Source organism: Ixodes scapularis, unplaced genomic scaffold (assembly GCF_016920785.2).
Source record: "Ixodes scapularis isolate PalLabHiFi unplaced genomic scaffold, ASM1692078v2 ptg000712l_1__unscaffolded, whole genome shotgun sequence".
Taxonomy (NCBI): domain Eukaryota; kingdom Metazoa; phylum Arthropoda; class Arachnida; order Ixodida; family Ixodidae; genus Ixodes; species Ixodes scapularis.
Window position 1 is genome coordinate 834,725 of NW_024610026.1, and position 288,358 is coordinate 1,123,082.

The 288,358-nt window shown below is 45.6% G+C and overlaps 2 protein-coding genes, 1 non-coding gene and 3 pseudogenes across 3 annotated transcripts; 5 read left to right on the plus strand and 1 right to left on the minus strand.

Annotated features, from left to right (window-relative positions):
• The first annotated feature begins 17,711 nt into the window (after nucleotides 1-17,711).
• Nucleotides 17,712-41,247, plus strand: LOC115332062. The gene is made up of 2 exons (XM_040210335.1): nucleotides 17,712-17,839; nucleotides 40,575-41,247. The coding sequence occupies exons 1-2, from the start codon at nucleotides 17,712-17,714 to the stop codon at nucleotides 41,245-41,247; spliced, it is 801 nt and encodes a 266-aa protein (XP_040066269.1).
• Nucleotides 41,248-58,395: 17,148 nt separating this feature from the next.
• Nucleotides 58,396-79,056, minus strand: LOC8043569 (annotated as a pseudogene).
• Nucleotides 79,057-88,929: 9,873 nt separating this feature from the next.
• Nucleotides 88,930-90,736, plus strand: LOC121046547 (annotated as a pseudogene).
• Nucleotides 90,737-90,922: 186 nt separating this feature from the next.
• Nucleotides 90,923-94,341, plus strand: LOC120839936 (annotated as a pseudogene).
• A 7,382-nt stretch (nucleotides 94,342-101,723) lies between these two features.
• LOC115310340 (zinc metalloproteinase/disintegrin-like) lies at nucleotides 101,724-196,509 on the plus strand. The gene is made up of 14 exons (XM_040210336.1): nucleotides 101,724-101,784; nucleotides 112,821-112,993; nucleotides 116,321-116,413; nucleotides 122,467-122,593; nucleotides 131,554-131,565; nucleotides 133,945-133,965; nucleotides 134,395-134,525; nucleotides 135,709-135,783; nucleotides 135,880-136,040; nucleotides 139,040-139,089; nucleotides 144,795-144,903; nucleotides 177,113-177,277; nucleotides 189,046-189,187; nucleotides 196,477-196,509. Exons 1-14 carry the CDS (start codon nucleotides 101,724-101,726, stop codon nucleotides 196,507-196,509), a joined length of 1,353 nt encoding a protein of 450 aa, XP_040066270.1.
• Nucleotides 138,506-138,578, plus strand: Trnap-ggg. The gene has a single exon. It is a non-coding gene; the product is annotated as a tRNA-Pro (tRNA).
• Nucleotides 196,510-288,358: the final 91,849 nt, after the last annotated feature.

Below are 288,358 nucleotides of genomic sequence, written 5' to 3' on the forward strand. Positions count from 1 at the left end.
GCTTTTACCAGTGAACGCGTATTATACGTGATTCTGCGGCTGTAGATGGAGCTGGAAAAGCTAAAAAAATACAAAGGAAAGGCGACATCGCCAGGATGTCAATGACAAGACAAAAATGGAACGTAATTTAAAAATGACCTCAACGTTGAACAAAACGTGAGTGGTCGACGTTGCCAGTACGTCCTGTATGACGTTTACGACAGTTAGGTACGAACGGGACGTCGCTGAAACGTCACTGACGGGACAATAATGTAACGTCACTATGGACTTTATCTTAACGTCGAAGAAACGTGAGTGTTCGACGCTGCTAAAACGTCTTGTCTTGACGTCGTGGCGACGATGACGACGTAGAAGTTGAAACATGTCATAACCAGGACGTCACAGACAGGACGATAATGGACCGTCATTTATGAACTTCACTTCAACGTCAAAGAAACGTGAGCGCTGGACGTTCCCTGAACGTCGTGCGTCGACGTCGTGGGAACGTCGAGGACGTTCCCACAGGTACTGATGGAAGCGCTGAACCCCGAAGATGAGGGCCAAGCCTTCCCTGTCGAGCTGGCTGTAGCGTTGCTCCGCCGCATGAAGCCGACGAGAAGCAAACGCCACAGGGTGTTCCTGACCATCCTGACCCCGGTGCGACAGGACGGCTCCTACCCCGTACGGCGACGCATCCACGGTGAGGACTACAGGCTTTGCCGGATCGAAGTGCGCCAGCACTGGAGCCTTAACAACGAGCTCCTTGCTGCGCTGGAAGGCCAAGTCCTGCTCCTTCTTCCAGGCCCACTGCTGCCCGTCACGAAGCAGGCGATGCAGCGGCTCCAGATGCGTCGACAGGTTGGGCAGGAACCTCCTGTAGAAGTTGATGAGGCCGAGGTAGCTGTGAAGCTCCTTCTTGCTCTTGGGCTTCGGCGCCTTGAGCACGGCCTCGATCTTGCGGGGTGCCGGGGCCAGGCCAGCCTGGGAGATGATGTGTCCCAGGTACTCCACGCTGGGGGTCAGGAACACGCACTTGTCCAGCCTCAGCTTGAGACCGGCGTCCTGTAGTAGTGTCAGGACTTTGCGCAGGTTCTGCAGGTGGTCCCCGTCGTCGGTACCGGTAACCAGGATGTCGTCCAAGTACGCCGCCACGTGCCTCATGCCCCTGAAGAGGTTGTCCATCTCTCTCTGGAAGATGGCTGGGGCTGAGGCCACGCCGAACGGTAGGCGCGTGTACTGGAAGAGTCCCATGGTAGTCGAAATGGTGACGTACTTCCGGGCGGCATCCTGGAGTACCAGCTGCTGGTAGGCATCTCGAAGGTCGAGCTTGGTGAACTTCTGTCCCCCGGACAGAGCCGACCAGAGATCTTCTACCCGAGGCAGCGGGTACTTCTCGACGGTAGCGACGGGGTTGATGGTGACCTTGAAGTCCCCGCAGATCCTGACGCGGCCGTCTCGCTTGAGGACTGGAACTATCGGTGCGGCCCACTCGGAAGACTTGACGGGCACCAGGATTCCCTCTCGCTGCAGCCGTTGCAGCTCCTGGGTGACCCCGTCCTTCAGGGCGAACGGCAGCGGACGCGGCTTGAAAAACCGAGGCCGGGCTCCCTCGGGTACGTGGATGCCGACCGTCGTGCCGGCAAAGGTGCCCACCCCCGGCTGGAACAGGGACTGGAAGTCGGTCAGGAGGCTCGGGACGTCTCGTACCACGTGCAGCGCAGCTTCTTGGTACTCCGGCAGCCGAACACCCAGCGAGTGAATCCAGTTCCGGCCCAGCAGCGTCGGCGACGACCCCTTGGTTAAGTAAAGGGGAAGGATTGCCTCCCTGTCGCCAAGGCGAACGCTGACTTGGGCCCGACCCTGGACCTGCGAAAGCTGCCCGGAGTAGCTGCGCAGCATGACGTCAGACGCCTCGATGGACACGCTGGGGAAGGTCCGCTTGAACAGCTTCCCGGGCATGACCGACACGCTGGCCCCCGTGTCCAGCTCCATGGTGATGGGGTGGCCGCAGATTTCGACGGACACCAAGTACGGTGGCACAAACGATGGAGGCTTACTCGTCTGCCACACGTCGAAAATCTGCGGGTCCTCGGCCACGACGTGGACCCTGGCTGAAGACGAACCCGGGCCTGGTGCCGCTCGTCCCCGCCGCGTTTTCATGCGACGGCCATCCTGGCCGCGGGCTTGGCTGGAACCCGGGCTTGAACCAGGCTGCTGCTGCTGCTGGCCGCCGCTCGTCCTCCCCCCTCGGCAGACACGTGCGAGGTGCCCAGTTCTCCCGCACGTGAAACATTGTGCGTGGACGAACTGGCACTGTGAGGGGGAGTGGGCAGCACCGCAGCGGCTGCAGGCACCGCTCCTTGTCGCCATCTTGTTCACCGCCGCTTCCGTCGACGGTGAGCCGGCCGCACGCGCTATCTCGCTGGCGTCCTTTGCTGCTGCTTCCATCGCCAGCGCTGCCTTCACCGCGTCATCCAGCGAGGGGTCGGGGAGCTCCAGGAGTCGCGTCTGCATGGCGGTGTTGTTGATGCCGCAGACGAACCGGTCCTGGAGTAGCGAGTCCAACTGGTCGCCGAAGGCGCAGGTGCTCACTAACCCTCGTAGCGCAGCGACGAACTGCCCGAGGGTCTCCCCGTCCTGGCGGCTCCGGTCATTAAAGCGGAAACGCTCCATCAGCGTGGACGGCGCCGGGCTGAAGTGCGAGCGCAGCGTGGCGAGCAGCTCACCCAGCGATTTGACGTGCGGCGTGGCCGGCTTGAGGAGGTCGAGCAGGAGGCTGAAGACTCGGGTCCCGCAGCTGGCCAGGAAGATATCCCGTTGTTTCACCTCGGGCGTGTCGTTCGCCCGGAAGAACACCTGGACTTGTTCTTCGTAGACTGGCGAGGCGGACCCATCTCCGTCGAACGGCTCGAGCCTCCCGTAGAGCGGCATGGCGACAGGAGCGGGCGGCGGTGTTGCGACTCTCTCGGCGGCGTGGGCCGAACCGTGCACGTTGGTGGCCTCCAGTGCCACGGTTCCTCGTCGCCAGTGTCACGATCTTTCTCGAACGTGGACGAAGGGGCCGAAGCACCCGCCGAGGAGAGACGACACGCAGCCTGGTTGTGAGGGTGGACGATGTCTGACCGGAGCGGCGTACGCTCAACGGCGTTTATTGTCGCGGTGAACAATGTTGCCCGCCGAGCCAGGCGGCCGCAGACGGACGGATTGGAGGGGGGCGCTACATACTTGTTACAGGTGGCTGACATAGACTTTATATTCTCAGCTCGAGGAGAAAGTGAAATTCGTGAATGGGTCCATAGCGCGGCTTACGTGGTACTCTGCGTTTCGCTGCCCGTGGCATCAGCGGACGTCTATCTGGAGAACACCGCAGCAAACTGCCGTCGGTTCGTGCTCCGTGCGTTTTTGAACGGCAACACAAGAGGTACACAGGGCAAACGTGCTTTTTTTTACATCCACTTGTTTTAATCGCCGTTCAGATTATTTGTTGTTATGAGTGTCCTGATGTTTCATTTTTTTTTCGATTACTTATATTTATATATTGGAAACATTTTCTTATTCACCAACGTCTAAACCGAGGCTCGACCTGTTCAGAAGCAAAGGAAGTAGAATATCGAGTCAAACCTTATTCATTATTTAATTATCAGTTTAATGTTACAACTAAGTTTTGCTATTGTCTGGCAATATATGCCGGTATAGTAAGATGGACATAAATCAATTCTTATTCTAGTTTTGGCTAATTGTAGGACAATTTCTACAGCTTCGCGATTGCGACAATGGAGAATTTTAGTAGATCGGTCCGCTGAATTCGATAACGATAGCCGATACTCCGTCGCCGTCTTTGCGTATGCATCATATCGTTATCGGGGGTATTGGAGGTATTGGAACGATCTGCTAAAACTCTCGAATATCAGACAACGACTGCGACGACGAAGCTTTGCTTTATGTTCGAGGTAAATAGTACATCTATTGCTTTGCTGAAAAAGCTCTATGCACATCATAAAACATTCGTGAGGCACAGTATGGCACTACGATCCAGTGCCTCAGTTCAAATGTTGTTCAGCGTCGCAGTCGACATGTTGAGTAAGAAATAACGCAAAATGTCTGACGAGACTTTCGAGAGCCAGCTGTTGCTCAAACTACTCAAGGTCAACAGATGAAACAGGTGGCGATAATAAGAACTTCAATAACGCTCTTCCCTTTGTTTCTCACTTGAGGACAATATTGTTCAAAGTAACGTCACGAAAGTAACAGAGTACTTTTTGGGGTAACGGTCACCTACTTTTATGGGAGGGTAATTGTAATTGTAATTAATTACAATTTATCCTTGAGTGATTGTAAATGTAATTTGTTAGTATTTTTCAGTAACGTGTACAAGTCTGGTTACATGCCCCGAAATCGCAGATTTTTAGAGGTATATTCTACTGGTCAAGAACACCCCGCGACACCCTCATAAGCCAGTATTTTTCCCTCTTATACTAGCCGGCGCTCAGCAGTCTGTCCCTGTTTTGAGCACACGAGTCTTCATGACTCCAAACAAAACATAACAAACATAAACATTTATATGGCGGAGAAGCGTCGCCTCGCACGTTCTGAAACACAGCTTTTTGTCTGGCCACCCCTTCAGGCTCAATGTACTCCTCTAAGTCGTGTACTCAATGTACTCCTCTAAGCTGTCCTCCATGCTTCCTCTAAGAGGAAGCATGGAGGACAGCTTGCGTGCACGAGCTCCAAGGCAAACCAAAACCATGCAGCACGAGTTGTTTTCCAACCACCTTCTAGCCTCGCACCCAAGTTTCCGGCGTTGCGCGATAGGTGGCGCGCACTTTTTTGCAAATCGTCAATTAAGCACAGGCAACGACAGACCGATCGGCCCTCATGTGAGACGCCAAGTATTGTAGATCGCTGTTTATTGTGCCCGATCGGAGAGTGCTCCGCAAGCTCTTGAGGAAACCGCACGCAGAAACACGGCCGCGCATAAAATGTATCATGGAAGGAAGAGTTCAGCTGGCAGATGCATCGATGTTCGGCCGAGGTGATGTTCCATCCTGCGACTGTTTGATATTCGGCGTCGCTGTAGTTGGCTTTCACAGTCCCGTTGTCAGCCTTCCACTCACATGACGCTCCTCCGCCGCTGGCCCCTGTCGGTCTGGTGGCAGGCCATCGGCCGACCAAATGCTCAGTCCACGTCTGTCTCTCAGGCCGCTCTAGTCTCGAGTGTCGCTGGTCTATTCAAATCCTCCTGCTCGTGATCTTCAGAGCCTCTCCTTTCATTCATTTCTCGCGTCCATGTGCCGTCTTTCTCTTCTTCATCTACAAGCTTCATAAACGGCAAGAAATATTTACTCAATTTCCCTCGCTATCTTGTTTTTGTTCAGCGCTAGAGACCTAATATCTTGGAACATTCGTGAGCACACAGACCTTCCACATTGCACTGCGAAATGCCGAAAAACTCTTCATTCCGCTTATATTCTCATGTAACAGTTACACGCCCCGAAATCGCAGATTTTTAGCGGTATACCCCACTGGTCAAGAACACCCCGCGACACTCTCATAAGCCAGTATTTTTTCTTCTTATATTAGCCGACGCTCAGCAGTCTGTACCTGTTTTGAGCACACGAGGCTTCTTTCCAGGCAGAACATAAACGTGAAGAAAACGTCGAAAGAACGTCGAAGACGTCTGTAACGTGACGTCGTACAACGTCAAACGTCCGGACGTTACCTTCCTTCGACGTCTATAAAACTTTTAAATGTCCGCGAGATAAGGTGCACAGAAAGTTGAGAAAACGTTCTCAATGACGTTTGTCACACGTCATATGCACTTCTCAGTGGGCCGTCGCGTCCTCCTTCGACGTTTATCATACCTGTGTTTACGACATCCAGACTACCCACGACGTGCACAGAACGTCGAGAAACCATTCCAAATTACCTTCCCTAGGCGTCGTGGGGAAGATGTTGTGTCAACGCCCCCCCCCCCCCCCCCCACACACACACACACAAAAGAGCTTTTTCAGTATTATTGCATAGGCAAGTTACTCTCATGTAAGTTCGAAGGAAGTAACTAAAACACATGTTTTGTACGAACTGTTTTTTTGAGCATTTTCAGACACGAGATGCAATACGGAGCACCGCCAAAAGACGTCCCTGGATGTGCCAGCCTGAAATATATAAAAGAACCAACAAATTCACGTAAATGAACAAGGGACGATGTCACACAGCACGGAGTGTTCCACCGCTTACCCTGTTCTGCTTCCGATTAATGCCCGCTACGCCATCGCACATAGACTCTCGCTGCGTGCACGAGAATGGTTTTAGAAGTGTGATCCCATCCGCTGGGCGTTCTTGACTGGGATCGTCGGAGGCCTCTGGGGGGCCTTGATCGGAGACTGGACTTGACCCGACATTATCTGCAATGCCACTTGTTTTCTCGGAGCGTCATTCATATCCTCACAGGCACCTTGATCCGAGCAGTAATACAATTCAACGCGTGAAGCGATGTGGCCTTGAAAAAACTCCGCGAGCCGTGAGTGAACACGACGGCGTTTTTGGCGATCACCGACTTCTTCATAGGGGCGACTTGAGCGACTTAGTCTGGACAGAGATATCGAATCGCAGCACTTTCGCTGTATACAGACACGAAAAAAATTACTGTTCCCCATAGACGTGACGGCCGGTGCTAGTGACTGAGTGACTTTCGGAAAAAGCTGGACCGGGTTATACCAAAAGCTGTTCTTTCTGGGCTTGACCACGACTGAGAAAATACGCGCACCCGGAACTAATGCTTGTCGATAGTGTGTGCTGGCGTGCGATTTTTGTTTGGGTACGTCATCAGTGCCAACGAAAGCAATATCTGTTTTGAAAGTCGCGTAACAAGACTGCGCACCGATCTACCGAAAACGCTAAGGTGCTGGAAGTTAACGTTGTGGATGAACTCTGACTTTCTGGTTGAAGGCAAGTGCAGCATGGGTAACAAAACACGAAGAGAAATTGCCGAACCTTAAAACAACGTCAGATGGTCGCGGAGCACTATGGATGCTCCTAGGAAATGATGCATGCATGAAATCACCTGGAGAGGGGATAGTATGGCGAGGGTCTACTACGGTTGATCGAATGCCATTTCATCGAAGCACGTTTTAGAGGACGGTCACGTAGTGATGGCCTGTAGCTGAGCCGGTTGGTTATCCATGCTTACTGATTACCAGCTGAACGTTAGGAAAGCGACGAAGAGAGTGTTTCTTTCTCTCTTCGTGGCTTTCCTAACGTTCAGCTGGTAATCAGTAAGTAAGGACGGTCACGTTTTATCGAAGCGCGGTTTAGAGAAAGCAGATCTCGAGCCTCAGTTTAGAGAAACGCTGTTTATCGAAAAGGCGACGCTTTTTATAAAAAAGGCTCTTCTACTTTCGCGTGGATCACTGGTGCGCGTGTTAACCCAGGGCCCCCGCTGCGCTCCCGCCGCGTCGCCGGCGGCAGCCTGCGGCGGCTTGTTACAAACAAATTTGACTCACCTAACTTACCCGTTTACGCCACTTCGCAGTGGCCGAATTCGCTAAAAGGAGGCTCATTGCCATTTTCTATAAACTGGGTTCTCTATCAAGGGATTCGATAAGCTGGAGTCGTTAAAACGGCGTTTGCTAAAACGACCTTCTCTAAACCGCATGCCTCCAGTGTGAGGTGACGCACCTGTGCCGCGTGCAAGGACCCAAGGAACACGACAACGCGCGTGCAAAGAACAAGAATGGTACAGTTCGATCCGTTCCAGACGCCATGGGGCTCACTTCGCTAATTAAAGCGGTAACAATATTTTAAACAAACCAAAAGTATAACAAGCACATGTAAAAGGAATGATATTCCCAACATGCCTTCATATCATTTGTTTTCCTTCAGTGTACATTGAGTTTTGTATATGGCCTCCCTAGCGTAATCCCATGGGCAATTAATAGTATCTTGAAATAAATAAATTAATTTATAAATAAATAAATTCCTCAAGCTCTCAAAAATTAAGTTTTGTTTGCGGCTCTTAAGCAGTGTCATCTTGACTACAGCTCTAATTAAGCTTTTACCAGTGAACGCGTATTATACGTGATTCTGCGGCTGTAGATAGAGCTGGAAGAGCTAAAAAAATACAAAGAAAAGGCGAAATCGCCGGGACGTCAATGACAGGACAAAAATGAAACGTAATTTAAAAATGGCCTCAACGTTGAACAAAACGTGAGTGGTCGACGTTGCCAGTACGTCTTGTATGACGTTTACGACTGTTAGGTGCGAACGGGACGTCGCTGAAACGTCACTGACGGGACAATAATGTAACGTCACTATGAACTTTATCTTAACTTCGAAGAAACGTGAGTGTTCGACTCTGCTAAAACGTCTTGTCTTGACGTCGTGGCGACGATGACGACGTAGAAGTTGAAACATGACGTCACCAGCACGTCACGAACAGGATGATAGTGGAACGTCATTTATGAACTTCACTTCAACGTCAAAAAAACGTGAGCGTTGGACGTTGCCTGAACGTCGTGCGTCGACGTCGAGGGAACGTCGAGGATGTTTGAGTTGAAATACAACGTCGTCACAACGGCGCTCATTGAACTCTAATGAAACGTTATATAATGACGTTGTAACGTATCTTATCAGCATGATAAGCGGGACGGGGCGCATGCCCAGTTTTCGATGCGAACTCGATAAAGTGCCACTGCACCGGCCGTGGGAGCGCTTTTTGCTTGAGATGGGACTGAAATGAAGTCGCCTGCCAGAACGAAGGTGTCGTCACTCCGGCCATCCCGGCCGAAACGTTGCAGCTGGTGGCAGCGGTGGGATCAGCGGCGCCGGGGGCCTGCGGCTTCGGTCGGTGAGTGCTGGTCGTTTTTCCGAGTTTTCGAGTGTAGCTTTGTAAGGTCTTGACCCGATTCCGGAAGAGCAAAACACCTCACTGCTCCATTTTTGTTTGTTTCTCAAGCAAAGGTGCCATGGACTTCGATAAGACTACGAAGCCTCGATTACTAAACCTAGCGGAAGAGCTGGGTGTAACGGTAATGAAGTTCATGAGAAAAGAGAAGTAATCAAAGCTATTAAGACTTTCGGGGCCGACCTCGACGAAATGAAAGAATGCTGGGATGAGGTCGAGAGGGGAAGCAAAGACGTGAGGAAGCGAAACTCCGGATGATGGAGGCAAAATTGCAAAAGTCGTCTGATGAGGCAGAAAAATGGAAACTTTAGACGTCAGATCTTTTTTGCAGCCTTTTCGTGTCGGTGGTGATCTGGGTTTATTCCTCGTTAATTTTGAACGCACTTGTACCAAGCTGGGGTTGGCGGATTTGTACTGGACACAGCGACTTCTCAGTGTTTTGCCCGGAGAGGCGGCAGACGTTGTGGCCCGACTCGGCCCAGACAGTGCGCAGGATTCCTTCAAAGTAAAAGAAAGCCTTCTGAGAAAGTTCAGGCTTTCCCCGGATGCGTTCCGAGTAAAGTTCCGAGAAGCTACGAAGCGTCCCGAGGAAAGCTACAGTGAATTTGCGTACCGTTTGCACGTTTTTTTTTTTTTGAGAAGTGGCTTCGTGGGGTTAACGCGTACGAGGACCGCGAAAAGATTCCGGAGCATATCGGTCTCGAGCAGTTTTTTTAATTCCATTCTGAGTGGAATGAAATTATGGATTCAGGACAGACCAGACGTTGTCTCCGTACAAAGGGCCGCTGATTATGCTGACGAATACTACTCCAGGCACGAAAACGCAGCTGCAGAAAGCAAGTCATTTAGCCGAAATCAAAATCGTTCAGCTTATCGCTCGGTCGAGCACAACAAAGCTACAAAACCCGACGTAGGCGGAAAGGCAGCGCAAGACGAGATCGAAAAGAAAAGCCCAGATAAAAAATCAACCAAGGCCTTCGAAGCACGAAAGCCCATTGCGTGTTACCGATGCAATCAGCCTGGGCATCTTGCTGTGGGATGTCGTGTTCCGAAGGTTTCGAAAATGAATTTGGCACTGGGAGCAGAAGACGAGCTTCTAAAACCCTCTCTGTATGACATTATGGTGAACGGCCAGTCCTGTAAAATTTTGCGGGACACGGGTGCCACTCACGATCTAGTTTATTCCTCACTGGTCGAGCCAAGCGACTTAACGGGCGACTGCGTTTGGATTCGCCAGGCACTTGAAAGTAAGGCTACCAGTCTTCCAGTTGCCAAAATCAAGGTGAAGGGTTCGTTAGGGGAAATACAAACAACCGCCGCAGTTTCTGATGGCGTACTTCCTACGTGCCCTTACATTCTTTCTAACAAAACGGCAAAGAGTTTGAGTGACTCTGGAAAAGAGTTAGCTATGAATCCAGTACTTGTAGTGACCCGCTCAATGACGAGGGATGACACCTCAGCCGCTTCAGAGCCTGAAAACCCTCCAGTACTGGCCGAAGTCCAAGGCGAACCTGTGATCGCCGAACCTAGTCTTGTTTCCCCTGCAAGCGTTAATTTCGAAGAGCTGTAAAAGGTGGACACGTTAACCTTGATATCGAAGCAAGCTGCGGATGACTCGCTGGAAGAATGCAGAAAGAGGATTTCAATGCCCTCAAAAAAAGTGTCGTTCTTTCTTAACAATGGGGTCCTCTATCGCAGTTACACTGCCAAGTGTGGGTGAGAGTACGACCAGCTTGTCGTCCCAGTTAGGTACAGGGCTCAACTCTTGGAGCTTGCTCACGCTAAAGGCTGGTCCTGTCACCTAGGAGCTGAGCAGTTCGTCCGTTCGTGCGACATTTGTCAGCGAACTGGAAGACCAAACGAGAAGGTCAAGGCCCCTTTGACCTGTGTCCCTATTATAACTGAGCCTTTCAAAATGCAAGTAATTGATGTAGTGGACCCTCTTCCGGTAACAAAATTAGGCTACCGATACCTGCTTACGTTTCTTTGCCCAGCAAGTAAGTTCCCGGAGGAGGTGCCACTACGAGAGCAGACTTCTACGGAAGTCGTGGATGCGTTACTCACTGTTTTCTCGAGAGTTGCTTTTCCCAGTGAAATTCAGTGCGACTTGGGAAGCGTTTTCACGAGTGCACTAACCTCTGGGTTTTTTGAAAAAAATGTGGCATAAAAATTAGCCACAGTTCCGTCAGCCACCCTCAGAGTAACAGCGTGGAACGTGTGCACTCTGTTATGAAGCGAATTCTGCGGGCCTTATGCCACGAGCATGGAAAAGAGTGGGATGTGGCAGTGCCTGCCATGCTGTTCGCCCTTCGTTCCGTCCTTCACGAATCAACCGGGTTTTCGCCGGCGGAATTGGTGCACGGCCGTGCATTGCGTTTACCGTTGCGCCTACTCGGAGAAAGTTATGAGGGGGACTCCGAAAATCCCACGGTGGTAGAGTACTATCGCGGACAATATGAGCTGAAACAGCGCTCCGGCCTTTGCACGGTACCACCTGCGCCGCCTGTCGCATCGCTCCCTAAACACGGCGCGCCCTGAGGCCAAGATAAATTCTCACTTGCGCTCACTGCGCCACTGCGCTCTTCCGGCCGTCTGCTTGCCCAATGTTCACGTTTTCAGCTAACATGCATTTCAGTGCATTTCAAGAAAGCGCCGAAGTGGAAAATGCGCTGTCACCCTCGTATCTCCTCGAGGAGCGCTGCCTGACGAAGCTGCCTTGGCCCCTAAAAGGAGCCGATCTGAATATCATCGAAAACATTTGGAGGCGCATCAAGGCAGCCATGTCACAGCGTCCCCTCCACCGCGCCACTGCCTACAAATTGTGGAAAGCAATGGGAGGTGAATGGGAGTGGCTTCGGAGCTGAGCCAGACTTCGTGGCCGCACTCTATGATTTCTTACCAGACAGGATGAGAGCCGTGGTGGCTGGCCAGGGGAAAATGACGCGGTATTTAATTATTTTGCAAGTTTTACAGCGCCTCAGGACCCCCTGAACTGGACTTCTGCAGATTGGAACAAAGCTTGATGCTACGGTTGCGAAACACTGTTTGACGCCGTTAACCACGCATACTTTTGAGCGGTGCCTCCTTCATCCCGATCTTCTTGTATAGTGCAGTTGAACTTCCACGCCGACTATTAATCTTTTGCATCTGACCATGTCCTCTGCAAATATTCTTTCGATTAAGTTCCAATCTCCTTCTCTTGCCGAATATATGACTGTTTGTCCCACCTTATTAAAACTAGGAATTCGTAAACAAAAAACTGGTGTCTTGTCAGCAACTTGTTTTGCTTGAAACAAACACGTGGGCCCAGTAATAAAGAGGTAATATTTTTGAACCGCTTCATACTAACCAAGGTTACAAAACCTTCTCAGTAACATGCATGCTTACCGTTTTTTGAACATCTGTGATCAGTGAAACAGAAAAAAAAATACATTGGAGCTGTACTAAATCCGGCATACAGATTTTGGCCTATATTTTACGATGTGCCACCTTGTGCATGCACCTATAATCAAGCAAAAACAACCTGCAACGTATTTTGACATGACTTTCTAAAACGGTAATCGCAGTTGATATTAAAGACACTTCAATATTTTTTCTTCAACAGTCAGCGTTTTTTCTAAGGGATTTGGCGCGATAGAGTAAAGTAGGTCAATACTAAAAGGGGAACGACAAGTGTAATACTTTGTTCCCCCCGCCACCCTACCACACATGCCCGCTGTTGTACCCACCGTCTCGCTTGCAGACAGCCGGAAGAGCGGGGTGGCGCAGCGAGCGCAAGTAACAAAATATGTCGGCTTCAGGGTGCGCCATGTGTGGGGAGCAAGGCGACAGGCGGCGCAGGTAGCACCGTGTGCCGGCCGGAGCGCTGTTTCAGCTCATATTGTCCGCGATAGTACATTCTAAAGCTCCTGAGCCGCCTCTACAACACGCAAGAATTAGTGAAGACTAACATGATAGGGGCGCAAGAACGGGGAAAGAAGTACTACGACAAAAACAGTCGCATGCGTTCGTTCGATGAGGGCGACAAGGTTTTGCTTTTACGTTCGGCGAAAGCAAATAAATTGGAACTTCAATGGGAAGGACCCGCTACGGTAGAACAAAAATTGTCAGACACTAACTACGTGGTTCGACTACCGGGTCGCCGTAAAGAAGTGCGGATCTTCCATTGCAACCTGATGAAACCTTACATCGAACGAGTGCATGTCGCGAACATCCTTCTAAACGCGCCCGAAGAAGTTGCGCCAAAAGTTAATGTTCCGGTGCCTTTGCGTGATGATTTCACAGTAAACGAAATTTTGGATATTACGGTTAGTCAGGCGCAGATAACGAAACAGTAATTCGTCGAACTCGAGAAAATTATCTCTTATTACTCAGATGTATTTTCTACTAAGCCTGGTAGCTTATTTGATCACCTACGATGTAGAACTCTGTTCAGAGTTGCCGGCCACGGGTAAGCCGTATCGTTTCTCGCCTCGACAAGAACGTCTCATGAGGGAGGCAGTCAAGCAAATGCCAGATCTTGGACTTGTTGAGCTGTGTGAGCCTGACTACGCCTCGCCTATAATTCTTGTGGAGTGCCTGGGGAAGGATCCTATACCGTGTGTTGACTACAGAAAGCTAAATTCCGTAACGGTCACTAAGGTCTTCTCTATTCCGAACATGGAAGCCTGAATCGGGAGAGTCAGCTCGGCAAAGTACATTTCTATTTTTGACCTTGTCCGCGGCTATTGGCAGGTTCCGCTAACAAACAGGGCTAGCGACATCGCTGCTTTTGTAACCCCGTTCGGAACATACAGGCCGCTTGTGCTTAGCTTCGGTTTAGAAAACGCTCCATTCGTTTCTTCCCGTCTTATAAACAAGGTGCTTTCGGGGGCAGAAACGTTTGCGCTACCGTACCTTGATGACATTGCAGTTTTTTCAAACAATTGGGAAGAGTATAAACAGCATTTGCGCGACGTCTTATTTCGATTGCGTAGCGCGGGTTTGACAGTAAAGGCGAGAAAGTGCAAGTTGGCGCGTTCTGAGGTGAGCTACTTAGGCCACGTGGTTGGCCAAGGAAAGAGGCGTCCGCAACAGCTGAAACTCTTGGCTATCCATTAGTTTTCTTTACCGGACACAAAGAAAGACTTAATGTCTTTTATTGGTTTAGTGAATTACTATCAGCAGTACATCCCTCAGTTTTCCGAGTTAGCTACTTCGTTAACAGATGCTCTCAAAAAGAAAGAGCCTGTCCGGATTGTATGGGACGAAGTACAACGCCAAGGCTTTGAGAAATTGAAAAAAGGTGTTAATTAGCCCTCCTGTGCTGGCCAGTCCCGACTTTTCGAGGTTTTTCTTGGTACAGTGCGATGCAAGTGAAAAGGGGTTGGGCGTCGTGCTGAGCCAAATTGATAGCAAGCGGGACGAACACTCAATTCTGTTCGCTAGCCGGAACCTGACGACACGGAAACAGACATACAGCACGGTAGAGAAACAATGTGTTTGTATGGTCTGGGCTGTAGAGAAGATGAAATGTTACCTTGACGGTGCAGAATTTGTTTTTGTCACCGATCATAAACCACTAACTTGGCTGAGTCAGATGGCTCCCAAAAATGGTAGACTTTTACGTTGGAGCCTGACATTACAATCCTATTCTTTTCTAGTGAAACACAAGAAAGGAAAGCTCCACTGAAACGCTGACAGTTTGGGCAGAGCGGTCTGAATGCATTTCATTTCTTTTCTTCCTCTGGAAATAAGCTTGTCACTTGACTTTTAATCTTGGAAATAAGAATTGTAAATAAGAAACACTTTTGGGGGGTAGACTAACACACCTTCGGGACGGGGTAATCCCAAGTCGGGAAACTAAAGAAAATGTGGCAGTGCGGTATTATGGTTGGTGTAGTGTTTTTTCACTCGACAACTTGGAATCTCCATTTGGCATCTCCTGGCCGTCGCCCGGGTTTTCTGGTTGTCGTTCGTTCTACTGTCTAGCTGACTCGCAGTCGACAACCTCGGCTTCAGCAGCGCCCGGTGGCTCTACTGTCATCTTCCCCAAGAACTGCTGTCCCTCGGCTTGGACTTTTACTGAAGACTGCCCTGGACCCGTGGACCAGTATCAGAAGGGGCAACTGGGTCCAAGTCATCTACAGCTTCTGCACCTTGCAATTTTTTCCAACAACCTTCCCTGGAGAAAAGTCCCTTGGCTTCGAGGCTTTGCCGCCTGCCCTGGACAAGTGGGTCAAGGTTCTAGGAGTCGCCTGTGCTGAAGTGTGCAGCTGACGGCTCGTGCAGCATCCTTCATGAACGCTTCTCACCTGGGACACCGCAGTCATTGTGAGAACTGTTTCTTGGTTGCCAATATTCCGAGGCTCTGCCCTCGAAGGGGGTAGAAGTTGTAACGTATCTTATCGGCATGATAAGCGGGACGGGGCGCATGCCCAGTTTTCGATGCGAACTAGATAAAATGCCACTGCACCGGCCGTGGGAGCGCTTTTTGCTTGAGATGGGACTGAAATAAAGTCGCCTGCCAGAACGAAGGTGTCGTCACTCCGGCCATCCCGGCCGAAACGTTACAACGTCACCTCAACATCGAAAAAACGTGATAGAAGTGATGAGGGACGTCACAAACGTCAGGGACCTTTTCTCGGCGTTTCCACGACGTTTTGTGCTGCCTTGAGTTGACTCCAAACAAAACATGAAAAACATAAACATTTATATGGCGGAGAAGTGTCTGGCCACTCCAGATACAGTATCGTGTCTGGCCACTGATACAGTATCGTGTCTGGCCACTCCTTCAGGCTCAATGTACGCGTCTAAGTTGTGTACACAATTCTGCTCAGATTCTGCGTCGGTGTATTCCGAATAAGTCGACGTCCGCAAGCTTAACCGCGGGTGGGGTACACATGTAGACGCGCGGTTCGTCGCACTTGGAGCCAAACCCATTTTTCAGAAAATAAGCCTGGAATATCGAAGTGTTGACGGGCATCAGTTCACAAACCTCTTGCGTGCCTACAGCTGGAGCCGGGGCGAAGTCCCAACATAGGGCGCTACTGCTGCGTTTACTTACGCATTCGTGCCTTCTCCCGCGCCGGTGACGATATTCGACACTTACTGGACCCTGGTCTCGTGTGGGATTCTTCGGTGCTGGATCTGGGGATGGCTAAACGTTGAAGGTGGTCATGTTAAACAGAGCAGAGGAGACAAAACCTTCAAAAACAAACAAAACGAAAGGCCGGAAATCGCGATTCATGGGACTCGCCAAGATCAAATATGGGCAACGACAGTACGATCGGCCCTCATGTGAAACGCTAATTTCTGTGGATCGCTGTTTATCGTGCCCGATCGGACAGTTCTCCGCAAGCTCTTGAGGAAACCGCACACAGAAACACGGCCGTGGTAAAAAAGGTATAATGGTAAAAAGAGTCGAGCTGGCAGATGCATCGACGTTCGGCCGAGCTGGTGTTCCATCCTGCGGCTTTCTGATGTTAGTCCTCGCTGTAGTTGGCCTTCACAGTCCCGTTGTCAGCCTTCCACTGACATGACGCTTCTCCGCCGCTGGCCTCTGTCGGTCTGGTGGCGGGCCATCGGCCGACCAAATGCTCAGTCCACGTCTGTCTCTCAGGCCGCTCTAGTCTCGAGTGTCGCTGGTCTATTCGAATCCTCCTGCTCGTGATCTTCAGAGCCTCTCCTTTCATTAATTTCTCTCGTCCATGTGCCGTCTTTCTCTTCTCCATCTACAAGCTTCATCAACGGCAAAAAAGAATTACTCAATTTCCCTCACTTTTTTGTTTTTGTTCAGCGCTAGAGTCCTAATATCTTGAAACATTTATGAGCACACAGGCCTTCCACATTGCACCGCGAAATGCCGAAAAACTCTTCATCTCACTTATATTCTCGTGTAACAGTTACATGCCCCTAAGCCGCAGATTTTCAGCGGTATACCCTACTGGTCAAGAGCACCCCGCGACACTTTTATGAACCAGTATTCGTCTCTCTTATATTAACCCGCGCTCAGCAGTCTGTCCTTGTTTCCAGCGCACGAGGCTTCTTGGCTCCAAACAAAACATGACGAATTCACCTTCCCTAGCTGGTTGTGCAAGCGAGTCCGGAAACGGCGACTCTGTGAGCTGTCGTCTTTTTTGTGAATTACATTCTTTTTCCTGAGTAAACTTTCTTCGCTGGAAGACCCGCGTCTTGTGTCAACGTATTAGATGGCCGGATCCCATTGCGTTGCACTTCGGTCAATTGAGTATATGTCCCTTTGACCCACTGGTTACAGCACCCAGTACTTGTCTGTAATTCGTTACTCTGAAAATAATACGACATATTGCAAATTAAATTTCCTATAAAGTAATCCATGAGGTACTGAATTACAAGAACAACAAATTACAAGTATTTACGCCATGTGATACATGACGGTAATAATCCCTGCGATAGGGGCACCAGGAGCAAAGGAAACACAAAGTCCAAACGCAGCTAAGTCTCGGTCCTGGCATCAAACCTAAAACCTTTCAATCTCCAGTGGAGCGCGGTACCATCTGAGCTAACCAGGACCAGGCGGTTGTTTCTCGTTGCGCTCCAGTCACCTTGCTGTGTCTGGACATTTGCGCTTGTTTTTTGTACCCCTTGTTCCCTTTCTCCAAAGGTTATTATAGTCATTACTGTCCCACTCTCTTGCGCCTTTGCATTAAGTGCATTGTCATGACATGTAACATGTCAGCGAAGTCTTCGCAGTGGAAAAACGTATCCATGTTTTTTTTTTCTTTTTTGGTAAGAGTAATTTTATCTTGGATGCCATGATCTGTCGGGGCACCTTGGAATTTAATAAATAAATTAAGGAAATGCCGCAGTCATGCTTGAGAGGAAAGTTCTGCAGAGTGCGCATGACCTTTGTTGCAACCAGAAATGCATTGTGATGCCTTCAGATATGCTAGATTGCAAATACCAACACAGGGTTCAACCGAATCTGCCCAAGCATAGGTCTGTCGTTCTATTTTTTTTTTCTCGTTGCAATATTTGCAGGGCAGGTCAAACTATTCCGCTCATAGCTGGTACATGTCATGGGTTTACAGTTTAAAATATAAAGCAATTAATGCAATTTTGTTTCCCCGTACATGTATACGATACGATACATTCTATCAAGCTTGAAAGTTGAGTGTACATCATGCGAAAAAGCCGCAATAACTTCTCCGATTCATTTTGTCTTTTTTTACGATGGTGTGACGCACTGAGTTCGCTGCATGTAGGCATGCTTGGTCACCACTAAGTTTTTTGGCCCGTTGTCCTGCTACAATGAAACGAGTTTAGTTCTTTAAAATGATATACTAAATCGGAGTAAAGCCGGAAGGTTTAACCAGGTCCATCAATTCTACATTGCCGTTGCGAGTGAAAAGTAGTTTTATATTGCCTTAGATACACAAGTGACCAGGTAGCATTTCCGAGCTTCTGGCTCGGTCTGTTTAATTTTACGACACACGCTCAACACAGGCTGCAGCCAGATGCGTGTTAAGGGGCTCGTATTCCGATACAGTGAGAGTTGTTGGGCATTTACATCACAAGTAGCTTCACAATTTTATGTTCTTGAAGACGTTGTACGGCCCCTCAATAATAATCAACGCCCGATCGGTCTTTGCTTCGTTCGTTTCCCCAGGAGTGACAACACAACTACAACACTGCGAATGGGTTTAATGTACTTCCTGGTCCCCCGTCTTCAACAGCCAGTTGTCCGGGACCGCCGACCCTAACTGTCACCCGTCGGTCAGAGCTATAGAAGTTGGAGAACGTGTCCGGGCCTGCGGATACTCCTTCCCACGCCACAGTAGCCTAGGCAATACGTTCCGGTCTATCATAGCTCGAGTCGGGTTATGATATAGTATGGCCAGGGCTCGTCGCTCCCGTTGGTTCGAACCCCGATAGTGGACCGCTCCGGGCATCGCCTTGGGCCAGGCCGGCTCCATCGTTCCTGGCCGGCCCCAGAATCGCGCAGCACGTAATATCCGGCACCAGCTCGTGCCTCTTAGGCAACGGGTTTGTCACGTGCCCTCCGCCCAGTCATCTTCCACCCTCGTCTCCCACAACCTCTGACGTAGCTTCCAGTGTTTTGGCACAGCAACAAACAATTTTGTAGAAAATATTTTCTAGATTTCTAGTTCGTGCTACGTAAACAGAGGACAAAATTATAAACATAGATTCATTCATCTTTTAACAGTTTCTGATCATCGAACCTACCTTTTTGCCAAATGCAATACCCGGTCAGAATAACTTGAGGTATAAGAAATAAATGAAAAAGAAACGCCGTAGTCATGTGCAAGAAAAAATGCGCTGCACAGCTACGATTGTGTGGGCGCGCCAAGGAAAAATTCATTGCCATGCCTTCATATATGCTATATTCAACATACTAACGGAGGGGGGGGGGGGAGGATGGGGGAATCTGCACAAGCATGAGCCGATTGTTTTATTAATATTTTGTTTCGTGGAAGTATCACGTGGCGGATCAAATCAATTTATATGACAACCACACGCTTTTCTGCCAATAGTTAGTCAAGGCACGTAGGGCACTCAACCACGAACTTTCTTGGACAACAACCCCTAAGCGTATGCACTAAAAGCAGACATTCGACTAAATAACAAAAACGTTGCAATGTTCCCTGGGAATATTTTATACGACAGCCATAACATATCAATATGTAGTAATAAAACTTTTGGACGCGGGTGGTTTTTACTCCCCGAATCTACGTTTTGTTTTTGAATAGAATTCTTCGTATTACATACACACAATAATTTCTTCATTTTCTTTACAAAAGATTGTAATCCGTACTGAAAAAAAAAAAATCATTTGGCGCCTATATGAAGGTAAACGGGTTCATACCGTTAACAGTTTATCTATACCGGACACCAGTTTGTCAAAGGGGTCGCCCGTAGGGCTCAAAGGGGTCCCCTGTATGAGCCATAATGGTTACCTTTTTGGGCAAACAGGTCACTCCTTGGGCAAACGGGTCATTCGTCTGATCAAATGGGCCACTCGTTTGAGCAAAGTTGTCGCACGTTTGCTCAAACCGTCGACCATGTTGCACAGGCGGATGACCGGTGACCGGCAAACTGTACCGGTTTCATCAAACGGCTCTCCGAAGCCCGTTTGATACTGAACGTACCGATCGGCGGCATGTGCGCGCCTATTTCAGCCGTGGAAGCCTGTTTCCAGAAAGCCGCGGGAGCGCCGGTTTATCGGTTTACAATCGTCCGCATATTGCAAGGAATGGTATTTATAGTTTTGATTGCGCTGATGTTCGCTCATACTGCAACGGCAATAAGCGATTATTTTTATACGTAAACGTGCGACGTTGGCGAGCCGATATTTTTGACGGAACTTTAAACATTTGGCGTTCTTTGTTGCAACAATTTACTTATTCAGCTCGAATCTCTCGCGCAGAGGACGCGACCGCGTGAAAAAATATATTTCTACGCCCCATTCCACCTCAATTCAAGACTCAGCGAAGGTAACGCGCGAACACGTGGCTGCAAGAACATCGAGCATTGCGAGAGCCGGCCCGCCGTTGCAGCAGTCAATTTACGAGCTCGCGCTGGGTGCTTTTTTGGCTCAGGCGCAAGCCGAGCTTCTGGCCGACGACATTTCTTGGGTTCCAGCGTGCTGAAATGAGCGCGTTTTGTCTGCTTTTCGAGGTTGCAAACGCGACGTGCAGTGGCAATTCGAAGAGAGGAGGAAAGCGCGTGTACAGCGGTCCGTGCACCCTCTCCTCTAGCATTGACTGCATTACCACAAAAAGGCAAGCGCAAGTTGAACATGGTTGTAAACCTGAGACTCTGGCAGAAAAGAGAACACAACAGAAGGTAGTAAAAGAGGAGGCAACGTCTCCTCTTTTACTACCTTCTGTTGTGTTCTCTTTTCTGCCCCGGTCTCAGATTCCCTATTGAAAATCGCTCTGATGGGACTTCAGGATTTTTTTAAAGGGTGTGAAAGGGACTTCAGGAATTTCTGAGATGTTTGACGGGGGCACCGATATTTCCTGGTGGGTTCACTGGCCCCGTCAGAGGCTCTCCTGAAATGTCTAAAGTCCCCTTTACGATGCCTTGAAATGTCTGAAGGCCTGTCAAGAACTTTTCTAATGGGGTCGGGAAAACCTTCAGGCCTCTTGATATGTCTGTGTGGGCAACGGCCCAGATGGAAAAAACACATTTCGCAGAATTAATGAACATAGCTGCTTATTGTACGCTACGGGGGAAAAAATAAGTATTTGGAGAATGCCGATCGTGTGTGAGTACGGTCAGATTTTTATTACTGCTCTTCTATCAAATACGAGTGGGCTCCTGGACCCGTCTGTCACTGCCCGGATGTTCGGTCGCGAAAGAGCTACTGAGGGCGACTGCCCATGTGGAGAATTGACGAGCCGCGGGCCGAGTGGTGTTGGCCGAGCGGCGTTTTGAGGCGAACGCAATCCTGTCCGCTCGAGGCGAAATACGTGCAACCATGTATAAAAAAACAAGAAAAAAAAAAAAACAAGAAAAAAAGAAAAGAAAGAAAAAAAAAATAACAAGCCGAGAGCAGTGCGCGCTTTCCAGGAACAGGGACGCACGCGGGAGCGACTCGTTCCGGGAACCGGTCCCCCCACGGGGGACTGTCCCCAAAAAGCAATCGCCTCTCTCCGCCCGGCGATGGGGAGAGGGTGCAGGGCTGCCAGGCCAGCGGTCGGGGGGAGGAGGGTGGTGTGTGCAAGCGGGGGAGGCCATAGCCATTTTCTCTCTGCTCGTGTGCGGTTCCGGTTATCCCCCGAGCCTGGATGTTTGGAGCGGACCAATTTCCTCCAGGAAGGTGAGCATGCATGGTTTTGAGGGCTCGCCCCTTGGTCTGTTTTGATCCGTGCAGTTTCTTTCTTGGTACCGCAGGTGAACCATAGTTCGGCGCAGGCCGCCTTCAGCACCGCTCGAGCGCCTTTGTGTTCAGCGCATTCAAGGAGATGGTGGCCGGTGTCGGCTTACTCGCTGCAAAGCCTGGCAGTCGGGGTCAGCGTCCCACCGCATGTTGTGCCTGCGCACCGGGATTATGGCACTGTGGGTGTTGAGACGGTGGATGACGGCCGCTGTCCGGACTTGTTCCTTGCGCCTCTTCGTCCGTCCGACTTCAGACCAGCGAGCAAAGAATACGCCGAAGACGCCGGCGCGACGTCATCATGGACGAAACCGTGACTGTGCTCGGGATTTCTCAACGGCGGCGGGTGCTGCTTACGAGTTTGTGGTTTTCGCTAAACGTGCTTATTGAGACTGTGTATGTGTCCGTGAGGTGCACCTGCTCGGTTTTATTAGCTGAACTACCGTACATCAGGAATATACCCAGCGGCATTGTGAGTACTTTGAAAGGTATTTTTCTTTGTGATAAGGATGTCAGTTGTCCCTGTTTGATGTGATCCCTTTCGTCTACAGCTCCTTGCGCCGGGTTTGAACAAGCGTTGCTTTTTGAGTTATAATATGCATGTAAAACTAAATGTCGGCAATAAATTTTCAGTGTTTTGACCTGCATTTTTGTCTATGGTTCACAGTCATTTGGGCGTCTAAAGGGTTGATGGGCTAAAGGGCCTGACGGGTTAAAGGGCTGTGGGGCTAAAGGGTTTTTCTATGGGGTATCCTTGAAGGGTTTTTCTGTGGGGTATTTTTGAAGGGTTTTGAAGGCCTGTGAGGTCCCATAATCCTTCAAGGCTGACGGGCCCTTGTAGAAATATTTTCAATAGGGTTTACAACGATGTTAAACTTACACCAGCTCGCCTGCACTCTATTTTTTCGTCAACCGCAAGTGTTTTTTTTTTTTTTATAGAATGCATGAGGGGAGAAGGTGGGGGGGGGGGGTGTCCTGCGCCTTGTCCTCGCCGTCGCCCCCTACCTCTTCTCTGGTCAGCTCTGTCACGTGACCAGAGAGAGGGGAAGGCGCGCTACGCAGCCTACGCGCTGATAAGCATATCCAGATCCGACAGCGCGCTCGTTGGTAGTCGCTTTTTCCTTTGTCTGCTTGTTCTCCGTTGCAACTTCGTTTGTCCTGCCTGCTTCGGTCTGCCGCCTTTCCCTGCGGTATTATTAGGATGTCTCTCGACAACGTATGAAATGTGAACCAAATGTTCGAAAAGTCCTACGCATATATCGGCAAATGACAGCTTGTGCGCAGCATCGTGTTGAAACTTCGAAGGGGCCCTGCAGTCATATTTGAGCGTCTAGATTTTTTGCGGTTTCCACGTCTCTTCGAGTTCGGGCAAGCCAGCGGGCACGGAGAGAGTAACTAAATATCAGTGAGTCATATTTTAACCGGACGACGCGGAAACCTCCTCCACGGCACCCGCGGTACTGAAAGCGCGCGAAATGTGACGTCTTTGGTCCTTCGCTTACTACTGATCAGAGCCGCTAAAAGCTTCTTTTTAGTCGAAATACAAAACATAAGTGACGCGAACCGTTTAAAGTATTTATAAAAGTAGTTTTTGTTCAGTATTTTAGGTCAAAAAAGAAACAAATGCAGTTTATAAGGTACGGAAACAAGAAATGACTCGTCGACATACCCGCCACCAAGCGGTCGAAAAGGCGGTGCATACTAGAAAGGAGTAGTGCGATCAGGCGCCGACACTGAAAGATCCCGGATGTACGCAGCGGCGCTGCGGTCGTTTACGGACTGGAGGATCCGACCGGCTCCGAGCGTTCCGAAGGCATTCAGCGAGTAGCTTTGTCTTGCGTTTTAGCCATTTCGCAGAACGGCAGCGCGAAGTGGCTCCCATTCTGAACTGATCTTTACCCCGTGTTTGCTGTCGTTTGTAGCCAATGAAGTGTCATGCCGAATTAGTGTTTAATCGCGCAGCAAATGCCATGAGAACCGCTCTGGCTGCCCGCTGTATACAGTCTATCCAGAACACGCTTTAGTGACGCCCTCTCGCGCCGTCGACACGCAGTGCGGCAGCCGTGAGCGCTCGCTGAGCTCACTATCCCTCCTCTAGTTCACGGCCGCTCAAGCAACCAAAGACGTCATGAGGGAGATTATTTTTTGCTTGTTTTTGTAATTTTAACTTGCCTATAAGATTTAAAATAAAGCGAAATTCTAGAAAAGAAAAGTTACATTAAGTTACTACGGTCAGTGCGCTCAAATTTGGTGCAAACTAAAAACCACTAAAAAGTGCTTGCAGGGCCCCTTTAACAAGCCTTCCTTCTCGTTTAGTATTTGTGTGGTTGTCCTGCTTTGACAGTGTGCACAATTATCTTGAATTGCATCTTTCAAGTCCGCTGTTATTATGGTAAGTGCATTCCTACCTATTTGTTGGCAACGATTGACGTTCTTCTACGGGTACACGTCGACATTATCTATAGAATTATGCAGCGTCTATTTTCGCGGCAGCCGGGAGAATGATTTTTCCGCAAGTCTGCCATTAAAGTCTAGAATTACTTCGGTTCTTGTTTGCTTTGCAATCTTCTTAGTTGTATAAAAGCTTAGAGTGCCTCCTCACATTTCACAGATCGCTTGCACGTTTGTACTCCTCTACGAAATTTTCTGTACTAAACTTTTATGAGAACTGAAAACAATTTTTTGTGTCTGTTTTCCTGCCCATTTGCAAGGACCTGCGCGAACACATTTTTTCTACGTGTTTCCTCCCCGTTATAAATAAGCCAAGGAGTTTCGGGATGTCTTAAATATGTTTAAGATAACCATCCTTCCGGACGATACCCATTTAGGGTTAGCAAATAATTTGCCTATCCGAATGGCGCGTTCAAATGTGTGGTCACGTGGCTGGTCGAACGGGCACCCCTATTGAGCGAGCACTGGTATCAAACGGGTGCCGTTTCAAACGGGTACCCGTATCCCATAATTACGTTTGATCCAAACACATCGACAAGTTTTCCACCCGTTTAATTCAAACGGGTCGACCAGTTTGCCACGCGTTTGAATTTCAAATGTTTTATTTTTTTTTTTCAGTAGGGATGTTCCAGATGACTGTAATTAATTGCATGATATCATAAACTGAAGTCAATTAGAGTTTTAATATTTAATTGAAAACTTTTATTCCAAGGAATGTTCCAGAAAGTTGGCATATGCTATCACCTATTTTAATATTTAAGCCGCCACAGCCACTCAACATATAGTGAGAGTACGTAGGCATCAGATAACTTCGATGGTTTATTGTATGTGTCCCTTGAAGTGTAGATAAGGTATTTCCGTCATAATATTATCGTTTATCCTATTCGAATGCGGTACGTCTAAGCTGCATGTCGAGTTCCGGGGTAACCTTTTTAAGGACTTCAACTTATCTTTGGGATTATTGTTTTGAGTAACCTAATTCGAATATTTCGCTGTTAGGAACTTCAAGCATCCAGGCTTCTTGCGACTGCCGTCTGCATGTCCCTAAAGACGCATACTTGAGATGTTCATCTTATTTTAATTTTAAGGATTTAAAAATATAATTCCCTCTTGATATGTTAAAGTTTGGCTGTAAAAATATGTTTAATACATGAAGGCATTAGTTTTGCACCTTGTCGCCGTCATAATTTCTCAAAATAAGCGAATAAAAGTAAAATATATGCTAGAAGTATGAAAAATATGCAAGAAGTATAACAAAGCTTAATGTTGTAACGGTTTATTTTTCGACCGATCGACGTTCTTCTCCTTGGCTCACTCGCTTGAGAGCCCGCTTCTGTTTCTCCTCTTCGTGTCGTGCTTACTGCTACACTCGCCCTCCCCGTCCCCCAGTGAACTGACGGTATTGTCACGGGTCAAGCTCGTGCTTCTAAAATTCCGATGAACTAGGGATATGATGCCTAAAGTGGGTACGATGCATCGTGAATGTGGCCTTTGTATAATTAGAACTGCGAGTGCAGTCTCATACACGAAATGTCACAGGACCTAGTTGCTGAAAGATTTCACACGGCGCTCTAAAGCGTGGTAGAAACTTCTTCGCGTGACCTTCATTTCTAAACGGTCGGCGCACCGGAACCCAGTCTCCAGACTGTATGCGATTGGGTGGTGATGCTGGGGCAGTGCGTTCTTGAGTTCGATGCTGAGCCCGCAACAGTGCCTTCTCGGGCCTCGCAAACGGTGCTCATGCCTCGCAAACGGTGCTCAGAGGAACTCGAGAACTGCTCGGCTCTCAGTTGCCAAGCATCATTGGTACCAGCTTCGCCTGGAAGAACTGGTGTGCGTCTATACGCAATTTCAAAAGGAGTGAACACGGTCTTTGACTGCTCCGCAGTGTTCATGGCAAAGGCAGCTTAAGGCACAAGTTGGTCCCAATTGTTTTGTTGGTGATTGACGTAGCTTCTGAGTATGGCGTCGATAGTACGGTTAACACGTTCAACGAGGCTGTTTGTTTGCAGATGGAAGGGAGCCGCCTAAGCATGATGGATACCATGCACCTCCATTTCCTTCAACAGATTGACGAAAAAGACAACAGGAGGCGCGGTCGCTCACGAGAACCCGAGGGACTCCGTGTCGAAGAACAACTTGCTGTCGCAGGAACTGAAGAACATGGTCAACGCTACGCCAGTTATGCCGTGGGGCAAAGAATAATAGGTAGCTGTAACGTATGGAATGGCACCGTTTCAAATTCGATGGTCAGATGATATGTACATAAAATCATATCAATGATCGCCCTGTTGAGGCGTTCTATCATCCCGTTTGTGTTGCACTCCTTTGCACGCTTGTGGAGCATGGCGCGCAGGCGTAAAATATCAGCAACAAATTTTGATACAAAAGGACGGCCCCGGTCCGAGACAAGTTCTCCTAGTGCACCCTGCTTAAGAATGACGTCGTGTAATACAAACTAGGTTATGTCCACCACCGCCGCAGTCGGAAATGGCTTGGAAACTGCGTACCGAGTGGCATAAACAACTGTGACTGCGATACTGCAATTACCAACGGAGAAGTCTGGAAGATCTTGACAATATATTTAAAAAAAAACTACTGCAAAGCAGAAAAAAAACCTATTGAATCCTCGTAGTTCCGGGGACAATATACATGAGGTATGGCCGTCGACGTCTAGTAGTTATTGCCTTGCCCACTCGCTTAACGCAGATTAGAAGACTGCACGACGTGAATAATTCCTCCAACATATAACGTCTTCTTGAAAGGAAATGAAATAACATAGATAAGAATGTCTTAACTTTTAATATGATTTGTCATGCTTTCTTTTTTAGAATGTTAATATCTAAAACAAATTATACAAAGATCACACCCACCGAACAAAGTAAGAACGCCAATTATTGTTAACGTAAGTAGTCTTCGTGCCTTTTCGTCCTTTTTGTCCCCTCGCTCCACACTCTGAGAAAAAAAGGAGGAAAATGTAGGAACGAACCGCTTCCCTCCCTCTTACTCACGCGCCCGCAAGCGGACACGAGAAGGGAGAAACCAGATGTGTTTCTCCTTCTCCTGGCAGACGGGAGGAAAGTTTCTCCCTCCATCGTCATCTTCTTTCGGTTCAGTTTTTCGGGCACTTCAAGCACGTGATTTCTTTTTAATAAACGCGATTTAGCTGACTCATCGTTAGTGGCAACGAAGAATGCGGTAATTCAGTCTCGCAGTTCAAACACAAAGTCAACTTCGGTTGCATTTATGCTTTTACCACTAATTTTTGCAAAGAAGCAAACGAAGCCGTTAAAGACAGCGAAGTTTTAGAGCAGTGCAACAGTTCTAGATAGTCTGGGCCAAAGTTGCCATCACCGCAGCCTTCCGTCCAAATCAGGCAGGCTTCCTGCGGGTGTCTGCGCGTCTTCTGTGCTACGTTTGGGCCTCATCCCTGTTACAAAATCCCATCAGATAAGAAATGTGGCTTTGTATTTCGCGAGGCACAAACATTGCTATAGCAGTGTTGTGATTGTTACCGAAATATGGAATCACCGTCGATGTCTTTATGTGTTTCGCATACCAGTGGTGTAACAGCGAGTCGAGATTATCTGTACGGTCACAAGTTTACATTCTGATTTACATTAACGGGCTTAATAAGACCACTTCAGCGGTTATGGTGCACTCGATTGACCTGCGGAAAGTCATGTCGGAACGTTCCTCTGAAAACTAGCTCCTATTGTATTGTGACCGGTGTGTCCATATGCACTACCCTGTTGTCCCTTTGGCGAAAGCGATTGGGTTTTGGGGGAAGGGCTAAACATGCTTGAAATATGAAGGAAATAAACGACGTACCCATATTTACAGTTTGGAATTTTAGAATTCAAGAATATCAAACAAAACGACGGATCTGGTGCTGGGTAAACTTTCTTCCTGTTATAACTGGATAGTTTTTAGTCGACAGTCGACTTGTAGCCCAGCCCACAAAGCCTATCTGGCACTCTTATATCATTTTCGTTTTGCTTATCGTACTTAACCAATCTCGAATATGCACGCCACTGTTAAATTACAGATGTTTTAAACTGATCGGCCTTTTCAGCCACACTTTTGGAGCAAAAAGACGTTCGTGATAGTTATTTTAATTAAACTGAACTTCGGATTGTCGGGTCGAGTGGAGACGGCGTTTCGATTTCGAATGTGCACTGTATAGACCTGTCGTCGATGCCAAATTTTATGAGCTCTTAGTGTATTAGGCTAGCCGTAAAAATAATGAACTGATCGTCGGTCAGAAAGATGCTGACTTCGGAACACTGATTGCTCCCCGTCATCGATGTCACTCGCGCATTCGCCAGAGCCACTGGTCAAAACAACCGACCAATGTGTTGCTTTAGAGCGCAGCTCTTAGGCGCCCGTTTCCGGCTTGAGCTGCGTCGGCGGCGGAAACGCCGTCGGCGTCGCCGTCGGTGTAACCATGGTTACTCCAAGGTCACGCGACCCCCTAGGTCACGTGACCCCCCAAAATCACCCGAAGGTCACGGGACCCCCAAGGTGACGTGACCCCTCGAGGTCACGTGGCCCCTCCCCGAGGCTACGTGACCCCCCTCCCCCCGAAGTCACGTGACATCCCCCCCGAGGTCACGTGACCCACTCCCCCCGAGGTCAGGTGACCCCCCGGAGCATATTGAAGAATGAGGGGAGGAGGAGGAGAAGGAGGAGGAGGGGTCTACCCTCCCCTCAGTACCCTTCCCTCCTCCTCCTCTAGAGCGGCGCTCCGATTCGGCGTTACAGGGAGTTGTAAACGGCTTTCACTTTTTTTTTCTTTTTCCACCATGCTGAACAGAGCACGACATAGTTACTCATATACGCAAGTTATTTCACAATTTGCTTGTTTCGGAACGCAGCACAGCGTGGCTTACCGTACACAGGAGCTGTTACAAATCGTTACTTTGACTTTCGAAAGGACAATTCACGACCACCCGATCATACACGAAGAGCACAAAACAAAACCTATATGCGTACCTTCAATATGAAGGGTATAAAACGCGGAAGCAGCTTAGACAGTCCCTGAAGCGGTTTGTGTCTGGTCATGTTGATGTTCGTACGTGCTGAGTATAATATTAATAATGTTTTTTACTTCTTTGAAAAAAACATTTACAGTAACTGGCCCACAAATGCAAAGAAGAGTGCTTGTCCGTGGGACCAGGCAAACGAAAACATTTACAATTAAAAGGAATAGAACGCAGTATTACAAGTAGCACTATAAATAAAGAAATCACACAGAATTGTAAAACACAGCAATATTTATGTTCTTTCTCGCTCTATGTGAACTGTAGAGTGTCGTATGCATTGTGACGCAAGTTGGATGTGTGTGTCAAGTGTTTGTGCACTAAATATGTCAAAATCGCAGTGGCGGAGCGCGAAATTTGTTCGGTGCCTGATGAATTAGACGGAACCTATAGCGCCACCTCGCTTACGCATTTGCAATTAGTGTGCATGTGCCTGCCATCTAATGGCTAGCGAATTGACCTTCTTGCGCGCTTCGCGATGATATTTGTACCTTGCAATGAGGCAAGTAGGCTGCTTTGAATTAGCTCTTATGGGAGCAAGTCTGGGTTCGCGAATGGATTACTACTCCTCCCTGATGTGCGGTGCTAATGAAGGAAATGTGTCGCGGGGAATCGCAAAGGTGTTACGTGACATGGGCGTAGTGGCCGGGTTTTCGTTGTCTCCGTTTAACATCGCATTGTTCAAAACGAAAAGACTGAGTGATCGCGTTCGTAACGCATTTTCTTACCTTCGCGGGAAGCCGGCTTCACCAATAAATAGTTCGGGAAAAGCTCGTGTACTGCTTGAATTTGCTACAGCTTTCGTCTCGTAAGCGGATACTTGTATGATGTGTGTGAAGCAGTTGACAGCCTTTCTAACGATATCTGCTGAGCGGACCGGGGGAGGGAAAAAGGGGGAGGGGGCACCGGTAGTGCGAGGTATTAGCATCACCGATTGTTTTGTAAATTCAGCAGCTTGGTTTACTTCATACACATTTTATAAGCGTCGAATACTACCTGCAACTGTGCACGTCCGCGCGGAGGAATATGCGACGCCTGCTGTTTACGCGCCTCGTGTACAAAACTACCCATCAAATAATCAAATATACTCACTTGTATCCCCTCCGTTAAAATGAAAAATTGCTTGTGCTCGGTTGCTTTGCCAGCACGTTTCTCATTTATCACATATATTAGTGTCTTGACGTTCTCAAGCGCAAGGTACACCCTTGAGTTCACTCTCAAAGCGCATGAGCTTTGTCGTACACCTGCGGGCGTACCTCACTGCGTGAGTTGCAAAACGAAGAAAGAGAGATCCTTCAGCAAAGCCTTTTAAATACAAGATAATTCTTTTATTGTCAGTAGTTGATGTTTTATTAATCACAAAAGACAAATCACATACAAAGATGAACACAAGAAAATATTTATTGCTACAAGGCAAAATATTGCACATTCGGAAGAGGGCGGTGTGAAAAAATAGGAGGATCTCCATATGGCTTGAGTTTCTTGAGGCCAGTCTTTGCCAAGATCACTGGCACAAACTGATCTTTCGTCAAGTGATCCTGAAAATAAATGCAGCATCGCATATTTTTAGTCGCCAATTGTGAAGCACCGATCGCGGAAATATGTTGCACAAACAAAAGCGCTAGGTGCTCGATCGTTGTTGACTCTACTTTCACTGACGCAATATGTACGCAGTAACACTACAACCCTTTTTACTTTAGCGGCACCCCAGTCTCTGGCGCATCGTTCTAAACTCGGCCGACTACATGCAAGCGAGCTAAGAGTGAGCGAGTCAGTTTCTATACTCAAATACGCGCGAAAAGACGTGTCTAAGTCCTTCGTGCCGGTAATATAGTTCAGTGCTTGTCTCGTCTCATGACCATACTACGCGATCTTCATCGGCGAAACCGAAATAGACAGGTAATATGATTCAGAGTTTGACAATGACTTGCCTCGCAAAGTCAACCTCGGAGGCACTCGAAACTTTTCCGACCGATCCGGTGGAGCCATTTTTTTCGCTGTTGACGATTTTCTTTTCCCGTTGGGACGGCAAAAAAAGCTTCTTTCTTTTCGCAATGCTGTTTGCGCAATAAGCACCTCAGCATGATGGCATCGCGTCGCCGCCGAGGTTGTGGTAAAATATAAAAAAAACCTACGGCCGTGCCGTGAACAACGGAGCCACCGCTACGCCTGGCCCAGTGATGGCGTTGGTTTCGAGCAGACGACCGAATTGCGCGGGATCATGGGAAGACAACGGTCATGTGTCGCGCCAGATCGAATTGAAGCGAGGGTAAAGAGAACTTTTGAGAGGGAAAGGGCATCGGCGAGGATAAATTTCTCTTCCCCATTTCAGACAATGGTTTGCGCTACCTTTCAGTATACAGGTGCCTTAGTGTGGGTTAGGGAGCCGTCATGCGTGCTATGCTAGGGTGATGCCACCCTTTGTAATACCACTCTCCGACAAACGAGCAGCCATTTTGGTTCTCGGCGATAATCCGTGGGGCTTACAACCCTCCCGGAAACGAACACCTTATCTCACAAGTTCCGAGCAGCGTTGTGGAACCCACGGAGGGAGGATTAGCATTTTCCCCTTCGGTTGGGATTACCGATGGACACAAAGGCCACTTTTCGGCGCACGGGGAAACAATGAGAGGAACAAAATGGCGGTGGAAGTGGGCGTGGGAAAGGGAAACAGGCAGTTTGCATCATTCTATGCGAAGCGCACATGAAGGCACCCTAGTGTGGGTGTGTGTGCGTGATTTAAGAAGCGAGAGGGAACGGGTGGTGACTCATGGGCGATCCCGACATGCTTCGGAGGAGGCGCCCCCCCCCCCCCCCCCCCCTATTTTGGACGTGACAATCCGCTGGCCTTTTCCCCCTCACCACGAGCAAGAAGAGGGCCATGTTGCCCAAGCAAACGGAAACAGAAACGGGCGAGGGACATTCCAGCAGAGCCTCCAACTGGAAAGATCTCAAGTTCTCCCCACCTTTTCTGGGGGGAAAGTGACGACCCCGGAGGGGAACAAAAAGGAAGAAAGAACGGGGCCAGGGACTGGGCGTACGGGACGGTGCGGAGACCAGGAGTCAGATTTTTTCTTGGACGCGACGGCCTGGAGGCAGCCAGACATCGACGGACAGAGGGGATATTAAGGAAGGGATGATTTCCAACACCGTGGGAACTCGACGCGGCTTCTCCCAGACGACCAAATCTGCAAATGCTTGCCGGTATTTTTTTTTTTTTTTTGCTTGATTCTATGCCATTTACGTGGATTTGCGGAACAAGTCCTGCTACTGTTTGAGTGACACGTGTAGCAACTTGGCAACTAGTCAACGTTGACACTGGTCATTATCGATAGACCCCTCTCTCGACAAACATACCTCTTGGAGTTTGTGTTCAAATGTTTTCGTGGCGGATAGGGCGGGACGTATGGATACGATAGACAGGTGAGAAACAACTTATTTACGGGTTTTGTTGGTCATGTAGGACGCGAGCAAAGTGCTGCAGTCGATTTTTTTCTCTAAATCTCGTGGTAGAATGGAACCTTGTTCTTCGTCGTTATCCGCGTGCTGTTGCGTCGACATTTGTAAATATGCGTGGAAATATTCTCGTTTTTATTGGAAGGTGAATAACATCTTTCTTGATTATTTAAAGTGCGTTGTTGGTGCTTAGGTGTATATTTATACTGATGTTACTTCATTGCCTTTACCGCGTTTATACTAGAATCTTAACTATATTAAGGTTACAGTATTGTGTAATCAAAATAAGTTTTCTTTTGTTCTAAGGCAGCTCAAGCGCCTAGGGAGAAGTAAATTAGTTGACTAAATAGTAAGTTTAGTACCCCAGCCACACGGAAAAGTTAATATATTTTCATTAAATGATATGGGATTTAATCAGTTCGCAGTCTAGAGTGATTATACGAGCGTCGTAAGCCGATTTGTCCACCCCATAATGTCTATCGATCAAAATTACATTACTTTTTCCATGTGGCCGCGGTATAATACACGAATTCAGTGACTGCACGCGATAACAGTCGTTTACATGATCGTAAGCGACACTTGTATAGCCGTGTCCGCGTTGATTACGCCAACCTGATTTTTAACTGTGATCTGTTTTGCTGTGTTCAATCGCTGCCTGTCTCGCCATTTTGCCGAAGTATTTCTGTATAAAACATGCATTCCTACAGCAATAATTGCGACATAATATTTTCGACTTAAAACAATCATACTTCTCTATAGACGTCTGGTACGCATACCTCGTGCCATTTCGTACCGATTATTTAGCGGTGTAATGTTTTGTCCATGTAATAAAATGTTTTCTAGACCCATTGCTATGCGCAGCACTCATTTTAGCTAATAACACACGCGTATGTGTTACGACGGTCAATCCACGCGCATTGCCTTCGCTTCGACACGCGCCCCCGATGGCCTTCCCTTTCGACGTCGCGAGAAGGGCGCTACGGTCATATTTCTAGGATGTGTTGGCTAGTGGGCTGTTAGGCTGATGTTTCTATGTGCCGCGTATGTGTATGCGGTCAATGTATGTTCAACTGATGCTTGTGGTATGCGGAATATACCTACATGTGTGTATAATAAAGGTGCCAAGAAAGCCCGAAGCGTAATGGTCGCGTGAGCCAATAAACATATTTTTGTAGTACATAAATTGGGCGGTATCTGTAGTCCGTTGCAAATCGAGAAGGTAGGGCGATGGTGAGAGGGGCCGGGGAGGAAGAAGCAGACGGAACACTAAAGAGAGGAGGAGGTTTCCCCCTCTCTTCTCTGCAGCGTTCCGTCTGCTCCCTCCTCCCCGGCCCGCCTTACCCTCGCCCCACCTTTTTTGAGTTGGAACAGACTATAGCGCCGAGGCTCCAAGTACTCTAGATATACGTGCGATTTCTGGCGGGTGCTCGGACGACACTGCCAGTACAAAATTGAAATTATCGACCCCCGGCGAATTCTCAGCCGACGCTCTAAGTACTCTATAGATATACGCGCGATATCCAGCAGGTGCTCAGACGACACGTCAGCTCGATTGACATACGCAATGCCCGGTGAAAACTCAGCCGACGTTCCAAGTATTCTATGGATATACGGGCGATATCAGGCGGGTACTCCGACGACTCGATTGACCTTGGAATAACACACGACGTCCGACGTGCACTCAGCCGACCCTGATAGTACTCTATAGATATACTCGGCGTCTGGAGGGTACACAGCATGACGGTGGCATTTCGTTACTCCAGTGATATTGTGCTGGTACTGCCCCGCTTTTGAAACGATATTTTCTAGAGATCGTGTGAATGGGAAGAACCGTATATTCTGAGTATTCGCCAACAATATTGTGTAAATCCTCGCCTAATATTTTTGTGCCGCTTTTGTAGTCATACCTTCAAAATAACATCATCGTTATCTAACGTTATAAAGTGAGTGAATCAAGTTGATTTAAAACAAAATAACGTCTGCCCACACCCGCTGGGAGCGCGTATATCGACATAGGCAATCGGAAAAAGTTCGCCGGACCGGACGTACGTCATAAATATACGTGGCCGGACGGAAGTAGCCGAGAGCTTGATCCCCTGCTTAAAGTACTTCCGAACAATGCTTGTTTATTAGATTTTTTTTTTAAAAACGGGTGAGAAATTACTCAGGTATCTCGAACGATTTCTAATCTTGGAAGACCTTCATATACTGAGTTTTGAGAGTGAAGGCAACGCAAAGGGGTCAACTTTGCGTTGCCCTTTGGCACACGAATCTTGTAGTCTGGCACAATCTAAGGGAGCACCAGATGAGCTTCAGAGCGGGTGCTGCATTTCGTTGCCTCCTCTGATTGAGAATGCAGATGTGCACCTCTTGTAGTAGGCGAGAGTTTCCACGTTGGGGACAAACGGGGAAAAGCCCTTTCTTTAAATGTGTAAACTGTGCTTCAGCCTTCGAGACACAAAAAACATCAGTCTTTAGAGATAATCCCGCAGTTATTCAGCCTCAGTTGTGACGTGTCTTTCCGCCCCCCGCGCCTTGACGCAGCGTTGTTTGCAGTGAGGGGCTCGTAAAAATGTAAAGGGGTTTGAGACCCTCCAAGGCCCTTGTCGTGGCCTCGTACAAAATGAAGAGAAGCGTGATCACGAGAATGAGGCAAACAGGCACGCGAGCAGCGGAGACAAGATGTTCAGAATGACGTAAACCTTACAGCAAATATAGTAAATAAAATCGTGAGGTAGAGGAACGCACCTCTACAAATTGGTGACCCTGTAATAAAGGACAACTGCCCTGACCCAGGGACACAGCTCCAGAGCCTTGGTTTTCGGTGAGCTATGCTTTCTACTAGCATCATGAGTCAAGGCGATGGCAACGGCTCTGCTTAGACCCCGTCAATCTTGGGGGCGGCTAAAACGACCATTAAGATTCCCGAGTTCTGGTCGGCCGACTCCGAACTACGGTTTTCTTACGACAGAATCTATTTTCCGAAAGCATAGAATTGCGTCGTCCCCGACGAAGTTTGATTACGTGTGTTACAAGGCAGCAATCAAGGCTCAGCCGAACAGCATTGCGTAGACGGAAGCCCTACCATTAGTTAGGCTCGGCATACGAACAGCTTTCAAAACAGATATCAACTGTTGCACGGCTGAGTTCGTGAACGGCATGTCACTGCGTCTGCCAGGAGAATTATTTAAGCAGTCAAGTGACACCAAAATCGAAAGCGCCGAAAACCATGTAAAACGACCCGGTTTCCTCATGCAGGACCTCCGACCTACCTACCTACACAAGGGTACCGTCGACACGCTACACGTCCATGCCGGCTAATATTCTGCTCTGTACACACGTCTTTCTCACAAACGACGGAGTCAAGAAACCGATGCAGCCCACATACGATGGACCGTTTCAGGTTCTAAGACGCAGTGGCAAAACTTTGACACTTCTGGTAAAAGGCAACGAGAAAGCTGTCTCGTTAGAAAGAGTTAAGGCTGCCCACCTTGACTAGGCTTTTGTGTACAAGACGCAACACCGTTTCGAAGACCTCAACATGATCAGTTTCGTACAGACAATGCATGGAACTTGATTCGGGACAAGACCTATAAATCCTTACGACAATGGCTACCTCAGGAACGTAAAGGCTCGTCACCTCCGCCTCCTCATTTTTTTCTGGTGGGGGGGGGGGGGGGGGGTACTTGCGCTTATGGTCAGAACATCCATTGGGTCAGATCATCCATTGAGACAAAACATCCAAGACATCACGTGACACAAAAGTCAGAACATCCAACGAGTCAAGGCATCCGTCCGAGTCAAATCATCCATCGAGTCGAAACATCCAAGACATCACGTGGCACCAGAGTCAGAACATCCAACGAGTCAAGACATCCATCCGAGTCAAATCATCCATCGAGTCAAAACAACCATCGAGGCAGAACCTCTATCCGTGTCTAAATATCCATCGAGTCAAAATGTCCATCAGGTCAGAACATCCATCAGAGTCGAAACATCCATCTGAGTCTAAACATCCATCGAGTCAGAACATCCATCAGAGTCAAAACGTCCATCTGGTTCAAAATATTATTATTTGAAATGAAAGGAAAAGAAAACAATATATATGAATTTTTGCCGGCTCGAGACTGCGAATTTTGCGAAGTGCCAGTTTCGAGGATACACCTGATCAACCACCTTGGTCAGTGTCCTGGATGTAGGGTCCTCCGTGATCGTGTTTAATTTTGGTCGCTGAGTATATTTGGCTATTTGTCATCTGCAATCCCGACATTTCAGGATGTCCTTAACTATCTGAACAGCATTACGATCCTTCGAGTTCTTTCGTAGAATGAACTGAACAGCACGCATGGGCCACTTTCCTTGAATAAAACTCTTTGAACGGCTCACGATGTCTTGCTGTCTTATTCAACCAAATGACTTTATGCAAACGATAGGCACTGCGTTGTGTCTGGTGGTAGTAATCGTGACGAAAATGAGTGTATAGACACTGTGACAGGGTACAAATACATAAAAAGTTATAATACATAAAAACAAAACTGTAAAAGTTTGTTCCGTAATTTCACAACTACTATTTACATACCATTGAGCAAATCCATGTAGAGTGCTTTGTCCGAGAGTGAGGCTAACTTTAAAAAACCTCAAACTAAAGCTACGATTCTCTCGGAATACCATTATTGATCACAGTGAACGTCTGGACAAGAGTGTCTCAAAACAATTCAGAGGCTTAACACAAAAATGGAAGGAATTGACTGGCGAGGTGAAATTAATTTCTCTGAAGGGCTTACGTTCCGTAATTCACCGACAGCAGTATTTTGGTCCCTCGAGCAATCGCGCAGACTCGGAGCCCGCCCATCGCCGCGCTCCGCTGCTCCCGCCTCAATAAAAAAAAACAAAAAAAATCTTTTTTTTTTCTTATTTTGAGTTAATGCGTCGAAGCAAAATACTTTTAAAACAGAGCCATTCTCCCTTGAAAAATGTTTCACCATCACAAGCTTGAGAGTGCTCTAACTTTTCATATGAATAATAATATCGTTCTTTTCATTTGGATGATTTTGATCGCGTTGCTTTTGAATGAATTGCTAACATTTGTTACCCAACAGTGCCTGGAAAAAATAGTCTTTTCTTTCCGAACTTCTTAGGAACGCTTCGACATACAACAATCTAAAATAAAAAAAAAAATGGCTGTCGCACTGGTTTCTTACAAAGGCGATCTAAATACCAAGCATTTTTATTTGGATTAAAACGGCTTTATTCATTGTATGTGGGTCACGTAGCCGCCACGAATCGCAGAGTAGCGTGCTTTTGAGCTGCACGGGTCAAACGACAGCAAATAAAATGCCACCTAGACGGCAAAGCAGCGTATTTTACCGGCAATGCAAGTAAATTTCAATCTTAAACCACGTCTCGTGCACCACTCGCCGCTTTCGAGAACCATTGCCACTGTGCCGTCGTGTTCTACCTGATTTTATTATGGATTTGACCACCAAAATACTGTTTTATTTTACCTTTAGAAAGACACAGGGTCACTGACAAAAGTACACCCACTAATACGTGATAAAACAAAAGAAAAATTGTTTCACAACGTTTACATGCCCCTGACGATATTAACTTCAATATTATGTTTATTTATTTATTAATAAAAACTACAGATTGTGAGTTGTTTAAGCAAGGATCAAGGAAAACAACAGCAATCATCTTAGAAAACATAAAATAAACAAGAAAGTCACCAACACTGGTGGAGGAAAATTGAAGAAATCGGAATCACAGAATACATATAAAAATGCACGTTTACTGAATAGCCTGAGTAACTGAAAAGGTCTAAATGAGATAATATAGTCGTAAAGGCAGTTCAGAGCTCAAATAATAGTAAAAAATCAAGAAGATATCCTATCGACTTTCGTCAAATAACGAACTCAATTTTGTCCTTTATAAACGATTAAATTTTATCTGGGAGCGTATGCAAACGGTCCTTGCTTACCATGTCGTCAAAAGTCGTTTACACAACAGATCTCTCCTTTCAGGCGGAAAACGGTAGAGCGTTCAACTCGTCGAAAAATTCATGGCAACCATCCGAGTCAAAACATCCATTGAGTCAAGACATCCATCGAGTCAGAACATCCATCCGAGTCAAAACATCCATCGAGACAGAACATCCATCGAGACAAAACATCCACGAATGGATGTTTTGACTCGATGGATATTTTGACGCGTTGAATGTTCTGACTCGGAATCGGGTACTTGTAGTGACCGCTTACGAGAAGATGAGAAGCGCGATCACGAGGATGCGGCAACCAGGCGCGCGAGCAGCGGAGATGAGGTGTTCAGAGCGACGTAAACCATACTGTAAATGTTGTAAATAAAACTCACCATTGTTTTCTCCTCGGACATGAGTCGATTATGTCCCATAAAAAGGTATTTAACTTCCTAAAGGATGTCCATCTTTTGAAACTTATTTAAGTATATTTAAATATTGTTTACTGACGTTAATGAATAAAAATTATAGCAGCTATCAATAACAATGCCATTGGCGCTCTTTTGCCAAATCTGGTCGTGACGCCATTAAAACATTGATTCATTCATTTCAGGCAATTCATAAAACATGTGAGATGCATGAATAAGTCACGAATTAGCAACTTGACATATATTGATTTACTTTTTTTAAACACTGCAGTGCTGGGGATATTATTGAAAACCTGGCGTTATTGCAGGAGTGGAAAAAACGATTGTTCAAAACGGAATAAGACGTTTCGGCAGCGGTGGCAGCGAGGTGTTCGCAATATAATGAACGCTTTCCAATTTGCACAGAATCTATCGACGTGAAATCCTTCTGCACCGTCGTTTCTGGGATCAATCTGTCACGCTATAAAAAACTAGTCGACACACCCACCGTCCTGCTGCACAGCCACTGGACCGGACCAACAGCGCCTCCACAGCGCCACGGGACCAACAGCGCCACCAGTTGAAAAGGAAGCTGCGGGCTGCGACCACTTTTTGGGCATCGGCGGCAGCGAGTTGTTCGCAACATGATTAATGCTCTTCGATTTTCAAAGTTTGGAATCATTCTTTCCTTGCAAGTTTACCGTTGAAAATCCGCTCACGCGGCTGCCAAAGCGTTTTTTTTTTTTTTTTTTTTTTGTGGTTTAGCGTATTATATTTCACCACATATGATAGCGAGCTTCGTCAATTTTTAGACTCGCGGACAGCATTTCGAGAATTGGAATCATTTGCGAGTTATTTTAATCGGTAAATGGTCTTTCCCATCAAGAATGGTCAAAAGGAGGCGGGGTCCGCAGATATTGGGAAAGCGCCGCGCACATGAACCTCCAGTTCAATCCTGAGCGTACTCTAACCCTACAGACAAAACTGCGGGCTTTGTCGATTTTTAGAATCTCGAAAAGAATTTTGAAAATCGCTTTATTTCTCGAGTTATTCTAATCGGAACATGGTCGATCCCTTCAAAAATGGTAAAAAATAGGACATGATTAAGCAACACTAGCGAGTTATAGTAGACCGCTTTCATTTTCCCCTCCGCTCTGAGCACGTCAAACCGCGCATGCGCGGCCCGCAATGCAGGGGTACAGAGCGGAGCTTCCAAGGCGAGTTTTAGTAGACCGTTTTCCGCTCACCAAATAGTGCAGCTAGAGCGTACCGAACAGCGACGTACGCAACCCCGAAAGCGGACGTTCGCGGTACTAGTTAGACGAAACATTTCAATGCAAATACTCTGGTTCATCCTTTCTGTATGCAAAGCTGTCCTTTTACAATTAAACATGCACTTATTGCATTATGAGTCATTCTAGTCATTATATTATAGTCATTATATTTAGAAAGAAAAGTGAGTTAGAAAACCTGAGATAGCTGGCCAGGTGTGATGCTTTCGTAGGCAAGGCAAGCCGAAGCTGATCGCTGTCACGCTTGTTGTCTTCTCTTGGTCCCCCTCCGCGTCGCCGCACGTTCAAAGAACCAAGGAGATCAAGCGGCCAAGTACGTTGCAGAGACGACTCCTGCTGTTTCACTTAAAATGGCGAGAAATAGAAAATTTAATTTGCTTAAGAAATGCGAAGCGCCGCGATTTTCGCTCAAGGCACGGGCTGCTTGACACCCCCCACGTGAGGAACGATGATTTCCGAAGGCTGTTCTGCTTTGAAAAAGCCCTCCTGGGCGCCCTTCTGTCGGCGTTGGAGGTGCCCGAGTCTTTCACCGCGGCGCAAGGCGCTGCTGTGCCGGGTGATGAAGCACTGTGCATGATGCTGCGGTGTCTCGCGTACCCCAACCGGCTCTTCGACCACGAGAGGGTGTTTGGTCGGGACTCATCAACCATCTCCGGTATTGCAAACCTGGTCATAAGCCACGTCCATGAGAAGCTTGGCCACTTGCTGTCCGATATGAATAACCACAGCTGGCTGCCGCTGGCGAGTCTGGAGCTGTTCTCACAGGTAAGACCCTGCGCCTTTCGTGTAAATTTCGGATTGCAACGGGTCGTTGCACTGTTTGATGTCTCGGAACCGTTTTGTAGGCCATTACAATTTGCATCGTCTTTCTTTGGCGTGGACTAGCGAGATGCGAACTACCTATAGGCACGTTGAAGAAGACGGAGGACCAGAAATGAGAAGTACGCAAACTGAGCGCTGAAGCGATCTTGTTTACATATGCCTGTACTCTCACTGCACGTAACGAAAGTGTTTATCCAGGCTAGCTATGCAGATATTTCCACTAGGGTTCTGTAAATGCTTGGCCAATGAAAGTGCCTGTGACATCATTCTTCAGATTTCACCTAAGATTTGTAAATCTAGTCTTGTGGTACTACCACACTTCTCTGCATTTATTTGTAACCTCTCTATGGACCTGTGCAGGGTTGTAAATGTTACTTCGAAAATGTACCTAAGATGCAGTTGCATTTACTCATACGAAAAGGCACCTAGATACTCACTTAAAAATGCACCTAGGTACAGGTGCAGTTCCTTCAAAGAGCTTTATTTATTTTCCCCTAATTTGTCAGAATATTTCCGCGCGCGCAGCTGACCAAGCAGGCAACTCGCTCATGGCGTAACGGTTATCGCGCTTGCCTTCCACCAACGAGGTAGAGGGGCTTAGAGTGATAAACCGGAAGTTCGGAAGTGGCACCCCCCAGGTTGCCGCCATGTTGTACGCAAATGTGACTACTCGTCACGTGACCTCCCAAGAGCCGTGACGTCACCGGTAAGATGGCAGCGCCCAGAGCTGGCGGATGCGAGTTTGTTTGGTGCGCGGGAGCCGTGATGTGCAGCGGTTTTCCGACGACTTCGGGCTTTTTCGTGCTCGCTGACGCATGTATAATGTGAAAATATGAAGGAATGAGACTTTATGCCCTTTTTCCGTAAGATCGCTCTGGATTATCTGGATATTAACACTTGTGAGACAACCTCAGCTGTATCGCCGTACCGGTGCTCGGATTCGGGACCTGTTCGAAGATCGATAGACCTTTGAGTGCTTTTAGCATAAACTTTTCGTATTCTCTTAGCTTTGTTTGGACGTTGGAATGTCTAAAAATTGTCGCGAAAGGTATGCGTCGGATGTACGGCCTAGGAGAATTTGTTTCAGCCCTAGGTAACTGCATAATCACAGCAACTTTTAGCGAGGAAGCTCCTGCGACCGTTACGTTTTGCACTTATCAACAATTTTACGATATAACTTCAGGCATAAAATATTCGCCTTTTTCCAGCTTTGTTTGAACGTTGGAATATCTGAGAATCGAAGCGAAAGGTATACGACGCGTTAGGGCCTAGGGGAAGTTGTTTCAGCCCTGCGTCACCGAATAACCAAAGCAACTTTTAGCGAGGAAACTCCTGCGATCTTTAACTTTTTGTGCGAATCGACGATTCGATATTCGATCGCTTTTCTTCTTTGTTTCTGTGAGTGCGAAGTGCAGACTTTATTCCAGCTACTAGGGTGACGTTTTATTGAGTGTGGGGATGAATAAATCGTTGCAGGCACCTGCTTCAAAGCTTTTGACTTGCTATAAGAACAACTGTTTTAGTGTATGCATAGATTAACTGCACCCTTTTTCTCTTTTGTAAAATTTATTGCAGCAATACTTTTTTTCATCACGAGTGCATTGCATTAGTCGGTCACTTATTTACTTGTTCTAATTACCTGGATAATATTATTCACATTTGTGTTCATCCCTTGCCTGAAGAGCAGTCTTGTTGAAAAATGTTGACCATTCCTTTCGGTCTCTTCAATAGACTTTTTTGAAAAGTGTGAGCTGCCTATACTTCGTATCATTGTAACTTGGAAAAGGGCGACCGCCACAGCCCCCTCGAGCCAATCAGAGAGACGAAGCGAAGGTTTCTGGCAAATCTGTGCTGACGAGCACTCTGAATGACATGTTGTCATGTGCCTCTCTCCACGTGCGAATTGGCTCACCGAGACTGTAGCTTTTGCCGTTTGCCAATTGTGATGAAACGAATTACGGTAGCTACTATTCTAATTACCCCACGCCTTCATACTGTGAGAATTTGTTCGACAAGAATGTTATGTCCGCCATCACTGTGAACTCGGCTCAGCGCCTATTGAACTGGAATGCTGCATTAGCATTCGATGTGAACTGGGGCCCATTCATGTGCTTTACGCCGAAAAAAAAAAGATGACAGTTGTGTTGCTTGATGGGGATCTGCAAAGGGTCTAGTGTGTCATACGTATAGGGAGTGTCCTGCTATACAACAATGCATCCATATATTAAACTAGATGCTCAGAGCTGTGTTTGTTTTTGCACCCAACAAGTTGCAGCAATAATTATTTCTTACTAGTGTAATATTTATTTTCGGTAGCTGGGCCTGGTTTGTGCTCATTAATGTCCGTGTGCTTATATGTTATCACGTGTGTAGCTTTAAGTATCCTCTCTGTAATGCCTCCAGAGGCTCTTGGAGGGAACAAATTAATAAACAACATTTTCACATCACTGGAGTTAGTTTTCGGGCGCGCCACATGTTCAGGAGAAGTGTAACGAGTGCAGCCCAATGCAACCAGTCTGCCGGTCTGGTATTTCCCAATAACTAATATTGAGGGGTCAGAGATGCGAGTGTCCTCAAAAGGCCCAGCACGTGCCGTGAACATAATTCTTTGTGTAGAGACTCTGAAGACGTAAAGGCGAGCGGAAATATGTTTATCTGGTTAGTGTATCAAATATGATTATTTCCACTTAATTTCATAATTATCGAGTCTTAGAAAATGGTTCCATAACGAGTTCTTTCTGTGACAGCCTCGTGTCAGGCTTCAAGTCGTAGTACCTGTGCTCTTTGTTGCGGATGACACTCCTGGCACGTCAATGTTCAGTTTGGTCAAGTGGCAGCTTTGACCGACAGATGCTATCTTGTAATCGTACGTCATGTGGAGCCACTGATATTTGATACACTGAAGCTGCAGAACTGGCTTCTAATCCGCAAATTTTTCTGGTAGTTCTCTGCGTCAATCCAGCAAGCTCGGGCATGTAGTGCTTACGTGGCTGTGCCTTTTGCTGTAATGTTGACTTGATGGCTGGCAACAGGCAACTGTGTTTGTTTGCTATCCAAGCCATTGCACTTCCATTTCGTAATGGCGATTTTTTCTGCATCCCGCGACCACTGCAACTTGTGTAAGTCTCGTGTGGCAAAGTGAAGTCGGGTGATGCTTGGTGTCCACTTTTGAGAACAACCATTCATTCTATTTCTTCAAGTCACTCAGCGGCATTCTCCGTCAAGGTTGGGAATTGTGTGCTTCATTGCATGGACACAGATAATTGGTGTCAGTAAATTATTAGGTATTGTCCTTCGACGACAACCAACACCAAATCAACTGTCGTTGCATTGCCGCTCACCCGCTTCGTCGTGCTTACCTCCCGCCGAGGTGATGGCGATCCGGAGCTTCGGGGTAATGTCAGCACCAGGGGCAAAGGCCGCCGAAGATAATCCTCAATGTCCTGCGGACGCTCCTCGAGACGTGGTTTAAGGTCGTTCGGCACAAACTCTTGCAGGCCAATTCATTGCTACGGGCACCTCCAGTAGACTGGGTCGGCCTCATGCAGTGGTAGCAGTGGCTTTCGGTCGACCATTCGCAGCACCTCCGTTTTCTTCGGTGTAATTTGTTCAGCGAGAACCTACACTGGCTCTTACCGATGTCGGGAATGCTTCGGCGTTGGGGTGTCTCGTTGAATTGGCATTGAATACTAACGGGTAGCCGGTGGTGGACGTCGTTACTTTGTGGCATAAGTCGCCCTCGGTTCGTCAGATGCCGCTTTGCTCGAAGACATCTTCCGTTGAAATGCCTGTCGAACTTGTTCCGAAACAATCTCGGCAATCAAAATAAAAGCTGGGCAACTAATGGCAGAAAGTAGCTTCCTGATCTCCTCCCGGACAACAATCTGGATGATTTTGCGGATGCCTGGGAGTCTGGCGTCGAAGTTGCAGCTGGATGACTCGAGTGTCGAGACGCTGGGGAGTTGTTGAGAGTTACAGGCTCGGGCCTGCAGTGTACATTCAATGTGGGAAGCCTCGGTGATATGAACCCTTCGATTGCCGTGGGGTTGCGGACAAGGATGCCGAAGGTGCTGTCCCTCACATGAGGAGCATGGGATTCTTAGCTTCTCGTCTTCTGTAGCTCCAGGGTTGGCATGGGTGCTCGATCAGGCGTAAAACATCCTCCACGATGGCAGCGACGCTCTTGTTGGGGCCGTGGCCTGGACAGAATCAGGAATTCGGCCCTCTCTCGTCAATGTTGGCTGATGAACGGGCACTTCAGCTTGATCTTGCAAACTTCCCATGAGGTTGAGGAGGATTCGTGATTCTCAAACATGTGCCTGATAGTTTCTTCCACGCGAAGTATAGGTTCTGCAGGAGCTGGTTGTCTGCAGTCCACCCACTCTGGCGGGCAACACGGTCATATTGTTCAATCCAGCCATCGACATCATCATATCCACGCGTGAAAGGGCGCCGGAGTGTGAGGTGCGACGGGCATGCAAACAGTGGTGGGAGCAGATGCTGTTTGCAGCTGCAGTTTTGTCATTGTTGGCTTAGTCGGCTTCGGATTTTTCTGGCAAAATACCAAATTCCGGTGGTTCGATCCTGCTGGTAGCAGCGACCGACTCGGATTTCAGGTTCTTCGTGGTGTATTTTCGAGGTTCGTCCTTGTGGTACTTGCTCATCTTGCGGTCTTTCTGCTGGTCTCGGGATAAATATTGGTTCACGGCTTGCCAAGGGTTTAAGACGCGGGATAGTCCACCACCCGTGTCCCGTTATCGTGCAACTCGGCTGAGGAGCCGCCGAGGTGCACACAGAGTAAAGGGCCATGGGTAAAGTACCCAGCACCTCCACCAGAACATACGATGAAAGCTGAGCATGGCCTGGAACTTTCCAGAATAGTAAATATTGATAGAAGATAGGACCGGAGCAAGCGCCCGTGACAATATAGCAAAACTGACAGAAGAAAGACCACCCTGACCACTAAAGAAGCTGCATTGCTTTAGTGGCAATCTGTTCGAATAAATTCTCTCCCTCGGGGTTTGGCGACTGCCGTGGGTGAACTGAACTGAAATGGATGTGGGACCATTTTTCTGGTAATGAGCCGCTGCAGACTGTTGTCGCAAAGCGGCGTGAACGGGTGGACTGGGTAGGTAACACGCGCAATGAAATGTCCATACGGCTTGCAATTCGCGTAACGAGTGTTGATGAAACTTTTGTGTCGACGAAGCGTGCGACAGACCAGCGGAATCAATATCAACTGCAACACTTGTGCTCCGTGAAAGTGCACGTTTACGCCGGAACAATTTGGGAAGCAGCACAGCATCATTTAGCATGGCACGGCAACTACCAGCTTCAAGGCAGCTCTCCAGTGCGGCGCACAACCAAAGTGAGCCTTCGGTCATTTGAACGAAGTGGCACTACGATTGCCCTCTGCCAAGCACGACTCACGCAATTTCCGTCACTAAATTGTGTGTCCAAATATATTGCACACGGTTCACCGCAGACCTCGAAGATTCCGATGGTCAACGAGAGCACGAAAACGTCGCCTTAAATTTTATCCTAGCGGTATCCGAATCGATCTAAGGTCCGAACAACGTAGGACAGATTCTTCGGTGGCAACATCCCCGACGGTCATCAGCGAAATGCACACCGTTAATCCGTTTTTTCACGTTATTCCTACGTCAGACACCACGCTGAACTCTGAAGTCGCTTTCGACCGGCCTCATATGACGGCTTCCGCGTCTGAAATCAACTCGCTCGGCTCTTCTCTCTTCCCTCTTCTCTGTTCCTTTCTATTTGTGCGCAATTTTAACCATGTTCAATCATTACCAACTCGCTCAACGAACCACTTTACGACAACCAACAAAGCATCCAACAAGCTCCGGCCCAGGTGGGGCCAGCCGCTGCATGGGCGCTGCCATCTTTCCTGTGACGTCACGCATTTGGTTTGGTCATGTGAAGAGTAGTCAAATTTGCGTACAATGGCAGCCGCCTTATGGGGGTCGCTTTCGAGTGCAGACCGGAACCCCGGTTTATCGATCTAAGCCCCTCTACCTCGTTGCCTTCCACGCAAAAAAACGAGGTTCGATGTCTACCCGCGGGTACACATTTTCGTTGGCTCTATAATGTGATGTTCTGGGAAATTCGATAACCGTGTTGCTGGTTCGAGGTTAGAATGTTCTACGCGCCGAACCTCCTACGTCGATTGTTCCAGAAGCCCACGCATGTGCAGAAGGGGCTCCGGGTGGCAAGCTGCAGTCGGCCTGACGCTAGCGCCAGATTCTGCCTCTTCGCCAACATCGTCTCTGGCTAACGACACGTGTTCGTTTACGCCTTTATTTTGGGCGCAAGTTCACCCGAATAGACGTTCCTCCGTCCTGTTAATTTTGGTTCTTTTGGTCACCACCCGTGACATTCTGTTGGAGGTGTGGGGGAGCACCTTATGTCTCTTCACCGTAACTCTCCGAGGACCCGTTCGCCAAGCCCAACTTCAAGGCGACCATTTGTAGAAGAGACAGGGCCCCGGGCAAGCCAGCGTCTCCGAGGACAACCCCCTGAGTTTGTACCACTGCCCAACAAGACGCAGAAACTACGGAAGCCGATGTTGAACTCCACGGCCCAACAGACGGAAAACCCCCAAGCAGGTTTCAGGTGGCAAAGCTGTCTCGTCTACTTCAACGACGTCATGGTATTCGCAAGCGAATTCGACAAGCACCTGAGACGTCTGCGAGCCATGCTACAGGCTCTCCAGACTGCTGAACCGACTTTAAAGCCGTCAAAATGTCGGTTCGTTTACAGCAAGCTAATATTTCTCGGCCATGTCGTGAGTGCTCAGGGTGTAAGCCCTGACAATGCGAAAACAGCCGCTGTCGCCGAATTTGCGAAGCCATCAGTCAAAAAAGCCATTTGAAGATTTCTTGGGCTGTGCGTTTACTACAGAGGTTTCGCTCGCGAGTTTGCCAAGATTTCTGCATCGCTCCCGCATCTGACGAAGTACAACGTGAACTTGCAGTGAGGGGAGGAGCAAGAACAAGCGTTCAACGAATTGAAGGAAAGACTCTAGTCGCCCCCTATCCTCGCACACTTCGATCCATCAGCAGAAACGGAAGTTCACACGGACGCCAGCAACACCGGACTCGGCGCGGTACTCGTCCAAAGACAAGACGGAGCAGAGAGGGTGATCGCTTATGCAAGCCAAGCGCTGCTCAAAGCAGAACAAAATTATTCAACAACCGACAGGGAATGTCTCGCTGTCGCTTGGGCGTTAACCGAGGGCCGCCCATACCTGTACGGGATCCCGTTCTGCGCTGTCATGGACCACGCAGAGCGTTGTTGTTGGCTCGCCAATCTCAAGGACCCGTCGGGACACCTCACTCGCTGGAGTCATCGATTGCAGGAAACCAACGTAACCATTGAGCATGAGTCTGGCCGCAAGCATAGTGACGCCGACTGCTTGCCTAGGGCCCCGGTGAAATCTCCTCCCGACAGCACCGACGACAAAGATGACGCCTGTTTTCTCGGCGCAGTTATAGATACTGACACTTCAACGAGACGACCCGGAACTTCTCGCCGTGATCGACCGCCTTGAAGGTTAATGAAGTTCAGTTCCGCCAGTCTTGGCCCGAGACTTGTCAAGCTTCGTTCTGCGGCGAGGCCTGCTCTTGAAGAACTTCAGAACCAGCAACCTTGCCTGACTGCTGGCTGTTCCTGCCAGCCTGCGAAACGGAATCTTTCAAGCATGCCACGCCGACCCGACGGCTGGACATCACGGCTACAGCAGGACGCTTGTCCGGAGTCATGACAACTACTACGGCCGAGACTCCCGAAAAGCGTCCATTTGTGCACAAGTTTGTGCCATGACTGCCAACGCCGTAAGAAGCCTCCGACGAAGCCAGCAGGACTCCGGCAGCCGATATCTGTCACGACTACTCCCTCCCAGCGGGTCGGAATGAATTTACTTGGACCGTTTCCAACATCGACGCAAGAGAACCGGTGGATTATCGTCGCTAATGATTATCTTACACGATACGCCGAGACAAAAGCCCTTCCATCGAGAACAGCAGTGGAAGTCGCAACGTTTTTCGTCGAGTCCATTCTCCTTCGACACGGCGCACCTGATGTGCTGATCACAGATCGAGGGTCATCTATCCTAGCACAGCTGTCTCAAGAGGTTCTTCGGCTCAGTCACAGCAGCCATCGACAAAACACCGCTTATCATCCGCAGACCAATGGGCTAACGGAGCGGATCAACAAAACGATCGCCGACATGATATACATGTACGTCGACGTAGAGTGTTGCCGTACGTTATATTTGCATACAACACAGCGGTTAAAGAAACCACAGGAATGGCACCGTTTCAGCTGGTACACTGCCTTACAGTTACCACAATGCTCGACGCCATGCTGCCTCACGTGCCAATCGACGATGGCAACGACGAAGCTCAAAAGATCTCTCAACGCACGGAGGAAGCTCGTCAACTGGCAAGAATTGAGATTCAAGAGCGAGAGCGACTCGACGCACGCTGGTATAACCTTTGTCGCCGGGACGTCCACTTTTAACCCGGAGGTCGAGTATGGGTGTGGACATCTATACAGCGCCGCAGTCTCAGCGAGAAGCTTCTGAAACGGAATTTCGGACCCTACAAGATCATCCAGTGCCTCGACGATCTGAAATACGAAGTTCTTCCCAACGGAATGCGCCCATCTGCAAGACGCCAGCCCCGACCCAATTTGATGCACGTCGTCCGGCTCAAGCCGTATTACGAATGATAGAACTTTGGAACCCCGTCAAAAAGTGACTGTTGCATGCGATTCTCCTGTCCTCTTGTTGTGGATTTGTGTTTTCGTTTTGTGCTGCATCGGGACGATGTGCGTTTTTAAAGGGGGGAGTAATGCCGCGCGCGCAGCTGAGCAAGTAGCTAGCGCGCTCGTGGCTTTACGGTTATCGCGCTTGCCTTTCATGCAAAAAGCCAATGTTTGATGCCTGGCCGCGGGTACACATTTTTGTTGACGCTAATGTGAATTTCTGGTAAATTCGAGAACCATGTTGCTGATTTGAGGTTAGAATATTCTACTTCCAAAAACCCATGCGTGTACAAAAGGGGCTCCACGTGGCAAGCTGCAGTAAGTCTTACGTTAGCGCCGGATTCTGCCTCTTCGCCGACATCGTTGCTCAATTACGACACCTGTTCCTTTAACTTTTGGTTTTGGGCACAAGTTCGCCCATTAAAAGTTTCTCCATCCTGTTTATTTTTAGGTTCTTATGGTCTCCACCCGTGATAATATATTTGAAGTAAAGCTTTTCACACTAACGATGTACACAAAAACGAGTCCAATAAATGTGCTTTATTGGTGTCAACGCGAGAAAGAAAGAAAACTGAGAAATGAAAGTACCTAGGTTTGTACCTCAGGTACAACAGAACTAGCTAGGTACCGTTTTCCAGTTATTTGTATCTAGGTACTTTACAACCCTGGACCTATGTCATTATGCAGAAAGTAGCAAGCATTAACAACACAGCTGAATTTTTTTAAACAGTGCATAAACATATTATTCCTTCATGGGTAATGTGTCACACGTCTTCACAGTTTTTGTAGGTGTCTAAATGCTACAATGCACTAACAGTAATATATGTTGTCTTTATTAGGCAGTTCATAACAAAGAAGCCCCCTTCGACAACTGTTGGGGCGTTCTGGACGGCACGGAACGCCCCATATGCCGTCCATCAAAATACCAAAGACACTATTTTTCCTTATACAAACGGCTGCACGTCCTTAAGAACCAGGCCTTGATGTGTGTCAATGGTATGATATGCCAACTGGACGGACCCTTTGAGGGCAACAGGCATGACGCAGGTAAATTTGGCACTGTTAAATATTGTTTTTTTTTCGTTTAGGTTACTATTGGAATGTTTCAACTTGCAACCACATCCACGCCTTAACCACAGCACTCCAAGATAAAAATCAGAACAAAGTTGGCTCGTACATTGAGGAGTTTTAGGGTCAGTGAGTATAAATCGATACATGTACAGTATAGTTAGGATCTAGAGGTTTCGGTTTTTTTCAATTTTTCCGATTCGACTTGTTTTTTCGACATTTACGCGAAAACAAAAATTAGTGTCTATTACTAATTTAACGGGCATAAAGCAGGCTGAGAAGGGTGAATAGAAAACCAATTCACATCACTTTGTCAAATACGTACGCCACAAAGTTTGTAATTAGGTGTGCGATATGCACATCTAAGTACAAACTAAATCCAGATTCTTTGTTTTTAGTACCGCCGTTTCTAGCCATATTAACGTTACATTCTCCACTTATCACATTCTCTTTGGAGTGTGGCCCCGGCGTGCCAATCCTGTAAAAAAGAGAAAAAAAAGATGCAAATGTGCAAACGCTATACTAGAAATGCTCACTAAAACGTTTGTGACCTCAAAACCTTTTTCTAAAAAAAATTAAATGATATGCAATCCCTTTAACTTCTGCCGAACTAAATGCTTTCAGAAAGCAACTTATTTTGTTCTTGCTATAAAAACGTTTTTTGGTCCCTTTCTTTTGTCTGAAACAAACATTTTCCAGTTGATAAAAGTACCGGTGCGGGGAACAGATCGAAAGCAGATGCTGCTGCAGTATTTGGCTGGGACTCGTATTCTCTTCGAATGAACGTGAATCCCAGCTGGAGACTGATGTAGCACTTATGTCTAATTTGTGCCCTGCGCCGACTTCAGATTGTGTTGTATGGCGGGAGTGTGTGCAGGGGGCCAGGGAAAAACCTGGGAAAGAACGAAGAGGCACCAAGTAGAAGGATCATTGCTGGGGTGTGCGACCGAAAGAGATGTAAACTTCTTTATTCACTCTCGCTCCAGTGCTACCTTTGGCAGGGCTTTGTTTCAGAGATTATGCAAGACAACGTTCACGTCGTCGTGTCACAAAAAGCATGCCAAGTTCATTCTGTAACAAAATCTGTGCAACTACTGCCTTTCACATAATTCATTTATTCATTCATTCATTTGTTTATTTTCTGTGCTCATGAACAGCTTATTGCCTTTGATAATGACGCACAACAAAATGTTTACAGGTTAGTTAAAAAAGATTTAAAAGCTACGGGACTTGGGTTAAAACAATTATCTGCTCCACTGAGGGTATTGTAGAAGTGTTGAATACGGGTCATGGGGCTGGTTGGGATGATGCGATTAACATGTAAAGTTGGAGAAACCCGCAAAGCTCGTCTTGGAGCGTGAATATTAATAGCAGATGTGAGATCTGGGCAATCATTTGATCCATGAATATATTTATACAGGAAAACGAGATCGCGCTCACGCCGTCTAGATCTCAAAGTAGGGCATTTGCACTGTTCCAGCAGTCTTGCATACGAGTAATAAACCCCACGACCAATGTAATGGTCCTAGACAATTCGAAAAAAAACGCTTTTGAACATTTCTAATCATCCCTTGGCTCGTAGAACTATTAGAATTCCAGACTACAGAGAAAAACTCCAACTTGGACCGGATTAACGAGAAATATAACCGTAGATTACAGGTTAACGTAGAGAACTGAAGCGTAATTCTAGAAGTTACTCCCAGCTTTCGTAAAGACTCATTTAGAAAGTTGTTAACATGTACAGTAAAGTATAACGAAGAGTCTGCGTATAGACCAACATCAGGCGTGCATCTACTCTTTGCAGCGGATCATTGCCAAGCTGGTAACAAAAGTTTATTTTTTTTACCATTCTAGAATCTAGATGAAGATATAATAACGGTTTTAGAAGGAGTGAGCGTTAGCATGTTCTGACGACACCAATTGCACACACGCCTAACATCCTCCAATAGTGTGGCAGTGGTGGAACTGCTGCGTCATTTGCGCAAACTGCGCCAAAACAAAAACCCTGCTACATGTTGCTCCAAACGTTGTATTCGTGCACAATTTGCGCCATGTCTTCGTCTAAAGGGAGCTGTTCTCAGAAAAGAAACTGAAAGTGTCTGGCACGTGGCATCCTTGGCGATGTAACTGAAAATTAAGTTGTTTTTTCGGATGCCTAAGTACTATGTGCGAAGAGTGGGGCTGTGCGAATATTCGAATTGTCAAATACTAGTTTCAAATTTTTCACTTCAAAATTAATTGCGATATTCATACTTTTCGAAGTGTTGATCGCGGTGGATTAGCTCCCTGGAGTGTGTTTCTCTCCAGGCACCCATGCACCGCGGGAAAGCGATACCCGCAAGGCTGGCGCTGTGATCTCGCGACTTGCGTCGCAGCAGCGCAGCCGCGCACTTAGGTGAAAAGCACACCTACAAAGTGATATAACGCACGCGCGCGCCTGGTGTAATAGACGAAAAAAGAAAATTGTGTGATTGTTGGTATTTATATATCAGTAAACTCTACAAAATTTAACTGTGGCTTTTTTCCAAGGGTTATGTTAGGCAACGATGTTTTAACAACCTGTGTTCATTACTTGTGCTTGTTTTGTTTTAATTAAGAATTAAAGAAAACATGGTTATATAGCAAGACGATATATAAATCCCCTTAATTAGGTATGATGGGGCTCACTCATAGGTTTAATTTTATGTCAGATCTGTCATTTACTTGTCTTCATAATGTAGGCACTGGACTGTCTGAAACCACGGTCTATAAATATAGGTAGATTAAATTCAACAGAGCTACGAGTTCAGCTGAAGTTTTGTTTACGCGTGGTGTAGCGGTAGCAAAAGGCATGGAGAAATATTTCCATATATTCGGCCGAAACCATTATTCGCTTTGAATTTGCTTCGAAGAAAAAATTCATTATTTGCACATGGCAATGAAGAGTTAATGTTGGTTTTTATGCGAACGGTACTCACATCGATCGCATGAATAGGTAGTGTTACTCGTCATGATCAGTTAGAATAGCTACGTGCTCCGCTTAGCTGGTCTAAGAACAGTAGCAGGTGGAATAGAGCGAGGGTAGCGTGAGACACATTCAAGACAAAAGTGATTGTTTGATGTCAAACTCGCGACAATTTTCTCACCGTGATACAAACCCTACAATCTTTTTTACGTCAAACACAAACCGAAGACACCATGGGTACTCCTAATGATTGAAACGTCTGGAAAATTACCGGCGTATGATCGTTCAATAAATAAATATCTGGAGTGGCCAGGTCCCCTGTAGGTAGGATACCTCTAATAGTCTCCCAATACTCCAACAACTGAAGTTTTTTTTTTTCCTCAGGCTATCTTTTGAACAGATTGTGTAATTTTTTTTTTTTTACATGAAAGCTCAAAATTGTTTTCTACAAAAGTTGGAATCTCTGCTCCAAAACCAGTTCTTCCCTGCTACAAGAGCTGCTCCAAATCACCATTTGTCAGTTCCAGCACTGCGGCGGGGAAGCGTCCATTTTTTTTATTTAACGTTTCCCTATTAGGTACTGACATGACTATGTAATGTAAGATCACAAATGCAGCTGTGTGTATAGTCCAGGTAGACCACAAAATATATCAGGTACTTTTTGAATGTCTTGACAATGTCAATGGTCTGAAACTAACAATAAAGAGATATCTAATCGCCAGCGTGTCGCTGCACCATCTTGTCTGGCGAGACAGCTATATAAAGGATGCTACGATAATAAATAAGGTAGTTTCCACTTGAGAGAGACGTGTGTGTCGAAAGTTCTTACTGTTATGCCCCTTCCACGACACGGTGGCAAGCAGCAGTTGACGTCTTGTCACCTCGCATACAAAGGTTCCACATGGCACTCACACGGTATTGGTGCAAGGTCGTGTACGTTCTGGGCAAACTAATTGCCATGGCAGACGCCTTCTTCCATGCCCTGTTCATAGAGAAGAGCACGAGCAATATCCTGTCAGTAGCGGAAGTCTTTTCCGAAAAGTGCAGTGTACAATCACTGCTCCTTTTGGAGAAAAAATTTAAATTTATTGCGTCAGCGCTTCAAGAACCGGCATATATGTTACATGCTCTTCCAATAAACTTCAGTTGTTAGCAGCACCTTGTTTGTCTACCTTCCATCGTATTTGTGTTTTCCATTTTAGATTAAAAGTATGTACAAACTAGCCAACATACCCATTCTATTGCAATCCTAAAGGTCTTGCCGAGGCCGCCGTGCAACGATTTCCGGACTCCGGTCAAACATTTGTGGAAGTTACCCTCTGACACTTGTGAAGTAAAGAACAGAAAACCAATTTCGCCTGTGTGTCGTAGTTGTGTGAAAACAAAGATAAATATTGGCGTTTCTGGCACCCCTCAACTCACTCCGTCTTTGTGGTCCCACCTGGTCCCCCTCCTACCGACGTAATTAGGGGTGCCGTGTAGCTTCCGGAGTACTCTCTCGGAAGACGTCTAATCTCCCTCTCTCCGCTGACATAAGCAGGTGTTATGCTGCAGCTTCGAGCCAAGCGAGGTCACGCAATCTTTTCGCCGTAGTTCCTTTGGCTGCAGGTGGGGGGAAAAGCTAGAGTTTTGCTTCGCGATTATGCAGCGGAATCGCAATATCTTTTTAATAAAAAAGATGTTTTTTCTATCGTCAGGGACAGGATAAACAACTTAAAATGATGAGATGCAAATTATTTTAATTTTAAAATCGTTGCACCCCCCTTTAAAGATGCACTCGCCAGGACCAACTAGACGACAACACGTGCGTGGATGTGTTGCACGAAAGTTTGATATTGTCTTTTTTTTTTTGCATGTATGCTGCACGTCAGCGGACTTTACAAGAAGATGGAGGCACTCTGTCAGGATCAGTCGTACGTCATTTATGGTGACCCTGCTTACGCCTTCAGACGTCATCTCCTAAAACCCTATGGAGGGGCCACGCTCCAGCAGCGACAAGTCGATTTTAATAAGGCGATGAGCTCTGTGCGTCAAGCTGTCGAGTGTGGCTTAGGGAGAGTGGTCACAGAGTTGGAATTCGTAGACTTCGAAACAAAAATTCAGAAAATGCTTCTGCAACGGGTGCCGCAGATGTATAAAGTTGCAACCCTCCTCGCCAACTGCTATACAGGCTTGTATGGCAGTCAGGTCACGTTATATTTTCATGTTGACCCACCCTCACTGGAGGAATACCTGCAGCCTAGAGAAAGAATATAATCCATCTTGGCAGTTAAGTTATGAACAAGTTTTTAAACTTTTATGACATTATTGTCATCCAATGCTGCCCGTTTAATTGCTTCGAAGGTACCAGGTTAAAAGTTGTACTGCACTAGCATGGCACCGTTCGGAGAAGCAGTTTATGGTTGATTAACTTCCTGCTGCATGTACCTTCATACAACAGTACAAACTTTCCAGATATTTGCACTTTTCCCGAACCTGCTTCCTGTACTTCACGCTGCTTGAACCTTCATATAACAGACACAACTTTTTCACTTTTCACAATCCCGCTTCTTGTAGATAGGAAGCAGGATTGTGGAATCTGGAAATCTAGGAAGCAAAATTGTAAAAATTTTGAAAAGTTTTATCCGTTGTATGAAGATTCAGGCAGGGTCAAGTTAACACACCATAAACTGCTTCTCAGAGCGGAGCCATGCTAGTAGAGTACAACTGTTAGCCTGGAATCTTCGAGGTGTATAGCTAAACGGGTAGCTTCTGATATCAATAATGGCAATAAATTGTGAAAACTTTTCATAACTTTAGTTTCAACTGGGAGCGTTTGTCTTAAAGGGGCCCTGCAAGGACTTCTTTACTGGCTTTTAATTTGCACCGAACCTGACCGCACTGAACCTAGTAACTTAATAAAACTGTTCTTTTCTCGAATTCCGCTTTATTTTAGAAGCCATAGGCAAAATTAAAATTGCAAAAACAAGAAAAAATAACGTCCTTCATGACGTCCTTGGTTGCTTGAGTGGCCGTGAACTAAACGAGGGGTAGTGAGCTCAGCGATCGGTCATGGCTGCCGCACTCCGTGTCGACGGCTCCAGGGGGCGCCACTAAAGCATGTTCTGGATAGGCTGTATGAAGCGGGCAGCTAGGGCGCCTCGCATTGTATTTGCTGCGCGATTAAACACTAATTCGGCATGACACTTCATTGGCCACAAACGACAGTAAACACGGTGTAAAGATCCGTTCAGAACGGGAGCCGCTTCGCGCTGCCATAGCGCAAAAAGGCCAACCGCAAGTCAACGCTGCTCGCCGAAGGCCTTGGGAACGCTCGGAACCGGTCGGATCCTCCAGTCCGTACGACCGCAGCGCCGCCGCGTACATCGGGAACCTTTCTACGCTCGCCGCTCGTTGGCGACTGATCGCACTACACCCTTCTAGTATACGCCGCCTTTTCCACCGTCTGGTGGCGGGTATGTCGACGGGTCATTTCTTGTTTCCGTACTTTATAAACTGCATTTGTTTCTTTTCTGATCTAAAATATTCAACAAAAACAAATTTTACAAATAATTGAGACGGTTCGCGCCACTTATATTTTGTATTTCGACAAAAATAAGCTTTTAGCGGCTTTGACCAGTAGTAAGCTCAGGACCCAAGACGTCACATATCACTCGCTTTCGGCACCGCGGGTCGCCTTCGTAGGTGGAGGAGGTTTCCGCGTCGTCCGGTTAAAATATGACGCACTGATATTCCGTTACTCTGTCCGTGCCCGCTGGCTTGCCCAAACCCCGAGGGACGTGGAAACCGCAAAAAAGGTAGACGCTTAAAAATGATGGCAGGGCCCCATTAATATGTAGACAGAAAAAGTGGTGAACTCTGGTTGGAGTGGTCAGTCGTTTATGAAGTTCTGCCTGTGTTTGCAGTCTGTATGCTATGAGATGTAATTATCGTGAAAAGGATATTCGATTCTTCTTATTTACTGAAAAGCATGTCATTATTTAACATCTTGGACATGCTGCATGTAGGCTGGGTGCGAGCCTGCAGCATCACTGTCGGTACACCATTTCTGTGTTGGCGCAATATATAAATAACACTCGTTAAATAAAGATTGATAGAGCAATGATATCAACCAATAAGCACTATAAAAAAACTATAGCCGTCGTAGTTCCCGTTTGTGCAATGTGTGATAGTGCAGGCTGGTGATAAGTTATAACCAGTTATATATTTAGAAAATGTGGTCTTACTTAGTCATACATACTGATGATGCTATGTTGATGTAGTAGCTATCTGTTTTGTCGCAGCTGTGATAAAGAGGAGTGAATGAAATATATATTGCAGTAGTTCATTGTGATAATGAGTGCAATAATGAAGTGTTCTTGGATAATTTATTTACCTATCAGTACAATGTCTTGTTAAGTCACATATTTAGGTTAAGCGTCCTGTGTTTCAATTCGGGCTAAATTTTTAGCAGCATGTATTACCTTAAATCTGAAACCCTGCTTTTGAATTTGTCTTGTCAGGAGCTCAATTCACAGCTACGGCTGAGCAACCAGCAATCGCCTTTCTTCCGCTGCTCTCCTCCTTTCCTCCATCTGAATATTTCACTCTTCTGTTTGGAACTGTCGCTCCTCTGCCTGTGCCCGCCTTTCTTCCGCCAGAGCCGGCCGTGCTTCAGCGCAGTCCTTGGCATCTTGATACTTGAGTTGCTCCACCGACATTTCCTTCTCTCTCAGCGCCATGTCCCTTTCGTCGAGGGCAAAACGTCTGTCTTCCCTTGCGAGTTCCTGCTCTGACCGGCGCTCAAGAAAGTCCATCTCGGACGACTGTTGCCTTCTTTTTCCTGTGTTAAAAAAAATACTGTGTCAAGAATATGATGATGCAGGAGTATATTTTACTGTGCAGTTGTCACTGCTCTGAGATACCACCAGAAATGCCATTTCAACGCTGGAGATAGAAAGCCTGGTTCTGTGTCTTCAGTTTTTAATGATTATTGCTAGTTTAACAAGCATTCCCTATTGAAAAAGGCCAATATGAACTCGGCTTATTGGAAATATTGTATTCCAATGAAGTTGATGGAAACCAATAAAAACTTATTGCTATCCGATTAACCCAATACGCACGATTGGAATTCATATCGGAGCACAATATCCCGATATAGTATGTGGTTATTGGTATACAACAGGATATTGGAGCACAATATCCCGATATAACTTGCGGTTATTGGTATACAACACGATATCGAAGCACAATATCCCGACAGAACTTACGGTTATTGGAATAGAATACGACACCGCGTGCATATTGGTGACCGACATGGACATACTGCGCCCCCACATGATATATAAATATCGGTCGTCGATCACGGGCCCAAAGGAGAATACAATATCGCGTGGATAAATCTCAGAACGAATTCCAAGTTACCAACATGAATTACGTCGGCATATACCGCGGACTAAGAGGATACGTAACACAGTCTTGATCGCCCGTGAAGCAACACGTGGATATCGGTACGCCCACATATACGACATCGCGTGAATGATATTGTAGAACAGCAGGAGTTACCATACAGCAATACGAGAGAGAACGATATTGGAGGTGGATACACACAGAACACAAACGTTCCGCGTTGCAAACACATTCACATTGATCGAAAGCGCAAGTGTACGTACGGCACACAGTACACACAGCCTCGAGCGCTTGAAATGCTAGACAACCACCAAACCATTCAGAATAACTAGCTGGGACACCCGCGACCTACCTTTCAATGAGAAAGCCCAATAACGACGTGCTCATTGGAGTGATCGTTTTCAAACAAATGTTTATTGCAGTTTTAATGCAACAAAAGTTAGGTTACCGATGTTGGAACCCAAATCGAACGCGATACGTGACAATGTCAGTTCGCACGATAAACTAATGAGGATTAATGGGCTTGACAGGTCACGTGCTTCTTACCCGCACATTTATCGATATTGACCCATCTTTCTCGGTAATCCTACGTCGTACACAAAATCCGCAACCACACACGAGCAGATTTCACCCACCACTCTTCGTCGCTTGTTTCGCAAGATTCACACACTGTAAAAAACGGCGGGAAAAATACGTGCATTTGCGCCATCAAACGGTACGTTACAGACACGTCTTATGAGAAAAGTTTCCATCGTCAACCCGCGCGCGCGAAAGCTCGAGCGCTCGAGCTTCGGAGGCAGTTCGAATTCCGAAGGGAGGCGAGCCGAGCAAGCCGCGAGTAGCCCATCGAGCCAGACAAGCAGCTGAGCGAGCCGCCGAGTGGCCGAATCCGCCGATCCAGCCAAGCCTAGCCAAGCCGCCGAGATTACGCGATTGCGCCATTGCGTAGCGACCACGACCGCGCCAACCCGGCGAGACAGCGGCGATGGCGGGACCGACGGATAACGGCTCGTCAAGTTCGTCGCGCACTTGGCTTGTGGGTTCCAAGTGAAACCAACGCACTTTCAATCGCTTCGAAAGGTACGTATATATGACTTTATTACTTGCAGCATTGAGTGCTTTGATCACAGATCAAAGTGAACACTGAAGGACAGAAGGGATACATGATGTTTTGAAATCGCAGCTTATTTGAACGCATGCGTCCCCTGCTGAAAGCGTCTGGCTGTGCTCTGTTGCAGACGTCATTTCGACTGCGTGTACTCTGATGTAACTTCAGTCAGTGTTTACACTCAGCTAGCTATCACTCGGCTTGTTATCTCATGTGCGAAATAGACGTAGAAACCAGCGCCTCGTCTCTTTCGGATATTGAACCTCCAGCCCCCTGGCTCCCAGCGTGCTTACCGGCGCAAACCGTTCGACGTGTTGGATTATTGGGCTCGTTCGAAGAGGCGTTGTTTAACGCTCGCGAGTCGCCGAAGTGTTACCGGAGCTTCTCTTTACGAAAGTCGCGATCGACGCTGGGCTCTGAGCTCGTATTTTTTTTTCCCTGGTAGACTAAGAGTGCCGACCATTCATCTGTGGTGCGGACTGGCGCCGTACGAAGTTGAGAAAAGCTAGCGAGTCTGTCAGATTTTCGTGACGCCGCCCAACTGCTCTGCTACCGGCTGAGCTCAAAAAATAAGGTAAGAAAAACAAAACAAAAAAAAAACGCGTTTTATAATTTTCAATTTTTTTTTGTCATGTTTTATTTCAGTTGCCGCAAAGTAAATCGCGGCCGTACGTCGGTTGACTCCCGATTACTGTCTCTACATCGTAGATTGTCTCACCATAATGGTGCCTCGTTGGTGTGATCTTATTCTGGGCCCGTTTGCTCGAAGCTGGTTAACTAACCGCGGTTAACCGGATTTCCCTACGAGGGGGAATTTTAGGTCACGTGACCTGGAGAGTAGGGACGCCGGAGTCAAATAGTACCTAGCATCAGACAATATGGCTGCTTCGGCTGCTCGTCACGCTTGGGAACATTTATTTTTACGAAGATGCGTCATCCTCGTGCCACGAAAGGAACATTTCAACACCGAGTCTACAGTCGGAGTCGACGGCAGCTCGCCCACCGCCGGACGGCGAGCGTGCTGTGGGAGCAGGGCTACGCTTGACTGGTCACGTCAAGTTCGAGTTCACGCATCGCCCGTGGACTTGTTTCAACGAATGGTAGAGTCAGCGGGATCTTCAAAATATATTACCTAGGTGAGTGCCGCGATGTTTCACGAGAAAGTTATGAGATCGTACCGCTATCAAAATGTCATGTCAGCAGATCTTGTGTTGTAATCAACGTCCAGCTTTCTCTTTTTTCACTTTTGAAACCTACCTTGAGCCGCAGTCGCATGGTAGTGAAACAAATCCCTCCGAAAAACTGCCTCTAATCGCGGAGTCTGGTTTATAGTACAGTTCGCCGTGTATTGTCTTTGCAGCGCATCCACAGCACCGACGACCCCCTTGCAGCGGGAGACGGTTCAACGAAGGCAAGATGTAGACTAAAAACTTTCCTGGGAAGCAAATATCCGTTACCTCAATATAAATATCCGGCACGGATGCCGGACTTGTACTACTGGGAAATAAACAAAGCTTCTATCATGAAAAAAGTGTCCATGTTTTCTCTTGCGCCTGTCTTTCGTCAATTTATTTTGTTTTGGGATAACTAGATGTTTTGTTAGGGTTATAAGGAGAGACATAATTACGTAGCAGACGATCACAACCAATCTGAAATCGAAAATGAGTCAGGCGACATCAAGCATCAGCATGAAACGGCGGAGGAATTGGACATTGGATGAACAATTACAACTAATTTGGGTAGTGGGCAAGCGAAAATATCACATTATAGGGAAGTTCAGTGCTGCGATCACGACCCAAACAGAAAGACAGGCATGGACTGTTTGCGCACCCCAGACCAATTACAGCAGTGTTCGAAGAACCTTTTAAAGACCAGATTGCTGTACCGCTTATACAAACACGAACAGCCCACAGGTAAGCTCATTGTGTTCTTAAATTTAAAAAAAATATTGCATTGCTTTCGTGATAATATATGGTCAATCAGACCTAGCAACGTGCATGTGGACATTTGTATATTCGTGCACCTTTGCCCTCTGCTGGGAGTCGACTTGTCGTCTTCTAAGAACAGCAGTAAAATCAGTGTTACAGCATCAAAAGACCATTTATTGCAGTTTATGTACAAGTTCGGCACAGGTTGTCTGGAACTCGTAAAACCGCTCTAGTGGAAGACCCAAAACTTTGGACACAATATTAACACCCTTTTATAGCACAATGGTCTAGGCCAACCGAGGCCGACAGGCCAAACTGTAAGAAAGTAAAAATTGCATGATTACATAGTCCACAGTTTCAGCAATGTTATGTCACAGTTACTGGATGTTTAAAAGAATGCCTCATGCAGTATTTGTTTATTTTGATTTTCCCATGAAAGTTTCATTTACATACTTGGTTGAACAGTGAACCCCACCTCCTTTGTTTTTGCTCATGACTCGAGTAAGTAGTAGACGAGACGAAATTACTATGCCTTAATTCATAGGTGCTGGGCCAAACCCCCATGTCTTGACGCCCCTTGTCGAAGCCGTCCTCGAGACGATCGGCGAGGACTTTCCCAATCTGTGCGGGTTTGGTTGCCACGATAGGTGACACGGAAGAGTAGGTGACTGGTTTCTAGACCCGATTGTGTGACGAGTAAATGGTGCTAAGGAACCGGTCATAGTAAAGCAGAACTGTTGCTCCAGGCGAAGCTCTAAAAGACGAGGAGAAATGTTGATAACAAGATGGGCATGTCGCCATTTGAACAGCATTACTGAGGAGTACTTTTATATAAAGACCAGAGGCCAGATTCCCGAAACATTCTTACGGCAAAAAAGTTAGCAAATTTACCTTGCGACAAAGTTACAAACTTTTGAGTATTCCCGAAGCAAAATATTTTTAAGTTTTGCGCAAATTTCGACGAAATCTGTAACTTGTGCAAAACTTCCGAACATTTTGCTTCGGGAATACTCAAAAGTTTGTAACTTTGTCGTAAGATAAATTTATAAGCTCTTTTGTCGTAAGAAAGTTTCGGGAATCTGGCTTCAGTTTTATTTCAACCACAAATGTTCAAAGGCGGGTCGAAGTATAAGTCACAAAACCATCTTCCAGAGTACACTCGAAGATTTGACAAGACAAAGCGCTACCACATTTCTCATTATTTTCAGCAAGGCTGAAAGAGTTTTACCGAAGCTACAAATTTATGAAATAGGACGGCACGCAATGAAAAAATCAGGACGTAAAGCTGTTTACCATAATCTAATAAAAATGAAATGAAACAAAGTGGAAATGGATTTTTTTATGCTAACTGTAACAGGTTTTCAATATGTAAATTAAAATATCACACACAGTGCAACCATCCTGTTGCTAGTTTTACCAACTTAGGAAAATTGGCTCAAACACTACCTTCATTCCAGTTGTGAAGTTAACGACTCCCATGATGGTAACCTGTGCAAGTAAAAGCAATGCCAGTGAAAATATGTGCTGTAATGTTTAAAGTTGTCCTATCAATGTGCACAGTGCAACGAGATTTGACTGGAAATGTGACCACTAATTTTATGAACTGTTAATCACATAACTACACATCTGCATTTGAACCTTTAGCAGTGAAAGTGTATGAACACATGCCTGCAAATGTTCTTCACAACCAAATGCGCATTTTCCTACACCTTGTATTGGGCAATTGTGCAAGAAGTAACGACACAGTGCTCCAACCTCAAGCCCGCATGTCGGTATATAAACCAACTTAGCTAGCAAACTTTGTCCTCTGCACCCACATGTATAAATACATTTTGGCCCAGCATCGGCATCTTTATCAGGGTTACAAGCTATGCACAGTGTGTTCTCTTTGCCCATACTGACAAGAACAAAAGCTGACCACTTTTTACACATGCATTTGTCGCAGCTCCAGGGGAATAGATCAACAGCCTGGTCCCTCTGGGAGCGGAAGTGCTGTACGAGAGTCTGCCACAGGAGGCGGTGCAGCGGGCTCCAACGAATGTGCCGTACAGCTGACGTTGGTGCCGGGAGGCTTCACAGCGGTTCCTGCAGGAGACAGAGAGGCAGCAGCAGCTGGAGGGAGCGAATCTCCTGCCGGAGAAGGGGTGCACAGAAAGGGTTAAACAAGCTGCCACGGCAACGATCGCAGCAGCAACTGCTGCAGAGGAGTTCTACCATCAGTCAAAAAATTACTAGAGGAACGAAATAACTATAAAAATCTTTAATTGGACTGGAAACACAGCGTGCAGAATTGTAAATCAAACTGTTAAAAAAACATTTAGGAGAAGAGTAAACGTTGACATATTATGCTGTTTTTAATTTGCAATTTGAATGTATTTGTTTACACATGACAAAGCCAACACAGCTGCTGAGAAATAAAATTCATTTTACTTGCAACTGTCAATAGATTTCTGGATTCAGATCTGCTATACTCCGTCTCGTCCTACGATGGACTAAAAAGTCCAATGCTACAGGCCGCCGGGTCAAATCACGAGCCTGTTTGAAACCATGTGGTATATTTGCTATGGGCCCTAGTCCTTCGTCGGGTGAGATGAAATATAACTAAACCATGTACAGTGTATTAAAAATTTTATATATGAACATTGTATCACAGAGGATAAGTTCTAAAAGGTATGTTTGACGACTTTACATCATTGAGAGTACCTTGCCAGCACAGTGCACTGGCACTCAAGACCATGCGAAGCAGCATGCGCAATATATTAGTATACTTACGCTTAACCGATGAACTGGCTAATGATGGCGTACCAAGGCTCATTGCTTTCGTCACGACCCGCTGCCACGGGGGCTCGACGGGAACCTCTTCGGGGAGGAGAGTCCTTGGCATGCTGCAAGGGTATATCTTGGCCAGGTTGTGCAGGACACAGCAGGCGACAGTGATGTCACAGCATGACTCTGCTGCATCCTCAACTCAGCATAGAGGCAGTGGAACCTACGCTTGAGCTGGCCTATCGTCCTGCGCAGTGTATAAATAGAGCAAGATCTGTTATCCTTTCGGAGCGATTTAACAAGAGCACCTAATGTGGTCGGCATGTGATGTCTATCATCGCTCCAGCCCATTGAAAACATGGTATTATGCCTAATATTTTATATTTTTGCTGGAATATTTTAACATAGTAATGATATGCAAATTTTGTTAAGATACCAGTGATGTGATTGGTCCGAGTCATTTTGGTGCAGCTCTTGGAGCAGTCAAAAGTCAATTTCGGAGCAACAAAAAGAACTTCTGTAGCATAAGCACACATTAATTTTTATTCATACCAATGTAAGCATTATGTCAAGCTTACTTTTTCGGCCTGTCCAACTAAAAGTCAATGTCCACATTGCCCTCTCACATACATTCAAACCTTTGTTAGCATCAACTGCACAGCAGGAGTCCCTCAAACACAAAACTATAGCGTTTAGTTGCATAGAGAAGCACCATGACAAGGTGACAAGAAGGTGAGTGATGAAGCACAACACAAACTGCTTTGAATGGTTATTTTAGGTACCGAATGCCACTGCAATAGTACAATAACATTGATCACATAAACTGATGCTTCCTTCAAGTTCTAGAGGTTGTAATAAAACTGCAATTTATAATTCAGATAAAAAGCAAATCACTTGTCATTTGATTATTAACATAAATTACATTTTTTCTGTAGAACTTCATAGCAAAAACGGCACGTGAACGAAACTTAAAAACAATCCCGCCGAACTCGTTCAGGTTCTTCCCGAGATTCCATCCACTGCTTTTGTCAATTTAGTTCTAATCTACTCACACCTATAGAAAATTGATAGCTAAACAGATGAGTTGGCATAAATAAATAAACATACAAAAGAGCACATATAAATGTTCTTGCAATACCGAAGTACCCTTACTAAATCTTGAATTCGAAAAAGGTACCGCTAGGATCTCACAATCTATCATATTTACGAGCTGAAGTTGTATTCAGGAATTGTGTTGCGTCTCGCTTTGGAGGAGCGCTTTCCGCTTAACACGGAGGTGCGCTGCGGCGAAGCAGGACATGCAAAATCGCGATGCCTACTCCGCGGTGTTTACTTCTCTGCAGTACACCAGAGCACGGTGAAAAGCGCACTCAACGACACTAGCTAACCCTCCAGAATAAACAGACGACTAAAATGAAACTTATTACGAAACTTCCAGATACTGTCTGTCATTCATACAAAATGTGATCGAATAGTATGGTATTTGAGACGATAATCAAAAGTTTTGAAAACCTGAACACTTGCGTAAGCGTATCATAACGGTCCGGCCGGGCAGCGAGGCCCGAGCTATTATATTTTCGGTATTATTAAAGTGACATTAAGTTTTGGCAGTATGTTGGAGCAAATTCCTCACATTTTGGTTAAATGTAGCAGAAGGTAGCAGGGTCATCAGTATGGGGCAAATGGCGCAGCAATCGCATCACTGATATAATGAAAATGTTCTTCGCAAAAACCTGCAAAGAAAATGCAGTTTGAGATAAGCAGTATTTAAGAGGATATGTTTGAATATGTCTGTACTCAAACTGTCCAAAAACAAGACCTGCATAAGCCAATGTGTAATTTGTTTTTCACATCGCAAGAATTGCTTTTTTTTCTAATTGCTTTACATTTAGGCATTTCTAACAACTGCTATTTTTTTTTTAAAGTATGAACTTCTAGTAAAAACTTGTAGGTTATTAAACCCAGTCATACAGCACCAACAGGAAGGATATGTTTCAGAAAACTTCTATTCTGGAGTACAAACAGAAAAGAGCGAATGAAATAGAATAATTAATGTGACATAGAGAGTTAGCTGACAAATGGTTGAACCTTAGAATAAACAACACAGGCTATGGCAGTAGGTTATAGCCAGCAGTATAAATAAGGTGGAGTAGAGATACGCCTTCCTTTCCTTGCTTCTGAGGAGCCGTAGCCTTCTATGCAAGAACATAAAAATGGTAACAAATGTAAAGTGCAGGCACAACCATATGAAAAAGTTTAGGTGCCTCAAGGTGCCGAAACCCTGAAGCGTCGAACAAGGACGCATAGCCTGGCTTTACCGTTCCACGATGCTCCTCGTTGTGCTATGTGACGCATTGTAGGCGACCTCCGCTGCTGAGGATGGAGAGAAGAAGGGCGTCATCAGCCATAGCTTGCCAGGTGCAGCCGCTATCTCCAAGCAGTAGACCATCGTAAACGCCATCGGCCAGCTTGCCTGACGCCGAGCCCTCTGTGAATATCCTAGAGTCGTGGGTGCTTCCAGGCATCAACAGCACCCGCGACCGAAGGAAGCCCACCGACCTCAAAGAAGGCCTGTTGCAAGGCATGACCCTCAGCTTCACCTGGCCACCTGCATTGTAGATGAATTTGAGTCAGTCTGTAGCACTATGACATTAAAAGCGATGGTATTGTCGTTGTGATCACATGCTTAGAAATAACACACCTATCATTCATCTTCATCAATAGCGGGCAATAACAATCTTGTCCGCACAATGACAGTACTCAGTAGCCGCAAGACTAGCTCAGTAGCACCAAGTGCATAGTGGGGAGTGTAGAAACCAGGCTGTTTATAAATATGTGCACTCCTACTTTATTTGTAGTTTCGTTACATTTGCACCTGCACCAATAATCGGTACTAAGGGAGTCATTTTGTACACTCCAGTTGATTTGTGTAATTTTTACTGCTCAGTCCACTGGTCTGCATGTCACGCTCATAACCAAAAAACACATATCGACTGCTGAAGCAACACTATTAATGTTCTGTTAGGGAGGTACCAGTAAACGGGGGGATCGATACGCTGGCAGATATTCATGCTAGCAAGTCTACAGCTTAAGAAACAAAAACTGAAGGGTCATTGCACAGGTGGTGCGCCGTAAATAAATTCCAGAATACATGTGCTGAGAAGACCACTTTCAACGAACTCGGGTATTCACGCACCAAAATTTCTATACAAACGGTTTCTGCAATAATGGTGATTGCTCATCGAGCAATCTAGGCCCAGGCTTTCTTCTTGGAAAACTGGCATGCACATGCGCCTAGTATGGGGACGCGCCAGGTGATGCTCCAAACCACTTACCCTATGAAGTCTCGGGCACGACGTGACAAGGCCAGAGTCTCCCGCCTCACAGTCCGCGAAGCAGTGGAGACATGCACGGGGATGTAGTCCCCTGCGGTGATGAGGAAGTTCTCCGTGGCGTAGAACTACAGGGTGACAATGACCTGCTGCTCTGCAGAGAGGACGCGGCTGCGAGGCGTCGGCCGCTCCAAGTCCGGGCGCAGTGGGTCGGCGAGGAACACAATGCCCGCGCGACCCAATCGAAAGCGCTCCTAAAGTTCGTCCTCGTCGAACCCCTCCAAAGGGTTCAAGCGGTCACGGAACACACGCTGCCGTCCCCTCATCACAACAGCGTACTGGGCGAACACGCGCTCTCTTCGATGTCGGCGTCGCGTCACAGTCGACATTGCGTTCCTTATCTTCGCCAATCCGTCCGCAAATCAGTTGTCAGTCAGTCGGCGGGCGAGTCGGCGGGTCGGTTGGGAAAACGGCAGAAAAGACAAACAGTGATAATCAGCTGATAATTAAAGCGCGGAAAACGTGCGTTGCAAGATACGTGAACTAAACGACAAATCTATAAAGACCGTTGCCAGAACCGAAATCAACGCTGTAAACTTATGCTGTGTTTGGCGAAACAATACATGCATCAAAATATTTATGATGTTTTGAAGTATATATATATATTTTACGAAAAAAAAAATAAGAAACACTACGATAAGATGTCGGTTTTATTTTTTTTAATAAAGACAAAACTAGCGAAAAAGTTTCCTAAAAGGCTATTTGTTTTCTTCGACCGGCAGGTGGCGGGAGCTACCGCATAATAATAAAACACGGAGAAATTGTGCATCGAGTTTTTGTCGAACGCGGCTAGGTACTCGGAGGTACCTAGGTAGGGAAACTCGGTTAACTTTTAACCGCGGTTAGAGTTAACCAGATTCGAGCAAACGGGCCCTGATATCGTTACATCTTGCTTTTTCATCTTGGCACACTTCTAGACGACCTTCTACACGTTGCACTCCTTGTCGACATGTCGCTGGTGTTAGAGACAAATCTGAAGTCGCTGTTTGCTCACTCCTTGGTGCACATATTTCATGTTCAACATCAGGTATCTGAAGGAGGCGCCATGAAACCCTGGAGTTTGTTTAGAGGTACCTCAACATACTGCATTCAAGTGTCGTTTTGTGTGTTATAGTTTCCTACAAAACCAAATTGCACTTTGTTCGTAATATACCCTATAACTGTTCACTACAATTAAAGTTGCTATGAAACTTTTCCCACGAGAGGTGACTCGGCCAACGCAGCCTGAAAATTCCTCGCATAATTTTTTTCATGGGTCGTTTTGGACATTGACAAATTTTCTTGTGAATAATGAGTGTTATGCACATGTGTTCTACTTTTCGTACAGGTACTTCAGTTGGATAAACCCCAGCGAAGGCAGCAAGACAGTCTCATGGGGTCACACCAAGGATAACTGCATTCCTGCTCGAGTCCCGAGTCTTGTCACCAAACTTCACTGAACATAATGGTACATTCCGTTTCCTTAACTTTTTTTTCTGAAATGTGTTTTTTTTTTATTGTTGCTTTTTTCTATTGAAAAAAGGGTAGTACAACGTTTAAACACCCAATGTTTTTTTTTTTATTTCTGTAAAATGTGTAGTAGATCGTTTAAACACCCAAGCGTTCATAAATTGTCTCTGTACCAGACAATAGGGTGTCTTATACTCTATTTCATATTTAGCGTGCAACGCTGTCAAAGGTACTAAAGTGGTGTGCATGAAAAAATAGAAAAAGTGTTACTCCGCGCGTTTCGTGGACACGAGTGGTAGAAGGCGCTGCTCTGGCGGTATTGACGTCTCAGTGGCCGTGATTTGAATCCGTTTTACGCGCAAAGCTTTTTGGTTTTTTTTTTTTTAGACATACTTTTTGTGCAAGATTGTGCGCATTGACGAAGTGCATATTTCAGTTCCTCCTTCTTGATTTTTATTTATAAGTCGCCGAGAGGCCGGATTTCTACCATCTGGTCTGCCGCTTTGCAAGTCTTATTTGCCTCCAGCACCGAGTTATATTTTTCTTTCGTGCAGCGTGGAATGAGGAATCGCCCTGATAGCGGCCTTGTCCCAAAATTTATAATAAGACGTTAATCGACAATAGTTGTGGCCTGTACAGTTTATTTTGAAATAGCTGTCAAGGGTAGGAATCTCCCTCTCGGAGCACTTGCGATGCACCTTCAGGCGAATGGCGTTCTGTGTGAACTCGTCATGCTTGACGGTCCCCGTGCTCGAAACTTTCACGTTGCGAGGTCTTTGCTTCGGGGACGCCACCTTGCCAGATAGGCACTGCGCCTTGCACTTCACGACAGTACAGGGCACACTCCAGTGTCGTTACTGTCCGTCTCCAGGACTTCACGACCGAATTCTCCGGGGAATGTATTCTTATACTCCCGTACACATTGGCGATCATCTGCTTGCACTCTTTCAAGATTTTCGCACAACGAATCTTCGAAAACATCCGAGCAGGAAAGGTACTTGAGCTTGCTGCGTAAGACGCCATCTTCTCAAAACCAGCCAGTGCCACACAACCCGAAAACCCACAGCGGCTGCCACACGGATGAACACGAAAACAATTTAAGGTGGTTTACATTATCTTTTCCTTTTTCTTGAAAAACATTTGTGCTCCGTTGAAATCATAACGCCAATATCAGTTACTAGCCCCGAGGAGGCACATTTTCCGACTTTTTAAGATTTTTCTGCAGGGGACGCACTATCTTATGGGGCGAACGTAGGCACGGTCAGCAATGCAAACCGGTGCGCCAGCTTTGACTGCGTTGCACTCTATGTATGAAACAGAGTATAGGATCGCTTCAGACGGGGCAACCTTTCCAGCAATTTTGGGCCTGCTGGCGGGTTGTTCCCTAGTTTTCCCTAGATCGACACGAATTGCTGAGATTGGGTCCAGCTCGAAGCGGACGAGCAACTCTGACTACTCGGAGATGTTTGAAGCGGCAGCAGCCAATCAGGAATGCAATATTTTCACGTGACACCCCTGTGGTTGTGATGATGAGAACTGAGGACTTAGTTCTGGTTTGAAATGGATCATTTTTGAAAATAAACTGTTTCAAAAAGACGAGTTAGTATTCTCAGCCCAATTTAAAGATATAAAAACATGTTTTTAGGATATAACTGTGTGTCTAAATACTGTAAGAAAAATAAAATTTCATGATGATGATGGCAAGTCGTAGCAATTCGGTTGCTGCATGTGAACGCGGGCGGCCCGTGTTGCTGGTGTTGCGACATGAAGTTGCTGGGCGAAATTGTTCCGTCTGAAGCGGGCTTTAAGGAACCCGAATTCAAGGGCCGTGGAGCTCTGGGGCAAGCCCACCTGGAAACATTTTTTTTTCTTTTTTGCCTTTTTTAGTATTTAAATAGATATATATATATACATATATACTTTTTTTTTAAGTTTTAACATATAGATGCACAATTTACACGCTAATTCATTTTCAGAGGCGCTTTTATTCACACTCTGTGGCTTTCTAGTGCTTGCAATAGCTTCTCGGTGAGCTAATGCCAGCTCTGCAAAGGGAGAGGGATCTTCCCACGCTTTGCAGGCTGTAAAGCTGTGGCTTGCAGAGCTCTAGTGTGTCACACCTCGCTCACTGGCTTCATCGCGAAGCATAGGTGCTGCATGAGTCGCGCCACACCGTAAGCCCAAAAAACGGTTGGGTGACAAACCTGGGACCATTCGTCGCTGCATTCAGCTGTGGTATGGTGGCATGGTCGGGGCATGAAGCAGGGGTACAGCTTGGAAATGCTGATCTTCATGACATTTTAAACACATTTTTCATTACTTTTGTGTCGAGTTGTCAGCATTCTAAAGGTGAGAAAGCAAGCAGCAGCGACAGCAAGAAAAGAACAAATTAAGACCGCTTTCACCAAGAATCAATTACGAGCACTAGAAAGGCATGGAGTGTAATTAAAACGCTCCTAAAGGTGAATTAGCGTATAAATTAAGTACTTGTGCCTCAAAAATACAAAAAAAACAATGTAAATATAGTTATAAGGATACAAATATACACCAGGAGGACTTGAACCAAAACTACAGTCTGTAAGTTTGAAATTTGACACCTGAAACCACTTGGCCACCACCCAATTTCATTTCCAGGTCGTTCATCGAGGTATATGAATTTTGTTTGCAGCTGTCGGCTGCAAGAGAGATTGCCTTCTTTTCATTTACTTTACTATTCCCACCAAATATGACAAGTGATAAAGAATAGAACCTCATTTGGTTGGCCGAGGCACTGTGCTTGCATCAAGGCAAACTAGCCTGTCTTGCTGTGTTCATATTTTGTTTCATCATCTGTTTAGGATTCTGTTGTCGCTCATCAAAAGAAGAAAAAAGAAAACTGACTAATTCTGACTTATTCTGGTGTGCAGGTACCCTTGGCAGTAAACTCTGCTAAATGGGGCAAAATATAGATACTTTTTTTAGCAAATATGCATCGTTTTAGCAAAATGAGCTACACTATTTGACTAACGTGAAACAGAACGAGCCTCTCCACTTGGGTCTTTTTTCATCTCTCGCAGACACTATTTCCTGCTTTTTGTGGTTTGTATCAGACTTTTGTATTCTGTCCGGCCAAAGCATCTGTGTTACGCTAAGACTGGGTTCTTTAGGATATTTACAGGTATTCTTCGCAGCAAATGGCTTCCAATCAGGAACACGAGTTCGTTCTCGGCCACCGAGAGCAAGTATTTTCAAGGTGAGCTATTGCCCGCCTATGAGTTTTGTATTTCATTCCTCTTGAATGCCATAACTTATGTGTAGTGGTCTTGCATTAGTATTTTGTTGTCTCTCTTCTGCAAAAACACCCAAGTTTGACTAAGACCAGGTTCTTTCTTATACATGCAGGTCTTGGTGGCAAGCACCAGCCAATCAAGGCCAGAAGTTTGCTCTTTGCCGCGCATGGCAAGTGTTTTCAAGGTGAGTGATTGACGCCTATCTGAGTTGTGCGTTTCATTCCTCACAGACACTCTATTTCCTGTCTGTATAGTGGCCTTGTTTCAGGCTTTTGTGTCTCTGTCCGGCCAAAGCATGTGTGTTAGACTAATCTTTAGGATATATGCAGCAATTCTTGGGAGCAAGTGGCTGCCAATCAGGAACACGAGTTTGTTCTCGGCCACCAAAAGCAAGTATTTTCAAGGCGAGCTATTGCCCGCCTATATGAGTTTCAGCATTCATCAAGGAGCGCAAAATCAAAGCCCGGGGGTTGGCCATTGCAAAAATGTTGACTCGGAAGCGCATTGGGAGGAAGCTTTATAAAAGTATCCACCTGCTTTTACAAGACAAACCAAAACTAAGAATGTGGGTTCCATTTGAAAAAAAAAAAAAAACATTGTCAGCCCGAATTAACTCGGGGGCGGCACTGAGCAAACAAGCCACGGTAGAGTATGCTTGGTTCAGGCGTTTGTAGGGGTGGTAGATAACTCGGTGTTTTCTAAAAAAAATATTTTTTTTTCTATAAGTGTGGTGGTCGAATATTCAGGGATGGGCATTGAGTCGGGATGTTAAGGTAAAAATTTCATCCACATGTCGGGATTCATGTGCCTTGTCCCCCTAGCGAGGGGGACAAGGCCTTCAAAATTTTGGGTTCGCAAAAGGGGTGCGTCAGTATTGACGTCTCATTTTATATCATTCGTCTCAATTTAAAACACACTATAAATGACATGCCTGAGATTCGTTTGGGTGTACTTCCTCTTAGCAAGTATATGGTTCTGTCTCAAAAAGGTCTAATCTGATGTTGACCGCTCCTCAGGTCTCCACCGACGATTCATCAGGACGAGACCCGACCGGGACAATAGGGAGGAACGGCTTAAGCTAGGGAGGCTACATATACGACAGCTTCTTGCGGACAAGAAACGAAAATAGATAGATGGTGTGTGTTTCATTTGCTATGCCTTTTGGCGTGCACATTATGTTTGTTATGTTTCAAGATTCCTGCAGAGTTCGGTTTCAACTATATTAAAATACCGAGCATGCGTCCAGGTCGCAGAAGTGCCTACCCTCTGATTCGGAACGATCCGCAAATAAGCAAAGGGCATACCAGACACCCATCCACCTGTTTTGAGCCATGCTCAAAATATTGAAAGAGCACATCAAGCGCCAGGTGCTGTGGCGCCTTTGCCACAATAGCGCCAGTCGCAGGGCTGACAGATCCGTGACTGGCGCAAGCCATGGCATGGCCTTTGGGAACCAGGGAATCGAGATTAAAGAAGTAGCGCAGAAATTGGAGGCGAGTGGTGAAGGTGAGCACAGTTAACAGAAAACAAGGATGACGGGAGTTCCGTCGCATGAGGCATCTGTGTCCCGTGCATGTAATTTTGAGTGTGCCGTAGGTGGCTACCCAAAAAAATTGTTACTTGGACGTAACTAATCGCAAACCTCTCTTGCAGTTTCCATGGCCCACAAGTTAGCCGGCGCCAGTTCATTCTCGTTCAAAGGTGAGGATTCTAGATTTTCTAGATTGCTCTGAAGCAGCAATACTGAAGCCAGAGAAGCGGTACGGCATATTTAATTGACAGAACGACTGGGGACGCTTTCACTGAAGCTTGTTTTGCTGCAATACACGTGTGTATTGCAGCAAAACAAGCTTCAGTGAAAGCGTCCCTACTTGTTCTGAGCTCCGTCAATTAAAGGTGCCGTACCTCTTGTCTGTCTGGCTTCAGTGTTGCTGTAGGCGACAAAACGTGTGCCCAGTTTTGTCACAAGAGGCATATTATGTCACGCACATGTAATTTTGAATTTATCCGGCTTAGTGTGCTGTAGGTGGCTGGTCAAAGAAATTGATACTTGGACGCAGCTAATCGCAAATCTTTCTGGCAGTTTCCACAGCCTAAGAGCTAGCAGGTCCCAGTTTGCTTTTCTTCAAAGGTGAGAATTCCAGATTCCCGAAGGAGGAATACTGAAGCCATATGACCGGTACAGCATTTTTAATTGACGGAGCTCAGAACGACTGGGAGCTCCTGCATTGAGGCTTATTTTTCTGTGATACAAGCGGGCGACATTGACACGTGCCCAGTTACGTCGCAAGAGGATATCTATGTCCCGCGCATGTAATTTTGAATCTTTCAGACTTAGTGTACTTTACGTGGCTACTCAAAGTAACTGCTACTTGGACGCAACTAACCACAAATCTCTTTTCCAGTTTCCACGGCCTACAAGCAAGCAAGCAAGCACCAGTTCGTTTTTCCTCAAAGGTGAGCATTCCAGATACTCTAGTTAGGAGCGAAGCAGGAATAGTGAAGCCAGACGAGCGGATACATATATTTAATTGACCGAGCTCAGAATGACCTGTGGCAGTGGCATTGAAGCTTATTTTTCCACAATCAAACGCAGACATAATTTTGAATCTACCCGCTTGGTGAAGGATTGCTACTTGTCGCGAACTAATCACAAATTTTTATTTTGCAGTTTCTATATAACTACAGCTGGCAGGTGCTGTTTTCATTAAGGTGAGGATTTCACATTCTGTTTTCAAACATCAAGTTTTTGAATGAGAGTCCTAAACAATTAACTTTCTTTTGCAGTCAATGCCAGATCCTCCAGTTCAGGAATATGTTAAATATATTTGGTATGGATAAGTCCAGTGTTTTGCTTCTTTATTCACAATTTCACAACAGCAACATTTGTTTAATTTATCACTCAGAAATGCACACAAGAAGAGACTAGGTTGCAGAGAAATGTTGCGCTGAACGTGATATTCCAACTCGTATATAGTTTTATTGGTAGCCGATATAATATATTGGATTCCAATATCCATAATACGCTGAGTACATTGGAATCGTAAACCCTTATTGGATCCCCATACGACACATGGGGATCCAATAAGGGTTTATACGGTATTGGATTCCAATATTTTCAGCGTATTATGGATATTGGAATCCCATAACAAATCCTTATTGTAATACAATACAATAAATGTAATGTTTTCCAATACACTGTCTATATTGTATTGCAATACAATAAAAAGATATTGTTTACCAATATCCATAATACGCTGTTTATATTGGGGTTTTCTAATAGGGTTAAGGAAGGTATGCTAGCCAATTAAATGTATAAGTGGTTTTTTGGTCCCTTTCATGATAGTAAAGCTACTGGTGACATTCGGCACTGTAATTTGAACTATGTTTCTTCACTTACGCCTGGCACCTGAAGGTCTGGACGTCGGTGTGGGTGTAAGTGGCAGGTTCTCGTTGGTACCTGCACCACTTGGGGCGTTGTCAGGGCTCCTGACAGGCTTGGGGGGGGGGGGGGGGGGGGGCTACCAAGTTATCTTCTTCCTCTCTCTCTCGGCATCTTTCATATGAGCCTGCATGAGGAGGTTCAACGCTGGTGAACCCCCCTCACCACGGTCTAGGGATGGTAGAAAGAAAACAGTAAAATGAAATAAATCTGTAGCATTTCTGCTTCATATTTTACATAGCTAGCTAAGTAGGGCTGCCTCTCGGCCTCTCAGGAGAGGTGTTGTAACTCAAGGGCTTAATATATATTTGAGTACCTCGGCTATATAGGCTGGCAAATAACTGAAGAGGGAGCGAGCAAGAGTGAAGTGGGAGCTCAAGAGCTTAGACTAAACAGAGAGTGCAATGATGTTGCATAGGTTGTACATTAATGTGTCGCAGGCACGTGGCCAGGGGTGGGGGGGGGGGGGAGGCATGAGGCTCGCCCCTCCCCCTCCCCGAAATCTTCCATCTTGATGGGACCTCCTCTCCTCCCTTCCATCATACAGCATTTTGTCATGGGCGGGTCCCCCCCAGAAAAAAAATCCTGGCTACGTGCCTGTTGTGTCGTCCTCATCCACACCTCTCGAAAATGACTTCCCAGAAGCCTCAGTGTGACCATTAATAGCTTGCTAAGAGGGTTTCCTTTTTCACCACCTTTTCAGGAAACATTGGCTACTATCCAGAAGCTTCTAGGAGAATACTTTCTACCTAACCAACCTAAACCCCTTTTGTGTTTTGCTGGGACATGCTTTATTCTGCGAAAGTTCACTCTCTAAAATGCATAACTAAGTAAAGACAGGAATGAGTTGCAATGAACTTCCATTTCCTGCTAGAATAAGGTGTGTTATTAGCATACTGTTCTGGTTCCTCATCTGCATCGACCGCTGACGTTGATGGCACTGGCAAGTGGGCGGTGCGGGCCACGGCTGCATCCATCGCTGCCTTCGCTGCTCGTACCTGTGCAGCAGCTGAAGATTGTGGTCTGCGCTTGCAGGCGGTTGCTCCTGAGCGCCCCTTCATTGGTGCAGTCTTCGGTCGGTGTCCAAACTCTCGTGCAAGGTCGGATATCTCCTGGAGAAGCCGGTATTTTTCTGCACACTGCTCCTCCGCTCCAGACCTAATGAAAAGGATGATTTAAAATATTGATTTCTCCTGTGTTATTTAGCGTTGTCACTCTCACTGTACCGGGTTGAATAACTAAAGAATAATCCACACTCAAAAAAAAAAAATATGTGAAACTCTCAGCTAAGTAAAGTTGATTCCATCAGCTATTCACCCCGACAATGATGGAACTTACGAGTGTTTGGGTTTCATTTGGGTGTAATAAAATTTTTGAAAATATCTATCAAATGTGTATTCAGTAGGCCCACATTTGTTGAAGGAATGCAATGCATAAGAAATCTTAAGTTTACCCTTAAGATTTCTTATGCATTGAATTGAATGATGCTTTGTGCCTTCCATCGAGCAACATGCCCCATACTCAAAATTTCTTAAAAAGGCAAAATTGTACGATGTGTGTACCCTCCAACTCCCCTTTTCTTTTTAGATAGCTAACACTTCTTGATTCCAATTCATACTTTAGTTTCATCTAGTGCATTTGATCATTAAAATTAGGCCAAAGTTAAGATGCAAGCTAGGTCGCTCACAGCGTATTAGGAAAGCTGACAGCCTTGTCGTAGTACTGAACAAATATAAACGGTTTCCCACGCTACCCTGCATGCAGGGAAGTGAGTGATATGATGAAAACACTTGCTACGAGTTAGGCAGCTGTCGCATTCGATCTTTTTATGTGTTTTTCCTTAATGGTGGGTTACCCTAAATCATATTGCACTTTTCCAGCCGGGCGTGGCGATCTATGCTCTGAAATATTTGCGAGCGAGGCTTTTCTTACGCGCGAACGGCCCGCGCGAACGGCCCGCGTACATGTGTAATCCAGCGCCCATGCCGACACACCCAGGCCCGCACGCACTAACGCAAGCACACAGACACCTTCTTGCGTGCACTGAAAGGTGAGACCAAAATGCAACACTTACCTTCGCAAATTGGTTGTGTCCTGTTGTCGGAAATAGCCCAACAGTAGGTACACACGGTCCAGGATTGCCCGAATTGTGAAGACCCGTGTTAGGGCCACTAGAAGATTGATATACACAAGAGTCCAGCCTTCGGGTGACGCAAAAGGGTACACAGCTCGAACCTCGCGGAGAAGGCAGAGGTCTTTGTCGACTGTGAACCGCAGCCTGAGGCTTGCCGGCATGGTCCGTCGTTTTGCGGGATCATCGGACGCAGCCATCTTGTTGGGGAGAGCGGAAGAGCGAAACTGCTCCTTCCCCCGCTCTGCGCTGTTGAGAGCGGAACGTACGCTCCCTGCGGTAACTACGCTCTAACCCAGAGCGGGCCGCGCATGCGCAGTGGCGACTCCGCCCTCCGCAGAGCGGACCGGGCGCACGAAAACGGACTACTATAACTCTCTATTGGCAAACACGCCACGCTCAGGAACCTAGGGTTCAACCCTTAGCGTACTCTAATTCCACACACATGTTAGCAGTCTGTCTATTTTAGAATCCCGGAGAGCTTTTCGAGAATCAAAATGTTTGGGTAGTTATTTTATAGGAGCTTGGTCTCTACCATCAAAAACAGTCATAAAGGGGGCGTCATCTGAACATATCGGCAAAGGGGCCACGCTTAGAAACCTAGGGGTTAAAGCTTAGCGCACTCTAACCCCGCACATATGAGAGACCCCTTGCTCGGTACACTGGATCAATGGGCATGCGTTCCAGGGATACACACGCGTTGAAATTTCCCCACGGCGTGCAATTCCCGTAAAGAGTTTCGATGAAATTTTAGTGTCGACGACAAGTGTCTATGAAATGTGTGTCCACAAAAACGCTAAACAAAACGGGCTTTCAGAAAACGCCGGGCAAATGAGAAAGTCTGTGTTGAACCTGCGGTTGTCACATGAATCTAGACAGGCAGTGCCTGGCGACTGCAGGTATAATTTGGGGGAAGTTATTCTCCCGGCTGCCTAATTATATAAATGATCGGAAAAGCGCCCGTAGAAGAACGGTTAATTTTTAGCAAGGAGTAGGTTGCAGCGAACTTACGGTGAAAATAGCGGACTTGAAAGAAGTATACCGAGATAAATGTCAACACGACGGTTCGGATACTGGTAACGACCTTCTATATTAGGGGGTTTTGGTTTGAGCCGCCCAGTGTTCTGACTGTACTGTCTATCTATCCTGTTCTTTTACTACATGATCATATCTCCCAGGCTCAAAAATAGAGTCGCCTTGATGTGTTGTTAACTTACTTTTGAAAACCTATGAAGAGAAAGTCAGTCTTGTACAGATATTCATCCTTCTAAAGCTTTTTCCAGAAAATTCTCAAGTGACATAATGTACACAAAAATGCGGCGCATCTGAAAATTGAGATATAATTTCACGTGCTTTTTAGGTTTGTAAAAAATTGACAATAAAACGTTTGAAAACCATTGTCTTTAGTCTCGACAATTTTCGTTATATTTAGCTATGGCTTTAGCTATATTAGGGTTATACATTCCAGCCGTTTGGCGGCTTTCGTTGGGACCATCAGACAACACAGGTATGTTCTTTAAGAGTTTAACCCAGAGATTATTGTGCAGTCGATGCTATGCGTGTCCTTGGTTTTCAGACAAGCGCCGTGCTCTCCCTCCTTTAGCTTGTGTAATCACGTGACCCTAACCGGAGAGACGATTGACTTAAAACTCGCATAGTGTCTACCCTGCTGGCAATACAGAGTGAACGGGCAATTGCGTAAGGGCTAGTATAAGGAATACCAAAGAAACTGCCCAGCCCAAAATATACCCAAAAACGTGAAGTGTCAATATCCCATAATTTACCCCGTCTAACCCACGCCAAAATTTAAAAAAAACAAAAATATCATAAAGCCGTTCACAACTCCCTGCAACACCGAATTAGAGCGCAGCTCTTGAGGAGGAGGAGGAAAGGGTACTGAGGGGAGGGCATACCCTTCTTCCCTCCTTTTCACCTCCTCATCGTGCCTGCTACTGCTCCCTCCGAGCAGCGTCGGCGTCGACGTCACCGTCGGCGTAACCGAGAGGTCTCGTGACCCCAGGGGGTCGCATAACCACAATGGGGTCACAGGACATCGCCGGGGTCACGTGATCGGAGGGGGGTCACGTGACATCACCGAGATCATGCGGTGATGTCACGGGGGTCACGGGACGTCACCGGGGTCACGTGACGTCATTGGGGTCACGTTACCTCACGGGGGTCACGTGACCTCACGGAACATGTCTTTCTTTTTTCCTACTCTTAGTCATTGGGAGAACTGTGAACTGACAGGCTTTTCAACCTTTGTTCTTAGAAAGAAAGCTATTCTCCTAGAATATAATGGAAAAATCAAGCGAAGAAATAAATAAAAAGCGCAGAAAAGAAACGCTGCAGCCCTTTCCGGATCTACCTTTTATGCGTTAACAAATAGGAAACAAAGTATATGGTACAGCCGCTTATCTTACCTGAAAACAGAAAACTCTAATTACTACCCACTCAAGTTTTGTTATGTTCGATGATTCTGTAACCAGTCTTTCGGTGTGAAAGACTTTCAGATCGTTATCAAGATGTATCTTTCAGATCGTTATCAATATGCATCTATAAATGACCATTCATCTAATAAATTGAAAATACGACCTGGTGTTCCTCAAGGCTCCATTTTAGGCCCTCTATTATTCCTCGTGTACATTAATGACATTACGGCAATACCAGGTTCCCCAGAACTAATATGTATGCAGACGACACAAATATATTCTTTGCTGGCGCAACGAAAAAGTGCGTCGAGAAGTTGGCTAATGAATATCTTTCGAAATTATCAATATGATTGCAAATAAATCGTCTGCAATTAAGTACAAAAAACAACTAAGTATATCATTTTTAAACCAGCAAATAAGCAAGACTATAGTTCCATTAACGTAATATGCGAGGGCTCAACATTGGAGCAGGTAGCAGAACAAAAATTTTTGCGCGCCTGGTTTGCTGAGGACCTATCATGAAATTGCCATGTAAACAAACTAAAGGCTGATTTATCGCGGGTAACAGGATGCATTTATAGAATACAAAATTTTATACCGACCTGGTTAAAACACACATTGTATTATTCCTTATTCTAGTCCAAAATTTGTTATGGTATTTTGGTCTGGGGAACGACGACGGCGGCGAATTATAATAAAATCCTTTTGCAAAAAAAAAATCTTACGAATGTGTGAAAATTACAAATGGGATGCCCAGAAATTTAAGAACACAACCACTCTTCATTAGATATAACATTCTTAAGGCAGATCAAATATATTACTTCAAACTTTTACTATGGATACATAAAGATAGACTTTACACCACACCAGCGAACAGCCTTAGTGCATATCCAATTAGAAATCCGAAGCGAAGGATGTCGGCCATAAGAACCAACTATGGTCAACAAACTTTCATTTTTCAAACAACTAAAACTCTAAATAGAACGGACTTCAACATTAACTTTAACAACACGTTACCTGGTTTTAAAAGGGACTGTAGAAGTTTCCTGGTTGGCAATGAAATCGCATTCTCATTTGGATAGTGTATTTCACCAAGAATACAATCACTAGGTATGCTAATTTCAAAGATTTGTTTTCATTGTATTCCTTCATGTGAACTTGCTTGTGATGCTGATATGCCGGAGGATTGAATTCTAGTTTTTTTGTTGTTACTGTTTTTGGTTTCTTACGGTCAACACCCGTTTATAGAGCTTTTTTAGCAAATGAATATAGTGTCTATTCTTCTTGTTTCTTTGACTTGTTTCTCTTTTTTTATTTTAACTGTATGATGTTTTGTAGAATCTGTTATTATGTAACTACTTTGAGCTGCTGGACTTTAGGGGGCAGAGGCTTTGTCAGGCACCACGCCTTTATCTCTGCCCCCTACGCGGAAAACCCGCGAAACAAATAAAGAAAAAAGAAAAGAAAAAACAAGTTGCCAGGGTAGTAATATCATTTCTGGTCCTTTGACAGCAGCGTGGAAAGTCCACTTATTCGATGAAATGGCGTTCGATGAATTGTCCAGTACCCGCTTATGTTACTGTAATATGTTTTTCATTCAATATTTCAGTTTCAAGCACTGTCATCAATCACAATCTCTGCGTACTAAGATTACACATGGTAGGGTTCTGGACTCGAAGTTGCTCCAACGACTTTAATATCTAAGTTTTAAAAGAAAGCAAAATTAATAATGAGCGACAGCGCGTGCTCCTTGTGTAACCCCAAAATAATGAAGTAATAGGACGTACCTTGGGTGGCGTGCGCCTAACGAGTTTAGTTACATATTTCTTCAGCTGTTAAAATAATTTCGTTTGGTCAGTTTCTGAGGAGATGGATCATGAGAGTCTCTGCAAAACACTTTGGCGCTTAAGAACAGCTTATAGTATTGCAGACGTTTTTGAAGTATATCCCAATTTTTTATTTATTTCCATTTGTGTGCGGGCTTCAATTCGGGCTTTTGAAAATAAACCACACTTGGACCTTCATCTAAACTACATATACATTTTCCGATAATTTTATTGTATTTTTGCTCTCGGATAACTGCCCGTGTATGCTAGAAACCTGGCTGCATGCCTCCCTCACCTCTTATTGCAGTACCATTTTATCTGCTTTTCTTGAGCCTCGCCGGCAGCCAGTACGTGGTTCCCCCTCTAACGAATAGCTGGTAGAGAAAAGCGGTTTTGCTGGTGTGCTTGTTACGGCAACAGCTGAAATTTCTTCCGAGTTGTTGTTTGGCATGTTTGAAGATTTTAGGCGGTCGAGTGACTCTACCTCTTGTCGACCTTTGACTGACAGATTCGTGGTTTCGACTGGACGTTAAATGATAGAGTGCGGTCCGTCGTGTGGGCACGGAAGTGGACGCGTCACCGTGTTGTTTCTGAAAAATACGTGAGTGCTGTGTTGCAGGTCAAAACTGACGAAATCTCGGCAGTAGTGTTCGCTTAGCGGTGGTTGGAACCTGTTCGTGACAACGAGCCAGCTGCCTTGTTGTTTCCGCTTTTGATGAATTAAATGACCTTAATCCGTTTAGACACGTACGGCATCTGACGGACTTCTCTTCAGATGTATGACGACTTGTTAGACGCGTACCTAAACGACTTGTGGACCGTCGTAAGGACGAACTGACACCCTTCGAAGACTCAGCCTACGTGTTCAACGCGAAGACGGATTACCTGATAACTCATGCCCGAACGTGCTGCGTCAGGTTTCTGTTGGAGCCATGTGTTTGAACGAAGGTTGTTTATAATTAGAAATAGTCATTTGCTGGAATAAGAATTCCACCGCTTCAGCGGAGGCATCTGCTGCGGAATTCTTCAGATGAATGGTCATAAATCTGTTGCGGGGCCGGAAGATCGTAACGAAATAAAAAAAAAATATATTTGATAGAGGCTTATTAGGTTACGAAATTTGCGAAGTTTCTTCTGATTTCTCACTGAGGAACATATTTGATGATTTAAACATTGTCTTTAAAAGGACAACGTGAAACAATCGCCTGCAGGAGGGCCTAGAAAACCCAGCTTGCTCACACTGAAATCACAATTTACAGCGATTAGAGCGATGTAGTATTGGGATAGATGTGGGAAATGCTGGCGAAGGCGATAGTCGTGATTTTTGGTATTTTCGCTGTCAAGAAAACCGTCGATATAACCAAATTCAAACGTAATTCCCTGCAGAGAAGTTGCCTATCCAACTCTGGAATACATGTGCGAAATCTATGGGAGAACTGTTCGGATGGAAGTTTTTTTTTTTAATTATTATTTTTATTGGACGGCTGGATGGAGATTTGCAAGCACGCTTCTACGAGAAAAAGTTTCTTGAAAATACACAGCATGTAAAAAGTCGCTGGAAAGTTTTGAAAATGGACGATTGACTCCTGGTATTGTATCCGGTCCCCCAGCCACAGTATCACGAGTGTCTCAAAATATATAAATATCTTAATGCTTTAACCGCACGGTGCATAAATAGAAGGTTTTGGCAGAAATACGCTCAAAAGTATTTGGAACATTCCTGGTATACATACACGAATAGCAAAAACACGAACATTCATCGAAGTGTATTGCTATACGTATAGCCAAAACATTCGAAAAAACACATGCATTTTGAAATACAAAGACAGGAATGCATATTCTGGGGTCAAAAAGAAAGACCAATTTACATGCGAACAAAAACATTATTTTTAATGTCCTGGTGCACCCATAGTGCATACGAGCAACACAACGAAGCATAGTCGAAAACAGGAGATTTTGTTTTCAAATCAACAAATGAGTTCTCATAGCATGCTAGATCTTTAATTAAGCTCGAATGAAATTTACCGCAGAACTAACATCTTGATTTTGGGGGCATCGTAAGGGAAGCAAGAGATTTTCTCTCCGTGGCTCGAGCGCGGTTTTAATTCGGCATCTGTTATCTTTCCGAGAAAAAATCGCAGGGACATATAAATTAATTTTGTGCCCTCTCATATAACCACGAGAAGTCAGTAGCTTTATGTGCAATCCGGACTCCTCTTTCGGCAGTGACTTTTTAACGTCATTGTAGAATGAAGTGGAGGTACCCGTATCCTTTCATCTGTTAGATGGGCGCGCCGACAGAGCCTTAAACTTTTTGAATCAACTGGAGTAGTGAACGACCTAAAGCGTGGAAACACGTTGGTTAAGTTTTTTTCTTCAATAAAGAAACTAGTAATGTGCGGTCATCGACATAAAAGATCCTAAAAAAACTTGGTCTTGACTTTTTGCGTCCCGGTCAACGATTATTTTTAAGACCGAAAAAAAATGCATCGGCCCTAACATTATCTAGATACCAAAAATACACAGAAAACTGTAGTTCGATACAGAAATACACGAAGTAGAGTTAAAACATTATATCGCGATACAGAAATATAAATGCATTCTACATTTCTAACATGCTATAGACTATAGAGCTACATTCATAGCGGGATACTGCCCAACCCTGAATGAAGTGCCATCAGATGCATGGCTAGTTTGTGTCGTAATTATTGAATAAAATATTTCCAAGTGAGTCAATTTATACCAATAACCAAATTAACAAAAATTTACAAAATTGTAACGCAACACAATTTTTGCTACATCAGTCACTGCCGGCCGAAATCTTACCGTAATTTAGGCCTACAACCAAAATATTCAAAAGCACAAGGGAACATATGTACGTATATAGTTCTCTTGTTTATTATTTACTTTTTTTTTTCAAAGTTCATAAAGCTTTCACTCATGTGGTTTCTGCGAGTGATTTATACGTGCAGGGGAACATTATGCGAGTGGCTAATCACCGTGATATGTCGGCTAATTATTAAAATTCGTTAATTAACTTTTAGTTTGTAAAAATAGACATGGTTTCAATCATAAACTTACCGAGCGCAATCGAAAACCACCGAATAAACTATTTTTAGAAAAACTTGAAGCTCGTAAGAAACTTGGGGTGCACGAAATTTACCATTCGCGCACTAGGCGCAAAGCGAGCAGTGGCAGAAAGCGATGATAATCTAATCATCCGCGCTTCGCCACAGCTAGCTTTGCACCTGGTGCGCGAGTGGTAACATTGCTTCATCCCCAAGCTTCCCACGAGCTTCAAGTCATTTTAAAAAGAGTTGAGTTAGTTGTTATTTTATGACGCTCAGTAAGTTTTTAATTGGTGCGATATTTCTAGTTTCGCTAAGTAAAAGTTAATCAGCGTTTTTTTTTAATTCGCTCCTAACAAAGGTGCGTTTAATCTTGCCCGAACCTTCATTTTCCTTACACTTTCTCCGCGAGTACAGTGGCAATTGTGTGGACGAAGCTCCAGAAGCGAGATCCTAATAAAGCGATAATCTCGGCCCGTTGTGTCGCAGTTGCGCGACATTTTCCTTGAACTTCCTATAGTCGGTGACAGCCTTTAGGAGTCCAGAGCGAGAAAAATGAAGGCTGGAGAGGAGGAATCTCATGGATTACTGGAGTGGAAAGGAGAAAATATGCCCTTCTCTTTACCATTCCGTATGCTTCCTCCTCCCCAGCTTTCTTTTCACTCGCCCTCACCTCCTTAACCTGTTACCCACTATACTATCAAGTTGGGCGAGGGCATCTTTTCGAAAACACTCAGTTGCTCAAAGCGACCTTATGCTGTAGTGAAGTGGCGCATATTTTTCATGAAATTAAAACCAGAATGAATTGTGTAGGCGTGTTTTCGCTCACAGGTCTTTTTTTTTTCTTTTTTTGGTAAACAAGGAGCGTATAGAAATTAGCGCAATCTTTTGACGAGAACTTTGGTAAGCGATTTCTTATAGCCTGAAATAGTTTGTGCCATTTCCTTTATTTTCGGCCTAAACGTTGTTCGAAAATGCAATATGCTCATTTGCAAAGCTCCTCAACAACGAACAATGCAGAGAGTGTCTGCATTGTTCGTTTATTTAAGTTTATTTTTAGACCTTTTTTTTGGTAGATCTTTTGAACGATGTACGGACGCCTTTGACTACATCTATTGCAGCATTTCTGACATGCATTTTGAAGAATTATAATATTTGAGATGTGTGTGTAACTTAAGACGCCCTATATTTGGGGTGTTAAACAATTACACCGTATTTTAGGGAGTTAGAACATTACACCTTACTTTAGCTTCTTTGAACACCTACGTGTTTAATAATGTTTGAAATTGCAGATTTTTCTATTCTGCATCCTAATACGAAGAATTGGTTTAGCTGTTTAGCAGGAAAAAAACACTAACAAGTGTCACTTTGTTCATCCTGCCCCCCCCCCCCTCTCTCTCGCGTTCCAAAGTGTTCCAAATCGTTTTAAAGAACATAAAATCGTTTGGAGATTGCTCCCCCCTACGTAGAGCGCAAATGACGGATATCACGCCGAAGCCTAGGACCCTGAGAGACAGGCTGTATCTCGTTATTGGTCTTCTAATACACAATGTTGCCAAAAGCCAGCTGAGCGACGATTTCCGGATATTGGCAGCTTTTTAGTGCAGCTGCTTCTGCAGCAACGACACGCGGGAAGGTTCCGAGAATCGAAGCTCGGCTTCCACCAACAAGAGAATCGCTGTGCCTGCGCGGGTCTTGCCAGCACTCGCGGCGTCAAGGGGTTCGGTAATCAACATTGGCGGCCGCTCCTGGAGTTGAAAGTTGTGGTCCCCGACTGTTTGTATAAGTTTGTAAAATGAAGCTTAGTTCAATTCTTCAGCTTGTCTGAGTGTTAAATTTAGTTTATAAACGAGGTGTTTCAGTGAACGATTTCAAACATCCATAAACGTAGGGCTGCTCGGGATAAAAAAGAAATTATTTTCGTGAATCAATATCCAGCAACAACGGACGTCCAGTTCTGCAAAAACATACTAATTAGCTAAAAAGTAAAGTAAACATTTAAGTGTAGGTTGTAACTAGAGACAATAGAATATATAGTGTTAATTAGAAGCTTGCCGAACATTACAAAGAATCACGAAATAACACGCTTAAATAGATATAAGGTACCTGGCAGCATTTTGCAGCATTCCGAACAAAAACGCTACATATGAACGCATTTCTGCGTTTCGCTTTGTTCTCGAAGCGCATCTTGCCGACCGCGCTCCTTCTTGCCGGTGGCCGAGACACGGAACACACGGCCGCCATACTTCGCCCTTCCTATAGACCGACACACTGTTTACAAACAAGCCCGCGTTTGCCCACACCAGGTGTGGGCACTGCGCAAGCGCAGAAACCAGATTCGCGTCAGTTGGAGCCTCTGCGCATGCGCCGTGGCGACAACAGCGCCACCGCAGAGGCGTGACGTCACAGCCGCGTGTGGGTCAATAGCAAAGGCGAGGCGACAGTACCGCGCCTTCGCCACCACGGAGCAGGACCGCGGACGAAAGGTACACTCCAATAAGACACCGAAACCTAAAAATGCGTTCAAATGGAGCGAATACTTTTTAACACTTCAAAATTTGAGAGGAGGAAGAAGAGGACGAGCTAGGTATGCCACGGCTGTGGCGAGCTCCGTATTTTTAGATCAAAAACTCCGGCGTGATCGCACCGACGGCACTGATGATGGTGCCGAAGCGAACGTGCCCCGCATGGGATCCGTGAACAAGCAAGACTCCGGCGCCGTCGCATCGACGCGCCGCAACTGCCCGATGCCGGTCGCCGAGGAGCCACAAGGCAGCACCCAGGGTGGGTCAACCACCCCACAGATACACCGGGTAAGCTCCTTTCATGGCATGGAAGTAGTTGAAGTAGAGGGGACAGATATTACACCAGAACAAGTAACCAAAGAAGCGGGATGGCTTGACAGCTACCGCAACAGGAATCGTAGAACCCTCGGGGAGCTTGGCGTAACAGCAGAAGAAACAAGCAAAACAGCTGGAGCCGGCGCAATGCGTACCAGATATTCTACCAAGAAACCACAGCTGCCGCGACAGCCGCAACTGCCAAGGGAAGATATAAAGATCATCGTACGTCCCCGCGACGGGCTTAATATTTCAAAACTAAGCGACGCGCTAATTCGAGACGGAGTACTGCGCGCCGCAACAGTAACAATCGCTGAGGCGGAAGACGACATATATCGCTCCTGCGTGGGATAAAATATCATAGTAATCAGCACTCCAAGTATGGCAAACGCTGAGAAACACAATCGAATCAGAGAACTCCAATTCAGAGACACGCACTACGAAGCCACAGCCTACGCAACCCCAACAGCAGATACCTCTGAAGGCGTAATCCACAATATTCCGGATTACGACACTGCGGAGGACATCACCAAAAGCCTCATCTACAAGAAAAGTCCTCCATCCTGCAGGTCCGTCGTATGGGAAACAGCAACCCAGTCATCATCATCTTTGAAGGCCCAAAGGTACCATTCTACGTCTACTACAGCCGGGGCGCTTTGTACTGCTGCTACCTCCACAAGAAAAAAGTCGAAGTGTGCGGCGCCTACGGCCGCATTGGTCATCGCGCGGACGTATGCCCGACCCCTGACAAGCAAGAATGCATAGAATGTGGTGCCCCAAACCCCACGGACAATCACAACTGCAACCCAAGCTGTGCGCTATGTGGCAAAGACCACCACACGGGAGACAAGCGCTGCCGGAAACGCTTTCAGACGCCTTTCCTCATCAAACAGCGCCAGTGGGAAAAACGGCGACAACAGCAACAAACACTACACAACCGGAGCGACGGAGACAGAGACCCATTGCTATCAAGTGAAGACGGCAAAACAACAGCGGAGGCCCAACGCCCCACCCGATCCAAATCAATGAACACGGCCGACAGCCCGCAAGGCATCTCAAACCAGATTTCCATCGAAACATAGACCCCAATTGCGAAACAAGAAAGCAAGACCTCAAACAACAACAACAATATGAGCTGGGCAAGTGCAGTCTCCCAGTCTAAACCCACTGTGACAGAAAACCCCACCCTCCTCTCATCTCACAACAGTGAGCTTACTAAAATAAAAAAAAAATAAAAATGCTCGAAATGCTACTAGCAGAGAATAAGGCCCTGAAGGCCGAGATCGCTCAACTCAAGGCAACACCACCTGAAACAGCTGCACCCGCAGATCCAGAAACGAACCCTATAGAAATAGATGCACCCCCGGCAGTTGTAGAACCTACAGCACAAGTTGCGGAATCAGATTGCGATATCGAACACCTACCCGCGAAACGCAGAGCGGTAGAACAATCCCCTCATTCCCAGGGGACAACCGCCCGCGCCGGCAACTTTAAGCGTAATATCAGGGAAGACACGATCATAGATAAAATTACCAGGGTCATTGATCTCAAATTCGGAGTAATCCATAAAACCTTCCGCACCATGATGACACAATTTGCCGAGAATTGTAATGCCAGAATTACGGCCCTAGATAACGCCCAACAGAGGCCCAGCGTAGGGCCCATTGAAGTAACTAAGCCTTACAGCCGCCCGACTAATGATGGCCAAGATTAGCGGTAAAAACACTACGCACATCATATGGCAATGGAACTACCGCGGATTCCACCGTAAGAGGGGGAATCTCCAGCAGTTCCTACAAAATAAAAATTCCGAAGTGCCAGACATAATTGCACTCAAAAAGACGGGGGGGGGGGGGGGGGGGGCAGGCCAAATTATCAGGCTATACGCCTTTCTGTGCCGATGTATCGGGCACAGGCAACGCGACAATCACTACGGTAATCAAACGAAACATACCGGCGCTCCTGCACGAGACCGGCATTACGTCGATAGAACACGTCCTAGTGTAAATTATTCCTACAGCAAAGCGAAGAACTGGCACTCTGTTTCTGCTCAACATATACAGCAACCCTAAACAGCAACACCGATTTTTCAGTCTATTCAGGAAAGCAATACAAGTAGCAAACAAACAACCCCTAGTCCTAGTAGGCGATTTCAATGCGCACTACTCTGCATTGGGTTATTCCACCGATCACCACAAGGGCCGCCTATTATCGCTAGACGTACAGCAGGAGCAACTAACGTTGCTCACAGACCCGACACATCCCACTCGAATGGGAAACTGCGTCAGCGTAGACACTTCACCAGACTTAACCTTCACAAAAAACGCGTCAGGTCCCACATGGCTCAACACGCAAGAAAACTTGGGAAGTGACCACTTCATAGTGGCCACCATAATCCAGACGGGTCCCGCCAAACCTAAAGGCAGACGAATCCACCTCACGGACTGGGACGCTTTTAGGCAATCACAAAGAAACAAGAACGAACCTAGCGTTTCTCAGATAATAGACATAAAGGCATGGGTCGACAGCTTACAACAAAATGTTATGCAGGCGACCAAAACCATACGAGAAGAAGCTAATATCCAGGCGGCAGATGCCAAGCTACTTCATATGTGGGAAGCAACAGCTAGCTTACAAAGACGACTAAACCAACACAAACTGAATAGATCCCTGCGCAAACGCCCAACAATCTTAAAAAACAAATTGAAGACTATGCGGACCAACTAACACGCCAAACTGGCGTAGTGCGTGTGATGGCATGGAAGCGCAAATAGGCATGGTCAAAACATGGCGCATACTCAGATGCCTACTCGATCCCGAGAATAGTAAGACTACGCAGAGGCACAACCTCAGCAAAATAATCCCTACTTTCCCGGGATCAGACAGAGACCTAATCAATGAACTCAAAGATCGATACCACGGAAACCATACCAAAATGCCCTTGCCCTCGTGCACGGGAGACCCAAACCTAATAATGGACGAGCCTATTACGGCAGCAGAAGTACGCGAGGCCATGCATGGTCTACGAACGCACTCCGCTCCGGGTCTAGACAGAGTAAAAAACAAAACCATGCGAAACCTGGACGATGATTCCATAGAAGCACTAACTAAGTATTTCGACAAATGCTGGGAAACTGGCCATATTCCTGAACTGTGGAAGGAAGCTAAAATTTTAATGATACCAAAGCTAGGCAAGAGGTTGCAGCTAGAGAACCTAAGACCCATCTCGCTCACCTCCTGCCTAGGCAAACTCCTGGAACACATCATCCTTACTCGCTTAAACAAACACATGGAAGACCACGACCTGTACCCTCACACAATGATTGGATTCAGGCGCAAGTTGTCCACGCAGGACATTATGCTTCAAATTAAACACCAGATAATAGACGCTGATCACATCACAGAACTCAATACCCGAGCCATTCTTGGCCTTTATCTAACCAAAGCCTTTGATAATGTTCATCACGAAACCATCCTAACCCAGCTAAACAAACTAGGAATTGACTTCGGAGCTTACAATTATATAAAAGACTTTTTTACAGACAGGACAGCCACTATTACCGTCGGTGAGATAACCTCGGAGAGTATTTCGCTCGGGAATAGAGGAACACCCCAGGGGTCGGTCCTATCTCCTTACCTCTTTAATGTGGCCATGCTAGGATTGCCAAGCAAGCTAGCCAAAATCCCTAAACTACATCATAGCGTATATGCAGACGACATGACACTGTGGGTAACCGGAGGAAGTGACGGAGAAATACAGGAAACTTCACAAACTTCGATCGATGTAGTCAACAAATACGTAACGCCTAAAGGACTCTCCTGTTCCCCGCAAAAGTCAGAGTTATTACGGTATAGACCTACGTGCAGAGGTAGAAAAACTTCCTCCATACCCGCTCAGATCACGCTCAGATCTTACGGATTGGACATTCCAATAGTATCGAGTATCAGGATCCTTGGACTTATAATACAGACCAGTGGACACAACAATGAAGCGATAAAGGCACTAGACACACACGTGCATCAAACGACAAGACTCGTTTCGCGCGTCGCCAACAGACATCACGGTATGAAAGAAACTAATTTACTTAGACTGGTACAGGCTTTCGTTATAAGCAGAATAGTCTACGCTACCCTATTCCTGCAACTAAATAATGATGAACGTTTCAAAATTCACCTCATGATCAAGAGAGCCTATAAGCAGGCTCTACACCTCTCAATTACCACCGCGAACGAAAAGTTTAAGGCTCTAGGAATGCACAATCCTCTTGACGAGCTCATAGAAGCCCAAAGAATTGCCAAGCTGGAGAGACTCTCGCAGTCCCCGACAGGGCAACATATTCTCCAATCACTCGGGATTACATACAGCACCCAATTCGGACCAAAGCTAGACATTCCCATTGAGCTCAGAAAAGACATACACGTCCCATCATTACCTAAAAACTCCCACCCTCTGTACAACCAAGAGCGCAGAAAGGAAAGAGCCAGAGCCTTACAAAAGCGCTTTGCAAATTCTAAAGACGTGGCCTGTGTAGACGCGGCCGAGTGTCGTGATCGAGACGCCATGGTAGTGGCTGTACTTGATAAAAAAAAATCAAACCATCGCTGCAAGCTCAGTCATTACAACCTCGCCGGAGGTCGGGGAGGAAGTCGCAATCGCCTTGGCATACGCTTCATCCTCAGCCAAATTTATAGTCAGCGACTCAAAGTCATTTATACGAAACTTCGCGAAAGGGCGCATTTGGCCCGAAGCCCTCAAAATTTTAGTCCAGGTACCCGAAACCCGGTGCAGATGGACACAACTCGTTTGGGCACCGGCGCACCGGGAAACGAAGCTGCTCACAGTGCGGCCCGAGAATTGGCCACCCGCGGCCGCACGACAACCTCTCACGATGAGCAGCTCGAATCCCTTCGTCGTTCAGGTAGGGACCGGATGGTGTCCTATAAGGAAGTCCTGCAATACTACAGACAGGGCCGGGAGCATTACCCCGCCGCTCACAAAAACTTAGATAAAAAGCAATTAGTTACTTGGCGCCTTTTCGAAACGCACACTTTCCCAAACCCAGTGATATATAGTCATCTGTATCCAGGACTATATACAGCAGATTGTACATTATGCACAGGTAGGGCCGATCTTCACCACATCATGTGGGCGTGCCCCTGATAAGCACTCAAAAACGCACCAGCTCATTACCTCCTCTTCCCATTACCACCTTAGAGCAGTGGGAGACTGCACCGCTTAGCTCAGACCCGGATCCCCAACTTCGGGTCGTCCCGATGGCCGAAGACGCCGCCAAAGCCCAAGGCCTGGCCGCCGCCTGAGGAAGAAGAGGACGGGCACTCCCACTCCCCTCCTCTCTAAACCCCATCTTGGACAAAATAAAGTTTACTACTACGACTACTACTTTAAAATTTGCAATTTCGTTATATCCTTTGAAAATTATTTGTTTTTGTGGTTTTCGAATATGCTTAGCAAGTTTCTTTGAAATCATTTGTCTATTTTGACAAGTTAAAGGGTTGATTACTCAATTTTACGTAATTCTTTAGCTAATTAGTAACGTTTTTCAGCAATTAATAAAGTCCGCCATGGCTGGCAGTTTGTTCCTGGAAGGAGTTATCTTTTTTATTAGCCAGTTTAATTGAGGCATTTTTAAGAGTCTTCTACGCAACACCAAAATATATAATTTCTGACGTCAAGAAGTTTTTTTCTCGACTAGTGAAAGCTCTCACACAACATCAAAAGCATTCTAAAGTTATGTTTAAAAAAAACTAAAACAAAATTGAGGCATTTTGAGAATTACTGATTTAATTTATTTAAGAACTAAGTGTTGCAATATTTGACTGTCTTTTAACTCATTTAAGTTAGTAATTTCCCCAAACAACATAAAAATTACGTTTTAAGCGCACATACAAAAATAAAAAATGGAAACCGCCAGTTATAATTGCGACTGGAAGAATTGATGAATATTTTTAGGCCATAAAAATACAAACAAAAACTTTACAAAGGAAATGTCGCTCAAGAAAATGTCTGATCGTGCATAGTGTCTACTATTTGCAACTAAATCTTTGCAAATCTCAAACTTAGATTACTGCCTAAAGATAAATAATACGTATTTTCTGCCTATCAAAGTATTTATAAAATCGAAAGAACGAGCAGCCGGCCTTTATAAAGAAAGAACTGCTGTGGCGAATAAAGTCTTTGGAAAACTCTTGATAAAATGACCGAACACTAAGGTGGCAACTACTTTGTGGGAGGGAATACAACAGCTAGGGTCGCGGCTTATTACATTCTTAAATACGTTCTCTGATTCTGTGATTAATTAGATAAAGTTAAAATGCAAGCCTTTCACTATTATTGGTGTTAGACAAGTGGCAGCTGATAAAACCCGTCTGCTCTACTAACGTCTAACCCCTGGTTAGCTCAGTTTTTAGAGTGCTCCACTGAAAATGGAAAGGTCCCGGGTTCGATAACCGGACCAGGCGGATTTTTTCGGTCACGCACCAGTCACCTAGCTGTGTTTGGAGATTTGTGTTTGACCTTTGTGCCCCTTATTCCCCTTCTCGAGGGATTACTCTCGCCATTCTTGACCAGCTCGCTTGCGCCTTTGCATTTAATTGCATTCCCCGCAGGCGGCACATGCAAAAGCAGGTGTTTGGAGAGCCGCGTCTACACGTATCCCGAGCCCCGCAAAAGGCGCCTGCACTTTAGGTGCTAAATGCTTGGTCAGTAGCGTCACCACGAACCCTCAGCCACGTGGGCCACCATACCCGCACGCAGGGGGCACCTACTTTAGTAGGTGCTTGGTGAGTGGAGTCACTACGAACCCTGAGCCATGTCGGTTCGCCCACCCGCGTCTGGCTATGCGTGGCTTAACCCGTGTCCGGGGAAAGGGGGAACCTGGTGCTTGAGCTGAGCCCGGAGTATTTTTCGACCTTTCGGGGCAATGCGCGCGAGGCAATACACCGCTTCGACCCCTGCTTCTCGTTGACGGGTGTCCTGGCTTGGCCCGACCAGGACGATTCAGTCCCCAGTCGCCTTTCTCCACCTCTCCTTTCTATACCTTCCTTCTAACTTCTCCCCTTCCTTGTAATTTCACCTTCCATGGCGGCAAGGGCGAACTTTGGGTGGTGACAGATGCCCTCGTCCAGGTCCACACTTGGTTATAGTTTCCCGGCAACACTATTAGCGTCGCGTCTCCAGCCAGGCACTTCTTGTTATGGTGCCTTATCTAACCTCTTTGTTGGGCTCGGCGGTAGGCGGTGCACGGCGGATTCTGAACACTTCCCGCCTCTTATGACTCCCTCTTTTTCTAAACCCGACTCCAGGCAGCCGTCCAAATGACACTGCCCGGACCAAGTCATTGCCAAAGCACCAGAAATAGAGCACTATGTTAAAGGGGCCCTGCAAGGACTTTTTTACTAGTTTTTAATTTGCACCGAACTTGAGCGCACTGAACTTAGTAACTTAATGAAACTTTTCGTTTCTCGAATTTAGCTTTATTTTAAAAGTTATAGGGAAATTAAAATTTGTAAAAACAAGCAAAAAGTAACCTCTTTCATGACGTCCTTGGTTCTTTGAGTGACCGTAAACTACAGGAGGGGTAGTGAGCTCAGCGAGCGCTCACAGCTGCCGCACTCCGTGTTGACGGCGCGAGAGGGCGCCACTAAAGCATGTTATGGGTAGGCTGTATGCAGCGGGCAGAAAGAGCGGCTCGCATTGCATTTGTTGCGCGATTAAACACTAATTCGGCATGACACTTCATTGGCTACAAACGACAGCAAACGCGGGGCAAAGATCAGTTCAAAATGGAAGCCACTTCGCGCTGCCATGCCGCCAAAAGGCCAACCGCAAGCCAAAGCTGCCGCCACAGATGTGCCAGAGTTAGGATTACTGCCTTGTTGTTCGGCTCACATCTGCCGCCTTTGGGTGCAGGTCACCAAAAAAGTGCCAAAGTTAGGCTTCGCTTCCTGATAGTTCGGCTGTCATCTGACAGCTACGGGCAAAAATCACAAACAATTGTCAGAACTAGGTTTACATCTTTGCCAATGCATTTTATGTACGCGGTTGGTCTGGAACTTAATTAAATAGAGATCAAGTTTTATTCTGCTCGCAACTTTTGATTGTATTTTGGGTGTTCCTTGACTTCTCCACGCCAAAGGTGGGCTGAATGTTCTGCCGCTGCGGAAATGACTTTATACACGCAGATTTTCCCGGATTGTTGTATTCACGCGTACGTACAGACACAAATATCGGGACAAGAAGTGAGACAGGTACGACGTTGCAGAAAATGCTGCCGTCAAGCAAGCGCTGCGCTAGACTGATGTGCGCACGTCTCCTCAACAGATACCATTATTAGGCGGCGCATTGCAAAAACGAGCGTAGCTCTGTGCGTGCCTCTATAGTTTCCACATATACGTAGTATTCTCTTTTGTAATATAATTATTCTATTGTAGTTCGTAGCTGTTGCTGTTCCCCAGACCAATATACCGTAACTAATTCTAGAGTAAAATCAAGAATAGTATAACATTTGATTTAACCAGGTAGGTACTAGGTTTTGAATTTTATATAAGCTGCCAGTAACTCGATCTAATTTAGTTTTAAGTTTATTGACATGAGTATTCCACGATAGGTCCTTGGCAAATTATACACCCAAAAATTGTTGATCTCTTACTTTCTTTAATAAGGTGCCGTCAAAAGTTATATTGATAGAGCTGGATCTTGTTTATTTACTGGTCTAAAAATTACCTACTTAGTTTTACTTGCATTTAAACTTAAACGATTGATTTGTAGCTAATTTGACAGGTTCACAAGGTAGGCATTCGCAGAATTTTCTAAACTCTTTTTTGTAAAGCCAGAGAAACATACATTTATATCGTCTGCATTCAATATTAACTGAGGAGAGCCTGGTATATTTGTTATATTATTAATATATACAAGGAACAACAGAGGCCCCGGGATTGAACCCTAAGGAATTCCGTTTTGTATTTTCATTTTACTAGACGATTGATTAATGATATTAACATATTGATAGCAATTTGTAAGATAGGATTTAATTTCTTTTAATGCGATTCCTCGAACTCCGCAAGTTTGAAGCTAGTCTAGTACAATATTGTGTTGCACAGTATCAAAAGCTTTTCGTAAGGGAATAGGGCAAGTGTATACAACTTATTTTCAATATTTTCAACAATTGTATTTTTTATTTCAATCAGTGCATGTACTGCAGACTTTTTTTTTTTTGAAATCCATATCGAGCCTGTGTTATTATTTGGATTTTACAGTATCAACCTGGACACGCGTTTCCCTCACAGTTCTTAACTCCTCCCCACATCCCCCCTCCCCTCCCTCCCTCCCTCCCTCCCTCCCTCCCTCTCTCCCCCCCCCCCCCCTCCCGCCCTACCCAAAGCTGACATTACAAGCCTCCGAGATTCGAGGTATAAAATGCCTTCATTTTCAGTCAAAAATGAAGAGGAAGCTTACCTGTATTACTCGTGCCCCTTCGACCGCGCCTTTTGCTAAGCCTCCCCACCTGCTTTTGTGTCTGTCTGGCTGTCAGCGAGCGCGACGGCCGTATTAAAGGGAAGATGGGGCACTTCTACATTTGAGAAAAAACGCTTGAATTGCGTTCATTTGGCCTTTAGAATAACAGATATCAAAATTATATTTCAATGCGACGCGCCGGAGAGCCACAAGAGCAATTTCAAAATAGGGCTGAAGCCCCGCCCCCCTAGCCTTGGGCAGCCAAAAGAGCCGTCGATGACGTCATGGACAGCGACTGTCTTTCGCGTTTTTCTCGCGTTTAACAATACTTACGCAGCAAATGGTTTGGGTATTCGGGTTTACGGGGTAAAAATACACTAGAATTTACTTCTAACTCATTTTTTCCAAGAAGCTCCGTAGCTTCCCTTTAAGCAAATCAGCAGTGTGGAGCGAAACGCGTTACCTTAGTCCGTAGGACGCGTAGTACAAAAACGCTTAAATAAAAATTTGTCACGTGACTCTCTCTGCCACGTTAATGGAATCTCTGGGGCTCTTTGCGCCGTTTGACAAGTTATAGAAATAGGCGGGCAAAGTAGGTCCGGTACCCGAAATCTGCTCTTCAGTGTTCTGTTGCTTTCGTGCGTTGCAGACGCGGCCGTGCGTTTTGGTTGTGAACGGCCGGAATACGTCCACGCCAATTTTATACTGTGACCATTTGTCTAGCCGGAGTGCGTGGATTTCTTGTGCTGTGTATGCTGGACGCGTTTTGACAAAAACAGCTCCTCGCCGAGGACAAGACGCCAGTTGAATGTGCGCAACCTTCTTTCTCGACTGTGTTTTTGGGTTGCTTGAATCGGAGTATGCATCTATCGAGGATTACATGATATCGCTTTTATTAGTAATTGCACTGCAAGCATGCTTTTGATAGTAGTTCTGCATTCCTATCAATCTTCGCAGTTTTAATTTTTTTATTTTAATTTTTGAGTTTTGCTTGGCTTGAAATCAGTCTTAATTCTATATTATAATCTGTGCTTCATTTAACAAAGAAGTATGACCTTTGTAAATATGTCGAGGAGAAGCTGTGTGTAATGATAGTGATTTAATAAACCACTGGGAGCGTTCGAAAAAGTTTGTTGGTCCATGTGTGTTATTGATATGTGACAAATAATATCCAACATTCTATACAACACAGACTTCCACGACGTCCGGTCAATACGGAGGAGACGAATCGCAGATTATTCTGATCTGACCATCGTGTTTCCGACCCTTTTTAAATTTAAATTTCCTCTGAAGCGCGTAGAAGGGTACTTCTGCGGCACACCAGAAAAACTTCAAACTTCGGCAGGCCTGTGGGATTTCTCGTTGAATTGGAGCGCGCTGGTTAAGTTACGGTGTTAAAGGAGAATGACATAGAGAACGAAAACCGGACGACATGTGTCTTTGGCACTTTTAGCACTCCAGTGGCTAGCCAGAAAATAGCCAACCCTTGTCATGCCCCAAATCCCCAAACTAAGATTTACTTCGGCAGTTATGGCTCAAGTATGGCACTTTGGCACAAATGTGGCGGGCCAGAAAACGGTCAAACTTCATCATGCCCTAGGATCGCCCACATAGGGCTATAGTTAGGCAACGTACCTTCAAACAGATGTACGCCATGGACCAAAACCTAACTGGGCCAAACTTGGGCCGTTACGTTTGCCAAACGTTTTCCCAAGTTGGGCATTTCTCTGGCGTGCTACCTGGGTAGGCGCTATATAGCATGTGGAACGGTAGTGAATAATTGAAAGCTATGTTAAAATATTCGTTTTTTGGGGGGGCAGGGCTTTATAAAGCACCACTCTTAAGTTTTGAACAAAACAAAAACCTTCTAAAGGTATTTTGACTACGTTTAAACGTAGAGCAGTGTAAGCGAATTTGTTTATCTTGCTGAGTTTGTTACACAGTAAGATTGGAAGTTTTGCCCAGGCAACAGTGATGTTTTGAGGTGAATTTTATTTCATACCATATTAACTCAGTTTTCTTTATTATATTTTATGTGCTCAAGGTTAATGAATGTATTCAGAGTGAAAACTTAAATACATTCCTAAACTGTTGATGTATTCTTCCCTTATTAAGGTGTTATAACAAAAGATTGGGAATCATCATCTTAATAATTTGGGGCGTAAGCTCGAAGCAGTAGCGATTGTCAAATGCATCCTATTCTTTGCGAAAAGAACTGCGTAATTATGTATTAATTCAAAACTACACATGCGAAAGCAAAATCACCCATTAAAATTATTAAAAAGTTCAGGGAGGAAAATACGCGCTACTTTTATCTTCGCAGTTTTCTTGTAAATTCTCGAGCGCGATGGCCGTGGTATAGCAGTGGGCTGCGTTCCTACATTTTATATCGAGCTACATCAAAGTGGCACTGTACAGCATTTTCTACACGAGTAAAATAAAACAAAGAAATCTAACATGCATGTAAGATGCAAATTAATAAATAATATTTTTCAATGAGAATAAAAAAAATAATCATTGATAACCTCCTTGATTTTTCTCAGAGAAAGTTGCCTGAAGCATCATTTTTAAGGTAATTTGAATTCAGTGTTTGTTAGTTTGAAGCCCCTAAACTTAGTAGATCGATCACCTCCATTTGCAGAACTCCATCATAAAGATATCCTCTCCCATTGTTCTCCCCGTGGCCACCATCCATCGTCTCAAAAATACCAGGAAAAAGCTGCTATTTAAGACTAGTTTATGGAGGGGCAAAGGCTGAATAGAATAAAATATTGTGATTAAGACTTTCCTCTCTAAAAATATCGCGATGCGGACGACGGTAGGCGAACCTTCGGGGGAGAGCGAGGTTACTGTGCGTGAAAACAGGGTTTATAGCAGATTACACAACTGAGATTATCTTTATACGTTGGAAGCCAGCGACGTCAAAAATACCTAGATGACGCAAGTCAAAGGTCTGCAAACAATCTGTCACGCAGCAACGGCTGCCTAAGCTATTAGGGAGGCAAGAATGTCTCTGAGCTGACAAGCCGCTCTAGAATCTTGAGAAATGTCACAAATCACAGTGACAAATGACGCCTCATCCACATGATCACGTGTTGATTGATCCCCATCAAAATATGTTTAAGAACATATATATACTGGCGTCAGTAGCACTCAACATTACCATACCAAGGCAAGTGTACATAAATTAAGAGAAGTCGCGGTTGATGGTGAGCACTCAAAAGACATGTCGGGACTCCTCGCTCTGCTGTTAATCTCTGCCACGTTGGCGGAAGGCCTACGTTCAGGTGAGTTACATGCAGACTTGAACCGTACGCATTACAAGTAATCAAATTACTTGTAATCGATTACTTTTTGAAGTAATTTTGTAATTAGCTGATTACTTTTATTAGGCAGTAATCACAAGAGCAATCTGATTACTTTTTGAAGTAATAAAATTACTTGTAGCCGTTACAATTTGTCCACAAGACCCCCCCCCCCCCTCCCGGCACACGCCTTTTTTATGAAATGACAAAAATAAAATTTGCTTCTTTTTTTTTTTTTTCGAACGGAAAAAAGGAAGATTTTTGCGGAGCTGTAGGAAACGAGATCAATCTCTTTCTATGTACAGTTTCTGTGGAATGTCCGTTTTTTTTGTTTTTTTTTTCGAGCTGGGACTGGGAATGGGAAGCCCCAGGGAAGCAACAGTGCGTGACAAAGGCCATTCAGGGCGAAGTTTGAGGAAGCAGAATGTAGCTTTCTAAGTCCTTTGTTCAAACCTGCCCCCTCACGCACACACACACAGTAATAAAAAATAAAAAAATCCTGCTTAGGGTACCTACTCGCAGCCCGTAGGAGAACCAGAACCGAAGAATGCCTAAAGCGGACGGAAAATATAACAAAGGCAGTTGAAATATTTCCCCATTTTCCCTACGTGGTGTTTGTGACAAGCAATGTTTCGAGTTGAGAAGTGGTCGGGGCACTCTCTTCCGCTAATGGATATTACACATGATCCGTTTCAAATCCTGGACCTGCTGCTCTTTTTTATAACATGCGAGCTCATCCACATGTGAATAATAAAATGAGCGACGCAAACTTTGAGCGATAACCCTTGCTCAAGCTTAACAAGATATAGAACCCCCTCCGCCCCCCCCCCCCCCCACACACACACATACAGACTGGCGAACGACCAAATCATTAAACATCTTCAAACGAATTCTATGATTGTGTCCCCATTGTGAAGGTGCAACGACCACGAAGAGGGAGCCAGTTTTTCTTCTTCAATACTTGTGCAAATGTGAAATATAGGTTGGAAGGATCTCATTGTTATGAGCGCTAAAGATGTGTCTTCACAGAATAAAGTAATCCAAAAAGTAACGATTACTTTTTCAAGTAATATCCAATTACTTTTGCCGTCGAGTAGTCAAGTAATCTAATCGAATACTTTTTAGCCAAGAGTAATGGTAATTGTAATCAATTACTTTTTTTAGTAACGTGTACAAGACTGGTTACATGTGGGTCAACTATTCACACAATCTCCGGCTGTGCCGTCTGATAGTAGACCCAATAATGTAATATAAGTAATCAGTAAACTGGCAGTTTTTGTAATGTACATAACGCCAACATTATTCAAAACAAAAATTGCAGTCACCTTTATTTTTAAGCATCTTTAATGCATACAATAAATTATTTCAAAACCGACTGTTCGAATTTGTAAAAAATACCTGATGTATTTCGGCAGTGAAGGACACCAAATGGTCTATAAATTATCGTCAACTTGCCCTACATCACCATACACAGTGGAGAGCATCCGAATGTGGTAACAATGGTAGGAGAAGGACATACACATGAGCCGGGACATGTAGGAAGTTGTACAACTTAAAAAAATAGAGCATCCTCCTTCAACCTGCCAAGTTTTGGTTCCAAGTGCGATGAGAAAATATATTGGCTGCACTTTTACCAAGTGCTTGTGTACCTTGATTTGCTGATATTGTCACGGATGACAAGTGACGAGGCGGCGAATGACCGAGTAAACTGAACGTTTAATGGGGTGAACTTGTGCCCAAAAATAAAAGGAAAAAGAATGATAGTAACCGAGCGTGGCGGGCGTCGAAGGCGGCGAAGCAGCACGATCGATCGCTGAGGCGAAAACTGACTCGACAAGGTCGCGGGCGGCCTCTTATCACGAGTGAGTCACTATCTCGAGCATTCGGCGGAGAAGGTTCGAGCGTGGCGCGCTCGGGGCGAGAATGAACACGCACTTTCTAGAACAAGAAAGCAGGAATAAAGGATGGAAGTTACGTCCGGAACAAGAATAAACGAGAACGTTCTAGAGCTCCGTGACCGAGCGGTGATTTCCAGGCACAGCGCGCGGCATTATCCCTCCCCTTTAAAAGTGCATCGTCCCGATGCAGCACAAACTGAAAACAACAAAAAAAAAAAAAAGCAAAGGGACAGCAGAATTGCGAGCCGCAGTTCACAGTTCACAGTTCACTCGTCGACGAGAGTGGAAAGCTCTATAGTTCGTAATACGGCTTCAGCCGGACGACGAGCACCACCTCGGGTCGCGGCTGACGTCTTGCAGATGGGCGCGTTCCATCGGGTAGAACTTCGTAGTTCAGATCGCCGAGGCGTCGGATGATCTTGTAGGGTCCGAAATAGCGTTTCAGAAGTTTCTCGCTGAGACCGCGGCGCCGTATTGGTGTCCAAACCCATAGCCGGTCTCCGGGTTAAAAGTGGACGTCTCGGTGACGAAGGTTATACCGGCGTGCGTCGACTCGCTATTGGTCTTGAATCTTGATTCTTGGCAGCTGACGAGCTTCCTGCGCGCTGGGAGATCAGTTGAGTTGCCATCGTCGGCTGGCACGTGAGGCAGCATGGCGTTAAGCATTGTGGTAACCGTCCGGCCGTGCACCAGTTGGAACGGTGTCATTCCCGTGGTTTCTTGAGCCGCTGTGTTGTACGCAAACGTAACGTACGGCAACACCTCGTCCCATGTCTTGTGCTCTACGTCGACGTACGTGGAGATCATGTCGGCGATGGTCTTGTTGAGCCGCTCCGTTAGCCCGTTGGTCTGCGGGTGATAAGCGGTTGTTCGTCGATGGCTGGTATGACTGAGCCGAAGAACTTCTTGGGTCAGCTGTGCCATGAAGGATGACCCGCGATCTGTGATCAGCACTTCAGGGGCGCCGTGTCGAAGGAGAATGGATTCGAAGAAAAACTTGGCGGCTCAGACCGCTGTTCCCGATGGCAGGACTTCCGTCTCGGCGTATCTTGTAAGATAATGGGTCGCGGCAATAATCCACCGATTTTCTTGCGTCGATGTTGGGAACGGCCCAAGTAAATCCATTCCGATCTGCTGGAAGGGCGTAGTCGGGGCAGGTATCGGCTCTAGGAGTCCTGCTGGCTTCGTCGGAGGCATGTTACGTCGTTGGCACTCATGGCATGACCGTGTGTAGAGGTGGACTGTTTTCGGGAGTCTCGGCCAGTAGTACTTGTCAGGAATCCGGGCGAGCGTCCTGCTCTATCCAAGGTGTCCAGCCGTCGGGTCGTCATGGCATGCTTGAAAGATTTCCTCTCGCAGGCTGTCCGGAAAAACCAGCAGCCAGGTGGGGTTGCTCGTTCCGAAGTTCTTCTTGAAGAGCAGGCCTCGCCGCAGAACGAAGCTTGACAGGTCTCGGGCCAAGACTCGCAGAACTGAACTTCCTTGACCTCCGAGGTGGTCGATCACGGCGCGAAGTTCGGGGTCGTCTCGTTGAAGTGCTCCCAGGTCGGTATCCGTAAGTGCTCCGAGAAAACGGGCGTCATCGTCGCCGTCGGTGCTGTCGGGTCGCCACATTAAACGTTTATTTCTTCCTGTTTATTTATTGTTCCTTTGGTCACCACCCGTGACATTTTGGTGGAGGTGCGGGGTAGGCAGGGTTGGGTCGATGTCAAATTGCGAAAGCTTCGTTTGTCTTGGGTGGCCACGTCTTCTGATATTCCGGCGATTGCGACTGAGTCCGGGAGTTCCTCGGCGTGACCCACGGCGGTGCCTCTCGTAAGGTGCTGGGCCTCCTGTCGGGAGTTCGTTACGAGTACGAGAGTGCGTCCGTCTTGGAGCTCCGTGACGCCTCTTGTGACGCCGATCCCTCTTCCTAAAAGCAACTGGAGGCTTCCTTCGAGCAAAACGTCGCCGCGGAAAGTCTCATCGACGCCGACGGGTACAAAAACACTTGACCGCGGTGGTAGGTTCACGTGGTTTGCGAGGACTCGTACCGCGGATGACGTCGCTTTGGGGTCCTCCTGTGGTGGAGCAGGTTTTCGTAGCGTCAGCCGGTTTGCTCCGAGGTCGATGACGGCGCCATACTCGCAGAGAAAGTTCATTCCGAGGATAACGTCCCTCGAACAGTCTTGCAGAACGACGAACTTGACAGGGCACGTCTCACCGTGGATCTCAACGCGAGCAGTGCATCTCCCAACCGGCGTGATGAGGTGCCCTCCAGCGGTTCGTATTTGAGGTCCATCCCACGGCGTCGTGACTTTTCGAAGACGGCGGGAGAGCCCCCCACTCAAGACTGAGTAGTCTGCTCCGGTGTCCACGAGTGCTGATGCGTCGTGGCTATCAATAACAACGTTTAGGTTGTTGGACACCGATGCAGAAGCTTCGTTGCGATGAGTGGCGTCGGGAGAGTGGGAGCGCTCTGTCGTTCTTGGAGGCTCTTTACGTCGGTCGTCTTCGGCAACTCCACCTCCAGGGGTTGCCGCGCCTAGTTTCCCCGGCGAGGAGCGAGCGAGGAGTGACGGGCTTTCACGTCGGGGTCGGTGCATCGGCGAAGCCGGACGTCGTGGCGATGGCGACCGGAACTCTCGGTGGGAGGCAGGTTCGGGGGACTGAGGTCGTCGAAGATACTCGTCGATCTCCCGAGGGCGTTCACCGTAACGGGGGCGTGAGTCATTCGGGTCGAACCCCCGCAGCCCGAGGCGCCGGTATGGGCATTGGCGGTAGGTGTGGTTCGCTTCCCCGGAGTGGAAACACAAAGGACGTCGGTCGGGTGTTCGCCACACGTCGGTCTTCCGAGGTGCGCGGGGCTGCTGGCCGGCGTACTGGACCTGGTCGTCGCGGTGGCGCTCGTGCTGCGGCGCAGGAGACCGACGTCGGGGCGGAGCGACATAGGCTTGAAGACGACGCGGTGGCCTTCGGGCCACTGCGGCGTAGGTCAGGGTGGGCTCCTCGGGTGCTGCTACGGTGACAGGAGTCTCCGCCTGGAAGGTTCGGTGGACCCTCTCGTACGGCTTCGGCGAGTGAGAGAGAAGACGGGCAATCTGCAGCAGGTAGGATCTTGCGGAGCTCTTCCCGGACGATTTCCCGGAGGTTGTCGACACCGTTGGTATTCGGGTCCAGTAGGGAAGCTGCGAGGGTTGGAGCAGTAGGCGCGCCGACGAATCGGTGGTAGTGGCTTGCTCGGGCCGTCAGTGCGCGCTCGATGTTGGTGGCTTCACTGACAAAAGCATCGAGGATCGTCGGGGGATTCCGAACCAGGCCTCCGAAAATTTCTGCCTTGACGCCTCGCATGAGGATTCGAAGTTTCTTTTCCTCTGTGGCCTCCGGGTCGGCTTGGGCGCTTAGACGCAGGACATCCTCCACGAAACCGGTGATGCTCTCGTTGGGGCCTTGAGTCCTGGTACGCAGTAAGTCTTCGGCTCTCTCTCGGCGGTGCTGGTTGACAAATGTCGCCTTGAGCTGGCTCTTGAAAATGTCCCAGGATGTCAATGAAGACTCGTGATTTTCGTACCAGCTCCTGGCAGTCCCCTAGAGCGAGAAATACACGTTTTCCAGCCGTTGCTCGTTGGTCCAGCTATTGTGGCGGGCGACGCGTTCGAATTGGTCGATCCAATCTTCAACGTCTTCGTGGAGTTCGCCGTGAAACGGAGCCGGTGTCCGAGGAGCGACGGGTAGGTAGACAACGGCAGGAGCGGCGGGGGTCTGCGACTGGTTGGCCATCGTCGGCTGCTTGGTCCTGGGTGGTGGAAGTCCGTATTCCGGGTGTAGCCCTTGGGTGCGGCGACTTGATCGAGTCTTGATCTGGTCTTCGTTGGGTCCTCGGGAGCTTGGGTTCGGACTTGTACTGCGGGAACTCGGAGGGTTGCGCTGCACGGACATGCGGTACCCCGCACCTCCACCAGAATGTCACGGATGACAAGTGACGAGGCGGGGAATGACCGAGTAAACGGAACTTTAATGGGGCGAACTTGTGCCCGAAAACAAAAGGAAAAAGAATGATAATAACAGAGCGTCGCGGGCGTCGAAGGCGGCGAAGCAGCACGATCGAACGCTGAGGCGAAAACTGACTCGACAAGGTGGCGGGCGGCCTCTAATCAAGAGTGAGTCACTATCTCGAAGATTCGGCGGTGAAGGTTCGAGCGTAGCGCGCTCGGGGCGAGAATGAACACGCACTTTCTAGAACAAGAAAGCAGGAATAAAGAATGGAAGTTGCGTCCGGAACAAGAATAAACGAGAACGTTCTAGAGGTCTGTAACCGAGCGTTGATTTTCCGGCACAGCGCGCGGCAATATTGCAGTGTAGCCTGTAACGTAACCCACAGGCAAAAGGAAACTTGTAAACTTCGCGCGACACACAATCAGCATGTCTTTCTCTCTGCATTTTGGTTTGAAGGGTTTAAACCTCACCCCTGGTTTAAGTTTCACCCCTGCCTCTTTGTTTCGGGTGTGACTAATGTCGGAGGTTCGCTTTTGTCCATGTTCGATCTTTCCCCTAATAGGTCACCATCCCGCAGTCCTTTATTTTGTGATGTGCATCAGGACCTCGCCGAGGTGTGTTAAGAGTTCTTCCCCCTCCGCCTTTTGTTTGAGTTAGAACCGTAGCGGTGGGCTATTGGTCAATGTCTCTTCCCTCTTGTACGTTCGGGAAAAAGAAGTTCATTCTCTCCCCTTTTTCGTTCCTTTTGGTTTTGGGGCACCTCTGGCCTATAAAACCGCGATATTCTCTCCAATAAATTTCAGCTGTGTTTGAGATCATGTGTTGTGTTGTCCTTTTTTCCCTTCAGTCTCGGGGTTTTGTCTAAAATGTTAAACCTTCAACAGCTCGTTTGCGCCCGAACGTTTTGTTCGTAGACTGGATAAATCTTTTTTCTGCATTCATGAATAAACAAGCTGGCTTCGTAGATTGAAACAATCAACTTTACAAACGCTCTGTGCGAAAGAAGGCGACAGCTGCTCGAGAATGTGTTAGATTATGTTGTATACTCTGGTTGCGGAGAAAAAAAAAAGAAAGATATAGACAAGGCAAAAACAGGCGGGTAAAGAAAACAAGACCTTGTGAATTATTTCCGAAACGTACCAAATAATATCGCCGGGATTAAGTCTGCAAACCTTTGTGCGGGTTAGCGTTAAATATTAGCCCTATATATTTTAAATGTGGTACTCATATATTTAGCATTATTTCCCCATTCACTACTTTACTAATGCAAAACAAAGCACACGTTAGGAAGAGACGCATTGCCATTGAGAAAAGTCGCTGTAGATTTTGCAAAAATAGCGGGCAGCAGGATGGATGCTTGCTCAAAATAGAAGGCGTGATTTACGTGGAAATCAAAAAAAGACACACAAATTATGTAGTACCGGAAGATTCCAAATATAACTGCAAAAATATGACCGTGTACCTACCATATAAAGAGTGCCTACCTGTTATGCATAAAATTGTATTTTAGTCGGAGCAATGTTTATATAGGGTTTCAGTGTAAAACTTGTTCTGCCTCTGCTTTGTATTTATCAGTCTTAGAGTGCATAAAATGATGGGATAATCTTTACGTTAATTTGACTAATTAGCTTAAATTTGTTAATAGCTAGACGCTTTAATTTTTGGGTTTAGGTTTCATTCTACACTTGCAGTGTTGACAGAAATTATCATTGGATGCCAAAACTATTTAAAAGTTTTGCAAAAAGGTATTGTTTTTACTAAATATTAATTAAACATTTTTTGCCTTTTTTTTGTCCAATCTTGAAAAAGAGCGCGGCGAGCCATGTCCACAATGACGCTCGGAAGAGTGGCGTGGTCCCTCCATTCACGTCGTCACTTGTTTGGACGGCGCACCCGCCAAGAATACGCTGCCGAGATAACGATAATTTCGTTTAAAAGTCTATGTCAATCTTTTAAGTCTTATTGTGGGAGGGGCGTGTGGTGCTCTTTTAAAGTAAAAATTACAGAAATCCATCGAAAAAAACGCGAAAATTGATAAATTAATATAACAAACAAATATTGTGTTTTTGAAAATTATTTTAGCTAGTTTTCTCTCCGAAACCAATTGCGGCCAATACTTCCTCTGCAACATGTCCATTTAAACCAAATAATTAAAAAGTTTTCTAATACATTTTAGTCAATTAGTCAACTTTCCTTAACGATTATTTTCTCATATAATATCCGCTGAGGTTGATAATTACACGGAGAAGATGGAACTCGTCTAACCATCATCAGCTTTTGTTTTCAATTAGTTCGCACAAAAAATGAAGCACCTGAATAATGCGCAGATTTTGGTTTTACCAACAGTAAAAATTGTGCTCGATTTCTGTTTTTAACTTATAGCACAGTGTAATTAAACCTGAAAAAACAAACTTTATATGTAGAATAGTACTTAAAAAACAAGCGAGCCGGTGGTGATTCATGGTTATAAAAACGCAAGACTCAGGAACACAGCAGGAGACAAACACAATAGAACGTCTTAATTAGTGTTTAAAACCTTGTATTGTTTGTCCCCTTCTGTATACCAGAGTCTTCTGTTTTTATTACCATTTATATCTAGACACTTCGGATATTTATATCTCAGAAAATATAAATAGACGACATCACTGCAGCATTCATCAGACGCAATACACATAAACCTGCGCAGTCTCTAAATGTTCGCCACCATAGTTTTATTTATGACAGAAAATTGCTGAATGTGTTTGATACATGTGCATCCAAGCTATTTACTTTCCCGTTTGGTAAAATGTTCTTGAAAATAAAGCCCCGCAGAGGCAAGGAGCCTAGAATATTACAAAAGCTCTAATAAAAAAAGAACAGGACTGGCCGAACTTATTGACTATAGCCTTCGCGCGCTATCCCCACCAAAGCACGTGACTAACCCTTAACAAGACGTTTAGACTTCTCAAATAGAAAGTTTATTTGCATGATACAAAAAAAGTCCTGAAAAATTTGCTATTCCAAAAATAAACTGCTACATTTGCATGCTGTAAATCTCTATACCCAAATATTCGAATGTGTCAATATAACTATACTTCTAGCAGAAAGCATAAACCAAAAGAATACGTGAAACCCACAGGAAACGTAATTTAGGAAGAGTGCACACGTCTGTGTCACGCCCACTCTCAGTTATATCATTTCTGCTAAAAGTATACTTACACACCAATAAAGAAAGAGTGATAGTCCGTAAATAAATAAATAATTGGGCAATTTGCAAAATAAAATAAAAGCTCGAAGCAAAAGAAACAACATTGGCCGTTCCTTTTTTTTTTCTGAAAGACAGTTATAATTAGACATTTATTACCCGCACTTTTTATTTGGAGACTGAACATTTTGCTGTATAAACTCGCGTGCATTCCTTCGAGAAAATAACAACTAAGATTTCTCAGGGCTTTTTTGAGCTTGTATTTTGTTCTTAAATTTAAAATACTAGAGGGTAGTTTGTTCAGAAATTATGGTATATAGTAACTACGAGCTCTGTTTCCAAATGTTGTCGAACGTCGAGGTATCGGGTAACGCTCTTTGGGTCTAAGAATACGTATAGAACTTTAAATTGACTATTCCAAAAATGCCTCTGAACAACAGTTTTCATCAATAACGGGTTAAAATCAGGCAATTGCAGTGCTTTAAACATGTCAATATCCTTACCGAGGCATAAATCATAGGAAATCTTCTTTAACAAAGAGCGCACAATCGAAATAATTCTAATTTGCCAACGGAGTGCAGAATGACCATACACGGTAATATCGTAAAGGAGCACACTGTAGACTAGAGCATCTACAACGATTTTTCGAACTCATAGGGGCATAAAATATTTCGTGTTGTATAACAAACAAGAAACTACACGAATTTTCTTACGCACATGAGCAAGATGAGCGTTCCAGGTTCGATCAATCTCAAAGAATAGGCCAAGGTATTTTATAGAAGACGTATGCTGTATAGGCTCACATGCACATAATACACATCCAGACGTATGTACCCGTAAAGAGGAGGTTATATTAACTTTTTTTAGGCCGGTTGTGAAAATATTAACTGCGATTTCGATGCATTAACTTTAATTAAATTAGCTTCACACCACTCTACAGTTCTAACTGCCGCAGTTGTTAAGACGAAAAGGCATCTGGTAAATTAGACGCTCTAGGTATATTAACGGATTCGTCAGCATATTGAAATAGAGAAATTGGTATCGCCATGGAGAGGTCATTAACATAAAGATTAAATAACAGTGTATTTAAGACCGAGCACTGGGGGATACCAGCTTTGATTGAAATAAATCCGCTATGATACGCTCAAAATGAAACATATTAATGCCTAACCTGTAGACAGCTTTTCAGTAAATGTAGAAAAGAGCCTCAAAAGCTTAAGTTTGAAAGCTTTAACAAAATGCGATGGCTAACACTATCAAATGTCTTGCGGACATCAAAGAAGAGTACGCAGGCGACTTGATTCCGTTCAAAAAATAAATTGAGTATGTCAGAAAAGTCCTCAAGGAGAATTTGAGTGCCCCGGCCCCGTGTGAACCGGCACTGATAAGGAGATAGCATACAGTGTTTATTTAAAAAGCTCTTCATAGTTATCCACAAATGTTTTTCCAGCATTTTAGCAAAGCAAGACAGAATGGAAATAGGTCGATAATGTTCTACGTTATTTTGCACGTATCCTTTGAGTCGTAGATTCACCAAAGCTGTTTTCATTGCTAATTTCAAACAACACTGTTTCGAATATCTGTTGTTCGCTACAAATATTTACAACGAATACTATTTCCTCAATGGCGGGGAAGTCAGTGGTTCAATAACATACTCGCAGTTTAATTTATTTCCAAGCGTTTTTTCAAAGCTTTTTATTTGTATTTACTGTGACGAGTCGGCCATGTATCAAAAACAAAAGTTTAGTATTCGCTAAATAAACTCATGGCATACGATTCAGTAGTGCGTAGCAGATTTTCTCTGGTATCACGTTTGTAAGTTGAAACTAGAATTACCCGTTAGTTTTGAAAAACTCAAATTTTTTTTATAATAACGCAGCTAAAATAAAATATAGCTAAATTTTGCAATTGTGCACATGTACTTGCGCAAAGAGAAACATTTATTATCACCTCTAACACAGGTCTATCCGCAGAGTATGTTGTTTATCCAAGACTCCTGGAAGCAAGAGGAGCCAACGGAGAAAAAATTCTTCAAATCACTGAACAACTTTCTCTTAGTTTAGAAAAAAGCTCTGCTATCGCCGACAAGTTAGTTTTCTCGAGTACTAATGGCGCTGAGCAAGTAGATACCATTGTAAGTATTTTTCATTTTTCCAAAAAAAGTCTATCATATTTTCGCGTCGTGAAATTGTGTTTCCCCTTGTGAAATCGGCATCTGTATATACTGCAGTGTTTAAATATTTCATATTCGAATGCAAGGGAGCTTTATGCTCTTAGAATGTAAAACAACAAAAACAGTATACTGCTGCTATGCTTGCAGATATATTAACACAAAATGACTGCATAGACAAATCTTCTTCCAATCACACATTTGAAATAGTATAACTCATAAAATAAGGCGACTTTTCAAATATTTTGTCTTTAGTGATATTTTGCCTTCATTTTACTTGAGCATTAAGATATATGCGTTTTTCATGAGTAATTTTTTTCCACCTTGTAATATGATTTGATGTTTAACGTTCGCCTTTGATATTTTATAATAACCTTAAAGTCCCTCCAAAGAAACTTTCACATTCAAGTTGTGCATGGTTGTATTTACCGCCTCTTTCGTATTTAATAAACATATATCTTACTAAAATGCTGCAAAGTTTGGAGACTGAGCTCACTGCTGCGGCCATAAATTTGCTGGCCATACGCTGCCCTTTCGTATACACAAAATGCTCATAAGATCAAATATATATGGACCTCCAAATGTAAAGAAAAGCGCTTTAGATATATATGCTTGTGTGTTGAATCAGCCCAATGACCTTACTACTAAAATCTCTAGGACAGGAATATTTGTTTAACCATTTTGCAACAATTCAGTCTACATTCCACACAACGTGAGTTTTAATTAAATAAAAAGATAAAGAATTTTTCAGTCAACTCGACTAAATTTTTTTATTATTTATTTCATCCGTCTTTCCGGGTTTTTATTTTCTTGTGGCTTCCAAGTTTTAGGTTAATTCTACAAACCCTGAATCTGGCAGTAAATTTCGTCATTCCGCGTAAATAGCGCTTATCAGAAAGTGTAATCTCAAAGAATTATTTCTTCGTTGTTTACGTTTAACAAAAATAATATTGAGGTTTGTATTGCAAGAAGCAAAACATACAAGCGAGCTTTCTAGGAAACATCAAAATTTAAATTCTAGACACGGATAAAAAAATACAAGACGGTTCAAAATCTAAGAGGCTTTGACTTGCCGTGTACATAATTTTATTTCTCAATATCTCACGGTTCAGATTATGACGATTGGTATTTTGCGTTAGAATCCTCTGTTTTCTTTTACGCCGAGTGACCAAGCTTGATCGAAATGAATGTGTCATAACCGTCCAATCACGAGGACTGCACTTGCGAGTGTGACCTGATCAGTGCTCTACTCTGGTTAGCGCAGATGATCTTCTAGATTGCATTCATTACATGTATGTTTAGCTTGATATGCTGTCTCGGAGAAGTTGCCTTTTTTATCTAGAGGTCTCAACTTCATAATGGTTTTCTTTGTTTACGTAAATGGATGTTGAGATTTATGAAATTATATCTACAGCGAGGTCACGACTCGAACTCTCCTCTGTCATATGGAACTTAATATCTAAGACACAGGCTACAGCAATCGAACATGTTCAGAAAAAGGTGACTCAAATTGTTGATGATAGATACTTCGAGAGGAGCTTTTATTATAGTTATGAACACATTCTCGAAATCTTCTCACTTTTACTTCTGCCTACCAGGAGACCTGTTTGAGATTTTCTTTATCTGCACAAGGTTGCTAATGGTACATTTGATTCTCCGTAACTCCCTCAAAGGGTGAACTTTCATGTCCCTTTATGCCTAACGTGATATTTTGTTTGCTACTATCTTCGCTCACTATACTTCAGTTTCAATGTACTGTCGCCGTTTGGATAACCTTACATTTGTCTCTTAACTTTATGAGTGTCTAGGATATTTGTTTGCTGGTTTTATTGTTTGTGTTGGCGCACCAAGTGGAAGACTGATGTGGTGCTTTTGGGCACCCCAAACAAAGATTATTTTATAAATATCTATACTATTATTGTTATTGTTATTACTATTACTATTAATATTATTATATCGACTTCTATAAACCATTGTGGTTGGGAATTTCTGCCGCGAACAATGACTAATATATTAAACCAAATATTTTCAGTGGATCAAAGACAGAAAAAAGGCTGCACAGGCGTTTGATTTTTTTGGGGGCGTCTCAGTCAAAACTATCGTTTCTTAAGCTGGGCTTTTCTGGTCGTTTTTCTCTAGGCATAGACGTCAATTTATTACACAGTAAGATTTGAAGGTGCGTTAAAGTAGCGGGGCTTTATACATTTAGTAATGTTTGTGGTTGGTTTGCCTTGCTGCATACCTATCCCGGGACATAACACGGAGCCAGCAGTTTCAACAACAGTAAACTACAATTAATTAGACAAAGACGAGACGATCAATACACTAAACATCATTACCAGTGGTGCATGAGTCCAGGCAGTGACTGCCTGTACAAAGCCTCTAATCCACCATATCCAGGCGGCGCGCGCGATGTGCAAGAGGCAGGCTTCACTCCGCCGCCACGCGGGAAAGTCCGCCACCAGTCAACCGTAGTCGGGCAACTGGGCTGGGGAGCCGCCAGGGTGCCCAGAGGTTGCAATTGGATTAGTGAACCTGTATGACTAACACGAACCCTCGAGCATTCACAGCAAAGCGTTGCTCACACACAGGCCCTTGAGCTTAACGTATATCGAATTGACACTGCCTGGCGCAATAACTCGCATTCTTTTGCGACCTTCTTGGATGGGGCGAAATAAAAGGAGGCCAATTTATGCACTACCTGCGCAAAATGTGTACCTTAAATTACTCAACCCAATGAACACCAAAAAATTATAGAGTTACTGTAAAAGCGTAAACCAGCAGCAACAGCTAAATGTGTGTTTATTTGGAGGGAAGGAGGAAGGAGGCTTGGGGGGAGTCTGAACTCAAAAGAGGAAGTTAAGATGCGAAGAAGGCCAGTCCATACATTTGAAGTACTTCCTCACGATTTTTGATTGTCGCAACTAAAGAACAAACAAGCAACTACTGAAAAAAAAAATTAATTTAAATATTGCGGTTGATCTATATCTATATATATTTCTGAGGGTTTTTTTTTTACGTTTTGTAAAAAAAAAGACTTTCGAGCAACCTTGGAAAGCTAATTAGACAAAACTCGTGTTCTCTCTTTGCTAATCTGGTGCATAATAAGCCACAATTTCAGGAGAAAAGATTCTACAAACAAAGACAATATTTTTTAATAAAATTAAATTTTCGCGTTTCTAATTTCGCACGCACCTACATTGCTTGGAAATTAGCGTATTCAAATAAAATCACAAATAGACCCTACAGATTATTTTACAAAATATTAGTGCTAGTATCTTTTTTTTTCAGGTGGACGGGAAGGAGGTGGTAAAGAATATTTATTACGATAAAAGTAAGATGGCAGCTGTGTCGGTGTCAGAGCAAAACGGAACTGTGGAAGTGGTAAGAACACAAGATTTACCATTCTTAGCAGACCCACGTTCAAACATCATCTACCGTGATCACTTAGGAATGCTGAGGGGAGTCCGGTTGTCCTGACTCCGCCACCCCCCTCCAACCCTCCCTTAAATACACATGTGTAAAATGTTGATACAAAGAAAGTTGGAGGGGGTTGCAAACAGCTTATACGCTGGACATTCATGTGGAAACGCCTGTATACCTTTTTATTTATGATGCAAGTTAGATGAAAAGGGCAAGTGTTCATGTTAACGTTTTAAGAGGAAATTACTTCTAAATCTATTAAAATAACCCTTCGAGGTGCTATTATTTATGCCAACACTTCATTCATTTGTCAATGTTATTGGGAGGAAGGGCTGGGTTTTATCAATATTTTGTAAGTACATTTAAATATTTATCGTGTATAAACCCCGTAAACATGGTCACTGAAAATCCCGACAATTTTTCTGGAATGACCAAAACATAGATCTCATAAATAGGGGAGTAATACAATGGTATTAATATTATGTAGGTGTACATTTCACCCTTCAAAATGAGCCATTCTTAAAATATTTACTTTATGTTTGATTGACAAAACAAAAACACATATCCAGTATACATATTGCGCACACATAGCTCGTACAGATTGAACCGTAGATTTCGCTAAACAAACTTGTCTGACCATGAAGTAGGTTTTCTTGGCCTACTCAATGTGCAGACAAGTTAAAAGAAGAACAAAAAAAATGAAACACGTTTACAAGTTCCTGTAATGCCGAATTAGAGCGCAGCTCTTGAGGAGGAGGGGAGGCTACGGAAGGGAGGGTATGCCCCTTCTCCCCATCCTCCCCTCGCCTCCTCCTCTCCTGCTATCCTTTCATTTCGCGTAAAATTTTACACTACACTTGCCGCTAAATGCAGTGAAAAAAATCCCTGCTAAGTTTAGCAGAAAATTCCCCCCCTAAATTCAGCGGGGAAATGTTTTCGCTATATCTATACTCGGCGACAACTTTTCTTGGCAATGCAGTGGAGGTTGCAGACACGTGATCCCTGTCCCATTTTGAGCACTGGATAAGGCTATGCGCGGGTTCTCGTCAACTTCCACTGCATTGCCAAGAAAAGTTGTCGCCGAGTATAGCTGGAAAATTTAGCCGGGAAATGTTTCCGCCAAATTCAGCACAGAATTTTTTCCGATAAATTTATCAGGAAATATTTTCCGCTAAATTTAGCCAATAAGTTTTTCGCTAAATTTAGCCGACACTTTTTTTCGCTAGATGTATCGGTAAATTTTTCCAGTGGGAAAAGTTTTAGGCTAAGTTTGCGGAATTTTTTTCGAGCGCAGTGTTTTTTCGCTAAATTTAGCGGAAAATTCTAACGCTAAATTTGTAAGATATTTTCCGCTAAATTTAGCGGGGAATTTTTTCGATAAACTTAGCGGGGAAATTTCCCGCTAGATTTAGGGAAAAAATGTGTTTCCGCTAAATTTAGCGGACAACTTTTTTGCTAAATATATCGGGAAAATTTTGGCGGTAAATCTAGCAAGAAATTCATTCCCCTAAATTTAGTGACTAATAATTTCCGCTAAATATAGCGGGGAATTTTTACCGCTAAATGCAGCGGGGAAATTTTTCCGCTAAACTTATCAGGAAGATATTTCCGCTATATTTAGCAGGCAATTCGTTTCGCCCAATCTGGCGGGGAAATTGTTCCGCTATATCTAGCGGGGAATTCTTTCCACCAAACGTAGGAGAGAATATTTTCCTCTAAATTTAGCGGGGCCATTTTTTTGCTAAGTCTAGCAGAGAATTTTTTCCACTCAATTTATCGGAATAGCTTCCTCCTCCTCCCTCGTGACCTCTCGTGACGTCACATGTGGCGTCTTTATGGGAACCGTCCCATAATGCGACGCGCGGTTGCGCCGATGGCGACGCCACTCTAGCCGGAACAGGCGCCTAAAAGCTTTGCTCTAAAAAAAAGAAAAGAAAATACATTGCGACACAGCCCTTAGAACGCAGTGTATCTCATGCACAACAGGGGTGGTGCATCACATTCCCCGGTCATCCGGGAATCGCTACATCGGCCAAACGTGCCGATGTCTTAACGACAGAGGCCGCGAGCATGGAGCGCCTCTTAAGGGAACAGCGGCCGGAGAACTGGTATCTCATCACAGCACATGCCACTGCAGTGCAGCGTTTAACACCAGAATCATCCCTGGCAGTAACAATCCTAATGCACGCGAGATGGTCGAGGCGTTCGCGATCGAGGAACACGCGGAAGATTGCGTCAGCACCCCATATATCATCGTTCACAAAAAAAAAAGCAAGCCGTTTACTGTTCTCTGTAATGCAGAATTAAAGCACAGTTCTCGGGGAAGAAGAGGGGAGGTTATGGAAATGAGGGTATGTACCTCAACCTTCATCGTACCCTCTTCTTCTTTCCTCCTCCCGCTCCACCTCCCTCTCCCTACCTCCATCTTTCTCCTCTCATTCTCGTCTTCCCCTCCTCCCTTTCTCCTCCCCTTCCTGCTGCCCTAATTTACCCCCTCCCTCCCCCTCGCGACTGTAGTGACCCCCGCGACGTCACTCCTGAAGGTCTCGTGGACGTGACCTTTACGGTGAAGGCCGTGACCTTCGTTGTCACCTTCACAAGTGACTTTCGTGACGTCACTTGTGACCCTCGTTACATCACACGTGACGACATGTGTGATATCATGATGGGAAACGTCCCATAACGCAAAGCTCAGTTACGGGGAGGGCGACGCTGCTCAAGCCGCAAACGGGAGCCTAAGAGCTGCGCTCTAAAATAAAGACAACACCTACGAAATGACACGCCTCGAACAACAACAGCAGGAGCTCGTGGTGGATTAGTTCAAGAACAATAATTTTTAAGTGTTTCTGTGTAATATTTTTGTATAATTTTTGTATATGCGTAATTATCAGTAGTATCCTTCCGAGTGCAATAGTTTTATTTATGCAATACTTTTATCGTGTTCTACTTTGGTTTCTGAATAAAGAGGAAACGCGCAAAGATCGTGTTCTACTTTGGTTTCTGAATAAAGAGGAAACGCGCAAAGAAGAAGTTTACACTAAAACATCGTTGGTAGTAAGCTGCTTGTCCTCTCCTGTCCTTTCTCTCTTCGTGTCCAAGTATTATTCCAAAGCTCTATTTGATATATTTGCATATATTTTAGACCAGAAATAAGAGTGAGATGTTTTCCTTTAACGGCGATATTTTTATTCTATTTAAGGGCCACATGGCCGAAGAAAAGAACGTAACTATGTAATCTATCTAGTACAGCAAACTAGTGAGTAGAGTTCGCAAAAATATTGCGAAAATACTATCAAGGACCACAGAAACGTGCTATTAAACAATATAATAACTTCGCATCGCATGAAATTACATCCGTCTGTTCATCCAAAATAGAAAGGATACAAAAGGAAGTGTATACTAAGAAATGTTCACTAAACTGCGTTTGCAATCCCTATTGAAAATTCCATCTAGATACGTAATTTGGGACATTGACTGCCAGTCAGCAACCTTGGTGGAACGTGATGGACCATCAGACGTCATCTGATGGTCCATCAGACGACGTCTGACTGCCACTGCCAGGGGAATTTCACCAACAAGGGCAGCATTTATATAAGAGTAAAGCTATACGCACTCATAAATATCGCCAAATGCCTCGATAAAACAAAATGTTCGAGAAAAAAAAGCAGGACCACCGCCGGATCGAACCCGCGACCACTTGCGTACCAATCGGACATCCTGACCCCCATGCTATGCCACCGCATTGGAAACTCGATTTGACTATTCGTTTTATACGAGATGCTTCGGCTGCAAATGCAGTTAAGCCGTCAGCATGTTATGCAAAGTACTCGTACATCACTGGCCGTACTTCAGTTCTACTCACCTGCCATGTAGAGTACTTTCGCGTCGTAGAACGATCCTTTTGTTCGCGCGTCTCCGGCCCAGTGGACCTGGTACACCTTGTCGACTTCAACTACACCGCTAAAGTCCCTTACATCGTCGGAACTCACAACAGGCTGGGTCTAGAAATTTTACTAAAACATAAGACATTCTAGAGCCCGGGCAGGATCAACAGGTTGGAGCAAGCAGGCAAACAAAACGAGTGGAGAGCGATCGTTCATGAAAGCTTGGCGAAGCCTCTATGGGCGAAGCGAAGTGTCGTGTTCGGCGCTTCGGCGGGCTTCTGATCAAGGTTGTCGGTCGGTTGCGTGTCATATCTCTAACGTCAGCGGTTTTATGGGCTCACGTCCCGAAATCGTTTTCTCGTCCATTGATTACTTTTCGTATTCATAGGTTACGAACGAACTTTACGTCCTTTGACCGTACGTCTGTCTGCACGTCAAAGCTTTTTGAAGTACAGTCAGAGAAAATCGATGTACAATCAGAATCGCCACCAAGACATCCTGATGGCATTTCGCGGCGGCCGACTGCCACCAGGAAACCATCAGAAAGCCGACAAGCGGAGTCTGACTGGAGTTTGACTGTCGGTCAGAGTAGCTTGTTGGCCAATCAGACATGCTTGACGTACAGTCAGGCACAGTCAGCGGTCCACTAGAAAACATTGACTGCGAAACAGGGTTACATTGATGGATTTTTCCTTCGGGATCAAAAACACTTCTCTAACGTATTTTTTTTTTCTTTTTAGCTCGAGAAAAAGTAAAAGACCGTGATCAATTTACGAGCAAGCATTTTGATGTCTGGAGTCTGTACCATTTTTATAATGCGTCATTAATACGCATTAGCTGGCTTATAATACTTTTTTTAGCTCGAGTAAAAAAAAAAAGCTTTGCAATATCTAGGTTTTTTAACGCGATGTGTAGTTGAATTTTGTGTAGTTTTACATGTTTTGTGTATGACTGATCCATCAATTGAGTCATCGCGGACTTTTCAAAATTGAGAATTCAACCTGTAGTCGGAGACAGGTCAAGAACGAAGAGGAAAGCTCCTCCCACCTCTTTCAACATTAGCGGAGCAATGATGCAGAGGAAGCGACCTCCTCTCCAGCGTGCTCTCTGCTGAATTGGAAAGAGTTAGGCGGAGCTTCCACTTCGTTCTTGACCTGTCACCGATTATAGTTAATACTTATATAACGCCGGATTACGGAATTTAATTTCGGCGGGCGACCAAAAACAAACCGGAGTTACAAATGTATAGTTACGATGTCGTAATTTCAAAGAACAAATAGATAACAAAAACGCTGCTCCAAAAGACACCGATTCCGCATCAAGGTCAGGTGGCTTTTGTTTTTCAGCTGAGTGTACCTGCACTCTTTGCCGCTCCTGTTTATCGTCTTATTGTTTCGCTGATGGCTGGTGTTTTATTTTGAAGTTCTGTTCCTTTCAGGCTTCAATAGGCCCTTTCTGGAATTCAGTGCCATCTGGTGTCCCAAATGGCAGTTTATCTTTTACTATACTAATGGCGGCAATGAACCTGTGGTCTGCTGTATTTAATGGGGCACCGTCACTTAAAGTCAACGGTAAACGAAAATGTGCACTTCACTACAATTGTTTTTCAATCTCTTTTAGTATCGATGGCAAAACAAATTCAGCCAGTCGGAACGAAGCGCCAACCCATATAGCCGCCTTGATAGAGTCCTATACATCAAGGTGCTTTGAAGCCGAGTGAGTGCTACTAACAGATTGACTGGGAATGAGTTAGGAATGAACGCTTACGCAGCTCCTGCGTCCAATTCCTGCTTCACGTCGCGCTAACGTCGAGAATGTAAAGGCATCGAATCATCTGCTTAGGAGCATCTTCAACTTCTTCCTTCATCTGTAAACAGAAGGCCGCCATTAGTATAGGACATATGCCGTTGTCAGATGATGATGATAGTGATCAAAGTGGCCAGACTGAATTCCGGAAAGGATATAGAACAGATCCTGAGCAATGTCACTTTTTATTGCGTCCTGAAACATGTTATTCGGTCCGCACGTTTCTGGGTGCTAACGAGGCCTACAACATTATTCAATAAAAAAATATCATGAATTGTTATTCCAAGAAGCAAGTTTCCTAAGCCGCAATCATGTTACGCACAGAGCGGGGCCTTGGGCCCCACATTGAGGATTGCTCCTCTGCCCCTGATGGGACACCATGAAGGTCGATACGGAGCACACAAAGTCTTTGAAATCGAGGAGCCGGAGGGGCACAGAATCGATTACACAGGTGAGACACAGCGTAAAACTTTTTATACGAAAAGGCTTGGATCCTTCCACTCTTATCACCTGCCTAAGCTAGAAAAATCTGACTCGAGTTGAAATAAGGCAGAATGTTTCAATGAGAATTCGACCTGTTTTATCTAGTTAGTTAAAGCGCCCACACTTCTAATATACTTACATATTGATTTATAAATGGTTTTAAAGCCTGATAAAAGTGGCTTATAGCGTGATTTTCTAAAAATAGATAAATATGGCGGGAAATGTTTCGTTATAGCCGTATGTCATAATTAATAAAGTACCGAGATGATAAAGCACGCTAACCAATGTATGTTTATACACGACTTTATAAAGCATAATTGCGACATTTGTCAACAAAATAGGTTCACCAACCTTTTTTTCGCATTTACACCAGTTTTCGTTTATGCATATTACGTTACGTATAACCATATTTGACAATGCTATCACCTCTAATTCAGTAGTTGTCTTAAAATAAATGTTTTGTTGGTGAAGTTGTACCTGCACCTAAAAAGGTACTGTAAACTAAGCAAAAGTAATGATGTTGCGATCGACTTCCATCAGCAATCTTAGGCCTCTTTTTATAGAAACGTCTCGATCAACCTTCAAGTTTTTTAAGTTGCCAAGGAGTAATTAAAGTCTCGAACATTGCTACAAACCGAATAATTATTCTTTGAGTAAAAACAAACGTCAAAACAAAAAACTCGGCAATTTTTTGTTATTTATTTATTCATTACCCAAGCTCTTAGCGTTATCTAAAAATTAGTACACATTTAATTCTTTTGTTTTTCAGCTTCAGCAGAGCAGGAATGCCCTGAAAGACGACGTAAGTAGAGTCGCCTTTTAGCGACAAACAATTCGAAAGTCTTATACTGTCACGAATGAGAAGGTAAAACAAAAATAACTGGGGAAACTGAAACGTTTAATGGGGCGAACTTGTGCCCAAAAATGAAAAGGAAACAGAGGATAACAGCAGGGCGTCGCGGGCGTCCAAGTCGGCGTCGGAGCACAGTCGAACGCTGGGGCGAGACTGACCGCAGATCGCCACGCAGAGCCTTATGTACACGGGTTGGCTTCTGGAACAATCGGCCTAGAACGTTCGACGACTAGAATATTCGGAACTCGGTCAGACGAGAATGATCTTCAACTCACGAGAACGCAATGTTGAAAGAACAAATAAAAGAACATTTCACTCACTGGAATCGAACCTAGACATTACGAGCGACAGTCACGCGCGATAACCACTCGGCCACGCGCGGTCGCTCGCCGACGCGCGTGGCATTACTCCCCCCTTTAAAAAGTCATCGTCCCAATGCAACGTGAAACGCAACAAAACAAAGCAAGGCAAACAAAATAATGGAAGAATACAAAGGCTGGCAAAACACAATTCCATCAAGCGTTGCACAACATCCCAGTTCGCAGTCTTAGCGTGCGTAGTACGGCTTGAGGCGCACCACGTGGACGATTTCCTGTAATGCAGAGCGGCGTGATGAAGTCCGTGTTCCGTCGAACATCAACTCGTAGTTCAGATCCCCGAGTCGACGAAGTACTTTGTAGGGTCCAAAGTAGCGCTTTAGGAGTTTTTCGCTTAGACCACGGCGGCGGATCGGTGTCCACACCTACACCCTGTCTCCGGGCTGGAAGTGGACCTCCCGACGACGAAGTTTTTAGCGGCCAGTGTTAACACGTTGTTGGGCTTGCATACGGTGTCTGGCGAGCTGGCGGACTTCTTCTGCCCGTTGGGCAACCACCTGAGCGTCGTCGCTTCCGTCGACAAACGGTTCGTGGGGTAACCCCGCGTCCGCATTGTCATTACTTCGCGACCATGAACCAGTTGAAACGATGTCACCCCGGTGGTCTCTTGTACGGCCGTGTTGTAGGCAAATATCACGTACTGCAACACCTCGTTCCATGCCTTGTGCTCCACGTTGTAGGTGTCCTATTGCCACTGCCCGATCTGACCGCGCTGCGCTCACTCACCGAGAAACCAGACGACACCCCCTGCCATAAGGAGGAGTTTTATAAATACAGTTCGCTGCTCCGCCGCTGGCTTGGCCTCCCCGGTTGTGGCAACCGCGCTGCTTGCCGGCCTGCCTCGATGGTGGAGGGCCCGGGTACGCCGTGAAGGTCTGGGTCTGCGACTCCACGATGAAAAAGGCTTCTGCCCTCGAGCTCTGCCGGATTCGACAGCCCCGCCAGTGCCGTCCGCGTTTTACTTCTTCTTTTCCTCCTTTTCTTCTCGTCCCTCCCGCCTCGCCCTATGCCTCTCTTCTTCCTCGTCCCCTAAATCCTCCAATCCTCGAGCGTCTGGTCCTGGATACCGGAGGCCGGGGGTATCGCCTCCTCAAGCGTCTGGTCCTGGGTTCTGGAGGCTGGGGGTATTGCGTCACTCTCAAGGAACTCATTGATGTCTTCCATTAGGCTGTCTTTCGCAGGAGGTGAAAGCAGTTCGGTTGTAGCTGGTGTGCGCGGAGCGGGATCTGGTAAAAACGGAGGCTGCTCGGCGGTAGAAGGGTCTGGGGTTGACTCCCCGATTGCCATTTCCTCGACTAGGGCTTCGTTTGGGTGTGTTTCGGTTTTGGGCGGGACCCAGGGCAGCTGGATTCAGGAGGTCGGGCCGGTTTCTGCGAAGCAACTGTACCGCTGCCACTATGCAGAAGTTGAGACCCATTGTCTTTAACATGTCTGTGTGCCGACGGCCGGCCTCGTGTGTTTTTGGTGCACAACCGGGACCTGGCATAAACAACACGGATTCATCTGGTCCTCAAAAAAGGAAAAAGCCGGCAATATGTGTCCCCTGAAGGGCTGTGGGGCCTGGTGGAGGGGTTGGGACGGGGTCGGTCTCGGTTGGTCTCTCCAACGTTGTCTTGAAACGAAATGGCGGTCTTCTCGCCCGTCGCACGTCGTCCAGGTTGCCACGGTGTGGCGAAGGCACGGTGGGGCCTGCATCGCCTTGGCATTCCTCTCGGGGGTATACGTTCACACCGTTCCGCGCTGACGCTGGTCGTTCCCTCGACGCAGATGGGCTCAGCACGTTCGGAGTAGAGGTCTGAGCCGGGGAACCAGCTCCTCGGGGATGGCGTGGCCGTCTCCAAGGACGGCCTCCGCGCCTTTTGCACCGGTCTGGTCCATATCGGCTAGCTGAGCCGTTTGTGGAAGTGGGGCTCCTCGCGTCCCACTGCGATGAGCCACCGTCTGCTGGGCCCCAGGGTCGATTACTCTGTGGGCTGGGCAGGTCAGCCTCTTGCCACCCAGCTTGGCTGTCCCCCAAACCGGATGGACTTGTGCCCAATCCCGGTTCACCTCCGGGACGGTAGTCTCCGTGTCGACCTCTCAGGGGGTGTCATTCTGGGCAGAAGGGACACAATTAGTAACCCTGAAAATATAAATTTCTAGGCCGTAAATCGTACTGCCGGGCAGATCCACAGTCGAGTTCTTTCCCGACAGGTTCGTGCACCGTTTGACTGCCGCGCTTAGAGCGCGTTGTGGGTTGCGCATCAGAATCGCCCTGGACAAGGAGTTCCTCGTCCCCCTTTGCGAGTTCTCGCTCATCGTCACCCCGATCACGAAGATGGTACTTTTTCAGGTCTGTGATGTGAACCGGGTCAGACTCCTCGTTCGTATTTTGCCGAGCGAGCCTGTAGGTAAGACGTGACTGTCTTGCTTTTACCACGTAGGGCCCTTCCCACTTCGGAGCAAATGAGGCTGCGAATCCGCTCGCTGCATTGGTCAAAGGATGTGTTCTCTAAGGACCAGGTCCCCCAACTTGTATTCCAGGTGACGAAAACTCTCATCGTACTGGGCAGCCTGCTCGATCTTTGCAGCATCGAGATTCTCTCTAACGTCGTGCATTGCGCTCGCCAAGCGGTTCTTTAATTTTACCGCGTATTTAGAGAGTGAGCGCTCTAGTGGTGCTTGGTTATTCTGCAATCCTTTCTCTAGCGGAGACGGTAGTTCTTTACCCAAGTTAAGAAGCGCTATTGTGAACCCAGTTCATCTGTTCACAGTCATCCGGATGGCGAAACCCATCTCGCTGACGTACTGATCCCAGTCCCTTTGTCTCCCGGTTTAGCGCGATCAACATACTCTTCAAGTTCCGATTCACTCTTTCAGTGATATTAGCCTGAAGATGGCATGGTGTTGTCCTCCTGTGTTTTGTGTTTAGCGCCAAGCAGGAGTCAGTGAACAATTTGATGGTAAAATTACAAGTATTATTGCTGATGAGACACGTGGGTGTGCCGAAACGCATGAAAGTTTCCAACAACTTTTCCCCGATGCGCTTCAAAACCAACCTCCTCAGCGGGTGTAACTCCACCCATTTTGAGAAATAATCGGTTATTACCAATAAGTACTGGTTCCCACAGGGACTTTTTGGTAGTGAGCCGACGATGTCGCAAGCAACCATCTCCCACGAGTAGTGACTCACTACAAGCTGCATCAGGCCTGGGGGCTTTCCCCCTCGCGGCTTCGCTATTTGGCAGGCTGGGTAGGTACGGGCGTACCGGAGTGTGTCCTGCCTCATCTATGGCCAGGTCGCGACGCGACATAACTTTTGAAAAGTCTTGCTGCCGCTGCCATGACAAGCTATAGCCGAATCGTGGAAGTAACCGATAAACCGCCTCCGTAGACTCCTAGGAATCACCACCCTAAACGTATAGTCGTTTCCTTCCTTGTCATCGATTGTTGGGATGTAGCGGAGCAACAAGCCGTCTTGGCCCAGCAGGTATCAATGAATGTGTTCGTTAACTTGACCGCCAGCGTTCCCGGTGTTGCTTTCCATTTCCACTATTTTCCCCAACATCCGCTGACAAAAACCGTCTGCCTTTAGGGCCTTGACAAGTACTTCCTTGCTCAACACTTCACTCCAAGCCACGATCTTTTGTTCCCTCGTGCGGCCTCCTTAGACTTCTACGACATCTGGTTGCATAGATTTCCCTCCACTCTCTCGCTTATGAGCGGTCGCGCGGGAAACTCGTCTCTCGCAATCCCCTGGTTGCGTCCTCTCCTTCCAACCACTATCACCAGTGCCCAAGAAAGTGTGTCGGCAACCATGTTGGTCAAGCCCTTGCGGTCTACTCGCGAAGCTAATGTTTGCTCCTATTGAGATCCGGCGAGTGAGCGTTCTATGCCCTGACCGAAACGCGGTGGGGCGGCAAAAAAGATAAGGGGAGTCAACGGATTATAGTGGTACCCGTTATTCCTCAAGTCTATGATAATCCCCTCCCGGCAGACGAAGTCCTGTCCTAAGATCACAGGAATTTGCATGCGTGGTAGATAGAGAAAACGCTGCCTCCTTCGTCTGCCATCTAGGCTAAGGTCAATGCGTAGAGCGCTTTGTGCCCTAGCCGATGCTGCTGCTAAACCAAGCGCGGTGGGAACTTCTCGCACGTCAAGTGCTCTTCGACGACAGTCTTCGTAGACTCTGTCGCCTATTAGGGAAAGGGTCGAACCGGCGTCAATTAGTGCGTAGTAAATGTTACCACCGATCTCGGCGCGCACGTATGGCCCTTTCTCAGATGTCAAACCCTGAGTCCGACACGACGACGGGATAAACATCAATCTGTCGCTGACCGCAACTCCAGCCCCGTTCGCAGTCTGATGAGGGGCCTCGGCAGCGGCCGGCAACCGTGAGTAGTGGAAGTACAATTAGTGGCGGCGGCCTCTCCCGTTTTCCTGAGACCCATGTTGGGGCTGTCCCCATTTGTCGTGAAAACGTCTCGAACATCGCCGTTAGGGAACGTAGAGGATAGCTGACTCCTCCTCCCGCAGCCGTGGGCCAAGTCCTTGCCCCCGGCGCCACTGCGCCGTCCGCCTGTGCATTCGCGCCTTCTTGTGCACTTGCAGCGACTTCTGACACCGCCTGGACATCGCTGTCGGCCAACCCCTTATTCCGAGCTGACCTTGAAATCGTTAGTGTCTAACTAACGCTCAACGGGCTTGGGCGAAAACTTCCGTCCTAAAAGAGAACGAGGGGCAATGTGCGTGGCCTCCCGGGATGAACAGGCGCAGCGGCAATCTGATCGGGCCCCACGTTGGGCTCCAGTTAATGTGGGTGTCCTATTGCCCCTGCCCGATCGGACCCCGCTGCGCTCGCTCACCGAGAAACCAGACGACACCCGCTGCCATGAGAAGGAGGTTTATAAATACAGATCTCTACTCTGCCGCCGGCTTGGTCTCCACGATTGTGGCGACCGTCGCTGCTTTGCCGGTCTGCCTCGAGGGTGAAGGCCCGGGTACGCCGTGGAGCTCTGGGTCCATGACTCCGCGATGAAAAAGGCTTCTGCCTCGAACTCTGCCGGATTCGACTGCCCCACCAGTGCCGTTCCGTTCCACCTCTTCTTTTTCTCCTTTTCTTCTCGTCCCTCGTCCATTCGCCCTATGTCTCTCTTCTTCTTCGGAACCTGCAACATGAACGTACATAGAGATCATGTCGGCGATGCTCTTCTTGAGTCTCTCCGTCAGCCTGTTTGACTGCAGGTGGTACGCAGTGGTGCGCCGATGGCTGGTGTGGCTCCGACGAAGGATTTCTTGCGTCAGCTGGGCCATGAACGATGATCTATGGTCTGAGATCAGAACTTCGGAAGCGCCCTGCCGGAGGACGATAGACTCGATAAAAAACTTGGCGACTTCCACAGCAGTTCCAGCAGGAAGGGCTTTCGTTTCGGCGTAACCATGGTGTCCGGACGTCGGGTCGTCGTGGCAGCCTTGGAAGATCTCCGCTTTAAGGTCGGTAGGGATTACCAGCACCCATGGCGTACTGTTGTATCCGAAGCCCTCTTTGTAAAATACATCTTGTCAGAGGACGAAGGTCGGCAGGGCTCTCGACAAGACACGGGGGACAGTGATACCTCGCCCTTCGAGGTGCTCGATTAGCACGCGCAACTCAGGATCGTCTCTTTGACGTCGAGCCATGTCGCCGGTGTTGTCTGCGCTTAGGAAGCACTCGTCCTCATTGTCATCGTTGCTGCCGGAAGGTGTTTCGACGGGGGCTCTGGACAGGCAGTCGGCGTCGCTGTGCTTGCGGCCTGACTTGTAGACCACAGTCGTGTTGAACTCTTGTAGTCGGAGACTCCATCGAGCGAGGCGTCCTGACGGGTCCTTCAGGTTCGCAAGCCAGCAGAGCAAGTGGTGGCCCGTGACTACACGGAACGGGCTCCCGTACAAGTACGGACGAAAGTTCGTGATTGCCCCAACGACCGCAAGGCATTTTTCTCAGTCGTGGAGTAAATATTCTCCGCCTTGGACAGTGCTCGACTTGCGTAGCCGATAACTCATTCAGTGTCCTCTTGAACTTCAACCAGTACCGCGCCGTACAGCGTTACTTGCATTCATGTGATTTTCGGTTTCCGCATCTTGATCGGAATGTCCAAGAACAGGAGGACTCTGCAGTCGTCGCTTCAGCTCGTCGAATGCCTGCTGCTCCTCCTCGGCCCATTCGAACTTCTCGGCGCCCTATGTAATGTTTCTGAGCGGTGCGGAAATCACTGTGAAATCCCAAACGAAGCGCCGAAAGTAGGCACATAGTCCAAGAAACCTTCGCACTGCCTTCTTGTCTGTCGGCGCTGGAAGTGCTGCGACGGCGCGAGTCTTCTCTGGCTCGGGGCGAACGCCTTCGTTGCTAACCACGTGACCTAGGAACTTCAGTTCGTCATAGTCGAACCGACACTTTTACGGCTTCAGGGTGAGTCCGGCGGCCCGTATGACTTAGAGAACAGCTCGGAGCCGTCGCAAGTGCTCGTCAAAGTCGCTGGAAAACACAACAAGGCCGTCGAGGTAGACGACAGCTCTGCTACTTCAGTCCCGCCAGTACGGTGTCGATGACACGCTGGAAAGTTGCTGGCGCCGTGCACAGTCCGAGGGGCATCACCTTGAACGCGTATAGTCCATCCGGTGTGACGAAAGCTGTCTTCTCTCGATCCCATTCGTCGCTGGCGGCCTAAAGCATCATTGATGCGTGGGGGTGGATAGACGTCTTTTTTTGTCACCGCGTTCAGCTGCCGGTAGTCCACGCAAAACCTAAGCGTTCCGTCCTTCTTCTCAACCAGTACGGCTGGAGAGTCCCATGGTTTGCTTGCAAGTGGATTGTGTCGTTTTTCAGCATATCTTAAACTTGCTCCTGGATCACCTACCTTTCTTTAACGGAAACTCTGTGCAGCGATCGGCGCATAGGGCGCGCGTTTCCCTCGGTAACGATGCGGTGCTTCGCAACGGCGGTTTGCGCACCTTTGCCGACGTCGCAGAGCAGTCGCGTTATTCGGCATGGAGGTCAATTAACTGCCGACGTTTCGGGCCCGGAAGCTTAGGGTCCATGTCGAGCTGCGCTGGCGACGTACTGCCTTGCTGAGGTGGCGAGGATGCGACAGTAATGGCGACGATTTCGGCAGAGTTTCAGAGCTCCTCGACGTAGCCAATGGCCGTACTTTTAGTAAGGTTTTGCGTTTCATTTCGGAACTTCATCACGAGGACCACAGTACGGTCATCCTGGAGTTCAGCTACTCCTCTTGAGACGCCGGTTCCTCTTCCTAGACGGAACTGGAGGCTTTCCTCGAACAGAACTTGGCCGCCGAGAGCTTCGGTGACCCCGACGGGCACGAAAACACTCGACCGCGGCGGTAAGTTCACGTGGCATCAGAGGAATGGACGGCGGATGATGTCGCTTCGGGTTCCTCTGGTGGTAAAACAGGTTTTCGTAACATCAACCGGTTTTCTCCGAGGTCGAGGACGACGCCATTCTCGCAGAGAAAGTCTATATCGAGGATAATATCCCTCGCACAGCCTTGCAGAATGACGAACGTCGTGAATCTCGACGCGGGAAGTGCTTCTCCCGACTGGTATAATAAGGTGCCCACCGGCGGTTCGTATCTGAGGGCCTTCCCACGGCGTCGTCACTTTTCGTTGGCGGCGAAAAAGCCTCCCACTCAAGACAGATTAGTCTGCTCCGGTGTCCACGAGCGCCGATGCGTCGTGGCCGTTGATAATAACTTTTAGGTTGTTGGACACCGATGCAGTGGCATCGTTGTTGTGCGCAGCGTCGGGAGAGTGGAAGCGCTCTTTCGTTTATGGAGGCTCTCTACTTCGGTAGTCTACGGAAACGCCACCTCCAGGCGTTGCCGCACTTAGTGTTCATGGAGACGCAAAGGAGACAGGCTCTCTCGGTGGGGTGGTGGCGCTGGAGACGCTGAACGTGTGGGCGATGGTGAGCGGGACTAACGACGGAGAAGCGGCGTTGAAGATGGCGAACGTCGGAGGTACTCCTCAGTGTCACGAAGGCGTTCGTCGCACCTTGGGCGCGGGTCATTCGGGTGCAACCCGCGCAGACCCAATTGTCATTGGTGGCTTCGACGGTAAATGTGGCCGGTTTCACCGCAATGAAATCACAACGGGGGTCGATCGGCCGTCCTCCACATGTCGGTCTTTTGTGGCGCAGGTTGTTTTGGGCGGACGTACGCCCGATCTTCCTGGCGTCGGGAATACTGCGGAGCTGGACGTTCACGTCGGGGTGGCGCCGTATACGGGTGAGCAGGGGCGGTGGTCGTCGGGTAGCTGCGGCGTAGCCCAGCTTCGGTGGTTCACTAGTGACGCTGACAAGAACTTCTGGATGCAGCGCCTGTTGAACTTCTTCCCGGACAATCTTGGCGACTGAGGGCGAAGCCGGGCTTGTGGCAGCAGGTAGCAGCTTCTTATTTCCTCCCGCACGACGTCCCGAATAATCTCGCGGAGGTCCGGGCTCTTGCAGCTATAAGTCGAGAAGGCAGCGACGCCGGGAAGTCTCTGCTATTGGGAGGCCCGTGCTTGTAGGGCACGTTCGATGTTTGTTGCCTTTGTTACGAATCCTTTGACTGTGATAGGCGGGGCTCGCACAAGGCCGCCGAAGATGTTTTCCTTGACGCCTCGCATCAGGATTCTCAGCTTCTTTGCTTCGCAGCCTTGAGGATCGGCGTGGTTGCTGAGTCGCAGGATATCTTCCACGAAGCTAACGACGTCCTCGTTAGTGCCTTAGATCTTCGCTTGAAGAAGCTCTTTCGCGCGTCCTCTTCGTTGTTGGTTCGTGAATGTTCTTCGCAACTCAGCCTTGAATTGCTTCCAGGAGGTGATCGATGCTTCGTGCTTCTCGAACCAGTGCCGGGCGGTTGCTTCCGAGGCAAAGTAGGCATACTGAATACACTGTTCAGGTGTCCACCCGTTATGACGGGCCACTCGTTCGTAATGTTGAACCCAGTTGTCAATGTCTCCGTGGCTTTCGCCGTGGAAGGGAGTTGGTGTCCGAGTAGCGACGGGTAGGTAGGCGACGGCAGAAGCGGCGGGGGTCTGCGGCTAGTTGGCCATCGTCGTCTTCTTCGGCTCGGGCTTGTCCAGCAGCAAACCGTTCTCAGGATCCTTTTCCTTGGTGCAGCGGCTGGTTCGAGTTTCAGGATCCGCGTTGAGCGGTCCTCGCACTGAGCCTGGAATCAGACTTTCACTGCGGGCCCTTGGAGGGGATCGCTGCACGGGCATGCGGTACCCCGCACCTCCACCAAAATGTCACGAATGACAAGGTGAAACAAAAAAAACCTGAGGAAACTGAAACGTTTAATGGAGCGAACTTGTGTCCAAAAATAAAAAGGAAACAAAAGACAATAGCAAGCGTCGCCGGCGTCGAAGTCGGGGTAAGATCAGAGTCCAACGCTGGGGCGAGACTGACCGCAGGTCGCCACGCGGAGCCCCTGATGTACGCACGTTGGCTTCTGGGAAAATCGACCTAGAACGTTCGACGACTAGAACATTCGGAACTCGATCAGACGAGAATGATCTCGAACTCACGAGAATGCAATGTTGAAATAATAAATAAAAGAACATCCCACTGACTGGAACCGAACCTAAGCTTTCCGAGCGACAGTCACGCGTGGTAACCACTTGGTCACACGTGGCAATATATAGAAAAGTTTAATACACCAACTGTGACGAGGATCACATGAGATGATTCTATAATGTGGAGGGATTTTGAATTAGCGTATCTGACAAAAATATTAAATGATGTGACTGCTTTATCACCAGCATGGTATCAGTGCTTCTGGTTGTACTTACACAGTTTATTGTCGAGTAGAGAACGTCGTCCTGTAAGTAAATGCCCTATATCAGCTGATTTTGCGGACAGTGCTCAAAATTACTTTTCATTGCGCAACAAAAGAATTTAAACATGTTTCCTTCTCGCGTTCTTTCCACTGGTGACGCACATTTTATCATTCGCCAAAAATCCTAATACAGCGAAAACTGCTATTTGACATGACTCTCTGCATAAGTAAAATAAAGGTCATCAAACTATATAAATAAAAAAGGAAGACATAAAAAGATTGCTATTACTAGAAAGTATTTACAACGCGAGGTGCAAAAAATTACTTCCTAAGCGAGCAAGACAAAGATGCAGTTCTGTTGGAAAGAAGACTGTTTTTTTTTCTCTTTAAATATATCGAGAGAGTGTCCTTTACCCACTGAGAGGTCGGTGTCATGCAGTTGTTTTATTTATATGAATAGTTCACTTGAGAAACAAACGGCTTTGAAGATGTGTGAAAAGAAGCCAGGCAGTTTGCTTGTTAGAGCAGGTGAAACCTCCCTAATTGCGAGTCATTCTCAAAGACACGTGTTCGTTGCGAGTTAGTTAGGGCTCGCATCGTATCATGTGTGTGTCATTTATTTGTGGCATAATCTTACTTATCAATGCCACTATTACATGCAAATTCATGAAAGGTACAGAACGTTTTATATACTTCGATTCCAACATTTGAAAGCATATTTTTGATGAAATCGATTTTTCAGCTACCCGACCAGCCGCACAAATACCGAGCGTTTTTCTTGTCGAGGTGGCAATGGTGTTCGATCACCACCACAGAAAGCAGTTCAAGACTACAAGAAGCCTCTTGCGATACGCTGGAGTCACTGTTCAACTGGTATGACGCCTTACCTTGGTGAATTGTATCCTGCAAGTTTGATTTAGTTTTCTGTGTGTCACAGTCTTGTCTATTCATGACGTGCGAAAACAAGCCGCTTAAGCTGTTTCTGAATGTTATTTTTTTCCATATTCCAGAAATATTATTAGAGAGTTATTAGCAACTGCAGAGTTGTCATACGTATTTAAACTTGCTGTGTGCTGGTCATGACGAAGAAATATACTATTCAAATGTGAAACCGAAACATCTTTTAACCGCTCCGCGGTCAATAAAATGGTGGCATCAAACAATAAGAACTGCGAAAAAGGAGCCATTAATCAAGGTGCATGATTATAATAGACGGGAATCTGCGTCTCATAAGCCGTCAGTGACTATTGTTTAGAAGATGATTCAGAACCAATTACATTAACAGGCTGTATTATCATTAAAGGCACTTTAAATACCTAAAGAAGACAGTGATATACCCATTCAAAAACATGATGAGAACGGTAGGCGGTTCTTAAATTGTCGCACTTCAAGCGAAAATGTTTTGCTTTTCTTAAGGCTTCTATATCTTGTGAGCTTCCAGGGTGCACGCCCATTCAAAAACTCGGCGGAGGGCAACGGTCAAGAGGTGGAGTCCGGACACTGGAACGAGGCTTCCTACAGTCCTCATCTTGTCAGTTTAGAGAAAACCGTGGATGAATATTTTTATACAAATAGCATTTTGAGCGCTTCCTCTTTGTTTGGCAATGCGTAACAAAATATTGTAATAATGTGGACACAGACATTTTAAACTGAACACCAGAAATTAAAACAAATAGAAACATGCAAAACCGTGTTGATGCCATATCCTTTTTTTTTTGCCGTCATTTCGGCGTTTTAAGTGTGTTTGACTAAAACCTCGTTTCCTGTCTGTTTACTTCGTCTTCTATAAACTCAACAACATATACGTTTTGTGGTGCTCCAATAAATTTGAGGTGGACAGTTTGATTCGCAACTCAAAAAATCTGCGCTTAATCCCTCTATTTGTTTTTCGCAATGCTGCCGCCAGGCCCCGGCAGCTTTTGCTGCACACATTCCTAGGTAGTTGCTCCTCGCTTCTCTCGTTCGCGTCTCTTCCGCTGGGTGGTGTCGCTTATTTGCGTTTTGGAAATACGCTGATAGAAAACACGCTCAAATATTTACCACACTTTTTTTCAAGGTCAACATGCGATATGACGTCACTTCGCATCCAAGAGTTCAATTTGTTCTGGTTGCTGTTCTTGAGTTGACAGAGGTATGTTGTTCATATGGGCTTCTCTGCAGCAAACACTGTTTGATATGCGTTAATAAGGCTCGTGTTATTTAACACCCTTTTTTTTCTTTGGTCTAGATGAACACCATTACAAGAGAAGTAGTAGCTCAAGATAAGTTGAAGCCGCGAGGTTACACTAAAAGATATGTCTGGTTAAAAAGAACGCTTAAGAATTTGAAGGACGCAGTCAACTCGGGGAGGATCGAGGTTACCGCAGACCTCGTCACCTTGGTTACATCGTAAGCACAATGAAGTTCTACCCACCATTTTGTTTATTTATTTATTTTTTAATTTATTTTTCATTTGAATAATATTGTCGGCCTACTTTTGTGGGCCAGGGCATGTGAGTACATATGTGACATCTACAACAGCATGGCTCTAGTTATACATGGCTTCAAAAAACATAGTTGAAAAAAAAATAAAAGGCATATAGTACAAACGCTTTCCAATAAACAGAGGTAACGCTTAGCAAATGATTAGTCAAATGGATTCAAAACTCCATCTAAGGCACTCACAACCGTGTCGAAGGTGGCACTGCCAGTAATGTTGTGAGTCAGGTCATTCCAGTTTCGGACAGTTCTCGGAAAAAAAGAGTAGTTAAAAATGTATTTTCTACATTGAAACTCTCGAAGATTTTTGTGCTTCTGCCGCGTGACTCGACTGATATTGTACACCAGATAGTATTTGAACTTCATTCCAATCTTATCGTGTATTAATTTATAAAAAGAAATTCAGACGCTTTACTTTTCTGCGGGCCGATAACTGGACTAATCCGGATAACGCATAAAGGGATGACAGACGTATGCATTCTTATGCATTATATGTAAATCGCACTGCCTTTTCTTGCACTCTCTCAAATTTGTCAATCAATGACTGTGTATACGGGTACCATAGAATGTCCGCGTGTTCTAATAATGGACGAATCAAAGTAGTTTACGCAAAAAGCTTAGTTTCCGGGGTACAATGCCACATAGTCCTTCGAAGACTCCACACTTTACCAGACGCTTTAGCGATAGTAAACCAGTAATGTAAAATGATTAGCCAAAAACCATAAATCATTAAAAGCAATCTGTACGGTTAGGAAGGAATTTTAGCGGTAGTTTTAGGCTATATTAAAATCTCCTTGTTTGCTTTGCGCAGTGAGTTATACTTCCCAAGAAAGCCTTCTTGTTGCCTGAGACAAAATAGTCGAGCTAGAGTTGGCGACCCATACATTGGGCCATAATTTCCAAACACACATTCTGCACACATCATATCCGCCTTTACGAGGCGGATATATGTGCAGATCACGTATATGAGCATGCGCGGACGCATCTGCGAATTCAGACATTGATGGAGACCACAGTTTAGCATGCCTGTGTTCTAGTCTACCACCTCCGTCAGCCAGGAAATAGTCAATGACAATCCAAATGCGACGTTCAGCAAATGATTTCTTGTCGCTCTTATTTCGAATCAGACGTACCAATAAATTCGACACATTAATACAATTTCTTTGCTGTCTCATATTACCGTGTAATGTCTTAGACTTCTTTTCATCCCAGATCAGAGCGCGCTTAATACACACAAATAAGAACACATATATTGAATCCTCAAGGTCGTGGTGCGTTCACCGCAGTTGATTAGTTCAGCCGATCACAGCTCAAGCCCAACACTTGGAGGACGCTTAAGCTTCGCCCTTACGAGTGACACGCCTCATCGGGCCGCGCTCGCACCGCCTTCGAATTCGCTTGTCCAGCTAGGAAACGCGAATGCGCTCCGATATCCAGAGAATATATCGCATATCCGAAAGGCTGCTGTAGCCTCGCGTCGGCTAAGCTGTCAGGCATATAGAATTTCCGGCTCGTTCACAAGCCTAGCAAGCGTACCTTGCGTGGCCTAATCAGTAGCGTGTCTTACTTGCAATCGGATAATCGTGAGTTTCAATCCCGCTTAAAATTCTCTCATTTTTGTTTCCTCGAGGCAAATGAATTACATTTACAATGAACATCTCTTTATACATGCGGCAACCTTTAATTCCCGTCCCATGCTATGTTGTAATCGGTTTTATTGGAAGCGTGACATCACGTTTCACTTGAGCTTTCGGGGTTATTTGAAATTCTTGCTCGAGGTCATGTGGCTCTTACGTCATGACCCTATCCACCAATCAGGATTTTCCAGTCAGGTAACCCAACGCCGGCTTTTCTGAGAAACGAGCTCCTGAACGCTACAGCGTTAAAAATAGTTCAACGCCACGACCTCGCTCTTTTATCACTCCCTGATTGGCCCAGAAAACTCGTTACATTGGCTTAGCTGTATTGACGTTTATTGATGCGTAATTGTGCTCAAAAACACCAAACCAGCAAAGTTACCGGTCCCAAGAGGCTTTCTCGAATCGGTGTACTTGCCATTTTGTCGGAAGTAGACGAGTTCAACGAGATTAGAAAAAAAATATAAAGATATACAAAAACGTTCCCTCGTCTTCCACGCGCAGGGTGTGTTTTGTACGAAGTACCTAATAAATTTGTAATGTCTGTTTAGAGATTTGTGCTTGCCCTCTGTCCCTCTTGTTCCCCTTCTCCAGGGATTATTTTTGTCATTTCTGTCCAGCTCGCTTCCACCTTCGCAATTAATTGCATTATAATCATAACCCTAAATTGCAAGCTTCACCTTTGTTGGTGTTAGACTGATGGCAGCTGATAAGACACGTTCTCTCCTGACGTCTAACCTCTGGTTAGCTCAGTTGGTAGGGCGCTCTACTGGGAATGAAGAGGTCCCGGGTTCGACACCCGGACCAAAGCTAGGTGACTCGTCGCGAACCAGTCACCTAGCTTTGCTTGGAGTTATGTGTTTGTCCTTTGTCCCTCTTGTTCCAACTTCTCCAGGGATTCTTTTCGTCATTATTTGTTCATCTTTCGTTTTCTTTATATCTACAATATGCATGCTGCTTATCTCTGTTTTTGTTGTCCCTGACAATTGAAGAAGACAGTATATGGCTCGTTTGGTTCACGCCTGATGCTTAGAGTTTTGTTCTTCGGGTTCCTTATTGGTTCATTCAGCAGTCTCAATAGCCGCGAAGGGACAGTCACATTCATAGAACTCGCCAAGCTCTGAGTTTTACAGGCTGTCAGTGAGTGTAGGAAGAGCATTAAAACCGTTCCTGCGTTTTATCTAGAAAAGGGTAAAGTTGAGCGTGAGATTGAAATGTTATTCTATAAAACTAAACTGCATTTCTATTGCCGTCTTATGTTTTTTTTTTCAGAGGTGACCTCGCAAAAATTGAAGATGGTATTTTTTCCAACCGTGTCATTGGTACGTACGAACTTGTGAAGATTTTGCTGCATTTTCTTTATTATTCTCATATTAAAAAAAAAACGTGTCCGGTTTTATTGAGTTTTTCAACATACTCATCTGTCATATAGGTCCTAAAATACTCGTGTCATTGATAAAAATAGATGTAAATATAAAGAACCCTAAATACGTGCGTTATTACACAAGCCGTGTGATACTAAATACCGCCAAAATAGATTACCGTGCTAGAAAATACGCAGCCGATATCAGGCAGACGCCCTGTGTGCTTTTGGCTGGGCATGGCGATCAAAGCCCGCGCCCGCTTTCGTCGTCAAATAAAACCATCTTGAGATGGCACAGCAGAGGAACAACTGAAGAAATTCACAAAATCGGGTGTCATCAAAACAGTGTGCGCCGGTCTGCGGCCCTGTCAGATTAGGAAAGGTTATTTTAACGTGAGAGCGTTAAAGAATATCGTATCGCAGAAAAGCCAGCGTTGATGGCGCGACAGGAAGAACCTCATTGGTCGATAGGGTCATGAAGTCACAATTACATGGCCTCGCGCGGGAATTTCGAACAACACACAACGCTAGCGTAAAATCCGACGTAACGCTTGGAATGGAAGTGATAAAAACATCACTTGCAGTGCGTATTAAACATCGCCATCTACCTCAATTGATTTCTTTTTACAAAGTAATTCATTTTCATTAGACAAACAATGCGAAGGCGTGATTCAAACCCACGACCAGGGTTGTAAAGTACCTAGGTACAAGTAACTGTAAATCGGTATCTAGGTACTTTTGTTGTAGCTGAGGTACAAACCTAGGTACTTTCATTTTTCAGTATCTGTATATGTATCTTAGGTACATTTTCCAGTAACTTGTAACTAAGTGAAGTTACTTTTTATAGGTACTTTTCTATTCACTTCGTCAAAAGCGTAGAAAATACAATATAACATAAAACTGAAAATAAACTATAATTACAGTCCTAAAGCAATTTAACATCACGTAGTGTTTTCATGCAATAAATCGAACTCAAATTTTGTACTTTACAAAAGAGAAAATGTTTGTGAAGAAAAAAACTGGGAGGACGATTAATCTTCGCCTTTAAGAGTTGAACGCATGGCCTTCTCAATCGTTTCTCATGCTCTTGAGTCACACAACGACCTAGTTCTTGTAATACAACACTCCCGGCGCGATCGAGGAGCTTTTGCCAGTGCTTTGATGTCATTTTACCCCGCAAGGTTTATTTATGTGCTTGCTCGGCACGCGCAGACAACACTCGATGCGCTAGTGCCTTTACCCTGACACAGACAGACATCGACGCACTCCAATGACGGCAGGATCGCAGTGCCATTCCCAAGCCCTCCGTTGCCTAGTCGGTAGCATGTCTGGCTCCCAACCGAAGGGTCGTGGGTGCGATCCTGCGTAAATTCTTCAAATTTTTCTTTAAGGCAAATGAATTAGTTTATCAAATGGGATCATTTGAAACATGCAGCGACCATTGATTCGTGTTTCTTTAACCACCTTCATTCCACGCGTAACGTCACGTTTCACATGAGCGTTGTGGGTTGTTTGAAATTCACGCGCGTAGTCATATGACTCTGACGTCACGACCCTATCGATCATTCAGAAATTTCTCGTCACGCCACCGACGCCCGACGGATTTTCTGTGACACGAGCTCCTAAACGCGCTCGCGCTAAAATATTCTCTTCCTTCCTAGAAACATTGACATCAATAAAGCATGTTTATCAAGGTTATATTATACTGCAATTAAATGCAAAGGTGCAAGCAAGCTGTTGTTTGGAGATTTCTGTTTGTCCTTTGTCCCCCTTGATCCCCCTCTCCAGGGATCAATTTCATCATGTTTATCAAACTTGTTTTTGTGTACATCCCAGTATACAAAGGATTTACTTCCAAAAATAATGTGACAAATTTGAAAAAAAAAACTTGACGTGAAAATAAAAAGTATCTTTGAAGTAACTGTACCTGTACCTAGGTACATTTTTAAGAGAGTAGCTAGATACGCACCTAGGTACATTTTCGTATGAGTAACTGTAACTCTACCTTAGGTACATTTTTGAAGTAACTTTTACAACCCTGCGCACGACCCTTTGGTTGCGAGCCAGACAAGCTACGCACGACACGCTTGAACGACGAATGAGAAGGCAGTGAGAGCAGGCTCCAATAACGCTATCGCGTTCCAATATTAAAGGCGAAGGTTAAATGTTCAGGTTTTTATAGAGAGAGAGAGTGGAATGGCTGGAAGCGAAGTGGTTTATTAAGATATTTATGTCATTGTGTGCCCACTTGCGAGTGCGTTTCTTGGTGCGTTTCCTTATTAACTTTGTCCCTGACCTTAAGCGCTTCTATCAAGTGAAAAAAGTATATCTCCATCCGTAGAACATGTTAAGTGTCCGACAGTTGATTATTGGTTTCTCGTAAAATAAAAACATCAAGTTGATAATTTTGTGACCAAGGCCAATAGAATTAAGTATTTTAAACGAAGAAAATACACAAATACATCCCGCAGTGTAAAACAAACAAACATTTTTGTCCTTTTTTAAGACCAATTCTAAAATTAGTTTGTGGTATTTGTGACCCATTGCAGAGGTAACCTCGAAATCGAGATAGATCGTGTTCAAACTCAAGCGCTTTGTGACAAACGATTACATCGCTTATACAAATCGCACTAAAACTAAACAGAAATGAGCTTGGAATACTGCTTAGAAACAGACAAGGTTATAGAGGTTTAGAGATGTTATAGAGGTTTAGAGATATTTTCATATCATATATCACGGACATACAGGTGACAAAAGATGTCACTGCATTCTTCCAACGCCCTATGTGTCCAAGCTTGGATCATTTAAAAAAAAAAAAAATTAAAACGTTTCGTTCTTATACAGCTTGATTTTACTTTTCGTTTTTGGTTCAAACAATGCCATATCGCAATGTACTTACGGCTAAAGCAATAATTTACAAATTGGAACCACAAAGAAAACGACCCAACGGGACATTCTTTAAAATTCCGCTACATTTATTTTCTTACTTGAAGCACGGTACCCGACCGTTCCGTGAGAAGGGAAAGCACTAGGGGGAAGGAAGGGATGGAGAAAGGGGAGTCAAGAGCTTTGTAAGGAAGCCGCTAAGAGAAAGGTGGGCGAGGGGGGGGGTATAGGGGAATTACGGAATTACAGAATAAAAAAGGGGATTCACAAGGCGCCAATTATGACCTCTTTGTCTTGCCGTGTTCATCGACGCTTGGCGTCCTCTGTTGGCCTCGCATGAGCTTCTGCCATTCAAAAGGGAGAACTCTACGGAACGCTAATCGCAGTTCCTGGAGGTTCACATCTGAGTATCCGAAAAAGGAGTATGCTGATCGTTACAACAACGAACGACAAAGCCGTTTATTCTATTTTGAAATGCACACTTGAAACATAAAAAAAACGATATCGTCTTGTGCCTGCTCTTCTCAGCGTGCACCCAATCCTGCGCCCACCAACAAATGCTGCACTAACAATTGATTTTAGTTAGTGCCGCGGGCAGGCTGCACTAACGAAGTGATTTTGGCCACCTCGCAGACACTGGTTGAAGGCAAATATTGGCAATAGAACCCCGGCCTAAGTCAGTCTCCAACAGATCACCTGCCACAAGAACTCCACCTCGCATTCCATGCATTCACAGGACATCCAACCACGTCAAAGCACTTGTCTCCAAATTAGTCACAAAAGTTGGTTTCATGTGCAAATCTCGGTTCTGCCACATGTGCAAGACTGTGAACAGGGAGGAACCCCCACCTCCTAGCTGCACCGAAAAACATGCAGGCAAGTTCACCGCCTGTAATACAAAGGTGTACGCAATTCCCCCGTCCTGCGGAGCAGACTATATCGGTCCTCGGAGCTGGACATTAAAGGCCGACCTGCGAAATATTTTTTAAACATGTCAAACGTTCTCCTCGCCACTCCTCCCATTTACTCCTCATCCACTTTTTAACTTGACCGTGATGGGCGCTGCCTTTTGTTGCTGCATCTTGGGGTCGGATAAACCGTAAACTTATCGATGATTCTACGGCCATGATAACCCCCCGGCCGAATTTAATGCACTCGGAGCCGGTCCTTGAACGAATGGCTCCAAGAGCATCAAATAGACGCGAAGAAGGCTGCTTCAGATTCCCAACACCCGATTTTATTCATCGGAAAAAATGCACTTGCTGCGCCCCTAATTTTTCCGCCACGACGACCCTGGATGGCCTCTCGGAGCGCATCGGGCAAGAAATAATCGAAGCCTTTCGGATCACGACAAGCTTGCAGAACATAAATACTCAATCCCTCTCGCTGTCACCGAAGGAGTAGGCCGTCTTGAAGACGACGATGGACGTCGAGCGATGACGAACACGGCGAGATAACAAGCTGAAGTTGAAGCCTGGGCGAGTTGGTATGACATACTTCAAAGGTTAAAACAGCGCAAAAAACGACGGACAGGGTAAAGGAGAACACGGACAGAGCGCTGACTCGCAACTAAATTTTTACTGGACCCAACGGTGCAATATATACGCACAAATGAGAACAAAAAGAAGAAAATCAGCCTGAAAAACACCCAAAACAAAAGCACAAAAAACTAAGTATCACCTCTAAAAAGACAAACAAAGGGCACGCTCTTCAACCAAGCTAATCAAGTGGCCAGAAAATGAATCTCCTTCCTTGATAAGGCAACAGAAGGGCTGCTGACACCCCCCCCCCCCCCCCCCATGGCACCCAATCTTTCTATTTCTAGAGCCTCCACAATTTCACGTACCAGCTGAACCCTGTGACGTTTAACGACCTCGCACTGTTGAAACTGAGGCTGGCATCTGCAGTCACGGCAATGTATGCCGAGGTGACCGGAAACCGTCGAAAAGACGTTTTAAGCATGTTCCCCTAGCCCGTCATTGAGACAGCGACCTGTCTGTCCGACATAACGCCTACCGCAAGACAGAGGGAGTGAATACACAACTCCCTGTCCCTGTCCTTCTTTACCCTGTCCGTCCTTTTTGCGCTGTTTTAACCTTTTGAGATAACAAGGACACAAGCAGGGGCGGCTGCGTAGACCCTGTTCTTTCCGTAATCTCAGGATTACCGCCCGTCCCCCCTCTCCTTTCTTCTTTGAGGGTTCCTGCAATCCTCTCGATTCCCCACACCCTCCTTCCCCAAACTCTTTCCATTTCCCTTCTTTCCACGGAGCGGTCGGACACCGTGCTTGAAAACAAATGTAGTTCAAATTGTAATATTGTCCCGTCTGTTTCGTCCCCCATATCTCTCTCCTTTCTAACTGTTCAAAATGATACGAAGACCGCTCAGGTATTTCAACAACTATAACTGTTGCCGATTGTGATCTTTCTTTGAGATATAGTACTACAGAGTCACATTGTAGAATTAAACATACATTTGGATTGATTTTGCGTGTGTATTTATTTTTGCCCTCATATACCCCATTTGAATTAATAACGCCGCATCAGGTATACATGTTAATAAATCGATAAGGTATAGACCGGCGCGCTGTTTACAAACAAGCCCGAATTTGCCCACACCAGGTGTGGGCACTGCGCGTGCGCACAAACCGAATTCACGTGACTTGAAGCGTCTGCGCATGCGCAGTGCCGCCCTGCGTGACGTCTGGGCCGCTTGTTGGTCTATAGAAATCTCTGCGCTTAATATTCATATTTTAATTTGTGTCTACATTTTTCGCAGGTTCTGCCAGGATCGGGGGAGTGTGCCATTATTGCCGTGTTGCCCAAACAGAAGACCAGCCTCATACATACATTATGGTCAGCATTCTTGCCCACGAATGGGGACACTCGTAAGTAGACGCATAAAAAAATCATGGGCCTCTATTACTTTTAGGCAGAGTGCCGAACCGATATTTTTATAGGTTTGGTTCGGGTTCGGGTTCCCGGATTTAGGTTAAGTTCTGGTTCAGCTCCGAAGAGAAAAAAATAACCGTTCAAACACGTTCGAACCGGTTTGAAACGCTAAATTGAGAAATTATTTTCCGCGCTTTTTCGGCAATAGGCACTTTTTCCGCAGTGAAACGAGTAACTGTATAGTTGTTTATCGTTCGTACAATCCACTTTTATTTTCAGGTACAAAAAATAAGAAATTGCGATACTTATTTTGACGCAACAGTAAAATAAAATCTAGCATAACATACAGAACGTCGTGTTTCTACGACTGAGCATCCCTTTGTTTACCTAAGTCGTATATATTTTGCCTTAATCGAAAAGTAGTCAGGAAGTACGGTAGGTCACCTAAAATACCCATGATTAGAAGTATTAAAAGCTTAATCGTAGTTTGCTCTTCAACTAGGGAATTAATTGCAGCGCATAAAATCATGAAATGGGTATGTCGCCGCCGTATATATCATAAAATATAATTTACAAAATACATTTTTTAATATACAGGCAGCGTCCGCGAGGACCAACGCCTTGCGAAATTCGATTTTCAAACGTACATATCTGAATTTGGCGCGCGGACGTAGTTTCCCAAGAAGATTTATGTCCAATCTGTTTGTTTGGAGCTTAATTTCCAGCTAGTGAAGTATTAAAAATATAGCCGAATCGGAGACCGTGCATTTCCTGTGTCCTGTACCAGCCCGTTTGTCGTCTGCACACTGGCTTCTGAGCTCACTCCCGGGTAGCTGGCTGAACGCAAAAACGCCGAAACTCAATAGCAGAGGCTGGCGATGAGCAAGATAATCGCGATAATTAATACTTTTAACGAAATATATAAACAATGCCCACTTGAAAAGCAAGCCCACAAATCACTGTGAAGACGACCAACATCCAGTACATGGCATAGGAAAATGTACGATCGCCGTTTTTGCTATATCTTAATATTTTGCTGTAGCTGTAAAGATATATATATATATATATATATATATATATATTGAAACTTCTCGCGGAACTATGTTCGCGTGTCCACTTTCAGTTATGTACGTTTTGATTTCAAATTTCGCAAGGCGTGCCAAATGTGTTAATCCTTGAAGTGAGGCGCCAAGTAACGAGGACACAAGGAGAGATGCAGACAGGACGAGGCGCACTTTCAACGGAACTTTATTTTTGAAAAACACAGAAACGCCAGTTTCCCTCCCAATGTGCTTCGCGATGTGTCGGAGACCTTGTTAAAAAAGATAAAAAAGCACGGCAGGGAGGATTGTGAGAGTAACAAAAAGAGGGCGGCCAGACCTGCGGTCTTGCCCTACATACACAGACTATCCCACAACCTAAAGAAGGTAGCCAATAGATTTGGCATACCAGTTGTCTTTTCTGCGCCAAATAAACTTTCTGCATTGTGCAATAGGATCAATAGGAGCTCAGGTAAAGCCACTGCGACAGAAAGGGAATGCAAAAAGAGACACGTGACGCAGTACCGCGATTGCGTCACTGAAGTCGTCTATGAGATACCTCTTTCATACGGGAGAGTGTATGTTGGCCAGACGGGGAGGTGCATTAATGATAGAATCAGGGAGCATACTGGGTCAACCAGGCGATCCCCGTCTGGCCACTTGGCACTACACTGTGCTCGATGCGAGTGTGACCCAAAGTTTGACGAAACAAGAATTGTTGGAAGCGGCGCAACAAAAATAGCTCGCGAAATCTTGGAGTCCTTCACCATAAGATCTCGTGGCACCGATGTCTGTGTCAGCGCCCCACCTTTATCTCTATCTGATAGGGAGTATACGTTCCTTCAAAATGAACGTGTCACGTAGGAAAACGCGCTGGGCTTCGTTCTATCTTTATTTCTTACCCATGCGCACGTGTACATTGGGCATAGCTTGAGTTTCTGTGTTTTTCAAAAATAAAGTTCAGTTGAAAGTGCGCCTCGTCCTGTCTGCATCTCTCCTTGTGTCCTCGTTGTTTTGGCGCCCCACTTCAAGCATGTACAACCAACTAGCCCAACTCGCCGTTCTAATTGTGTTAATCCATACGGCTGCACTCTGTATATGATGATGACGCAACTGGGAAAAAAGCAGTTGAAAAATTTATGACAAACACGTGCATTTGTAGACACTCTGGGTCAGTGACATACCTTTTGTAGAAAGCCTGACAATGAGAACGCTTGTTTTCCTAACAGCCTTTACACTCAGCGCCGTGATGCAGGCGAAAAATTATGCCGAAAAAAGCGATCGAAATGGTTCAGTCTATAACTTATAAGCATCTTCGCACTCAGGTCGAATCCGGCCTAAAATAGCGCGTACTCAAGTGAACATTTTTCTTATACAGAATAAACTGGCTAAGCCCGGGTTTCGAGGTCTGTTCTTGAAAAGACGGCGGTCAAATTCTATTTGAAAATAAGCATCGCACTTGATAATTGTTATTTTATTTTTTGATTTATTTATTTATTACATAGTGGAGGCCTTGATTAGGCCCTTGCAGGTGTGGGGTACATACCCAAAACATGCGATTCATAAAAAAGACACACTTCAATATTTCAACTATTCTTTTATATACCTAACAGTAAGAAGAATGGCAATGACTATCGGAATAAACGATCAACGTACCGATCCAAAACATGTAAATATATATATATATATTTTTTTAAACAAGGTACATTTCAAAATTCCAATTACCGTTTTACATAACTAACGGTAAGGTAAATAGCAAAGACTGAGAATATGCAATCAGCGCTCGAACACAAAAATACGACAGAAATATAATGGGGTGTTCATTTAGTGCTCTACTAAAGGGAGGACGATAAAAAAAGTTATAGGGCAGTGTGTTCAAATTAGATATAGTGCGTGGAAAAAATGACAACTTCAAAATGTGAGCAGACGGTGAGAGTGCAGGCGAGCTGGTGGTAGCTAATCATGTCGTATTACACCTGAGACTGCGGTGGAAGAAATCGGAAGAACTTTCAGTAGAAGGAACAGACACAGAGAACGTCTCAAACTCAGCTAACTGGTTTATTTCTCAAACAGCCTTTAAGTACCCACGGAACTTTTTCCCAACCACACTCTACAGATAAATTCCTTTGTTGCAGACATTTCGAACCGGATGGAACGCGCGCAAAAGATACAAAACAACCCACACATGAGACGAGGACTTAACAATGGGACACTGCGGATCATCGCAGTAACCTTGAGAGAGATATGTCCCAAATTATCCTAACAGTCGCGTCGAAACGCACACACAAACAAAAAACACACACACACACAGGTGGCCTCTAAAACGTGGCGACGCACCCAGACATAAAGAGACCACAAAGAGAACACCTTTCTTTCCTTTTTTCTTTTCCTTGGGAAAACACACCAAAGTGATCTCGAAACCGCGATCACAAACACATTAAAAAAAAAAATTTATAGATGTATATACACATATACATTGTCTCTCCCCCCCCCCCCCCCCCTTTTCTCGTAAACCGAATGCGTTCGTTCAAAGTGTGAGAAACTTTTTGGAGTTGCGTCCAAGTTGGATCGATGCTTGGCTTATGCAGTTTCCAATAGAACTCATTCTTATTGTTTCTTTAATGACCCTCTTAATGTCATTTCGCTCTTTATGCAGAACTTCTTTCTGTGACCAATGCGCATTACAATTATTGCATTCCTCTATGTGCTTTGCTATTTCGGAGTTCGGCGCATGCGTGTGTACATTTCTCTTGTGTTCTAGTAACCTGTCATTGAGGCATCTTGAAGTTTGTCCCACGTACTTAAATCCATATGTCAACGGAATCTCATACACTACACTCTCTTTGCAAGGAACTGAAGGTTCGCGATGGGCCTTCTGACAGCCCTTGTGGTCCGACAGAAAGGGCGTCAACCTGCTCATTTTTAAATCTGAAGAAAACACTACGTCCACGCCGAACTTTTCTGCGAGAGGCTTTAGGTTGTGGGAAATCCCGTGGAAATACGGGATTACTGTTATCTTCTTTCTCGCTTCTTTTTCACGTGGTTCGTTGTTAAATTTCAGTTCTAATTGTCTTTTAATAAATTCTTCTTCATAACCTGCAGATTCTAGCCTCCTCCACTGTTCTTTCACAGCACAACTCATAAGATGTGCGCATGATTTACCCAACGCGTTTGTTACTAAGGACTTAACTACCCCTGCTTTAACCGACTTCGCGTGACAACTCTTTCTACTTAACACAGGTTTTCCGGCTTTTTTCCCGTATTCCCAACAAAGACCTTGTTCGACATGTACGCGTAAATCTAGAAACTGCAGGATCCCATTTTCAGGTTTTTCAGTTGTAAACCTAAGCTCCGGAGCTGCTGCTTTTATAATCGATTCCAAACCCTGAGCATCATTCTCTCGAAAAGCGCAAATAAAAATATAATTCACGTACCTTTTAACAATGCAACCATTCAAGTTATTTTCTTTAAGCGTTTCACTTACGCAGCTATCTAAGGTGTTAAGATAGATTTCTGCTAACATCGGAGCCACCGAAGATCCAATGCATACACCATCTCTTTGAACATATTTCTGCCCATTATATTGAACAACTGTTGCTTGAAGGTACAAATCAAGAAGTGAAAGGAAACTGTCGACGGCGATGCCCGCCCTGGACTGAAAGTTTACCAGGTTTAACTCTAGCACTTGCCAAACTCTTTGCGTCAAGCGCACTTTCTCAAGCGAATAGTATAGATCCTTAATGTCCATTGACATTACATTGCATTGTCTTCCATGAAAGCCCTCTAGAACATCAATTAGTGCCTCTGAATTTCTGAGTGAAAGACTCCCCTCCAGTTGAATTACATTCAACCCTCTTTGCAAAAATTTCGAGACGCTACACTGCCACGTTCCGAGTTCGTTGATTACTGTGCGAAAAGGCATATCCGGTTTGTGATCTTTCAAAAAAAATTTTAGACTTAACGAAGACCTTGTTTGGTTAACTACTTGTTTTGCCAAATTATCCATCTCATCTTCCTTGAAGATTTCAACAATATTCTTCTTAATTTTCTTAATGTCCCCTTTCCATTCAATGAAGAGTGCGCTGAGGGCTTCGTCTGCCTTTCTTCCGAACACTGTCTCGGGAAGTACACCGAACATACCACTTTTGTCAGTCTGCAGCAGACGCAGCGATCCCCTTTCTAGTTCCTTCACGGCAGCATTTATTACACGAAAATCTCTCTTTTCAGTTCGAAAGCTATCATTCATCAGTTTGTCCATTCTATCAACAGCACAATCCACGAACGTGGCTCTTTCATCATGACCCGTCACTTTCGAAATAGTCTGAATTGCGGAAAACACATCTACCCTTGAAGGTTTCACGTTCATGCAGAACTTTGGGCCATTCCCCAGTGTTTTTTTCCGTCTTTCTAGAAATGAACACCTCGTATGGATTCACCACGTGCGGTATAGTAAGATTGGACTGATTGTTGAGGTCTGGTAGTCTTCCACATGCTGTCCCAACCAACCTCGCTGCTTCTTCAAGCATTCACGGTACTCGACAACCTGGGACGACGTCTGGCTGAATTGGAAGCGGAGGTCGCTTTCCTGGGCATCAGTTTGAGAAAGCGGTATGTGGATCCGAACCTCTTGAAACATCTATCATCCTCAAGATTCCCATGGAGCGCCAAAAAGAAGATTATCAAGGCATACAGACAAGGTGCGACCAAGAGAATTGAAGAACTACGACGGGCCTGCGAGCGCATCTTGACCATCCTTTGGGGCCAGCAATACAAGCACGATCAGGACTTCCAACGCTGGAACGCAGGAAAGAAGGTACTTTTTGACAGTGTTTAGAGCGTAAAGCGAAGAACAGTGTTAAGGAGTATCCAAAGGAACAATCAGGCGACAGCATATGGAAGATTTCCAGACCTCAACGATCAGTCCAATCTGACTATACCGCACGTGGTGAATCCATGCGAGGTGTCCATTTCTAGAAAGACGGAACAAACACTGGGGAATGGCCCAAAGTTCTGCATGAACGTGAAACCTTCAAGGGTAGATGTGTTTTCCGCAGTTCAGATTATTTCGAAAGTGACGGGTCATGATGAAAGAGCCACGTTCGTGGATTGTGCTGTTGATAGAATGGACAAACTGATGAATGATAGCTTTCGAACTGAAAAGAGAGATTTTCGTGTCATAAGCGCTGCCGTGAAGGAACTAGAAAGGGGATCGCTGCGTCTGCTGCAGACTGACAAAAGTGGTATGTTCGGTGTACTTCCCGAGACAGTGTTCGGAAGAAAGGCAGACGAAGCCCTCAGCGCACTCTTCATTGAATGGAAAGGGAACATTAAGAAAATTAAGAAGAATATTGTTGAAATCTTCAAGGAAGATGAGATTGATAATTTGGCAAAACAAGTAGTCAACCAAACAAGATCTTCGTTAAGTCTAAAATTTTTTTTGAAAGATCACAAACCGGATATGCCTTTTCGCACAGTAATCAACGAACTCGGAACGTGGCAGTGTAGCGTCTCGAAATTTTTGCAAAGAGGGTTGAATGTAATTCAACTGGAGGGGAGTCTTTCACTAAGAGATTCAGAGGCACTAATTGATGTTCTAGAGGGCTTTCATGGAAGACGATGCACTGTAATGTCAGTGGACATTAAGGATCTATACTATTCGCTTGAGAAAGTGCGCTTGATGCAAAGAGTTCGGCAAGTGCTAGAGTTAAACCTGGTAAACTTTCAGTCCAGGAAGGGCATCGCCGTCGACAGTTTCCTTTCACTTCTTGATTTGTACCTTCAAGCAACAGTTGTTCAATATAATGGGCAGAAATATGTTTAAAGATATGGTGTATGCATTGGATCTTCGGTGGGTCCGATGTTAGCAGAAATGTATCTTAACACCTTAGATAGCTGCGTAAGTGAAACACTTAAAGAAAATAACTTGAATGGTTGCATTGTTAAAAGGCACGTGGATGATATTTTTATTCGCGCTTTTCGAGAGAATGATGCTCAGGGTTTGGAATCGATTATAAAAGCAGCAGCTCCGGAGCTTAGGTTTACAACTGAAAAACCTGAAAATGGGATCCTGCAGTTTTTAGATTTACGCGTACATGTCGAACAAGGTCTTTGTTGGGAATACGGGAAAAAAGCTGGAAAACCTGTGTTAAGTAGAAAGAGTTGTCACGCGAAGTCGGTTAAAGCAGGGGTAGTTACGTCCTTAGTAACAAACGCGTTGGGTAAATCATGCGCTCATTTTATTAGTGCCGTGAAAGAACAGTGGAGGAGGCTAAAATCTGCAGGTTATGAAGAAGAATTCATTAAAAGACAATTGGAACTGAAATTTAACAACGAACCACGGGAAAAGGAAGCAAGAAAGAAGATAGCAGTAATACCGTATTTCCACGGGATTTCCCATAACCTAAAGGCTCTCGCAAAAAAGTTCGGCGTGGACGTAGTATTTTCTTCAGATTTAAAAATGAGCAGGTTGACGCCCTTTCTGTCGGACCACAAGGGCTGTCAGAAGGCCCATCGGGAACCTTCAGGTCCTTGCAAAGAGAGTTTAGTATATGAGATTCCGTTGACATGTGCATTTAAGTACGTGGGACAAACTTCAAGATGGCTCAATGACAGGTTAATAGAACACAAGAGAAATGTACACACGCATGCGCCGAACTCCGAAATAGCAAAGCACATAGAGGAATGCAATAATTGTAATGCGCATTGGTCAGAGACAAAAGTTCTGCATAAAGAGCGAAATGACATTAAGAGGGTCGTTAAAGAAACAATAAGAATAAGTTCTATTGGAAACTGCATAAGCCAAGCATCGATGCAACTTGGACTCAACTCCAAAAAGTTTCTCAGACTTTGAACGAACGCATTCGGTTTACGAGAAAAGGGGGGGGGGGGGGGGGGGGGAGAGAGACAATGTATATGTGTATATACATCTATATATAGTTTCTTTTATGTGTTTGTGATCGCGGTTTTGAGATCACTTGAGTGTGTTTTCCCAAGGAAAAGAAAAAAGTGAAAGGTGTTCTCTTTGTGGTCTCTTTATGTATGGGTGCGTCGCCACGTTTTAGAGGCCACCTGTGTGTGTGTTTTTTTTTGTGTGTGCACTTTGACGCGACTGTTAGGATAATTTGGGACATATCTCTCTCAAGGTCACTGCGATGATCCGCAGTGTCCCATTGTTAAGTCCTCGTCTCATGTGTGGGTTGTTTTGTATCTTTTGCACGTGTTCCATCCGGTTCGAAATGTCTGCAACAAAGGAGTTTATCTGTAGAGTGTGGTTGGGAAAAAGTTCCGTGGGTACTTAAAGGCTGTTTGAGAAATAAACCAGTTAGCTGAGTTTGAGACGTTCTCTGTGTCTGTTCCTTCTACTGAAAGTTCTTCCGATTTCTTCCACCGCAGTCTCAGGTGTAATACGACATGGTTCAAAATGTGAGTTCGAGCAAATTTAAGCTGAAGAGAAAACTCATGTGGGTTCCTAGAACAAAATAGTATTTCATGCTCTACTCGACATGACAGCTCTGACAGTCTACGTGCGTAGTCGTCATAGTTCTGTCACGCTTCCCTGTCGACTTTGTTTTGTTCAGCCTTAAGGCACGAAAAATTGCTGTTCCTCACATAAGAGAGGCAATAACGAAGTTCTATTAAGTACAAAACAAGCGTGTTGGTAACAATAATTAAACACGAGGAAGGCACATAGAAAGGGTGGACGGACAACGAAGACTTCTTTGTTGTCGGTCCCCCTTTTCTATGTATCTTCCTCGTGTTTAGTTAGAGTTCTATATGTTTCACAAGTTAGATATGTGTGAGTAACACAGTTATTTAACGCTATTACATATCAGTTCGAGCCTATCGAGAATAAAAATGCCAAAAAAAGATTTGCAGATCATTTTTCAGATAATTTGCGGGTGTATTTACTTATGATGCGTGTATATCTTCAAGGTGATTGACCCTTCATTTATGTTTCAAAACCTTCAGTCAGTAATTAAGTATAGTTTTATTATCATCAATAAATGTGGCTGCATTAAGTTCACATAACTGAAAATAATGAATTGAAGGGCTAGTTAGTTGTTGGCAGACATAATATAAGAGTAGCGCATAAAAGGGATAAATTTTTAATTGCAAGATATCGCTCGTCCTCTGTTTTACTTCTTCTCTGTCCCGCCTCTTATGCGGCACTCTTTTACCATGTCACGTAACTGCTCGAGACCGATACGGGAGGACGATACTTGAATACACCAGCAGTTGAGGGCTGCAAAAACATGTTTCCTTTTTATTTTGCCGTTTGGCAGTGTGAAACACCGGGTTGCGGCTCGTGCACGAAATGGGCAGAAAAATAACGATAATAAATGGGAATCTTCAAAAGAACCCGATGCGCGACGCCTTAACGCAAAAAGAAATTTGTAGCGATGAAATGATATTTCTAAATACACATAACTAACCCGAAGGACAGACGAAGATTTTTATATCACTAACTTGAACTACAATTGGCCAGCAGTATACATGAACTCGAAACTTCGGGAAAAAACGCCTCGGGGGGCTAATGTTACAGTCGGTTGGACGTGCACTTGTTTTTGGCAGTCACTTTACAACTTCTTGCTTTCAGTGATGAGCTCTAACATTATGTTTGTCTGCTATATATCATCGCGAAACTGCAAACTATACTGCACAAATTTGCAATTCGGATATCTACTTTTGTTAATGTTGCGAACATCGGATTTCACGAAAAAACTGAACTGTTTAACATGGTGTGAACGTAACGTCATCGCACTATGTTGGTGGCATAGAGTTATTACAATAAACGCTAGAGGTTCAGGTGGCGCTAGTGTGCTGTTGCATTTTGAAGCAGACAGCAAGCAGTCTAAATTTGACTTCCAGTAATGCATTCCTATGGGAAAACGCAAAATGCGTTTTTTCTTTGCTCTCGATTATAAGAGTAAATGTTGCTTAATGTTGCCAATGTTTAACGAGAGGGAAAAGCGGCCTACGAAAACTCCCTATTAATGGGGAGCTTACATAGACCGCGTTCTTCCCTCCGCTATGCCGTCCGCAATGAAGAAGCATCTACTGCGCCTGCGCGCCCATGGCCTTGACTGTAGAGTTCTGGGTATCGTAGCGGGTTGCGGAGAGCGTGGCCGGACGGCGAAAACCATCTACGAAAACTCCCTACTAAGGACGTGAGGACGAGGTTGAGATTGATTTAACGTTCTGTGGCTTTAGAAAACAGACAAGGCAGAAGGAAAGAAAAACCGAGAATGCGATGAGCTTCTTTTATGTTCGCTTTATTTTTTGGGCGTTCATAGCTCCTAATGATAAGAAAGAATGGACCGCGTCGCTACAGAGATATACGAAGCATTCGAGTCGGCACGAGCGTATATCGAAACAGCCCCACAATTCACACTGCCGCGAGGTCTCCTGGGATTCTCCGGAAGGCTCTATTGCGATTTGTTCTTAATCAGAAAATTAAAACAAGTAATACAAAATGCACGCTGCAGAAGGTTCACTTTGAGCGCAAGCCATTTATTTGAAAGACACTAATTATTCTTACTTGGTGTAGCGTCGTGAGGAACGGCGCGAGCATCTGGCACAAAGAAAACGCGCTTTCTGGTTAGAGTATCTTTTGCAAAGATAGTTGTTTCCGGGGCCACGCTTTCTCGTCTGCCGAAGAAGCAGAGCAGAGGAACCTTTACAACACAGTACGCTTTTAAAAGTACCCTCCCCCTCTTTTTCTCTCCTACTTCTTTCGTCGCTCCTTCAGACTATCCTTTTTCTTCCCGAGGGACTCCCTACTCCGTTGTGGGTGTTAATTCAACAATTTAATTTGTGTCACTTGATTAGAATAATTTTCCATTGCTTTTATTTAGCACCCCAAAATCAACAAAATACGGAGGTGGTCGAAACTTGGGGGAAAATGTCCCTCCGAGGCCACTATGATCTTTGTTTTCAGATATCCCTCCCAAACACAGTTGTATTTTTATGTAACGTAGGTTTATTTAATAATACATTTCGTAAATGCATAACGGGGACAACTGTCTGAGGCAGCTCAGGAACAACAAAAATATGCTTGGGTGCTTCAATCATGTGTGCGTGTAAAATAGGTCGTGCAACGTTTTTTGTACTTTCAGTAAATACCCTAAAGAGCTAATCCCTGACTTTGATTACTTGAATGCATAATAATACGCATTAGACGCAGAAAAAATAAAGGAAATAAACAGTCCCCCCCCCCTTAACTCGCAATTAGAATAAGGGGCCACGTGAACCGACGCTAATTATATACATGTCAGTGTTCACCATTGTCATGCACTGGGATTTTCATAACATAAAGTATGGGCTGAGCTTCAGGCATTGTTAAAGTTCGACTATTCTCATCTTTAATTGAACACGACCCATTACGCGAATGTTTGGCGATGCTGATTGTCACGAACCCAAGCACTCGACTCCGGCTCATGACAAGCGAGTACGTAAGGGTGCAACATGACTTGCGGTGCGTAGCCGTGCTGTCATGCGACATCAGTGCGTCAACAACGCTAATAAATCTAGTGACGCCATAAATTTAAATCAATTTGACGCAATGAGTCACATGACGTCACTGTGTGGAGTGACGTGACATTACTTGACAGCATGTCTTAGCACAAGTTTGCCTGGAGCGCGTTTCCGACTGGTGTACGTTCAGGGCCCATCTCTCTCAAACATCAACAGTAGTCCCAAAGTGTCACCAAATGACGTCACAAAAGCTGGAGTATTGTGCTGCCGGATGACGCGATCCTGGCTGTTGGTCGTAAACATGCTGGCGAAAAGCACGAGCGAACGCGAGTGTTGCTGTCGTCATGGCGTCCCAACTTCTGGCTGCCGAAGCTTCCGTGAAGTGCCACACTGGAGAGCGACCTGCAGCAGAACAGGCGTCTGCCATATCAACCACCGCTGCTGTGACACCGCCAGGATCGCGACCGGCGGCAGCATGACACTTCTATGAAGTCATCAAGCGGAAATTGAGGGACCACTTTTTGGGCGCGATAAACACACCAGTCGGAGACGCGTTCCAGTGGTTTTACATAACACCATGCACGTCAAGTGACCATGTGACACATGATTCATCATACTGCCGAAACAAAAGCGCTACGAGATCCCAAAATTTTTCACACACTGGAATTCTGTATATGACGATTTGATCAATATATAGAAATGCCACCTTCCAATTTTTCATTCTCAAACATTTATTCGGTGATACTAACCAAAATAAAAATTTCCGTGAATCGTTTTGAACCGGTTTTTGTGATACTTTTTTCGGTTCAGTTCCAAGATCGCGGTGAAGATTTCGGTTCGGTTCAGTTTCGGTTCGGCTAAAAATAACTGCTTCGTTCCAGTTTTCGGTTCGGTTCCGGTTCGACACCCTGCTTTCAGGATGAACGTAGAACTGCTGTCAGCAGTGTTATATGTGTCGCAGCGCTTGTGTCATGACGTGCAGCGTGCGCGCGAGACTATCACGTGAATTGTTTGACTGACTGCCTACCCGAGCGACAGCTGGCAGCCGTGTTCCAACCGGGCTGATCTCTGTAACCAACTTTTCTTGTAAATGCACCACATTTATTGGCGACGAGGAAGGGATTTTTGCGAAGAATTTCTGCTGCCCTTGGTCGATGGATTGGATCATCTTCTGACTCCTGTGGGCTTGACTTGAGCCAAGGATTGTCCAGCCTCGGAATCCTGGCGCGGCCATCAAGCGGCCACCCGTCAGCGAGGACCATGAGCCGCATCGGGCTCATCGAGTCTTTCGACGATACGACGAGCGACTGGCGCTCCTACGAAGAAAGACTGGCGTCGTACCTCCTGGTAAACGAGGTTCCCGAAGGTAAGAATGTTCATGACCTCTTGAGTCTCATCGGTCCGAAGACGTACGCTTTGTTGATGTCGCTCACGGCCCCGCAGTCACCGTCCCAAAAGTCGCTTACAGCGTTACTCAAGCTTCTGGGCGATTATCTTGTGCCGCAGCAATCCGTCATAGCGGAAAGGGCAAAGTTCTACAATCGTTCGCGCGAAGAAAGCGAGTCTATCGCCGAATCGGTAGCTGTACTTCGAGATCCAGCACGGAGCTGCGATTTTTGAGCGTTTCTTGATGAGGCGCTCCGCGACCGTTTTGTGTGCGGCCTTCGTCGAGAAGATGTACAGCGCGTCCTCTTCACAGAAGACAAAAAGTTGACTTTCCAGAAGGCGATAGAGAGGGCTCTTGCGATGGAAATAGCGACTAAAATTTCAGCGTTAACGCGCACCAGCGGTGCATCGATCCCAGACGTCCACAAGGTTTGGGTCGACCACAAAGCCCGGACCGACAAGCAAGTACCAGAGCAGGCCAGTTGTTTCCGTTGTGACTCGACCAACCATCGCAGAGATGCGTGCCCCCACGTCGGTGACACATGTTTCAACTGCAACCGGAAAGGACACATTCAACGCGCCTGCAGTTCGTGTAACAAGAAGCCGCCAAAATCGAAACGACAAAGGCAGGTGAAAACACTGACGTTCGTTCACGACGCGGTATCTCTGCATGCGGTTAAGGCTGCGGGCTTGGAACCGATCACCGCACCCATAAACATTGACGGTGTGAAGTATACAATGGAACTTGACACAGGAGCAGCTGTGTCTCTGTATCCTTGACTAAGTTTCGGAAGCTGTTCACAAGAAAGCAGCTACAGCCAACAACGATGACACTTCGCACGTATACAGGAGACTTAGTGAAGCCGAAGGGTCTCACTTTGGTCTTTGTGCAACAGAACGACCAAAGTAAGGAGCTTCCATTGTAGGTCGTGGAAACCAAGGGACCGGCATTGCTTGGCAGAGAATGGCTGCGAGAAATTCGGCTAGACTGGAAGAACCTGGTGTCTGTCAACAGGCTCGACACGTCGGAGAGTCTCAAACCGAAGTTGAACGCCTTGTTGGAGAATCACAGCGACCTGTTCGAAGACGAGCTTGGCACCATTTCTGGAGAACAAGTCGAACTTTTTCTTCGTGAAGGTTTAGAGCCGAAGTTTCTGAAAGCTAGAACCGTTTCATTCGCACTGCAAGCAGCAGTCGAGACAGAATTGGCAAAAATGAAAAAGTTATGAGTCATCACGCCCGTGGCTACTAGCGAGGATGCAACATCCCTTGTACCTGTAGTAAAGGCGAATGGCAGTATCTGCCTCTGCGGAGATTTAGAGGCTACGCTCAATCCCTGCCTCGAGGTGGACAGGTACCCCATACCACGTATTGATGAGCTGTTGGAGGCTTTAGCTGGTGGACAAGACTTCTCAAAGATCTACCTCAGCAGGGCTTACCAACAGGTGGTTATGGCGGGCAACTCAAAGAAGTTGCTAACGCTGAACACGCACAAAGGGCTGTACGCCATGAACCGCCTTGCTTTTGGAATCTCATCACCACCAGGCATCTTTCAGAAAATATGTACAATATGCTGAAGGGCCTGAAGAGTAGCAGCTGCTATCTCGATGACATCCTGATCACAGGAAAGTCGAAGCAAGAACACCTCAGCAATCTCGAAGCTGTCTTGTCGAGATTGCAAGAACGTGGTGTGCGAGTGCGGTCTGACAAGTGCGCGTTTTTTTAGCACGAACCACGTTAGCTAGGCCACGTCATCAACGCCGAAGGTGTTTCCGCATCCCCTGAGAAAGTGTCTGCACTACTGAATGCTCCTGCTCCGAAAAACAAGCAGCAACTGCAGTCGTTCCTTGGGATGGTGAAGTACTACGAAAAGTTCGTCCCGCAACTCTCCACACTGGCACACCCCTTGTACAAGCTGCTGAGACAAGGAGAAGAATGAACGTGACACAAAGTTCGCCAGTCCTCCTTTCAGAAAATCAAAGCTGCGATGACTTCCCCACCGATCTTAGTTCATTATGACCCAAAGAGGCCTCTGCAGCTCGCTTGCAACGCATCGCAATAAGGCATAGGGGCCGTTCTTTTGCAAGTTTCGCTGGATGGAAAGGTTCAACCTGTGGCTTACGAGTCTCGTATCTTATCGGAGGCTGAAAAGAACTACAGTCAGATTGAAAAGGCACTGGCCTTGGTTTTTGTAGTTAAAAAATGTCACATGTATATTTACGGCCGTTTCTTCGCCTTGATTACAGACCATAAGCCTTCGCAAACCATTTTCGGCCCGAAAACAGGCATTCCAGCTATGGATGCTGCACGGATACAGAGCTGGGCAGTGACGCTATCTACGTACAGCTACTAGCTCCAGTTCAAGAAATGAAGGCACAACGCTGAAGCAGACTGCTTGTCAAGATTGCCACTTGAATTTGTGGAAGATGATTCGACCGAAGGAAACGAAACTTTTTATTCACTGCGTCTAGATGCGCTACATGTTACCAGCCGTGGCATTGCTCGTGCCACAAGCCACGACCCTATGTTGAGCAAAGTGCTCGACTTGACAGGCATGGGCTGGCCATCGTCCTTCACTGACAAGGAAATCAATCTTTTTTTGACAGACGTCTGGAGCTCATTGTGCATCAAGGCTGTCCGATGTATTGCATGAGGGTAGTCGTACAACCAAAACTGCGTACTCTCCTGCTTGAGGCGACACATCAGGGTTATCCAGGTATTGTCAAAAGCAAAGAACTAGCCAGGAGCTATAGCTGGTGGCCTACAATTGACAATGACCTGGAAGAGCAAGTGAAAGCATGTCAAGAATGCTATCAACAGCGGAACGAGTCAGTCCCCGCGCCCCTCCATCCTTGGGCATGGCCGACATCGCCCTGGCAAACGGTGCACTTGGATTTCGCGGGTCCAGTCAAGGGGAAGATGTTTTTGGTTGCCGTAGATGCACTCTCAAAGTGGCCCGAGGTCTATTTGATGGGCAATACGACATCACAACATACGATCCAACGTCTTCAGGACTTGTTTTGGCGTACCTGGGACCGTTGTTACAGACAACGGTCCCCAGTTCGTCTCAACAGAATTCAAGACTTTTATTAAGAATCTAGGAGGTCGTCACATCTTGAGCGCAGCCTATCATCTGATTACTAGTGGCCTCGCCGAGAAGTTTGTCTAGACACTGAAGTCTGCTCTCCGAAAGGACGACCGCAAGACTCGCTGGAGTTGATGGTACAAACGCTTCTTCTGACGTACCGCAACACCCCTCACACGACGACAAAAGAAACACCTGCCAGTTTGTTCTTAGGCAGAAGACTTCGCACAAGACTTGATGCCATCAAGCCTTCCGTTGGGGGAAGAGTAGGACATAAAAGTTCGTCCAGGCCTCGCAGCGAAAGGCACGAGCAAGGATTTTTAGTGTGAACAACAATGTGTTCGTGAGGAACAAGAGAGGCTCCCAGAAATGCGTTCTCTGCAGGATTCTAAAGCAATCTGGCCCAGTGTCGTTCCAGCTTCGAGTCACAACGGCTCGGGGCACATATATCTGGCGCCGTCACCAAGACCAGATGCTTCATCATCATGAAAACTCGATGCAACGCACATCGGACGGATTCCTGCCCGACCTCAGGGATGCAGAAAACTCCGCCGACGAGCCTGTGGTCAGTGAGTTTGCAACCACCCCACAAACGGCAACCGACAATTCCGCTGCGCAACAGCGCTACCCCACAAGACTTTGTCGTCCTCCAGACAGATACGACGCATAACGTTTTCGGCATCATGTGCAGAGCTTTTTTTTCCTTTGGTTTCTGCAATTACGCCGGGGGAAATGTTATAAGTGTCACAGTGCTCGTGCCATGACGTGCAGCGTGCGCGTGAGACTATCACATGAAGTGCTTGACTGACTGCCTACCCGAGCGACAGCATGCAGCCGTGTTCCAACTGGGCTGATTTATGTAACCTGCTCTTTTTTTCTTAAATACACCACAAGCAGCATTAGAATGGTTATGCACGCCAACTCTGCTGCTCCCTTTAATCTTTTTTTTTTCGATTTTGTTGATTTGTGGGTGACGATAAAATCGTTTAAATGAGAGTTCATGATGCATTAGAAGAAGCCGTTTAGCACGCTTACTCGTTCGCTTCTTCAGACGATGTATCTTCTCTTCCACGTCCGAGCTAAAATGCCACGCTGCCGCTTTAAATGTCTAGCGATCACCCCTGCCGTGGCAAGGTGGCAATATTTTGAGTTTAAATTTTGAAGTTGCCATATACTACAGCAAATATCTAACCGTCCTTGCGTCACCTTGTTACATCCGAACTCTGTCCAGCACTCTCAGAAATCGCGGGTGTAGTGGTTACGCCCCTTGTCAAAAACATAATATCGCAACACTGCATTTCGACGTTCAGTCACCGACGTCGAACCGACGATACCAGCATTTGCGAGCGGCTCGATAGCTGTATGATATCAATCACTAAATATATAATGTACGTTTCAACGACTACAGAAAACACTGATATGTTTTGCAGCAAGGTCAACAAAAACATGATCACTTTCCTGTAGTCTTTCACTTGTATAATACTTATTTTAATCGGTTGTATCACACGACTATAAAGTCGCTCGTGAATATTGGTACCGTCGGATCGACTGTCAGTAAACTTAACGCCGAACTGTTCTGAGTGAGGTCGCTTTTTGTGAGGCGCCTCGCTCATTTTAGGAGCATATTCGGCTCCCCACGAAGCCATTAGCGGTCGGTCGTAAGCTCTGAAGTTTGGTCGTGATATATCGAGGTGCATAAAAGCTCATCGAAGATTATAAGTCCCCGCTCCCGCAGCGGCCGCGCTCGGGAGTGGTTCCGCATGGCATGGTCGCTACCGTCTGAACGCCTCTTCCCCTTCCATTGGAACGGTGAGTCATGCTTTTGGCCAGGCATAGCGCCCCCTGCCATTAACTATGCTGTATCCTTTTGACGTGCTTTGTGTGCTTTAGTATAGCGAAGATGGGAGGCAAAGTGTGGCCCACTGACCGCACACAAGCCTGCTCATTCGTGGTGTTCGATAAATGCCGCGTCCTATTGTTGAACTATGGCGATGGTTCGAATCACGGCTACGATGGCTTGGCTTCTCGCACTTCGCGTGTGTCCCCGCAATTTCAATCCCAGGTTAGTTATGATGGCCATCGGGCTCGTGTTTGAAAATGAGCAGCGTGTTTTACCGTCTGCGGTGGCGACATCTGATCAGCTCAAACCAACAGCCGTGTGCTGACCTCCGCCTAAATGAATAGAAACATCAACTTGTGGGCAATCCCCCTTGTGATGGTTGTGCGAGTTGACTGTTGGACTAATGTTTAAAGGATGGCCGGCCAAAAGAAAGGGACGACAACGTCTTCCAAAGCATGATACCTCGCAGCGTACTGGCTTCTCGGTTGTAAGCTAGCCACTGTGAACGTCTTCCTGAACTCGTCAGAGCCGCTAGTGGAGAACATGTCGAGCTATCCGCTTTGTTTACCAACAAGTTTCAAGCTTAGTTTTCTGGCAAATGCCTTTCCGATAAAACTCGTCCGAGTTCCACCGTCGATAATTTCTCGGATATAGGCACTGCTCTGGTTCGTAACAGCCTAGCTTCCGATTGTGGAAGCTCGGTGCGGCGCTGCGTTACCAATTGTAAGTATGTTGCCAGTCTCTCCCTGAACTTGTTGAACCTGTGATGCTGTTTATTAAAGACAAATGCACCCGGGTAAAGAACGTCATACACTGCACCCAGGAGATCTCGCTTGGCTGCGATAGTCGTTTCATTTATGTTCTCGAATGGTGCATGTGAGGCCTCTCCCATCTTGCACCAGACTTTTGTTCCTCATTTAGTGCGATCACAGAAGTAAGGACGTGGAAATCGAATGGTGATATTGCCCCTTGCTAAATAATCATGGGTTGTTTGTTACGCTGGCTTGCATTTCAAGCTTTGAAGGTGTATCAATGGCTTTCTTTGAGTTTTGAGCCACTATCGTCAGGCTCACTGGTCTTTGCTCAAGAGGTGCTTATCATAACCTTCTTTCGGTCCCCACTCGTATAAAACGCAAGCGTTTTCGACTCCCTCACGTTCATTTGTTAACAATGCGAAGCCGGTGTCCAAGTTGCGTCATCGTCAATTGTGCCATCGCATTTTCGCACAAACTCGTACGTTATGTGCATAGCAATGGAGTCAATGGTAATTCACCACGGTACCGGTTCTCAAACTGGTTAGAGGTATGTCTAACCTATAGGAGCGACTTACGCAGAGTACCCAAGGAACGTTAGACGCCAATGCTGGTTTTAACGCGATCATGAATATTCCATATTCATGATCGCGTTACACCTGGCTTTGTCTTTGTCATTGATAAGCTTTAGACTCGTTCTGGGTATTATCGCTTGCTATTTGGGTCAGGATTGTAAAGGAAATTGCAGAGAATGCTACTGTTGCTTGCAGTCCCGCAATGGCCATGGCGGCTAGTTCATTCAGTAGATAGCATAAGTATTAAAGCTTTTATTCTTCACAGAACCTGGCATTGCGATGCACTGGGACGCCGAATCGCACACAGGAAGGTTGCCCCCTCACCTCGATACTGCAGTAGTTTTAGCTTGGGGAGCTTCACTTTCTTAATATGAGATGCTTTATCACTGTTGCCGTCGACCCCTGCTTAGCTTGTGGTCGTTGTCGCCCGGTGAAGAATGATATTTCTGCGCGGCTCACCAAGTGCTCAACGCACTCTGTCATCCCAGTTTGCAATGGCCGCGCAGTCTAGAAAATCAGTATTGCTGATATCTGGCTTAAACTCCTCGTTGACTATTCGCAATTCTTTGTTGCGGGTGATCAGTCGCCTACCCAAAAACCCAATTTAACTTTTTCGCTATTGAGATTATAAAACAAGAAATATAACTTGAAATGTTATTAGCAACCTGAATTCCGGTTTGAAAACCTGTAATGCAGATAAGATTCAATAAGATTTTTTATTCCATAATCTAGATAGCAAAAAGTTATATTGAAATTGGGAGGTGACCTTTCAAGGAAATTCACGTAACTGGTGGCAAATATAGAGCTGTCGTGTTCCCCGTTGATTGTCATAGTATTCTGCTTTCGAGCATTCCGCTTTCTCAACATCCAAGTTGTTCTTTGGTTAATTTCTCAAATCCCAAATCTCCGGTTTTGGCACCAAATTGTGGCGTGTCTGAAGCACTATTTCGCTACAGCGTCTACTTTGTACGTGACGGTGAAGTCGTTGAAAGGACGGTGCAATCGGCTTCAGAGGAAAACGCTTAGCACGCTAACTTGTACGACCTTTCATGCGTTTTCTACCGCCTTCACCATCTACCGCTAAACTAAACTTTCATACAGCCACTTTAAATATGAACTGTGAACTCTCAAGTGTTACCCTGTTAAATATTTACAACCCCTTATGTGAGAAAAAATACGACAAAATCGGCCGCGTCCAATCTGCCATTATTGTGGGATTACCGGCCACGTGGCACGAGTTTGCCGAAAAAGACATCAGGACTACGAAACCCGCGACTACTATAGTCGAGAGCGAAACAGCAGAGGGTATTGGAACCAGCCGCGGGATCGGTCTCCACCCCCGGATCCCTATCCAGCACGTCGTCCGGAAGCTCCACGGCGCCGCTCCCCATCTCCGTATCCTCGCTCTTTCTCACCCACGACCTCGAGGAGAGACGCGCGGCCCAATACGGCAAACTAGGTTCCGCAGTTGTTGGAGGACCAACTGCGTCACGAGAGAGTCTTCATCATCCTCCCTCTGACCCATCCAATCTCATCGAGGTATATATCGACGGCTTACTCCTGTACGCTTTAGTTGACGCAGGGGCGGCTACTTCCGTGATAAGAGAGGACATTTGCTTACGTCTTCACGAAATTAGAACACCGCTACATGGTTGTTCATTACGGGCGGCATCCACAGACATCATTCATCCCACCGCTCAGTGCACGGCTCGTGTTTTCATACAAAGTACGTGGTTTTGTTCATGGTTTTGTCGTCTTGCACGCACGACCTGATTCTAGGCTGGGATTTTCTTCAATCTGCTGAAGCTGTCATTAATTGCAAAGGCGTCAGTTTGGGGCATTCAAATAACCACGAGTCTGATTCCATAATTGTTGAAACCAAATTACGGGCCTGTGAGGATACTGTCATTCAACCGCTAGCATCTTTCCTGATGAATTTTTCGAGCGAACCAAGCCTTTCGGGGACTTTTCTAGTAACTCTTCTGTCTACCGTCTTGCTATCGCACGGGTTCATCGTACCCTATGCCCTATCTAAACTTACCGACGGCAAAACGATACTCCCTGTATGTAACGTTACTCACCAGCCACTTCTTTTCGTAAAGGACACAGTCGTCGCAAGTATCGAACCACAAAATTCTTTGGAACTTGCTTCGCTCGAATCAACACATCATTTTGACCCTCCAACGTTGCCTGTTATATCTAACCAAATACTTTTAAATGCCATTGACTCTGACCTGGGAGAGGTTCATAAAAAGCAATTAATTAATTATTTAACTCGTTTCCAATCGTGCTTTGACGTTTACACGTCCTTCACAAGCACAACAAACTCGGTAGCACATACGATCAATACGCCTCCTGGAGAAATAGTTCACCAACGCCCATATCGCGTGTCTCCTTCAGAACGCCGTATTATTGACCAAGAGGTGTCAGAAATGCTGCGTAAGGGGATCATCCGTCAATTCTCGAGCCCCTGGTCTTCACCAGTAGTCCTTGTAAAAAGAAGGACGGCAGCATACGTTTCTGCGTTGATTACCGTAGACTCAATAAGATCACTCGCAAGGACGTGTACCCTTTACCACGGATTGATGACACATTGGACACCCTACAATTAAGGAGCCGAATATTTTTCATCCCTGGATTTAAAGACCGGCTACTGGCAAATACCAATGAAGGAAGAAGACAAAGAAAAAACAGATTTCATTACAACTGACGGTCTTTTTGAATTCAACGTGATGCCTTTTGGCCTTTGCAATGCGGCGGCAACATTTGAGCGCATGATAGATAACGTTCTCCGCGGCCTTAAATGGCACATATGCCTTTGATACCTTGATGACATTATTATTTTTTCTCGTACGTTTAACGACCATCTCCTTCGCCTGTCCGAAGTGTTCGTTTGTCTCACAAAAGCTAACGTTCTACTCAACACAAAAAAGTGCCACTTTGCCTCTCGACAAATTAAGATCCTTGGGCATTTAGTAGATAAAGATGGCATTCGGTCCGACCCAGACAAGCTCAAGGCAGTAAACGAATTTCCTGTTCCTCTTAATATCAAACAACTTCGTAGTTTCCTAGGACTCTGCTCGTATTTTCGCCGTTCTGTACCTCACTTCGCCCAACTGGCTGCCCCACTTACACGGTTGTTACATGCCAATGCACCATTCATCTGGTCCCCTGAATATCGAGACTCATTTCACTCTCTCGAAGCCACTCTCCAGTCCGATCCAATCCTGGGGCACTTTAATGACTCTGCCCATACAGAGTTGCACACCGACGCCAGTGGATATGGCCTTGGTGTTGTTCTATTGCAGAGCGATCCCAACACACTAAAATAATATGTTGTGGCCTATGCGAGCCGAATGCTCTCCGCCGCCGAACAGAATTACACTATAACCGAGAAAGAATGCCTAGCTGTCGTTTGGGCAATCAACAAATTCCGGCCATATCTTTACGGAAGACATTTTACTATTGTGACCGATCACCACGCGTTATGTCGGCTTTCTTCCTTGAAAGATCTCACTGGCAGACTTGGTCCATGGACGCTTGCGCTTTAGGAATACAATTATACAGTAGTATACAAATCTGCGCGCAAACATACAGACGCTGACAGCCTATCTCGATGTCCAGTAGACAAACCAGATGAACGGCTTGAAAACATGGATGACGTTTTTGATGTCTCAGCACTTCATTTTGACTCTATTACACATGAGTAATCCAAAGATCCATGGATCAAAGGCATCATCGACCACCAAAAGAAACCGAATAACTTCGTTCACAAAAAGTTGCAAAAAGAGTTACAGAACTTCTCTCTCCAAGATGGTATACTCTACCGGCATAACTTTTCCCCTTCAGGACACCGCTGGCTCCTCGTAGTTCCTCGCAATATACGCACTGATATTCTTCGATGTTTTCATGATGACCCTACTTCAGGACACATGGGGTTTAACAAAACGTACGCTCGCATTAGGCAACGCTACTTCTGGCCGCAGCTTCAGACAACTCTTTTTAAATACGTTCAGTCCTGCTTGAAATGCCAGCGTAGAAAACGTCCAACCACTGCCCCTGCTCGTTTGCTGCAACCATTAGTTTGCCCCGGTGCGCCTTTCGAACAAGTAGGAAACGATTTGTTCAGTCCGTTCCCCGTTTCTTCTCATGGTCATCGCTGGATAGTCACGGCCGTTGACCACTTAACTAGATACGCCGCGACTGCCGCGCTGACCTCTGCGACATCGGAAGAAATTTTTCAATTCTTTGTACACACCATACTTCTACCAAATACGATATAGCTTCGCCAATACTGGAAACTGCTCCGAAAACCCATAGGAGCGGCGGCGAACGTGACAGTGGCGCCTCTAGCGGACTCGGAGTCTACGGAAGCAGTCGACGCAATGGAAAAGTATAGGCTCCGCGACGTCCTCGAGCTTTACGAGCCCCGTTTCGTCATACTAACAGCAGAAACAACTTATTACGGTCAGTCCGCTCACAAAGCGGAATCCACTGATCGCAACTGCAACGACAATCGAATAACAACGCGCGCATAAACAAAGATAGAGCAGTTTATTTAGCGGTCTCAAACACCTCTCAGGGATCACACGCGTTTGAAACGCGTCTGGGTTCAGCTACTCGAACTACGTTGTAATCATTAAAACATGCAAAAACGACATGTTAATATTACCAGAGCAAGCGCACGAGCTGCTGGAGCATAAAAACAAAAGAAAAAGTACGGACAAAAATGACCGTGCAAACACTTACCGAACTTTGCAGAAAAAATGGTGTCGCCTTTCCCGACGAAAATAAAAAGAAACGGGAAAGAGAAGCGAACAACGGCGAATAAAACAAAGAAGCTAGCAAAAAAACTATTTCAACGGCGACTATCGTTGCGGCACTTATAGAAAAAAAAAGAAAAGTGGAAAGCAGCAATTGAATAGCTGGTGGTCGCCACCGGTGTTGAGTTCAGGACAAACAAAGCGAAAGCAACACACGAAACTAATAAAAAAAGAAGAAAGCGTCCTTTTTTTTTTAGCTGCTTGTTGTACATTTCTTTATTTGCTTTCGCGGCGTAGGTGCGAACTAAAAACAAAACTGGGGAAATAAATAACGTAGTACCAGCTCACACTGCACGGTAAAAAAGAGTCGCAGAAATGCTTTGGTCGCAGGCAGCAATCTTCTATATGTGCTAGCAGTGAGTAACCTTTTTCGCTTTCGAATTTCTTTTTCCAGTGACTTTGGCGGGGTTGTTCGTTCGCTCGCTTGACGAAGCAGTTTAAAAGTGCATTCAAGTACTTGTTGACGTAGGTGTCCGTAGGTTGACGTAGGAAGCAGAAGAAAGATTTTCCACCACATCGGACAAACTTGTTCGTGCAATGGTAGGCAGCACATAGCATGCCCGCCATCTCCAAGTATGCTCTGGTGTATGCTCGAATGCGGCCGGTTCATCAACAAACCATGACCCGTAGCAGACGTGCCGGCCGGAGTACACAAATAAAATTCGAATAGAAATGTATAACGAGCTTACACTTCTTAATATATTTAATAAATATCAAAAAGCACGTATGAGAATTTGGATTAGAAACTCAATCGAAGGCGAAAATAGGAGGTTATCGCAGACGACAGTGGAAGAAAACAACAACAGCAACATCAAACTTGCAGACGGCCATCAAAATGCCCGGGCCTAGCGCAGACGAACCGGGGGTGGAAAGCGCCGAAGCGAAGGAAAGGGAGTAAAAACTAAGCCAAACAAAGCAAGGATACGCGATGATTTACACGTCGGGCAAAAAAAAAAGCAAAAAGAAAACAAAAAAATTGCACAGCAACATATAAGCAGGAGGAAGAAATAACGCGGCAGAGTGGCGTCGCCTCAAAAATATAAAAGAAAGAAGACTCAAAAATGGAGAGTGGAGACGGTTCAACGGGTGTCGGCCTTTATCGTAGAAGTAAAAAAAAAGCGAAGAAGAAGATGTTGGTCGTCCCCGCGCTAACAATCGGAATTTGCGCACTGTAAATAACGTGACTGAAATCACCTTTTTTCGCGGGGCTACGACGCTCTCCCCTTCTCTCTTTGCAAGCGCGAGAAGTCTGCTTTTTTCGTAACTCCGCTTTTATTAATCTATAATCGTGTCAGATTTGCATTTGCACAACGACTTCTTTCGGAGCATACTGACATCGCCGTAACGTACGTGGTTCGAAATTGACTTCTGCTTCTTCATCCGGAGACGATCTTAACGGTATTAGCCAGCTCGCCTGTTCGACGAAACGGTTATAAGCGAGACATTCATGAGAAATGGGAATTGCAACGACAGAACGAATTGACTGATAAGAACAATAAAGTTGAAACGAAGCTATGTTCTGAAATGTTTGTAAATTTCCCTTTTTCACGAAACAGCGCGAAGGCATACATTCGTGTTTTGCTTGGCTTACATGAGTTGTGACAGAATGTTTTCTTCGGGAGAACTCCGAAATTACAGCCAGAAAGCTGTAACATCTTTCCCACGCGAAGAGAATGTCCTTCACTCATGAGCTGGCACCCATTTTTTAACTTTCAAAGCAGCGAATGTCCGTGAGAATTTTTTTTCGTTGGTCACCTCGCACGGAGATAGGCAAAGCCAATGCATTTTGGAGAATTTGTCTGCTAGCGGAGACTCCGAGCTCGCCAGGGGCACTGCAATCACTTTTCGCCCGTTTTCCGCGGGAGTTGGCAGTGTTGGCTTCCACGGTATCTGCTTCTACGTCATGGTGCGCCACAAGTCCTCTTAAGCGACCGAGGACGGCAGTTTCTTTCGAGTACACTTACAGCTATTCTGAAAGCCTGTAACGTAATTCATAAAACAACATCATCATATCATCCACAGACAAACGGTTTAACCGAACGTTTTCACAAGACCCTTGCAGAAATGATATCCATGTACGTTTCCCCCGACCATACGAACTGGGACACTGTACTCCCGTTCGTAACTTTTGCCTATAATACTGTCCTCCCGTCTACCACGGGCTACTCCCATTTTTATTTAGTGTACGGACGCGAAGCATCATGCACAATGGACACCATCTTTCCTGTCGCTCCTTCAATCAACAATCAAAGTGAACTGCTAGAGAACTTCATCTTTGGCGCCGAAGAATGCCGCCAGCTCGCGCAGCTCCGCAAGTCGCGGCATCAACAGGTCACCAAGGGCCGCTACGACAAGCACCACACAAACACTTCTTACTCCCCTGGTGACCTTGTGTGGGTCTGGACACCAGCTCGACAACCTGGCCGAGTGGACAAGTCCCTTCACAAGTACATCGGTCCCTATCGAATCACCGAGAAAACATCACCTGTCTCCTACCTCGCTGAGCCCATTTCTTCCTCCTCGGATGGCCGCCGCCGACCTTCGGAAGTTCTACACGTGAACCGCTTGAAACCGTACCACCCACCACTGCAATAGCTCCCCCCCCCCCCCCCCCCCCCGAGGAGGGCGGTAATGTGATGAAGACCCTCATCGTCGTCATCGAGCATCGTCATATCTCCCCCATCATCGTCATCACCGATAGCTCGTGTGGCCCGTGCTCGCAACCGCGGGCCAGTTCGAATATAATCATCACTGAAAGCGGTCGCTGAGCTTCTGCCTTCCTGAGATTATATATATTAGAAGGTTGTACAGTGGTTGTTGGTCGAGGTGCAGTATTTTCTTCCGAGTCTCTACAATATTAGTATAAGGGGGTGGGTGGACAACCGTTTTAGAAACTCTCGTTGCTATAACGAGCCTCAGCGAAACCCCTAAAGATGAGTGCATTCACCGTCTGCTTGTATGACCAAAGGGCTGATTAAACGTTTTGGCATAACGGGGAATATCAGATGTTTTCAGGCGCCGATAAATGGTACCTCATCAAAAGATCCGGTAGAGAAAACCGAGAATTAGTTGGCCGAAATAACAAGAAAACTGAATGTCTTAATGTCAATCGGAGCGAAAGTGGACGCGCTTCTCTCCATAAAAGAAACAGTCGACAAAATTAAGCTGTATGTGCAGCACATGTCAGACCAATATCTTGAGATACTTGGGGAAATGAAAAAGCAAAACCAAGATATTAAAGGACTCGGGGAACGTGTTGAAAGACTGGAAAATAGCGGAACCCAAAGAGAAGTCGAAGCTTTAAAACGGGAAGTAAATGAGCTTCAACAATACAGCCGCAGACAGAACCTTGAGGTGCATGGGTTTCCATGTCTCCCAAAAAGGAACCTGTGGCACAAACTCAAAGAAGTATCAGACCAGCTAGGCGTTGCTGAACTGACTGAAAACGATGTAGAGGCGTTGCACAGGATGCCCGGAAAGCCAGATAAAGTTCCTTCGATTCTCGTTCGTTTCACGTCCCGACTTACTAGAGATCGATGGTTCCAGGCAAGGGCTGTACTCAAAGATAACGCGTCGGGTATCTGGTTAACGGACAACCTAACATCGCAAACAAAAACATTGCTTTGGCAGGCAAAGACGAAGGCAGCGGAAAGACGTTATCAGTTTGTCTGGCAGAAGGGCGGAAGGATTTTTGTCAAGAAGGCAACCCGGCGATCGCCCTATCCGAATTGACAATGATAATGATCTAGCTAAAATTGAGTAAACATTCCGGAAGTATAAAGCCACTAAATAAATAAACACAACAATGGCGGGCGATTATAATGAGCCTACGTACTATGACAGCGCGTTATTCAATCGGTGCATCACTGATAAAGCAGTCACTGCAAAAACACTAAAATTGTTTCACCTAAACGCACTGAGTCTGCGGAATAAATTTGATGAAATATGTTTTTTCCTAGATTCACTTTGTACTCCGTTCGATGTTCTTGCATTTACCGAAACGTGGTACTCAGGAGAATCGGACATTGTGCGATTCCAAGATTATAAATGTGAAGTTATCTGCCGCGAATCTTGCCGGGGGGGGGGGGGGGGGGGGGGGCAGTGTTGCCTTGTACATTCAAAACAAACTAAACTACCATGTACTGCATGATTTCACTTGTATGAATAATGATTTTGAATCTTTGGTTGTGGGTTACGGAGGTTGTATAATAGCTGCGGTTTACCGTCCACCCTCAGGTGCCTTAAATGTTTTTTTTTTTTCAATTTTCTTGAAGAATTAGTTGAGTATGTTATGTCGATAAATCAGAAAATAGTTTTAGTTGAAAACATGGACATTGATCTGTTGGCCAATGGACCTGCGCGTGTAGCATTATTAGAAATCGCTCAAGCAAGTGGATGTGAAAATATAATCAGCGTTCCCACTCGCGTAACTGAAGGTACGGAATCACTAATCGATATTTGTTTAACGAATTACCAAAATACTGATGTATTTTCTGGAGTTCTAACTGCAGATCTGAGCGACCACTTACCGTTTTTTTGCTTCTTTCCCCAACACAATTCACAACACAATCTCCTGCGCAAAAACCCTGTATTTTTCAGACTCATAAACGCAACCACTTTGGAAGATTTCTATAATCTCGTTTTGACAGAAAACTGGGATGATGTTTTAAGGAACCTAACCCGACAAAATCTTACGATATTTTTATATCAAAGCTTCAAGAATATTATAATAAAGCTTTCCCAAAAGCGGAGATTAAAAAACATAAAATGTCAAGGAAGCCACGGGTAACCCTGGAACTTTACAACCGAATCAAAGGACGTGATCAGATGTTTCCAACGTTTATCAAAACTAAAAATAAGAATTTACTTATGGAATATAAAAAATGCAGAAAGAAACCTTCCCTTGACATTAAAAAGGCGAAGATAAACTTTTTTTAAATCTACGTTCTCTGAAATTTATAAAGACCCAGCTAAGCTGTGGAATACTATGAGAAAACTAATGTCAATAAATCCGGTTTTCATCCCTAAAGAACTTAAAATAGATGGTACTCTATATACGCAAGCTTTATTGGCAGATAAATTTAATACACATTTTCTGTCATCTGGTGCATGTGAATCAGCGACCGTATATGACAACCATTACTCATCTGTACCGGTATTGAGCTCAATATTTTTAGAACCAACAGATGAAACAGAAGTTCGAAACATACTAATGTCCCTAAAAATAACTGCGCAAGTGGTGTTGATGATATCAAGGTTACCGCTATTAAAGCGGTAACGGAGTTAGTGTGGCCTCCTCTTGTTGATCTTTGTAATAAAATATTGGTTTCCGGTATATTCCCAGAAAAAATTGAAAATTGCTAAAGTCAGTGTTATCCACAAGGGAGGCACATATGAGAACCTTAATAATTACAGGCCTATATCTGTACTACCACTTTTTTCCAAGGTTGTAGAAGACATAATTATTTCAAGATTTTACCGGTTTTTTACTATTAATAATATTATAACTGACAAACAGTTTGGTTTTCAGAAAGGGAAATCAACCGAATCAGCCCTAATATAAATCAAAGATAAAATAATTACTAATATAGAAAACCATGCAGATACCATTGGGATTTTCCTGGATTTCAGAAAAGCGTTTGATTCAATAAAACATAAAAGTTTACTGGAGAAACTATTGGCGTGCGGAATTAGAGGTAATGCACTAGAATTAATTCGCAGCTATTTATATTCGCGTTCTCAATATACGGTACTTAATGGATTTCAATCTAAACTCGCACCAATAATATATGGCGTTCCGCAAGGTTCCATACTGGGGCCTCTATTATTTCAAATTTATATAAACGATATTGTGAATATACCTGAATCGCGTGGTATTATTTTATATGCTGATGATACCAATGTCTTTTTTTCTAGTGGAAATCTGGATCAGCTCAAGGAATTTGCAAATAGTTGGCTCAGTAAATTATTATTGTGGCTAAGGCGCAACCAGCTTAGTCTTAACACTAGTAAAACAAAATATGTGTTGTTCAGATCAAGAAACAGACCTATTTCGCGTACATTGAATATCTCTTTTGACGGGGAAAAAATTGAATGCGTTAAATATCACAAGTTTCTTGGTGTATGGTTTGAAGAAACACTCAGTTGGACTGTACACATAGAAAAAATGAGGGTTGATATTGCAAGAGCAATAGGAATATTAACAAATTCCGACAATTACTACCAAAAAGGGTGAAACTGCAATTATATTATTCGCTGGTCTACTCACGCTTATAGTACTGTATGTTAGTATGGGGAACCACTACACAAACGAATAAGGAAAAACTATTTATTTTGCAAAAGAAGGCTGTTCGTTATATTGAGAACCTTAAAAGGTACGAACACTCATTCCCAGCATTTCAAAAGTATAAAATATTAAATATAGATCAAATTCTGCTTCTCAAATTATCTATTTTTATTTTTAATCAAACTAGACAAAACGAAGCGCCCTTTCTTTATATCTTCAATAAAACCTCGGCGAATTACAGTCTTAGAAATGCACAGTACCTATACGAAACCCATGGTTCGAACTAATTACGGTACACAGCACCTTACATATCTCGCATCAGATCTACTAAGGAAACGCCTAAACATAGCAGAAATGGCCCAAGCACACATTTCGTTTTTCCATTTAAAAAAAAAAGGATTGTAGAATATATACTAAATCACTCATGATCTGCAGTTAGTAAGAAGTTGACAGTTGTGTGTTGTTGTGTTTGTTGTGGATTTTAAAATTGCTGTATCTTTGTATATTTATTCTGTTTGTTTTCCTGTGTCTCCTCCGAGTGCTGTGAAAAAGGGGCTGGAGGCTCGTCAGAAGACAACTCGTCTTCTTTTGGCCCAGCCCCCCAGACCCTTTTTTGTGTCTGAAATAAAAGATATATAAATACATATATACCACGGTCTTTCAAGGTCGACCAAGGCCTTTTCTCAAAAAAGTGTTCCTGAACAAGGCTAGCACGACTATACTTACTTGCTGAGGACGTCAACGTAATTAATAAACATTCGGCATCCCTAATGACGTATTTCACGCATCTCCGGCAGCTTCAACTACCACTTAGGGCAATGTCTTTGTATCTATGTAAGAGCGGCGCATATTTACAGTTCTGGTTAAGAAAAAATTAAACTAGCTGCGATTCGGGAAGATTATAAGCACATTATCGGGAAACACACGCTATCACGGTCAAGAGTCTACGAATTCTGTCAACAGTTCAGCGAAGGACGATAACCGATAACAAATGAAAAGCGTGGGCAATTTCTTCCGAGTGAAAAGTAAAGCAACCAAAACAATGGCAGCGTTACCTGGAAGTGCACAAAAATACTTTCAAACAGTGACATAGTTTCGTGATTGTCAGATCGTTCCTATCCTCAGTAGAGTTTAAAGCGCAGGAAAACTCTAACGATCATTGGAACTGTAAAATGTATTGGCTTCTAGACGTTGGCCATTCAAACCCCTCTAAATATAATGCAGCGTAACTAAAATTATTTTGTATAGCAAAAAAAAAAAAAAAGAAAAATATAGCACTCCAATGTCAAATGTTTGGTCACTGACCAGAGGGCATTCCTTCAGAAGTAAGCGTTATGTTGTTCAACGTTTAATAAATATTTTTTGCAATTTAATTGCAAAAATAGAGCCCGTTTCCGGTAGCTGCCGCCATTAATCTTGATGTATTCGTAGACTTCGTATTCCACAATTTCCCCATTTAAACTTGCCGAATATTTTTTTTATATAGTTTGAACCCGATAACGGTCAACTCTGATTGCGGGTATATAAATAGCACCGTTAGCGCTCACTCGCGAAATGATAGTGTTAAAAAATGCAGGCTTTGTTTTTCCGACTAAAAAAAATTTAGGCGGAACAATTTAAACAAGATTACCCCTTGGCACAACTCATGTCCTTAGGATGTCGTTAGAGCTTGGAAGAAATTCTCAATTCAAAAGCGATTGGTTTGGCTGAGTTAAGTTATCAAGGTTCCTGATATTTTGAACACCCACCGAGCTTACAAACTCTACAGTGACGCGAAACAAGAACCAGATCTTGATATTAAGTGTTTACGCGAGTTCCCGCACTTATCACATATGTTCACAGGTGTTTCACATATATCACACGTGGATGCACGTGGTGCCTGCATCGAACTATGATTTCAAAACCACGTCACAGATCTATCTCGAAATTTTGAATTTTTTCACAGGCTTGGAATGGTGCACGACGGATTAAGGGCAAAATACAGCACTCCGGCTTACAGAAATGTTACCTGCGACCCACGTGCCGGCTACCTAATGGCACCTGTTACGTTTGGCGCCAGAATGGGACAATGGTCTAAGTGCTCCTTGGCTCACTTGAAAGGGTTTGTAAGGTACGATTTTCTATTGTTTTCTATTGCTTCATTCTGGCCTCCCATTGATGTTCCATTGTGTCCTAGATTAGAGGCTGTATTGTGTCCTACCCTCGTCGCTTTCTTGGTTGCATTCCGAGCGCTTGCCAGAGTGGGCCGTTTACGACGCAAAATACAGCCATCAGGCTCAAAATAGAAACTTGCGAATGTCATTTACAGATATTGTGGATCACATTCATCCTATTTCTAAACACGACGGATATATTTAAAATTTTGTTGAAGTGTCCATTTAAGCTTTATTCACTCACTAAACCAACCATTCAAAAAGATTGGGCTATTAGCCTTTGAAATACCTCTTTGGAGAATGGAACCCAAAGCAATGTTTCGGGTCAGGCAGCCTCTTCATCAGTTAGTTTCGAAAGTAGACTTCATTTTCTAGGGGGAATAAAATCATTTTTAATGAGTATGGGTCAAGTATCCGAGAGATGGTTGTTGCATCTTAATCGCATTCTAAAGACACTTCTCACATTTGCATTCCCCTTGATTTAAGGGGCTACCTTGCGGTGAATATTGAGCATTCTGCAAGACGAGGATTTTAAGTTGGATGTGAACATAACATCGATATCTAAAAGCCACTTTGACTACGCCACGGCTGACGCAATGCATTGAGGGAACCCTGTTGGTTTTCCCGCTCATAATAATCTAGGTGCCGGAAATTTTATTCCGTGTGTCCCAGAATTTAATTCAGCTGTACACCAATTCAGCCCAAGTGTTAACGAATTTAACTCAAGTAGTCAACTGTTTAATCCCAACGCCATTCAATTAAATGCAAGGCTCACTTACTTTAATTCGTTCATAGTTGTGAATTTACTGTTACTACTAACTCATATGTTACTACCTTTTTAAAAACCTAAGTTGCTTGCAAGTCATAAACGACTTTTAACTGTATGTGCGCACTGCGTGACTGGTTTTCTCGTGCATTTGGAGGGATTTCTTAGACAATAATACGTAAGCTCGAACAAGCCATGGATATGTCTTTTGTCGGTTTTAAAATAGTAACGAACATTTACTAAAGGCTTGACAGTGAAACCGTGTTGGATAATTTATATTTCAATTAGGTGTATGAATTTAATGGCATGAACATTTTAATTGCAAAGCAGGATGCTGATTTTGAAACTCGTGTATTCCACACACGAATATGCGAGTTACATCTACTGAGTTTGAAGGGCAGGCACTATGTACTTGAAATGGTTGCGGACATAGGCCACGCTTCAACACGTTGAATTTTCTGCATTGCTTCTTGCGCCGCTGTCTGAAGAACCTGAGAATGGTGTTCCTTTAAGGTGGTAGCTTCAGGCCGCGCAAGTACAACTGCGCTATGCTCACTAAGGTAAGCTCTCCTGCCAGGCTTAAACTTAAAAACATATCTTAAAATGGAATGAAGACCGGACTGTGTGGTGGTAAGTACTTCAAAGAGTGCCGCTGGGACAAGGGGGCGTCTGCGACTCGTCGGTGTGCGGAAATATTATTAATTATAATGACCGAATCCTGGCCTCCCTCGAACCTTCCTCCAGGAATTCGTTGGAATTTAAGCAGGACACCTTTTCCACACTTCCCCACTAGAAGAAACCGTCAGCAGACACGCATGCGAGGATGTTGATATTTGGCTCTCGGGTACCTGTTGCCTTCACGGCGTCCTTCTTACGTTTTGACCTCCTAAACCTTAAGCTATGCCAACTATTAAAGTTTGTTTTGTCAGCCTAACATCGAAGCTGAAGCGGGCCGTACACCTGTAGTTACGAAGCGTATATTTTCTTCACTTTTTACATCATTGCAATTTCGGTTAATGGGTTGCAGAGAAACGAAACTACCTACAAGTACCTTGGTGTCACACTGTCATCCGACTGTTCTTGGAATGCTCACGTTGATGATGTAATCCTAAAAGCTGGCAGGGCGCTCGATTTTATACAACGGAATTTGAAATCTTCACAACCTGAATTAAAGAAAACCGCGTACTTAACATGTGTTAGGCCGATATTAGAATATGCCTGCACCGTCTGCGACCCTTCGCACATAACATTGATTGATAAATTGGAAAAAATTAAAAATAGAGCTGCTAGGTTTGTACTAGGTCGTTATGGACGGAGAGAGAGCTGCACTAAAATGAAAAGCGAATTGAATTAGGAACTGCTTTCTTCTCAACGAGAAAAGTTGAGACTGAAGTTTTCATTTCTCATATATAATCATAAAACTGGCATTAACAGAGAGGTATATTGAAAACACTCACATTATGTTTCTGGGCGGACAGAACATGCCTTTAAAATCCGAGAGTACCATGCCAGGACGAACATGTATGCAAATTCTTTTTTTGTTAAGACCATTTCAAAGTGGAATAGGCTGTCTGAAGACCAGGTGTGCTCTACAAATGAAGATGTATTGTTTAAAAAACTGTAACCCCCCTGCAATAACGCCTCCAGGCAATGCTGGGTAATCCTTGAATAAAAGTTGAATAAAGAAAGATTCTTCGCTGTGTAGCCGTCTCCATTCAAAAGTCAGTCAATTGTAGATTGTAAAATTATAAAGCGTAAGCTGGAGACACGGACATTAAGTAGACAGAATATCGCTGTCCTCTCTACTTCATGTCCGTGTCTGCTCCTTGAGCTCTATATTTTCGGTATGTTGAACAAACTAGCCCACCTTAATATTTTAGTAAATTACAGATAGGTTGAATTGAAAACTTGATCCAGTTGCTTCAAACACTTGTTTGAGTTGCCTAAGCGTGTAGGTTGGGTGTTCATTTACCATAGCTCTCAGGTCCTGCACACAATCACAGTCGAATGTCTTCTTTAAACCACCTCTGAGTTTCGGTTCATCTCTGTCAGTCTTCGCATTCGACCGAGCAGTCTTTACGTTAATTCCTAGTGTGTCAGCAGGTTCCTTGATGTTACCGCATCGTCGCCGGGAGTCGAGCAGCCGCGCTTGATCTTGATGAGATACCTTTTGGTAGGATGTTTTAGGAAAGTTTGGATCATAACGACGTCGAACTCGACACTTTGCATTAGACAAACTTATTACCACTTGCGTTAAAAAATACGGGTGACTTAGATGCACACCGTCGAGCATCTAAAATCGTTTTTATCTGCCTCGGAGAGTTGAGGATCGGCAGCCGCCTGCAACCAAGTGGTAGATGCCAGGTTATCGTCTGCAACCGCGGCACAGCGCAAGCATACGGCGAAGTGTTCGCTCAAAATTTAAAGTAGCAGTAGCCTTAGATAAAACAGCGGCCCGGCCTAAACACACCGCGGAGTTTTCGAAGACGGTCTCCGTAAAATAGCAGACGACGTCGTTGATAAAACCATCCGGCAGCACTTCTTGTGTCGTCTGCAAACACATCACGGTATTCTTGCGCCGTGCAGATTTTGCAGACGATAGCCTGGCATCTCCCGCTTGGTTGCAGACGGCGGCAGATCCTCGAATCTCCGAGGCAGATATAATAGTTAGGAGCGGTTTAACGATTTTCACGCAAGTCACCCACATGGGTGAACACTCTTGGCAATAAGTTGGTCTAATGCAAGAAACCGAGGTCCACATTGGAAGGGTCAAAACCTACCTAAACATGTCTATTGAAAGGTATCCGATCAAGATTGAACGCAGCCGCTTGACAGCTGGCGACGAGGCGGTAGCATGAAGCAACTTGCTGAAACACTAAGAATTAATGTGAAAAGTTATCGGTGAATTGCGAAGGCTGACAAAGAGGAACCGAAACACAGAGGAGGCTCAAAGAAGATATTCGACTCCGATGTTCTGCAAGATATGACAGCTATGGTGTCATATATCTTGCATGTTGTGCAAGATATGGCAGTTACACACTGAAGCAACTCAAACAAAAGCTCGAAGCAACTGGATCAGGAACCCAAATCAGCCTATCTACAATTGGCAAACTTTTGGACGGACACAGTTATACAAGAAAGCAACTTTCTCTGAAGCCCGTTGGCGGAAATTGCTGTGATGTAAAAAATCCACAAAAATAATACGCTTCGTGGCTACAGGGCTACGGCCCGCTTCGACCTCGATATTACGCCGACGAGGCAACCTTTATGATGTGGTGTAGTCGAAGGCTTGGGTGGTCAAAAAATTGAAATTACTCCTGTGCAAAATAAAGAAGGATGAAGTGGAAACGACTGCGATATAGGGAAGACGACGACCAGGCAGGTCTTTTTTTTTGTATAGCTTGAATTATCAGAACGACCAATTAAACGGTACGACATTTACTGCTTGGCTAATTTAATTCTATACCGAGAAAGATCTTCGGCATTTTTGTGCCGAAACCCGTTAGTCTGCCTCAAGACATCATCTCCAAACCCAGACGAAGCTGCAAATTTACCAGGTACTGGTGACTTTCGTTGTTAACCCTAACAGTGGAACTTGGAGACTTTAACGATGGAGGCAAACCATCGGGATTGTAACGCGAAGGTCTTTTAAGAGAGATTCCTGCCAACCAAGCGAAAGCCAATCGACCCTAACAAATCGCAATGGACATACTGAAGGCGAAGCGTAGCACCCGACGAGCCCAAAACACCGGGATGATAAACGACGCCACCACACAGGTGAACAGCCCTGATATAGACCTGAACAGGCTCATCGAAATCAAAGAATGCCTGACTACGAGCAACGCGGAGCTTAACAGAACGATCGAGGAGTTAGAGCTGCTGCTATCAGCACAGGAGTTCGAGAACGAGTACGCCGCTGCTGCCGAATACCAAGGCCGTGCCATGATGTTTATTGCCTAGCTCTGCTTCAACATTGCGGAATTGGACACCAGTAGACGCCCCATGGTTCCGACAACAGCAGCGACAACGCCCAATGCGCATGACACAGCCTTCAGGATGAGTGTATCCAGACTACCAAAACTGGACATCACTACCTTCAGTGGGGACGTCACCCAGTGGCGGACGTTTTGGGAACAGTACGTCGTCAACGACGGATAAATTTCATTATTTACGCCGCTGCCTGACTGGAGACGCAGCAGCTGGAATAGCAGGACTACCAACAACAGAAGTGCGCTATGTTGACGCCATTCAACTACTAAAGCAACGTTTCGGTGAACAGAGGAGGATAGAGCAAGAAAATCTGGTGGCCCTTCGAAATCTTTCCCGTGTTCGATCCTCTACAGACACCATGGGTCTGAGGAACTTGTACTACACCACGCAGCTGAACATTCGAGCTCTGAACTCACTAAACGTGACGAACGGAAGCTCCGCGGCCATGCTTTGTGATATTCTCAGTACATTGGTGCCTCACGACATTGTGGTGCAATACCACAGACAAGTTTCATACAAGGCTACAAACAACGCAGCAGCAGAGGGCAACGCAACTTCATCGCCTGATCTGCATCTACGTCAGAACTCGAGGAGACGCTACAATTTCTTCGAATTGAAGGGCAAAACAGGGAAAGGAGCAACTACAGCGGAGCCCGTACGAACGAGCGAAAGCAAGAATCTCCTGCATCTGCTTCGGCGCTTCACAGCTCACATGGTTCTCAGCAAACAACAGGCGAGGGCTACTTCTGAGATTTAAAAAGGCACACCACACATTATCGAGACTCTGACACGACTCGTGTGGAGAAGAAGTTGCTGCGAAAGGACATGTGATGTTTCCGCTGCACCATCAATGGGTATCGCGCAAGAGATGGCAAAAGGCCCCTACGGTGCCCAAATTGTAACAGACGACACGCGATAAGAATGTATGATCCGTCATTCGCCCGGACAAGGAAAGAAAAAACGAAGAAAGACTTAGTCGTTCGCGTGTCTTCTTCTGATCCTAAGCACACGACTTCTACTGAGCTAGGTGAGAGCAATAACATCCAACTACAAACATTTTGTGATCCAAGGAAATCCGTGGATTGGTAGCCCTCAACACTGCGATAGGATGAACTCTCCAAGGAACCTCGATGCAAAAGGGTATACTATTAAAAACGACCCTGATTGTGAGCGTCCTTACCGCACAAACCATGATCGACGAGGAAGCAACCACCCAAACTCTGAAGGCTTTTTGGAAACTTCACAGCATGGAAATCACAGACGTGGAGACATCTAACACTCAACAGAGTGTAGCAGCACGCTTTCACAAGAGCATTGTCAAGGTTGGTGAAAAGTACCAAGTAGCATTGCCCTGGAAAGAAGACTGTGTGGAGGTGTTCAAGGATAATTGTCAAATAGCTCCGACTCGCCTACATCGCCTGATCAAGCGAATTTCGATCCAGAACGATCTACTTCGGCGTTATGACGAGGCAATCCGCCAGTATATAAAGTTGGGACATGCGGAACCAGTACCGCTCGGTCAGCACGATCAAGCTGAGACACGAACATATTACATGCCACATTGGAAAATCCTCAAAGGAGAGTCTGTTATCATGAAGTTGAGGGTGGTGTTTGACGCTTCATCTCACGAAAAAGGGTGCAAACCGCTTAATCACTTCCTGGAAAAATATTCTAACCTGAATCCAGAAATACTTCAAACCCTTTTTTGCTTTAGAGCGCATGCGATTGTACTAACTCCAGAAATCGAAAAAGAGTTTCTACAAATCGATGTTAAAAAAGAAGATCGCACCGCATTCAGGTTCCCGTGGTTTGAAGACGAGCTCCTTTCCCAGATGAAATTTCCGAACATTCAGGAATGGCGGATGACAAGAGTTCCGTTTGGAGCGACGTCGAGAACGTGTATGTTGTCTGCAACTATACAGCACCATCTGAAGAACGTGACTAGAGATCAAAAAAGCATTACAGAAATATTACAGAGCTCAATCTACGCGGACGATCTTCTTGTGGGTGCAGATGCGCTGGAAGAAGCAACCGAATTGGGTACAAAATATCTAAGATCCTCATGAACGATGCAGGCATGAAGCTAAGGAAATGGTCTTCTAACGATGCTGAACTGCAGCAAATTATGGAGGAAATAGAGACAGGCGTGATAGCAGAGGACACTGACAGAAGATTCTCGAGGATCTTGAAAGTACTGGGGATGACCTGGGACAAGGACAACGATTGCTTCAAATTCTCAGTGGATAACCTTATCTCATTTCTACAAAACAAACGAGACACTAAACGGTATGTGCTACAAGCAGCGTAACGATTCTTCGGTCCAATGGGATTGAATACACCCTTCACAATACGAGCAAAAATTCTATTCCAGAGTTTGTGGAGGCTTAAACTAAAATGAGATGAAATGCTTCCGGAGCGCCAGAGAGGAGACTGGGAAGAATGGTGCGCTGAGCTGTTTCAGCTCTACAGTATTTTCGTTCCAAGGCACCTCAAGAATGGACTGACAGAAGTCATAGAAACACACCTGCACACCTTTGTCGGCGCAAGTGCACAAGCCTATGGAGCATCTGCTTGCATGCGAATCGAAACTCAAAGCAGAGAAGCTTAACGGCTCTAGTGACAGCTAAATCAAGGGTTGTGCCGATCAAAACAATAACGTTACCGCGTCTGGAACTGATGGGAGCTATTGTTGGTACGAGACCCCTAGACTATTTGCGCGAGACGTACCCTGACATTCATTTTCGATATGTCATGTGGACGCATTCCAATGCGGTACTTAGTTGGATTCAGGGCTCAGTAGAAAGATCGAAGCCTTTTGTAAAACATCAAGTACTAGAAATCCAATCACAAAGTGTTTCCGAAAACTTGAGGCACTGCCCTGGAAACAGTAACCCTGCGGACCAGTTCACGGGAGGAGAATCAGCAGCAACGCTGCGGGATAGATCCATGTGGTAGAAAGGACCCAGCAGCTTGTTCAAGATCCAGTTGAATGGCCCAAAAACCTACCTACTTCAGATACTCACTTGGAACTCAAATGCAAATACCGTATTTACTCGCAGAATGAACGCACTTTTTTTTCCGAAAAATTGATGCAAAGTTAGGGGGGGGCGTTCATTACGCGAAGTAAAATTTTTTCGTCCGTATTTACTCGCATAATGAACGGACTTTTATCACGAAAAATCAAAGCAACTTCTTATCTCTTTGCGCGCGGCGCGCGTCCCGCAACCGAACTGGGCTGTGCAAAAAAAGAAAAAAAAAAGCTCCTCTTGTCTTCTTTTTCATAGTTCCTTTGGTGTTTCTTTTTCGCCTGTTTTTCGCAAGCTGTTTCGTTTGCTTAGGCGAGTGCTTTTCCGCTTATCTCCTTGCGCGCGGCGCCCGACTCGCGACCTTTCCCCCCCCCCCCCCCCCCCCTCCGTAACCAAACTGCGCTGTGCAAAAAAAAGAAGAAAAGCTCTTTGTTTTTGTTTTTTTCTTTTAGTTCCGTGGGTTGTTTTTGTTTCCTCTTGCCGCCTTTCCCAAGCTGTTTCGTTTGCTTAGAGGGCTTCTCCGCTTCTCTTTCTTACCTCCTTGCGCGTGGCGCGCGACTCCAAAATCCAGACGGCGCTGTGCAAAAAAAAAAAAAAAAAAAAAAAAAAGTTTTTTTTTTAGTTCCGTGGTTATTTATTTTCTTTTTGCCTCCTTTCGCAAGCTGTTTCGTTTTCTTAGAGGGTTTCTCCGCTCCTCTTACCTCCATGCGCGCGGCACGCGACCGCAAAGTCCAGACTGCGCTGTGCAAAAAAAAAAAAAGCTCTCCATGTTTCTTTTTTCTTGCTTCGGTTGGCTCTTTTTTAATTTTTTTTAACGGCTTTTGCAAGGCGTTTTGTTCGCCCATGCTGCCCATGCATTCGCGACCTCGCTGCACCAGGATAGAAAAGTGCGTTCATTTCGCGCGCGTGGGGGGAGGGGGTCAAAATTTTGACGTCGGAGTTGGGGGTGCGTTTATTACGCGGGTGAAAAAAAAAGTCGAAATTTTGTGAGCCGACTTGGGGGGTGCGTTCATTACGCGAGTGCGTTCATTGTGCGAGTAAATACGGTAGCACTACATCACCAAGTATACCTTCAAACAAGTCCATTAGCGATGGCATTCCTTGATGTGACGAAGTATAGTAGCCTCTCTAGATTGCTTCAAGTTACAGCCCGAGTTATCAGATTTGTCAGCAATTGCAGGAGCGAAAATTTGGAAAGAAAAGGACACTTGAAAGCTGCTGATTATGCCGCGGCGGAATAATATTGAATAAGGCAAGTTCAAAATGAAAACTTCAAAAGGGAAGTCAGCTTACTGACCAGAGACCATCAAGCGGAAAAACACTCACCCCTGGCTGATCTTCATTCCTTTCAGGACGAACATCGTACACTCAGGATAACAAGAAGGCTACATGAGCTGCACGCTCCAAGTGCAGTGAAACATCCTATCATTCTGCCGAATGACAAGCATTGTACAGAACTCATTGTCCTGAATGCTCAGAACCTGTGGCTTCATGAATGTGTGACTAGTACGATGACTGTTTCGAGGCAACGATTCAGGATACTTCGAGCACGACAGTTAACCAAGAAGATATTTGGTACATGTCCTAAGTGTCGTAGGTTCAGTACTAAACCGACTCAGATGCAATTCGCTCCACTTCCAGCCGACATAATTAACGAAACCAAACCTTTCGAGGTAACGGGATTGGATTTCGCAGGACCACTCTATGCGAAAAACCGGAACGGAAAGAAGAACGATGCTAAGAGTTACATAGTCTTGTTCACCTGTGCCATAACGAAAGCGGTTTATCTGGAATTATCAACTAATCTTTCAACTGACGCCTTTATTTTGGCATTTCGGCGCTTCATTTCGCGCAGAGGAGTACCCAGCAGGATATTCTCCGACAATGCTAAAACATTTAAGAAGGCATCAAGTGACTTGAGGAACATCCTGAAAAGCCTGAACCACCCAGGCGTCACTTCCTACCGTGCTCAACACAGAATACGGTGGAAATTAATTGTTGGGAGAGCTCCTTGGTGGGGAGGGTGGTGGGAACAGCTGGTGCGCTCAGTAAAAAAACACTCAGGAAAGTCTTGGGAAAATGCGGCCTTGGCTTTGAAGAGCTGCCAACAGTCCTCTCTGAAGTGGAGGCTATTATTAACTCAAGACTTTTAATATGCGTCAGTTCGGAAGTTGACGAACCAGCACCACTTTGCCCGGCTCACTTTCTGGTTGGACAAAACTTGACTGTTTTACCAGAAATGAACTGCACGGACGAGACTCTGCCGCCCCTCATACAACGTCAAGCGATTCAGAAGCTTCAATACCGACAACAACTACTGGACCAGTTTTGGACGAGATGGAGAAAAGGAAACATCTCGGAACTACAATCTGCTGATCACTACCCCAATATCAAGTCCACAAACCTGTATGCAAGTGACTTGGTACTTCTTGAAGAAAAGAACTGTCCCCGATATTTTTAGAATCTGATAAAATTTACAGACTCCATCAAAGGGAAAGACGGTCACGTTTGAGCCTACATCGTCAGGGACCAACACGGAAATGTTTTTTCAAAGGCCAGTTCGAAAGCTATATCTCCTTGAGATTCATTACGCTTCTCCGTCTCGGGAGCATCTGGAAAATCAAGAAGGGTGAAGTGGAAACGACTCCGATATAGGGAAGACGACAATGAGGCAGGTTTTTTTTATTTTGTTTTGTTTTGTATAGCTCGAATTATGAGAACGACCGATTAAACGGTGTGACATTTACTGCTCAGCCTATTTAATTCTTAACCGAGAAAGATCCTCGACAACTCCGTCTCGAGAACTAAATGTACCACAAGGCCCAATATCAGCATCCTCGGATGCTTGTCTGATGACGGGATTCTCTTGCAGAGAAATGTGAAAAAAAAATGTCTTGGTCGACTTTTCACGAATTCCTGGAGTAAGTTTCGAGGTCTGTCGTGGCAACAGCTCCAGGCCAGGATGCAGTCATAATATTTGGCAACGCTCCCGCACATCGACGAGCCGCATACGCCGCCTTGTCCTTGGGGCAGTTTTTAAAGTACCTACCGCCATACAGTCCGCTCTTGAACCCGACTAAAGAGATGTTTTCCAAGTTTAAGTCCGGCGTGAAAGCTTACACCAGTGAGCATAGCCCAGCCGCACTCGCGCGGCTTGGCACTACACCTCAAAAGAAAACCCGATGGCAGGTGCTCTAAACGGCGACGTAAAAAAGCAAGGCAGAAAAGTCATCGTGTTATTTGCCTGGCCTGTGACCGTAATCTTGTTTCTGTTCTTCAAACTAAAGACAGGTAACTCACATATTTGGGAGTGGAATACTCGCTGTCGAAAATCAGCGTCTTGATTTGCAATGGAAATGTTTATGCTATTAATTGCATACGTCTAATTTAAATGCAAATTATTTAAACACGCTGCTACTGTCAAGCCTTTCCAAAATTTTCGTTACTTTTCTAAAACCGACAAAAAACTCTCCATCATTCAGTCACGAGCTTAAGTATTGTGGTCTAAAAATACCTCAAAATTCACGTAAGAACGAGTTACTCAATACGCATAAAGACTGAAAAACCATTCATGACTTGCAAGGAACTTAAACCTCAAAAACGGAAGTCACATATGAGTTTAGTCATAGTTAATTCAGTGATATGAACGGATTAACTTGAGTGACTCGTCAATTCAAATGAATGGCGTTGAAATTAAGTTTACTGACACTTGGATTAAATTGGTGTTCAGATGGATTAATGTAGCCTGCCTTCAGCAAACTACATTTATTGCGGCGTCTTGCATGCGCCTGAGGGTTAGTGAGATTGGTACATTCCTAAATATCTTGTTTGTTCGGGCAATATTCAAATAAAGTCAAGTAGTGCGACACGTCAAAGTAAGACGGTTTAGTAAATAACGGAGCATCGGTGAAGATTAGGCGTTCTTCATTTTTGCTTGTTTCAGGACTCTAGATCAAGCCTGCTTTGATGTGACGTCACAGACGCGCTACAGAATAAACATGAAGGAACTTCCGGGGACGAAAATGACGAAGAACCAACTGTGTCGAGAAGCCTTCCCAGACTTTGGTCCTATGATTTCCCGTGGCGTAAGTTTCCTATCTTTAGACCACGCATTATAAAACTAAACCACGCAGAAACCTGCTTCTATGCTTTGGCAGCATAGAAATAATCGAACGTGTCCTGGAATGCAGGAAGACCGGCGGCGGCTTACACAAACTGTACGAGTAATCTTGTAAAACTATCTGTCTTACAAAAACGAACTCAATATCTTCTGTAAAAAATATTCGGGGAAACTACATAGTGCTTACGAACTAAGGATTAATGGTACAATTCATCTCAAAAGTGGGTGTCTGGGATGATACATTGATGATAAATACACGGATCTCGCTAAACTTTCAGCGCACGTGTAACGCCGGAATAGTTCTAGCAAAGGGCAAGCGAGAATGCAGGAGACGGCTCGTGCCGCCTCGTGCTCTACACACGTATGGCTCCAACGGTATTCCCAAACATGCAGACGCATCGCTCCAGTTCCCGACCTCAAGTGCAAAGAAATCATAAATGAAAATTGCACGGCCCTGGTTCTTCACTGTCACCTAGAAGACAATGCCTGCTCTGAATCTCAACGAGAGTAGCCGAAAAGCGGTGGACGCGGTCGTTTCGCTACGCCCGGTACCATCGTCGCACTCGTGAGACGCTGCTAGTCCGAGACCCGCACGGCACTGTGTGAACACAATAGCAATGAAAGTTTGGGGAAGGGGTGGCGCTGTCTTCATTTTTTCGGTGGTGTCGGGTTTCGCCAGGACTATAGACAACATCCGAGGTAGAGTACAGAGCAGATTTTGAACGTTTCAGCGAGCGGTCATATTGTGTCGACTGGGGCGACGCCCGCGGGCACTTCTTGGGGACTGCGGTTTTGCGGGGGGACTGCAATGCCGTCCAGATGAATAGTTCTTGTGCGTCCGGAGTTAAAACTTACACACGACAAAAGAATAAATGAGCACGCGCAAGCAAATAGTGTAGGCAGAGCATAATGCGGCATACCACCGCGATCTCCGCAGTACCCTGCACCATACGTACCGTCCGGTGTCGAAAGTAGAGCGCCGCTCGCCTCTGCTTGCGAGGCTAAAACATTCTGGCCTATAGGGCATAAAAGCTGAAAGAGAGAAGTGAGAAGTGAAGGGACGTCAGAGCACCAAGCTCTGGTTCAAATGGTCAGTGGGAAAATACAACTCTCTCTGCCTTGGTTTTTTTTTCATTGGCGAAACGCGTTCGAACGCCGGATGCCGCCGTTCGGTGTTTGCTTTAGAGCAGCGAGTAGCGACTGAGTTCACTTACGGATAATTCCAACTAGAGCTTGGTACTTCGACATTCCGTCGCGCTCTAGTCTTTTACGCTCTTTCAGTTTCTATGTGTATATTTACACAGCGTCTCAAAAAACATTACAGGCTTCTTTTTTTTTTCATCGCAAGGATAAATTACGTAACGCAGAACACTCATTCTCCGCCGAAAGGTAGCGCTAAACGTCCGAACCAGTTGCCAAATTTACAGCGCGAACCGATGTGGTATCGTCCTAAGTGATTTTCCGAAACTTTTAATAAAACAATGGGGCTCATTTTCGCCTGTTTTTCGTCTGTGGCACCACAGAGCTCTATGCATTCGTCAGTTCCATCAACCGCCATTTTCCTAATGTCATTTTTTAGTAATCACTTGTAACTTTTGAATAAAATAGCGGTTCGTGTTGAAACTTTGGCATCTGGTTCGGATCTCTAGCGCTACTTTTGGACGAAAAACGAGTGTTCCGTGTGCATAGTTTATATTTGCAATATAATTACATATAAACATGTCCATTTTTTAGGACACCCTTTATCTCGTGTTTTTAGAGGTACGAGAATTGTTAAATTGAAGAGATGGTACGTATTCCTACTATGGAGTAACTGGACATGGGCTAAGCGGACGTTGTTTCTTTCGTCCACCGTATCGTTTGGTACACATTTATATTCACGCTGTTTTAATATCATTTAATATCATCATTCTGTTCTATTGATAGATTGTTCAATAATCTTTACACAGCCAAGCGAGACCTGCGAAATGTCATATCGCTACTAACGAGCGCACAAATACCAACGTAAAAGCTAGTGCTTAAATGCAGACTTATAGAGGGATTTACCTCTGTTTACTCATTTTCGTGACCGAGTATCACCTTGATGTTAACAACCGAAGTTCCCGAATTACTTTTTTTTTTTGTAATGTCGAACAGGTGAGCAGGGGATTTCATTTTAGCTTAGTCAAAAGGGAAGGCGATCGAGGGTCATGCATATCTTGAAGAAGATAAAACCTTCTCATGTTAACAGCACAAGATCAATCACACACCAATACACAAAAGGACAAACACACGCGCTGACTTACAACTCGTTTTGCATTCTGTTACTTTTTAATGCGAAAGTATTAACTGGCTCATGGAGCGATCTGACGTCATCAGTTGGAAACGCGAAAAGAGCAGATTGTTTCCGCGTGCCTTCGGTTCCATTAGCTGGCGCGCGTCGACGGGGCTCCCATTGGCCGCTGCGCCATGGCCTTCGAGATCCCGAGGCGCGCGCGCGCTAGTACGCAGCAGACGACAAAGGGAGCGCACAAGCAGACGACAAGGGGAGCGGACGAGCAGACGACAAAAGGAGCGGACGAGCAGACGACAAAGGGAGCGGACGAGCGGCTTGCATGCTTTCGCATTCACGACTCATAAGAAATGCTTAGGTGTATATCAAGCTTTCTTGTTCTCGTCATTGGGCTGACTATCCCAATCTCTAAGACCAGCACAGATGCACGAATACAGGAACCACTTCTAAATATGCTTCTGAATCCCCACCGCAATTTTCAGGATAAAAATGTCAGATGGGTTGAGGCAGTGTTTAAGACGGACTGCTAACACACTTGTCAACCAGAAGCGCTATTTTTTTTTTTTTAGTTTCAGTTATATCTCTTGTCAGCGGGTACCGACTTCTTTCTGTTACAAACCTTTTTCGAAATTCGGAACATATCCACAATCCCTACACTGCATGCCCAGGTGTCCTGAAATGACTTTGTGGGTGCTATAGAAGTGTTCTCTTAAGTGATCATTTAAAAACCTGCTGGTTTGTCCTATATATTCTCTACCATATGAGAGTGGAATATAATAAACTAACTACCCCCTCGATGCAAGTAACAAACCTCTTTCGGTGCTTTTTTGCACAACCAGCTTGACGCTGTGTTGACACATTGACTTTGCTGCATAAGCTCAGAAGCATACTCGGTGCAGAAAAGGCTGCGTTGATGTTAACAAGGTTCCCTATCCTCTTAAGTCCGTGTGACACATTATGTTTGTATAGAACAACAGCCGTCTTTTTTATCTCTTACTTAGCTCATTACTTGATTACCTCATCTGATTTTCTTTAAAACATCTTCTGCTGCAGCCGTCAGTAAGAAACGAGAGTACCCAGCTCACTTTAACCAGCTAATCTGTACATTGAAGATAAAAACACCCATTATTGTGCAGTTTTGTACACTCCAAAAAACCTGGAAAGTCTAATTTCTCGCAAAGCACTCTGGAAACGCACTCGCTGCAGTGCACCTCAGGGAATGACAAGGCTGGACAATGCCCACACCTAACAAACAGCGTCCTTGGTGATGCCGAGCACCATGCTTCATCAAGTAAAGTGTTCCAGCCTAATCTTTTTTTTTCTCGTTCTAAACATTTCATTAATCTTCCCATTTGCCCATCCCCCTCTGTAGACTGCAGTCATTGTGCCATCCCAAGTTACGGGCGGGAAAGTAGCCTCTTCTGATTTCTTGGAGGGAAGATCAAGGTGCCGCACCATACTAATGAGATTCTGCCACTCTTACGTGCATCTTCGTTACATCATTTTTGCACGACACATGTTACGACTGTATTGCTTATATCACATGAAGGAAAATTATGAGGTCGCCTTTACTTATTTTGTGGCATTGTCTTTAAAAAACAAAGTACGGATGAATATAGAAGCGCTCAGGTGTATACAATACCCCTGTCAGACAGGCTAACGTAGTGCACATCAACCAAGTACATTTCCTCTATAATGTCATTTGTATAGTGTGCCACACGGCTTCTTCCTAAGGGTCACACTCGGCTTTAAGTGTGCTTTACAAACTCCCTTTACTCGATCGAATGCGCTGCGGTGTTTCAAGAGTAATAGACAACAACAAAAAAATAAAAAAAGTGTCGCGTTATTTTATTTCAAATTTAATTTAAAAAAGTGAAAATAAGAAAGGAGATGAGTATTGTTTAAAAAAATAGCAAAGCATAGTTAGCATTCCCGTTTAGGCTTGATCATGACCAAGATTAGCGCCACGGTGAATCAATAAAAGACGACGGTGACGTAAGTGATTTCAATGCAATCTTAGCAGAGAAAGATAAAGCCTACTCCAGTTTCGACGTGTACCTGCGTGAAATAATACGATCCGTATGGTCTAAGAAGGCAGTGTTATGAATTTTTCGCAGACCTCCGTAGGACAAAGCGCAAAGTCAAGGCTGGATCTGCGTCTTCTTGTGAAGGTCCGTTAGAAGCAACCAAACAGTGTAAAGATCATTCATTACTGTAGCCTTATATAATATATTCTAAGGCGTCCTGATTAAAATATTGTTGTGCAAGACGAAGACTCAGACCGTAAAGAGTGTTGTGCAAGACGAAGACTTGCAAATACAGCAAGGAAAAAGAAGATTAGACAGCGTGCCTGTGGGTGAATGGACGCCTTTAAAGGCTGACTGTGAACCTGACGAGACAAAGCCTTCGACTTGCCTTCTGCCATAACAATATATATAACATTTCAGAGACATTTATATATTGACCATAATATTTGCAATGTCTAATAGTACTCCACACACCGTTATTTCCGTGTTTTCCGAGTGACAACTAGTTTTTTACTGCGGCACCGAAACACTTGAAGTGACATTCAGGGAGCTGAAGGACACGGGTTTAAACTGCAGTAAATTAGCTTGGCTGAAAGGGGCATTAGTGCATAAATGTATAGGAATGAAGATCGATTCTTCAGAGTAGTACACTTTTGCCTTCTCGACAACCTTCGGTACATATTGTTCCTTGAAAAAGGGGGCCGTATCGTGGTGCTATTACGCGAGACTACACTCCACCATCTTAACTTGTCTACTACTCCATATCACTCACCGTATAAGAGCACACAATAATGAGAATCTCAAAGGCACCATTTCAAGTGGCTAAAAACACGCGCACCGCTTAATTTAAAGTAAGTCTGAGAAAGCCTCAGCAGATTTGTACCGCGTCCCGTGTACAAATCTGTACAGCAAGGCACAACTAAACCAGGTCACCGACCGCTACATCACTTTAAAAGGGCCAGAAATTTCTTTCTGCTTTTGTAGCAAAGAAAGGTTAACATCAATGTAGTGCGACACCACTTTTCTTTTATGTCGCGAGAGGTACCAGACGAGAACAACAGTACAAGCATTCGTAACGCTGTCACAAAATTAGACGTCAATTTATCTTGTCCACAGAAGCCCAAGAGTCTCCGTAAGTGCCAGACAGTGTGCTGTTCTACACGTTTCCACAAGTGCAGGCGAGTTTCGCTTGTGGATGGAATGGAATGCAAACGCGGACATGTAAGTTTCACATTTTGCAACTTATATTAGGAACTATTACCGACTCCAACGAAATCCCCGCCAAGTCTCGAAAACACCTAGAAGCTCCGAAAGGAGTTTTTTTCGCCAAGGCTGTCTGCGTCACGAATTAGATTTCGCTGCCCATGCGGAGACAACTTCATCTGCTTCTTTCGCAGGGGTTGTGGCGAAGTCAGAACGCCGAGCTCCAATCGCCTCGGATTCGAGGAGATTGGATAGACCTCAGGACAGCAAGATTTGTGGTCTATCCCAATTACCGCAATCCTTGCTACAGAAGCAGACGAACTTGGGCTCCGCATAGTCACTGAGAGCTTATCACACGCGGGGTGTTGTGAATCCTGGGCATCCTTTCATGGCTTTTCAGCCAATTAGATGGTGGAATCAGCCATTAAAACGCAGGAGAACCAATCGCAAAGCAAGAGGTGTGAGCTTAAAAGACCACGCCCTTCTTTTCTTGAGCTGTCAGCGGCTGTTGCCTACATAACTTCAGGTGGTCGGTGCCTAGAGTGCGTCTCCGACTAGTGTGCTTAGCGCCCCATGCTGCAGATACATCAAAAGTAGCCTCGAAGTGGCAACAAATGACGTCACAGATGACGGGGTGTAGCGCTGTTGGGTGTCGGGATCCTGGCGGTTGGTCGTAGAAATGCTGGCGAAACGCACGAGCGAACGCCTGTGTCGCTGTCGTCGCGGCGTCCCAACTTCTGACTGCCGAAGCTTCCGTGTGACACGGAAGCTTCCGTGTGACACGTCTGTGACGTCATCGGGCGAACATTAAGGGCCCACTTTATAAACGCGGAAAACCCACTACTGGGTGACGCGTTCCAGGCACTATAGAGCAACTAAATAAAAGGCGATAAAGGGCATCGATGCAGCTTAACTGTGTGCAGTCTCCTACTTGCGAGCGATAACAAAGAACACCAGCTAACAAAATATGTTCCCGTCCGGAACTCGTAGCAAAAAGCTCCGAACGGACTATATTTATAAGATAATAGTCACCACAAAGTTTAAATCCGCAAGAAAGAAACCTGAAGAAAGATATAAAAAATCTGTCTCCTTGATTATTGGTGACAAAGATATCAGAAACCTGCTTATTTCAAACCGTCAAATTGAACGTCGTCACATACATCCCCAATTATTATCAGAACGGCTTGTCGATGAGCGTGTATGGTCATCCTCTTCCATGTCAGAAACTGATTTATATATGTGAATAGGTAATGCTTACGAATGATCAAATTCTCCCTAAAGATTGGTCTTGCTTACGAATCAGGCAAAAGGGCACCATTCCATGAAGAATATTGAACATTTCCTCTACCTTCTGCATCCCGTCGTATAATGTTTATAAGTTCACCAGCGGCACGTGAAGCCGCCATTGTATTTCGTAGAGCTTCACAGTCAAAAATCTGTGATGCTATTTAGCCATCATTCAATTTGGGGTAACTTTTGGCGTAGATTAAAGATGCCGCTAATTCGCTAGTTGTTTCAGAAGATAAGAAAGCGTCATTTTTGGCTTAACTTATGTCACCTGATGAATGTCGGCAGCAAATAATGAATCATATTCCATGCTGCGATGCCGCCTTAGTGACGTCATACATGAGCTTGTATATATACGGGACCACGTGATGACCGTGCTGCGACGAGCAACCTGGCGACCGCGAAGCAAATCCAAATCAATTCTCTCGAGTGCCGATTGAAAATATCCTTATTTTTATGTTGCAGCATTGCGTGAAGAACAGATGCGTCAAGAAGTAGATGAACCAAGCATCAAGACCAGCGCTACCTTCACGTCTTTCAAAAGGGCCGCATACAGCAAACATTACACGGAGGGTGTCCACTACAATACGGCGATGGCATTGCAGGCATGGCCACAACATACTTATAGTGGAAGACAATAGGTGGCGCGAAGATTGATTGGCCTCATTGAATCTCAGACAAGTGTCTCTTCCCACAAGACACACATGGAAATAAATTCGGGTGCTTTAGCCATGTCTACGGAAACTACCGAAATAAAGTAATAGCAGACTTCTCACAAAAATGGTATAACTAGTTCACTGCAAATTACGAAATGCAAGAGAAGCTACGTCACAAATCAAAACTTCCGGCATTACAGCGCCGCATAAAAAAAAATTTTAAGCTAATGTTAAATAAATGCGTTACCCTCTCATGTGGCTTAAATAGGACCCGTTGCAAAATTAATCTCCTATCAAACTATCCGTGGTTTTCCGTTCAAGCGAAAAGTTTTGAACCGAAATACTTTCATTGCATCTATTACACGCCACAGTCTAAAACAAACTGAAAAAACGGTGCTGCGGCTGTGAGAGCATATGCCGATGTCAACAAAGATTAGGAACTAAAAGTTCCTAAATGTTCTGGGATTGGTTATAAAAGGATCTTCACTTATCAAAAAAAAAAAAACTAGAAGGCGAAAAAATTACTATTTTTTCCCGTGTTCTGCAGGTGAACTGGGGCGACAGCCGAGGCACCGCTCATTCTGTTCACACAGATTATACGCATTCATTTTGTATTTATTGATTTGACAATATTACCAGCCACCTGAGCGGTGGTAAAAGCAAAGGCGAACCTTGTTTCTGAGACTGCACAAGTCGCTATCAATGATAACTTGGGATCGTAAACAAGCCCAGTGCGGTATTTTCTGAACACAACCACGTGGCTAAAAGGCTTTTTCTCACTAAAAAAGACAAAACCACCGACTGAGATGGTCTAGAGTAGAATCTGTAAAACTCCAGCGCGACCTTTGTTTCCTTCCCCATGTTAAAGCTATACTTAGTTTCAAAACTGGGGTAAAACTCTATTAGAGCTCCTGGGGACGGCGTGAGGCATGGACTGGCCGTTAATTTGACCGTGTTCTAACCCGTACAAGACGCTTAATAGAACCACACGCTCGATCACGCAGTATTGCCACCATTGTACACTAAGTACAGGGTGCCACAAAAAAATATTTACAGAGTTTTTTTCACCACAAAAATAAACTAGGCGTTGCCGAACGCTCATTCTCCGCCCAGTGGTAGCGCCAGAGGTCACAACCAGATGCCAAAAGCTCAGCCCGATCCGATAACTTAATCAAAATTTATAAGTGATTTTCTGAAAAATTCAATGGGAAAATGGACTTCATAATTGCCCGTTTTCGGTTTCTGGTTCCATACAGCCTCAGGTATTCGAAAACTCCGTCGGCCGCCATTTTCCGATCAAGGCTTTTAGAAAATCACTTATAACTTTTGATTACGCTATCGGATCAGGCTGAAACTTTGGCATCTGGTTGTGACCTCTAGCGCTACCTTTGGGCGGAGAATGAGCTTTCGGCGATGCCTAGACTATTTTTGCTGTAGAAAAAAAAACTGTAAATGTTTATGTGACACCTTGTATAAAGCGAAGTATGGTCAGTAATCGTGTTGTGTGTACAGGTCGGTCACCTCCACTGGGCATATCGTGTATCTGCAGTAGGTCTGAAATTTGTCCAAAACAGTACGATTGCTAACCTATGGTTGTTTTAACTTTTCATCTAGTGGTTAAACCCTATCGCGCCTGAGGAGAATGCTTATCTAGATAAAAACGGTAGGAGAAAAATCCCGTCACAAAATTCAGGCTTTCAAGTACCGCCCACGATTGTTGTAAAAACTCGCAAGACACGTGCCACGAGCGGGTGCTCCGCCACCATTCGCTTCCGCGGGCCGTTCATTTCGGTCCTGCGTCGTTAATTGCTTCCAAGGGCAGCTCAAGCCACGGGCCTCGTGCACTGGTGTGTTTTACGCTACTTGGAAGACAAACGCAAATCAAATGAGTTGTCTAGGAACTAGGAAGATGGAACATAGTATGCCTGGGCTTTCTCAGCTAAAACTCTCACCCTTTCTCTACACACTAAAAAGGAGAAGCTGCGAAAATATTTTCTTCCCTGGCACCAACGGAAAGAAGGAAGATTATGCCGTCCCTTCATTTCACCGATTCAAGGGCAGCATCGTCTGGTGGTGATTTAAAAAAATGGACGAAAACTTTTGTCACCATGCTCGCGGCGTCAGAGGCAGCCTAACCGGGGACAGTGGAGATGTCAACTTGAGTGCTTGGTTGATTTTCACATACGTAGAGCTGTAGAAGAATTCGCTATATTTAAATATCACTATTTGAGAGGGATATGATTTTTTTCTCGGATCTGTAAACGTCAATAAATATATATTTTTGCGATATCCCACTGATGCTGATAAGTTTATTATAGTTGTGCGGGAGCATAGATTTGAACCCAAGTCCTGTTAGGATAGAGAAAACAATAGGAAGCACCGATGTTACTGCTAGCAACATACAAAAGATTAAATCAAGCCAGAAAGCAATCTGTAGTATATTGGACACCATCAAAGCTAAAAATTAAGAAATCTTTCACGTTAAAGTCGTCTCGAAACAGCGAAGCAGTAAACTTGAGAAACTTGAGAAGGCTGTCATTCAACCAAAATAAAATAGACGACTTTCAAAACCACAGTCGAAGAAATAACTTAATATTATTTGGACTAGAAGAAACCGAAAGCAAAGACAGAAATAGGTAAGATGTGTCAGTGTGCATAACCATATCTTAAGATATTCTTCACGTTTCTACATCTGGAAACGAGAGGATCCACACCACTTCTGGATAAACTCGACAGTTAATTCTAAAGCTTCTGGACTTTAGAGTCAGACTAACAGTACAATAATCTATGGCAAATTAATAGATAATTGTGCTGCATAAGTCAATCATTCTAGAAGAACGAACCTTTAAATATAATCGGAGTTTCCAAGCGCCAGACGCCTCCGTTCACGGCGCTCTTCATCAGATTGTTTACGTAGCATGAGTACACTTGATAGTTGTTCCCTGACTGGAGCGATACTACCGATAATCAGGCTGATAAACCTAGCAATCTTTGAGAACCTCTAATATTCGCGAGTTCCTTTCCCTCAATGCACAGCAATGTTCGAGCTCCTCCTCGCCTAGCCCTCTGGTTGTCTATGTATGTAATTATAGCTGAAATGGTGACGTGAATACCGGCGGCGCAATTACGACTTTTGTTGGTCGTGTTCAGCGCCATCTGGAAAATGTTTCACCAATCACACCCCGTCGCTGTAGGCGCCGAACCACGCACGGGAATGCTGCCGTTTTTTTTGTTTTTTTTTTCGAATGATGCCTGCAGCAGGAGCATGAAGAAGAATGTTTAGAGTGTGTGGGACTTCCCTTGCTGCTACCCGTCTGGGAAAATGGCACAACGCACTGGTTCAAAAGCACGTAGTCATATACTAAGCGTATCGCCCACGCTACGATCAAAATAGCACAGCGCATAAGCCATGACGGCCTTTAATCAGTGGCGGAGTACCGCTCACTTCGCCAATTGCACTTGGCCCTCTCGCGGTGGAAGTGACCTCGGATGATTTAACATGTGGGCAACCTAGTCCACCTCTTTGATCACCAGGTTGCCGACACAATTCCCCCTCCCCCTCCTCCCCCCCCCCGCCCCCCTCAAAAAAAAAAAAAATAGGGGACGGCTTAGAAGGTCTTTGTGTGACCTTCAATCCGGGTCAGATGGACCCTTTTCCGGTTTGTCTGACTCAGAATTGTTCGCCTGACACGGAATCGTCCGTCTGACCCGAAAACGGGCGAGCGCGGGTGCTACGTGATTACTTGCAGAGGGAACAGATGTGACTGTGGTGAGTCGGATGATGTGGCTTGCATCGCCGCCGCTATATCTCTGGCACGAGACACTAAAATTTGAGCAAAATGATGTCGTGGCGCGGCACGAAGGAATGGCTGGGCCCAAGAACGACGCCCGCCCAACTGCATTACGGAAGCACGGCTACTCTCTCTTCTCCCCCCCCCTCCCCCCACCAAAAAAAAGAGAAAAAGAAAAAAGATGTGCATGAGTATAATGCATTTCGGGCTCGTGCTCCCTCTTTCACCATCTTCAACGCCGTCGCGGGTTGTGAGACGGTGTGAAATTTTCCGAGAGGTCGTGTGGATTGTTGCCTATCAGGAGCCTGCGACAACATTACCTTCTCGGATTTATGAGACGCCTGTGGGTCGGATGCACACATCGACTGACATTCTTCTCCAGATTCGCGATACACCAGTTCAAAAGACAGGTTGAAGAGCTTCTTGCTAACACGGTAACGTATCTCCCATATTTGTCTGGAGGCCATGAAGCCTATGAAGCCTATAGCATCATCACCACCAGCATCATTGATCGGATGAGTTCGCCTCAGCACAAGATGCCACATTCACGAACTTCTTCTTGGGCTACGACAACTTAGCTAAGAAGTTGTTAGGTTACGCACATCGTAAGAAGTTGAGGAATCGGTCTTCACGGATGTTTCCTTAAGTGAGGGAAGGAAGGCGACGTTCTCGTGTGGTAAAATAGAACTTCCGGTGTCTCGCAAGCTCACAATCAACGCAAGAGTGGGCTGTTGGTATAGCGACAGCGTCTTTGGAAACACGAATAGCCAATCGGAGAGCTCGGCATGATCGGAGCACATGCAAGTTGGATCACAACAAAGGCCGGCGGCCTTTCCGGTGATGCTTGTTTTAAAATTGCGTCTGTGCGGAATGATGTCGATACTACAAAATATCAATTTAAACGGAGCGGAATGTCCAGCTCTGACGAAGAAATGATAACCGCCGAGGTCGATTGCTAGGAATTCGATCGCTACGAAGTCAACAACAATCAACGCTGCTAAAAGGAAACGGGTCCACGACTCTCCAAAGAGGCGCACATGAAAACAAATAACCGTAGAGTTTTTTGGCCTCAGGGATGCAGGAGAAGCCCAGGACTAACAAGATACGTCTGAACTCCAAGATTGTCAGGAAGAGCCATGTAAAAAACCTGTTGACATTGGGAGCAAAAGCACGAAGTTGGATTGAACCTTGGTATAAGCTTCCGGAACGATATTTTACAACAGAATACATCAAAAGCTGGGAAATGAATCATAGTACTTAATAATATTAACGCCTGAATCATCCTTAGAAAATAGATACTGAAGCTTTCTGGCCCACCAAAGCCAAGATGCTTGTGGGTGGGATCAGGCAGCCAAGGAACATCAGTGACACCATTAAACATTAAAAAAAAAAAAAAAAACTACATAAGCAGTCCACAACACGCGTTAGGAAATTATACAATTCTTATTGCGCAAGCAGGAGGCACCACTCTCTTACATTCCCTTTTACCGGGCGGAAGGGTACTAAATTTAGCAAAGACCCTGGCAAAGTGCTGAATAATGAGGGAAGGCAGTGATATTTCATTTTTGTTCCATAATTGGTTTCTATCATAGAAACCTTGAACCGTTCTGCACGTCATAAGTTACTTTTTCTCACCTCTTGTTTAAAGGCGCTACAATAATAATTGGTTGCTATTATCACGTATTTACGAAACTGATAAAATAAATTTTAAAGCGCGCCCAAATTTTGTTTTTATCCCCAGGTTTTTGTATATTGATCCGTACGAAATATTGTGTACAGTATGTTTTATGGTTTTGTGAACTCCCTGTTTTCGCACACTGAAGAATTGCCACATATCGTGTTTCCGTACCGTATGACTGATTCTCCTAAAGATCTAAAAACAGTCCTCTGCGATATCACCGAACAAGCACATTTAGCTTGTAAAGACACCCGGAAACCACCTGGATTATTTAAACAACTCGATACCATTTAAGTATCGAGTTATATGGTAATGTCCTACGCTTGCAAATTTGTTGACGGTGATTATTGAGACGAATATCTATGTTTAATACTAGAGTAACATGTTTATGAATATTACGAAAGCAAACTAATTTAGTTTTATTGATATTGAAAGAAACTATATCTCATGCAAAACATTTAAATAATCCATTTATCTCGCTCTGAAGCAGCGAAACCGCTTGGCTGTAATTATCGTGCGCTAACAAACGAACGGTAGCGTCCGGGAACTGAAAGATTCTAGATCGCAACTGCAATAATCCTAGATTGTTTACATAAATATTAAAAAAAACTAACGGACCAAATGTGCTACCCTGTCGTATACCGAAATTGACTCTGTGTCTTCTACTGGTACTGCTTCCAATTTGAACCACATGAAACCGTGCTTATTAAGTTATACTGCGAAGCTGTTTATGGCTAGGGTCCCGTGGATTTTTGGCGTGCGTCAACAAAAACTAAATTTTCCCCGCCAAATTAAGCGAAAATTTCCCCTCTAAATTTATCGGGAAGCTTACTAACATTTTTTCGCTAAATTTAGCGAAAGCATTTTCCCGCAACATTTAGCGGCAAACTTTTCCCGTTGAATTTAGCAGACAAATGTGCCGCCGTATTTAGCGGAGAGATTTCCCGCCAAATTGAGCGAAAAATTTTCCCTCCAAAATCAACGGGAAAATTTTATCTTCGTGACGTCACACGAGGCGGGAGGCGCCATTATGGGAAACATTCAATAATGAAACGGGCGGTTACGCTGACGCCGACGTCGCTCAACCCGGAAACGGGCGCCTAAAAGTTGCGCTCAAAAAGCATTATTATACAATTACGTTTTTAACTTGTTACTAATTTAATTTCTTTTATATTCCACTTCATACTTTAGGTATATGAGTTTGGAATTCATATTTTGCAAGGGGTGCCAGTTGCGTTAGTCCTTACGACCGCACCCTGGACGTGTTCTGTTGCTTGTGACCTCGAACTGGCAATAGAGAAAGTTATGAACATAAGCATAATAGATGCCGAAAATCTTTGAGGTGTAATTCTCTTTAGTGGTTGTTTACGGCGTCGTCATTGAATGGATAAATTATGTAAACTATGCACTGGACAAACACCAAGATGATTTTATATGCAGAACGTGATGGGCAGTGACGATGCAGATTTTATTGAATCCGACAAGTCCAGGGCGAAATAAATAAACGTGTCACGTTTAATAATTGTTGAAACTATAACCTCTTAAAACTGAACTTTAAGTAAGCTTCTGAAATCTGTCATCACAGGAAATGCGCGCCTCCAACAGTTGACATCATATTTTTTTAACACTAATAAGTGTCCAATGAGCCTATAACTTGTTTAACGCTGCTAAAATAACGAAGTGGTTCCGAATGATGTCTGCAGCGGAAAAGACCACACGAGCTCTCGTCCCTTTCGTGCTCTGTTGCTCATTCTGGTTTCGTAAGCGTCTCCTTATATAGTTCACTACAGGCACCCCCTTCCTAAAAAAAGCAGGCTGCAGAGAGGCGTAGCCCACGTGATGTTACGACGGAGGAGCTTGTGTGTAGATGTGAATAAAGGAGATGCAGACGGTTGGGTAGCAGAAATATGACGAGATGGGCGAGTCTTGGTGGCCGTTGCCAAGTGGGCCGGTTTAAGTCGGTTAACAGATACGGTGTCTGTTCGACCACCTAAATCCTAGAGAAAATGCTTGTCTCGCTGTTCTATGACTTTAAATGGTCCGTCGTATGGCTGCTGTAACGGCTTTCGAACCGCATCTCGTCGGACGAAAACGTGCGCGGATGTTTCAAGATCTTGTGGCGCATAAATCGACGGCCTTTGTTCGTACCTTGGTTGCACTGCCCGAACTTGTCTTGAGAAAGCTTTCAGTTCGCTAGCGAAGGTCCCGGGATCAAGGTCAACTTTATGAACGGTCGGGGTAAACACATCGCCGGGAAGGCGTAGAGTGCTGTCATAAACAAGCTCTGCTGGGCTGCAGTTGAGATCAGCTTTGATTGCTGATCGAAATCCAAAGAGAACTAGAGGCACGTGTCTGGCCCAATATGTTGGATCCCCTTTTGCCTTGAGTGATGACTTGTGTGATCGATGGAATCTTTCAACCATGCCGTTGGCGATGGGATGATATGATGTGTGTATCTGTTGGGCATCGAAAGCTATGCGAGGGAACGAAACAAAGATAATTGAAACTGCAGTCCCCGATCTGTAGTTAAGCTGGATGATACACCAAAATTTGCCACCCATCCGCTCACGAATACTTGTGCAATGGTAGCAGCTGTACTGTTGGGAATCGGGAAGGCCTCTGGCCAACGAGTAAATTAGTCAATACAGGTAAGTATGTCGGTGTTGCCCTCTGACGGGGGTGATAGGCCCACGATGTCAAGATGAACGTGATCAATACGGTTGGTTGCTTCCGGAAAGGATTGAAAATGTGCCGAGGTATGGCGATAAATCTTTGATTTTTGACAGCCTATACAAGCTCGTGTCCACCCCCAACGTCCTTATTTATGCCCTGCCAAACGAAACTTTCAGTGACCAAGCGTTGTGTCCCGCGTATGCCTGGGTGTGACAATTCGTCAAGGACCTGACAGCGGAATGCAACAGGGAAAACTGGACGAGGCACTCCAGTTGATATAGCACAAAGAAGGAGATAATCACCAACCGGCATTGTGATGTTCTCAAGCTTTAACTTGTTAGAAGACTGACTAAGTAAAGGAATGGCACAGTCCTTCTGCTGCACAGAAGGCATTGCATTGAAGTCAGTGGAGGATGGAAAAGTCTTACAATTGAAAGTAGCTGAAATGCGCAACGGAGCGTCTGCTGCTGGCATTGTGGGGTCCCGTAGCGTCAGCGATGATGTGAGATGCCGTGTTTCTCGTGGAGAAAACTTATCGCTGGCAGATTTTAACTCATGGGTCAATGGTTTGTGATCCGTGAGTATGAAAAAATCTCGGCCTTCCAAAAAAAATGTTGGAACCGCTTGACTGCCAGGTAGATAGCGAGGAGCTCAGGGCCGAAAGTGCAGTAGCGGCACTCTGCAGATTCCAGCTTTTTTGAGATTACTTAAATGCTGTTGCAATGTGTTCCGACATGATGCTGCAAGATGGCCCCAACAGCAGTATAAGAAGCGTCAACCATAAAATTGAGCGGGGCATTGGGCCTCAGATAGAATAGAAATGGCCTTGGCTAATGTTTATCTATCTAGCTTGGTCAAATGCTTGCGCCGTTTTGGCAGACCACTGAAGCATTCCCGAAGGTGTGTTGGTGCCTTTCAAGAGGTCGGCTAATGGTTTCAGTATCTCAGCGCAGTTAGGAATGAAACGGCGGTAGATATTAATCAAACCTAGGAATTCCCGAAGTTTCCGGATGGGGGTAGGACATCGTAGGGAATCTCGAATAGCCTTGGCTTTCTCGTGGAGAGGTCGAAGTCCATGTTTAACTTGTTTAATGCTGCTAAAATAGCGAAGTGGTTCCAAATGTCTGCAGCGGAAAAGACCACGCGAGCTCCCGTCCGTCTTGTGCTCTGTTGCTCATCCTGGTTTCGTCGTCGTCTCCTACTATAGTTGACTACAAGCTGCTGGAAATTTCACCAATAAAAAGGTATTCGTAATGATGACATTCTGCGTTAAGCTGCTCGACTATCGAAGCCGAGTGTATTGTCATAACAAGAACAAATAAATTAACAGACTGTTCATTAAATTCCTCTATGACTCAGTTCGATATCAGCATCGTGATAGCGACATGGCTGCTGAGACAAAATCATGATTTATTTAAGACAGTAACGATTTCACAGATCTTCGAACGTTTATAATGACTCCAGCAAAAAAAAAAAATATATCAAGTAACGGTGGGCGGTTTTCCTCTCATTTGGCCTTTCATTCCCTTCTCATTTCCGCTACTAAACTGCTAGGGTCAATCATTGTGGCTCCAGCGAGGTCCTGTTACATTTGTGTACCCCGGTCCTGCGTTAAATTTGTCCCCGATGAATGATCCTTCAAAATTTAATCTCGCGCCTGTCCTGCAACTAAACTCCGGGCATGCCAATGTATCGTGACCAAGCAAGCTCAATGGTGCACATTCTGCACTACCAGCACATAAGCCTTCCACCAAAGATTCACTTTGAAAGACGAACGAAAACAAAAAAGAATGTAGTGAAGATTTCCAGCGTAATGTTTTCACGGCTTGTAATTAGCAAAGAACCGGCTTCATGTGTCTATGTGCCTGGAACACAATAAATGGTGAGGTCCCCCAGTTCCGCGACAAAACGAGCAAAGAAGGCGCACTGAAATTTCCGACCCCTGGCACGATCGATAAGTGTAGGAGAGCCGAATTATCCGTTACTGAATTCTGTTCCCACTGTATAGGAAGTCTCCATGGCGAAAACATGAAAAGACAATTGCACGTAACTAAACTACAGAATCCTTAACATCACTAGAGAGATCCGATTAAGTTGAAAAAGACATAAACTAACCTCGAGATTTGTGGGAAAAAAGTTAGCTGTAGGTGAACGTGTACCGTGCATACCATGTGATCGTTACATCATAGGAAATAAGACGCGTTCGCGTTCTGCGATGGACCTACGCGTTAATGCTCGGTCGGAATAAACGAGACGGAGCAAACTCTTATGCAGCGGTCACTGCTCGTTCATTGAGATGCGCACGAAAAGTTCCACGATATTCTGCTGGTGAGAAGGTACGGTAAACACTTGCTAAGATGTCACAACTAGGGATTTGATCAGGAGAAGTAGTACGGACTGTGGGCAAAACTCAGGAGCACATAAAGGTCTTGAACCATCTCAGATTCGTCCCCCTAAGCCTCTGTTAACTCTTTAAGGGAATCGTATGTCACGGCAAGGGAATGGCACAAACGTATGAAATGGCGTTAGATTATTCATTGCGTGACCATTGAAACTGAAGAAATCGAGGGTAAAGAATGGTACAAAGCAAAGATTTAGGATGTCACGCGCATGCTGCAATCGCTGTTATTACGGCGGAGGGCAATAGGAACAAGCAAATCTAAGCTACAAAGTTTGTGCCGAAAGTGTTTCTTAAAACAATAGTGACAGAATCCACCGCAAGCAAGTGTTGTATTCACTTTCCCACAGAATCGTATTTGAGAAAATGCAGGTTATCCGCATGAAAAGTCTTCCCCACTTGAACAAAATGTTATGAAACAAGTTCATATCACATCATCAGACACTTTTTGCGCTAAGACGATGGTTCGTCGTTTACCGTCAAACACAGGGCAGGTAATAAATCTATAAAGACAACTACACCTAGCTTAATCATCCAATAAATCGATGCAACCTTGTAGTTCGCTACTCAGACACGAATATATTTTTGAAACGTATTTCTAATCAATGATTTAAATAGTGTAAGATACTATCGGCGATACTTCTATATCAAGATAGTTTCTTGCTTAAAGATTCATCTAAATATTTAAAGTTTTTATAAGATATTGTTGTGTATATCTGTCGCGCGATGTTCAGACCTGGAAAAATGTGCCGCAAGCCCTACATACAATCGGGTGCGGAAGGTTGCTGTAACCGTGACAACAAAACCCTCGTTGTCACATCAGCCTTGTGCCTTTGCTTGGGCGGCCGCGCCACTCTGCCGTGATAACAAAGCGGTACCCAAGCAAGTAAGCCACTGCGCAGATTGACTGTCAAATCTCGCGGCCCGTGTTGTGCATCCCTTTCTTTAATCAATCGATTAAAACGCGGATACATATTGATGTATATGTTATACCTAGTGTATATTCAAGCGTAAAGTCAGTACGGCCTGCAAGTGTTCCCAAAAGCGTGCCATGTGCATCGAAACGGAAGCAGCAGCACGCCAAATAAAGGCAAATATAGAACTCTTGCGGCGAACGCTCGATGCCAAGGCAATCAAGCGTATTTCGTTAGTGCCTGAGGACGAGGGGAAACAAAAGCACATGGAGAGATTTGCTAGTTAAGTTATGAATCGTTGCACTAATCACATGTACTTTGCGACAATATGAATCTCAATCAAAATTGTTTTGGCATGGATGACGCAGCGCCTGCAAAATGTTCGGTACAAAAGATCCTTGCAGTATGGAAGTTCAGGTGCTCGGTGCGAGCTGCAAGGAGCAGGTGGCTGCAGACATGGTCTCTGCTCCTCAAGTTAGTTTAGTTCGGTCGTTTTAAATCACTTGGATTACACAAACTTATGAGAGTTGATCCAAAACAATTTATTTAGTGGAATAGGTTCAAATAAATTTACGAAACATAAAATGAACCCAGAAAAATATTATTTCTTGATACTAAACTCACTTACGGGAAGTGGGAAAACTGAATAAGAAAAAGCATGATTCAGTTGAACCATTTAATAACCGAAGCGGCCTAAAAAAAAAAAAAAAAAACTTGAGGGATTCTGGCGTACGACAGACAACAAAAATAGTCTGAATAAGTCTTCTTTTACTCGCAGTTTAGGTGAAACAATCTAATGGCCAGGGCCGTAACCAGGAGGGGGGGGGGGGGGGGTTAGGGGGTTCTGACCCCCCCCCCCCCCCCCGAAATTTTTTTCTGGGCACGGCCCTGGTTGGTGCACTTGCAGCCAGCCGATTTTAATCTCCACCTCTGAACACGCGCACTGGCGCCGGTCGGCTACCGGGTACCAAACCGGGACCCGTTCTCCGGTTCGCTATAACTCTCCATTATATGCCACCGATGCACATGATTGATAGGCGAAAATAAGACAATAGACATTTTCAAAATGGCCGCCGTTCTCCCCGAAACCCCCCCCCCCCCCCCCCCCCGAAATTCTTTTCTGGGTACGGCCCTGCTAATGGCACATAAGTTTTTTTTTTTTTTCAAATTTGACAGTCACCAATGCTTAAATTAGTATGAGTACAGATTCATTTGCGCTCTATTGGTTTTGCTTCATAAAGTGAAAGTTCGGTTATTTTCAGAGGAGATGGACCATGAGAGTCTCTTCCAAAACACATTGGTGGTTATGAAGATTTTATAGTATTGCAGACGTTTCAAAGCATACCCCAAGGAGTTTTTTTATTTGTTTTATTGCTGTGCGGGGTTCAATTTGTCTTATGGAAGATAATCCGCACGTTGACCTTCATGTGATTTATTTATAAATAAATTAAAATCACGTAGTGCCAGCCTTGCTGGCTGGAACTACGTGATTCCCCCTCTAACATACAGCTGATAGAGAAAAGCGGCTTTGCTGATGTGCTTTTCACGGCAACAGTTAAATTTTTTTTCAAGTTCCCGCTTGACATATGTGAAGATTTTAGGCCGTCGAGGGAGACAACTCCCTCTCGACCTTTTACTGACAAAGTCTTGGTTTTGACTGGACGTTGAATGATAGCATAAGGTCCGCCATGTCGGCACTGAAGTGGACGTGTGACCGTGTTGTTTCTGACAAATACGTAGGTTCGGTGCTGCAGGTCAAAACTGACGAAATCTTGGCAGTAGTTTTTTCATAGTGGTGGTTAGAACCTGTTCGTGGCAACGAGTCAGCTGCCTAGTTGCTTCCGCTCTTGATGAATTAAATGTCATTTCCACGTTTCGAAATGTACGGCATCCGACGTACTTCTCTTGTGATGTTTGACGACCTGTTAAATGTTAGCGCGTACGTAAATGGCATGTGGTCCGTCATAAAGAAGAACTAACGCCCTTTGAGGAGATGGCTTAAGTGTTCCACGCGAAGACGGATTACCTGATAACTCATGCCCGAACGTGCTACAGCATGTTTCTATTGGAGACATGTGTTTCAAGAAAAGTTGCTTATAATTAGATATAGTTAATTGCTGGAATTCGGCTGCGGAATTCTTAATGTAGATGGTAAGAAATCTTTCGAGCGACCGAAAACTGATAGCGATATGAAAAAAGTAATATTAAGTAGAGGATTATTAGATTATAAAATTCGGGAAGTTTCTTTGGCTTTGTCTCGAAGAAACATCTGTGGTGATTTTAACATTGTTTTTATAAGGCTGAATCGAAAACACGACTACGCGAGGGTTTAGAATACAAAGAAACCTAGAAACTCACATTTTACAGTGATTAGAGCGCTCTGCTATTCTGGGAGTCGTGCGAACAGCTGGCGAAAGCGGTACTCGTCATTTTCGGGAGTTTTGCTGAAAAACGAGAATACCGTCGATATAAGCAAACTAAAACGTGATTCCCTGCAGAGAAGTTGCCAATGAACAGCTGGAACATTTGCAATAAATTTCTAAGCTCAAACAATTACCGCAAATACAAAAATAAGTCCAAAATTTTCAAATAATTGGATTTTTTTTAAATTCATGTTCGACGGCAAGACGAAGATTTGCTAGAACGCTTTAACGAAATATATTTTCTTGAAAGCACATAATTTGTAAAAGGTCCCTGGGAAGTTTTAAAAATGGAGGATTGGCTCCTGGTGCGGTGTCCGCTCTCTCAGCTTCAGTGTCGCGATTTTCTCAAAAGTATAAATATCATAATGCTCTGACCGGACAATGTATATGTAGAAGGATTGGGGAGAAGTACTCTCAAATTTATTTGGGAATAGATATACTGGTATACATGACACAAATAGCAAAACTACTAAAACTGAAATAAATTTATAACAGTGTTACGCGATACTGATCGCAAATATATTTGAATAGAAAATAATTTCGAAATAAAAATAAAGGAAAACCTAGTGTTCGGTCAGAAATAAAGACTAAAGTGCATTGTTAAAACAAAACATGGTTTTTGATGTTCTATGCACCCATTGAGCACACGAAGAGAAAAAAAAGGAGCATACTGTAGAATATGAGATTTCGTTTCTAAATCAACATGCGAGTTTTCACTGCATTTTGCATCCTGAATTAAGCTCGAAATAATTTACCGCAATGCTATTATAGTGTATTTTGGGGATATTGTAAGGGAACCAAGCGATTGTGTCAACGCGGCAAGGGCGCGGTTTTATTTCGGCAACTTTTATCTGTCCAAGAAAAAACAAAAAGGGACATATAAATCAGCTTTGTGTTCTCTCAAATAACAACGAGAAGTCACCATGACTATTTGAAATCCGGACTCCTCATTTTATTGTGTGGGTCGCCTATCAATATCGCCCGATCAGGCCGAGTTCCATTCACCCCAAGGAAGTCATACGAGGGAGCGCTATCATTAAGCAAGGTTTAATTGATACTCATGTGCTCGGTGTTGTCCGGGTCTTTCCTGGGCTCGCTGAGGTCCGGGTGCTTGCTTGGCTCGTGAAGTCCGGCTCTTTGTAGGCTCCTCAGCACCGTCTGTCCTGTTGGCCCACCGTCCTTCGAACCTCAGCCTCGCACCGACCACGAGCCTCTGTTCCCTCGTGCGGCCTCCTAACACTGCGACGAGCTCCTGTTGCACCGATCCCTTCCCGCTGTCTCGCTTATAAGCGGCCGCGCGGGAAGCTTGTCTCTCGCAATCCCCTGGTTGCGTCTCCTCCTTCCAACCACTATCATGGGGCGCCCGAGAAAGTGCGTCTGCAACCTTGTTGGTGGAGCCCTTTCGGTACTCGACAGTATAGGAGTATCGCTGCAAAGTGAGTGCCCACCGAGCTAACCTCCCCACCGGCTCTTTCAACCTTTGAATCCAGGTTAGAGCGGCGTGGTCTGTCTGAATGACGAAGGTGGTCCCGTCTAAATACAGGTCGAATTTCTTTAGAGCAAACATGACGGTCAGCCCCTCCTTCTCCGTCACGCTGTAATTGCGTTCTGGCGGTGTAAGGGTTCGGCTGGCGAATGCCACCGGGCGCAGGTGTCCGTCATGTTCTTGCAATAACAAAGCACCGACGCCGAATTAGTGCGTAGTAAATGTTACCACCGATCTCGACGCGCATGTACGGCCCCTTCTCAGATGTCAAACCCTGAGTCCGACATGCCGACGGGGCAAACGCCGACCTGTCGCTGACCGCAACTCCGGCCCCTTTGGCAGACTGATGAGGGGCCTCGGCAGCGGCCGGCAACCGCGAGTCGGGAAGTCCAATTAGTGGTGCCGGCCTCTCCTGTTTCCCTGAGACCCATGGGGGGAGAGCTGCCGTCCATGTGTACTGACGCTTGATATGCCCAAGCTGATTGCGTTTATAGCACCTGACCTCTCTCCTGCCATTGTGTGCTGAGCGTCCGCCGCTACCATCACGCGAAGCAGTGTCGCGCCGGGGGTCATTGTAGTTCCCGCGACCCTCGTAATGATTCGCGACTCCGCGGTGGTCGGCTGCGCCACCTCCCCTACGGGGACGCGCCCTGGAAGAGCCCGCGTTAGCTGCTCTGCGCCTCTGTTCAAAAGCGAAGGGATCTAAGGCGCGGGGCACAGCAGTTGCGCCACTCCTATGTCCTGTAACGGCCACGTACGGCGTACGTGAGTCGTCGCAAGCTCCCGCGCCTCGTCCTGTCCAGGCGCAACCCGGCTCCAGAGATTCCTCTGCGCGTGGAGGGGGGCGATACGTCAACTCGGCGAGCAAGCTCGCCTGAACGATGCGCGCCTCTCTGGCAAGTGCTTCCAGATCAGCGAAATCACGTCCGCGCAAGTAGGGTTTAAATCTAGGGTGACACTGGCGGATCGCCCTAGCTACCTTCTCCGCGTCTGACGCTGTAGGGTCGGCTCTGGAGTAGAGCTCCTGGAGAGCGCGGATGTATTCTACGAGGCTCTCGTCCGGATGCTGAGTACGGCTGGCTAGCTCATCTCTGATCCGCATCTCATAGTCGGGAGGCAGAAATTCCTCTCTGAATCGTGTCCGGAAATCTGCCATCGAAAGGAACGGCCTTTGCATTCGCCTCCAACGCGCTGCGTCATCCGTCAACGCGATTGGAACGATCTGTATCAGGGCCGTTTCATCCGACGCGCCCAACGCGGCAATATACGCGTCTAGGTCCTGCAAGAAATCGTGAACCGATGATGCGTCGGAGTAGCCCGAATAGGTCGGCGTCGGCACGCTCAACCGCGGGCGAGGCACGGGCGTAGGCGCGGGATTCACCACCCCTGGGGCCAAACCCATCTGTCTAGAAAACGTCGCGAACATCGCCGTCATGGCGTGCATTAGTTCGCTGACGTCTCCCGTGTTCACCGCCGGAATTGGGGGTTCTAGCGCTGCCGCAGCGCTCGCTTCCCCACTCGTGCCTTCTCCCACGTCCGAGTCAATATCCACCACTGACTGAGTTGAGGCCTCGGGATGGGCGGCCTTATTCCGTAACCTGGACATGGCGGCAGAACGTTAAACACTGATGTCCAGCGGAGTAACAAAAATTCAAATGGGGAAACACAACAAACCTAAATTTAGAAATCGCGATTCGTGGGACTCCCTGGGAGCGAAAAGAAACAACGGCAGACTGATCGGGCCCCACGTTGGGCGCCATTTATGTGGGTCGCCTATCAATATCGCCCGATCAGGCCGAGTTCCATTCGCCCCAAGGAAGTCACACGAGGGAGCGCTATCATTAAGCAAGGTTTAATTGATACTCATGTGCTCGGTGTTGTCCGGGTCTTTCCTGGGCTCGCTGAGGTCCGGGTGCTTGCTTGGCTCGTGAAGTCCGGCTCTTTGTAGGCTCCTCAGCACCGTCTGTCCTGTTGGCCCACCGTCCTTCGAACCTCAGCCTCGCACCGACCACGAGCCTCTCTTTTCTTCTTCTTCCCCGCTCTTCCGCCCTTCCGCGTGCCGTGAGGCTCATTGTTCCCCACAATTGTTACCTTTTAACGTTACCATAGAATGAAGTTCAAGAAACCCGTATCCTTTTATTCGTTAATTTGGCACGCCGACAGACCCTTTAACTTTTGGAATAGACTTGAACAGTGAACGACCTAAAGAGTAAGAAATTACTTGTTAAGTTTTCCATAATCCAGAAGGCAGTCATGTACGGTCAGAGACAAAAAACGCCCCCCAAAAAAACAACATTGTCTTGACCCTCTTGTGGAAGTCAGCAATTATTTTAAAATTGCAACAAAATACACCGGCCCTAATATTATCGCGATACCAAAAATACACAGGAAAATGTTTTTCGATGCAGAAGTACAAAATAATGTTGAAAAATCATATCGCGATACAGAAATATAAATACATTATGTACTTCTAAAATACTATACCCACACATTTGTCACGTAATACTGTCCAACCGTGAGTGTAGTGTTATCTTATGCATTAGTAGTTTCTATCCTAATAAACTAATTGTTTCCAAGTGCGTCAATTTACACCAGTATTATGAATAAAAATACATTCAAAACTTTTACGGAACTTAAAATTAGATACGACAACAACTGCCTCCCGAAATCTATAATCATAATTTAGACCTACAACCAAAATATTGAAAAGCGCAAGGCTAAGGATACATGTATATACAGTATAGATATATATATATATATACACACATACGGTAATTTTTAAAGATTTACAGATTTGTATAAAAAAGGCATGAAAGCTACATCTTTGCGGTTTGTGCAGGTGAGTGTGAAGGCCAGGGGGTTGATTTAGTGGTTTTCGATGACGCTCAGTAAGTTTCTAATTGGAACCATATCTCTATTTGCACTATTCAAAAAGGTAATTAACAAGTTTTATTAATTACCCGACTTATCACAAAGATTAACCATCCCAGTAATGTCCCCCTAGTCGTATACCTCACCGCCACAAACCGCGTTTGCGTAACGATCACAGCTTTTTTTAAACAAAACTTGAAAGGTTAAAAAAAACTGTATACTTTACGTATATATGTATAACATATATATATATATATGGGTGATTTCATCTCAAATCGTGCAGGCAAAAAAGGACTAATTTTTAATTTCGCTGAAAACAATATATCTATGGCGCCGTCTCCAAAACGCAGTAGCCACAAACCGGAAGTTCATCGGGTTTTTCGTTCTCGACTTACGAATTTTGAGAGCGCGCAGCACATAGGCGTGCTTTTCACATCCGTCGTAGGTCCCATGTTTCGCTCGATCTCCCGCCGTGGATTTTCAGTCCACATTATAGGGTGGTTCAAGTCACCAGGCTCGATCTAAAATGGACCGTAAAAATCGACGCCTACACCTAGCAATCTAAACTTTTCGTCAAAGGTGTATTTCACAGGTCGGTTTTTTCTTGTGAAACTACAGAGCATAGCTCTCTTTCTGTTTAAAATAGGACCAAGAAACTTGCCAGGGTCTACGGCGGACGGCCACCCAGACGACCAAGTCCAGTAGCGGGGTGTGTTTGGCGTTCGTATTGATAGATGGCGTCGGGAGCAGCGCCTGAAGGTGCAGCCGACCAGCGAAAGATAGCAGACGACACGCAGACGAAACCCGTTGGCAGCAAAAGCGCCGCCGTTATGCAGACGCGTTTTTTTACTTTAGGTTTAGCTTTTATTTTTTGCGTTTATTTTTTAACCAAAGGTACATTTTAAAAAGATTATATTCATTTTAATAAACCGCGATGGTCGCGAGCCGTCGCGATAAGGAGGTAGCGGCATCTATCATTACGAACGCAAAACACACCCTGCTACTGGACTCCTGTCGTCTGCAGTGCTGCCCCCCGTAGACCCTGACAAGTTTGTTGGTCGTATTTTTTACAGAAAGAGAGCTAGGTTTTGAAATTTCACATGAAAAAACCGACCTGTGAATTACACCTTTAACGAAAAGTTTAGATTGCTACGTGCACGCATCGAGTTTTACGGCCCATTTTACATCGAGCCTGGTGACTTGAACCACCCTATATATTACCTTTTTTCATGCATCCTGTAAGTACAGTTAAAAGGCTCTGATGCCATATATAGTTTTAAGCGTTTTCTTTTTTTTTGTAAAAATGTCCAAATCGCTTCATTTTTTAATTGTTGATGCACTTTGACAATTAAATACTGGCGATCTGCTTAGGTAACGTCGATATTTTTATGTCTATGGAAAGCCCAAAATACGCTTTTTACAGATATTATAAAATCACTCAGTTGTATCAATTTCCCTTTGCGGTACGTTTACGTTAATGTTATGCTAAAACCAAAAAGTTCCGATTTTGACATCGATTCCCTAAAAGAAAACATTTTTTAATATATTTTTTTTATTTTTTGTTAGAATAGTTGTGTGCTCAAAGAGGAAGACGAGAAAGTGTTATTTTGTTTGTATGTTCTATATTTAAACCTCAATATCGTAGAAAGACGTGTGTGGTGAACTGTGATCGGACATTTCAACGAGGTGCAAGAAAGAAGAAGACGACGGGATTCGGAAAGAAAAGAAGCACGAGACAACAGGGAAAGAAAAAGAAGAAGTGGTGGCTGGAATAACGAGGACAAAAGCGGACTGGGGGTTGTCTTCCTGGCAGCCGTCGGGCGTAACTGCGAGGGACAACCGGGCCGTATCGTGAAGACGATGTTCCGTTGTCCCGGACGACTCCCAGCGGCCTGCACCGACCTTTGGAAGACCTCACCACATCTTTGCCACAACGCCACGTCACCACATCGTTGCCACAACGTCACCACCGTCCTTGTCAGGCGAAGTAAAATGTTTCACTCGGACCTCCACAAACCTTTTTCACTTGAGACTCGCATTTATTATTCAGTGGATCATCAACTAGTTGTTTGATGACTACCGAAAGGAAATTGTGTATCCCGTAACGTACTTCATGTCTTTCTTTAAATTTGTTTTGCTATTGTTTTTCAACGGAACTACTAAACCACACACAAAAACAGTACTTGCCTCGTCAATAATTTAATGTATTGAAAGAGAGCTTGACCTCAAATAACGAACCTCCTCACATTGGCGTCCGCGACAGGACGATGCAAGTCATGTTCTGCTTTTCTGTAACCTAAAGAAAAAATGAATACGAGAGAATTACTGTCGATGGGCGAGGTACTTGGTCTGAGCGGAGATGATCTATGCAAGTGGGTTGACGCAGAGCGGGAGCGTGAACGCAACGGAAAGCTAGCGGAGAGGGAAGCAACGAAAGAGCGGCTTGACGCGGAGCGCGCGCTGGCTCAATGCAAACCCGAGTGCTTAGCGCTTGAACAGCAAACCCAACTAAAGTTGCAGCTCCTGGAAAGGCAACAAAGCAATGCGGAAGTAGTTAACGCAGGATCGAGGAACCTCACCAGTAACTGCAGCCGCTATTAGTTCCCACAAGGTCATCCCAGTTTTCGATGAAAAACGGGACGATCTAGATGCTTACCTACATAGGTTCGAGCACATAGCCATCGGACAGCGTTGGCCTCAGGAGAAGTGGGCTACAGCCCTCAGCATGTGCCTCGTAGGGGAAGCACTACGCGTTTTCGGACGACTTTCTCCAGTGGAGTCGCTAGATTACGAGTCCACAAAGCGTGCCCTACTTCAGCGGTTCCGGTTTACAGCCGAGGGCTACAGAGAAAAGTTTCGCTCCTGCAAACCACAAAATGGAGAGACCGGAGGCCAGTTTGCAACCCGTCTAGAGGGGTATTTTGATCGCTGGATTGCGATGAAAGAAACTCTCAAAACGTACGAGGCCGTGCGGGACCTGGTTGTCTCTGAACAGTTTCTTTGTAACTGTCACCCTAAATTGGCGGTCTTTCTTAAGGAGCGGAACTGCACAAGTTTAGTTGAACTAGCTAGGAACTCGGACAACTATCTCGATGCCCAACATCTATCCAACCTCAACTGGATGGGAAAAGAAACCATCGCACCTGGAGAGCTTGGGCAAAAGAAAAAGGACAAAAACCTCCGCTGTGGAGAAGCCCCGTTGAGTGGTGTGTAACAAAACCGGACACAAGTCAACGGAATGTCGATCCAGGTTGGGAAACCAGAAATTTTGCTGGATATGTAAAAAGGAGGGGCACCAGGCAAAAACCTGTCCTCAGAAAAACCAGCCAAACCCGCAAGCGTTGTATATCCGTTTCACCACAGCCCACTACTGGCACTAAGGCGGAGCAGCGTACGCAAGGGTGCTCGAACACCCAGAAGTCCAATCGCGAATGGTCAATATCGTTCAAGACCGTCTGGAAGTTGTCGGCATGGTTAAGGCTGATATGCCAATCTCTGAAGGCCCGTTGAACGGAGAATCAGTTATAGTCCTCAGGGACACGGGTAGCAATACTGTGGTATCCAGATGGCAATTGGTGCTATCTGAAGCGTTCACTGGCACAGAAGGGCCATATACCTTGTCGACGGATCATGTCAGACACTACCAGAAGCTAAAGTGCAAGTCTCATGTCCATACAACAGCGGCACAGTCCGAGCGAAGGTAATGGACAATCCACTGTACGATGTAGTACTTGGAAATATACCAGGATGCTTACTACCACGAGAACCAGATTTTACTTGGCAGACTGAGACTGGGTGCACGCAGCTCGAAAAAAACAATGTTCCAACCGATCTAGTGGCCACCAGCAAGGAGAAAGCTGTGCCTAGCACAACACCGGCGGGAAGGGAGGTTTCGAGAGACAATCTGAGTCAGCGTCAGAAACTCGACCCTACTTTGGCAGTATGCTTTAACAAAGTCGGGCAGAGGCAGACTTCGAATGGGGGCCATACATCGGAGTTTTACCTATCAAAAATGGTTTTATTTCGCCGGTATGTCCTTACATCGCAAAAATCGTTCAACCAGGTGGTGGTACCCCAAGACCTGCGACCCTACATCATGAACGTGGTTCACGAAGGAACTATGGCAGGCCATTAGGGTATCAAGAAGACGACAGATCGCGTCCTGGAAGCTTTCTTTTGGCCACGAGTGCAAGCACAAATCAAGCGATTTGTGAATTATTGTGACACGTGCCAGAGAGTGACCCCCAAGGGGAAGATAGCAAAGGCTCCGCTTGGGAAGATGCCTATAATCGAAACACCATTCGAGCGCGTCCCAATCGACCTGATCGGACCTTTCTCGCCCTCATCAGACACGGGAAACCGCTTCATTTTGACCTTGGTCGACTGTGCTACAAGATAACCCGATGCAGTGGCGCTTCCATCGATAAACTCCGAAACCAAGGCCGAGGGTTTGATCCAGATGTTCTCGCGCGTTTGAGTACCACGGGAAATACTTAGCGACCAGGCTCCAACGTTCACTTCAGCCTTGATGAAAGAGGTAGCCTGCCTCTTGTCCATACAACAGCTAACCACCGCGCCGTATCATCCCATGTGCAATGGGATGGTGGAGAAGTTTAACGGGACGCTGAAGACTGCTCCGAAAGATGTGCCAAGAGAAGCCAAGACAGTGGGATCGCTATATCACTCCCCTCTTGTTCACCTACAGAGAGGTACGTCAGCGTATTCTGGATTTTTCGCTTTTTACGTTGATAAACGGAAGGCACATTCGAGGCCCTATGACCATCCTGAAGGAGCTGTGGACAAACGACACTCTCACAGAAGAGGTCAAGACTACCTACGGGTATGTGTTGGACCTAAGAGATCGCCTTTAAGAGACGATGGAGCTGGCCCACAAGAATCTTGGTGAGGCGCAACAGGTCCAATAGAAATATTTTGACAAAAAGTCCCAAAACCGTCAACTGCGAGTTGGTGACCGAGCACTGCTTTTGCTGCCGACCACCCAAAACAAGCTGCTCATGGCCTGGAAAGGTCCATTTCCCGTTGTCGGCACTAAGGGAGGTTACGACTACCTCATCAAGTTGGGACACCCGTAAAAGCTCTTCCATATCAACTTACTCAAGAGGTACGAAGAGCGGGGAAAGCAAGAACAGCCTCAACCCCAGACATCGGCCATTTTCGCCGTAGAAGACGAAAAGGACGGCTTACTATCAGCCCCGTCACTTCAAAAGACACAAGGAGCCAAGGATGTAATGCTTAGCCAAGACCTTTCAAAAGAAAAAAAAGATGAGCTAAGGGCCCTTTTGAACGGGTACGATGATGTATATTCAGACCTGCCCGGGAAGACAAACATCCTTGTTTGCCAACTTAAACTCGCAGGCGAAGTGCCGCTCCAAACACCGCAGCATCCCGTGCCCCTAGCCATGAGGGATACGATCGAAAAGGAAGTGCAGAAAATGTTGCGGGGAGGAATCATTGAAAAGTCAAAATCCCGATACAGGTCTCCACTCATTCTAGTGCGGAAGCCAGACAACACCTTCCGCAATTGCGTCGACTTTCGTCGCATCAACAACATCTTGGTAGGGGACGCAGAACTCATGCCCCGCACAGATGATGTGTTTGCCGAAGTGGGGGAGAAGAGATGCTTCTCCAAGTTTGACCTAGTTAAAGGCTACTGCAAATACTGTTGACGGAAGAATCCAAGCCAGTTACGGCGTTTTCAACAGCCTCGGGCTTGTACGAGTTCAAATACTTGCCTTTTGGATTAAAGACCGCTTCAGCAGTCTTCACAAGACTCATGAGAGAACTCTTGAACGGGATCCCACATGTGCAACACTATATCGACGATGTTCTCGTTGCCACCGATACTTGGTCAGAGCACCTGACGGCGTTGCATTGTTTGCTGGAGCGAGTTCGTCAGGCAGGCTTAACAATCAAGCCCAGCAAGTGCAAGATCGGCATAAAAAGATCACGTTCTTGGGCCACGAGCTAGAGGAAGGAAAGATTCGACCTTTGATGCGTACACTAGAGCAAGTCATAAAGGCGCAAAAGCCACAACCGAAGAAGCAGGTCTGATCATTCTTGGGCCTGGCAAATTATTACAAGCAGTTCGTACTAGGATATGCTCAGATCGCCCAACCCCTAACGGAAATGACAAAGAAAAGAGAGCCCAACAAGGTACATTGGACAGACAAAAAAGAAAAGGGCTTTAATATGTTAAAAGTCGCTCTCTCCGCTAGGCCGGTGCTGCGGGCACCCGATACCGCCAAGGAGTCTGTAGTGCAAACCAGAGTGAGGGTCGAACCGAACCGAACCGAACCGAAAACCGGAAGAAAACCGTTATTTTTAGCCAAAACGGAACTGAACCGAACCGATGTCTTCACCGCCATCTTGGAACTGAATTGGAAAAAATTATAACGGTAACCGGTCACATGCCATCACGACTTCTCAATGGGAGTAATGCGACACCGTGACGTACTCGGTTGTCATGAGCCCGAGCCGAGTGCTCGGGTTTTTGACAATCAGCATCGCCAAACATTCGTGTTGACTCGTGTTCAATCAAAGATGAGAATAGCCGAACTCTAATAATGCCTAAAGCTCAACCCATGCTTTCTTCTTCGCCAACCCCAGCGCATGACTATGATGAACACTGGCGGTATACAATTAGCTTCAGATCACATCGCCGCTTGTTCCAACCGCGAGTTGAGAAAGGGAAAGCTGTTCTTTCCTTTATTTTTCCTGCGCCTGCCATTGAGCAGAGAAGGAAACTGATGGGTGTTTCTGCAAACTATTAAGGTCGGAGATTACCCCTTAGCGGCATTTACTGAAAGTGCAAAAATTGTTTCATGAATCATTTTACATGTACACCTCATTGAGGCACTCAGACATGTTTTCGTTGTTGGTGAACAGTCTCAGAAAGTTGACCCCGAGAATAAAAGGATTGAAAGGACTAAATATGACTTATTTATCTGACGATAAATAGAACTACAAGTGTGTACGGCAGAGATACCTGAAAAAAAAAAAAAAAAAAGATTCTAGTGGCTTTTGAGGGACAGCCGAACGTCGGCAGTCGCTCAAAATCTCGGAGGCTTGTTTAAAGTTCACAGTTTTTGGGTGCAAAATAAAAGAAATGGAGAATTACTGAAAACAAATGACATAAATATAATTGTCGAATTGGCACCCCCAAACAAAGGAGGGAGTCTCTCAAAACTAAAAAGTATTCTGTAGAGGAGCACCGCCAAATGAAAAAAAAAAAAAGGGGGGGGGGGGGTTAAAAACCTAATGTGTTGTGAAGCTTCCTCTGCTCCACATCTTCGGCGCAGAGCAGACAGCGTGATCCTGCAAAACTATTTCGTTTGCGAAATCAATCCTGCCAGAAAGCGCGTTTTCGGGGTGCCAGACGCTCGCGCCGTCCCTCACTACGCAGCGCCATGCAAGAGAAATTTCTGAATACATGGGTTGTGCTGAGCGCGAACCTTTTGCAGCGTGCATTTAGCACTTCGGAATTTGATTTTCTCAGCAAAATGCGGACCATGTTAAACAGTCCGGTTTTCTGTTGAAATGTGATGTTCTCAACACAATACTCCCTTCCACTTTAAGTGTAAGTATTCCAGAAGCTAAAAAAGCGCACGCGCGTTCCTGCAGTGCGAGTGCTCGGGACCAAAGGCTCGCGCTTGTAGCATAGGCTACATCTGTACTTGAAGAGGTCATGCAAAACGTTCTGGCCATTTTTGTATTTTTTTTAATTTGCATTGTTTTTGCTTGAATTAGTGACTGGGACCCTAGCAACAGATTAAACATAAAATAAACAGTAATTATAGTGTATTTTGAACATATTAGGTTAAAGAGGTTCAGAATTTCGAGTAATTTTTTTTATTTATGACGTCCTTGGTCTGAACCAATAGAGAACCGAAACGACAAGAGCGTGCAACAACCATACGCGATCTTCCTAAGTGTTGGAAATTAACATCCAGTTATGAGGACGTGAACGCCCCACCAATTTACGAGTGTTACAAGCAAATATTTGAGAGAGAGTCACGTGCTTGAAAGGATCAGAAGGGGTCCTTGCGCCTATTCAGAAAGTCCTACCTCTAGAATTCTATGTCATCATTATCCGACGTTCTAGACCAATGTCGGCACTGAACGTTCGTGTTTGAAACTGATTGACACGCCGTTCCAAGCAGCATTTGGTTTTCTTCATTCCTTTGCAGTGCCCCTTTAAGCTGAAACAAAGTATAGCAAAAGGGGATGTCCAAATTGTAAAGTTGAGCACTATATATAGCAGTCTCGCGATGATGTTCTGCAGCCTAATAGAATGTTAGAGCGCGCATGACTGATAAAGCAAGGAGTTGTAAAATTAGGCCCCAAAACAAGTGCACGACTATTTGCACGTGGAGAGCAGCAGCTCCTTTTCTATCTGCGGTGTGTCGTTTGATTCACCCACTTCTTCTTTAAGTGCCCTAGTCCGTTGACGCACGCCGAGCGTTAAGCGGCTTTTGACCTATTGAGCTCGACCAATTGAAACGTCAGTCCACTAAATGTTTAGGACTTGATTTGTGAAAGTCTGTATTTCTCAACTTTTTGACCCAACCAGACGAAGTTCCGTCAAACGTGTTTACGTTTGAAACATGCATTCCTATATATATTTATTTTTGCAGTAATTGGCGTCTTGAATGACATTATTTAGAAGAATATCATTTATTATCTCTATTTCTTCCCCATTTTGTGTATTTGCCTTCAAATCTATAACGTAAGCACACAGTTCTTCTGGCATACCCGCGACCCAGTGTTATAAATAAGCGCGTTCCGCAGAATCAATGGATGGCTATTTTCGAGTATCGTCCTCCCGTGTCGGTCTCAAGCGGTTATGTGAACTTCATACAGTCAAATTTATTGATGACAATAACAAATATTTATTTACTACCTGAAGGCTTGACAACATAGATAAAGGGACGATCACCCTAAAGATATACATCCTAAGTTAATGCACCCACACATTATCTGAAATATGCTCTGGAAATCTTTTCCGGCATTTTTATCCTGGAGAGGCACTTCCATAAGTTACTTGAAGGAAACTTAGCTTTTTTTTTCAGTTTGAAGCTGATTTAAATAACATGTGTTCCTGACGAGTTTTCAATTTCTCAGTCATATAGAAGTCTGTTGCTTCTTTTATTTGATGAACAACAATTTTATGTATCTGTCTGTGGGCTGGATGAAAACAAAGCACACAGTGGCGCGTGGCGGAACTATGACGATTGCGCACGCAGATCGTCAGAAAGTGGCCAATTAAGCAGTTGTAATGTCGAGTAGACTATGAAATACTACTTTGTTCTATCTAACAATTAATCACCAATTAGCAAGGGTGATGCTTATTTACAAAGTGAATTGACCGGCATCTTGTCAAGAACAAACATCAAACACCAAGCTATGTCGAAAATATGCACTTCAATACGCTCTATATTAGGCCAGATTCGTCCTGAATATGAAGGTCACTCTTGTCTGCATAATCATTCGCCTGAGTCATGGTGTTGAATGTAAAAAATATTAGTCAGGAAAGCAAGCATTGTGCTTGCCACTCAGTGTTCTATAAAAGGTAGACTGAAAGGTTTTATCCTAAAACTTTCCTGACATTTTGGAAATAGTATTGCTTTTAGCTTAGTTGTATCGTCATCATATATATTGTGAAACGTATTTTATAATCTAGATTTCAGGATAGATATGGCCAGAACGGTGCCCATTTTATGATTGTATGCACTGTAATTATTTTTAAGTACAAGAGCACAGTAGGACTCGACTGTTAATATTGCGACGCAATGGTCTACTAATCACGTGCATTTTAGGCGACACACCAGACTGATAAATTTTTTACCTCAGGCTAAAAATATGCGACTGAGGTAAAAAGAAACAGATGTTCAGTCATATATGTTAATCTAGCGTTTCATTCACTGCTTCATCCAAATGAAACAGCGCAATTTATTTTCGGTACCTGGAAATAAAAGTGGATTCAACAAATAAAAACAAATAAGCTATACAGTTACTAGTTTCACTCCTGAAATGTGCCCATAGCCAAAGGAACGCGGAAAACCTAATCTCAGTTTAGCGGTTCGAACCGTTATTTTTCGGTCCCCGGAACTGAACCGGAGCTGAACCGAAATTCGTGAACCCGAACCGGAACCGAACCGATAAAAATTTCGGTTCGACACTGTGGTGCGAACGGACGCGTCAAAGACCGCGATTGGCGCCGTCCTGATGCAAGAGCACGAGGGATTGCTACATCCCATATTATACGCGAGCAAACAACTTCTCCCACGCGAGAAAAAATATTCCAGTCGAACGGGAATGCTTGGCCCTAATATGGGCGATTCATAAATTCCAGATGTACCTATATGGTAAACAGTTTACGGTACAAACGGACCACCATCCACTGCAGTACTTGAACACTGCGAAGTTGATAAACAGTAGGGTGTTAAGGTGGTCTCTCTTGCTTCAAGAATACAGTTTTAGAGTTGTGCATATTAAGGGTAGCGAAAATGCAGGAGCAGAATTTATGAGCAGGATCTAAGATTTTGCATGCGTTATCTAGCAGATATGGTCTTTGTTTTGGTTTGTTATGGTTTACCATGTATATGTTCACCGGTGGAACTGGATTTTCTTTTGTGAAAAAGAAAAGGCTTAAAGGGGGGTTTGTGTGGTGAACTGTGATCGGACATTTCAACAAGGTGCAAGAAAGAAGAAGACGACCGGATTCGGAAGGATAAGAAGCACCAGAGAACAGGGAAAGAAAAAGAAGAAGTGGTGGCTGGAACAACGAGGACGAAAGCGGACTGGGGGCTGTCTTCCTAGGAGCCGTCGACGCAAGCACACGACTGAGTTTAACTGCGAGGGACAACCGGGCCGTATCGTGAAGACTATGTTCCGTTGTCCCGGACGACTCCCAGCGGCGGCTGCACCGACCATGGAAGACATCAACACATCGCTGCCACAACGCCACGTCACCACATCGTTGCCAGAACGCCACATCACCACTTCGTTGCCATAACGCCACGTCACCACATCGTTGCCACAACGTCACCACCGTCGTTGTCAGGTGAAGTGAAGTGTTTCACTCGGACCTCCACAAATCTTTTTGACTTGAGACTCGCATATATTATTCAGTGAATCATCAACTAGTTGTTTTATGACTACCGAAAGGAAACTGTGTATTCCGTAACGTATTTCCTGTTTTTCTTTAAATTTGTTTTGCTATTGTTTTTCAACGGAACTACTAAAGCTCACACAAAAACAGTACTTGCCTCGTCAATAATTTAATGTATTGAAAGAGAGCTTGACCTCAAACAACGAACCTCCTTACAACGTGTTTTTACGACTTGAAACGGACATGCAAATTGCGCGTCTTCACAACTTGGAAATATTCTTGCCTTTTTTTAATGTTCCCACAAAAAATGAAGTAGTTCCACTCTGTTATTTTTACTGCTCAATAAAATTTTATTATAGGCGACAAGCTACATTGGAGGAGTTCGAAAGAGAAAGCAACACTTCTTAACAGGCCAGCAGGTGTCGTAGATTTTTAATGTGTAAAAATCGGCAGACGTCGCATTGATTTGCGGCCCTCATTTGCCTATATAAATGTCCCGCCCTTTCGGAACCAGCAGATGACCACGACCTTTCGCGCTCGTTAAGTTAGATAGGACGGCCCGTGACAGTAGAGCGAGCAGCGAACCCAGTGTCACGAGGAGTGAAATGGTACGAATATGTCGTTGACGCGTATCGTAGAAGGGAAAGCAAAGGAAGTGTTGCTTGGGAGGATGAGGACACCACGGCCTTATAATGTCGGCGGTCAACAACAGTTCTGCTGGTCAAAACATCGCCGTGTGCGCGCTAAAATCGGCGGCATGCACGGCACAACAATCCCGCAGGCGCACACACGAAGATGCGCCGGTTCCGTTAGGGATGTGAACAAATATTTAAACCAGCCAACCGTGCTCGCGTGCAACGATACCGCGTATTTGCCCAAGCTTCGAGCGCCCTATCCTTGAAACGGCCGTGCTCTATCTCTCTCTGCGGGGATCCGATAGCACCGAAGTGTTATCTCTTTTGGAAACAGCAAAGCCCGGGGACTAGTTGTGTAGAAGTCAGCCTCCTTGTCAACGGTAACAGTTTGTGAAAGGTGGCCTTTTTCCGGGATGAAAAGTTAGCGCCGTCTGATGTGTTCTTCTGGAAAAGGGGAGGGGAAAGAGGAAGTCTGAGTAACTACAGTAGCTACCTCCAAAGCTCCTCTCCCGATATGAAGCTCGAGACATGGTATAGACCAGTGTCCGCGCCAATTTCAGGGCGCCGCCATGTTTATCTACGCTCGCGCCACCACGCGGAGAGAACTGGCAGGCAGGAGGGGGGGCTGCGTTGGCGGCGTTGCTTTGGGGAGCTAGATGCGGCAGGCTGTCGGAATGCACCGGCACATCATGAACGATGTCTTCACCAGAAGCCTCCGCGACCCGTTCTTTAAGAGATAAGATGTCGTGAACATTCGAGAACCCATCTCGATCAAGAAAACAAGAGAAAACCTTTCTTGTCTTAAATGTTCTCGGTGTCTGCTGACCCTTGACATCCGCGTTTCAGTCCGGGTTCATTGCGTAGTAAATATTTCGCTGCCGCTTTCTTGTAGCTTTCAAATGCTTGATTGTTGGCTTCTTGTATACGACATTACATTCGTGGCACGTTTGAGACCGATTTTCGCGATCTGCTTGCCTTTCTGCGGCAGCGCGGCTCTGCCGAGCCGAAATAAAAAAGGGAGGCGTTCACTTGATCGAACGCCGTTTTAGCGAATAAAAACGAGACCACGACGTTTCATCGAATGACTAGCTTAATGGGTCTAGTTACATAGACAGCTCGGATTAGCTTTCTTTTGTAATGTGGTGCCTTGTCTGCCGCTGCGAAGCGGCGTAAACGAGGGCTCCGAGTATGTTAGCACGCGTCCCCCCCCCCCACACACACACACACAAACACACACTGCGAGCGTCTGGGTTTGAAACTATTAATTGCCAGTTCTAAAGGACGGTACTTACTTGAAGTGGGAGCTGGAATTCTACGAGGTACCAGGAGACACTTACTATCTGGCAACGAAGCACGGTGCCTGTGGGGGCGGAGTCTAGGAACGCTACTGATTAATATTGTGACAGGCGATCAGTTATGATAGCAGACTAAACTTCGACTCGTTCGTTCAGAAGTTCGCGGTGATATTTTATTAGCCCTCGTTACAGCACACCAAGGATCTTAGGCAGTGAAATTAACATCACGCAGGCTCGTCCGTCGTAGTCAAATGAGCGCAGTCGACGATGAGGTGTAATGAGCTACTGAGCTTCACAAGGAAATTGCGCGTGAGAAAGAGTTTTGAGGAAGTCCAAAACACCGATCCAGCAGACGCACGTACGTACGTTTACTCCGGACTTCATGAACCCGACGGCGCAAGATCAAAGAGCACCGCCGCCATCGCCATCCGGTTTTCTCTGCACTTTGCGTGACGACGGCACTGCAACGGAGGGCACTCGCCTCGGCGTTAACAATCCGTGAAATAGATAATGTCCCACTCTTGAAGCCATTCCAAATGATAAATAAAAATACCTCGGCGTTGTTGAACATCTGACGACACAACCAACACAACTGTGCCGCTGGCTGCGCGAGCCTGACACAACTGTGTCGTTGTTGCTCGTGAAGGCCTGCTCATTTGTAGTTGAGACGATGATTCCACATCTATCGTGGTGCTCGCAATAACTTCGAAGGGCAGGGGAACCTTCTCACGAGGACGTTGAAGACACTCAACACCGGAGCCACCAAAGCAATCGCACAAACCGTCGCCATGTTTGCTTCTTTTTTGTCACTCGCGGCGCGGTCAACTCGTCGCGAGATGTATTCTGGCTCGGCTAGATGGAAACCAACAGCGGCAAAGTGGCGTATGGACACACGGCTCCCACCATTACGGGCACTATACTCACATACCGCGGTAAACAGGACCGATGCCGGCGAAACGGCAGTCGGCACACCAGCGAAGAAGCCCTCAACGGGAAGCGGCGGCGCAGGCCGACGCAGCCACAGTTTATCATACACAGTTTGCCCACTGTAGAATAAGCCTGTGGTAATCGCTAACCACGTGATCGAGGGTCTTGTGTGAATAAAAGTACATCGTAGAACTAAACTCATTACATATTACTCACATAATATAAATTATATTGATAACCAAATAATTCGAAAAGAGCGAAAGTTCCTTAGACATTTATTTAAACTCGTAAAACCGCCCTCTCACCACGGATGGGGTAACTAACCACATTTTATGCTTTCTTTTTATTGTTTTGCTTTTCAAGATGGCGGCACCCATGGCATTTTATGTACCCGCTTCTCGCGTCCGCTTGCGTTGCGTTCTCGCTTTATTGTGACATGCGCACCACTGGACGACAATCGCAGGTAATTTATTCACACAAGAGTTATTTCAAGCAGGCAAATGTTTATTTTCGCTCTACATAGTACAATTTATGCGAAAGCGTTACAAACAGCACATGCAATGATACGGTTGCTGACGGGTATTATCGAACAGACACGGTAGTACAAACAGTTTGAATGTTAACCTCCAAGCTATGTGCATAAAAAATGGTAAACTTAAGATCAACAAACATAGTCTAAACAGGTAGAGGTAAAGTCGCGGTAAAAGTATTTCAAAACAGCTATTCATAAATCATGCAAAAGCAAAATAACTGCACAGACGCGACACGGTTTTACATAACGAGTGCGATTACAAACCAGTTGCTTTAACAGTAACTACAGGCTAATGTGATAAAGAATAAAGCTGTGTTTGGAGGTGCATTTGACCTGCCCGTCCTTTCCCCCCCCACTTCTAGATGAATGTTCAACACACCTGGGGGGCAATGCTCGACAAATGTTTCGTTTCTCCTAAAAATGAACGGAAGTGACGATATTGCATCTGATTGGTTATAGGCTCAAATGATGAAAGTTTCCTCTTTCGTCATTTAAGCCTCTAACCAATCAGACGCGATATCATCACTTCCATCACTTCCCTTTCTTCTAAGAAGAAACAAGACATTTTCGAACATTGCCCCCTGGTCAGTTTTCTATGAGATATCTTGAGCTTAGCCAGTCAATTTCGTCAGCACAATGTTTAGCTGTTAGGTTCGATAAAAGCGCGCCTTTACAGCTAACCGTCTCCTGGTTTGCCTAACGGGGCTACTGGCCCTTCGATAGAAATATCGCTTATCATCGACAAACCATAAGCACCTATAATGCCACTTTCTGACTCCAGCATCACCATTGAACATTGTCGTCCATGGAAGCAACCTCCTGGCTGAGCATTTTTCACTCGTCGCCCTCGCCAACAACCTCACATAATCCCGTTATTGCTGATCACTGGTGATTCACACCCGCCGGCAATATGAAAATGAACACCTTACCTGGATTCTTGCCTGTTTTACGACTCCCTAAAGCTATATTAACTCCCAACGTCTCAAATGGTACGTGGCTTGAGTTCTGAACTTTGTGTTCTAGCCCTCCTTTGGAACAGAGCTTGTTCCAAAACTAGCAGGAGCATCAAAAACAAGAAGAGGGCTGTTCACCTTCTTATCGCTCACGGGTGTACCTTCAAACTTCGGCTCACGTCCGGCCTGCCCCTGCTGTTCCCTGTCTGTGTTCGACAATGTCGCCACTCTCCAATGCGACGTTTGTTATATGTGGTTCCACCAGAAATGTGAAGATGTATCTCTCGCTTTGTATAGACGCCTCCCCTCATTATCAACTGAGTGGCTCTGCGCGGCGTGCCAGCTCCCACCCCTGGCCGATGACCTCTTTCCATCCCCTAAGCAGCACGAAGCCCTTGCGTACCCCACCATCATCGCCAGCTCTACCAAGAGTTCTCCGACCCGCCTTCGGCAAGCGACATCGGCAGCGTTCACCGTTCGCACGACAGCTCTGCGTTTGGCATAGTTGTCGTGTGAAAAGTGTGCGATCGGAGTCTACAAACTCCAATCACGGTGGGTTTTCCAACGTTTGGTTCCTAAAGAACAACCTTTCTGACTTTAAAGCGCTGAAGTAATCCTTCCCGAATACAATATTCGCTGTGTGCGAGACATGGCTGGACGCCTGTCTTCGGTGGGTAATTAATGGGGATTTAATATATCTCGCACAATTCTCTTTATTCCAGCAAGACTGTCCCTCCTTGGGGCGAAGGCGTCCGTCCTCGCCATGCCAAAACACTTGCCCTGCCAACGTCTCGACCACGTCACCCCTCCGGGTCTAGAAGCCATCTTTGTCGAAGTATTTTGCAAACATGGAAAGATTCTTCTGGTGTCTACCTACTGCCCACCCTCCCTCCGTGACCTATCGTACGCCCTCTTCCAAGAGAGCCTACAGCGCATCGATCCCAGCAAGTTCTCTGCACTGTTCATCTGATCCACTTGATGACAGGCTGTTAGACGTATTGCAAACTGCTGGCCTCACCCAACTTCATGACGCCTCATTCTACATTTCTCAAAACAGCAGCGCTACATTCCTCGACCTCGTCCGCACCAATAATCCCACCTTATCCTACCGCTGCACAGTGAAATCCAGCCTACCAGGCAGTGATCCCAGTGCTCTCCTCACCAATATCCATTGCTCAGCCCCTAAGCGAGGTCATCAAGCCAAGAAGTTCTAGCAGTTCTAAAAAAACGATTCCCCTCATCTCAATCAGCTCATCCACCTCGCCCCCTGGTTCATCGTGTTTGATCACCCATCGGCTGACGAGGCCGACGACCTCTCGCTTAACATATCAGCAATTCAGCACAAATGTGTTCGCCCTAAGGATCAACAGGAGGCACGGCAGCCTTCCATGGATGACAAAGGATATTGCAGTCTTAATCAGACGTAAACACTATCCCACTCATCTTAACCAAGCCCACCAGGCACATACCAAAGTCAAACATCTCATCCATATCTCCCATAACGATTACCTACAGCAACTAGGAGCAAAAGCAACCTGCCAGCCCAAACTCTTGGGCATGTTTTCACTATAAAAAAAAGGTTCCACGCGCTGGCCTTCACACATCACGGCAGGTCCTATTCTAATCTTGATGACATAGCAGAGCTCTTCTCTTACCACTTTTCTCAGGCTGCAGCATTACTGGACCCTACAGCACCTAACATTTGTGCCACCCAACCCACAACTCTGCCAGTCAAGGCCACACAACCAACCACACTCTGTTCCATAGCCATTCTTCAAAATGAAACCTACGAAGCCCTTGCCTGTGTCAACTCCTCTCAACGCCCAGGACCAGACAGCCTCCACCCTGCATTGCTTAAATCCTTGCTGGCCGTATCTCCCCCGTCCTCACTCGCCTCTTCAATGATTTTCTCTCCCAAAGCTCTGTTCCTAAATCCTGGAAAGTTGCGTCAGTAACGCCTCTCAAAAAGGGACGCAGTGCCCCCTCAAGTCTAACATCCACTCATACTGACCAATCTCCATAACCTCCATCGTATGCCAAACAACGGAGCCCCACCAATACAGTTTTCGCCCGGCAGGAGCTGCGAATTGGCCCTGGCAGCTTTTACCCATGCACTTAGAAACCAGCCCCGACAACCGAACTCCGTGTGAGATCGTCCAGTTAGACTTCAGAAAGGCTTTTAACAGTGCAGACCACAGCTTGCTCCTATCCAAACTCCAACAGATGAGAATCTCCGGAATGAGGAATTAAAAATTTACTTTTTCACAACACTACCTTATTCTTCAAAGGCTCTTTTCGTGATTTAGCACGAACTGGAAACACTACTAACAGGTAGGGTGTCCAGTGAGATAGGTTATGTGTGCCATTGCGTGTCAAAGGGGCTTCGAGAAAACTAATTGACGAACACTTTGTCCAAGCTCAAGAGAAAAAATCTTGTCCTTGACCACTGGCTAACACATGATGGCAGCAACTGGTTACTGTTGTTTTCTTCCGGTGACTTCAGAACGAGGTCTACTGGCACGACAACCAGCTGTGGTTGTCGTGCTGATGGGAACAGTTCCAGTATTCAAGAGCTTGAAGTTCCAATTGCCAGAACTGCTCCACAGCTTGCATGCCAAATGCCGAGACCACTCGTACAAAGCAGGACTTGATCTATGTCGTCCTCACAGTTTGCAAGCTGGTTCGCAACTTGCAACTCCATAAGGTTTTCCTTCTCAAGTGTCTCGTAGATACCGGAAACTACTATGCGTCAGCGGTATCCCAGAAACTCCCCTTTCAGACTAATGACTTGAAAGGGGTTTTCAAGACAGCCCTCCCTAAGACAGATCGTGATGAGGAAGAGCTAGAGCCCTCCCAGCCACTGTTTTTTCCCAGATATGCAGAACTGCCATTACTGCACTTACGCAACCATTTACGCAGTTTGTAATAAGACGAGTTGCAGATTATTGTCAAGTGATCACTTGTGGCTGCGACATTCATAATTGCATAAGAGATCATAGAATAGATGCCAGAACCCCCATGAGGAATGTTATGCCGCAATGTCAATTTCGGTGGCCACATTACAGCTATAATCTGCTTCAGCCTAATTTTACAAAGAAAAAACACTGCCGCCCTTTGGAGCTAATCAGAACAACGAAGCAAGTTTTGTGAGAGCTTTCCATAGGAGGAGTATACTCCCACAATATGTTGTCCCGTCCCTCAGCAAAATGTTCCGGTTCTCTCCTTGGTGCCGTAGCTTTGGTAACGCCCTGTAAGCTGCAGAAGGATGAGTCAACCTTGTTCCAGGAACAGTTCACCTCAAGTACGAATATGAACATAAAATGTTCATGCCACCCAAGGACGAGGGTCGACAAATTTCCCAGCGTACGGTCTCTGACTTTCTTCTTATGGCCCAGATGATGGGCTGCCTCTTGGGTTTTCTCACTTCATCCCCCTGGTTACTGGTAGTCCTTGTCTGTGGTGTCTGGCCCTTGCAGCTTGCCTCCACACGTTTGTCGCCTTCGTGGTATTCCCTTTGATTCTCCGAAAAACCATCATACTGGAACAAGAAAGTAACAGCACACAGTGAATGGACGAAGTGAGGCACACCTTATACTCAGGGGCACATCCAGAACTCCGTTTGGGGGGGAGGGGGGGGGCAGAAAATTTGTAAGGATACTATTCTCCTCTTCTTTCGTGTGCACCGGGGGTTCCAACCATGTCAAATTGCCCTCCTAGAAGGGGGAGGGGGGGGGCCGATTTTGATTGGGGGGCGGCCGCCCCCGTGGCCCCCCTTGGATCTCCCCCTTGGATCCGTCCCTGCTTATACTTCTAAATTAGATAAGTACTGTGGGTCTTACTGCATGACGTACCGAGCGGAGATAAATGATGTCTGGAGCTTGACGGGGGGAGGGGGGTCTTGACGCATGCTGAACCACAGGTGCCAGATGCTGCCATACCCACAGGATATCCTGAGGAGAGAGAGAAGACGGGTGTGAGTCCAGGAAATTTGTATGTTTGAGCAACACTTTTTGGAGGTGCCTCCCCGTTAATTCCCTTCAGGGGACATCCATCTGACTAGTTAATTCAGAAATATCTTCAATGTACCCAGTCAACTTGCTTAGGCTGTTTGCAAATATATAACAACTGGTAAATTCACTTTTTATAATGTTGCGTGTTTTTTGTTTTGTTTTTTATATCTTATGTTATGGTGCCAACTTCTCTTTTATGATTTTACAGATTAGCAAATCCAAGGTTCGGTCCTGATCCGCGTCATTTGCCACGATATTTATATTTTTCCAGTAAAGTGGTGTGAAAGTTTCGATACGTGGAGGTTGCGCGTGAACAAGCAATTCATTACGTTCGACCGTTTTACAAGTCACGTCCGACGGACATACGACTAAGAAATTAACCGAGTCACATACACTGGAGAAAAGACGATCGTGCAATGGCCTAAAGCGAAGGACAGCACGAGCACTTTAAGATGTTTGCACTCACCAGCAACGAACTTGAAGCGGAATCCCGGAATATCGAACGGCGAAGTGAGTCCCCGGCTTTTTGGCTTCTTGCCTGAGCAGGCCCATTTAGAACACATTCATAGCGTGATTCGGTAACTCACGTGACATTAAAACGCCAAGCGAGGATCCAACCGAAAGGGAAATGTACTAGGAAAGAGAAATTCGCAGAACAGCAACACCGACAACGCGACCTTCGACGTTCAAAAACATGGCTTCGGCAGGCTTCGCTAGGGCAATGAACTTTTTAAAGCTAACGGAAACTGCTCGATTTTTTCTTTCCATATTGGTTTATCATTATTACCTAGCTTATTATGTTTTCTAAAAATATTAACATTAAAACACTCACTTTAGTTAATTGCGATTCTGTTTGACCCTGTTTCTTTTTTGTTTGTTTTTATTTTACACCTTCAGTTGTCGCCATCCGGCTTGAGGAGCGCTGTGTATGCGCGATTACCGGAAGTGGCCTTGAGTGGGACCACTGGTTATGATTTCACCGTGGACGCAGCCCCCCCTCCCCGTGAGCGTCTGGGTTCGAGATTATTGTTCGCTTTTGCTCCTTGCGGTCGAGGCTAAAAAGAGCACTTCCGGACAAAGGTCAATACGCCTCGGTTACCTTTCCGCGCATCGCTGCTCCAATCTGTTCTTAACTCTGTTCAGCACTGCCACTGTTCCGTATAGCCGTTGTGGGTGTGCGGAAGAGCGAAGAGTAGATTCGAGCACCATCTGGGACGCCGTCATTGTGCCAGGCTTCAGTGTCGTGGGGCTGGAGTCGGCGTCGGTCAGTTATAACCTTTTTATTATTTCGTGTGTTTCTTCGCCCCGCTGAACTTTGTTTCTCCGGTGCGGTTCCGCTAAATGTTTTTTTTAATCTTTTTTTACTGATTGTTTGTTACTTTCGTTCTTCTTATGTTTAGTTCGTTATGGCGTAGCGGCCTGACGGTACTGTAGAGAGCGTGTTCGCACGCATTTGGTTGCGTCCCGTTTAGGGAATGCCCGGAGGAATTGGTTTTCGTTCTTGCCGTGTGCGACTGAGTTTTTCCGCCTTTCTTAACTTTTTGTTTATCTGTTTTACCTTTACGTGTCGTCGACTGCTTTGTCTGACTCTCCACCAGGCGTGGACCTATCGCCTTGCCACCGCTCAAACCTAAATCTTTTATTTATTTTTCAACGTAATTTTCGTTAAGATCGGAGTTGGGTAACTTTATTCTCATTTATTTATTTTTATTCCCTACCCCTCTTCGTGGTGATCTTTCCGTGTGTTTCGGAATGTTTCTGTGTCTTCACTTTTGTGTATTACGGAAGTGAAAGTCCATTCCCTGGTGATCTGTGCGGTCTGCGGTCAACAAACCCTAGTGTTTGGTTCCGGAAAGAATTGTGCAGAATATATCAATGATGTGTGACTTTCTATGTCTTGGTAATATGACAGCTATAGCTAGTCATGCTAGTTTACAGTGAAAGTTTTATAAATCGAAAAACTACAACCCTGTGCCTCTTCGATACTGAAGGTCTACTAGACCTGCTGATTTGAATAGATATGTTGCTGGTAGTTTCCCGCTCTTATCAAAATATAAATAACTATTAAATGCCACGAATTGCCTTTACACTTCATTACAAAACCCATTCAAAAACTTTTTCATAATTCATAGAAACGTACAGGTGGCATATCTGACTGAGGTCTTGCAAAACGAAGACGTCTTTTTTCCGATATCGAGGCTTAAATATAGAACATACAAACAAAACACACACATTCTCCTCTTGCTTTTAGAGTAGACAACTATCATATCTACGTTGTAACAAAAAATAAAACATATTTTTTTTTTTATAAAATCGATTTTGACTTCCGTACTTTTTGGTTTTAGCATAACATTGACGTCAACGTACCGCAAAGGGAATCTTATACACCTGAGTAATTTTATTACGTCTATGTAGAGAGTGTTTTGGGCTGCCCATAGACATAAAAATATCGACGTAACTCAAGTAGATCGCCATTATTTAATTGTCAAAGTTCATCAGCAATTAACTGAAGGGGCGTTTGTGACATTTTTACAGAAAAAAACGCAAAGAGTCTAAGATTCTTTCATGGCATTAGAGCCTTTTAACTGTGCTCAGAGAGTGCTTGAAAAAAACTTTAATATAATGTGGACTAAAAATCCACGGCGGGAGATCGAGCGAAACATCCGACCTACGACGAATGTGAAAAACACGGCTTTACGCCGCGGCCTCTTTTAAAACTCCCAAGCCGAGAACGCAAAATCCTACGAACTTGCGGTTTGTTCCTACTGAGTTTTTAAAACTGTGCCATGATATATATTTTATTTAAGAAAAATTAAAAATTTGACTATTTTTTCCTGCACGATTTGAGATGAAATCACCCATATATATATATATATATATATATATATATATATATATATTGCTAAAGCTGGTATCATTATATTCAAAACGGCTTAATATTGATGTCTACAATGCTATCCGGCATTAATCATTTGATTGGATTTATCTATTTATAGTACTACAATGCACAGTTTAGAGCAGAAGTCTCCCGGCATTTGGAGGTCTTCCAATCGGCCCACCTCTAGCCGAAGTCCTTACAATGAAGCGCGGCCCGCGGCCTGCTGCTCTCAGGCCCTCCTGGCGCAAAAATAAGCACGCGTATAGAAACGGCGGCGCAACAGGTTTCAACCACCCACGTAAACGAAGATACCAGAAAAGAGAGAGTGAAAACTACAAATGTTAAGTTGTGTGTCCTCTTGGCATATCATTAATTAAACATCGCCATCAAGGGCATCAGCGGCAACACCATACCAAGACGTCGGTCGTTATGGAGCTTCGAATAATAAATAATAATATTAGAAATTATTATTAGTCCCTGTTTCATTTGTATGTAACTTCCTGTACGAAAATGTGAGACATGGCCCTGGTATATAATCAATTACCTCCTCGGAGTTGTGTATGAGGAACGGGTCAACTATGTTGAGGCTAGAGAGGTGAGTCTGGAGAGACATAGTACTGAAAAAGATCAAGGAAAGAGCATATGCCACCTGTCAAAAGCTAAGTCTCAATCAGCTGGCGGTAAAAATAAAGAAAGCTGAGGGCTTGCACCTGGATATATTTTTTAGTGCAAAAACCCACAAAGATGCATGTCCCTTCAGGGCCATTGTATCAGAAAGGGGTACTTGGCAGAAACAGATCGCCCTCTATCTCCAGACTCACCTCTCTAGCCTCAACATAGTTGACCCGTTCCTCATACACAACTCCGAGGAGGTAATTGATTTTTTGAAGAGTGACACCAATCAGAAGAGAGGAGCCTTCAGCGTAGACGTGGTGGACCTGTATTACTCCATTCCACAGGATGCTCTCCTGGCTTCAGTCAAATCAACTATTGAACAATCAGGAGAAATCAAGTTTCAGAATTCGAGTGGTACTTCAACGGAAAGCTTCATGGAGCTACTAGACTTTTATCTGAAAGCCTTGTTTGTAAAATGGCAAGATTCTTCATACCTACAGCGGTCTGGAGTGTGCATTGGGTCATGTGTTGCTCCCATCTTAAGCGACATCTTTCTGGGAGGCGTAGACATGATCCTCGCACCGCTTTTGAGCACTATGTCTATTATAAAAGTCTTCAGGTACGTTGATGACTTTCTTATTATCCTCCAAGAAGAACAAACAGAAGACTTAATAGATACAATCCTGAGTGTTTTCTCCAGAAGCGGTAAAGGTCTGAGTTTTACGTATGAACAACCTATTCTAAATGTGCTGCAGTTCCTGGACCTATCTACAAAAATCTCAGATCACCACATTTGTTGGTCCTACCTACCACGCTCCAAAAAAGAAATTCTTAATTACCAATCTGCCCATTCAAAATTAATAAAAAGAGGGATAGCCAGTTCGTGCATGTATTCAGCTTCGAAAAAATCCTGTCACCACACCATCGAACAGAGTTTCAGCACTCAAGTAAACAAACTCTCAAGATCCGGCTTTCCATCAGCCATGTTAAGTGAAGTTGCGGGCACTCTGGTACAAACCTGTAAAGGATCGACCAAAAGAAAAAAGAGCAAAGACCTTACCAATATCCGACCACTAGTTATACCATACATCCACAAGACGTCGCACAACTTAAAAAATGTTGCCAATAGATACAACGTGCCCATGGTGTTTTCAGCCCCAAACAAACTGGGTAGAATTTGCACGCTTGTGGACAAGAACAATGACAGCAGGGCTTGCTGCATGAAAAACCACAAGATGCACTTTGTGTCTTGCATTCTACAAGTGGTTTACCATCTTCCTCTGTCCTGCGGGAAAACCTATGTCGGACAGACTGGGCGTTGCCTCAACGACCGCTTGAGGGAACATAAACAGTCTCTTCAAACCACCACTGGAAGCCACCTAGCCATCCACTGCAGAACCTGTGGATGTGATCCAGATTTTTGTGCAACAACTGTTCTAGCTTCCCATAAAGAAAAAAACAACAAGAGAAATAGTGGAAGCCTTTTGGATAAGAAAGCTCGAATCCAAATGTGTGAGCCAGCCATCATTAACACTACAAGACAGCGAGTATGAGTTTATGGGGGCAGCTGCGCACAAATAGGTGTATGGTCAAGGCTTCGGAGTGCCGGCACTGGACATGCCTAGGACTTTGAGAGATTGATTTTCATTTTATTTTGTTTTCCTTTTCAGCTATAATTATTTTAGGTGTAATTTTATTTAATTTATTAGCTTTTTCACATCTTTCTCTTTTCCGATATATGTTCATGTGTGTAGTTTTCTTCCTTCTCCTTTTCATAATAAATCGTCAGTTGCGAGTCAGCGCTTGCCTGTTCTGTCTTCCTTTTCTGTCCCTCTCCTTGTGCGCTGTTTAATTATGTATATGAACTGTTAGCTTACTCAGGATGCAAGACGCTACTTCGTCGTCCGGAATACTTTTCCATTCGAACGAAAGCCGTTGCGCCAGGAGTACAATACGCAGCTCTTTCAAAAACCGTTCGCGCAGCATCGCATCCGTTGGTTTGCGAGCGTCGGGAAACTCATCGTGTGTTGAAAGTTGGAAGACGTGCTGTGCGTGGTGTCTTATGTTTAACTCGTTCGTAAACAAATTTGAAATTTAAAAATGCGAACCTAACAGTGTACACATGATATTAAATTTATTGGTTAAATATATATCTAAATATTTATTTAGCTATTTATTTGTCGACATCATGCACAAAAAAATTGTCGCACTTATTTTTTCATTTAAAATAATGATGTGGGTTATACAGCATAAATCATAGTATCTTCAAACTCGCAACGTTTTGGGTCACGTTCGAGATAGACAGCTTCTTTGGAAGTTCAAAAGCTGGACTTCATACATATGTACACTCGGTATTGACAGCGGAGTTGACGCTATGCGTGTTTTAGGCCAATCATGTCTCCGGTTAGGGTCACGTGACTAATGTCTATAATCTGGTGACAAAGCAGGACATCGCACCTGCCTGGCGGCCAAGGCCACACATACCATTCACTGCACTGTCAACCTTCGTTACAAGTGACACATACCCTCGTTGTGGCCCCATAAGATAAGCCTTTTGTTCGTGAAACCTCGTTTTGGGCTCTCCTTCTTTCCTTTTCTCTCTCTCCCTAAACTGAAAGCCTGGTAGAAAGTGGGTGGTCACGTGGTTTGACGGATGACGCAAGAGCCGTTGCCGATCTCGGAATGCGTTTAGCCGGACCTAGTATGGCGTGTGAATTCGCCCTCTGTGGCTGCTGCTTATGTGTGCTTCTGCAAGCGATTTCTTCAAAGAAGCCCAAGAATTTTTTGTGATGCGTTTAGTGTTCGATTCTACAAACGACAGCTTGGGCTACATCGTGTTGAATCTTCACGGGCACCTTCTCGTTTCTGCGTTCGAGTGGTGGTTTTGCCGTGGCCGTGTCGACATCTCCCTCGGATAACAACTCTCAAGTCGCGTCTCGTCAACCAAAGTGCGCTGCAACCTACTTCGCAACAATGGATCGTTTTCCTAAAGGTATTCTTCCTGATTACCTCTAGATTTAGGCCATGTCTATCTCCTGGCAGCCGAGAAAATGATTGTGCGGATTGTTTCGGCATTGGTGCGATTGCGCTTCAAGCAGAAAGTTTCGATATGCCGCCGACAAAGTTTTGACGAGTCGACAAAATACAACAACAACAAAGACTCTTAATTACACGTTCCAAAATTTGACAAGCGGCTTTACGAGTCGCTTGTAGAAAGATTGTTACGATTTTGCAAAATACTGGTAAACAACGCTAGATTACCGTCATAATCTAAACCCTGAGATGAGGATAAAACAAATAACGGACAAGTTTCATGGACTGAGGCTTTATATTATGATGTTTACTAACCCGCTTGCCTACACACTTTCGCTCCTTGCAAGGGTTACCGTCTCGCGGACGGCACAAACCGATCCCCTGACGGCGGCGTCTCGGCGAGCTTGCACACGGGGCCGCCGCCGACCGATCGCCGTCTGGCCGGGCTCGCGGCGCGACAATTCGCCCGCACACGGCCGGGAGCCCCGAAGGTGCGCTCGAAGCGGGGAAACAGCGTTATGTAACGATAGGCACAGGACATCTACTCCACGAATGGGCAAAAGCCGATGCAAAGGCGTGCGCGAACGTAAACAACGGTAGAAAAGTGCCACTGCTCGCCGCTATGAGATGCGTGCCGCAAACTCGGTCATCCGCGGACATATCCCTCTCCTCCCGCTCATACTTTCTCTAACTTGACGGACACTCTGTCTCGCGGTTCATGCCGACGAAACGATCGTCGGTATGCCGGGCAATTGCTGCAGCCGAGCGCGGCACAGTTTACCATTGCTCTCGCTGTGGAGGGTCGAAGAGTCAACTACCAGCATAGTGGATACCGAGATTTTTTTTTTCTTGCAGATTTGTTTTGGAAGAAGCCGTGAACGCTACACTTATGTGGTTTAAGTGAGTGAGTTATACGCCCAGGGGGACGTTATGTAGTTTGCTAATCTTTGCGATAACTCAGCTAATTAATTAAAATTCATTAATTAACTTTTAGTTAGTGCAAATAGACAGATGGTTTCGATTAGAAACTTGCTGAGCGTCGTCCAAAACCCCTAATCCAGTAATTTTTAGAAAGACTGAGCGCGTGAGAAGCGCAGTAGTGCGCTGAAGTTACCACTCGTGGACCACCCTTACAGAAATGTCATATCTGGACTTATATTAAAAAAATACAGATATGAATATATAAGGAATTGGGCAGATATGGCCAGATATGCATACTCAGACCATATCTGGACTGATAAAGCCATATCTGCCCAATTCCTTATATACCCATATCTGTCCAATTCCTTATATACCCATATCTGCCCAATTCCTTATATACACATATCTGCCCAATTCCTTATATGCGATATATGGACTGCTTTGTATGATCCCGTGTTTGGGCCTGGCAAATAGGGTATCCACCCCATATAAAGCAATTTTCATGTGATGCTAGAACGAGTATGGTACCTGCCATGGGGCAGGTACCATACTTTCCAGGTCCAGACATGGGATCATATAATGCATTTCTACGAATATCCACATAATATACATTTTACTGCTATCCCACACTGCCAAACGTGTGTTTACGTAGATATATCTACAGAATAGGCTACTGACCAGTCCCTATTGGTCTGGTTCGGAATCTGTCATTCCGACAAATATGTATGCTACAAATATAGAATGCAGGCGATCGCTAGCTCGGAAACATTGTAACGTATCATTCGACGTCGGAAAGTAAACAGCCCTTTGGCGGGATTGGTTGTCGAGGGTGCAGACTGAGAATATGGTTTGCAAAAAAAGCTTTATTCATAAAAGCGGCAAAACTCGAAGCAAGTACTTCCCCCATTTAAGAAAAAATGATAAGAAAGAAAACTGTAATGTAGCACGGACAAACATTAAAATGGACTAAAAATGTAATAGCACAAAGACACCTATTAAAATAAAACAAACGGAAGGCAACAATTAAGCTGTAAACTATACGAAAGTTTCAAAGTCGTTGATTCCTACTCAGAGTCACAGTCCTGGTTCAACTCTCCGGTCGAGCACAGCAGTTTTGACAAGGGCTTGCTTGCTAGCCTCGTCGTTGAAGTCCTTCCTTCCACCGTGTGATGTTCAAAGCCCCCAGTCGCTCCTCGCTGGCCTTGTTTTTCCGTTTGGTCGCCAAATCTTCCCGTGTGATTAACACGTCACGCATGCACACAGACACCGTTGTTCGCCGCGGAAGCAATACAAGATGAAAAGGTCATTACTGCTCCTTGAACACGACGAAGTCACCATTGTTTCCCGGACTAGGAAATGACGAGGGCATCATATCTTTAACTAAAACATCATAAAAATAAAAAAATAAAATAAGGAACACATAAGAAACAAAAACAAAAGGACTAAATCATGAGAAAAAAAATTAAATAATGAACACAGAAGTAAAAAGAACAAAAACACGAAGGACTGACACAGACAGCCACATTTGTTCAGTTAACAATGACGTTTATTTCTGATAAAAAATATTTCTGCTGCGCTAAATATCACCAATATGGTGTGTAAACTAGGCCACATTGAGCAAAGCAGGAATATTTGTGATCATAATCAAATGTCATTGCGAACTCAAAGTGTGGCTGCCTGCGTAAGTCCTTCGTATTACTATTCTTCTGAATTCCGTGTTCATTATTGTGGCTGTTTGGGACCAGGCGGAACTTGGTGGTGCTTTTTCCATTCTGACCTTAGTTCGGACAGCTTCCTACCCATAGAAAAAACCACTAGCTTCTCTACATAATCCCTCTCCTCAAAAAAAAAAAAATTGTGTGTATGTTTATACAGTCAGAAGTTAGCTTGCCTCAGTGGGCGTCTGCTGTCTCAGCTGTAAAGCAATTTAGCCAGCGCGGTACAACCGCTAGCCTGGGGTTTTTAACGCGCACCACGCAGTAGTGATACACAACCGCACGCCAGTATGATGCTTATCCAGATAGAAACGGGCAGGGGCGGGGATCCACTCCTTCTCCTTGCTTCCCTTGAGGCACTGACAAATAAAAATCAAAGGTTGGGTCAATTATGTTAACGCAATATACTTCAAACACCTAGCATGAGTGCTGGCAAGATATTTGCTGCCTTCAATCTAGATAAGCTTGTAAATTTACATGCCAAATAACAAGTAACTTAAAAGCTGAAATGTATTTCGATGGAACTGTAACGGCACGCTACAGCGAGTAAAGAAGACGAAGAACACCAGCTCGAGAAAAACACCATCACTTGCACGCGGGGGCTCGAGATGACAAGGCGAAGGGCTACGCAGTCCACGTTCCACGATCTTCAGATTTTGACTCTTTTGTAAATAATGTAAATATACGATTTGTTAGCAAATGAGAATATCCTTCTTGCTATAAACTGGTGACCCGAGACTCGAAACAAGCCCTCCTACCCGACTAGTGGCTTCTATCAACCAGTGAGTTTGTCTTGGAACATCTGCGCTCATTTGGAACGATGAGTGTCACTCAAGCTTCCGCGTCGTCGGGCGACCTAACAACGCTTGCTGTCGCTGCGGTCAACTTCAAGTTACCGGAATTCTGGGCTGCCGATTCGGAACTCTGGTTCCTTACGATTGAATCGACCTTCCGAAAGAACAAGATAACATCGTCCTTGACGAAGTTCGACCACGTCATTTCCGCTCTGCCGCAGTCATCGGCAGCTGTCGTTCGGGACATCCTTCGCGCTCCACCAGAAGACCAGCCCTATGAATACTTGAAGAGTGAACTCATCCGACGAACAACAGAGTCGGAACACCGCAGACTGCAGCAACTCCTGACGGCAGAAGAATTAGGTGACAGGAAGCCGACAGAGCTGCTACGACGCATGGAACAGCTTCTAGGAGATAAAGCACCGAACACGGAGGCAACGATTCTCCGAGAGCTTTTTCTCCAGAGGCTACCACAACCAGTCCGCATGATACTAAGCACATCGACCACCGACTCCACCGCCACGTTGGCTCGGATGGCCGACCAAATCATGGACGCGGGCTTTCCATCCATCTCCGCTGTGCAAACACATGACACTACACTCCATGCCGCACGAACATCGCCGGCCGTGGAGGACAAGATTGCCCAGCTGCTGTCTTCCAACTCTCGGATGGAAGCCAGGATGAATCAACTCACGCGGGAGCTCAAGGACCTCCGCATGCGTCACTCCCGATCCTCGAGCGCGAGTCGACGAACCAGCGAAAAACGCCGCCGAAGCAAGTCTCCTGCAAAACACCAGGTCTGCTGGTACCACTACCGTCAGGGAAATGATGCCAAGAAGTGCCAACCTCCGTGTACTTTCACGGGAAACGGCAAGGCCGCACACTAGAGGCGGATGGTGTAGCCGCCCTGGAGTCCAACCGTCTTTTCTACGTAACCGACCGAACCACCAAGGTCCGGTACCTAGTAGACAGGGGAGCCGAGATTTGCGTCGTTCCGCCTACGCTGGAAGATCGACGGCATCGACAAGACACCCCGCCACTACATGCAGTGAATGGTTCACCAATTAAGACGTACGGACAAAAGTCAATCACTCTCGACATCGGCCTCAGACGGACGTTTCGGTGGGTTTTCTTAATCGCCGACGTTCTTCAACCCATCATAGGAGCCGACGTCCTCCGGCATTTTGCGCTCATGGTGGATGTAAAGCGAAGACTGCTTCACGACTTTGAGACTCGTCTTACCGTGCAGGGAATATCTGCGATGGGAGTCCAAAAGGCGCCCAGCCTCCCCCAAGTGGAGCCCACCTCCCAATGGACGGACATCATCGACGAATTCCCCGACGTGTTTCGTCCAACTTCAAGAGACCTACCGGTGAAACACACCGTGATCCACCATATCGAGACGAAGGGACCTCCGGTGTTTGCTCGACCTAGGCGCCTAGCTCCAGATCGCCAGCGGATAGCGAAGCAAGAATTTGAGCACATGCTCGAGCTTGGCTACGTCCGGCTTTCTTCGAGCTCCTGGTCATCGGCCCTCCACATGGCCCCAAAGAAGACCGGCGACTGGCGTCCATGCGGAGATTACAGAACCCTCAACCAGAGCACGGTCCCCGATCGCTATCCAATTCCCCACATACAGGATTTCACCGGCGCCTTGCATGGAGCAACTATCTTCAGTAAGGTGGACCTCGTGAAAGCGTACCACCAAATTCCTGTAGAACCGGCCGACGTTCCGAAGACCGCCCTAATAACCCCATTCGGCATGTTCGAGTACTTGCGGATGCCGTTTGGTCTCCGCAATGCGGCCCAGACCTTCCAAAGGTTCATCGACCAAGTCCTACGCGGCCTGACCTTTACTTTCGCATACATGGACGACATCCTCATTTTCAGCGACAACCCGAAAGACCACGTAGACCACCTACGTCAGCTCTTCTCTCGCCTTGAAAACTATGGATTGATCGTCAACCGTGCAAAGTGCACATTCGGCGTCAAGGGCCTGGATTTCCTGGGCCATCGCGTCGACAGTCACGGCATACGGCCGCTGCCACAGCGAGTAGAAGCCATCCGCGAGTTCCCGCAACCTCCTACAACAAAGAAACTCCGCGAGTTTCTCGGGCTCGTGAACTTCTACAGGCGCTTTGTTCCTCAGTGTGCTACGATCCTCCAGCCCCTGCATGACCTTTTGCAAGGAAAACCAAGCAACAACGCCGTTCTGACTTGGACACCAACTGCTGACGCAGCGTTTTCCGCCATCAAGGAGGAACTTGCAAAAGCTGCACTGCTGACACATCCAAAAGCTGGAGCGCCAACATCAGTCATGGTAGACGCCTCTAACTCCCCCGTCGGAGCTGTCCTCCAGCAGAACATCAACGGAACATGGAAACCATTGGCATTCTTCTCGAAGAAGCTGTCAACCACTGAGTGCCGCTACAGCACTTTCGGAAGGGAACTACTCGGAGTCTTCCTTGCCATCAGACACTTCCGCTACTACCTCGAGGGACAAACATTTTTTGTGATGACTGATCACAAGCCGCTGACGTATGCTTTAACATCTAGCAGTGAAACGCACACGCCAAGAGAGATACGGCAAATGGCTTACGTCATGGAGTTCACGACAGACATCCGCTTTGTACCAGGCAAAGACAACTCCGTAGCAGACGCACTCTCTCGAATTGGTGTGAACACCTGCTCTACCGAACATAACGCTGTCGGCTACGAAGAACTAGCAGCAGCGCAGAGCACGGATACAATACTACCACATTTGCGGGAAACAACGTCACTGAACCTACAAGACATAAAGATTCCGGAATGCAAAGCAACAGTGGTCTGCGATGTGTCGACAGGACAACCAAGACCATATGTCCCCGAGAAGTTCCGGAAGCCTATTTTTGAAGCAATCCACTCACTTTCCCACCCAGGAATTCGAGCCACACAACATCTCATAACTGCTCGATTCATCTGGCCTAAGATCAACGCCGACATCCGCAATTGGACACGCACGTGCGTGCAATGCCAGCGCGCGAAAGTGGGTCGGCACACGACTACACCGCTCGGCAAGTTTTCACCTCCCGATGGTCGTTTCAGCAACATCCACCTCGACATAGTGGGACCACTCCCGCCAGCCGACGATTGCCGGTACATTTTGACCTGCACCGACCGCTTCACGAGGTGGCCTGAAGCAACACCGATCAAATCGATAGCAGCAGAAGCCGTAGCACGGGCCTTCGTCAGCATGTGGGTCAGCCGTTTTGGAACACCAACCACCATCACAACAGACCGAGGGAGACAATTTGAGTCTACACTGTTCCAGAACCTCTCGCGGATCCTAGGTACAAAGCATATTCACACTACTTCCTATCACCCAATCTCCAACGGAATGGTGGAACGGTTTCACAGACAGCTAAAGGCCAGTTTGAAGACGAAAGGTACAGCCGCGCCTTGGACGGAAACTCTACCACTCGTCATGCTTGGAAGACGCACGTCCCTAAAAAGTGACCTGGGATGCAGTACAGCAGAAATGGTGTACGGCACGCCACTACGCATTCCTGGTGAGTTTCTAACACCTACCACCAACACCGAAACCACCACAGTAGAGGACTACGCGAGCCGTCTACGTTCCTCATTGGAGAAACTACGACCTGTGCCCACACGACAGCGGAACTCTCGCAAGTTGTTCCTCAGCCCGGAACTGTCACGCTGCACCCACGTGTTCATACGCACAGACGCCGTGAAGCGACCGCTGCAGAACCCATATGAAGGACCATTTGAAGTTCTAAAACACGGCGACAAGTATTTCACCGTGCTCGTGAAAGGACGTGAAGATACAATTTCACTCGACAGGATAAAACCAGCTCATCTCGAGCAACCCCAAGCACACACAACTCCAACCCAAGTACGACGTGTACACTTCAAAGGAGCACCAGATCGCTCGTCTCTTCCACCTCCTCGCTAGGGGGGAGTACCTGTAGCGGCACGCTACAGCGAGTAAAGAAGACGAAGAACACCAGCTCGAGAAAAACACCATCACTTGCACGCGGGGGCTCGAGATGACAAGGCGAAGGGCTACGCAGTCCACGTTCCACGATCTTCAGATTTTGACTCTTTTGTAAATAATGTAAATATACGATTTGTTAGCAAATGAGAATATCCTTCTTGCTACAGAACTACAAAAATCGAAGACTATCTCTGCAAATATAGTGCTATCTAGTATACCATAATTGAGTATAATCGGATTACAGCGTCCCACTTACAAAGACTGGAGCAAAACAAGTATAGACTCTGCCGTGCCACTACAACAGAAACAATGGTATTGTATTCTCGTGGAGATTAGAGTTCGGAAAAATTGTGACAGGCTTTGGCACGGCAAATATTGCAATGTCATTATTCATTTTTGCATATTCTACGGTGACAGTGCAAGGAAACAATCACACACCAGATACTCAGAAAGACAAGCACACGCGCTGAACGTATAACTCTTGTGTATTCGACTACTTCATTCTTCTCTTCAACGTCTAGGTGGACATTCCAGATCGTGATACGCAGAAGTACCACACGAAAAACAGGGATGGGGTGAAGTATGTCTAACACTATATACTTACACTGAACAAAATATAGATACCAAAAACTGGCGACCCTTACAAAAATGAACAATGAGTTTCAATTGAGCTTCTAATGTGTTTTTATAGAGTCAAATGAAACTCATAAGAAACTCATCGTTAAATGAGTTTTATCATTACCCACTCCATATCTATTCTTTTGAATTTACTCATTACAAATTCAAGTGAGGTTTATCGTTACCCAATCAATATCAATTCTTTTGAGTTTACTCATTACAAATTCAAGTGAGGTTTATCGTTACCCAATCAATAGCGATTCTTTTGTGTTTACTCATTACACATTGAAATGAGTGTTATCAAAAAAAAAATCAATAAATCTACTCCCTACTGCATTGCACCCGAAGCAAATAGCGCGTCGGTGCTAGTTCTGATCTACAGATTTATTTCCTGTGCTTAAAATAATAACTGTATTCACTCTATTTCACTTTTAAAGGCTTATTCAAACGATGTATGTCTTCAACGCGCCACAGTTTAGCGAAACCAAGATTTCGCGAAATCGGCCTGTTCACACGTGGAGTTTGACGCGCGAAACCTGTGACGTATTGACTCACGAGAATTTCGCCAAACCTTGTCTGCACCGGGAATATTAAGCGTCTCGCATCAAAATGATATGAAGTACGCACAGTGTGAAGAGACAGCCTGTTTTATTAATGCCACTCAACGAATTTCGTCAGATTCAGCTCAACGGGTTTACTAGTCCTGCCAAACCCGGGAAAAACCGCGAGATGATCTCGAAGCATTTCGGACATTTTTGCACCGCTAATAAAGAACGTTATCCCCAGTCATCATGTTTATATACAGTGCTTGCACCCGCCGCGACTGTTGAGCAATCTGCACCGTGCCGCAACCGAGTAGGACCAAGACTCGTCGCCCGTATGCACCGCTTCGCCGCTTGTCGCATAAGAGCTTGTCACTCGACATGTTTGTTTTGTTTTCTTTCGGCTTCGGCTCGGATACGGAATTGGCCAAAAATCAGACTCCTCCAAAAGTTCGCTCCTCCTCGAAGGTCAGACGTCATAGCGAAGTCGAGCGGCCATTGGCAGCGTCCGCGTTTCTCCTTCGGGAGATTGACGGGCGTCGGTGAGGTTTCAGCGAAAAATTGCTCCAGAAGCGAGAAACACGCGCCACTTTTTTCGAAGGCGCGCCACTTTTTCGGTTGCGTTCAGACGGGGAATCTGTTTCCCGAAACCTAGTTTCGCGACACAAGATTCGCCAACAAGATGCATCATGTGAACATATCTATTGACGGCGCCCCTCAATCGCGATTTGGTCAGTTTCGGTTTCAGTATTGTAACTTTTACTGGTTCGGTTTCATATTTTAAGGATCGCGTCTTCGACGCCCCATCGGTAGCGACACCAGTTCTTGGTATTTTTTCTTTTTCCGGCATGGTTTCGCCCAGTTTCGCCAGTTTTGCGACCGTTGGGTGCAAAACTGGCGTTTAGACATGGAAATGTGCTAATTTAACCAAGTTTATCTATCTGTGAAGTTTCCTCTTCTGATGATTATGTTCAAGAAGAGCGCGGAAGACCGATGACGCGACAGAACGAGCAACTCAACGCAGTTGGTAAGCATACTTCTTTGTTTGCATTGTACGCGTTGAACGAAAATTGAACATTATGGAGTTTTAGAATAATTTCGTGGCTGCTGTGCATGCGTAGACCCAAAACAAGCATTGGACTCGAGCTTTGGGGCCCGTTATTTCTCGATAATAGCGTGGGTACCGCAAAAGGCGGCGCCCACGACATCTCTGTTGATCGCGTCTTCGACGCCGTCGCCCGCTCGGGAACTGCGTGAGTCGCACTCGGCGACCGCGGTCGGTATGGCCGAAGCGTATTGAAAACGCCACGGTTCGCTGGATTCACAGCCCAAAGCTATCGAGGCGCAAAGCTATCGAGGCGCGTGTACTTACGATCGCGGCAGACATGTAAGCATGCCTGGGTAGTGGATCGTCTGGGCTTCGTAAGTACAACAGAGCAGCTTGGCAGCGACAAAAACAAAACATGCGGCATTCAGTGTAAAAAAACTATAAAAATGTTACTCTGGACAAAAAGCTTGTTTAATTTTCAAGATAAAACGTTCTAACTTTCAAATAAAAGCTGTCGCGACATCTTGGTGGCGTTTTAAGCGCGAGATGCTTGCGTTTGGGGGGCTCCCCTTCAGAGAAACGCTATTCCAAAACTCTTCGCCGCAATCCTCGCTATTTTTCCGTCCGTAACGCGCGGTAAAGTAGCGCCCGATATTCTAAAACTCCCTATTTTCTCGTTAAGCTAGAATGTTTTTTTTTTCTTTTTTTTAACTAGTTCGGTTTGCTTTATCTGTCCTAATGTTTGGATCTATGTGTAGCGTAATGAAAAGTTGCCACTCATTCTGTGTATGGTCCGAAAAAGTGTAGCTCATGTCAACAGAGCACGTATTGAATTCCTAATGCTACTTTCAGTCCGTTGCTTTAGGAAATGTCTTATTGGTCTGGTAGTGTACTGATGTCTTTCAACTATAAATTGATTACATTGATAATACTTCATTACATTTCCGAAGTTAGACTTCCTTGGAATTCGGTTCATGCAGAGACAATATTCCTTTTCAGTCAAAATGATTGAAGAGGATATCCATCTTTTGTTTTGAAGTTACGGAAGTGGACTAAATTGTACTGTTAGGACAAACTTCGATCCCCTGGCTTTCTAGAATTAAACTGGGTTTACATTTGTCGGTTAGAACTTTTGATATGGCAGTTGTTCTTTTCGCCCTTTTTTTTTCTCTTTCATTTTGCAATTGTGATGTGATCAAGCCGAGGGCCGCAGTTATTCCCAAATGAAGCAGCAGCAGTGTGTTCCCAGCTTGCGTCACTTCGATTAATTTCAAGGCATGCCACGAAATGAATGCCCCTGTTTATACACCGTTGGAATTGGGACTGACTTCAAAATGCAGTTCGACACAGTGTTTAAGTGGTATAAGACGTGTGTTGAATGACCTATGCGGTTGTCACAGGTTCGTGGTTGGTCAACCTGAAACGCCTGTCTTCCTCTTCCCATTGGTTTGAAGCTCTGCCGGCATTATACTCTGTTTCATACTTAGCGTGCAACGCTGTGAAAGCTACTGGCGCGAGTGCGTGGCTTCATCTACGGTTTTGCTTCCGCGAGAAGGCGTGCAAATGATCAACAAGATCAAGCCCCACGCTCGCGCCAGTACACTCTAAGCCCGGTCCCACTTAGTAAGAGGGACATTTCTTCGATTTTTTCCCACTTAAATTTAAGGGGGGCGACAGACCTCTTAATATTACACGGGGATGCCCCCACTTAATTAAGTGAGACACCACCCCTCTTAAAGTAAGCGGTAAGGCGTCTCCCTTAAATTCGAGGTCAGTCCCACTTTGTAAGAGGGACATTTTTGAGATATTTTCCCCCTTAAATTCGGAGGGACGGTGGCCCGCTTAATATGCAGGGGTATAGTCCCCCTTAAGTCGGGGTCACGCTGCTTATACATCATACAAAATACATTCTGCAGACATGTTCCGGAACGAGTCGCCGCGACATCCGTGCCTCGTACGCCACGAGGCAACCAAATCAAGAGGTTGCTTTGTCACGTGGCATACAAAGCTCGGATGTCGCGGTGACTCGTATCGGAACATGTCTGCAGAATGTATTTTGTATGATGTATAAGCAGCGTGACCCCGGCTTTAAGTTATCTCTCTTATTCTATCGTAGAATTTCTGCTCCTTCGTGTTTGGACTGTCGGGTGACATGCTGCACTGCAGTGATACAGTTCTCGCACTTTCGCTGATATTGTTTAACCAAAGTTATTCTGTGCTGCGTAACACAATTGAAATAAAACAGTGACAATCTTTAAGACTAAAAACGTGTTTTATTTGCCATGACACAAGAAAATATTTTGAAATGTCTTTATCAAAATAGTAATTTTATACCGATGTTCTGGTAGCTTTTACGGATAAAAAAAAGACGTTAGAACGACGCCAGAAATCAGCGTTTCTCGGAAACTATCGCACAAAAAATTCCGTGCTGCAAAGTGACTCCTTTTGCCTATCATAAACAAAAACATAACAATCGTGTTGCATTTTTTTTTTTTTTTTTTAGCAGGTAACATAAAAAAAATAAGTATACATTTTTTTCCCGCACAACACATGGAAAGAAAATCGGCATAACTCTCGGAGGCAGCTCAGCGAATGTAGATGCCGAAACATATGATATTATACAAAAAAATGAATTGCGACACTAAGCACAACAAGCGTGACGTTTTGCATTGCTTAATGTCACAACTCAGACTGGGTTTTGTGGTTTAATCTAATGTTTCGGCATCGTGATTCGCTGAGCAGCTTCCGTGAGTTAAGGTGATTGACTTTCCAAGTGCTGTTCCGGAAAGTAGATTCCTGTGCTTTTTTTAGAGCGTAGTTACCTACTTCATAGCATTAAAAACAAATTATTCGGCGTCTCTTGCCATCAGTAGAAGCTCAGAATTTATGTTGTTTTTGAACGGCCATGAGCAATTGTCTGAGCTTGTCTGACATAAACTGAATCGAAACACTTCATTTTCAACGAGCAGACCTTAGAGGAGTCCAAGGGTTTGTCCATGTGCCATAGGGTAGGAGAGCCTTGTTATTTAATACACCCATAAGCACATGACTAGTGCCCCCTCCATAGTCGTGCTAGCGGAGAGTGTCACTGACCCGTTCCCACAAACGATCCGTTTCTCCGAACCGAAGAAAGTCTTGGGTCCTGGAACTTCTTCGTCAGGGGTAAAATCGTCCTGCAAGCAGCAATTGTTAAAAAAAAAAAAAATGCGTCAGCGTCAAACTTTCATTTCTATTTTTGCATTCGCTTTTTCACATACCATAGGTGATGAGAGAACTCCTGTCCAATCGAGACCGGAGAATGGTCTTAACGTTTAAGAATGTTGTCGGGTTGTCTCCGCAAAAGGCGCCTTTTACCTCCTCCAGTTTTCCCAGCATGGCGACGATCGTGTTATGGAACCGAAGCTGTGCATCCACCTTTAGCTGAATGAAAGATCATATTGTTTTCCTTTAGATACAGGGAGTGGGAATTAGAATGAAGGTAATGAAGCGCTTTCACCTGTTTTCAAGCAGTCGGTAGGAAACAAATGCGAAAATAAAGTGAAAACAGCTCAAAGATTCGGAACCCAATCTGTATACGATAAAAAAGCGAGTGACATTAGCTTATGACGTAACTTCTGCTACTATTAATATTTGGTACGAGAATAGACTGCTGTTTTAGGTAATTTACGAGAATCGTTTTTGTATTAGCAAGACAAAACGAAAACGCATTTAGTAGTAGATGAACATTAGAAGCCCCGTGTGCTTTGGAAAGCATGGATTGTATTTGCGGCTCGAAGCTGCAGAAGATATGTAAGCATGTTTTAGAAAGCAACATAATCAAATAAAAAATTATATTTCTGTAGACATTTCGGCGCAAGCCATTCATTTATTCTTTTTTTTCAGAAGCAACGCATATGCCAACAGAACGTGAATAGTGCCTACCCACATACCAGAATACAAAAAGTTCATAATTACCGAGTTCGTTGTGGGCCGTGTGCGGGTGGCCGCAGTAAGCTCAGCACTCAGGGTGGTGCGTTCCACCGTGCAGGGGTCCTGGTAGAGCTCTTTACACGAGCAATCTGAGCAGAACCCCCTCTGATTTCCTTCATGCCAATGTTCGTTGCCATTGCCTCACTCTGAAAGAAGATTTTTAACGGTCAGTCATTTAACGCCCATAGTCAACCTAGCCCTAAAGCGCCTAAGAAAAAAAAACAAAAAAAAAAAGTTTTGTTTATATATTTTTCGCAGATGTACCACACAGGAAAAAAAAATATTCAACCAGCTACAGAAAACAAAGAGCATCATAGACATCATGAATAAAACCTCCAAAAACAAAAGCATGGTCAACGCCGAAAAAAAAACAACAAAAAAACGGTAGCTTTGCCGGCACGACCGTCAAAATATAACGAACAAAAGAGTACGCCAAAGAAATATATATAAAAAAAAAAATGTACTCCCGGGCCACCTCTCGACCCTTCCCATCTTTCCGCAGACGCCGCGACGCCGACGCAACTCGAACGCGCGAAAGAAAAAACCTTTTCCTTTTTTTTTTTTTTTGTGGGATTTGAATTAGAAGTTTGTCCACCTACCCCCCCCCCCCCCATTTTCACATACATACACACACATTATGGGTTTTTGCTCGCCTCCCACTTGAGAAAAAGTTCATAATCACTGCAACGCTAACGATGTCTACAACATAACATTGCAGTGTAAATTGCTGTAATGAATTCTGAAGGCAAACAAACGCAAAATCGCCAACATTGTTTCCGTCAATCAACGCTCTCGGGCGGTCAACCTCAAGCATTTAGAGTGCACACCGAGAAACAAATCGGCGAGCCAAGCTTCCAAACACTGACAGCCCCAGCTAGGGTGCCTTTATGTTGGCTTTGCCTTAGGGAGGGCGATGCCGTCCTTTGTAGTACCCGGTGCCGACAGTGTACGCTCACGGATAAAATAAAAGGAAATTGTCGGTAATAAAATGCCGGCGTAGCAGTGCCAAAGCTAGCAGCTCGAGCTGGGAGAAGAACGAACGCGCGTTCAATATTAAAAAGTAGACAAAAGCGTTGGACAGAAAATGGTCTGATATCACCAGCCTAGGACATACGCGTACCAATGGGACACCCTAGCCCGCTAAAAGTGTTTTGTACGGAAGACAGCCCTGCGGCTCACGGCACGGCAAACGATTAGCGACGCTCTGTCCTTAGCTGAACGAGCAGATCCAGGAAGCGTTCGCGTCCGCGGACTACAGCTGAACACTCTCACTTTACATGCAAAGCTCGTGCATCTCACAGCCAGCGTGAAAATATTGATGGCTCGTTATTCCCACCCGCAATGCATCCAAAACAAAAGCGTCAATATGACAGGATTACTCACCCGAAGGAAGTCAAACGAGCAGCATGACGCTTGCGGCTCTCCGCCAACGACCGTTTCCAGCTCTCCTTGAATTGGCGCGAAGCCTCAGCACCATCCGAACTCTTTGCCGTGGATTAGTGCGCCTGCCCCTCTCCTCCTGACCGAACTACATTGGTCCAGTTAAGAGGGACCAACGAAAGGGTTTCCTTGGTCTCTCTTAATATGTTGGTGTCCCTCTAGATGTTGCTATTTTATTTTTCAATTTCCCTCTTAGAAAGAGCTGTCCCCCTGAAAGCATTGTTGTCCCCTCTAAAATCAGAGGGACAGCGTTTTTTATGAGAGACCGGTTTTAGAGTGTAGCTTTGACAGCGTTGCACCTTAAGTATGAAAAGGAGTATAGTCTCATCCGAGCTCAAGCCTTTGACGCCCAGGTAAACATGTGTGAGGATTGTAATTGACCCTCCCCCCAACCACCCTTAAACAAACCAAAATGACAAAAAAAAATTGTGACAGTGGTGTTTGAGAGAAACTGCGGACGTTTAATTACCCTGCCTGAAACTTTGCAAACATTTCAGTGTGGTTGCAGCTGTGTGGGCGAGGTAAATCCAATATGAAAACTGGACCCTGAAGCGTCGCCTTCAGGATGCCGAAAATAATTATGGTAAGTTAGAAATTAACCCACTAGTATACTTCCTAAATATTTGGGCCGAGTGTCGATTAAAAACTTTTAACCCAATTAATTTGTCACATATTTTGAGGCATAATATCTTGAAAAGAATGGAACTGCAGATGTTCCAAACTGGCTGAGGTAAATCAGCCTTGCGGTGCACCAAGGTTTACACTGAACATACTTTTGTGTATTGTCCACCAGGTGTAGCTCTTGCATTGAAGTTTTATGTTGTAGTTTCTTCAATGTTTGAACTTTCAGCGTGCCAGCTGGGTAGTGTGTAAATGTTTTTTTTTTATAGCGCAAGCAATATTTTAATCCTGGTGGCAGAAAGTTTCGGCTAGCAGTTGACATGGTTGGACAACGGCGTGCATGCTTGCTTTCTCTGAAGCGGCCAATGAAGCGAAATAACAGCATGTGCGGATTGTCCATGCATTTAATGTTTTGTTTGTTGTTCGTTTCAGACTACATGTGCTACCAGTACAAGGGGGTGGCCCTCCAGGCACTGACGACCAGCATGTCATCTCTGCTGTGCTGTTGAGGGAAATTTAAAGGGCAAATATTGCAGCTGCAGTTTTTTCTATTCTGTCCCTGCTACACTTCCTGCGAATTTCTGTGCGTACTTGGTCTTTTTGTTTTCATAGTACTGTAAACTTTTGTTACAGTCCGTTGCAACTTTTGAATAGCACAAGCCCCTCCCACAATTCCCTTTGCTCGCCATGATTGGCGGTGTCCTCTCGGCTCTCGGCTCTCTGTTTGCTCACTAAAAAGAGTGAAGGGCTTTGTGGGAGGGCCTTCTGCTATTCTAGAGTGGCAACAGAGTATAATGACCTCAATTAATTTAACCATTTCGAAGAGTCCTAGCGGGAACCCATGCATTTTTATGGGAAGGACTTCGCATCATATTTTGAACTGAGAAAATGACCCCACAAACAGGAAAGCACGGGCTTTCTGCTACAAAATTAACCGAACCAAACTTGTTTTTCAAGATCAGACCGGACAAAGTCGACTCCTGCCTTAAACGGCGAGTATCAGAAATCCTGTGCTAGTCTCGCCACGTTGGGAAGCTAATGCTATGACCCCCACCTTGATTTCTTTAATGCTTGTTATGGCTGTTTTCACATCTGGTATTTTCACTGTTCTTTGGCCAAAAGTGAATGGCAGGTCACCATAGGTTTCCAGAAGAAAGTGGTCGCATATGCAGAAATTTCTAGCAAGTTCGTAGCGCAGTGGCACTTTGTCGCAACCGAGGAAAAACTACGGTATTGTTGGTGCAAAACATTAAGCCTCACGGCTAGCAGCAACTTAATCATGGATATACTGCACCGTATGGCGTTTATTTGAGCTCTACTCCACACAAAATATTACAGGGGCACTTAGGTATCCCTTTGTGGATTGAATGCGAAAGCAATGCCATTCCTAACGACACTTCCTTTTTTTTCTCTATTGTTAGGAATGGCAATGCTTTCGCATTCAATCCACGTAGGTATAACTAAGTGCCCCTCTAATATTTGTATTACGTTACATCATACGGCGTCACACATCATGGTACGTCATGTCGTCACGTGAAGTGTGATGTCATCGAACCGAGGACATATTTTTATGACCATCTTTCGGGCACATCAACGCCGATGCCGTCAAACATGATGAGAAATCAGCCTCAGATAAACAGGGACAAAGAACGGGTAAAGACATGCTATCTATTGCTGTAATGGGACAAGCTTCTTTTTGACGGGAGAGTAATGTCGCATTCCGAAGCGGCTGAGATAGCACAGCAGCTAGCATGCCCGGCTCTCACACAGCAGCACCGGGTTCAAATCTCAGCCGTGGAAGCACATTTTATTCTTTCTTTTATACCTCTGTTAACGTTTGGTACAACTCGGATTTTCCGCTCCATGGACATATAATGCTTTGGCATTAAAAAGGCACATCCTGTCAGGAATGTGCCCTTTCGTGTGGTAGGGTCGCACAGCTGCTCACCGCTTTGCAAATCACTACTGAAGTACGAGGGGCCGCTGGTGTTCACCAAATCAGGTTCACGCCATTCATAGGTGAAGGATCCTTTTGGGTGCACTGAAGATTTGTGTGGCATTTGCTTTCGTTGATTCATTGGCGCATCTCGCCGTTGATTGCAGTCCTGCACCTCCTTAGCTCTAACGGGCAGGATGGACAGCTCGGCAGACCCGTCGGCTGAATCCTCCATGTGTAGTTTAGCGTTGCCCTTATACTGCTTCAAGTAGGGATGCATGTGAACAGTGGGAAAAACACATGCCTCTTTCCCACGCTTCTATATTAATTGCTGGTCGCGGCGAAATAGCCAAGTGATGTGCGGCCATGTTTGTCCTAAAAAGTTTTTGAGACACTTTGGATAATGTCGTAATATTTCGTTGTAAGTCACACAAAAGTTGCGACAAATTTTGTTTTGTTAATACGGATATCTTCTCGGGTTTTGTCATACTCAATTTTTTATCGCAAGTTTGCTTTTTGAACTCGGCCTCTGATGTCTCGATCCTCCCAATAATTGAAACTTAGTGTGGCGGATCCAGACCTTTGTTTTGGGGTGGGCGGAAAATTTTTAAGGATACTATTCTCCCATTCTTTCTTGTGCAAGGGGGGTCCACTCATGTCCAATTGCCCTCCGAGAAGGGGGGGGCGGGAGGGGTGTCCCCCCCCCCCCCCTGGATCTGCCACTGTTGTGAAACCTGCAGTTGACACTCACCCATTCGGAGCATGGCTTTATGATCCGCATAGAACCCTATTACCGTTCCCTTCCTGTCCGTTGTGATTAAAAATACTTGTTCAAGATAGTAAACAAACAAAAAAAGTAAATAAAAATACACAGGGACAACAAGTGGACATAAAACACTGGCGCCAGTGTTTACCACCACTTATTGTCCACGTGTTTTTTGCGGCGCTTGTCTACGATCATGGATCAGTTGGCCCAAATTGCCATGTTAATTCTGCGAAATGCTTATAAGTCTTAGCTTCTCTATGTTCAAATTTGGTAAACTTCATAAGCGATAACATCCGCTCGCTTATCTTTGGTAGACCTTTTCAAAAGCCGAAATAAAAGAGTGCAATGCGGCGGCAAAAACAGTGAGCGATTGATTCTCGCAGACTCGGGGGCAAAATATAATTTTGCATTATGGTGCCCCTGACAATGTTATTAGTGCCACTCATTAAACTATCAAGGTAGTTTGTAAATTAAGTGCCTGGGTGAACAAAAATGTAGGAATTTTGAATGTGACTTTCCGCATTTAGGGCTGGTTCACACATACAGTGCAGCGCTAACTCAGTCCTGTAAAGGCAACGAGTCACTGCTACTTCCATGGCTTGTATCGTGTGTTCTGAGAGTCCTCCTTTCCTAAAGGACTGATGTCCCGGTTTGTAATACTGTTCAGCGCTGAGGTAGTGCTGCGCTGTGAACAGGACGCCTTGCGCGGACATTGAAGTTTAGATAAGCAGATCAACGTGTAACTGTGCATCTTTTTTCTTTATAGGTTACCAGTACAAGGTCTCCCATGGACATGAAGGCAGTACAAGGTCTCCCATGGACACGAAGGCAGTACAACGTCCCCCATGGACACGAAGGCAGTGTACCGTATGCTCGAATTTTGCATTTTTAATAAACCAGTTATTACTCCTTCCCACGGTTTTATGCAGGCATTTTTCGAACACTGCATGCGTACATAGGCATACATAAAAGTGACACTTGCACTCACTTTCCCCTTCCCTCAAAACAACGGTTAGATCCGGACCACATGTCATGCAACCTATTGCCGTCTTCCCTCTTAGAGCCGTCTATCTAGAAACCCAGGCTAGGAGTATAATTTCTAGTACATTTCATTTGAAAGTCTAGATACACTGCTTTGAGTCTCTGTTGAAAATCAAATGTTATTTTCTACTACGTTGCAATTCAGGTTTTGAAGGGCCATCTCCTTAGGTATATTCCGACTCGTCGGAATATCCCTAATGAGATGGCACGTCAAAACCTCAAGTACAACGTGGTAGAAAAAAACATTTGATTTTCAACAGACTCAAAGCAGTGTATCTAGACTTTCAAATAAAATCTATTAGAAATTCTTATGAGGTGGCACGGCTGAACCTCGATTGAAACGCGGTTGCCAATAGTTTTCGTAAACTCCTTAGGGAGTCGTTACAAAACATCAATTGTTTTTCAACACAGACTCGAAACGGTGTCAATAGACTTTCAAATTATATTCATATGAAATACATTAGAAACTTTATGCGGTAGCTTTGTCGAAACATCAATTGGAACGCGGTGGCCAATAGTTTTCGTAAACTCCTTACGGATTCGTTACAAAACTCATTTGCATTTCTATTGAGACTCGAAAAGACACAATGAGTAGACTCCTTAAACTTTCAAAAAAAATTCATGAAAATTTTTTGTAAGGGGAGACACTACCTTAATTGAGGACATGCATGTACATTTCCCTAGAAGCTTGTAATTAATACTTGAAAGCCTCTAAAAAAAACACCATTAGGAAGAGAATAAATGCTTCACCATTTAAAGCAGCCTGAGTGTTTCTGGAGGTGTGAAATTCGTTACACGTGCGTTGGATCATACGAAACACGTCTACAGCAAATGATCTTTAGAGCTCGACATTTCGCGAGGAATAAGTGCCAGCGTCAAAAATTATTTCGCGGGCACCAATTCTTGCGATCGGAAAAGGTATGCTATGCATTAATCACCATGGGGTGAATTCATCGCGGCACCAATTTTTGGCAATTTTTTTCTGGGTACGAACTGCGAAAATGAAGGCGTCTACAGACGACTGGGGCGGCGAAAGCTACGGACTTGCTCGATCAATCAATCGCTGTTTTTGTCGGGTAGAGCTCTCAGCACGCAGGTACTTAGAGTGGCGTCGGCAATGGAGGGGCACCGCGCTCTTCCAGACATTCTAGGTTACCAGTAAACAATACGGCGGAGGGAGGAAATCAACCCCCCCCTCCTCTTCCGCCTTTGCCCCCCCCCCCCCCCCTAATCCGTCTCCCAAAGAGTTCCCCCGCAACTGATCGACCTTAAGCGAGTAGACAGCCTCTGCATTGGGGAAAGAAGAAAAACAGCCTCGCATAACACCATTTGCGAACAATTAGTAATACAGATAAAAGCAAGCGATCTACAGACAATAACAAGCCTTTTGAACGCAGGAAATAATCTAGCCCAAACGAACAAAACACGAACTTACTTCGATCCCGTGTAATGATCTTGGCTGTTGAGCAGATATGACGTAGTTCCACGTCCCACAGTCGCTTCCTTCTTTGTCGGAAACATTTGAAATTAAGAAAAATTCCACGCATCACCACTAATCGGGTAATTGGACCGTTAGCCGGTCGTGAACAGAGGCATTCAAACACACACGGCCGGCGAAACGTGCGAACCACAGGCCGTTGCTTCGGTGAGATTGTATTCGTATCTTCAACACGTTTGAAATAAAACGATCAGCAAACCGCATTATTAAACTTATAAAAGACACAGCAATAATAAATTATTGCACATGTCAATTTCGCCACAATATTATGAATAAATTCTTGAACATGTTTACCTACGATGGTAAAAACAATTTCAGCAGACGTGCAAACTTCTAGAAAGGGAGCGTAGGTCATTCGGACGGTGGTAGAGTAGCGCGTTAACGCGCTGGTTCCTGAGCTAGTGGTCGTTGGTTCGAATCGCGGTAAACGCTGTTTGTTTTCTTACACTTCTTTTTTTCATTTTAGATGTTTTTCTCACCTGTTTGTATTCGTTTTTATTTTTAAATTTTTTTCTCACCTTCTTGTATTATTTTGTATTATTTTTTCTCACCTCTTTGTATCAGTTTTTATTTTAAATATTTTTCTCATCTTTTTGTATTACTTTTTATTATTTTAAATATTTTTCTCGCACATTTTTTAATTCGTTTTTATTATATTAAAATTTTTGTCACCTTTGTGTATTAGTTTTTATTATTTTAAATATTTTCTATGTTTATGTTGTCGTCGGCACCCTTCTTCGCGGTAACAATCACGCAGAAGGTGAAAATAAAAAGTGCGAGCCCACATTTGAATTGATGCAATTCAGAAAACCTGGCCCTCTTATTTTGCCGGGATGATTCGCTCCCTCCGTGCTAATAGGTGGGTCAGTGTAGTAGGCAAACAGCGCAAGTCCTTTCAACGAAGAAATAAAATTAATAAAAACGGGTACATTTAGAGCAAAATGGGAAAATGTAAGTGGTAAAACTGCCACAGTGATGAAGCGAAAGTTTGTCATGAAAGCGGTCCATCTTCACCCACTATTGAAACCAAAATACCGCCATTTTGAGGGAGTAATTTAGTTGAGCTTACAGCTCATAAGCACATCTCTTAATTTTCTGACTTCCGGAAAGTAGTATTTAATTTTGTTCTGGTAGATCAGCGATATCCCCCGCGTGCCGCCAGGTCTTACTTATACAGGTTGCGCTCCACAGCTTTACTTATTGTTAGGCATAAACACTTTTTTATTCCTGAGATTCAAGTACAGCGCGGATAATTAAACTAGCTTTCAGAAATGCTATCGTTCGGCATTGTGACATTTATTTTTCGTAGTGTCAAGGGGTTACATTCACAAACCCATCAGTGTGTACATCCACAACGCATTGGTGTTTCTCGCTTCTTTTACTAACGAAAAAAAGGTTTTTATATTCGCGTTCCTCTGGTACGGTATGTCGTATAACATAAGCTATTAAAGAGACTGACATAATTTGGCTATGTGAACATTTAAAATATTCCTCTTAGATGATCGTAACTACCACATAAAACAGTCGATTCCTGCCCTAAATAGCATATTTTCACACTAGATTAAAATCACAAATAAAATGATACCTTAGGAGATTTATGTGCCTCTCGTAGCGTATAAGCAATAAACACATCCCTTACTTTTCTAGTTTCTGGAAAGTAATGTTTATTATTGTTTTGTAGTCAAAGCGCGTGCTGAATCATGCCACGTCTTTTTTCTTTTTTCATTCGAGGCTCCGCTATACCATTTTTATTTTTTATCAGAGCCAAACACGTCTGTATAACGCCAGACCTTAAGTATAGTACATCAAATTAAACTAACTTCCTGAAAAAAGTGTCGTTCGGCGTTGTAAAATTTAGTTTTCGTGGCGTAGGGGGTCAGATTCTCAAATCGTGGACTGCGAATTTTCCTTACGGCACACGTCAGCCTTGCCATGTGGGATAAAATACGCCAGCGTCGGCGGTCATTTACGAAGGATTGATCAACGCAAACATTTCCACTCGCTACATATGAATCGCCGCAGTTCGTCGGAATCTCGATGATGTGACTGCACAGTGAAAAAGGCAAAAAAAAAATAGAACGATGCCGGTCAGTAAACGGAAGTTCCTGGGGCTCGTCAGCCTGCGAACAGCAAAGCGCCGATGCCGGCCAGTCACTGAACTTCCATGTAAATACTGCCCATCAAAGACAGCAAAATACCGATGCCGGCCAGTTACTGAACTTCCATGTAAATACTGGCCATCAAAGACAGCGAAATACCGGTGCGGCCAGTTACTGAACTTCCGTAAATACCGGCCATCAGAGACAGCAAAACACCGATGCCGGCCAGTTACTGGAACCTCCATGGAAAGACTAGCCAGCAAAGACAGCAAAAAACCGATGCCTGCCAGTCATTGTAACTTCTACGGCTGGACTGGCCAATGAGCAAGACGAAACCCCGACGCCGGCCGGGGCCGGTAGCTCCCCGGTGCCCATGGCCAAGCACTGCCATCCTGTTACCATGGGCGGGCCGGCGTAGTCCCGATGTCCCGATACCGGCCGATGCGGAGTGCTACCTGCATCTACATGTTGACTGGCACCATATAGTGCCATATACAGGAGTATCAGGCATCCTGTACTGCTATATATTGCAGCCACTGGCACCATATATGACTTTATCTGGCATTATATGTCGTCATATATGGTGTTGCCTTACCATATCTGCCCTGATTTCAGCCCTTATATGGCATTATATCACCGTATATGTCTACTTATATGCCCATATACGGCCCTATATTAAACATATCTGGGCCATATATGACATTTCTGTAAGGGCAGGTACAAGGCTGGGGCTTGATAAGAGAGAGAAAAATTGCGCGGGCGCCTTACCGAAACAGCTATCCTTGTACCTGCTCCACGAGTGGTAACTTTAGTGTGCTTCTCACGCGCTGAAAGTCTCTCTGAAAATGACTGATTTAGGGATTTTGGACGACACCCCGCTAGCTGCTTATTGGAACCGTATGTCTATTTTCACTAATTGAAAAGCTCATTAGGAATTTTAATTAATTATCCGAGTAATAGGAAAGCTTAGCCCCCACGTAATGTCCCCCTCGGCGTATAACTCGCTCGCAGAAACCGCATAAGTGTAGCTTTCATGACTTTTTTTAAGTACAAATCTGCAAGAGAAAAAACACCCTGATATGGGAGGCAGGTATTTGCCAGACCCAGATATGGTTATATAAAAAATTGGGCAGATCTGGCTAGATAAGGCTTATATAAACTGGTGTGCTTGATATGGCCAGATCTGCCCATTTTTTCATACATCCATATTTGTTTTTTTGTTTTTTATATAAGTCGAGATCTGCCATTTTCGTAAGGGTTCCCTTGCGAAAATGGCAGATTTGGACTTATATATAAAAATATGGTTATATAAAAAATTGGGCATATCTGGCCCTATCAAGCGCATCAGTTTATATGAGCCCTATCTAGCCAGATCTGCCCAATTTTTATATATCCATACCAAGGTCTGCCAAATAGGGGCACATATGCCTCCCATATCAGGGCAGATATGCCCCAATCAAATAAGGTAACCTTCATATACAGGTTTTTCTTTTTTATTCTTGCAGATTTGTTTTTTAAAAAGGTCACGAAAGCTACACTTATGCGGTTTGTGCGAGTGAGTTATAAGCCCAGAGAGACATTATGTGGGTGGCTAATCTTTGCGATAAGTCGGCTAATTATTTGAGATTCACTACTTAAGTTTTTAATTAGTGAAAATAGATATATGGTTCCAATAAGAAACTTGCTGAGCGTTATCGAAAATCACGAAATCAGTCATTTTCAGAAAGACTTTCAGCACGTGAGAAGCGTAGTAGTGCACTAAAGTTACCACTCGTGGAGCAGGTACAAGGCTCGCGGTTTCGGTAAGGCGCCGCGCAATTTTTCCATCTCTTATCTAGCCCCAGTTTTGTACCTGGTCTACGAGTGGTAACTTCAACGCACTACTGCGCTTCACAGGCGCTCAAGGTCTTTCTAAAAATTACTTATTTAGGGGCTTTGGACGACGCTCAGCAAGTTTCTAATTGAAACTTTATGTCTATTTTCACCGATTAAAAGTTAATTAATGAATTTTGATTAATTAGCCGACTTATCCCAAAGATTAGCAAACTACATAATGTCCCCCCGGGCGTATAACTTACTCGCACAAACCGCATAAGTGTAGCGTTCACGGCTTCTTTTAAAACAAATCTACAAGAATAAAAAAAACACCCGGAATCCATGCCTTGCAAGTACGTCACATCATGACGTCGAACACCAGTATCCACCATGTTGGTGGTTGACTCTTCGACCGTTCACAGCGAGAGCAATGGTAACCTGTGCCGCGCTCGGCTGTAGCAATTACCTGGTATCCCTATGATCGTTTCGTCGGCATGAGGCACGAGACAGAGTGTACGTCAAGTTAGAGAAAGTACGAGCGCCAGTAGAGGGATACGTCCGCGGATGACCGAGTTTGCGGCACGCATCTCATAGCGGACAGCAACTGCACTTTTCTACCGTTGTTTACATTCGCGCACGCCTTTGCAGCGGCTTTTGCCCATTCGTGGTGTAGATGCCCTTTGCCTTTCGTTATATAAAACCGTTTCCCCACTTCGAGCGCATCTTCGGGGCTCCCGGTCGACTACGGGCGATTGTCGCGCCGCGAGCCCGGCCAGACGGCGACCGGTCAGCGGCGGCCCCCGTGTGCCAGCTCGTCGAGACGCCACCGTCAGGGGATCGGTTTGTGTCGTCCGCGAGACGGTAACCTTTGCAAGGAGCGAAAGTATGTAGGCAAGCCGGTTAGAAAACACCATAATATAAAGCATAAGTCAATGAGAGTTGTCCGTTATTTCATTTATCCTCATCTCAGGGTTTAGATTATGACAGTAACCTAGCGTTGTTTACCAGTATTTCGCAAAATCGTAACAATCTCTCTACAAGCGACTCGTAAAGCCGCTCGTCAAGTTTTAGAACGCGTAATTAAGAATCTTAGTTGTGGTTTTTCGGCGACACGTCAAAACTTTGTCGGCGGCATGTCGAAACTTTCTGCTTGAAGCGCAATCTCACCACTGCTGAACCAATCTGCACAATTATTCTCCCTGCTGCCAGGAGATAAATACGGCCTAATTCTAGAGGTAATCTCGAAGAGCACCTTTAGGAAAACGATCAATTGTCGCGAAGTAGGTTGCAGCGCACTTAGTTCACGTGACGGGGCTTGAAAGGTGTAATCCGAGATACATGTCGACACGGCCACGGCAACGCCATTGCTCAAACACAAAAACGAGAAGGAAGGTTTCTGTGAAGATTCAACACGATGCAGCACAAGCTGTCATTTTTAGAATTAAACACTAAACGCATCGCGAAAAATTCTTGGGCGGCTTTGAAGAAATCGCTTGCAGAAGCAGACATCCGCAGCAGTCACGCAGGGCGCAACACACGCCAAACTAGGTCCGGCTAAACGCATTGCCAGATAGCCAACGGCTAATGCGTCATCCGTCAAACCACGTGACCACCCACTTTCTACCACGCTTTCAGCTTAGGGAGAGAGAGAAAAGGAGAGAAGGAAAGGACAAAACAGGAGCGCACAAACAAAGGGCTTATCTTACGGGGCATCAACGACCACAACGAGCGGATTTGTTACTTGAACCCAAGGTTGACAGTGCAGTGAATGCTATGTATGGCCTTGGGCTCCAGGCAGGTGCCATGTCCTGCTTTATCACCAGCTTCTAGACTGTAGTCACGTGACCCTAACCGGAGACACGATTGGCCTAAAACACGCATAGCGTCTTCCCTGCTGTCAATACCGAGTGGACATACAGCTCTGTAAAGCACAGCTTTTCAACTTCCAAACAAGCTGTCCAGCTCGAAAGTGACCCAAAACTATGCGAGTTTGAAGATATTATGTTTTACGCTCTATAACCCGCATTATAATTTTAAATGAAAAAATAAACGCGACTATTCTTTTGAGCACGATTTCCACAAATAAATATATAAATAAATATGCTTATATATTTTTACCAATAAATTGAAAATTGTGTGTACACTGTTAGGTTCGCGTTTTTAAATTTCAAATTTTTTTACGAAAGAGTTACACATAAAAGCACCACGGACAGCATATCTTCCGACTTTCAACACCATGAATCGCCGACGCTCGAAAACGAACGGATGCGATGCTTCGTGAACGGTTTTTCAGTTGTACTCCGGGCGCAACGGCTTCGCAGCCGTTCGAAGGGAAAAGGATTCGGGACGACGAAGTCGCGTCTTGCATCTTCAGTAAGTTAACGGTTCGTGTTTACCCACTCAATTTAGCAGGGAAACATGAACAAAATTAGTTTCACTGCCAGATTTAGCAGGAAAATTGACGTCATGTCACATATATACCAATTCAATTTCTCGCTAAATTTAGCGGGGTGGTTACACTGATGGCGACGCCGACCCCGCTTAACTCGGAAACGGGTGCCTAAGAGCTGCGATCTAAAATCCATGATTTGATTAACTCGCTTTCCGATCGCACTTCGTCATATTGTTACACGTCAAGCATACAACCAAATTTCATTTGTCTTTCAATCTTTAAAATGCGCAATTGAAGAATTGGTCCAAATACTTGGAATAACTTCACTTTAAGGATGTTAACAATAGTTAACCAATTATATGAGACTCATGCAATACAGATCAATCAACTAGTGTCTTGGCGAGTACATGTGACTTATTTCTTGCAAGACCGAAACGGGCCCATATATCATTATCAGGGGCTATATTTACACGCGTATATGGCGATATATGGCCTATTTACGCACTTATATGGACACATCTGGCTGTATTTGCCCACTTATATGGCGATATAGGGCCGTATTTGCTCCCAGATATGGTGGAATATGGCCATATTTGACGTCTTATATTATCATACATGGCCGTATATAAAATATATCAGGGCCATATCGGACATTTTTGTACGGGTACGTGTGATAAAAATCATCTGCGTTCCAATGCATACGTATTGCTACGCATCCTGTGTCTTTTACCTATTTTCGGTGGTTCTTTCATTATCATTGGTTTTCTGCGCTGTAGGAACATGTCAATATTATTATTAAATTCGATTTATGCTGGTGAGTTTTCTGGGTCCGAAATATTGTACAATGTCACGATTAGCTATATATTTGATTGATAAATAAAGTATATATCGCTATTCACCCTTATTGTTTTGTATCATATTTACTCTGACTTTCAATTATGCATTTAAGTGCGTTTTGAATGATTTTTTTATCATTAGATATTTCCGTATTTATTTTCATTGCACCCGAGACAGCAACCAATCTTAAATCCGGCCCCTTAGGCAAATCGTCTTTAGAATCCTGCTTCAGAGCAAAGAAGGAGGGGAACTTTAAACCATTGTAAAAAGCGCTAAAAAGATGAACCTAACAGAGACGACAAACACAGGCACATATTTCTTGTACTCGTGTTTTTAGCGCTTTTAACCCTGGTTCAAAACATTATTCACTGACTAACCCAACGACGCGTACTTTTAACGGAGGGGCACATTTAACACAAACATGAAGGTATATGCATACAAGTACAAGAAACACAACGATAAAAAATAAAAAATAGAAACATTGCTGTACTATACCGTCATAAAACAAAGAACAAGAAGCTAAGGCTGCACGAAAGCACGTTTACAGAAGAAAATATAATTCAGTGGAGAGAGATTATGATCCTCGGCAGAGAAACTAAAAACCCTGACGAAATGAAGGACTCGTCCGACTTAACACTAGAGAGTTTTAAGAAACTGTTTTTGCAGCAGCGATAAGATGGGACTGAGATACGATATCATTGGGGCTGTCTGATTTTGCTCCATTTGCTTCGACCTCAAAATTACCTCACGGCTCAAAAAGAAATTCTCAGGAGTCTCAGAGCTCGGGCCAGATTAACCGATCCTGTGTATGACCGGCGTGAAATGTTGGTGCAGGAAATTATTGTAACAAAAAAAAAATTAAGAACAAAAATCAAGATTAGACCGAAAGCGAGGTCTGCTACAGAGTTTTATGAAAGCATCTTGGGCTAGCGAGATGCCCGTCTAACGCGTCGTACTGCTACGTCAATTATGTAGGCTGGTGCGATTTTTAATTACTGCGACAGAATAGTTTTTATACTTTTTTGTATTAAATTCATTTATTTGCATCGCATGTCTGCAGTAAAGCATTGTTATTTAATCAATCATATTTTGGAAGAACTTGTCAGTTTAGATTTGTGCCCCCATTGCGCTTGTGATTGCACCTTGATTTCAATATTTTTGTGAAGTAAAACGGAGATGGCTGAAAATAGACACATAAAATGTTCTTTAGAAAGGTTGCCTGCGTTCATTTTTAAACTAGGGCAGTGATTACTGTGAACTGCATCGGGACATACCAATGTACCAGTTAAGACAGCAATCATGTTGTCAAAGATGTAATACTCGGCCTCTCTAACGATTTTCGTTGCCTGAGCTGCCTACGACGTGCGGCATCTCATTGCTTTTTATGGTTGGTGTTCATGTCCAAGTCACACTTGCGATTGCTATTTCAGTCATCGAAGAGGCAGACAGGCACAGGTAGAAAGGGAACTTTAAATATCACCAGATAGGATGTCTGAGAACACCAAATTGTTCTAATAAAACTTTAGAACTCCAAACATGTGATCGAAATAAAAGGGGTATTGGATGGCCAAATAGTTTCGAGTTGGTTTAAATTCCTACCAGCTTACACAAAAGAAGCTACCTGACAATGTCCTAAAAGGAGAGTGCAAATAGTTCTTTGTTATTTCAATATGGTGCAACATGGTATGTACACTAAATAAATGCTAGCGAATTTTAGAATAGCGCACGCAACAAAATAGCGTCGTCGCCATGCGCTAATGTAAAACGCACTTTATGCTGAACCAGGCACATTTTCCACGACGCTTTTGTTTGGGTACCCAAGGCTTTTCCGTATGCTATTCTAAAATACGAAACCGTTTAGAGCTAATTCTTGATGTTGATAACCTGCGAAACCCGCGTTAGATTTTTAGAGCACCGCTCTTAGGCGCCCGTTTTTGGCTTGAGCGGCGTCGCCGTCGGCGCCGGCTTAACCTCGGGTTGTATTATGGTACGTTTGCCATAATGACGGCACACGTGACGTCATGTATGCCGTCACTAGAAAGGTAGCGGGGAAATTTGGCACGTGTGCCAAGTTTCCCCACTACGTTTAGTGGAAATCTTTTTCCGGTAAATTTACCGTGAAATTCAGCGAAAACTTTCCACTGAATGGGAAGCGAGCAGGAGAGGAGGAGAAGACGGTACAGATGAGGAGGAGGGGCATGCCCCCTCCTCCTCAAGACCTGCACTACAATTTGGCGTTACAGGGAATTGTAAACGTTTCCTTTTTTTTTTTTTTTGTCTACGCAAAAGCAGTCGCGAAAATTGTAGAGATCAGTAATGAAAGACGTTTGCGACTCCCTGTATGTCAGATTAGAGTGAGGAGGAGAGAATACGGAGGAGGAGGAGGGGCATGCCCTCCGCTCCATACCCTCCCCTTCATCTCCTCTCCATCTGCCTCTCAACCTCCTTTATCCTCCTCTTCCTCTGATTCTCCACCCCTTCCTCCTTCCTTCTTCCTCCCGTCCCCTCCTTCCCCAATTGTAACGAAACTCGTGACCCTGTGACCGTTTTGACGTCACTAGTCCTAAGTCGTTGAGTCTGTTGCCCAGAAAACTTGATGAGTATGAGCGGCCCAGGCGACAATGATATGTTCAGTTGATTTTTATTAAATACATCATTCATTAAGGTTTTTTTAATTGTTATATTTTGAAGAGCTCAACGTTAAAGCATGTATCCGTAGCGAAAATGTGAATACATTCCTTCAAGGAAGATCTATTCGTCCCGACCAAGGCGTTATAAGGAAAGATTGGAATCATAATCTTAATACTATGGGGCGCAAGCTCGAAGCAGTAACGTTTGTCAGATGTACCTTATTCTTTGCGAAAAGCTCTGCATAATCATGTATTACTTCAAGATTACACGTACATAAACAGAAGCACATATTAAGATTATTAAATAGTTCAAGGAACAAATACGTTTTACTTTCAGCTTTTTTAAATACTTGATTACAATGGCCGTAGTAAAGCAGTAGTCTGCGCTCCTACATTTCATGTCAAGCTGGACCCAAATAACATTATACAGCATTTTCTGCTTGTACAAAATAAAAACATAAAAACAACATGTGTGTAAGTTGCAAACTAATAAATAATATTTCTCCAAAAAATAAAAAAATAATAATGTTCGACAACCCCTTTGATTTTTCTCAGACAAACTCGCTTGAATCCCGATTTAAAGAAGGGGCCCGATTTTTAGGGTAATTAGGATTCGGTGTCTGTTAGTTTGAAGCCACTAAACTTAGTAGATCGATCAACTCCAATTTCAAAACTCTACCATAAAGCTAGCCCTCCCATTGTTCCCGCCGGGGCCACCAACCATCGTTTCAAATGGCTTGAAAAGGCGATTATTTAAAACTATTTGATTTAAAGGCTAATGTTAAGTGGAGTACAATATAGTGATCAAGACTTTCGTCTCCCAAATTATAGCGATCAGAGATACGGTATGCGAATCTTAGGGGAAGAGTGAGGTTACTGTGCGTAAAAACAGGGTTCATAGGCATTCACACAACTGAGATGATGTTGACACGTTGGAATCCACCGACGTCAAAAATATCTAAATGACGCAATGCAAAAGTCTGCAAACAATCTGTCACACAGCAACGACTGCCTAACCTATTCGGGAGGCGAGAATGTCTCTGAGCTGACAAGCCACTCTAGAAACTTGAGAAATGTCTTAAATCACAGTGACAAATGACGCCTCATCCACATGATCGCGAGTTGACTGCTCCATATCGGGGAATGTTTAAGAACATATATATACTGGCGTCAGCAGCACTCAACATTACATACCAAGGCGAACGTATATAAATTAAGAGAAGTCGCGGTTGATTCTGATCACTCAAAAGACATGTCGGGACTCCTCGCTTCTCTGTTAATCTTCGCCATGTTGGCGGAAGGCCCTCGCTCAGGTGAGTCACGCGTGGGTCAAGTAATCATACGTTATCTGGCTGTGCCGCCTGAGAGTAAACCTTACAACGTAAGACAAGTATTCAATAAAATCGCAGTTATTTCGTGTTCTACACAACGTAAAGCCTCCAGTATTGGAGACAAAAATTACAGTGTCCTTTATTTTTAAACAACTACCATGCATAGAAGGAATTATGTGAAAATCGACCGTTAGAATTCGTAAAAATACATGATAAAGTATTTTGGGCAGTGAACGAGGACAAATGGTCATTAAAATACCGCCAACTTGTTCCAGAACATCCCCAAACACAGTGGAGATGTTGAGCATGCGGCAACTATGGTACGAGGAGAAGGACAAGCATATCAACAGGGACATGTAGGAAGTTGTACAACTTAAACATAGGTAGATTATCTACCTTCAATACGCCAAGTTTGGTTCTAAGTGCGATGAAAATATATATATTACACGCTCAACAAGCGCTTGTGTGCACTGTTTTGCTGAGTTTGGAATAGTAATCAAAACGGTTGTGCTGAGATGAGGTGCCGTGGGATATCTGCACACGGAGGGAAGAACGCATTAGAGCGTTTCATTATGATCATACAAACATGGTATGCTTCATATCATTTCATGGACATTTCTTCTGCTGCAAGATTGTCATGCATAAGAAGGTGTCTATTAATCATTTTTACACAAAATGCTTTATAGGAGGCAATCTTCCTTCTTGCCAACCATTCCCCGTTTTAAAATATACTACAGATACGTTGCCGTGAATGTCCGTTTAAGTTCGCTAGCCCAAGTATTGCTTTTCTGAGGACAACCTCAGCTCAACCATTGTTACCCCTGAGCGAAGTTTACAAGTTCACGATATGCGTAAGTTCGTGTCGAGTATTGCTTTGGATAAAACTTTTTGTTTCTAAGTTCATGCATAAACGAACCTGCTTCGATAAATTAAAAAAAAAAAAAAAAAAACTTTGCAAACGCTCTGTGCACAAGAAGACGACAACTGCTAGGGAATCTAGAATATTTTCTGTACTCCGGTTAGTTGTAAAAAAAGATATATGTGTGACGATTCGTCGTGGATCGTCAAGAGAAATGGGCTCCGAGATCAGGAAAGACCCGTCAACCTCCGAGATTCCATGCAGAACTTCTTTATTTATTATTTTGACCTCCGTCTCCCGCGCTCGCACGCGCGGCACCGGAGCTCGCACGAGCCGCGCAAATCGTCTTTTGCGGCTCGTCACATGCCGGGGTTTTAGAAACTGTCGACGCGACAGTGCGCTTTCATGAGGCAAAAAAAAAAAACAACATTAAACAAATACCGCGTTCTGAGATATGCACGAGAGTGAATGAATATGTACATACACAATGCTAAATGAGAAGACACGCTATAAACAAGTGTATAGACTATAAATTCCAAAAGTTCAGTCATAGGGTAGAGGCACTTCAATTTGTGGAAAGGAGTAGACAGTGTCATCAGTGACCGCTTTATCCTTCTGTTGTCGACGCACATTCGTGTTCATCCGTGCTTTTTTGTGACTAAAACCAAGGGGGTGCCCACGTACTGCGCGATGGTTGCACAATCTTGGCATCGATGAGATCCTTGATCATCGGCTTGACGACATCACGCTGCGCCGGCCACAGTCGACGTGGTCTCTGGGAGATAGGTCTCGCATTACTTGTCGGAATGGAGTGCTGTTCAAGCCGATAGTTTCCAACGTCAGTGCTGGTTCGCGCGAAGCAAGCCATGTTTTTCGCAAGAAGCTCTTGAACTTTTTGAAGCTCTCCAGGTGCCAGCATTGAACCAATGTTGAACGTGACACGCTCAACCGATAGCGGTTGATGTTGAGGGCCGACGATTTCCAAAGCATTTCGGCGATCCAGATCCTCCGACGAAGGCAGACTTGAGCAACTTAATATGGAAGCAATTTCGTCGTCGCAAAGCTCGATGTCTTCGACACTTGTGACCCCCTAGCGCCTCCGACAGTAGCATCAGAGGGTAGAGCCACTGGTCGAGACGACGGGTTGGCCAGGAGTACGTAGAACGTGCTCTCGGTCTTATCCATAACCATGGGTTCAACTAGAAGGCAGTGGCGGTCGTAGAGCAATTTTGTGCCGCTCACCTCTATCTTCGTTGATTGTCCTCGGACAGGATTCTTCAGGTGTGCTTGAACAAACTTTCGGGACCGCGGAGGTATCAGCTGCTCCGTAACCAAGTTGACGTTATCACATGTCGTAGGCGGAGGAATCGAGAAGCTATTTGCACCCTAATCGATCTTGGCCTTGCACGCTGTCAGAAAATCATCACCAAGGAGCAACTTTTCTTCCTCCAGATGTGGAACCACAATGAATGCTTGGTTCAGTGTCTGTCCGTCAGCTGTCACTGTGGCAGTCGCTCCGCCAAGGTTCGTGAGGGATCGACCACTTGGATCATGGAGACGGATGGAAGAAGGTTGAATCAGAAGGTGCAAGTGGTCGGCAATGGAAAGGTTGATGATACTTCTTATTGCCCCTGAATCCAAGAAAGCTGTCAGAGGCTATCCGTTCAGTTGAACCTTTATGGTTTTGCTACCCACTGCTGCGCCACATGGGATGCGCCGAACTACTGATGACCTCTCGCAGGCGTCAGAGGCATCAGCTTGTCGTTTCCCTGCGTCGGTGCTGCAGTGGAGTCAAACATTCTGGTGTGAGCTCCTGCAGACACCGCGTGACGAAGTGGCCGCTCTTCTTACAATTCAGGCACAGCGGACGAACTTCCGGGTGACGAAACGAAGAACGCCGAAAATTCTGCGAAGCTTTCGACGGGCGTTGAGGCGACACGTGTTGCTTCTCTTGGTTTTCGCGTAGAGAAAGAGGCTACTGACAATGGCCGTCGTCCGCGTTCTGACGAGGCGGCGACCGGTCCTGCTTCAAGAGCGGAAAGGAGGACGCTTTCTTGGTTACCTTCGCAGCCTGAGCTGGCTCTGCAGCTACCGTCAATGCCGGTGTCTTTGGCTGGCTGAAGACTACCTAGTTGAAGCGAAGGAGTGAGTCCAGCAACTCATCCAATGAAGCAAAGAGTCTATTGAAGTAGTGCTTTAGCAGTTTGCCAGACAGTGTTGCCAGGATAACCCTGCATTTCTCCGCTTCCGTCTCTGGGTATACTCTGTTTCACCTTATGTTGTACCGCAGCCAAGGCTTGCCGCGCGAGCTCATAGCGTTGGGAGCTGCTCTTAACGCGCGAGAGCTTGTGCCGCCGAGATGTGCCCTAGAGCAAGGAGCTCGAGCTTGTAGCCTTTCCTGCGGTACATCATAAGGAGAAACAGAGTATAGACGCTTTACATACGCGCCAGATTGAGCCGCGATAGCCGCCCTTCCCTTGTCTTACCGAAATGCCGAGCCACTGAAGCGGGCGTTGACGGGTCTTCACAAGGGCCTATGCTGGGCACAAGAACACAGTAGCATCTAAAATGGCAATAACCTGTCCTGCTGTGGTAATGATGAAGTGAAGCGAACGGAATAAGAGGGAACAAAAACTGAAGGTCAGTTATGGCGGCGCCCATGCACAGATGCTGTAAAGCGTCTATAGTTGCACTCATCGATGAGCTCCAGTTTGCGGAAGGCGAAGTCGGTGCAGGACTCTCCCGAACGCTGACTTGCGCCGAACATCTTCTGTTTCGCTGCAACTTCGTTGTCCAGGTTGTAACGACGACGGAAAGCGGTCTTCATTTGCTCCCACGTCGTTACCTTGGTTGTCTTCAGGTGGTACCTCACCCACATGAAGTCCTTAGATGGTAGATTGGATACAATCAATGGGATGGCCTCAATTGGTGCGACTTTAAACGTGTGGAACCAGAAATCCATCTGGTGAAACCAGGCGATGATGTCTTTGCCTAGCTGAGGAACCGAGCTGACAGCCACGTTTGTCAGCGGATTTATTGGCCGGTCTGGCGTGACTGCAGTATCTGCGGCTGACTCAGTTATAACAGGAGCTTTTTTTCTTGGGTGCTTCGGGCCTCCTTTTCCTGGAGGACTCGCTCTCGGAAAGGTCTTCGATAGCGATGGCGCTGCACAATGATATTGCCGACGAAGTTCTCCTCATCTTTGCCTCGAGCTGATCAAGACAATCCACGACAGGCGCCAGCAGTCCGCAGATCAAATTCTCTGTTGCCTGTAGCTATCTGTTGGTGGCGTCGTCGCAAGGGCACGATATGTCCTTTAGCCGGTCGATCGGTCGTGTAGAGGTCGCGTTCTTGAGCTCTGCTAGTTGTAGGCGTAGCTGATCCACCACGGCTTTCAGGATCTCCGTGTCGCTGACGGGTCCGGGTCCGCATTGCGTCGCCATATGTGACGATTCGTCATGGATTGTCAAGAAAAAAGGACTTCGAGATCAGGAAAGACACGTCAACCACCGCAATTCCATGCATAACTTCTTTATGTATTCTTTTGATCTCCTTCTCTCGCGCTCGCAAGCGCGACACCGGAGCTCGCACGAGCCGCGCGAGTCGTCTTTTGCGGCTCGTCACAATGTGTTGTGTTTCTAAGGCCATGGAGTACTCGTAGCCGTTACGAATAAACCTTCAGTACACATATAACAACAATTTACAATAAGGGTGATTCCGGTATCGGTAGACGGCAGCGTTCGGCTGGCTGGCTGGCTCGCGTCAATCAGCTCGAGCTCGCTTCTTCCTCGTCGTTGCGTGAGTCTACTCTTGGACACAACACACCCTCAGACTAATCCCAGTCCGTATCGAGACACCGGCTTGCGTGCTCTCGAGAGGTATCGGCGTTCCGCGTTTTCAGACTTTGTTCGGGCACCCGGAGAGAGAGAGAGTTGCTTTTGAATCTGGTTTCCCTCGTTCCGCTGAATAATACCCCTTTTACACGGGCACACTTAACCACGGTTAACTCAGCTTAACTGCTGTTGCGCGGCACCACAGATACCGCACTATACTCTAGGACAGCTATTCCATAAGAAATGAAGAGCGCGCGTGCACTGCTTTGATGGGCGCTCAAGATGCTCAAGCGCACGTTCGCCCATAGCTTTGACTGCATAGCCGCAGAATGTTGTCGGCAAGTATTGCGCGCTAACTGTGGCTTAGCCTAACTGCAGTTAAGTGTGCCCGTGTAACAAGGGTATTACTTTCCTCCTGTTCGGGAATGAACAGAGTATCTGACTTGGAATCCCTGGTGCCAGCAACTTGGCTTGGTCGGCGAAGAAGTTGGTTGAGGTGTCGTTTCCAAACTCTGTTCAGCACCTTGACCTCGTAGTGCGCTCTCCCAAGACACTTCAGAATTGTGCCTGTAATCCAACTTCTCTTTGAATTTCGTTAGTCTCGCACCCAAACCCCGTCTCCTTCTTCAAACTTCCTTTTTGTTTTTTTCTGAGTATCAATCTCCGATATCTTCTCTAGGTGAAGGGGATCCAATCTTGTTCTAAGTCTTCGCTAGAACAAAAGTTCTGATGGTGCGAAATCAGTGGATGTGTGGGCTGTGCAACGATAAGCCATTAGAACTTGGGAAAGCTTCGTTTGTAATGAACCTTCGGTCTGTTACCGCAGTCCTTGCTTGAGCGATTGTACTGCTCGTTTGGCTGCACCGTTCGTTGCAAGATGAAACGGAGCGCAAAACTTGTGTTGGATTCCATTTCCCCTTAAAAATTCTCCAAAACCTTCCGAATGGAAGGGTGGTCCGTTGTCCGAGACAATAGTTCACGGTAGTCCATGCAGTGCGAACAACTTCCGCAACGCTTCCACGACTTTCTCCGCAATCGTGCTCGACATTATTTCCACTTCTAGCCACTTAGAAAAGGCGTCGGTGAAAACTAGAAACTATTCCCCTAGGAAAGGACCAGCAAAATCAATATGCAGTTTTTCCTAGGGTTGTTCGGGTGTCGGCCAGTGGAAATATTCTCGAATTGGTTGGTTCAAAAATTTCTGACACAGAGAACACTCGTTGACTGTTCTGACAATGTCATTGTCTATGTAGGGCCGCCAAGCATGCAGTCTTGCCAGATTCTTCATGCGCACAATGACGTCATGTACCGCATCAAGCTCGTGCAGTACTCTTCCTCGGCATGCTTCTGGAATAACAACTCTTCGGCCCCACAATAAGCATTCTTCCTCCACCGTAAGTTCCAACTTCCTCTTGAAGCATGCTTCCATATCTGGACTTACGTTCTCAGGCCATCCGGTCTGAGTGAATTTCAGGGCCTTGCTGTACAGTTGGTCTTTCTCTCCTGCCTCCTGCAGAGTCTTCGTGTCTACTGGACACTGGTCTAGCTGTCTCAAGTAGAAACTTGTGGCATAGTCATTCACCTTTTCTCTTTGTCCGTCAGTTGGCAGGCGAAATAGGGCATCAGCGTTCAGATTATCTTCTGATTTCTTGTAGACCATTGTATATTGATATGCTGACAGAAGCATTGCACAACGTTGCAATCTTGCAGCTGCTTTTGTTGGAATGCCTTTCTTGGGTCCAAGGATGGTTGCCAACGGCTTGTTGTCGTTTACCAAGATGAAGTTACGTCAATATATGTAGTCATGGAATCTCTTCACTCCAAAGACGATCGCTAGAGCTTCCTTCTCTAGTTGAGCATAATTCTCCTCTGCTCGAGCAAGTGTCCTTGACGCATAAGCAATAGGGCGTTTTGTCTTGTCCGGGTACACGTGCGCTAACATGGCCCCAACTCCAACTGGGGAAGCGTCGCAAGACAAAATCAGTAGTAGCTCTGGATCAAAGTGAGCCAACACTGAGGCTCAGCTAAAAATTTCCTTGAGTTCCTGGAATCTCCTGTCGCACTCCGGTGACCAGTTTCACGGCACGTCTTCATGCAGCAGAAGCGTGAGCGGCTTTAGAGTCGTAGACAACTTAGGCACGAAACGTCCGTAGCAGTTTACAAGTCTCAGGAGCGATCGTAGCTCGCTCACATTCTTGGGAACCGGTGCTTTCTGTACAGCCTGGACCTTTTTCCTCATTGTGCTTATTCCAGAACCGCTAACTGTATGTCCCAGGTAGTCCACCTTGTCTTTCCTGAACAGTCACTTCTTTTTCGCTAGCCGAAGTCCACGATCCTTCATGTGCGTTAGTACTTCGTGCAGTCTCTCTAAGTGCGTTGTATCGTCCTCTGCGGTTACCAAAACGTCGAACAGTAACACGCAGACACCTGGAATCCCTCCCAATAGTACATCCATTTGTTTCTGGAAAATGACCGGGGCGGAGGCGATCCCATAAGGTAGACGCTTGTATCTGTAGAGTCTCTTATGCGTCTGTATGGTGACCATACTGGCGAGACTTCTCATTCAACACCAGTTGCTCGTAGGCGTGTCTTAAATTCAACTTAGTGAACTTCTGCCCACCGTTCAAAGTCGTGAACAAGTCATCGGCTGTTGGCAGAGTGTACTGGTCCACTTCAAGTTGTGGATTTACCGTGAGCTTGTGGTCGCCACAGATCCTGACCTCTTTTTCTCCTTTTGGAAAGTTGACTATGGGCGTTGCTTATTCACTGTATTTTATTGGCTCGATGCCGTCTCTTTTTACCATGTCATCTAACTGTGCTTCGATCAGATGCTGGAGTGCATAGGGAACTTTCCGACTTTTCATGAACTTTGGTTGGGCGTCTGGCTTCAGCTGCAGATTGACTCCAACTCCTTTGAAGCACCCTAGTTCCGCTTTGAAAAGTTTGTGCACTCGGCCAGGATGCCTTCTAAGCAATGCGCATCTTTCACAGTATTCACCTGGAGTGCTGGCATCCATGTCTCGTCCAGGACTTGTATCCAATTTCTTCCCAACAGTGGTGGCACCTCTGCATTCACCACGACTAGTGGCAGCGTCCAGGTCTCCTGGCTGCATGTGAAATGGGCATCAGCAGTAGCACAGACGTTTAACCTTTGTCTTGAGCAACTGCGAAGCTTGGTCCTGAAAGGCTCTGGCTACGGTGACAGTGATTCCAAAGCGGCTTGCAGCCGTTTTGGAATCACTGTCACCGTAGCTCCGGTGTCCACCTCCATCTCCAGAGTCATTTCATTAATAAAAACGCGTTTCTTAAAGGGTGGTGCAGTCAATATTTCCGCGTTTGTCCGCAGGACTAGATATTTCTCCGCTCCCTCTTCCTCTTTCAGCTGTTGCACCGCTCCCTTTCCTTTCTTGGCTGGTCGATTGCGTTAGCCGTTTCCGTGCTGATTTGACGTTTTCCCTCCTGTTTGTTGAAGTGAGCCTGGGGATGAAAGAAGGCGACAACGATTAGAACTGGGGGGAGAAGAAAGAAGAAGTAAGATAGAATAAACAAGTCTGATAAGCTTCCCCAGTGTAGCAATAATTTGTAGACCCCTACAAATTTGGCGCAGTCGACAGGATCAGCAAAATGTGGGTAACCTTCAACATAGATCCAAGCTCTACTAAAACAAATTGTATTTTTGAGTTCGAATGTTCAAGATGATGCCACGACAGATCTTCCTCGACGTATCAGTACACCAGAGTTGGTTGAGCTGGTCACACAGAGGGCAAAGAAGTCAACCACGGAACTTCTCAGCTCCAGATCCGTCAAGGTAAACCTGCAACTATCAGTTTTCGAAGAAATGGTGCTACAGCCATGTCGGAGATTATCGGAAGAGACTTCGGTATCTACCTTGAGCACGGCAATGATGCTACAAGCCCTGCAGCTACAGCAACAGCAGATAACCCAGCAAAATGAGCTGATGCAGGCCATCGCATCCTCCATAAAAGAAAAGGAGAAACCTAGATTTGAAACAGTGAAGCCAGACATGTTTGACGGATATTCATCGAGTCCGGAGGGATGGATTGACTTCTATGAGCAGGCTTCAGAGAAGAATTTCTGGAACTCGGAGCAGGACCGCATCAAGAACATGCGCCTTTTTCTGACGGGCGTGGCAAACAAGTGGTTTGAACTTTGCCTAGTGGACCACCCGAAAGAAAGCTGGAATGATTGGAAGGCAAGTTTTCTCACCAGTTTCAAGAGGAATCCCGTCGATAGATGGGATCAAGCTATCTTCTGCAAGTACAAGACAGGTCTGATCCTCGAATATATTTTTGAGAAGAGAAAGCTCCTTCAATTTGCCGAACCCCACCTGCCAGAGTCGGCAATGATATCATTGATACCTCATGGACATCCACGTGAAATCCAAAAAGAAGTTCAAGCTCGAAATCTTAAATCCGTCGAAGACTTGCTTCAGAGATTGCAAGACATCAACATCTCCAGAAACCCCATAGACAGAAGTTTTCCATCTCAAGCTGTCGCGCCGATGACACCAAACTTCAGCCATGCCATAGATAGAAATCTTCAACATAACGCTGTAACGCAGCATACAACACCAAATGATGCACGTCAGCAAAGGCGTCCGTGGGAACAGTCAAGTTGCAACTCTAACCAGAACCAGGCGGTCCGCTTCACGGATGCCGAGGAGCAGTCGGGAGGTTCAGGACAAGAAACAAAAAAAACGAATAAAAGGGATGGTCAGTCTCACCCGAAGATGCCAAACGAGACTGCGTACTTATCTTCGAGCCTCTTACATATCACCGTTGATATTGATGGTCGTAAGACGCGTGCCCTTCTTGATAGCGGCGCCTCAATATCGATCATCAACAAGACAAAACCAGACGTATTAAAGACCTACTTAGGAGAAACAATTCAAGTTCAAAGTTATGATGGCAGAAAGAACCTTTATGAGGAATGTACAAATGTCACCGTCAACTTCGAGGGTCAAAGTTTTGAAGTTGTTGCTCTGGTGATTGGTGGAGTGTATTATGACTTCCTACTCTCACGGCCAGACATTAAACGGCTAAAAATGAACATCTACTGGAATGATAAAGTCACAGTCGAAAAGACGGCTGACCGCAGATGTTTGGCCTGCAATCGTCTAGGTACTCAGCCGCCAAAGTTTATTACTGCAGCTGAAGACATTCCTAAGTTATACCCTGAATTGTTCAGCATTGGCAGCTACCCTCCGGCTACCCCTAAATTTACGGTGCCCTTCAACATCAGTGACAAGACGGTGGTGCGTAAAAAGCCCTATAACATGACCAGACTGAAGAAGGTGTGTCTCAAGCAGGAGCTGCAAAACATGCTAGATGCAGACATCATCAGACCTTCGGTGTCTCAGTTTGCGTCACCTATCACTATCGCACCCGAAGAGGACGGTACCTTCAGGCTCTGCGCAGACTACCGTGCTTTGAAGAAGCAGACTGATCTAATTTCTTTCCCAATGCCACGAATGTAAGCCATCATAAATGAAACAGGAGGTTGCCGATGCTTTTCGCGAATTGACCTGTGCAAACGATTTTGGCAGGTGTCCTTACAAGAAGAAACCAAGGTGTACAGAGCGTTTACAACACCCATTGACCTGTACGAGTATAACTGCCTACCATTTGGCCGGAAGAATTCCCCTGCGTGGTTTCAGAAGATGATGAACCAGGTCCTGAAATTGTACCTGGGCAATTTTTGCAACGTGTACATTGACGACATCATAGTCTACTCAAAAACAGAGGAAGAACACCGGCACCACTTATCACAAGTGTTGTCAGCACTTAGCTCTGCAAAACTTGTGGGTCGCTCTACTATACTACTGCCCGATCGGTCCCTGCCTGGTCCGCCCCCCCCCCCCCCAAGACGTCACACGAGCAAGAATGTATTCAAAACGTTTTACTGTTTCGGCTGGTTGCTGTAGCCTTGCCGTTGCAGTCGTCGTCCGTGTGTCTTGCCCCAGTGCCTGGCGGAACCTCTCGTGCACTCTGTCACGCGCACCGGGCCGCCGGCCACCGCTCCTGCCCCCTCGCGTGCCGTCATCCTCCTCGGCTTCCCACACTTCCCCCCCCCCCCTCAATGCCCGGTCTTCGGGGGGCCCCGGGTGCTCACTGGTTTTGGCCGAGGAGTTGTTCCACCTCGGCCATGATGGCGTCGTCGGAAGTCGAGGGGGACGGAGAGGGCTGGTGGACGACACTGGCCCGATGGCTTGGGCTGCAGGATGTGGTGGCGGCCGATGTTGTGGGGGCCGTCGTGGTGGCGGGTTCGATAACAGCGGCTGCGGCAGCCGGTGCGGCGGCACGGTTTTCGGGAGGCCGGGCTGGCTGGACGGAGGCCAAGGCAGCGGGAGCCAGGAGGTCCGGGCGGCTTGCCTTCAGGGTCTGGACCGCTGCCGCCACGTTGTCCGGGAGGGGTTGTGCCTCCAGCAGGTCAGAATAAAGTCGACCTGCTTCGTGGGTTTCCAGATGTATTATCGGGACCCCGCACAGCCAGCAGCTGTCAGGCGCTCCCAAGACCCGTGGCGCCGCCGGCTGCGTGTGGCCGCGGAACGGGAGTGGGACTTGGTGGTCGGGCTGGCCAGGCGTTGGTCTGGGTTGATGCTTCCAACGCCGGTGGGAAACGAAGTGGACCGCCCCTCCTTCCTCCCACGCCGTCCACGTGGCCACGGTGTGGCAGGGGGGCCGACTCCAGGCAGGTCCCCCGGTCGTAGACGGACCCGCTCCGTGGTGCGGGGGCTCCGTCGCGGACGGCCCTGCCTGGTGCCGCGATGTTGCTGCGGACGGCCCTGCCCCGTGCCGCGCAGGCCTGCCGGCTGCCGGGCTCGCGGCACCTGCGGAGCCCGGGTTGCGCTGGCCCGCTCCGCCGTTCGGCCATCCCCAGTGTTGACGCCTCCCTGGGCGGCCGCCCCGAGGGTTTGGTCGACCGGACCACTGGGGTCCAGCCGCCCCGGGGCCTGGCCCGTCCGGTGGGCCTCCTGGGTATGGCCCCGTGGGGCGGTTTCTCCAAGGAGGCATCCTGTGTAGAAAGAACACTGTCAGACACCGGAAAATCATCACTTTCTGTGGCCGAATGTGGCGGCGGTGGTAGTTTTCATTCACTATGTTCCCCATCGCGACGGTAATACCCCTTCAAGTCCGCAATGTGAACTGGACCCGACTCCTCATTTGTATCCAACCGAGTGAGTTTATAAGCAAGCCGTGACATTCGCGTCTTTACCTCATAGGGCCCTTCCAATCTGTGAGCAAGCGATGCGGCGAAACCGCTAGCTGCGTTACTCAGAGGGTGGGTTCTCCTCAGGACCAAGTCACCAACCTTGAATTCCAAGTGCCTATGGCTCCTGTCATACTGCGCCGCTTGCTCGAACCTTCCGGCATCAAGATTCTCTCTGGCATCGTGCAGCGCCCCAGACAAGCGGTTCGTTAGCTGTTCCGCGTACCTAGAGAGCGGGCGTCCTGGTGTTCCTTGGTTGCTCCGTAACTCGTTCTCCAGCGGAGACGGGATCTCTTTACCCAGGTTCAGAAACGCTGGCGTGAAACCAGTCGATCTGTTCATGGTATTGCGAATGGCAAAACCCATCTCAGCGATGTGCTCATCCCAGTCTCGGTGTCTCTCCGTTAGCGTGATCAGCTTGCTTTTGATATTCCGATTCACACGCTCAGTGATATTGGCTTGGGGATGATACGGTGTTGTCCTCTTGTGCTTTATGTTCAGTGCCAAGCACGAGTCCACGAACACTTTACTAGCAAAATAACTAGCGTTATCACTAATGAGACACCTGGCTGTGCCGAGGCGCAGGAAATTATCTAGTAACTTTTCCCAGATCCGCTTTGAAACCAGCTTCCTCAGTGGGTACAGCTCTGCCCACTTTGAGAAATTATCGGTAATAACCAAGAGGTACTGGTTTCCCCGCGGGCTTCTCGGCAGTCGGCCGATGATGTCGCAAGCGACGATCGCCCACGGGTGGTGACTCTCCACCGACTGCATCAAGCCCGGAGGCTTCCCCCCTCTAGGCTTCGCTTTCTGGCAGGCTGGACAGCTGCGGGCGTATCGGAGTGCGTCTTGCCTCATCCCCGGCCAGGTCGCGGCGCGGCATAACTTATGAAAAGTCTTGCTGCGACTGCCATGACCTGCCAGAGCCGAGTCGTGAAGTACCCGATAAACCTCTTCCGTAGCTTCCTGGGAATCACCACCCAGAAGGGAGACTCATTACCCTCCCCTTCATCGATCGTTGGGATGTAGCGAAGCAATAGGCCGTCTTCGCCCAGCAGATATGAATCAAATTGATCATTAACTCGACCGCCAGCCTTCCCGGTGTCGACCGCAATTTCAGCCAGTTTACCCAACACCCGATGGCAAAAACCATCTGCTTTCTGGGCCTCGACAAGCTCTTCCTTGCTGACCACTTCACCCCAAGCGACGATCCTTTGCTCCTTCGTGCCGCGCGCTAAGGCTGCTACGAGTGCCGGTTGCTTCGCCTCCTCCCAACCGTCCGTGAGGGACCTCACCCCTGCATCCGGAGACATTCTCCTGTTCTTCCCGCGCTTCTCGTTACACTCCGGTTGCGTCACCTCCTCCCAACCACCATCCTGAGCCGCCCAAGAGAGCGCATCCGCGACCTTGTTGGTCGATCCCTTTCGGAAATTAACCGTGTACGAGTAGCGCTGCAAGGTTAGTACCCAGCGGGCCAGCCTTCCCGCGGGCTCTTTTAGCCTCTGAATCCAGGTAAGTGCTGCGTGATCAGTCTGAATAACGAAGTCGTACCGTCTAAATAGAGGTCGAACTTCTTCAGAGCAAACATGACGGCCAACCCCTCCTTTTCCGTCACGCTGTAGTTGCGTTCCGACGGTGTGAGCGTTCGACTAGCGAATGCCACAGGGCGCAACTGTCCATCGTGTTCCTGTAGCAATACTGCTTCGACACCGTAGTCGCTCGCATCGGTCTGCACAACAAAATGCCGATTAAGATCTGGTAACCGAAGGCTAGCGGTGCTTGCTATTGCCCTCGCGAGAGACGAGAAGGCAGCACCCTGCTCTGAACCCCAGACCCACCTCGAGCCTTTCCGGAGCAGCAGATTCAATGGCCGCGCCAGCTCCGCGCACATCGGGATGAACTGCCGGTAAAAGCCAACCATCCCCAGAAACCTTCGAAGGCTCTTTACATCGTGCGGTGGTGGATAATCGAGAATGGCCCTCAATTTCTCATCGTTCGGCTTCAAGGTACCATTGTCTATTACAAAGCTGTTGTGTATTTAATCTTTACATAATATATACATCACAGCATACAGCGGGCACAACCGACCGGGTTGGGGCCAGAGCAGTCGAACGTCTCGTGCCTGCGCGCGAGGACCAGTTCACCGGCATCCCTGGATATCCTCGGTTGCCAACACACAACATCCCTCCCCCCTAGGTCACATAGTCCTTTAGGTAGTCGGGACGTCGCCGTTGTCGCTGGGGACGATTTGACTGTCCTTGCGCAGGCGCTGAAGTTGGCAACTTCAGCGCCTGCGCAAGGACCTTACTACCAAAAGTGGATGAAGCCTTGGACAAGCTCATCAGGCAAGGCATTTTGGAACCGGTCCGACATTCCAGTTGGGCGACTCCAATAGTACCTGTGGTAAAAAAGGATGGCACAGTGCGAATCTGTGGCGACTACAAGAGTACGGTAAACCCTGTGGTCCGTTGGGAAAGCTACCCCCTACCCACACCTGAGGAACTTTTCGCGAAGCTGGCAGGCTGTGCAGGGTTTTCCAAGCTTGATTTAGACCAAACGTACCTGCAGCTGACAGTTGACAGTGAGACAGCTGACCTTCTCACCATCACCACACACCGTGGACGTTTCCGTGTCACGCGCCTACAGTTCGGAGTAGCTGTTGCAGTCGCTATTTTTCAGAGGTACATGGAAGAGCTGCTGCAAGGGCTGGAAGAGGTGCAAGTTTTTCTCGATGACATCCTGGTAGGCGGTAAAGATGAAGCCGAGCACAACACCCGTCTGCAAGCTGTGCTTCAAAGAATTCAAGACGACGGTGTCCGGCTAAAAAGGGACAAGTGCGTTTTCGGAGTGGATGAAGTTGTATTCCTAGGATACAAGGTCAGCAAGGCAGGAATACAGCCGACAGACGACAAGGTCAAGGCTATCCATTGGGCACCCGAGCCAAAATGCAAGAAGGAGTTGCAAGCGTTCCTAGGGGCACTCAACTTCTACAACAGGTTCCTACGGGGAGCGGCACACACTTTGGAGCCCTTGTACAGGCTGCTCGACAACGGCCATAAGTGGAGATGGACTACGCAGGAAGCAGAGGCTTTTCTGCGGGCCAAGCAGGTACTGCAGTCTTCGGACGTCCTTGCCCATTACAGTGTCCACCAGCCACTAGTCATGGCATGTGATGCCTCTCCGTACGGACTTGGGGTGGTACTCAGCCACGTTGATAGCGAAGGCCGGGAGGTACCGGTAGCCTATGGCTCTCGAACTATGACAGCTGCCGAAAGGAACTACGCACAGACAGACCGGGAAGCTCTGGCGATAGGTTTTGGAATACGAAAGTTCCACAAGTTCATCTACGGTCGGCATTTTCGGATCGTGACCGATCACAAACCTCTACTGGGACTCTTGCATCACGCAAAACCGATGCCTCAAGTGCTGTCGCCGAGGATGTTGCGATGGTCGTTAATGTTGTCGGCTTACGACTACAAGCTGGAGTACAGGCCTGCTCATCAGCTCAGGAACGCGGAT

Bases quoted from the DNA above. Each gene is read 5' to 3' on its own strand.
- LOC115310340 (XM_040210336.1), top strand. From the start codon at position 101,724: ATGTCGGGACTCCTCGCTCTGCTGTTAATCTCTGCCACGTTGGCGGAA. The intron at 139,090-144,794 runs GTACGTACGAAC...CATTTTTCGCAG, and splicing joins TTTTTCCAACCGTGTCATTG to GTTCTGCCAGGATCGGGGGA. The intron at 144,904-177,112 runs GTAAGTAGACGC...ATTTTTTCACAG, and splicing joins GCCCACGAATGGGGACACTC to GCTTGGAATGGTGCACGACG.
- LOC115332062 (XM_040210335.1), top strand. From the start codon at position 17,712: ATGCTTGAGAGGAAAGTTCTGCAGAGTGCGCATGACCTTTGTTGCAAC. The intron at 17,840-40,574 runs GTCTGTCGTTCT...ATGCTTTCGTAG, and splicing joins CCGAATCTGCCCAAGCATAG to GCAAGGCAAGCCGAAGCTGA.